Here is a 288,358-nt window from a genome sequence, read left to right as displayed (position 1 = left end):
ATTCAGCTTGTATTTTATTTTCTGATTTTTTTACCAATATGTAAGACAGAGCATTTATTTGTTGAGATTTGGAGTTGCCATATGTTAGACCATTCAGATACATAGTCTAGATCTTTTTGAAGGGTAGTAGTATTGTCTGTGGTATTGAACAGCTTTACATCATCAGCGAAGAGAACGCAATTGCTCTTGATATGATCACAAAGGTCGTTTATGTAGATTATGAAGAGAGTTGGTCCTAGAACACTGCCTTGGGGAACACCACTATTGACTGGTACTGGATTTGATAGGGCGTTCCCAATTTTGACCATTTGTTGTCTGTTTGACAGGAATGCTTCTATCCAGTTATTCAGTTGTCCAGAGATACCATAAGATTTTATTTTTAGGAGTAGTTTGTCGTGTACCACTGAATCAAAGGCTTTGCAGAAGTCTATGTAGATTGCGTCTATTGCTTTGCCCTGGTCGAGTTGAGTAGTCCATATGTTTTTGCAGTGTAAGAGTTGCAGATTACAGGATAGTTTTTTTCTGAAACCAAATTGTTTATTGGAGAGTAGGTTGTTTGTCTCTAAATGGAGGATGATGGATTGGTTAATAATTGATTCCATGACTTTACAGGTGACGCAGCATAAGGAGATTGGTCTGTAATTTTCAACTAGGCTTGGGTCTCCCTTTTTGAAGATGGGAATGACTGTGGCTTGTAACCATAGGTTGGGCAAGGAGCTGGTTCTGAAAGATCTTTCAAAGATTATGCTTAGAGGTTTGGCTATGGCAGCGGATAGTTTTCTTAAGAAGTAGGCACATATTCCATCCGGTCCAATAGATAGAGATGGTTTTAGGTTGCGTAGTGCTTTTTCAACGTTGTCTACTGTAAAATCGATATGTATTAGATCATTATTGTTGTCTGTGGTACGGCTAGGAAACATTGGGCATGATCCATTACTGTTTACAAACACTGAGCCGAAGAATGTGTTAAAGATGTTGGCTTTAATGGTGTCGTCGCTGCAGTCTTTACCATCAGGTCCTATCAAGGGAGGGATGGACCTTGAGTCTTTTAGTTTGTTGTTTACAAAATTGTAAAAAGCACGGGTGGAATTGGTGCTTAGAAGGTTTTCCTCTTGTTTAATGTGGTAATTGGTGCATTCGGTCTTTATCTGGTGGCATAAATTTTTATATCGGTTTTTGAAATTAGCAACGTGACCAGATTTGTTTTTCCGCCAGAGTGATCTCTTTTGGATTGAAGTTTCCTTATTGATATGGGTAATCTGCTTTTTGTTTTGTTTTTGGAGTTGTTGTTGGAACATATAGTTTGATGACTCTTTTGACTTCAAGTAAAAATATGTTGTAATGATCTTCAACAGTATTGCATCCAGTGAATAGAGATTGCCAATCGAGGGATGAGAGATCGTTATCTATAAGATCATAATTGCCTTTTTGAAGTTACAACTAGGGATGACATCGTTGTGGTGATTTTTGCGTGGACGTATGTTGAGGCAAAAGTCAATCATATTGTGATCACTACTGGAAAAGGGTTCTTTGGTTTGTATTCGGTAAATTAAATTCAAACTATTGCAGAAGATGAGATCGAGGCAGTTGTTCAGTCTAGTGTTGTTGGTTACTAGTTGTTCAAGACCTAGATTTGTAATAGCATTGAAGAAGGTTGTGTGTATGATTTCAGTTGTACAATTATTTAGGGTCCAGTCAATATGAGGTAGATTGAAATCTCCAAGAAAGATAAAAGGGTATGGGCAGGATGTAGCCCATGTTAGTAGTGTATTTAGCTTGTTTATATGTTCGATGTCATAATCAGGTGCTCTGTAACATAGTAAGAATCGAATTGTGATATTTAAGGATAGTTCACAGATGATGGTTTCAGGAAGGGCAAGCTCCTGGGTAACTTGGATATTTTTTAGATGTAAGGATTTTTTGTAGAATATAGCAACACCACCTCCTCGACGAGTTGCAGCACCCTACAGTAATATAATCACAATGTACATTTCTTTTGCCAATTTCTAGCAAAAATGGTAAAAAACACCCATGAGGAATCTGGATTTGCATAATACCCATGTGATTCCCTTAAAGTTTGCCATAAAAATTGTTGTAAAATTGGGTATAATTTGACTTATGACTGCAATGATCTACAATGAAACTTGCTTATAATTACAATGCTTTTCTTTTCAAGATCTATTAATTTTGACCAAGTGTCCACAATTTCTGCATGCTTTCGGGAATGCATCTGCCCATGCCTAGCCAACCTCATAATATTTTCTTCAAGTCCTAATTTTCTAATCAATGATTTGTCCAATATGTCGTTCTCTGGGAATTTCCACATGACAGTCTTCCCATCTCTCTAAAAAAATTATTTAAAGCATTCTGAAAATGAGTGGTCAATCATCTTAATCCCTGCCAAGAATGGAATGCTGAAGACAGCAGGAATCACCATGGGCTAATCTGTGTTTCCTCAAGCAGACCAATAGGCAGATGGATAAATCATAATTGTCAGCATCACATTCTATGACAGTTTGTAGAGTTGCAAACATTCTCACACTCATACTCTATATAGACAGAGTGAAAATTCATTGTTAGCATCCTTTTCTACATGTTCAGAACAATGTAGAAGAAAGCTGACTGATCATTAAAATATCATTCTTCCTTTATGTAAATTCCTATTGAAATCTCAGAATCCCATACTATTGTAGTTTTGTAATCAGATGTTTTTAACAATATCAACCATGTTTATAAATTGCAATATGGAATCTCTATGTATTGAGCTGAATGGAACCAGAAAAAAACACAACAACCCCCCCACACTCGAAGTTTTAGCAATTGCAATCAAATTTAACAGGGGGAAGGCAGAAACATAGTGGTTTAGTACATCACCACAATAAATTTATATATTGAGGAACATTCTACAGTATATTGATTAGAAATAGCATAAAGTCCATTTATACATACATACTGTACATACATACATTTATACATACATACTGTATGCATGAATTAGTATATCTACTTCTGAGCATTCTATATTTTAAAAAATAACATAATTGCTCAAAAAGAAAATAATTCTTAAACAATCTAATTTAATTATTTCTGAAAAGTCAAATGTGTGATCTTGCACACATATTATGCTGCTTCGTATACCTACTGAAATATCATAAAATTTGGTAGAATTGTCTGCAACTAATGGTTGGGAAGAGAATTATGCAGGAAATCTTGGAGATTATTTATGAAAGACCTATATTCCAAATCCATCAACTTTTGTGACTAATGGAAACATGCTGGTCGATAAAAGAGGGTATTGGGAGTCTATGCTTGGTGTCATAATGGATTGAAAAAAGAAACTCCATTGTATTTCTTCAACACTTATTCTAAAAAAACATTTCCCTAAGTGGTATTTTACTCTTTTGAATTACTGGTCTGGGTCTTTTCAGCACTGTAGATCTATAAATGAATATGTGGGGAGGAATGTGTTTATAGTTAATGGGACCACAATTATGCTTTCAGTCCAAGTGAAGCAAATTTATGAAAATGTCTTATAAGATACTGCAGCCTAATTGAACTGCATCCGTGGCAACTACATAAAAGAACCAGATCTGCTTTTATTTTCAAGAGAGACAAATAACCCGGAAGATATAAAAAGATGAAAATGGTGTTTATTAAGAAACATAAAATTGCTTTAAGAATGCAGCTTAACCAAATATACTGTAGCCAAATGAATACATCTTAAATAGACAATCAAAATGCCCTTATTTCACCTGGTGGTGACTTGTTACAGCAGGGGTCTAAAACTGTAGGTGATCTAATGTACAACATGCAGTGCACTGTTTAGCACATATGGTATATACATTGAAGAAATGTAACATAAAAGATTACCCACTGTTCTGTGGCTTCCTTAATAGAGTACCTATTTACCACAGGATAGAGTGATAGAACAATCATAACTTTAACACTAAATTTCTTATAGAGTTTGGATTCTGCAACAGAAAAAGAAACCTGATTTAATAAACTTATTCCATAGTTTTAAATTTTATTTATCTAACAAAGTTATATATCTGAGAAATTAGAGAACAGATAAAACCCATTACTGTATTAAAAAGATTTTGGTGGGTTTGTATTTTGCATTATGGCTTGAAATATGAAGTCATGCATTTTGTTTTTTTAAGTACAGTGAAGCTATGAATTAAAAGCATTTGCTTATGTTTTGTGGTAATGATGATTTGTTGTTATAGCTAAACTACTACAAACTGGTTGGTATCTATAAATTTGCTCCCAATATCATACAGTTACCTTGTATTAATCAGGTGATGGAAGTTTAGTTTTTTAAGTTCTCTGAAAAGAGAAACAATTAGAAATTTGTTGATGAAAAGATACTACATTACGCTATATAGTAGTGAACATTATGTGGTACTGAAGAAGTTACTCCAATAAGCAGAAAAATGATTTCTAAGTAAAGAAAAAAGAAAGAAAAGAAATCTAGTTGCCATGACTGAGCTCCCAGACAACTTTACCTGAAGGACTGACAATCTAACAATGTTATGTGGTAAAGGTCCCATTATTAGTGGAGCTCACCAAATGTTCTGGTTAGAATACCTATGTAAAACAGCCAGTTGTGTAGACCAATAGTACACAACATATGGGTAGCACTCTAAATTATTTTGGTAATAAATCACCTGTAGTTAGTTTATCATCAACACTGAAGCCAAATTTTAAATTAATATTTGCTTAAGTGTTATTGACAAAGGTTAAACGAGAAGCCAAAAATGGAAAACAATGAAAGAAAAGTTAAGGATGGGTTAATGTTGATCCCATTCCAAATTAATACTTATTGCCTCTAATCTTTAATGTAGTAATTACAATCATGTGTGTGTTCTAGAAATGCTTTGCCCTTAAAATAATTTCAAATATTGTTACCAAATTATAATTTATTTTGTTTCCTTAGAATGATATACTATAATTTTCCAACCTGTTGTCTATTTAGTTTATCATCACCATTGATTATATTTACATAATAGAAAATTGACCATTAAGGCTATGTTGAACATCCTGAGTCAGTTCTGAAGTATTTAAAAGAAAGAAATAGAGATGGAAAACAAAAAGGTCTGGATCAGTGGTGGTATTTAGCAAGTTCTGACCAGTTCTAGAGAACCGGCAGCGGAAATTTTGAGTAGTTTGGAGAACCGGCAAATACCACCTCTGACTCGAGATCTTACAGTATCCTCCCCCTGCCACGCCCACCAAGCCATGCCCACAGAACCGGTAGTACAAAAATTTGAATCCCACTACTGTTCTGGATCCTAACTCAGCTCAAAAAGTTCTAACTCTATATTGGGACAGGATTTTTCAAACTTGGCAATTTTAAGGTATGTAGACTTCAGCATACTTGCTGGGGAATTGTGGGAGTTGAAGTCTGCACATTTTAGTTGACAAGTTTCAGAAACATAGAACTTACTCCAATATGAAGATTCTCTTCTTTCTCCTACCTGATCATAATTGTAGAAGCATAGGCTGGGAGATGGGCATAGTGGTAGAAGCCTGAACTCCTTCACCACTGAGAAGATAAAATCAGGGAGGATTAATATAGGGACTGGAGAATTCTATTGATGCCTCTGGCTCAGTCTGGCTTAGAGTAGAGAGATTTAGGGAATCACTGAATCACAAATTTTGAAGATATCCCTGCAAATCCTGTCCCAATATGGAGGGAGACACCTCTTCAATACATTATCTGATTTATCTTGGAGCTTGATTACAACTCACTTAATGAGAATTATGCCAGCGGTACATCCCAAAGCTCATGTAATGTTCATTTGTGCATGTATTTCCCAGTCATGGTTTTCCATACATTGTAATACAAGTCAGAGCTGTATTTTTGCACTTTAATAATCATATATTTAATCCAAATACAAAAATGTATTTATACATTTAAAGGAAACTTGCTGTTGAGGCTCACAATGAACAGCACCAAACCTATTTGAAAAGAATCTTAATTTAGTCAGCTTACAGAGCAACTGAAGCTTCAACTCATTAGCCAGAAATGATTAATACAGATGGGAGCAAATGGTAGATCAATCCCCTAGGAAAAGGTGAAGCAATTACAGATATAATAAATAAGATTAATTTTCACTAACAGTGGGGGGTTTGTCTGGTTAGGTTATGACCACAAGTCTCTACTGGCAAATCTGAATGTCCACATTAATAAGATCCACAAGTATTTCTCTGTATCTGTTAAGTACAGTATGGCAGACTTCAAACATTACAACATTGTTGTCTCTGTGCATGTTTACATGTAATTTGAAAAACCAAACCATAAATAAACAAAGGGGACAACTGTGCAAGCACCAGGACAAGAAGGACCTTGTTTGCTGACTTGGAGATTGAAAGCAGATGTCCAATGCTGTAATTAAGCACGATTCAAGCAAGCTGCCTGTGGTGCATAAAAGCAGTTGTTTGGGAATCATGGAGGGGGACAATCTAACATAAACATTATTTGTCTTTTTTGCCACACATGGCAAGAGATTAAAGCAAATGCTAACACATTAATCACAGGAAAAATAGTCGACAGGGAGGGCACTTATGTATGTACTTCTGGTATCTTTCAAAAGTGAAATGTTTGGAAATCAGGATTTCTGCACTTATTATTCAGGCATAGTAGTACCTGAATAGTTAAGGTGCAAGTCTATGAACTATACATTGGAGAGACGGTCATATGGTTTGAATATGGTTGATAATGAATGTAGGCATGTTGACGTGTCTTATACTGTTTGTTGTAACAAATTTGACATTTGGAAAAGTGAATGGGAAGTAATTCAGGGGGAGTTCTATTATCATGCCCCCTATTACCATAAGTTCCATACTTCTCTATTCAGAAGTAAGCTTAATTCATTGCAAGTAATATATGCAGATTTTAAACTTACTCTAATATTTTTATGGAAATTATATGCCAAAACTAACCTGTGGATTCTGGGCAATTTACTGCGTTGAGTTATTAAGTCATGTTTAACAATAGTAATAATTCTACATTCCATCTTCTTGCAAATGAAAATTGAATACTCTATTATAGATTATTACCTTTGCATATTGCATTGCAACAGAAAAAATTAACAGTAATAATTTATTAATCCTTCCCATTAATAAATGTAGTGAAAATATCTTAGGTAGAGTGTAGCAATTTTGTAATTCTGTTACATGATGGTCAAGGGCTGGTGTGAATATCCTTTTCTTTAATGGACAATGATCAATGAAACAACTTAAAGCCTCCTACACTTTTCAATGAAATCTCAAAGGAAGACATCATATGGGAGTTATTGAACATTTTGAAATTAAGTCAGAAGATGAAGAGAGATTTAAGAGTAATGGCAATAGCAAGGTCAAAAACACTAGCAAAAGAAATTCAAAATAATTTATAAAATATTCAGAGAATGAGGTAGATAATTCTAAACCACTCTTGTTGGAGGAAGAAAATTGTCATTTAACTTTATATGTTGAATTTTCAGCATGTTAAAATAAAGTATGATATCTCATTGAACTGAAGATAGTGGCATGGTGATGAATAATTGTGACTGTAGTATCTACAATAAGCCATGATGATACAATATTGATGTTGTGTACATCATTATATAAATGTCACATATGTACTTTCCTCATGATGGTATCAAGACACCCATCATTTCCCTCGCTATCCAGCCCTGTTACCGATATTCATGAATCTTAATCTTTTTATTACTTGGTGCATCAGTTTATAGTTTTTGAATGTTTATATAAAATAGTATTGTTAGACAAACAGATGATCTTGGACATTCTCTGAGCAAGCAAACATTTTTATCAAATTATTTGCTGCTACCTGATTAAGAAACTCTGTTCTTTGTTAATGTTGGTAGTAAAAAGTAAAAGTAAAGGAGTCCTTGCAGATTTTGCTCTGCTAGTCCTTGCTGATAATGGGCAGTGCCATTGAGCCAGCTCTGTCCGAAGTCATTTCTGTAGTCGTGTGGCCAGGAAGGCATCATGGAGTATTATAACCTTCCCACCAGTGGTACCTATTTATCTATTTGTATTTGCATAATTTCAAACTGCTAGATGGGCAGGAGAATGTTGATAATAATACACAGGGGTGAGATCCGATCGGTGTAACTACTGGTTCGGTAATTTTGCGATTTGCAATTTGCTGCGCACATGTGTGGAATGTCGTTAGCTATGCTGCCCGAACAGCTGAGCAGGACTGCACGCAGGTGTGCAGCATTTGAAAAAGCACTATTTTCCTGCTTTTTCAACCGCAGCTGAAATTGAAAAAGCAGGAAAAAAGGTCAGGTAAGAGCCGGGTAGGCGGGTGGAGCAAAACAGCAGCAGACATAGAACTGGTTCTATGTCTGCTGCTCTTCAGAGCTACCAGTTCTACAGAGCCGGACAGAACTGGTAGAATCCCACCCCAGATAATACAGTTTTATTAAAAATTTATTATAGAAGTTGTTTTTAATTTTGTGCGCAAAACATTATTGAGACCACTTGTAAAGTGAAGTTAAATCGTCTTATCAATTTGTAATGTTACTGATTTTCACAACTGGTTAATTATGGGATAATTCAAGACAGAAATAATAGGTAAAAAGCCAAAAAAACTGTAGCCCAACAATTCATGAGTTTAATTAATGAAGAAAATATTCATGTTTTGTCTACCGTACAGTCAACTTATACATTATTACTTCTACTTTCCTGAATGGAAAGAATTAGGGCAAAGATTTAAGAAAACACAAGATAGAGATAGGAAGTTTATGTGTAGGAGACTCAGGTGATTATGCTAAGTAATTATTGAATTATTTATAAGCTTGATTCATATCTATAATAAAAATCTTTCTTATCCCAGTGCTTGTTGACACCTTTGATAATTATTCTCTGAAAGGTAACTCTCTGAGGTGCCATTTCTACCTTCTTAATTGCTAAATACCAGCTAACATGAGACCATTGTTGATGACAAGTGACATTGCCATGTCAACTAAGTAATTTGTTGGGAGGAAATGCCATTGATGTACCCCATCCTTCAAGATTCCTCATGCAAATGAAATATTACATTTATCAAAACCTTTCCTTAATGATGTTTTGCAAGACCACTCTATCTGTGCTGCTACTTTTGTTGTATCTTAGAAAAACTCCTGCTAATGATTCAATTTCACTACCAGTTTCTAATTTTTCTTGTCACCACCCACCAACATGAAGTATTGGCAGCAGGTGCTCAGATCAAATATGACAGAATAGATAGAATCTGAGACAGTGCTGTATATAAATCAGTGTTTATTTTGCTTTGAAGAATAAAAGTTCCCTGCTGTGAATAAAGCAAACCTTGAGTCCTAATGCTTTTGTTTTATGTCTAGAACTTTCTCATGCAGGACATTGATATGATGAAATAAAGCCATGATTCTTCTGAGGAAGAATCTGATCAATCACAGGCATCACCTGATTAACTGAGAAAAGTAGATGATGATGCATAACCCCAAGCCCCATGTCTCAGTGACAAGAAGAGTAATGCCATTGAGTGAGACTCCTTGTTCTCAAAGGGCCTGAGTAATTGTAGCCAGCTACCTGCAGATACATTTATGTAACATCTTTGCTTTCAGCCTTTGCTGAAATCAATCATTCATGAATCCAGATCACAACGGGGGGGAGGGGGGAGCTGGTGCCTCAGTGGTACAGCATGCAATCATGAAGTTCCAAGATCGCCACTGATATCTCCATTGCAGGACAGTCCCACCAGACCTAAACCATCCCATAGAGATGGTGACTGAGGAGGGCACATCCTGTTGATCCCAGGGACATCGCAAAGTCCCTGGTTGATCCAGGAAAATCCCTTCTGCTTGCGGCGGACAGGCAGCCATTCAAGCTGCTGAAGCCAGAACAGCTCCGGAACAGAAGAGATTGAAGGAAAGTGTGTCAGCTTGGTGAGATGAACTTTTATTTATTACTTGAAGAGAACATCCTGAAAGATTTAAAGTGAAATTAAAAGTGAAGAGGAAAGAGTTTAAGCGGTGAAATTAAACTAGTTAAAGTGAAAGGTTTTTTTTTCTTTTTCCCTTTTTATTGGAACTTTGAATTTGGTAAGTTACTGAACTTTAAACTGGACTGGTTTCTTTTAAATTTTCATCCTTGTTTTTATTTTTATTTTTTTTAAATAATTTTTTGAAAGTCTGTTTTGATTAAGACTCTTCTTTTGGATTTGAGTTGTATTTTTTTTTTTCAAAAAAAAGGAAGGATTTCATTTTTTCTTTTTGTTTCTGGTATTGGATACAAGAGGGGGGAGTGAAAGTGAAGTGGGGGAAAGTAGCACTGCCATTTAGAGGCTTGGACATATTGCTTCTTTCTTTCTCAGTTTGTTTATGTACTTGCTATACTCAAGAACTCTGAGCTTTGCAATGGAAAAGATAGTGAGATGAGCATGGTAGATTGTTTATACAGGTGCTCATCTGCAAAACTAAATAATTAGAGCTTTGAGCTGAAGTTGAAAGAAAGATTTAAGTGACCTTGAAAATACCGGAACCAGAAACATTGAGTTTGATTTATTAAAGAGCCTTGGATACTTAGTGGCAGCAGCTGGCTTAACTCTAGATTATTTTCCATCTCCATTTCTATTCCCCCCCGCCCCAGCTGGATTTTTATGTTTGGATTTTAACCTTCTATTCCAGAAACTAGAACGTAATTTTTTTACTCTTTTTTTCTTCTTCCCTTTCTCTCTTTTATTAAGAGAAATAATTGTATTAAGGTACATAAGTGCCTGAAGATTTTTACTTTTTTCTTTTTCCCTTTTTCTTTTTTGGAGTGGCAAATGCCTGCCTGTACTCCTTTTTTCTCTTTTTCTTTTTCTCTTTTTTCCTTTTTCTCTCTTTCTCTCTACAGGTAAGCACAAGATGAACAGAAAGACAACAGCACCAGCTTCCTCAATACCAATAGCCTCTTCACCATCTGGAGGTCAATACAGACAATTTTACAACAGGAGAAAGAGAAGGAAGTGACATTACAGATGATTATGCAAGGAATCCAGAAGATTGAAAAGAGAATAGAGAATATTGAGCAAAGAGCTGAGAGTATTGAGCAAAGAACTGAAAAGACAGATGAGAAAGTAGAGAACATTCAACAGATGATGATGAAATATGAGGACAGAATTAAGAAAATTGAAGAAGAAGATATACAAAGGGATAAGAAAATTGGAGATATTGACACTCGATTGAGTGATATTGAGGAGCGCAGATGCGAACCATTAGGATGGGAAATTGACAGATCAGAATTCTACCTAAGATTTCAAAATGTAGAAGAAGGAAAAGGTGAAAATCTTGCTGAAATAATGACAGAAATACTGGTAGAAGCACTAGAGATAACCAAAGAGAAGATGATGGATGGGATCAATGAAGTGTTCCGTATATATACAAGATACGCAATGAGAAACAGACTACCAAGAGAAGTTCATATCAGATTCACTAAAAAGATTATTAAGACACAGATATTATAGGTGGCAAGAGAGAAAACCTTAAAGTACAAAGATAAAGAAATTGTGGTGCTGAAACAGGTACCAAGAAGAGTAAGAGAGATGAGAAGAGAATATTTATTTTTGACTAAAGAGTTACTTAAAAGAGAAGTAAATTATAGATGGTTGATGCCAGAAGGCCTCTTGTTCACCTGGCAGGAACAAAGACACAGAATTGACATAGTTAAAAAAGCTGAACTAGTCTACTTAGAATATTTTAGAGGAAAAGAGGAAGAAGCTAGAAAGGAAGAGTCACTAATTGAATTCCAAGAGGAGTGTATAGCAGTAATTGAAAAAGAGAAAGAAGCAGGTACAGTAGGTGGTGTACCCAGAGAGCAATGAGAATTAAGACCTACTAGAGCAAGAAAAGAGGAGTGGTTTTATACATTAAAGATATTATCCCAGCGAAATTGATTTATATTGATGACGATGGAAGAATACTAATGGTGAAAATAATGGACAATAATACAAAAACACTCCTGATTGCAATCTATGCCACGAATGACAATCAAGAAGAATTTTATAAAAAATTACATATGAAAATAATTGAACTGGACTATGCTAATATAGTTATGATGGGAGATTTTAGTGGAATTGTAGACAATAAACTGGACTATACAGCACAGAAAACAATAAAGCAAAACAGAAAGACCCTCCCTAAATCTTTTTTTAAAATGGTAAATGAAATAAACTTAAAAGATACATGGAGAGAAAGAAACGCTAAAACCAAACAATACACCTTCTACTCAAATAGACATTTATCATGGTCCAGAATAGATATGATATGGATGTCAACAGAATTGTTAACTAATATTCAAGAAATAAATATTGAAACAAGTACTTGGGCAGATCACAATCCAATGACAATTAAATGGAAAGGACAAAGAAGAAGATCTAGATGGATGTTAAATAATACTATTTTAAAGGAAAAAGACTTCACACAGTGGATGGAGAAAGAACTGGCTTTTTTCTTTAGAGAAAACAAAAAAGAAGATACATCAATCCAGAATGTATGGGATACAATGAAGGCATATGCCAGAGGCTTGATAATAGACTATACAAGGAAAAGAAATACCATGAAAAGATTAGCCTCGAAGGCATTAGAGAATGAGTATAAAGGACTTGAAAAAGAGCGACAGAAAATTCCACAGAAAAAGGACATTAAGTTAAAAATGGATATAACCAAACATAAAATGGGTCTAATAGAAAAAGAAGAATTAGCACAGAAAATTAGAGGTGCTAAACAGAACTACTTTGAAGATGCAAATAAACCAGGTAGATGGTTAGCATATAAATTGAGAAAGGAGAAAGAATCAAGGAAAATATTGCAATTAATAGACGACCAAGGCCAAGTTTGCTATGGTAGTAAAGAGAAGAAGGAAATCATACGAGACTATTATGGGAAACCATACACCCAAGAGAATATTGATGAGGAAAGAGTTAAACAGTATTTACAGAGTGCTAATCTACCCCAGATACCTAAAGAGTTTGAAACAATGTTAGAAAGCAATATAACGATGATGGAGTTAACTGAAGCACTCAAGAAGCAAAATAATGGAAAGGCACCAGGCCCAGATGGACTTCCGGTAGAATTTTACAAAACATTACAAGAATTGTTGAACCTTCCATTGCTAGAAGTTATGAATGAAGTTATGTTAAAGAAGAGGATATCTAAATCATGGTCAGAAGCTTATATTACACTTATTCCAAAAGAGGAGGCCGATCCATTACAAATCAAGAACTATAGACCTATTTCCTTACTAAACACAGATTATAAAATTTTTGCTTCAATATTGGCAGGAAGACTTAAAAAATACTGAAACAATTTTATCAATCCTGATCAAAATGGATTTCTGCCAAAGAGACAAATTAAAGACAATATGAGGGTAATCTTGGACACTTTGGAATACTACGAGGCACATCCTGAAAAACAAATGGCTCTGATATTTCTAGATGCACAGAAGGCATTTGATAATGTGAATTGGCGATTCATGTTATTACTGCTGGAACAGATGGGCTTTGCTAAAAAATTTATTCAAGCAATAGAAGCTATATATCATAAGCAGATGGCAAAGGTAATGATAGAGGGAGAACTGACAGACTCTATCAATATAAGAAAAGGAACAAGACAAGGGTGCCCACTATCACCTCTGTTGTTTGTGTAAACCTTGGAAGTGCTAAATAGAAATATTAGAGATGAAAAGAGTATAAAAGGGATGAAAATTAAAAAGGAAGAATTTAAATTGCAAGCATTTGCAGATGATCTGGTTTTCATTTTAGAAGACCCACTAGAAACAGCATCAAAATTGATAGAAAAGATAGAGACATATAGAAAGGTGGCTGGCTTGAAAATAAATAAAGATAAGACAAAGATCCTGACAAAGAATATGTTATCAAGACAAAAGGAAGAACTGGCAGATCTATTGAAAATCCAGGTCACGAATAAGATCAAATACTTGGGGATATATTTGACAGCAAGATGCAGTACACTAAAAGAGAATAATTATATCAAACTTGAGCAGCAGATAGCGCTAGATTTGGCGAAATGGGAAAATTTACAACTGTCATTAATAGGGAGAATATCACCAATCAAGATGAATATATTATCCAGAATTTTATATTTGTTCCAAACAATTCCAATTAGGCTTGGAAAAGATTACTTTGAAGATTTAAATAAAATTGTGTTGAAATATATATGGCAAGGTAAGAAAGCAAGAATAAAGTTAAAACTTTTGCAAGATGCTAGAATAAGAGGAGGATTTGGTTTGCCTAATTGGGAGTTGTACTACCAAGCTACAAATTTGAGGTGGGTTAAGGAATGGATAACATTAAGAAATACTAGATTGTTGACATTAGAAGGACATGATTTGTTGTTGGGGTGGCATGCTTTTTTATGGTATAAAGGAACTAAAACACAGGGGTATTTTAGAATACATTATATAGGAGAGTCTCTGTGGTTAAACTGGGAGAAGATTAAAAGACAATGTTATTTGAAAATTCCAGTCTGGCTATCGACTATTGAAGCATTTTCTTATCCTATAATATACAAAAAGGAACAAACAGTTAAATATGGTGAAATATTGAATGAAAAGGGTGAACTTAAATCTATGAAAAAATTAGAGGAACAAGGTATAAAGATGAATTGGTTTTCATATGTGCAAATACATTCAAGGTATAATAAAGATTCTAAAACAGAAGGTTTCTATGATAAACTGACTGACTTAGATAAGATTTTGTCAGGTACTGATGAAAAGGTGATTAAAAAATTGTATGGATATTTATTAGAAATTAGACTACAAGAAGAACAAGTTAAAGAAACTATGATTGTTTGGGGGAAGAATTTTGGATATGGGATTGATTTAGAGAAATGGCAAAAATTGTGGTCTCAAAATTATAAAATGACAATGTCAACAGCATATAAAGAAAATTTGTATAAGATGTTTTACAGGTGGCATTTTCCCCCAACAAGAATAGCAGGAATGTCCAAGAATAAATCTGAAAAATGTTGGAAATGTCATCAGACACCTGGCTCATATTACCATATGTGGTGGACATGTGCGGATGCTAAAAAATATTAAATTAAAATCCACACGTGGTTGGAAAAAATGACAAAAAAGCATATAGATTTGAAACCAGAGATATTTTTATTGGGAATTTTACCTTAAATATATAGTAAAGACTTGAAATACCTGATTGTAAATGTATTAACAGCGGCTAGGATTGTATTTGCTAAAAACTGGAAAAATGAGAAAACACCATCACAGGAGGAAATCATTAAGAAAATATTGGAATGTGCTGAAATGAGTAGATTGACATTTGAAATTAGAGAACAAGATGATAAATAATTTTATAAAATTTGGGATCTATTCTATCAATGGTTAGACAATAAAATATAGTAATGAAATATGTAGATTCTTAGAAAATAATAAATATATAAAGATGTATTCTTTTCTTATATCTACAAAATGATTATAGGATAGATTTGGGATGATAATATGAACCGTCATAAAACAAATTAACTAAAATATGATTATTTCATAAAACATGAATGAATAAAAGTATAGTCAAATGATTGATTAATAATGATGTTAATGTATTTAATATTTGATTGAAAATACGAGAGTATATACAATGTAATTGTAATTGAAGACTACGAAATGGAAGCACAAAACAATTTGTAAACCAACCAGCACACTGTATGTATATATATGGAAAATGGCTTGATGTTTTTATGTTTTGTTTGTTTATGTTTGTTTTAAAAACCAATTAATTTTTTTTTTGAAAAAAAGACCTACTAGAGCAATAAAACCCCATCACAAAGCCTAACATGGATAAAAGAAAATTGATTATGATTAACATAAATGGACTTAATTTGGCTACTAAAAGAAGGAAAGTATTTCATAAACTAGAGAAATTGAAATTTGATATAATCTGCTTACAAGAAGTACATATTAAAAAACAACATGAATATATACTTTAAAAAAAATTAGGGAAATTATTTACATCGCTGGCACAATCTAAAAAATGAGGTGTGGTTTTATATATTAAAGACACAATTTTGGCAGAATTAATTTATACAGATGACAATGGAAGGATTTTGATGGTGGAAATAATGGACAATAATGTTAAAACACTTTCAATTGCAATTTATGCTCCAAATGATAACCAAGAAAATTTTTACAGGAAATTACATATGAAAATAATTGAATTGGACTATGTTAATATTTATATGATGGGAGATCTTAATGGAATAGTTAATAATAGGTTGCATTACAAAACACAGAAATCAACAAAGAAAGCTAGAAAGATATTACCAAAATCTTCTTTCAAATAACAGAAGAATTCAACTTAAAAGATGCTTGGAGAGAGAGAAACATGGAGAGTAAGCAATACACCTTTTACTGAAACAGACATGCTTCATGGTCTAAAATAGACATAATATGGATGTCAGCAGAACTACTGGCTAATATACGAGAGATCGAAATAGAAACAAGCACCTGGGCAGATCATAACCCAGTGACAGTTACTTGGAGAGGATACAAGAGGAGATCCAGATGGACTTTAATAATACAATATTAAAAGAAAAAGACTTTAAACAGAAAATAGAGAAAGAACTTGCTTTCTTCTTTAAAGAAAATAGAAAAGAGGATACATCTCTACAGAACATCTGGGACATAATGAAGGCCTACACAAGAGGCTTGATAATAGACTATACAAGGAAAAGAAATATAAAACAGAAAAAAGACTTTCAAAATATTAGAGGATGATTATAAAAAACTGGAAAAAGACTTACAGAAGTCCCCACAAAAAAAGACATTAAAAATAAAATGGATATAATTAAACATAAAGTGGGACTAATGGAAAAAAAGGAACTAGCACAAAAAATTAAAAACACTAAACAGAATTACTTTGAAAATGCAAATAACCCAGGCAGATGGCTAGCCTATAAATTGAGAAAGGAGAGAGAATCAAGAAGGATTAGCCAACTAATAAATGAAGAAGGACATACATGTTATGGAAATGAGGAGAAGAAAATAATTATACAAGATTACTATGTGAAATTGTATTTTCAAGAGAATATTCAAGAAGAAAAAGTTAAGCAATATTTACAGAAAGCCAAAATTACCTCAGATACCTAAAGATATTGAAACAATGCTAGAAGGAAATATAACAATGATGGAATTAACAGAAGCTTTAAAAAAACAGAATGTTGGAAAAGCACCAGGTCCACATGGCTTACCAGCGGAATTTTACAAGACCTTTCAGGAAATACTGAATCTTCACCTATTAGAAGTTATGAATGAAGTTATGTTAAAGAAAAAAATACCCAAAACATGGACAGAACCATACATTACATTTATACCGAAGGATACAGACCTGCAGCAAGTTAAAAATTACAGACCTATATCCCTATTAAATTCAGACTATAAAATCTTTACTTCAATTTTGGCAGAAAGACTAAAAAAATACTTAAATAACTTTATCCATATTGATCAAAATGGATTCCTGCCAAAGAGACAAATCAAAGACAATGTGAGAATTATTTTGGATACTCTGGAATACTACGAGGCATACCCTGAGAAGCAAATGGCTTTGATGTTTTTAGACGCACAAAAAGCCTTCGACAATGTGAATTTATGTTATTGTAATTGGAACAAATGGACTTTGGTAAAAAATTCATTCAAGCCATTGAAACAATATATTATGAACAAACTGCAAAAGTTATGGTAAATGGAGAAATAACAGAATCCATAGATATAAGAAAAAGGACAAGGCAAGGTTGTCCACTGTCGCCCCTGCTGTTTGTGTTAACATTGGAAGTGTTGAATAGGAATATTAGAAAAGATAAACAAATAAAGGGAATGAAAATCCAAAAGGAAGAGTATAAATTGCAAGCTTTTGCTGATGACCTGGTATTTATATTAGAAGACCCATTGGAAACAGCACTTAAATTAATAGAAAAAATAGAAGAATATGGAAAAGTAGCAGGTTTAAAAATAACAAAGATAAAACAAAGATACTAACAAAGAATATGCTAGTAAGACAAAAGAAAGAGTTGGAAGAAGTTTTAGAAATACAGGTCACAAATAAGGTTAAGTATTTAGAGATATATATTCCATCAAGATGTAGTACACTGAAGGAGGATAATTATTTTAAACTCAAACAGCAGATTGTGACAGATTTGATAAAATGGGGAAACTTACAATTATCATTGATTGGGAGAATATCTACAATTAAGATGAATATATTGCCTAGAATTTTATATTTATTCCAGACAATTCCAATCCGACTAGGAAAGGTGTATTTTGAAGATTTAAATAGAATTCTGTTGAAATATATCTGGCAGGGCAAAAAAGCAAGAATAAAATTAAAATTGTTACAAGATGCAAGAATAAAAGAAGGGTTTGCCTTGCCTAACTGGGAGTTGTATTACCAAGCAGCAAATTTGATGTGGGTAAAGGAATGGATAACATTAAAGAACAATAGACTATTGACCTTAGAAGGGTATGACTTGCTGTTGGGATGGCATGCCTTCCTTTGGTACAAGGGAACTAAAGCACAGGGGTATTTTAGAAGACATATTCAAAAGGCATTGTTTTTGAATTGGGAGAATATAAAAATACAATATTATTTAATAATTCCACTATGGATATCTACCATTTTTCTTATCCAATAATATATAAAAAGGAACAAACAGTTAGATATGGTGAGATATTGAATGAAAAGGGCGAACTTAAATCTAGCAAGCGTTGGAAGAACAAGGTGTAAAAATGAATTGGTTTTCATATTTGCAAATCCAATCTAGATTTGACAAAGATGTTAAAGCAGAAGGTATTTATGATAAGTCAACTGACTTAGATAAGATTTTGATGGATATTGATGAAAAGTTAATTAAAAAACTTTATGGACACTTATTAGAATTTAAATTGGAGGAGGACCAAATTAAAGAAACGATGATTGCTTGGGGGGAAAAATTTGGATATGGGTTTGATTTAGAAAAATGGCAAAAATTGTGGTCTCAAAATTATAAAATAACAATGTCAACTGCATATAAAGAAAATTTCTATAACATGTTTTACAGGTGGCTTCTTTTGGGGGGTGACTTAATTTCCTCCTCCACCTAGAGCGGCCCATATGCATGTACCTCTCCATTAGGCCATTTCTATCGGCTGACAAAAGCTCCCCGAAGGCAGAGTCCCCAGCCGCTTCGGGGCAAGGTGTGGCTGCCTGTGTCCCCTCACCATTAGGCAGTGTCTTTCGGGCAATGGAAGCACCCCAAGGCAATCACCAGCCACTTCGATCAGCCGGTAGAAGCGGCCTTGGGGTGAGCACACACACACACTCCCCTTGCCGCGAGGCCGCTTCTATTGGTCGATCGAAGTGGCTGGTGACTGCCCTTGGTGTCTTTTTATTGAGAATTGTACCAGAAATATATAACAAAGAGTTGAAATATTTGATTGTAAATGTACTAACAGTGGCTAGGATTGTATTTGCTAAGAATTGGAAAAATGATAAATACCTATGCAGGAGGAGGTTATTAAGAAAATTGTGGACTGTGCTGAAATGAGTAAATTGACATTTGAAATTAGAGAACAAGAAGACAAATAATTTTATATGAAATGGGATTTGTTTTATCAATGGTTGGATAAAAAGACATAGTTATGTAATAGACTAGATAATTTTGTGATAGAAATTTAATAGATTGATATAAGACATAATATAGACATATATAACCATTGGTTGAAAGTATAACATAAATTTTAACATAAAACTTGGAACATCTCGTATAAAATGATGGAATAAATAGTTTAGTCATGGATGACTAATAACTGATAAATATACAAGCATATGTTAGTTCGACAATGTGAACATTGATATAAATTGTGAGTATATGACACAAAGATTTGTAACCAACTGGCACACTGTATGCATATAAAATGGAAGATGCTTTTATGTTTTTATGTTTTGGCTGTGGCAAGTTGTCCTAACAGTGGGTTGGTTGTGACAAATTGGCCATGGTGAGTTGGGTGTGGTGAATTGTCATAGACCCATCTGCATGTACATGTGTGCAATCTGAGACAGTACAATGAGCAAGTTGCAACTGTAACAAAGATAATGTATTTGCAGAGATCCATCTTGTCTGCTAATTGTGTCCTCATGTCTTAATCAACTGCAGAGTGAATTATTACATGTGCTTTATCTGGGCTTGCCTTGAAGACTACTCAACAGTTACAAATGAACTAGAATGCAGCAATGTGCACAGTATTGAATAACCCATGTTACATTTTTATTGCATGAGCATACTGAGTCCCAGATTTCTTGCAGGTACAATTTAAGGTCCTGGTTATTACTTTTAAATCCCTACATGGAATGGGACCTGGCTATTTGTGGAACCTCCTCTCATATCTTCCATTTCCCACTAGATCAGATTTGACGGGCACACTCCAGATCCTTTCTCTGAAACTTTTCCATCTAGTGGGTATTTGGAAACATGTCTTTTCCATGGTGGCCTCCACCTTGTAGAACATTCACTGGGAATTTGACAAACCTCCACACTTCTAGGCTTTCAGATAGCCATTAAGACCTTGTTTTTAGTGACATGCTGGGGTAATATTGTATAAGTGTATAATATAGAAGTGGGATAATGAGGGCTGCTTGTTTAAGATGGATGGCCATATAAATCTTTTTAAATAAATAAATAGATTAATAGAAATAATATGAATTTGGAAACCACTCTTTCTAGCTGGTGAGGAATTTTATGTTGATTAGTTGATTGATTATGTTCTATCATGTTTTTGTTGATTCTTAAAGATTACATTTAGTAAATTCCTGCAACAGAGGTATAGTTGGTGAAGATAGAACTTGCTGAGATGGCCAAACTGACTTATTTGATTAGCAAAAAGAAAATATCTGTTTATTGTTAATAGAAAACCCCTTATGAACTTTTTGCATGAAACAAAAGTTGAACTTGACACTTTGATAGGATAGATTCTAGAATGTATATGCCATACTCTAAATAAATAATAGAAAGAATAACGTCGCTTTGTAGAAAGAGGTAAATCTACAATTATAACTGCTGTAAAGAAGATTAAAAGCTATTTCTTTATATCTTTTTTTCTTTTCTTTTTTTTTCTAAACATCTAGGAGCTGGAAAAAGCTCAAGCTCTTGTCTGCTGAAACAGGCTGGTTATTAGGAGCCTGTCTTCTTCGGTGCTCTTTTGGTCTTTTTCTTCCTTTGCTGATTCATCCTCGGCTGTAGTTCAAGCAACCGTTTCTTCAAACCAACTAACACAGATATCAAGTTGCCACTGCAAACAAACTGCAAAGAACCTTCTTCGACCACATTCAAACTTTTTCAGGAGAGAAAAGGAAAGAGATTCTTACATGCACAATTCAAGAGGCACCACCTGGAAGGAAGCTTCCCTGGAGAGCAGCAAGCAAGTAGGCTCTTTGCTTAACTAAAATTAAATTAGCCTATTCTAATTATTACCTGCTTTTAAGTCTATTTTTCTATCATATCTTAGTCTTCAAATTTTTATTTATTTTTAAACCCTTTACATTTTTGGAATTTTTGCAGTGTGATTACTAATCCACTTTTAGTTATATTTCAGCTATGGTTTAGCTGAATTTATAAAAAAGCCTGAGCTGGGCCTCAGCTATAGGAGGGCCTTGCTAATGCTTCTTTGTTGTTGTTCTACACATCTTACTCCTTCAGCTGGAAGTCTAGCAATGCCTAGCTTTGATGTGATTTCTCTTATCCAATTTATTCTATTTTTATCCACTATTTTTATTATTTTATCATTTTTATTTACTCAGACCATGAAGCTTGTTAAAATAATAAGTACTTTAAACTACTTAGTTTCCTGGACTACCCTGGGCTGACCGCTCGGCAGACTGATGCAGCGGCAGGGTTCTCCCTGCCAAGCCTCAGCAAAAGCACTGGCCAACGTAATCCTACCAATAGTTCGAACTTTACATCTTTTGATGCAAACAGTCACCTGGTCTTACAATCAAAACAGGTGGCCCTCATCATTAATCCCATTAATGGCAACTTACCTCACTGGGGTTCAACACAGCTGGCAAGGGGCCATATATCACAGTTACTGGGGCTAAAACCTGATGATTTGAAGAAGGTTGAACTTTTACCCTCTCCTGAACACTGCACGAGAGTGCTACTCAGTTTTGACAACTCTAACACCCCAAAACTATTTTTCAGAAGAGGATCCCTGTTAAGATCCTTTGGCATTCTGCCAAGAAGTCTTCAAAAATATGTCGATTAAGCCACTCTTGAGTAATCAACAATTTGTGAGTGGCAGGATATTTATTGCCCACAAAAGATCCTCAGCAGCACATATTAATGTGCCAACCTTGAATGCCATCTTGTATACTACATCACATACTAATTATACACCTATTCCCGCAAAACCTCCAGTTGGCATCCTCTCAGATGGTAGCCTGTCTGTTTCTCCTACAACCAGTCAAATCAACCCCCCCGCAGTGAGTAACATCTTACCAGGAAGCTTCCCTTGACTTGATCAGTTGGGAAGAAATGTCCCCAAAGGAAGTGACACCAGCCCAGGGCACCCATGGTACGCATGGTTCCTTAGTAAATAAGCCCCAGGTCAGTGCCTCGGGGATTCCATCTATTTATGAGACTGACTTATGTCAAGACAATTTCTGGAACCAGGAGGAGACACAGCTCTTCAACTCCTTTTGTGCGCTTCCACAACCAGAAAGGGCCCAAATCATAAAACATCTGGATGTAGTTAAATCCAAGCTCTGGAGTCTTTTACGACCTGATAAGGATTCCCTTGGACTCTATACTGATTTACCAACTGAAGCTCCCTTGGCGCTCTCTCCAAAATGTCTAATAATAAATTTGAAGATCCAGGGCTACTTCAAATTCCGTCTGTTGATGCTGCTGAATACTTGCCAGCTAAGCAACCAATTAATGCCACAAGTACGAACTGGAGTGGGCTTAGAGCCCTACAGCCCCATGAACAAGGTTCGCCTCTTCTCCCTCCTTCCTTGCCTTTGCCTCCTAAGAGGATGACCCTGCCACTTAACAACGGGTGTATCTTTTCGGATCCAAAGGGCACTCTGGGAAAAATTAATCACACAGAATGACTATTAAATCTGGCAACCCCCACCTGCACACTTAAGTGCCTTTCATGGAACATAGCAGGTTGGGGGAGAAGGTGTGGTACCACAGAATTCGCCAACTATATTCACTCATTTGATGTGGTCCTGCTTCAGGAGACCTGGGCATGTGATAAGATATCCCTTACAGGGTTTACGGTCATTTCCTTGGCCGCCACCAGACAATCTATGACAGGAAGGCTTAAGGGTGGTTTAGCTTGCTTGGTCTCTACTGCTTTGAAAGTGGAGACAGTGGAGCTGCCCCTCTGTGGCTCTTTAGCTATGGCGCTCCTAATTAAGAGAGGACGCAGCAAACTGTTAGTGTTCAACGTTTATCTTCCCCCGATGGTGAGGCAAGCTGATACTAAGGCTCAATGGGGCGTGCTGGAGAATTACATTACTTGTATGGAAACTAAATTCCCAGTGTTGTACATCCTTATAGGGGGCGACTTTAATGCCCGATTGGGACCCCAAGTTCCCTCATCGATTGAGGCACTCTACTCCCAAGAAACTCTCCAGGCCATAGGACACCTGATTTCAGCCAGACATTCTAAGGATGAATTAACAAATTTTGCTGGCATTCAGTTAGCCCTTTTAGCAGCCCAACACAATAAGATAATTCTTAATGGAAGTACCCTAGGTGATCTAGCTGGTGAGTTTACTTTTAGTTCCTCGCGTGGAAGTAGTGTTATTGATTTTGTGCTGGTATCCCAGCTTCTTAGAAAGGCAGTCCGTGCTTTTTATGTGGACTGCCTTATGGAGAGCGACCATTACCCCCTGGTTACAATCATTGGGCTTTCCTCAAATATACATATCCCTAGGGGTCCCCAGATATTAGATCCCTATGTGGCATCATATACAAGAAGGATCAAATTGTCTTCTAATACTGAAAGAAAGTTCCACTCCTTTTTATCATCTCCAGAATGTCTCAGCCAATACAATCAGGCCCTAACAAGTAGTGGCCCAGGGACAATCTCAGCCTTTGAATCACTAAGTAATAGTGTTCAAAGGGAGCTAGGAGCCCTCTGTAGGCCGAGTGGTCCATATCATTCAAGAAGTAATTCTTGGTTTGACAAAGAGTGTCTGATGCTCAGGAACCAGATTAATTGGGTTTACCTGCTCTATCGTAATCGAGGGGATAAATGCCCACCAGAGGACTACTATTGCTTGAAGCGGAAGAATAAAGGACTAATTGCTAAGAAACAGAAAGTTAAAGAGAGAGAGAAGTGGGACCTACTTCTCCTCTCCATCCAGCAGAAGAACACTCGATTATTTTGGCAAATTGTTGTCACTCCTTGCCGGGTCATCAAGAACTCCCTCTCTGCTGTATTTCCAACAGAGATTGGGAAAACCATTTCTTGGCAATTTTCCAGGCGTCAACAAGTTCGACTGTACTTGGGCCACAGCTACCTCCTGCAGTTCCTGACTGGCAACCCTTGACTCATGCTGAGATTACCGAGCTTATCTCTGAATTCAAGTCAGGAAAATCCCCTGGCCCTGATGTTATACCCCCTGATCTGTTAAAATCCAATCCCGAGTGGTGGATTCCTCTCTTAGCAAGACTCTTCATGCATATCAATACCTCTGGCAGGATCCCTACCTCCTGGAGCTTAGCAATTATTGTTCCAGTTTTTAAACGAGGAAATAGGAACAATCCAGCGGACTATCGCCCCATAAGCCTGGTCTCCATCATTGGGAAACTGTATGCTAAATATCTCCAACATAGACTCCTCACCTGGGTTGAGGAGTCCAATATTATTGGTGCTGAACAGATTGGGTTTAAAGTGGGCTGTGCCACACTGGACTACTGCTTTGTCTTAGCGCACCTGGTTGATAAATATACTACCATACCAGGTGGCAAACTTTTTACTGCTTTCATCAACCTAAAGTCAGCATTTGACTCAGTCCCTAGGGAACTGTTGTGGTCAAAACTGCTCAAAAGTTCCATTGATAGAGGTCTTCTGTTCCTAATTAGATCCTTGTACAACCGGACCTCAAGTCAGGTCAGGTGTGGTCTGCAGGGAGAACTTTCAAATCCTATCCCGATTAAGAACGGAGTAAGGCAGGGTTGTGTTCTGGCTCCTCTTTTGTTTAATTTATTCTTATCTGACTTGGCCTTTCACATTGGACGTATTGAGTCCCATGTCCCAAAGTTGTCAACTACGAAGATCCCGCTTCTCCTTTATGCTGACAATGCGGCCCTCCTTTCATTGTCAAGGCCAGGTCTGAAAAGATTACTTTCTGCATTCGGGTCCTACTGTGCTGAGAACCACTTGTCTATTAATTATGACAAATCCAAAGTATTGGTGTTCTCTAGAGCCCGGAAATTGAATAACTGGGCTATTAATGGTAATGCTGTTAAGCAGGTTTTCCATTTTAAGTATTTAGGTATTCAATTTCAGAACACCGGTGCTTGGACTAGACATCAAACCCAGGTGCTGAACTCAGTGTCCTGCAGTCACCAGCAGATTTTAAGATTTTTTTTTATACCCAATGAGGCCAGTTTATTCCTTCTGCTCTGCATATTTACAAAGCCAAAATTTTGGCTCAAACTCTTTACAGAATTTCCATATGGATACAGGGCTTCAAGGATTGTATTGAAAGAACCCAGGCTGTCTTTTTTAGAAAACTTCTGGGTCTCCCTCCTTGTGTTGGTTTTGCTTCGATGTACCTGGAACTGGGCACTCAATCAGTCGAATGTATGGCGTGGATTAACACCTTTAAATGGTGGTTTCGGGTGCTCTTTCTGGCAGTTCCTGGTAGCTACCAGTCCCTGGCATTTGCTGACTCTCATATTTCTTGTTGGGAGAGGGAGCTGATGAAGAAATTACACCTGTTAGGTTTTATGGGGGATGCCCTGGGAGATTATGGCCTTAAGGACGCCCAATTTAGGGTAGTCCAATGGCTTGTGGACATTGACTTGCAATATGTACAAGCCAGAGCTAACAAAACTTGCTTCCCTCTGATCTTCAGCCAAATTAATAATTACGGACTGAGGATGGCTTCCTATTTTTACACTCTAACTATTCCCAAGTATAGAAGAGCTTTCTCCCTAGCTCACTTTAATGTTCTGCCCTCAGCACTACTGAATGGGCGATTTAAGAGGCTCCCGATTAATGAGCGGCTATGCTCCTGTGACAGAGCTGAGGTTGAAACTGTGAAGCATGTCCTTTTATATTGCCCTGTGTATAATGCAGGCAGATCTAAGTATCACTTCTTTGGTTTCCAAATTTTTTTAAAGAGCTGTAACCATCAGAGGAGAATGCTGTAATTCCCCTTAGTCAAGTTTTTGGTGACCAATTGTTCATGATTAATTTTCCCATGTTCTTCTTTTGTTGTACTTGTGTTTTGGTCTGTGACTGCAAATAAAGTATTATTATTATTATTATTATTATTATTATTATTATTATTATTATTATTATTATTATTATTATTATTATTATTATTATTATATCTTTTTTCTGTTTTTTCTATTTTTATTCTCCCCCTTTTCCTTTCTTTTATTTTCTTTTTGCACTTTAATGTACTGTTTTTGTTTATTTCTTTTTCTGTTTTCTTTTTAGTCTATTTTAGTTGGTATTCATTTTCCCTCTTGTTTTTAAAACTTTAAATAAATTATATTAGATTAGTACACAAATTGATTATTATAAAATGTATAGTTGTATACAAGTGTACAACTATATGAGTATAGCACAATCACAAGTATTTAAAACTATTGTACTGGGACTCAATTTCCACTCAACCAGAAGCTCTTACATTGGATCTTTAGGCACTTGAAAAGCATCCTTTCCAAACCTGGTGTTATTTCAGAATACTGATAAATATAATCCCAATATTTCTTTAGGGCACCAGGAAGGGAAAAACTACTATAGCTAAATGACATTTTCCCCCAGTCATAAAATATATCCAAATTAAGTTATGGAATTTATTAAGGCAAAATCATGTAATAAATTTAATTTAATTGGAAAGTCATGTATGTTCTGCTATACAATCATCACAAGATAGGGACAATTACTCAGCATAAATCTAACATGGTGAAACAGTAGGAAAAGGGTATTTTTTACAGGAAAGATATAGCGAGAGTGTTGACGTATACCACAAATTACTAATTGAAAGGATTTTAATCACATTAATTTGTAGTTGTAAGAAAGTAATAATATTTTGTTCCCATTTGAAAGAAAATTCAGAGAAAACAATTCAGCACAAAAAAAGAATAAAAACAAAAATAATAAAAAACATTTAGAATTATTATATAATCAAGGTTCCTCAATAATGGTCAAAATAACCTTCATATAAAATATACCCATAAATCTATTTATGTAGTTTCACTATTATTCCGAATAGAAATAATTGGAACAGTATTGGACAAGAACATTGACATACTCTTAGGTTTCTTACATCATCAAAAAGAAAATCTACAGTGGTTTACTACTAAAAGTTTAAGAACTGCTTTGCCTATCCCATTTCCACTGCTATGCCATATTGTAGGCAGTTGATTGACATGCTAGGCATCCAGCCTGATCTCATTTGTAAACTGTCAGTTGGCTTACAAACTTCCAGAAAAACATAACAATTGATTCTTGCAAACCAGTGTGAGCCAGCTGCAACACATCATTGCCTACAGACCATTTTAAATTATCTTTTGCTAAATATAACAATTTAATGTAATGCAACACAATATAAATATTACACATAAATATAACATAATATATATTTATAACATAATATAAATATTACATATAAAATATATAATCTGAAATATTAATATATGCATGTGTACAGATTATAAAACTTAATTTCATATATTGAACAATTTATCAAATCCCTAAAAATAAATTTGATTTTCCCCAATGAATCATATCATTTGAACATTTACCATATTGTTGAACCACCCACATCAAGTTAGGCAATGAAAGAATTTTGCCAAAAAGTATAATGTATAATAATTAAGACTCAAAATCTGCCAAGTCATGCCAATAGCATGACACAATTGCCTAAAGTTAATTCCTAATGTCTTTTTCCATTTGTCTATTTAATCATTTTCCTCTGAAGGTAACTAAAATGAGGGGAACTGAAACCTAACCCCACACTATCCCCCCTTAGAATAAATCTGCAAAGCATTAGGCAAATCCCAAGGACTTGATATTCATAACGATGCCAAAGAGACTAGCAAAGCATTCCAAACTTTGATAATCAAGAAGAAGGCAGAGCGATTTCTAACAGAATATTTTTTGAAAATAAATTACAGATACAAAACTATTCAGAATGAATTTGTTTTTTAACAGTTAAGCTTCATGACCCTAACCTATCAAGTCTCTCTCTCTCTTCTCTTCCCTGCATCTCCAATCTGTAAACAGGAATTAAATTTAAGAGAAACTCTGATGTGGTGATGAACCCACCCACTCAGTTTTGTATACAGACAAAAACCTTACATATGTTATCAAATAGAAACTTCTGTTCCCAGTTCCTGTCAATGTGAAATATACCCAATTCATTATAATGGACTATCTTCTAAAAAACAAGTAACATGCTCTACTGGTTAGCTGTGAAAATTAACTTGCTATCGGACAAGAAGGTGAAGAGCTGATGGTTTCACTTAGCAACTTTCATCTGGGAAACATCTACAGTTGTCGAAAATATATTTCTGGTAAGCAGCTTGTTTCCCTTTCTTTAATGGTATGCAACAGCCTCTTAGGAAGCAAAACCTCTGTCATCCTATATTTCCTATATTTTCTCAATTCTTTAAAAATTTCTATATTCTGGCAAGTTTTTTAAAATAGTTTCAAAAATGATTCCACTCAGCACTTATAAAATGAAATAATTACAGTCTAGTTTCATATATGTTTACTTTAAAATCCTTGAGAATTCAGTGGGATTTACTCCAAAGAGTAGATTATAACTGTGGATTGCCTGCCCTTCACATATGCTTTATTGCATTTTACTATATTCCAATTGAGTAAATGATGGGACCAATCAAGTGATTTTGAAATTCCTCGTAAACTTCCTATAATTACCAATGACATCAACATGCATGACTGACATTCAAATTGGGGTAAACTTCTTCCTTATCACCAGGATGATAGAAGACAGAATGAGAGGACGTTATGATGAAAGAAATACTTCTGGGTTAATTTGCCTAGGGATACTGCACTTGTTTTCTGTGCAAGAATATTTGTATGTCTGTGAACATTGCCACGAGTATTACAGATGACATGTAAGCTCTCAGGGATTTCCTCCCATCTTTAAAAGTGTACAAATTATAATGGACAAGACTGTACATGGTGAAAAACTTTTTTTATGTGACTCTTACAGAATTCATGCTATTTAACTTATCAGCAAAAAGAACAAACATGGAAGTATGTGGTTATTATTTTTGCTGTTCTTACTCACTACAAGACATGGCCTGTTATTTTGGCTTCATGGGCAATCAACTCAAACCTCAGACTTAACTTGAATTTACTTATAAAAAGGGTTTCAATTTCCAGATTTGCCCAAAACTTGCTGGGTGGTCTTGTGCTTCTAATTACAGGCACATCTGATTTTCCATCCATGTACTTAAAACTCCTTTTGGCTTTCTACTGAGAAAAGTTATGATGGAAATGAACTGCAGTTCAGTAGGAAAACCCCTCCCCCCAGGAAAGACCTGAAAAATTTGCAGAAAGAAAGAAAGAAAGAAAGAAAGAAAGAAAGAAAGAAAGAAAGAGAGAGAGAGAGAGAGAGAGAGAGAGAGAGAGAGAGAGAGAGAGAATAAACAAACAAACAAATAAATCCTGGTTCTGCATTATTAATGCCTGCTGTAAATCTGAGATCATGTAAAGTGATCATTTTTGACCAAAATGATCAAATCAAGTGAGATCTTGCCAAAGTCTAATTACTAAATATTTTTAGAAAAGACAGAAAATTTATAATGTGTGAAAATTTAGTATTTTTATTTTACATTGAGGATCAATCAACACTGCAAGATTCCCAACCTCAGAGGTAAAGTCATAGAGCAATGGAAAGAAAAATCATTTCTATCTATAAATATTCCTGCTCATTATAAGCATACTTTGCCAACACTCAGTAATTCCTTCAATAGCAGTGAAGTTATTTATCACATTATCTCTAGCAGCAATTTAAGCCACTGTCTTTACAGAGAAAACAAAACAAAAATGTTTTTAAAAGAAAGGAGAGAGAAAAGGAAATGAAAAATTATGAAGGCATTTGATTCCAGTGAATATTCAGAGTGATTTATGTCAGGAATGGAGCTAATAATGAAACAATATTTTCTGTTAATACTTAAGAATCATTCATTTACAAGAAAAATTTCAATTTTTATTCCCTGAATCTCCCCCATTTCCCTGTTTTTTAAATGTTCTACTTTATAGAAATAAATTTGATTTTTTCTAATATGCCCAACGACAGTTGACATACCAACAGGCAAAGTTTATAAAAAGTAATTTAGGATTGAAAAATTGTTAATTTGGGCCCATATATAAAAGGTTTCCTCTTCAATACTCAGCATACTGACATAGAAAAAGGAAGAGTTTGGATTTTTTTTAAATCTGTTGCCATAAGTAGTAAGTAATATAGTGCTCTGTATGATTCGGTAGATAGACATCTTTGATCAGGCAATACTGAAACAAGAGCATTCCATGAAAAACAATGTGTGTGTACAGCTACCAGAATGAACACTTATGAAAATGCCTCTTGCTTGTTGGTCAACTGAAATAAGCAGAGGGTGACTTAGCTTCAAAATGAAATCATTATGATTCCAGAGCCAGTTTGCAATAAGAGTCTGGCATATGTACCAGTTCAGGCATACTGCTTTGCCTAGTCTTAAAGTATGCTCAATATTTACTGATTTCAGACTTGGCAGTTCTTTAAAAGGAGCATTAGCTATAAAGCTAATTCAGCAATGGATATGCTGCCAACTTTCCAAAATAAGGAAAGTTGGCAGCATTCTGTCCTGTTGAAATGATTATAACAGATGCAGTTTTGTGAATCTAAATGACAACCATGATATGAAATTGTCTTCATTTGGAAAGCCATTTTTTTTAAAAAAGACAAGGCAATAAGTATTGTCTGATTCAGAGGTTCCTCAATGCCTGGGCCTTGGCTCACTACTGGGCCGTGACCCATTTGGAACTGGGCCATGCAAGCAGTGGGTGAGGCATGGGCATGTGCAGCTTCACCTGCACCCGCAGCGAGTGTTGGGCTCACAGCCCCACTTGTGCCAGCAATGGGCGAGCCAATCCGCCACTCACATAAATGAATCTATGCATGCATGCATGCCCCTCACCAAAACCATCCCCTCTTCCCCCCACACTAGACTTTCAACCCAGAAATGTTGGGGAGCACTGGTCTGATTATAATCAGTCTTTTTTTTTTTTAACTCTCTGTGGATCTATATCAGGGAGAATCTCGTAAAATATTAATTAGTCACTTGTAATTCACTAAAATTATTGCACTGGTCTTTCTAGTAACAAAATAATTTTAAAAAACAATTCAATGAATTTTATATTTTATCTCCGAATGGCAGGGATGCTTTCATCATAGAATCACAATCTGATGCTATAAAAAAGTTGTCAACTTAATGATCACCAACATTAAAAGAGACTACGTACATGGTGGCCAAGGTTTTGAATTTTTTGTTTCATTCTAGGTTGCATACTGATTCAAGATTTATTCTTTGAAAAAGCAAGGTTCTTGAGGAAGTTGAACATTCAACTTGGCTTTATTTGTTACTTTTCTCTTTTTATTCTCTTTCTTGCACCTTGGAGGGAAAAGAATGATGTATTAAGTCAATTTTTAAAAGAGACTTTTATGTTGTATATGTGTTGCAGCTACAACAGCAACTGCATGCCATTAAGTCTGGCTAAGAAGAAAAGAAAAAGAAAAAGGACGAATAACTATCCCTGGAAATTCTTAGAAAAAAATATATTTTCAAACCTTTTCTGCCCACAAGGTATTAGAAAGAGTTTGAGCTCCCTGAAGGCAATCATTAACAAAATGGTAGCAGATGTGAGTGAAGCCAGAGCACTGATCACTTAAAGAAATAGAACTGATCTACTATTACAAATCAAGTCCAATGGGAAGAATATATCTAAAAGGAATTCATCAGTTCTGGAAAGAACAATACTCAGAGTCAGAAATAACAGAATAGAGGCAAGCAATTCAACACTGATATATAATATGAAATAAAGAAGTAGAATTAAACAACTGCAAAGGTACACCTAAGACAAAGAAACGGAAGCTTTGCCAGAAGTAGATCAGACTGTAAAGGCAAACCAGGGAGAATGTTACTCCCAAACTAGATAATATTTCCTTTGCCTTTTCTCCGAAAGAACAAAGTTCTCTAACAAGAAAAAAGAAGTTGAAACAAAGAATATATGAGCGTGTATTCTCAGCACAAAAGCAACAGAATAAGATTGACTGCATTGAAGCTTGTTCCAAAGAAATTGTTAGAAAATGTATTAACACATGTCAATATGATAATATCAAATATAAGCACCAACTCACCGCAAGAACAAACCAACTACTGTACAGTATGGCTGCAGTTATAACTGAATACTATGGATGGAAAATCAACAAGCAAGGCGGGCGGGACCCAAACAGAACACCACCAAAATGGAAGTTCAAAGTTGGGAAATAGGTTCCAAAGAAAGCAAGCTAGAACAGGTTAAAGAAAAGAAGCTAAAAATGAAGACCCAAAAATACCTGATCAGAAGATATCATCTACAGAAAGGTTATAGAAGCACCAGAAATAATAAAGCAGCATGTAACAGCTATAGCCAGAAAGACCATCAAATACAAAGCTAAACTTGCATACTATAGACGCAATCTTCAATTTCAGTAAAACCAGAAATGTTTCTACCAATCCATCAATGGAGAGATTGCAATGAACCAGTTGACACCTGATAAAGAAAAAACAGTGTAGTTGTTGGTGCAACCCAACCCAAAGAAATAAAATAAGAATGCAGCTTGGATAAAGGAGATGGGTAAGTTTTTTTAAAAATTAAGCTAAAATGAAAGAACTTATAATAACAAGAAAATTGGTAGATAAAGAGGCTAGGTAGATCAAGAATTAGCACCAAGTGAAGATTAACTGAATGATACAATGGATTACCTAGCTAGCTGCTACAAGAAGATCACAAAGATATCTATATGATCACAACATGACAACAACATGACAAACTAGCAACAATGGTGCATTTGAATGTCTTCAGAAACACCTGCAAGCAAGAACGGGAGGTACCACAAAATGGATAAAATAATAGAAAATGTAGAAACTAATGTGCTTTGAGACTTTAGAATAAATATATAACTTGCCACGTAACACCCTAGATTTAACAAAGCAAAGTTATAGTAAGAGGTGGCTTGGATGCAATCCCAAACAACTGGAGCTCTATATGAGTATCAGCAACATTGACAAAAATCACAACCAGTCAATTGAAAAGGGTAGCTTTATTTGGAACAGTTTACATCCTGCAACAATTGTTTTAATCCCATCAAATAACAACATATGCTTAACTCAGGTCCTTGGGAAAGATTTGATAGGTGGATAAAAATGCTAAATCCAGTATAAATAACTGACTCTGTGTGACCAACCATAATAATTTTAAATTATTAAATGTTTCAGCCTTTTAATATATTTGTAATTTTTTCATCATATCTTCAAGCCCTTTGCCTAGAATTGCTTCTTTCTCATTATCTGATGGGAAACAAAATGGGTTGGACCAATGTTTTGTTGTAAAGATAAGCATTTTTCTTTTTAAATAACTAAAACATCATATCCAAAGCTACTTCAAAGCAGGCAGTTGGTTCCACTGAAATGGTTGCCTTAGGGTAAGGTATGAATTGGCAGCATTTTCTCATTCATATCTTCAAGTACTGGTACATGAAGAAGATCTTCAGCCCTCTCTATACATTTCTTCTTAGAAACCTAGTCATTAATCATAATATATTATTCTGTTGCTTAGAGTTTGGGTTTCAAGAAAGGTAAACATGCATGGCAAAAATTAATTGTAAAATTGACATTGGTTTGGATCAGTGTCAGACTGTTGTAATTCACAATAAATTAATTTTAGAGAAACATTTAAGGTTAAATGTGGAAAAGGAAAGAAATTACTTGAATGCTTTATTTTTTGTACATTTTGGTTAAGTAATTAATTGGCTTGATATCTGGGGAATTTTATTTATATACATGTTGTCTATACATATTATCTATACATATCATATTGCAAAGTTTAATTTTTTACCCCTGCTTAGCACATATTCTCAACATGCCATACACAATTAAATAATTTGATAACACTAGACTCTTAAAGGTCTGTGGATAGGAAAACAGAGCTGATACTAACAACCACAATATTCACAGACTCAGTATTTCAGTCACTAGCTAACAGCCATTGCTTGTGCAGGCATATGGTTGAGGCAGACAGATGAACTGTCTGCATGTGCTTTTTGCACTCCTCCTCCATCATTTCCAGATCTTCCTGTCTGCATGAAATTGATTCATTTTGTTGGCTGTCATCGTTTTTCTGAATATGCTGGCTTATCTACAGTAAAGCTGGAAATGCTCTCCATCTTTGTTTCTGTTACACTTTTGTCTTTCTGTCTGTTCATCTTGCAGTGCTAGATCATATAATCTTTTTTTAAATGGCTTTTCTCTTCTTTGACTATACTTCCCTACTTCTGAGAATACAGACATTATCTTTGCTCAGTCTACTTGATCATCTTCAGTTCTATTTATCTTTGCTCAGAAGTTGTCTTTGCTCAGTCTTTACTTCAGATCACAAAGCATGATCTCCACAATATCACTTAGATGATTTAGAGTGGAGATAAAAAGCTGTGTATCATCAACATACTAATGATGTGTCACCCAGAAGCTATGTAGCAGTTTTAAGTAGGTGTTAAAAAGGACAGAATAGGAGAGAAAAAAAGGAGAGAAAACAAAGGCTGAAGTTTGGACCTTTCTCTTTCTATCAACACCAACTGGAACTAATACTGGAGAAAGGAAAAGAACAAGCACAACATAGTGCCATTAAACCCCCGACACCAGTCCAGAAGGATACTATAATCAATGGTATTAAAAGGACCGCAGAATGGTCAAGAAGAACAAGGTCAAATGCACTATCCTCATACTATTCCAGTCAGAGATCAACTATAATCATGATTAATTATGTTTCAATTCCATCATCCAGATTCCAATTCCCAGTGAGAGCAGTCCAGATAATATGCTGCTTTTAAAGTCCTCGAATTGTCACACAACCGCCTCTGCATCTCACTTCAAAGGAAGGTTAAATAGTTGGATCCAACATTTTTAAGAATGGGCAAATCATTGCTTTATTACAAGCCCTTTCTTCAAAGAGGAATTTACTCCCACTAAGACTGAATCATACATCGCTTCCTTCCTCCTAATGTTTTTTAATTTATGGATATGTCTATGAAGAACTCAGACCATGATGCTGTGTTGAATCAGAAAAAATGAAATATTATACTCATAGCAAGAAGCACTGTATGAAATGAATTTGGCTGCAACGGAACACAACACAACACATTTTATTGTTCATGGTTTGCTAATGCAACCTAGAACAGGATAAAAACGCTTTATTTTATATTAATTGTCAGCATTTCTCTAGATTTTTAGATTCACTAGCCCTGGAATATCCACCTTTGAGGATCTTTATGTACACAGTACTAAATAAATTATGCAAATAATTCATCAGAATAAGCATTAGAAAATACAGAACCAGAAAGATAGTCATTTTAAAAGGATCTAGTCACCAATGGTATTGCAAGGGGTCAGAAGTTGTGAAGGAATACGTATTCAGGTTAACAGTGTTTCAAGCATGTATGTGAGTCTGTAATCCAAATTTTATTCTTGCGATGGTCAGAAATATTGGATATGCTTGACATTCAGAAAGTTTCCTGCTCAGTCCCCTAATATCTCTAGTATAATAGAGAAGATTCATTTTTTAAAAAAATCTTTGTAAGTTGAAAGATATGTCCACTGTGCTCCATCTTCCAACTTTATAGTAAGAATAAAATTTTATTAATTTCAAGAGAAAGCTATGGAAGATAATTATAACATTAAGGTATTAATGACAAATATAAAGGACCTAATCTGTTTGTAAACAGTGAGAATGAAAACATTTACCAATTGTAATGCAGTGAAGTACTATTGTACCTTAATAATATATTTTCCCCACCCACCCATCACCTTTCTCTGCAATACAGAGCTGATAGTTCATTTCCAGGCTTCCAGGCATAATTAGTATGCACTGTTAGTGCATAGGTCCTACTGACATGAAAGTAAAATAATCTCTACCCTGATAAGGGTTTCATGCTATACTAAATCAGCAATAACTGATGTACCATTAATATTCAGTGTCTCACCACTCCCAGAAGAACAGCTTGTAAACCTGTTATAACTGAACTTTCACATTTACTTATAGTCTAAAAGATAACAGCAACAAAAAGGTGTACAGACATAATAAGGCTGTTAGATTTTAATCCTAGTTTCTGCTTTATTTTTAAAGGTACAGTGCTTTTGAGTGATCAAAAAGATATAAAATAATACAGGTAAGTGGATAGATAGTGGTCAGACTTTTCAAAATGTAAATGGACTTGCTATAAAACTGTCACATGCGCTAGAAAACAGGATTTATTGAACTGAACCTAGTCAATTCTTCTTCTATCAGACTCTGGTAATGCTGACAGACTTATCTATTCCAGAGTTACTTGCTTCCTGCTGCAAATTTGTAGATGTTTGAAGAAAGCTAAAAACAAACGAATTACCAGGATGATGATACTCCATAACTGAAAGCACAAAGACAGGAACACAAAGACCAGAAGCCTTGAGTTGTTAATTTTGTTCATTCAGGGAAGATGAACAGGAACCAAAAGCACACATGTGCTTCTAACTAGAATATGGAATTCTACACATCTTGAGTTCTTATGCTTAGGCAAAATGATGGTACAAGTGGGAAATCAATGTCAAAAGCATGGGACTAAAAGAAATAAATATGGAGCATGACCAGTGGCACTAACTATGGTGGGGGAGGAAAAGATGTGCTGAAGCAGAAGGATATATACATATAAACAAAAAGAAGAAAGATAATAGCAGTCTAAACATGAGCTGGTTGGAGAAAATTCATTTCAATCAAGGAAAATAAGGAAAAATTATGTGACTGCAGAGAGTGGAAAAACAGATGGCAAATCTGATTCTTAGCTATATGTCTTATAGTAATCATGGTTTTCTTACCTGTAAGCCTTCCAAATACGCAAACCTTAATTCCCATAACAGTTGTGTTAGTTGTGTTATATGTGTAACTTTGTTTTAAAGCCAGAATGGATAGGCATGGAAGACCCAAGGCAGGGAACTGTTATATGACGCAAAGTCTCCTATCCCACCCCAATTCCACCAATAGAACCTATGTCACTATTAGCTAATTCTCTTGTGTCAATAAGAAAGTGTCCTTCACTGCATTAAAGAACATAATGCCGCTCTGGCCCCAAACCAATCCTATCTATACATTGAAATGCCTGAATGCGCTGCCATTCGATCCCATTCTTGGGCATGTGCTCCCTGAATTGTCTGCAATTCTTTACCTAATGATAGGGACTAATATTAACTGATGCTTGTTTCCTATATTTTCAATGCAATTAAAATTTATGTTTCAAGGTCAGTGTCAATGTTTTCCAACAAGACATTATTCTTCACTCTGCCAACTTTATAAAGGGGCCAGCATATTTATGATAATGACTCCAATAGAATAATGAATTATTATTCTATCGGAACCAGTGGTGGGATTCAATTTTTTTTATTAACGGTTCTGTGGACGTAGCTTGGTAGGCATGGCAGAGAAAGGATACTGCAAAATCTCCAGTCAGAGGTGGTATTTGCTATTTCTCCAAACTACTAAATATTTACCCTACCGGTTGTCCAGAACTGGTCAGAACCTGCTGAATACCACCTCTGATCTGAACAGTAGTAATATCGCAATTACAGATCACTTTTCTGTGAATCCTATTGTGGTTTTAACCTACATAAATGATTTTCTCCGTTTACATCAACTCTGCACGCCAGAAGCAAGTTTACTCAAAAATTTTCAAATTCTAGCCTGCAGCTAATCTATAGTATTCATTTTCTCCTTCATAATAATTTCAAATTAAATTTTCTTACAATAAAAACAAACATTAGAATTTATATGAGAAATATCAAAAGTATTCTACATTTTTTCTTGCATTTGGGGTACTTGACATATTATTTTCTATCAGATTCATTCATTTTAATATTACTTAATTTCATATTGATTGGGAAGCTGAAAAATGTTTAAATAGCTAATGGCAGTAGTGCTACAAACAAGAAATAGTAACACAGCACATCATTTATTACCAATAACTTCATCATCTATCACAAATGATAATATTATTAATTTTTTATATTTTAATCCACTAGGTTAACGTAAACCGTGGTACAGGTATCCTGCATTTTATTTTATTTTTTCAGTGACACAGCTTAGACTGCAAGATATCCAATACATTTCATGGCTATATGAGGATTTGAACATTATTTTTCCCTACTTTAGACCAGCAGTCTAATTACTACGACATACTGTTTTTAATTGCACTGGGGAAATTTCCATGTATATATTCCTGTGTTACACACTGTGGTTACTAGCTTAATAACTGTCTTTAATTTAAATCTTGCAGACACTTTACATAATTATTTTACTTTCCAAAGCCATTTTGTTCTGAGCAAAAACATATGATACACTGATCTTATTTCAGTTACATTTTCTCAACTGAAATCCTTGGAGTAAGATTAGCTGTACAACTATGATTTCTTGTGACTAAGTTAAGCAAACAAGAATGCATTGATTGACCCTTTAACTTCTTGCTGATATTTGGTCCCCGTCCAAATATCCCCATACATTCTTTTCCATGCATACATGGAATTTCTAATGTATCCCCTGTGACTGCTAGTATTTTTATTCAGAATGCTCTTTTTGATATGAATGCTCTTTTTGCTTTCAAGTGGCAAGTTCTTCTCAAAAGACACATTTCAGTGCTTCAGTGACCAAACAAAGTTGTTCTTGCTCTTATATTAACATAGAATGTTCCAGATGTACAGGTAGCACAAAGAAAGTGTAATCTGTTTCAAAACTGTAACAATTTAACTGTGTTCTTTCAGATAATTTATGGGTTTTTATTGTATTTTTTATTTATGCATTCATTAAGCAGGGGAAAGAACATCTATTTCCAGTCCCCACTCCTAAAGTTTTTTATTTCATTTTTAAAGTTCAAATGGAACTCATTTTTTCTCGACCACTGCAATAGAGATCTATATACAGTAATAAACACCGTATTGTGCAAGGAATTGCTTTACAAAGAAGCTAAAAAGAAAGTCAACTTATATTAACAAATAGAAAAGTAAGCAAGTCATAAATCAGGGGTGTCAAACTCGATTTCATTGAGGGCCGCATCAGGATTGTGTTTGACCTCAGGAACTGGGGTGGGCATGGCCAGGGTTGGCATGGGCAGCTTGACTTTGTGTCGGGGGTACCTGTGGTGGCCTGAGCACTTTGCCAGCAAAAATGGCCTCTATTTTCGGCCTTGACAGCCTCCTGCAACATTCTGCCAGTGAAAATGGAACTTGGATGGGCCATGCATACGTCCCTGGGCCCCATTTTCAGCTGCAACAGCCTAATGCAGGAGGCTGTCCTAGCCGAAAACAGAAGTGAGCTCTATTTTTGCTGGCAGAGACATCACAGGCTAGTCCTTGCTGTTTCTAGGGCAACCCCAGAGGCCAGATCTAAGCACCCTATGGGCCGGATCTGGTCCCTGGGCTTGGTTTGACACCCTGCAGTAAAGGAACACTACTTTTACATGTTATTTCTGATGTTTCATGCAAATTATTTACCAGATTTTTCATAGCATTATACAATGTATGGGGGCACAATGATTTGGTGGTTAAAGATGCTGAGCTTGTTAGCTGAAAAGCTGAAAGGCTGGTTTCGAGACCCAAACATTGCATGATAGAGTGAGCTCCTGTTACTTGCCCCAACTTCTGCCCACCTAGCAATTTGAAAGCATGCAATGTGAATAGACAAATAGGTTCCCACCTTGGTGGGAACCGTATATGCCGTATCTACCGTATATGCCTTGGCATATAGTCATGCTACCCACATGTCCACAATGCTGGCTTCCTCAGCTAGGAAACAGAGATAAGTATCAGCCCTTGAGTAGAACATGACTGGATAGGGGAACCATTTACCTTTACACAATGTATCACATGAGAGATAGAGTTACAGAAATGATGTTGTATGGACTGTGAAATCTTCAAAAAAAATTTATTAGAGTTGGGTATGTGCTGAATTGTTAGTAATGATTTGAAAAAGAAGTCAAAGAAGCCAAAGAATAGACATGAAATTTTGGGCCAGAAAGCATTACTTTCTATAAATCAAGCATCTATAAACCAATTCACGGTATGAATCAGCTGTAACATTGATTTCTACATTGATTTTTCCAACAGTTTTAAGAAAAATATGAAGATACAAAGATACATTTTCTGTTAAAGTGAGAAAAATGCTAGAGAGATAGTATTAATGGTGTGATCAAATACCTCCCCTAATTTCCTTAAGTTTCTTCCCACGTGGGACAAAAATAATTGATATTATTCTACTTTACTCTCAGAGCACTTTAGAATTCAGGGTTTTCTGGGGGTGAGGGCTGAGGATGGGATGGTTCCTCAGATTAATACAAGCAATATATTATATACAATATAATATAATATATATTATGCACATTGATAGGACTCCAAACTGCATAACTTTCACTTTCTCAAGAATAAATTTTACAGGCATGATATTCCGCTCTGAAAAAAAAATCGGGGCCGGCCAAAAGAGACCCCCCGCCACGCGCCCGGGGAGCGCCCGCTGCTTTCCCTTGCCAGGGCCGGGCGGTGGCGTGTTGCACGGAGGCTGGTCTGTGGCTGGCCCAACTCCCTTTTCCTGCCGCTCCACGCCGGCACAGCTCCACGCAGCTCCAGTCCCACGTTGCCTCGGGAAGGGAAAGGCAAAACCAGGAGCCGCTGCTGCCATTGCAAAGCGCCGCCACGGCTCTTCCTTTTTGCCTTTCCCTTCCTGAGGCAACGTGGGACTGGAGCTGCGCGGAGCTGCGCCAGCAACTCCTGACTCGGGGCCTCTGAGGGGAGGGGAAGGAGGAGAAGAAGGGGTGGGGGGAAAGGAGGGGGCGATTTCCAAAAAGATCGGAATTCCCATTTTAATCGGAAGAATATCATGCCTGTAAATATCATAGAGATATATTGACACAGTATTTTTAAATACCAGAATAAATTCTTCAACAGAGAAGAAATGTCAGATTGCTCATGGTGTGTTGTGGCTCTAACTGCAGACACAATTCTTTGTTAAATTAAGCTGTATATTTTTAAAAAATTTGGTCTGGTTTATAAATACATTTAAAGGTAGTGGTATTACTCAATTAAAATCTAACAAAGGATTTCACACATTTTAACTATTAACTGTGATTTTATTGTGAAGTATGCTTCTTGAACAAGACATTGTTATTAGATGATAATTTGATCATTTGTGCTATCATTATTTGTGGTATCCTTGAGCAATTGTCCTAAACCACATGCTTTCTGAAGCTAGAGGATGATTAATTTAGGATATATAGCATTATTTGTTGTATGCAATATTTTAGGAAGCTGCTAGAGCAGCATATAAAAGATAGCCTGCCAGAATATGAAACAGCTCAGAAATTTGATGAGGTGATGTGCAGCTTTTGTAAATTGTACACATAAGTAAATGATAAAATATTTAAACCTATCCTAATTACTACCCATTGAATCTAAACTGGTAATATTCCATCAATGACTTTGAAAGATTGGCAAAAGTGTAGAGGGAATTGTTGCAGGTTCACCCTATAGTAACAGAGAAAAGGAAGCATTGGATTAAAGAAACCATAGAGCTGGCATTGCTATTACCCATATTGCTATCTCTGCTCACCATAGCTCAGCCATATATCAACTGTGACATCTTTAAACTGACAATAAAACTAGCAAAAACTGACACCTGCTGATTCCTCTTGCCATATTATCACAAGGACTATATTTCTTGCAATTATTCATGTTACAGCAGTTTATATCACAAATTTGGTTAAAAATAAATGGTAAATGGCCCTGGAGTATAACAGTTAAGGAAATTGTACTGAAGTTAACTGAAAAGGTTTGTCATATTGAATTGAGTGAAATGAGTAAACACAGTGCAATTTTTTCAATTTGATTTATTTTATTTGATCCGAGCCCTAAAATGTTCCATTCTGCATGCACAAGAACTCCAATTTTCCAAAACAAATCAGAAAATAGAATTGATTCATAGTATTGCTAGACTTTCCTTGGTTATACAGGAGAATTGTATTATTATAAAATATTATAAAGGAAGCTATGGCGTTCCTTGTCCTCAGTTTTACTCATTTAGGTTAAGATAAAATATACGTTATAGGAAACATTTGTAGGTTTAAACATGAACTCTGAGACTTCTCTATCCACTGCTGCACATAAGACAAGAACCACCCCACCCCAAAATATGTTTGCTCTGTTATCATAATGTTTGTAACAAAGATATTATTGTGAGATATAGACAATGTCATCATGTTGGCTGACTTGAATGATTTAAACTTGAATGATTTAAAGAAAATATTAGGTTCTGTGAACCAACAACTGGAAATTAATGCAAATTTCCATTTACATTGAAAATTAATCAATGTAGTTATGTTTGATAGAGAATATAAAGTGAAGAATTGCAAGATATACATAATAATGAAAAACTATAATAAGTACATACATTTGTATACCTTGATAAAAATTTCCTAAAGATGAGAAATGGATGAAGAAATGTTACAACATTCAAATACCGGTGGAAATAGTATGTGACCAGTTATGAAGAATAAAAGTTTATTGAAAGAAATGAAAATTGCCATTCAAGCAATATGTCTGATAAAATAATAAGTACCAACAGAAGTGAACATATGTGGCTCAGGGTTGAATTGTGGAATTCCTGGTATTCTCTGACCTTGGTTGTTTTCTTGCAGACATTTCATTACTTAATTAGATAACAAGTGTTTCTGAAAAAAAATAAAGAACTTACCTGAGATTTTATATTTAGATCTCTCAATGTCAATATTTCACATGAACAAAGATCAAATTTAAACTTCCTCAATGCTCCAAACAGATGTTGTTATATTTAGTAGTGGAACAAACATTTGAATTCTCAAATTAAACTTTGCCAAGGTATAAAACTCTTGTGGCCTTGGCATTTGTTGAATGGATTAATTGGAATTCCAAAAAGAACTAGAAGTCAAAATACAAGCCAACAATAACCTTCATATGAAAACTGCAATTTAGTTAGAAAAAACTTTGGCAAGGAAGGCTGTAAGGTGGAGAAAGGTCTGATGAAAAGACTGTAAAAATATAAACTTTAAATTTCTACTATCATATCTCATGGTTCAATTTATTTACAATATATCTTTGCATGGTGTCTTCAGATATGCTTCAGATAAAGCATATCTGAAGACATCATAAATGCTTAGTTTTACAGTTAGAAGTTACATATTCATGTTTCTATTCATGTATAATTACTTCTTTGGTCAATCTCTAGAAGAAACAGTGCCTGTAATGTGCTTGAAGAGTGTAGAAGCCAAATTATTTTAATAGGAACAAAGATTGATTTTGGCTTAATTTCCCCTAAATGTGATTTGTATTATTGAAGCAGTAACCATTGGATCCAGGTCTAGCAGTAAGAATGATTTACAAATAGCCATCTATTCCTGGGAATTACCAATGAAGCATTTTCATTGATATGAAAATTGAGATCAAGTAAGAACATTCAGCAGTTTTAATCTTACAGTAAAGTAGTTTTAATATTACCAGCTAATGCAGTGAAACCAAACCTAAATCAGAAATTTAGTTAAGCAGATGCTGCAAATTTAATGCAAAATCATAAAAACTTATGCAAGTTTTAAACAATCACCTCCACATTCCAATATGTAAAAATACTTTCATGATGTTTATTATAAAAATATAAAGGTTTCCACTACAAATCATTTTACATTAGTAACAGGCCATCTATATTTGCACAACATAATAAACTGAGTAAGTAATGCTTTGAAATAAATGTTAAAGGTAAATTCAGATTTGTGAGTTCCAATTACATCTATACATCTCGAGTTATTGGATTCTAAAGTACAGCAAAGACTATGTTATATGTTAATAGAAATAAATAATACAGATAAAACAATATTTTAAGATACAAAATCAATTATTACATATTATTTGTAATGACTGTGGTTTTTCTTTTTGGATGTAAATAATCAAAGGCAGGTCCTGTACAGGAAGATGGCCACAAAATTTTTATTCCTCTACTCCACAGTTAAAAATTTTACACTGCTAAGTTTACATATGTACATGGGATAGGGGAAATGAGGGCTATAGAATGCCCTTTAGGAGTACAAAAGTTGTAAGAAAGAGAAGACTAAAAGCTTTTTAAAAACCCTCTTAGGAGGAAAAGAAGCAATTCTCCCAAACAAACTATTATACCCATTCCAAGTAATGAACATACTCAAAATAATGTTCCCTGGCATTACTAGGTACTGTAATAAAATTAAGAGCAGCTAAAACTGAAATATATTTAAAAAATTTTATGATGATTTTTTTCCCTTTTATAGGAACTGGAAATTGATTCTAGGATAATTTTTCCACCACTACTGTTGAGAAGAACAATTCTATTATTTTTATTTTACCTTATTTCCTACTGGCTTGAATGTTTGCAATAAGGCATTAAGACAAATTTTTAAAATAATGAAGATGTCATTATTAGTATGAAAGTATTAATTTAACCCAATTCAATTTTTTTCAAAACTGTTACATGCTTTAAAAAAAAATTAAGATGTGGTATACTTTTCCAATATCATGAAAAATGAAATCATACTGAAGGGTTAGTAAAATTCTAGAACGAGCAAAGAAGTTCCATGTAAAACTAATATTTTGCAATGTTACTTTATCCATGTTCAAAAATGATTACATACTACCTTAGATGTCACAGTTTCTGCAAGTTTTGGATTACATTAAAATAATGGTTGCTAATTACTATAAAACAGGATGTTCAAAGAAGGCCAAATAGAGAAAAAGGACATGAATAAGATAGAAGTTCATTTAAATAAAATTTTATATCCATATCCACATACTGCCTTGTAATAACATCATTATTTGACATATATTGTGACCAGTAATTCAAAGTGAGAAAATAATATTTTCCAAGAGATAGATTCTAGTGTTACTGATCAAAATACATGGTAGGTAATTGTGTTTGTTGTGTTTGTGTATGTGTGTTTGTGTGTTCCATTGAGAAAGAAGATGGAAGAAATTTGATTAACACAAGAAATTAACAAATGGAAGACAATGTTGTTTGGACCCTTTCGACACAAGAACATCCTTGTCTGGAAGCACCTAAGAGCATTTTTTTTAAATCCTAGGGCAAAATAAGCAAAGAATTCTACTATCAAGTAATCCATTAAACAGTTAAACATCTGATACACTCCAAAACTATCTGAATACTGCAACGTTTAAGTACATGCAATTAAATAGTTCCCCAAGAATATTCCCCATGTGAAATAAGATGGTTATATGGATTGTTCCGTGTTAAAAATGTGCATGAAATTATCCATATTTGTATAGAATGTATTGTATGTTTAAGAGCATTCTTGTATGCACATCAATTCCTTTGCAGTGATATTTTTATTAGGAATAAAATCACATGAGTTTTATTGACACCACCACCCCCCCCTTAAATATTGTTGACAGCCAAAGTTTAAAGAAATTTGGCATTTGGCAGTCATTAATCCCAGTCATAACCTATATAAATATAAAGAAGAGGAACATTTTTAAAGGAAATAAATATGCATTTTATATATATATAAAGTTTTGTTTTTAAAGAACACATCCAGGACAAGAATCTGTGAAGTATTGCCTTCATTTTCACCCAATTGTCATTCAGATTTTCCATCCACAGTCAAAAACAGAATATTGCAAGGATATCATTGCAGATATGGCTAGACAAGTCTGAGTATTATCCTCAAATATACTTACAAGAATTAAAGAAATAAAATGCTACGTGCCTATTCTTTCCTCATATTAAAAAAATAATGTTTAATGCTGTTGACAGTCATTCCAATCACATCCACTGTTTGTTTTGCCTTTTATGATATTCAGTCTATTAACATTTGAATGGCTTAAGGTTACATGGATTTTTTTAAACACTTTTTTTTCTTCCAAATGCATTTTATGTTTGAGCAGTCCATTATTACTGTAGGGAACAACCCCTCCTTCAAGAATAAGAGATATAAAATAAGTTTTTCACTCCTAATTTAAGGCAATTGAACTCAACTTTATGAGTCTTTTAATGGGCTTGAAATTTCACATTTGTTGCAAATTGCCCCATTTTGTTGCAACAATACATTTTAAGTCTCACAATTTTCCACACATTACCAGGACCTTTTCAATATTTTTTCTCACTTTCTCCAGCTGAGTCCTGGATGCCAGCATTTGGTAATTTACACAGGAACAGGACCATTCTTTGTATGCATTTCCAGAGATTTAATACTGCTAATAAGTTTTTTCTGTGGTCCGACAATCGTCACCCCAACTTTCTTCATGTCACTGAAAAATAATAGCAAAAAAAGTTATCTAAGGTGTTATGTTTGTTTTATTTTTAAATAGGCAGCAAGTGACTCACTTTAACATAATTTTCTCTGATTCTGCTAAATGTTGAGCTAAAATTTAGAATGGAAGATGGAAAGAAACCCATCCAATCTTCTAAAGATTAAACATGCCCAATTTCATTTGTACCAACAAAGAAGCACTGTTTTTCTAGAACTTAGAAAGGCATTATGGGCATTTCTAAGTTCAAAGAAAATAGTACTTCTTCTTTGTTGGTATAAATGTAAATTAGGCATATTTAATAGAAGACTGGACTTTTGAAATATTTAAATAGATGTCATCTAGAAAAAGATCGAGGCACACTTCTACTGTTTCAAAGTGCAGGATATGGGACAATGGATCTAGGTTATAAAAACATAATTCAGCAGTGAAATCAATTATCTAGGAAGGTGATGAGCTCTTCTGCAATAGAAAGATTAAAAGAGAGGTTGGACAGCTAACTATGAGTGATATGTTGGCTTCCTAAACTAATCATGAGGTTGGACTTGGTAGGCAAAAAAACCTCTCCAGTCTAAATATCATAAATACTTTAAAAGCTGTAGTAAATGTAATATCTGTATATAAACTTCAGATCGTGCACGACTTGACTGTTATGGTAAAAGAGTATGAGTTAGACAGGAATGGAAGCTGCCCTGGATATCAATAGCTACTCTGTGTTCTGTTATTATGTGGATTTTATAGCACAAGGTCTGCTTACAATAACTATTAGCATGTAGGTATTTGATTGAAGTGAATGAATTACTCAACTGATACCAGGTTTCTAGTATGAAATTATTTAATCTGTATATCTATGTACCCTAAGTTAGAAATACTAGTGCTGTAATAAAATACATATTTGCAAGATGTCAAAGTGAACAGAACAATATTGAAAATATATGTTGAAAATATAAAAAGTGTCATATTTAAAATACATTTAGAATCCCAACACATCAAATTCACAACTTAAATAAATTGAAAGTTTCATATCAGAGTTTAATGGTATGGTATTCACAAACACATCTGGCACCACAGATATGCAAGCCCAATCGTTATAAGCAGGTTGTAGACACTACAACTTGGGACATTTTTGTTTAAATCTCCAATTAACCAGGAGCCCCACTTGGGAAGAATAAGTGGAGAACCAAGGGCTTTGGGAAGAATAAGTGGAGAACCAATGTAGATTTTACTGAAGTCCTTGATGAAAATGTATAACTACAGAGAGAATATCTTTCAGGTCCTCACACAGTGTTTCCCTTTATTTTGGGATTTAAGGATGACCTGGATTTTAGAGATTATTTTTCACTGAGATCCCTTTTCACTCCAAAATTAGACTTCAGCATTGAACATCTATAAAATGTGAACTTCTCAGATACCTTTCTAATGACCATGAGATTACAGTCTTAAACTGAGAAACTGCAAGAGAATTGAAAAAATATGTAATATATCTTTAATAAAACTCTTACTCTGAGGAAATATTGGCTATTGTATCACATGAACTGTATTCCACTCCTGTGAATATGTCTTTGCATTGCCCTATTCGAATACCATTGAGCCAGTCACTTGTTAAGCGGAAGGGTGAGATTTCAATGCTACTTTGGTCCAGTAGGAGGTTTGATGGCCTGGAATAAAATGATAGTAATAGTAAGACAACAGAAATTATCCAAGATTTATCTTCAAGCTAAATTTATTGTTAGTCCCCACAGGTGACATATCTGTACACATGTACACAGCTGTCAAGGCAGAAAACATTTTGTTTCTTATTGATTTAATGCAAAAAAATCAGGAGTTTCAGATTCTTTTGAACATACAAATTTCAACTGGTCAAAATATTGCAATAATAGTTTTGTCACATTATACCAAATTACACCGTTGTTATAGACTCTATGCTTATTATCAATTTGTTGCTATATGCAATTCAAGGTATTGTTTATCTTCCATAAAGTCTTGTAAAACTTAGGGCCTGGTATCTTAAAAATGGCCTGTTCTAATAATCATATAAGCCAAATATATAGAAAGCACCTGTTGAATGTTGTTTCTTATTAGGAGACAACCTGCAAAGATATTCTCTGAAAGGAAAGAATGAATAATTGTTCTTCAGGCCTATACTTGGCTTTCCTATTCTATTTCCTATTCAGAAATGATTTCATTATGTTTACTTTTATTAAATTATTTTATGTAACTCTAATTGTAATTTGCATATTTAATACCTTCTTTGTTCCTTAAACTTTATCAAATTTACAATTTGAGGGAGATCTCTGAAGCCTTCATCTAAAACTTTTGTAGGTTATGAACAGATCTGTGATTATATTTGTGCATTTCTAAAGATCTGTACTTTAATGTTATTCCTTAAACATATTTCATAATATTTGCTTTTTATGGATGACACATAATTTTCTTTTTCATATTGCCTCCTGTGTCAGACTTTTTTCCAATTATCACATATGACAAATATTTCTAGTTGATTTTGCTAAAAATTGTCCTCAACACTATAAGATTTCTTAAATAACAATAGCAAACTAGTGAAAGAAACTCAACATGAATGAATTTTCAGTAATGATGTTGCTGAAGGAAGACAAAGATCAGACTCTCTTTTTATTTTTATTCTCTTTTCCTTATATGACGCATTAAACAATCTTGTGTCAAAATTGTTGAGTCTAATATGAATTTTTGCCATTCCAGCCAACATACGTAGCGCTGACACTACTGGGAGAAATGGTCCGTGAACATGACCACTAACAGCATGTTATAGTGGAGGTAAAGGCAAGATTATGCTTTCTACATCCCACATGCAACATTCGTAAAGTGAATCTTATAGCTCTTTATTCAAAATATATTATGACATGTCTCAAACTTCAGACTACCTGCCTCATTTCACCAAATAATAGGGCTGACCTTATCCCAAATTCCCACTGAATGGCCCTTGTCTCTTCACACAGTTAAACAGCTATTAAAAAGTATTGGATGGCACAGGAAAGATTGCATGTTTTACCCAATAATCAGCATATTTCATGTTTCCTTTTCTCTCTTTTAAGAGGTGGAAACCCACTGGGGAATTTGCAGATTATTCTAAATATTTTAATTTTGCTTATTATTATTATTAGATGAATATGGAAAATACTGTTTCAGGAATACTATTAATAGCATAATATGTGAATTATATTTTTCAACCACTGTGGTAAAAACTAGAATTTGCCCATTTATGTAAGCACCTAATTAGTCACCTTCTTTAAATATGAGCTGATGTTTAGAGTTTTCTTTTGAATGGCTTGTGACTATTAAATAGCTGAGGCTAAAGAAAGCTTTGAGTAGATGTGCAATTTTTCAAGACCACATATTCACATATGTCTCTGGATTTCTGCCAGTTTTTCTAATTTTTCATTCAAAAATAAATAACAAAGAAGTTTCATATCAGTCATATCAAAAGTGACTAGCTGGCTCCTGTTTGTCTCATGAAAATGACACTTTTAATTTCCAGTTTAACTGAGAAACGTGCAGAACTCCAAGATATATATAAAGTGTGAGAAGTTGTAGCTAACCTATCCTGCTTCCTTTTTTATTTTTATTTTAAAAATGCATTAATTTAAGCAGCTAAAAAAGAACAAAAGAACAAAACAAGAACAAAGAACAAAAAATAAGCAGGATAATAATGTGCAAAAACTAGATATTTTGTTTACGTTTACTGATATAATGAACTAAAATATTAACTAATTTTAATTAAAGTAATCACAATTTTGTGTAGGATGTCTCAACAAAGCCAAAAGGCTACTCTCTTCCTTGGAGAGGACATCTGGACAGTTTATCAATGAACAGGAATTTGTTTCTTGCTGTGAACAGTCTGTGATGTCTCCTCATGAGCACCAAGGGAATGCAAAGCTTTCAGAGCATCTGCATTTACTAGTTTCTAGCCCCCGCCTCCCTTTGACCCATCCCCCAGACATCAGGTCTAAACATGAAATTTATGAGCTGGGTTATATGCACCATAAGCTCACACTTTTACTAGACAAATTAGATAGACTGCAATGCATACAGCTGTAAATGATGTCCTGCAGAGTTCCACCTGATCTTTCACAGCTTTTCATAAATCAGGTCCTACTAGTGTCAGACTGCAGCCATTAAAAAGAAATCATGGAAATTACATGTTTGCTTACTAGAAGTGCATGAATTTTACCCAACACATTTCTCCAGCTCTGGTTTTGCCTTTCCCCTCTCTCACTTACTAGATTGTTAAATTGTACTCCTTAGGGTGGTGTACACCTATTAAGATATTTTTATATAATTGCTATTGAACAGAATATTAGCATAGCAGGCTGCATATGGTGTCCATAAATAAAAGGACAGCAGTCTACTCAACACTGACATTCCGGGGTATATGTTCAACCAACAGTCTCTTGCAATTGTCTCTTATGCACCAACCTGTTATGTTAACAGCTGGAATTAACCTTGTTCTGTAGAAGAGCCCTGGTTTGCTCTCATTAAGATTGATGTTGCCACATTGCAAAGAATTTTCTATCTTACAATATCATGTCTCGAAATAAACATATACATAGTAATGCTTTGCCTCCCATTGATATAAATCACTGTTCTGAGAGCATCAGCTGCTCAGTGAGAAAAAGATATCTCTATTTATAACTGCTACCATCAAATCTGGCTTGTATTATGCTACTAACAAAACTTGATTTGATTTGATTTATTTGATTTGTTATGGCTGCCTATTCCAGAAGATTTTTGGCAGCTTACCAAATCTAGAAAAACAATAAAAACAATTTGAAAAGGTTGAAATCCACATAAGCAGTCAGCTCAGCTAGAGCAATAAAGCCTATAAAAATAAAATAGGGGCCCAATCCAGCCTAAGAATTTCACAAATCACAGGTCAAAGTCTGTGAACAAAGTCAAATCTTAAGGTTTTTTCAGAACTCTAGGAGTGTGGCTGCCCCTCATATCTCTAGATGGATGCTATTTCAGAAGGCAGGCTCCATGACAGAGGCTAGATAAGGTATTAGAGGAGCTCCTGGATTTATTTTTATTATCTTATTGACAATTTACTACAATCTCATTCTAGAAAGCATTACAGTCATGGCGGTCCATGAAAATAATCCAAAATGGTATTATCTCATTATACTTTTCATTGGGTTTAAACAACAGAACAAAAAAAGTGTGCACATTTTTGAATAGCGTAGACCTCTATTCAAAACCAAGCAGGAATCATCCAAAATAGGAAAAGTTAAGAAGCCATCTTTTCTGTTACTCTGCTACTATTCTGTTATACCTATACTTTAACTATACTCAAACCATGTGCCAGGCACATGAAACCAAAAGCTGAGATAGAGTTCAAAAGTACTATGAATTTATTTCATGCTACCTATACCCAAGAATCAGATCTACTAATAGTTAAGGGAAGTTGGCATTATATAAGAGTAAATTGAATTCACTAAGGTCTGGATTTAGGTCTCTTCTGGAAGCAAAAGACTCCAAATTGATGATGCAGTTGATCTGCCCTCAGGCTCAGGCTGGATATTTCCTGCACCAGGCTGGTATTAAAATAAACTCCAGGACTAGAATTCTAAAAAAAAGTACAAGATTACTTTATTGTCTGTAGGCTTAAGGAAACAGTTTTTTCTTCTAATTCTAATTTTGTTGCCAAATGCACTTACTGACGTGTCATATATTATCAGGAGTCATGAAAATTAAAGATACACTAAGGAGCATTGCAAAATTGTATAAGAAGTACTATTTACAGCTATTTATACTTGCTTTCAGATTGTCATTGAATAAACAATGTGATCTTAGTTATTAAATATGATTGGTGTACCAGGAATGTGGCAGGGTTCAAAAAACATGGCAGCTATGACCTTGTGATCAAAGAGTATGCAATTAATATAAAAAAAGACAAGATTTCCATTGTGTTGTGATTGGCTTTTTTACTCCTGTGGATACCCTAGTAACCTAGTTTCTTCTGTTACTGCTATCTTGTATTCTCAATGATAGTTATATAGAAACATTTTTGAGCTAAGCTTCTGTGTTAACTTGCAAATCAAATAGCAAAGTCTTTTAGTTAAAGAACTTGTCATATTTGACTTCTCAAATTCTATTGCAAATACGGAACATCCTCAAATCTGTAATTGTCTACCATTGCTGGCAGATACTTTTATTTGCACTTTGGTTACATTATGATCACTGAACTGAAAGCCTATGGTCAGAAATTGTAAAATTCTAACTACTATTTAACAAATGGCTGGCCATAAAAGTTGAATGAATAAATGAACAAACAAACAAACAAATTTAGACAGTTGGAAGATGAATAAGCCCTTTATACAATATTGAGTAGTTATTCAAGAATTGTAGAATCAGGTCATTTTAGTATCGACAGAGAAAGACCTAGATCAAATATTTGTCTCCCATAACATCTTAGTCCAAATTATTGGATCACAAGAAAAAAGCTTTTCTCCCTTCCTAGCATTTTTTCCACAACTAAATGAAGAGTCCTTTTTTTTTTCCAGATGACCAAGTGTTGATCCATTAATTGCAACAGAACTGACCAACCAGTTCATTACCCAAATCTGATATGAGCTGAGAGAGAGTGACTGACCCAAAATCACCCAGCTGACCTTCATGCCTAAGGAGGACTAGAAATCTTCATGCCTAAGGAGGACTAGACCATCTCCTGGTTTCTAATTTCTAACCCTAGTCCTAATTTGGGATCCCTACAAATTCTTACCTCTTTTCCATAAATTGATTTTCAGAGTGGAGTTCAAATGATCTCATTCTATTACAACATGAGATTATTTTTTTTTAAAATCCATGAAATTCCAACTCAATTATATCCACTTTAAAACCTGATCATTATTTTGCCACTACATTATCTTTGATGCTGTTCTTGTAAGTCCTTAAAGTAGAGCAGATTTGAACACTAAAACTATGAATACTAAAATTATTTCCTTTATAGCATCACAGTTAACAGAATCTTGCAACTCTGAATATCCTCCCCATTCCCTGCCTTTATTCTAAAGACAATTAAAGATAGTAAAATCTGAGATATTTTCTAAAGTTCCACTCTTGCTTTGGATCCAGATGTTTTATCTGATTTGTGTCTTCCTCATTGTGTCTTCCTCATTTTCTTCAAGGCTACACTTAGAGCCCATTATAATTCTGTTTAGTTTTTGGAGACAGATTCTTCTAATTAACAGATGGTAGATGTGCATACAAAAATGTTGTTAATTATTACATTTTTTTGAAATATTATTTTGGGATTGGATCTATCTATCTATCTATCTATCTATCTATCTATCTATCTATCTATCTATCTATCTATCATCTATCCATCCATCCATCCATCCATAAATATAAATCCTAGTGAACACAAGAAAATGCAGATTTAAGCCCAATAATGATTACAGCATAGGTCTCCTCATGAGAAAACATTTAGTGAAATGTAATGACCTTGTAATGAGAATGTGACTTTTGTGAATCACTTAATGGTTGGCTTTATAAATACATAGTTTGAAATAGCTATCACTGAAAATGACATATTTATACATCAGAGTTTAACCTTCTTGTCATTTCTACTGACTCTGTTGTGGTTCTGACTCTTAACCCTAGACCTCAACTTTGGATAATGGACACTATTAGATATTTCAACCTTCAAGTGAACTCTGTGTGTAAATATTGGCCTAGCTTGAGAATCTGCTTTATGTTGTCTTCAATATATTGTGACCTGTGTTTATGACATTATTAGGTGCTTTAACACTTAATCAACCCTGCCATGCTGAGACAGGATATAACAGATAGCCCTATCTTCCATTATTTAATTTAATCCCCTTTTAAAGGCACACCACACAACTTTGACAAAACTGGACGCTTTTGTTGATACAAACTTCCTTTAGAAACCATGCTGTGAATTGGCTTGTTAAATACAATTAAGGTTAACCATACTTTGTTGCCTTTTAACAACCTGCAGCTTACTCTAGCCAGCTTTGAGTTCCTTTTAGGCAGCCATTAACTTCGGGTAAATTTCTCTTCCCCTTATAGAGAAAAATGCTTCAGGATTTATTTTCTCTGGTTTTTGTTTGTTTTATAAGCAAATTTGATTTATCTATTTAAATCCATAGAATAACTAATTGCTCTTTAGGTTTTCCACATTATTCTTGTTTTTAATTTTTGTTATAATTTTAACTTTTTAAGAAAAGGGGAGGAGGTAAGGAAGCTATGCTTTTAACTGAAATACTTAACAATAACTTTCAGTGCTGGAAGATAAAATAATAAAAGAAATTGTGCATAAAAATATTTTTCTATGGATGGATTTTATGATCTCATTCAATATTGCATTCTTGGATGAAAAATGAAAGGGTGAATCTAGGTTAATGACAATTCACACATCATACTAGGCAAACCATGTAGCTCCAAATGCCTTGGGCTATTACTAATATTGCTAATTTTGAGCTGTGAAATGTTAATCATCTGGAGTAATCTTGCAATTAATTTTCAGTGTTGTATCTTTCTTTTTAGAACTTACGACTTATGCTTCCCCCACTAATTTTATGCAGCTATTCTTGTCCCTATTTTTTGTTTTTTTGTTTTTGGCTTAAAATATAACTGCAACTTTGTGTCGTATATACAGAGGAGTCATGTCTTGTGGTTTGAATGTTTGTGGTCTGCATTGTTAATCAGCAGTAAAGTGTTCTTTCATCACGCTAATCCTCACATTCACTCCATAGGTATTTGCTGAAAGAGAACACTGCAGAGACATTTCCACCTCTTTCTCATAAAAAGGACACTGGATCACCTGTCAGAAATGTTTCATAAGCTGCATCTTGCTGCAGCTACTGAACACGGCAGCTTACTAACTATATCACATTAGATCCTGTCTAAAGCCCTGTTTATCTTGGACTTATCATTACCTCAGAGAATATCTTATATAACATTAATTTCCTTGCTCACTGTGGTAATCATAGGTTAGAAGAGATCTTTTAAGTTTTCAAACCAGTGCTTATCCCACAACAGAAATCTCATACCATTCTTGAAATATGGTTACTTAACTATACAACCTTTCCTTAATGGCCACCAGTAATGGAACCCTTGGGGCTCTAGGATGCTGTTCTATTGCTTAATAATTCTCATAATCAGAAATTTTCTCCTGATATCACATTTGGACTTCCCACTGTAAAGTTTCCACCAACTGATTCTTCTTCGACTGTAAATGATCTAGAAAATAAATCTACATTCTCTTTCTTATGATAGCTCTTAAATATTGGAAGATTTTTATCATGTCTAGTCTTAGTCTTATCTACTTTACTGAATTTGTTTCAACATTTTTCAGAGGATGTAGGATCTAGGATTCTCACTATCTTTGTACTTTTTCCAATTAATCAGCATCTTTCCTGTACTGTGGGAACCAGTTACCCAGGTTTGACCAGCAGAACATACAGCAAACTATCACAATTTGAAAAGGTTCATTTATATTTATGATTCTATCAAATTGAGCTGTTCTTGCAAATGCATTATGTATAGGGTTGAGAAGCAGAAATTCTGTATTAAAAGGTTCTTGAAAGAACACCTTTGCACAATTTTTAAAACTTGAGAAGTTCAATGTTCAGTTAAAATATTTTTAGTTTTATAATTTTTATTGTAAATTGCAATGATACTTTGGTATTTGATAATTTAATAATGGTTATTGTTCAATCAGAAGACATGTCTGACTCTTTGTGGACCATAGTATGCCAGCCCCCTCCTGCCCCCATCCAGGGACTGCTGTAGTCCCTTAATATATGGAGCTTATTTCTGAGAGATGCTTTCAGACCTGTCTGGAATTCTATTCTGTTTTTTCCCCTTGAACTTTAGTGATCAGTATAATTGTACTTTTTCCTTTTTTGCAATGGATAATGAAAGTATATAAACAAATAAACAACTCCCCTTTTTACTTGCTCATTTCAATTAGTTATTGATAAGTTTGCTGTCAAAAATACTTGTGGGGTTTAGGATTGGGAATGGATAAGGATATCTAATGTACAGGTTGTATACCAACCTCAAAAAATACAAGTTGTTAAATATATTGGCTTTTTATTTCTTTTATTGGTGTTCTATAATCAGGCTTAATATTTATAATTAAAAAGCAATGATCAGGATCTTAATAAATATTAAGTTTTAAAAAGAAAGCAATAACAGAAGTGTTCAAAATGAACTTGCTCTGAATAAAATCCCAAAATTTTATATGTAGAATTGCATATATTTAGAATTATTAAAAATCAAATAAATTATGGTTATTACTCTATTCTAATAGAACAATAACTTAAAAAAACTAACAAAACTTGAAATATTGTTCTGTGGTTTTTTACTGCACTCAAAACTAAAAAAGCTAGGTATATTGAGAGGAAAAATTCCAAAATTGATACTGAAAATCAAACCAATTGGTACAGTGAGAAAGACTCTTAAAATTATTTAATGCTGCATATGGAACTATTGGGAAAAAGTAGTTCAAAAGTATTTTCAAAGTAGCAAATGAATTGTGCAAAAATATTCTGATATGCACACAATTGATGGGAAATTCTCTGCATTGTATGATTGCTGATTACTGTACTTCAAATACATAAATACATTTTAATTTTTAAGAAGGATTTATCCTCAGTAGTGAATTGTGAATTGTGTTTTATTTTAGATATCAACAAGAATACACATGCTGCTTAAATTCTCAACATATCTAGGCTATTTAGGTCCTGAAATTTAACTAGCATTTATGATATACTTTCAAGTTATATGCGGAGAAATAGACAAATGTGCACCCAGACCAGAGGTGGTATTCAGCAGGTTCTGACCAGTTCTGGAGAACCGGTAGTGGAAATTTTGAGTAGTTCGGAGAACTGGCAAATACTACCTCTGACTGGAGATTTTACAGTATCCTTCCCCTGCCATGCCCACCAAGCCAATCCCACAGAACTGGTAGTAAAAATATTTGAATCTCACCACTGATCCAGACACACACAAGAGTCTTGAATTAAGAGATAATCAGGATCAATTCTTCTGATGTCAAGTCAATACTAATTCAACATGACCACTCAGTTACAAAATCTTGTTTTGATATTACTTATATTTTTAAATCAAGCCTAAAGAATGCCCTGGAATGCACTACTGAACTATCTCCCTACTGTATTCTATCTCCCTAACTAATGTCTCACAGCAAACATATCTTTTGCTACATATTCAAGTTATAGCAAATTATAAATGTATAGATTTTGTCACCTTGCAGCTGCATTGGTGATAATTTTTAAACTGCTGGGATTACGGATCAGCTTGTCCAAGACGCTGACAATCTGTTCAAACTTTGGTCTGTTGTTTCTGTCTTTTTGCCAACAGTCCAGCATCATCTGATACAAGGCAGCTGGGCAGTCCATGGGTGGTGGCAAACGGTATCCTTCCTCCACTGCTTTAATTACCTGTGCACAAGGAAGACAGTTTGTAGAACCTGAAGGACATTCAGTTCACTTCTCCTTCCTTGGTTCTGAAAATGATATGCATTACATAATCCAATGTGGAGGCTTAGTAATTAAACAGATGTATTTTATTCCTAACTATTGTGAATCATGCCTATCCTTTTTTCATCTCCAAAATAAGCCACTTGACAATAAGAGATACAAAACATGACGGAAAAAGCAGAGGATAATTACATATCTTTGAAGAAAGTGACACTCAATCTTATCCAATGTTTAAATTTGATTAGACCAAATACGACTCAATTTAATACATTTCCTACAATACTAGCTTAATTACTCCAAAGAGAAAACATCTGGATCACTGCTGTACATTCATTCCCACCTCCTTCAATGGTCTTATAGGAATTGTTATTTGAGATCATATGAACTTAGAAAATTGCTTGATACCAGTCCATAGTTTAGCATTATTTACAATGACTAGCAACAAATCTCTTGGGCTTCAAATAGAGGACAGTTTTCTTTCTTTAACTGGATTAGCCAATGACTGAAATAGTACATAGCCAAAAACACAATAATCCTGCTTCCAGTTTTTAAATATTTCAGAATCTAAAAATCCTGCTTTGGAAAAGATCCAATAATATTTACATAGAAGCTCCATATGCAGGAAGAATCCTATGTAAACTACTTTTATTAATATAGACATATGGAAATGTAAACCATTAATGTAATTTATATTTCTGGTTCAGACAAAAAGATAAGTCTTGAGTCATTAAATATCCATTATTGGCTAATATCTTAACATTACATATATATAGTGTATATGTATGCATGTATGCATGTATGTGGGTATGTTGCCTCTTGATATTTCAGAATTTCAAATGGAGAAGATATAATATTTGTGAAAGTTCATAAATATTATTAAGTCTTGAAATATTGTGAACCACATGGTTATAAAATTGTTATAATTTTCACTATTACCATTTCTATGATGCTTTGATTTGAGAATTGCAGTGCTTTGGTATATTTGCTTCAAATCAATCAAACTTATTCAGAAAATAACCCAAAATCAGCAGAAAGCTTTAAATACATCATGTATTTAAAGCATTTATTTCTTAACCTTTTTTATTTAATTGGATCAATTATTAAATTAATTATTTCTAAATCAAACAGCTCATATCTATAATTTAATTATTGTACTTCATATTCAATTATGCAACAAAATATGTTGACATTAAGCTATATACACATAAGGTTACACATACATTTATGACAATATTAAAAATATCAGCATCTGCTAAAAGGTTTTCAGAGCCAAACACAGTTGTAATTAGAAACTAATTTAATTAGTTTTCATATGTGTATTCAAACTTTATTTTAAAGTTAGTTATTTCTGGTGTTAACACTCATACAGTTATATGATGGCTAATACCGAACAATTGTAAGATGCTATTGATATGAGCAAACATTAGAACATTCATCTCTCGGAATATTGGCTATGTTGGGAAATATTGTACAGCTTAGTGGATGAACACAATATAAAGCCAATTCATAAAATAGTAAATGTATTTGGTACATGAGATTTTAAAAAATAAAATTATGACAGAATTTATGTACTGTCAATAAACCAAAGTAAATCAAGTGCACAAAATAACATTTTTATTTATTGAGAAATACTATATTCCAAAGAAGCATAAGTGCAAAGCAAAATATAATTATTTAAACTGTTTACAGGAAAGAGGTCTAAGAAAATCAAATAGTCACTTCATATGTAGTGCCTCAAAACATGTTCTAATTGTTAAAAACTTATACACAAATATTTACTTTCCCTTTATAAAGTTCACTTTAATCTAATCTATAGCACTCATGGAATAATTCTATTAAAAGAAATCAGGAGACATTTAATGAGGAACTCTAATCACTGAAATTTTAATTTAAAACAGTTTGCCATTTTATGACTTACTTGAATCCCTTTTCTTCTTCTATTTTGTAAAAATAGTAATTGTTTAAAAAGCATTTTAAAAAAAGAAGAAGCAAAAAGCTTCCTAACGAAATAAGTCTTTTCCATCAAAAGGGTTTTTAAACTTTGATAATTTTTTGGTATAATAATTGTCTATACAATTCAATGTACTCACATCTTGATTAGACATCTCCCAATAGGGCCTCTCTCCATAGGACATTACTTCCCAAAGAACAATACCATAGCTCCATGCATCACTGGCTGATGTAAATTTACGATAAGCAATAGCTTCTGGAGATGTCCAACGAATTGGAATCTTGCCTCCCTATAAGGCAAAACCATCATATACACTTATATATCTGTGCACTCTATCTTTTGAATAGAAATATAAACACAATAAAAATATTGTTGATTATTTACTTGTTACTTACTTACAGGACTTATATGGCCACCGATCTCATAAAATGACTCTAGAGAGCTCATATAACAATCCATGTAACAATCTTTACCAATGATAAAGCCAAGAAGCTGGCTTCATTGTGGCAGTTTAAAGTTTGATCTAGACATGGAACAAGCTAATAATCCATAGAACGTAATTTAAACCTTACTCTGCCAGACAAAATATTCTCTTAAATCCCATTTTCCCATCTTGTTTAGTTTATCAGGATTAGTCCATGTATGTATGAACAATTGAAAACTAATGTTACTTAGAAGAGTACAATATTCCTACATGACTAAAGGGTCTGTATATTTAGAATATGCAGTTATAATTATATAGGACAGATACAAACATATATATACTATATGTTTGGCTAGAAACTGCCTTCTGTAGAACTATAGAGAATAGAAACAAATAATACAGAATTAATAAGCAATAATAAAACATAAAATGGAATCCTATAAGCATGTAGTTAAGTGTGTGTGTGTGTGTGTGTGTACACACACACACACACACACACACACACACACACACACACACACACACACACTTAATAAGACCTAATGTACGAAACATGCATATTACCACTTGCGGATCGGTTGATCTGACTGTTGGCTTTATCCCCTCTAGAATATAAAAGCTATTTGATGCTACATGGATTACAAACATAAGAGCAGAAGGCGTGGGAAGAATTGTGCATTCTACTTTAAGGATCTTCAAAGAATGCAACTTGAAAAAAAAAAAGGAATAAAGGCCTTAGAGTAAGTTCAGGATTTATGTAATATTTACCATTGTGATTGAACACAACAGAGCAATTAAAGGGCAATGTACTTGCTATCACTATACTGAACAATTTTAGTCCGAATAAAATGGTTGCATATGCATAAAATATCTGTACATAGTAAGATTTATCTGCAGTTTCTCCATATTATTTGTGACTCACATAACACTGCTTTGTCCTAGATCACAGAACTCACCCTTGTTGTATAGGCAGCTTCTGGATCATCTTCCAAAATGCGAGAGAGGCCAAAATCAGAGACTTTGCATACTAAGTTACTGTTGATGAGTATGTTGCGGGCAGCAAGGTCACGATGGACGTAACCCATATCTGACAGATACTTCATGCCAGATGCAATTCCTCGAAGCATTCCTACCAGCTGAATGACTGTGAATTGAGCATCGTGTTTCTGCAAACAATTTAAACAACCTTTTAGCCCTTCAGTTTACATAAGGCTTCTATTCAGAAATAATCTACTCAGTATAGCTTGGTTTTGAAAATAGCATGCCGAAATGCACCAGTTAAAGCAAAGATAAATTTAATATGTGTTGCCAAATAAGACATCTCTCTCTCTCACTCACTTGTACTCTCTCTCTGACACACACAGAGTCGAAACATAATGTTTACTAACTCAAACCAAATGTCTCTGGTTGATGAAAACTTTTCATTTTAATTTACTACATTAAAATAATACATGGGAGCTTTGATAAACTAAGATTATGTATGCTATGGATTCAAAATAAAGCATTCTATCTAAACATGACCTTTGACACAGTATTATTTTTCTATAATACAGCTTCATTTTTTTTTCTGGCAAAACACAATAGCTGTTAGCAAACTTAGGCAGTTCCGTTATCGATATAGCAGTTGAAGTGGCAGAACATGTTAATATTGATAACTTTTCATTTGTTTTTGTAGTTTACCTGCTAGGTAAACCATAGTCATCTGGATAAAATATATTGTGTAAATCTATAAGGTAAATGCTCTCAAGTAACTAGATTAAGAGTGTTCTATGAATGTAACCATTATACAGAGCATCCATTCTTTCCAGATATTTGCCTGCGGAATTTATTCTAGAATTAAAATGGAAATTATGACCCAAACTATATATATTTTATGTCAAGCAATATGAATTTGATCTAAAATGAAATCTTAGTTTAAGTCTTAGTGATTCTGATATTAGACCAAACACTGCATGAAATAAATATAATGGTCTTATACAAAATTATGATGTAAATTGCCGTTCTTCTAAAAGCTGTAGTTGTAAATCGACCTTCATGTTGGGATAGTTCACAGAAATGGATGGATGGATAGATGGATGCCTAAAAGTGTCCTCTTGCTATTGATACTGCAACTATGTGTACATTCTGATATATGCAGACACTTGAATAATGCTTAGAAAAGAGTAGACTTAGATCTTACTTGACTTGCTCTATTGCTTTGTAGACAATGATATTGGATTTTTATCATTCTTTTCATAAAAAGTAATAACATTTCAAAATAATTGAGGTTCCATTCATCTAGATATTTATCTCTTTAATATTGTGGAAGATAATTTTTAAGATAATAAATTAAGATAATTATAGGGTGATATCAACAAGTCACTTACCCTGAGAAAACTATCTAAAGAACCATTTTCCATATATTCAGTAACAATCATGACTGGTTTACCTGAAAAATGTATTAAACAAAGCAATTAATTGTATAACAATGGCTATAAAAAAAAGTCAAAATTGAAAAATTCTGCAAAATATAGGAAACATACTAAAATATTCCATAGTATTCCAAAACTGCAAGAGTTGGATATAGTAGGCATGTGTATGCATGTTCAACATTCCATTTCTGTATATCTTGATAAATTGCATATATTTTCTCTACTTTTATTATTATGTCACATTTACAGTAATAGAAATGATATTAACATGGTCTCTACACAAAGAGTCCACATTTTATTACAGTAAATTTATGTTTAGTTATCAGATAGATAAATATATGTATTTATTTATTTAGCTACTGCTTATTTTTTTACCTTTATTTAGTATGGTAATTCAAAAATCAGTTTACATTATAATTTTAGTTCATAAGTAAAGCAAAACCATAATTATAAATAGATTTATTGGAAGCAATCATTTATTTATATATATTATATACATAGATAATTAAAATATTAATAATGAGGAAATTGAAACGGATGAAATATTGTAATATCTACAATAATATTATAGCATAAACATTCTAGGTTTTTAGGTATAGTAATTAAGTAGAAATTTCCATCTAAACCTATATGCAATCCAGAATGAACTTAATCACTATTTAAGGACCCAAGCTTCTATTTTTCTAAATTTTATTCCTATATTTAACAGGTATATTAAGAAAATGTTTATACACATATTTATATGTATGTTTATTCTATAAAAAGAATGCAGAAAATAATATAAATATTAGCTCTAAACCAGCAGTCTCCAACCTTTATTAAATTGGCACCAGGGACCAATTTTGTGGAAGACAATTTTTCCATGGATTGCGGTTTTGTTTCCATTCGCTCGTCTGCCGTCTACCTCCAGCTGTGCGGCCCGGTTCCTAACAGGCCTGGGCATTGGGGATTCTTGCTTCAAACCATGGTTGTCAAACTCACAGCATCACGGCAGCGTCACATACTTGTGACTTTTTCTCCTTTCGCTAAACTGGGCAGGGGCGGGGCCATCATCTGGCCCGTGGGCTACAAGTTTGACACCCACTACTCTAAACTATTCACTAAGAGAACTATGTACCATGGAATTGCATACAAAGATACATTTGGATTATCAGTTCTGCATTTGATGCAAAATGGACATAAACAAACTTACAAATTGTTAAAAACAACAAAACTTTTAAAAGCCTTTATATCAAGTATTTCTTCTTAAATTTCCTTTTGTTTATTTGATTCTCAAATCTTCAATTTAGAAAAATCAGCATCTATCTATTTTATAAATTCTAGTGCCTTAGGCTCTAATATATAGGACATTATTGCTATTGTTGGCAAAAGAAAACTAAGGTTCTGGATATGTAAGGACAAAAGATTACCATAACAGAGTGCCATCGTGTTCCATTATGGCTAATTAGCCAATGGCAAATGTGCTATGTTTAATTATCCCAAGTACTAAGTAGTTTAGGAATAGCATTTCACATCCTCTATTCAACAGTCTTTTCACTGCTTAATGACAACTGAACACACTTCTTTCATGTGGCCTTTTGTGAAGAAACACTGCCATGATTATGCTCCAATGAATCTTTACAACAGCCCATAACTCAAACGTTTCTAGTCAAGTCTGACATAAGTTATGGCCTGGGAACCAACTTCCTCCCTCCCAATATACATACAGCATAATCCACTTAGCAACTGCTTTAGCCCATTTGGGATAAGGTTTCTCTTATTCACCACTTTCAATACATTGTCAATAAAAACACCTGAGTGTAGTAAGGTATTGACTTAATTTATTAATAATTACATTTCATCTGAAAACAGCTGCTGAAATTATAGACTGCTTTTGCAGTATGATTTTCTTTCAGTGGAAACATTTTTAAATGACTCTAGACATCTGGACTGATAAAGTTAAACCACTAATTTAATTTTAATTCCTTTTATTTTTTAATTAATTAATTAAATTAAATTAATTTTAATTTTATCACAGAAACACAGTCTTTATACCGCAGCCAGGAAAGAGTTTAGCACAATTGGGAAATAGTGCATGTTTTAAAATCATTTCACCCCCCTATTTCTGTATTCCATCTCAATTTTCTTTGGATAAAATTAAGAATATTTTTGGAGAAAAAAAGAATATGTAACAACTCTCACATGTCTTAATATGTTTAAAAAAACTTTAAAATACCCATAATAATTTAAACAACTAATTAAAATACAACTGATATTTATTTTTTTAGTATAGTACTTTTTTGATAAAATCATGTAAAAATACATGGACACAATGCAATAAGAATATCCAAAATATAAATTAATAAAATAATGAAAAGCATTTAAAAATATTAAGTGCACATTTCCTTTATATTTATCCTATCTGAGCAGGTTTTCACATTGTTAAGCTGAAAATGAACAGGCAATCAGAAACACATGTTCTAAGGTAACCCAACTTATTTTTAGAGAAACATGTTATGTTCATTTATCAAAATGTAACCATTTATACGATAACAACTTGTTTCAGCAGTGTTTCTAAATTTTATTATACTACCATGCTAAAACCTGCTGTAAATTATTACTAAACTAAGCAGAACATGTGTGTTGGCTATTAGAAGTGCTGTCTGTAAAGCACCTTGGAGACTAACATTGGAGACTAGCACAGAAACAAATATGAAACAGGGGAATAATTCAGCATTGGAAAAATAGACTGAACTCTTCTTTAGCTTGTGTAGCTTATCATATCTCTAGTGAGCAGTAAGCCACACAGCTGCTGAACAGAGTATGTGCCAATGTTCCAACTAAGAGTTTCCTACAGATGACAGCCATGAAAGTTGTTAAGAATTATCCCATAATTTGCAATCAGCATGAATAGCTTATTTGTAAAGGCTATCCAACAAATTTGGTTTGCCACAGAAAATCCCAATGCCAATTAATCATATGTATCATATAAGAAGGTATGGTTGGCACATTCCTTTAAAAAAGAACACCCATGGATAATCTACAAACTTTGAAATAATTCCAACCAAACTTTAAGGATTACATAATTATCAGTAAAATATAAGTCAAAAGCACTGGAAGATTTTTCATTATAATGTATCAATACAGAAAGAAAAATATATTCGACTTTTAAAAACGTAAAAATAATTCAAAACATTTTTCACAAAAATAATTTGAAAGCAAAAAATAATATAGAGTATTTTCTTATTTTTACTTTTTCATCTCTAATAAACACTTGTAAAATGTACCTGATATTTATTAGGATGATCTACAGTGATGGCATGTTTGTGACTATAAATGCTAACACAATAAATTAATCACTAATAAATTATCCCCCCCTCAAAAAAAATCTCACAAGTTTTGTGAGTAGACAAGGAACTATGGTTTAGAAATTTATCTGAGAAATGCAAGGAGTTTTAAGAAAACTAAATTAGGGAGAGACTACAAGAATTACCTCTTAAGGAAGAGAGAACAGATTAAGAAATAAGAACTTGGGAATCACACTGATGAGAGAAAGCAGCAAGAAAAATATTTGACAGAAAAGAACTACTTATATAGAATAACATGTTTCTGGAGGAACAGGATTCACACCATTGCCCACTGATTGGTTGTATTGAAAAGTACACCTGAGGGACTTACAACTTTTTTTTAGAGTGAGTCCTGCATTTGGCCTTTCACTAGAATGTTAAGTAAGGACTGGTACATCCAAAACAGGATGGAAACAAATACAGTATGCTGAAACTAAATTAAAATACATGATGAGGATTTCTGTATGATCCTACATCATATATCTAAGAAATTCATTTTCTTATTCTTTTAATAATATTTTAATGGAAAATTTGGACACACTCTGACAGACAGGTCCCAAAGTTTTATGGGCTGAGATCATGATCATTTTTCTATATATATAGCTAAAAATTCTATGCATAAACAAAGAGCCTCTGAAAAATGTGTCACCTCTCCCATCATTGAAGGATTGTGTATACATTATATATGAATACTATAATGCAACAGTCCCCAACTTTTATGGCTTGGCGGCCCAGCTATGGGACAGAAGGAAACTGGGCCCTGTGAGTGGCGAGCCAATGGTACACATATGCCCACAGTTCTTTCGCAATTAGCATGCCAGCATGCATGTGCACATCTCAACTGGTGTGACAGGTAGATCAGTGCACGTGTGCATGAGTGCCCACTGGTCTGCCGCTTGCCCAAGTTGACCTGTGGACACGTGCACTCCAACCAGTCACTCATGTGGCCCATTTCTAAGTATACCACCACCTAGTCGAAGCTATGGCTTAGGGTTGGGGACCACTGCTATAATGCATTTAAAGAAAGAAGATATTTAGAGAAGAGATACTGAACCAGTAAGGAGAAGCTCTATATTACTACAAAAAAATAGATAAACAGTGAGAGTGTTAAAGACACTGAAATAAAGTTTATAACAATATGTATATTAGTTATGGGTGAAAAGAAGAGAGACCTGGGGCTAAGGTGGATATAAACATAAGAATATGAGAAATGGTAAAAATAGAATGGGTCTCAATGACTCATAAAGGAACCAATAGTTCAATTAATAAGAGTATATTTTCTTCTTGTACATTGATGGAGATTTTCCAAAAAAGTGATGAGTTCCAGATATAAACATTATTCTTTGGGTTTCTAGTGAACACCATCTGAGAAGATAATTGATATAATTCTAGTAATTTAATTGAACTTTTACATATTTTAAATATTCAGTTTGTTTTCCCAAAATATTATTATTTTTGTGGCAATATTATCAATAAGAAATGTAATTTTATCAGTGTACTAATCAACAAAACTCTTGGCAAGTTATCAGTTGGAAGTTCATATTTGCTACATGTATGCTTTCGGCTATTATTGCTGTTTAAATAAATGCTGAGTACAAAATTAAAGTATTACAAAGTTCAATTATTAGTTTTTTTTGTTTGCTTTCTGAATAGAGCTCTTCAAATATTTGCCAGATGCTGACACCATGAGGTAATACGCAGTATGATTTTTCAAGTCTAGCCAGAATGCCTGCAGCTGTTTAAGAGCAATCAATGTCAAAGCAGAATCCAGTACTTTCTAATACAGAATGACAACTGTAAAACATTATCATCTTTATTACCACAGGAGGGTGTACAGTGCACATTATAATATTTAAAATCTATAATGGATTCATAGCAAGATTCTTCATTTTCTAAAACTGTATTTCAGTAAAATTTAAGTTACAACATTGGAAAAGGCACCATACTTCTTTGGATATTACAATATTTCCATTTTGTAATACTAGCAGATATTGTACTATTCAGGAGCTTCTGTTAAATATAAGAATTCTAGGAACAATGCCAACATATTTGTAGCTGAAACTATATGCTGCATTGCCCACAACTAATTGCAAGCATTTTAGCTAAATTATATGACACGGTAAAGGAATAGCATGTATTATCCTTCTGTTTTAAAATATATGTAAAATTCTGAGTGTTGAGAGACTGCTCAGATTAAAATTAAAACCTAACATATATGTCATATATGTTTCCACTGACAATAATGGCATTTTTAAAAATGCTGACTTATTTGCAGATTTCATTATAGCTTAAGAGTTACAAAAATCAAAAATAAAAGAGGGGCAGCTAATTTGGAAATGGATACAAGACACTCTAATGCACAGGTGTCAAACTTATGTCGTCATGGCTTCATCGTGTAACATATTTTTCCCCTTCGCTAAACCGGGTGTGGGCATGGCCAGCACATGACGCATCCGGCCTGTGGGCCACAAGTTTGACAGCCCTGCTCTAAATGCAAATATTTTAAAAAAAGAAGAGAAAAAATGTAGCAATTATTCTATGGCTAACAGAAGCTAATGGTTCTAGTGACTAAGGCACTGGGCTAGAAACCAAGAGACTGAGTTCTAGTCCAGCCTTAAGCTTCAAATCTGGCTCACTGACTTTGGGCAAGTCACTTTCTTTTAGCCCAACCCATCTCACAGAATTGTTGTGAGTAAAAGACAAGAGGAGTAATATGTATGTTTACAAAGTAGTAAAGGTGGGACAAAAATCTAAAAACCAAAACACAGCTAAGTAGTGTGGGAATATTATATGCAAATTGACATGCAAACTGGCTGAGCAATTCTGATATTTTTAATGAAATAACACTGATTGCAAAGAAGTTTAAAATTATGAGCTGGATAGTAACTGTAGTCAAATTGCCCTTTCCATCCATACTAGCAGCCATCAGAAGAAAGAAGGGGGGATATTTTCCTTTAAATTCAGATACCCAATAAAAACAAGCCTCAGCAACTTTTCTTTCAAGCAGATCTTTCAAAAGTTTTCTGCTAATATTGTTTATTTCAACAGTTAACTTACTTTTGGTGACCACACCTTCTAACCGGATTATATTGGGATGATCAAATTGTCCCATGATGCTTGCTTCTCCAAGAAAATCTCTTCTTTGTTTCTCTGTGTAACCAACCTTCAGGCTTTTTATTGCAACTGATATTTCTTTTTTGGAAGGAAGCTTTAGGCGGCCACTACATACTTCTCCAAATTCACCTGTCAGTAAATGCAAACAGAAAAGTTTTGAATTTCTAGCTAGAGATCATGACAGATTAACTGGCTCAGAAACCTACACTTTCAGTCTACGTTGTATACTCTGTGGCTTTTTACTCTTCTGGAATATTGCACATAGTCCAGATGTTCAATTCTAGAATGCCTGAAATATTTCTATTTCTTGAAATATGTATTTTATGGACCTAATGTAATGTCAAATCTCTACTTCCTGTGTTTTAGGGAAAGATAAGGATCTATGACCCTGCTGTCCAAGCAGGAACACTAGAGCAGTGGTCGCCAACCGGTGGGCCATGAGAAAATTTTGGTGGGCCACAGACAAATCTCACCCCCAGAGCATCCCCACAAAGCAATTAATCCAGGCTGTGCAGAAACACAAGGCTCCATTGCCCACATGGCCCATGGGAACCCTCCCCGCCCATTCACTCCTTATCCGGTAAACTTACCTGCTAAATTGCTATTTTTCCTTTTTCCGACCATCATCTGTTCTGCTGTGCCATGAGATTTAGATTAGCTAGGAAGCAGGAAATGGTTGGATTTCTTGCTTTCTAGCTAGTCTTTAGATCTTCAGCTCAGCAAAGCCGAAGCTCCTTTAGGACTGAAGGTTTGCTTGCAAGCAAATTCAGTGCAGACCCACGGCAAGCAAATTTGAGAGACTGTGCTAGCCGATGGCAGATAGATAGATCAATGAATGATTCTGTGAGCAACTCAATCTGCCTGCTTGCTTTGCCCGATTTTGGGTAAAAGTTGCTCTTTTTTATAAAAAAATTCAATATTTATATAAATATTTATAATATTTACATACAAGCCATGCCCAGCCAGTCACATGACCACCAAGCCACACCTACAAATTAGGTCACGCCCACAGAACTGGTTAGTGGTCCCTGGGATCTAAAATTATGAGTTTGGTGGTCCCTGAGGTCCAAAAGGTTGGCAACCCCTGCACTAGAGGACTTTCTTCAAATTTTTTAAAATTTGGTTCATATTACAAGCCCATCTAGGAGCAATTTGTCTGGTTTCAATCTGAATTGTACAGCAATAGAAGGTTACAGATGCATACAGATAAATCATGTGGTATATTACATTATTTCAATCTACTGAGAAGATCTGGGATATTTCTATCAATTTAGGTGCTTCCTGTCTCATCACTTCCATTTTGGTGACAATTTGAACATGGAGTAGACGTAATTGTTTTTTCTTCCCAGTTAAGTATGTTTGACATCGAATCCTTGTTCAGCAGAGTCCTTCTTGACATTTTTTTTCTCTGTTCCAGTAAGACAAATGCCTTACATGAGCTGAAATCTTTTGTGCTGAAACCTTCATTAGTGAGAACAGGATAATCTATCAATGCTAGGCTACATAACTCAAGAAGTAAGGAAGTAAAATTCATTCAAGGAAGCCTTCATGAATTTCTCATTCTTAGCTGTGAGAATATTGCTTTTTAGAAAACTTAGAGAAGAGCAGAGACAGGCCTGCCTCACAACATCCACATCAAAATGCTTTCTCTTAAATCATTCTCTCTGACATGAACTTCCATAGTTTAGTTAGACTGATTTTACGCAGAATTATGTATGAGTTCTTTTTGAATTGCTTTGTTCTTTATATATCCCCTTTTTTCTGCTCAGCTTTTTTTCCCCATTTCAGATTATCTAGAGATCTGTTGGTTGAAAAATGACTGACTTCTCATTAAAATCAGTTCCCATTTTTGTACAAAATTGCAAAGTTGCACAGCTACTCCCTTCAGAATTGGGATACGGTTTGTTGAATTCTGTATTTCTGCCTCTGGCCATGCTGATTTCTTTTTTTAAAAAGCTATACAACTGGGCTGAAGGAAGAAATCCTTGACAAAAGTTCTAAGAATGCTCCAGCTGGACAAACTAGGGTGTGGCAGAAGGGTGACCTAAAAGGGTTATTTAAATATATCATGAATTACCTAGCACATTAATGGTGTCCCTATTAATGGGTTATATTAAAAATATCTAAGCCATAAAATAATTTAAAAGTATATATGTTTGAATATTAATAAATTAATAAAAAGCAGAATGCAACAGCCAATTTAATTTATTTTAAAGTCTTGGGAACAAAATGAAATACATTAAAATGAAATGGTATAGCATTTATCATTAAATAAATACTGTAACTATTAGAAAGCATAAGTGTCTTTTGATTTGAAAACTTTTGGAGTTTTCCAAACTCAATCAGAAAGCTCATTCCATCTATTGGACTGAATATATTGAACCGATTCAGTCAATATCACTCACAATCTTTAGCAGAGAGTTATACAAATTCAATATCTTAGACTATACATGAGAAATTAAAAAAGGCCCCCAAGACATGCAGAGGAATGTCACCTTATACTTCCTCCTAAATATACTTAATTTCTTTTTTGTCTGTTCAAATTTGCAACAGCAAAAGGAAACTTGTGGTTGAACTGAAGTTGCTAAAGAAAATAGCATCTTCTGGAGCAAGACCAGGGCTGGGATTCTACCAGTTTGCACCTATTCGTTAGAACCGGTTGTTAACATTCTAAACAGTTTGGAGAACCGGTTGGAAGGAAACATTCTGGTGTTGCTTACAGAAACTGCCTCTCTGTTAATTCTTATTACATTCTTAGCAGGACTAGACTTCCTGTCTCAGGAACATCTCTGGAGTTTTTTTCCCCCTCCTTTGCTGGTACTTTGCTTGTGTGGAGTGACCATTCAAAGTTACAATGGCACTGAAAAAAGTGACTTATGACCTTTTTTCACACTTACGACTGTTGCAGCATCCCCACAGTCATGAGAGGCCAGGCGAGGACATGCGTGCCTCGATGTGAGTGATGTTGAATTGGCCACACCCAGCCAATAACATGACCACCAAGCCATGTCCACCCAGTCACATGACCACCAAGCCACCTAAGCCATGCCCACAGAACTGGTTGTTAAAAATTTGAATCCCACCCCTGATGTAAATGTAATCCTTTAATAGTTAATACTTTGATAATTAAACATTTCTAAAAACTTTTTAATATATCACTTTTTCATAGCAAACACTTGTTTTCACACTCCCCAATATATGTAAGATAACTAAATGAAAACCAGAAGTTTAATTCCAGATTTATGGAATTTCTATTTCTCCTTCTATTCTGAATTTAAGTTTACTGATCCACTTTTGCATTGGAGTCGTAATTGCAGCCTACGGTGCTTAATATTATCTTCAATACATATGATTTGAAATTTGTAATCTGCAACGGACATTGCATTAAATTCAGAGGAAAATGCAAAATATATGATTTGTCCTTGGCAAGGGATAGATTGGAAACAGCTGGATTCTGCATTTTCTAATACAGGTTAGGTTTTTTTTCTGTCCTGGAATTCTAACTGAACTCTATATTTATAGTACATAGGAGGAATTAATGTCTTAATTCCACAACTGTGTATGACTAAATTATATTCTTAAGTGTAGAAATTTTATGTCTTTACAGTACTTCTCATCCCCTAGTTTGGTATCACCTAGCCTCATAAAGATTAACAAACTTAGCACATTAGTTTGTAATACTGTAGTCCTAACAAAACTTGATCAGTTGTGGAATTTGGAGATGTTTTTCCCTAAAAGACAAGCCAACATTACTATTTTTACTTTTTGTGTACTAACAACAATACTTGAAGTGCATTCACAGATATTATGTTTCAAGTCAGAGCTATAATGCAAAGCTGAATGATATGTTACCTAGACTGAAAAAGACATTAGCTCTGTCAGTCTGTATGATGTTCTAAACACAGAATGAAAGATCAAAGTTCTTTAATGATTAGTTACACAAGAAATTTTATTGAACAAAGTGACTACATCTGAAAAGTTTGCAATAATAATTAGAATGGTATGACATAGTGATTCTCATTATTAATATTTTTACCTGCCCCAACGACTTTATCAATAGCTATGCTGGAAGCCTCCAGTTCTCTGGCAAATTCATGAACAGCCAGATTGGGATCTTCGTATGTATGTGGATCTACATATGTTCTGAGTCCTGGAAGCTTCACTGTGTAAAACAATAACAACAAGAAGATATATGGATAAATAATCACACACCCAACAGTAAACAACTATAAGGGACTATAATTTGACCATTTTCTTTATATTCCAAAGACTGGAAAAAGAGTCCAATAATCTTTTCTCCTTTTACAGCTTTAATCATGTACTTTGGGGTAGATGATACCATAATATCAACAACATTTCTTACTAAATTTCTCAAAATATTTTTCCATGTTTAGTAATGTTAGCTGCCCCACTAAGGAAGAAAGACATTCCAAGAGCTAAAAATAGAGATTATCTGTTTAATCTATTAATTTATATGATTTTATCTCATTTCACACAGGTAATTCTGGCTGGCATTCAAGAATTAAAAACATAAAAACCCACAATATACAATCCTAGGCTCTCATGTATATTCTAGAGCAGAGGTCCCTAACCCCTGAACCATGGCCTAAGAGCTGTTTGCAACTGGGCCATGAAAAAGGCAAATGACCATGTGTGACCAGTAGGTGCAAATGCAGCTGTGCACATACATGCTTGTCACCGCTCATGCAGAACCATCTCCTCTTTTCCCATAAAAGCTGGAAAAGTTGGAGAAATCTGTTCTTGAGCCCTGTAACTAGATTAACCTTATTTAGGCCTTCTTTGTTAACTGCTTGCTCCTATGTCCTACCCAGAAATATTACAGTTTTTGAGAAGTTCTATTTATGGTTTCATAAAGAATTTAGTAATTGTGATGGATTGTTCCTACAAAGAGGAGGTAGTGTGATGGGCTACAGTGAAGTGATAGGAAAGACAGAGTGCATTTCTGTCAGGAGCCAGGCAAGAAACCACACAGCCCAAAGTTGGATAGGAGACAAACATAATTAGGATAGCCATTCCCTAGATCGGGGTGTCAAACTCGATTTCATTGAGGGGGAGCATCAGGGTTGTGTTTGATCTTGGGGGGACTGGAAGTGTGTGGCCAGGTTGGCTGTGGCCAGCTCAATGTCACTCATGTTGGGGGCACCAGTGGCAGCCCGAGAGCTCTGCCAGAGAAAACAGGATCCTGAGCCCTGTTTCTGGTTGCGACAGCCTCCTGCATCCCTCAGCAAAAACAGAGCTTGCAACGGCCACATACTTGCTGGCAGAGGCACCATTGGCCCGTCCATTGCTGTTTCCAGGGTAGCCCCATGAGCCAGATCTAAGCACCCCATGGGCTGGATCTGGCCCATGGACCTTGAATTTGACACCCCTGCCCTAGAGTCTTCCAGGATATATCCCTTAGTAAAGCAAATAGTAAAGTTTTAGTCTGACAAGCTTCTGTCTACTTAATGTAAGCATTAAAGTACTGAACTTTGACTGGGTTGCTTGATGTTATTCTTGTGCTAGGCCTGATAGGAATTGACTTCAAAGGTTGGTTGCTATCTCTGTGGCAATGCTTTGGAACTTTGGAAAAGCCATTCATTGAAAATTAGACATCTGCTTTTTGTATATGTTCAAATTTGAAGTGGAATAACAATCATTTTAAAATCTTCTCACCCTCTTCTATTGCTCTAAATCATTCTTCACCATTGTGTTTTATTTAATGTTTAAATATAATTACAGAATCCTGTCTACTGTCTGTTTTAAAAAGAGGCATAATAGAAGTAGAGGAACTAAACAGAGAAGTGGAAATTCCTTTTCTGGTAATGTTAGAATTCAGTGTCAGCCAATGTGTGGATTGGGGAACACATTCAAGCCAGGCAAAATTTCTGTTCAAATATTATTAGGCTCCCAAGACATAGCAAGGCTTCCAAGATTTGACAATTTTGATGATCATTCTATATAGAAGTCTGCATACATGGTCAACTGCAAACTGTTTTAGCTAGCCATGTTGAGGTAGATAATTAGACATGTGATATCTCCTACATAAAGCTACAATGACCCTCACAATATATGGCGAATAACCCAAATTACTTTATAGAGGTGTTAGGTGAATTTGTAGAGGACTCTTAGCAACCTAATGATGTTTGATAGAGAAGAAAACATTATGGAAGCTCTTTAGGGAAGCACCTAAGTGTGGCAAGCAGATTGCCAAGTTGAATATTTCTCCAATCTGATTCACATCAGAACTCTTTATCTGCTACTGCCTAATGTACCAAACCAGCTGCTGTAAGACTTTAAGCACATTACAAATACTTACTTCCTTTGTTCTAATGCTAATTGCCTCCAATACAATTTAAGGAAACCATTCAGAATAGACAGCGCTTTGCCTAAAATGGCATGCATTGTTTTCTATAAGACTGAAGTCTGTTAAAGGAAACATTACAACACAACTTTCTGAAAAACAGCAACAATTAAAACCCATGTGCACATCTTGCCAGACGGTTTAAGTCTCAAAAGCATTCCCTGCCATCCATGCTGGTTCTGCTACATATCCTTCCTTCCCCTTAAAACAAAGTAACTTTCCACAATTACAAAATTTTGAAAGATTTTTGTCAGAGCTCAGAAGTGTTATGTTCTTACATGACTGTCTTGCAGCAGAAAATAAACACATGCAAATATACTGAGTTGCAGAACTTTATCACTACTTTTATGAGAGCAGAATCAATTCTATTTTAACCATATGAATTGTCCCATGAGAAATGAAAAAGTTAATAAGACTTGGCCTATGAAAGGCAAACAGATGAATTTAAGGGGGGAAATTATATTTTGATATTATGAAAGAGGAAATAAGACTACCAGGAACTGTTAACGGCTGAGGCTTTTCCCCCCTTAGCAATTCAGAATCAGACTGGAGTAAGTCAGGAATTTATGGGCCAATGTGGAAAAAATTTATTCCAGACATAGATTTTGTTTTATACTGTTGCAATTAATCCAGAAGAATATTGTTTGCTGTATTTACATGCACTTCACGTGCCAAGGAACTCCAAAATATGTCCCGTACTGTTGAGTTTACAGTCTCCTCATGCAAACTTGGGAAGAACAAATTATATTTGGAGGTCTCAGTAGGGCTCAAAAAAGATTTTATACAACTTTGATGATATGCACTCTAATAAAACATGTCACAGTTAAACCGTTTGGAGTGTTAAGTTTTTAACAGCAAAATGTTTAATGTTATGAAGTCATGAAAAGGAAGCAGAAGATTTGTAAAGGTTTTAAATAAAACCAGAACTCCTCAATGCTTGATTCAGAAGCTTGTTTCAAATGTCAGATGTTTGCCCTGGAATTTATTTTAGTAGAATGAAAGACGACCACCTATGAGTATTTTTCTGACTGCATTTCTATCATCACTTAATAGTTTAAAGCTAGCCATGATGATTCATGGAACATTAATGGGACATTTTTTCCAGTTTGGCTTCCAGACATTATTAATCCACCAGAATTTATCTTTTTAGAAACAAGTTTTCCATCCTGGCAAGAAACAAACTTTGTTAGTAAACCATAAATTGTTCCATGTACACACACACACACACACACAGAGAGAGAGAGAGAGAGAGAGAGAGAGAGAGAGAGAGAGAGAGAGAATCAACATTTAAGAAATATAGAAAAACAAAATAAAAATACTGTTAAAATAATTTGTTTTTCAGCAAAAAAGAGGATTTTTAAATCTCATTACATTTTGTTATGAAGATTTTTAAAATATAGTATCAGTTTTGAAATCTAACTGAATATGAATAATTAAGATTTGTGACATGAAGCACGTTTTATTAAGTGGGTAGCTTAAGCCCAGTTTGCTATTCATTATTGTGCTGTGTTAAATATCTGAAAATCATAGCCTCCATGTCTACATTAAAGAAAGCATACTTTATTGTAAAGACTCCAGATATAAACAATTTGAAGTTTCAGTCACTTTAACAATTGTATTTAGGTGTAGTAGCCTTTAATTGTAAGAATGACAAATAAACTTCAATACATAAAAGGAATCTTGCAATCAGACAATCATATTTTAAGCACTTCTACTTCCTTTTTGTGACTTGATTAGGAATAAAAGAGTAGCAAGTAAAATGTATAATATATGAAATATATGTTGCATTGATAAATGAGAAGTTCTTAAGTTAAAAAAAATGAATTATTATATAGAAGTAGATTCCCTTGTTCCCAACCATTTGTTCTTACAAGAAATCATATTTACAATCATATTTCTTTACAAGCATTACTTCTGATTTAAATGACTTTAGTCCTAATTCAACACAAAAGGTGTGCAGAAAAACTTCAAATCATACATAGAATATCCTCTTCTTCACCCACACCCTTGTGTCCTTTATTGTAGCCGGTCTATTTGGATCAGTTACTATCAGCAGTTCAAAAAGGAGATTTTTCATATAGTAATAACTATCGGTTCATCTAAAGACATAGTCCTAACATTAACAGAGTTTCAAAATATAATCATATTTTCACACTGTTCACAACATGGAATTACTAAAATGTTTGTTGTTTTACAAGATTAAATTTCATATATATGAATCAATACTTTATTATAATTTACTATTGGAAGTATCAATAAACATTGCATAGTGAACAAATCTGCTAAATTTTTAAAAATGTCAGAAATAGTTTAAGAAGTTAGCAGTGAATGAATTATTCTATTGTAATAGTGAATGAATTATTCTATTGTTCTATAAGCAATATATTTTTCTTGATTCTAAAACTCATATTACAAATATTACTAAACCAAAGGTTGGTTCTGTTTCAACAAAACTCTTTTGCTACCACTGAAAAATAATTTTGAGAGTTGATTAAAAAAAGAATTGGATATAGATCTGTGGAGCTTCTTAATCATCCAGGTAATAGTTGTCTCAAAGGTGCTTTTTCAAAAGACAAACTGAATTGGGTTGTTTTTTTCCCTGAGGAAGAAGATGTTTTGCTTCTCATCCAAGAAGCTTCTGGCAGGATTGTCCGGGTGATGGAAGGATTAGTTCTGACAGGATGAGAAGCATTTGGAAGGACCATATTTCTTTGCAGTCATCTGGTCTTTTTCTTTCATAGGGAAAAACACCTTTGAGACAAGAATAGGATATTTATATCAATTGTATCTCAAGGAAGAATTAAGAAAAATAGATTTGTCTACTTTGGTAAGTGGTACCAACTTATCATTCATGTTTCCAAAGTGAACTACTGCTGTGCTGGGATGAACTGATCCCTATATTTAACCTATAGCAAAGAGAATGGGAAATAGCATTAAAATGAAGAGATTTTCTTATGTTCATTAGTGCAGAGGTATCATTTCTTATGGTTTTATCTAAAATGTGCTACAATGGGCTTAGATATTGGCAAAGAACATGATTTTACTGATAATTCCAACTCTCAAATATGATGCTATTGCAGAATGGAACAACTTTGAATATAAAGAAAATTGGTCCCTTCATTTGTATGTTTCTGAAGAAAGAATACTGTATATCCAGATATCTATAGCTACAAAACTTTGCAGTATACTATTACTAAGATGTAAATTTAGAATACATATGAATTTGATTAAATCAGTAATTGGCACAATTTTTGTAACTTACAATGGCCATTACCAAAATACAGCCTCTTCTCATCAGAGCCATGCTTTGATTTATTATGTCCGCAGAATCTAAAAACAGCAAGAGATAAGAATATCAGAAAGGCAACATATTATAAACAGCTAGGTATGTAAATTTATGTGCAACACAAATGTACACATGAACAACTTCAGGATGAAATATTTTGTCTAAATATATGTCTCAGAAACATTTTCTTAACATTTATAGTCTATGAACTCTACAAAGCAAAGCGGAGGTAAATTTATGGGAATATAAGGAAGAAATATAAAGGGAAACATATTGATTTTTCATTCATCTAGTTTTCTCACAATTATCTATAAATAGTTATTTTTAACTAGTTTAATAGGACAAGGGCTGCTAGAGTTAACAGCCATGTTATGTATTCCTCTATAACTTTTGGCTCAGAACATGGCAGTAAAGACTAGATCATTGTATTTACAATTGTGTCAACTTTTCATTATGTACATTCATAAAACTCTTTTACACATTTCTGTAATGTACTAATGTATACATTTCAAATATTTTTCTCAATATATCCGTATATATTTGTAATATCTTAAATACATTTTTACATGCTTTGGGTATCAATTTTGAACTGAGAACTGCAGAGCAAAATTCAAAGAAATATGAAACCCAAAGGATAATCACAGCCAAACTTGCACATTAGTCCAGGAAGTACGAATCAGATCAATTTGCCTTGAAACGCATACCAAATTAAATCCTTGAGTATCCTTGACAGTATCTTGGTGACAGTGCTTATCATTCTACTGCAGGCTTTAAGAAATAAAATCCAATGTGTAAAAGGAACAAGGAACTAACCTCCCAATCAAAATGTAAACCACAATTGTGAGCAGAATAATTGCTACTGCAGCTGAAACAGCAATCATTACAACCTGGCTATTCTCACTGGAGATGGAGAAAGCTAAAAGTGAAAAAGAAAAAAAAATATTGAGGACTGAAACAAAAAGCACTGATGGTAACTGGATGAAGATAAAAATGGTATTGCAGCATCATTTGTTTTTAGCTTAGAAGAGAGTTGTTACCCCTTTTCTCCTATTGACCTTTTATTTTTTACAGAGATAAAAATAAATTGTATAATTGCCAAGAAAAAGAGAGAGAGAGAGAGAGAGAGAGAGAGAGAGAGAGAGAGAGAGAGAAAGAGAGAGACAGAGAAGCAAGATTTGCTATATTGCTGAGAAATGCAAGGTTTATTTATTTATTTATTTTATTTGTCAATTGCTTACAAGGTAATAATTTGTACAACAGAGTTTCCTGGCTTAGGAACTTTGATATACTGAAATTTAAGTTGGAATAACTTTAGGACACCGGAACCAGAAAAAGGCTTTTTAAACACCATTTAATTCAACATGCAAGAATTCAAATTCCTCTTTTCCCATTCAGTCCACTTCCGCTTTCTCCTTGAAAGTAAGGACAGAGTGACTAGGAAATGCAAATTTAGTAACCTAAAAGTATAGTTTTACTTTCAGAATATTATCCATTTCTACCCCAGAAAAGGATTATTTCCTTCCAAGACACCAGCATTACCAATGCAAATATAACTTTATTCATGTAGGCAAGAAGGTGCTATTGCTTTAGTAAGTTTAAAAATGGTCAGATTTTTAAAAAAGGAAATATCTTTCTTCCTTTAACAAAAGAAACAGGTTTCAGAATGACTTTATAGTAATAGCTGAGAAGATATTTTCTTAGAAGTGGTATTCCATAACTGAAATAAGACATCTTTTCATGAAAATGACACTTTTGGCTATAAGACATGAAGACAATTATAATTATGTGTGTGTGTGTGTGCGTGTGTGTGTATGTATTTTTTTTTAAAAAAAAGGTCAAAATGGGTATGATATTAACAGAATAAGAATTCCTAGGAACATTTTTCCTTAATAAAATACGTACTTCATCTATGAGGCTCAAAGAAGTTTTGTGCTAACTCAGTTCCTACAATAAATAAGTAAACCTGGATCTATGCTGGTCATTTCTTGAATTATTATGCTAAAAAATATCTAATATAAAAGGTACTTAAGAATGTTAATCTTGACTGGATTATATTCACATTTTCAAGCACAAGGTATTATATTTTTTAAAAAAAATAACTTATCCAAATTTAATTTAATATGGAAAAGTAACTTATTGTAATCTGTTCTCAATTAATATTAAAATAAAGAAAAATCTGCTATATGTAACACAAAGCTGTTATCTTTATTCTATTACTTTCACAGTCATTCACACATTTTTATTTCACATGACAAAATATATGAACATATTTCTTTTCCTTGTTCTCCCATAAACTAAGTTAAAAAAGAGTTGAAATATCTATGAATATTCTTCCATTTATTCCATAGTCTAAGGTTACTGAAAAATTAATTTGTTGACTAAGAGAGCAATTCTAACTTTACAGAAAGTGCAGATTGTTTTTTTTAAAAATACAAATGTTCAAAGTATAAATATTTCAAATGTGAATGGCTTGAAATAGCAATTAGTTGAAACTCAAATGTGAATCTGTACTGTGATAAGGTTACTCAAAAACATAAAGACTGCATTAGCAGAAGAATATTTTCTCAATCATTGGATATAATCATTGGATATAATCCAATAATCATTAGATTTTTGAAATTCTGATTAGATGCTTTTTTTGGTAAGACTACTTTTTGAGTACTGTGTCCCTTTCTGGGCACCACACATTAAACAAAAGAAACCAAAACAGATTCGAGTTTCCAACACAAAACGGATAAACCTCTTCAAAAAATGTCATCAAAATCAAGGCAGTTTTTCTGTACTTCTGCAGAAAACATGTTCTCAAAGACATAAATCTAAAATATGACAATTTATTTAGATGCTCTCTGATACAAGAAAAAATTGGCACATTGGAAAAGAGGAATCTCGCTGATACTATCAGAATGAAATATGAAAATTGGAGAATATGCAGGAATTGCAAAATTAATAATTAATTTTATTAATAAATTAATAAAATTAATTACATAATATAAGTCCAACCAAATATAATTAAGAACATCTCCCATTTATATTGCATTACAGAGTAGGCCAAATGTAAACATTTGGGATATGTTTCTTTTTAGGAAGAAAATGATAATAGATGAAAACATTAATATAAATACTCAAAATAATTTTTAATGTAAAGTATAAATATCTAGGTTGTGTTTAATAGTTGGGGAAATAAATGGGAAAGGGAGTTAACCATTAAGTTTTACTATAATGTTTTCATTTGCCTGGAAACTATTTTTCAACAGAGCCTGTAAAATTATTAAAGAAGAAAAATATAAGTAAGAATCTGTTAGATATCTGTTACAAGTACCACTTGAAAATCTGGAATTAGAAAAAACTGATGGATGAATTCACTAATTAACTGCAATTAAATGCGAAAGTTCTCTCCTGAATGAGAAAACAATATTGAACAGTTTTTGGGAAGAAAAGGATACAGGAATCTACTTCCAGCAAAATTACTGAAACAAATGTACTGCCATGTGGCTTTTAAATATTTAGAAAGAAAGAGAAAGAGTTCAGAAGTTTAGACTTCACAAGTTCACTCAACAAGACCAGATTATGATATTCGATGTATCTATCTAGCATCAGTTCTACCTAGTGTAAGATTCATTGAATTCTGGAAAAATAAATAAGATGTGACAGGAGAAAGTACAGCATTTCATGATATATTTCTCAAAACATGTTTTAAGAATAATGACAAAAATAGATATTTATATACAAGTTATCGAGAAAGCCAGATCATAAATACAAAATCATATTTGCTAAACTACGGACAATATGAAATTAGTCAGCCATATAATTTTGAAGTTGTGCAGGAAAACATTTAAAATCTTTTTTTCCCCAAGTACTTACAGTCTGGACTGGTTTCAAACTCAAATTTGCGGCTGTTGGTGCCATATCCTGCAGCAGTTCGGGCTCTGATTTGGAAAACATAAGTGGTGTCTGGCTTAAGGCCATTAATAGTAACATTCGTAGTTTTTGCTCTCAGAATGGTGTAGCTTGTCTCTTGTTCCTGCTTTAGAAAAAGAAATGGGCCTCATTAAAACCCAGGTAGTCAAACCTGGTTTCCATAGTGAATGAATTTATTTCATTTTCATAGCAGTTCCCATCTCATATTATTCCAGCTGTGCAAACAGCATTCTGAGTGCAAGTTAATTGTATTCATTGTACATTTATCTTCTGTAACCAGAATAGCTAAAGTGATTTTGTGTTTGATATAATCATAGATGCCCTTTCTGAGAATTGTTTTGGTGTATTAAGATTTTTCAATAGAGAGCAATCAATCTTTTTTATCTTACCTCCTCAAATACATTGTATGATTAGATCCAAGAGAAGAAAGTTAGATTTCAATTCCAGAACCTTTTTTTGCCTTCAAAAAAAGAACTATAATAGGGTTGACAATATGTACCAATATCCTACCAGATATTTCCATTCCAAATCTGATCTCTACTGTTTTACATCTTGGCAGAAAAAGATCTCCTTTTTTCTCATTGTACATGCTTTTTGTAAGAAATCATGTCTGATGTTTTGTAAAATTGGAACCCCTTTTTGCAAATAAGTACATCACTGGTTTTATGGCTTTTCATGAAAAGGTAAAAGTTAAGAAACTTATAGACCAACAGCATTTGTGGAATAGGTGTGCATTTAGAAGAATGGCACAGAGGAAATGCAGACAGTCTTAGATCAAATTTGCTTCTTGTTTCCAATATGAGATATGAACAAACATGCAGGAGTTCCTGATAATTTGAGTTGGCTCTTGGCTTTAGCACTAAATTACTCTGATTACTGCATTTGAAGATAAGCTAATAGTGTAACTTGGCTACCTCTTTCATTACACTTCGATATTACTGCTAAAATTTCATTTATGTTATAAATTATGTAGATCAGAGATTATGTCATTTGTGATCTCTCTGGACCCAGATACTGGGTAATATATATGCAGATAATGTATATTTCATTGCTTGTGACTAAGTTTCAACATCTTAAAATGTTAAGTTTTCTTCCTATCACTGAAAGGAGGAAAAATTCTGGATAGTACTGCTGCACATATGGGCCTAGGAATAATTCAGCTTCTGTCATTCATTCTAACATTTCAGTACTGTAGCTGACATTAATGGAAGTTATAAGGCTATGATTCAATTCTATGTATGTACCCCAGCTTAACATATATAGTATTATTGCCTAAACAGTGAATATTATAATTCATAGATTACCATCCATACAACTCCAACATGGCATAATATTATGGAATACCTAGTAAACAGAGGTTTTTTTTAGAGTTGAAATAATGCTATATAAGTTACTTAATTTTGTCATAAGATGTATATGCATTTTATAGACTTACAGGTTCTTGAATTATGACTGTCACAGAGCTTACCCATTATGATCATAAATTGTGCTCATAAAACAGGCAATCATGTAACCAATTTTTGTGGCGGTCAAGCAAATCACCATGGTCATTAAATAAAATATAATGCAGTATAACTGCTATATTTTGCATGATGGTTAATGCAACTGATTATAGTTGCAAATAGCTAATGTAGCACTATTGAATTGTTAATATTGCATACAACTAGTATAACATATATTATATCTATATGTAAAAAACACACATATATAATCCGGACATAGTTCATTATATATGGTTGAGGATAGCGGGAAGATGAGAACATCCCTATATTATGTAAGAAAACTGACAATAACATTTTAAATTTTAATTTGTCCTTGCCAAATTTTTCATTTTGTGACTCTACCTAGAACTCATTTCAAACTTTCACATTTCAAACCAACAGGATGACCTTTACAAATGTTAATTACTTCCTAGCAGGAACTGAGAATAGGGAATGGAATTTTTGATATATGGAAAAGTCAGCATTGTTTGTCACTGGCTTTCCTGCAAAACTAGAGCTAAGACATTGGAATATTTTGGATGTATTTTTTTGCCTTGCATACTTACAAAAGTTTACAAAATCCTGATTAATATAAAATACATTATCTAATTTATTTTATGTTCTAGATAAAGAAAGCCTTATTACATAAACATTAGATGCTTGTATTCTTAAATCAAGATAATATAACCTTTAAAATATTATGGTAAAATATTAAAGTTGCTTACTTCAGATATAACTTAATATGATCATTACTAGAATGCAAATGTAATTCTATGTTTTGGTCATACTATGGGAAAGCTAGTATATGAACCATGAGCACATTTAAACTATATTTCACTTTCACTTTGTTTTTGTTATAAAAATAAAAATCTTTTTTTTTAAAACCCCAACCCTATATTTAACTTTCATGTTTACTTATCTTTATCCAAACTAGATTTGACTTGTTCTGTCCCTTTTGTGGTGTCTTCTCACCTTTTCATAGTACTTCACTTCATAATCCAAGATGATCCCATTTGGGTGTTCAGGTTCTTTCCAAGACAGAGAGACACTGTTTCTAGAAGTCCGGTCCTTTCTTATTGTTGTAATAGGCGATGGAGCTAGAAGAAGAAAAAAGAAAAAGATGGTTAAGGAAAGAAAACAAATGCACCAAATAGGAGATTTGATATAAATAGATCCTGATTATAAACTTGGATGTGGATCAACCCTTAATAGCTAGATTGCAAACTTTTTATTCAAGCCTTGAAGCAGGATAACTTGAAGAAAAATAAGTTAGACTTATTCTTGCTAGTACCATAGTGGTGAATGAGCAGATGTTTCTAATCTGCTACCATAATGTAAGCAATGAAATTCAGTTGCTATATTAAAATGTGAAGCCAAAAGGGAGAGTTTTGTCTATTCATTAGAATCTGTGCTATTATTACTGAAATCTGCAGCTCATTGATAATGTTCCTCCTGTCAGATATACAATGTAACTGAATACATTATGGACAAAATCCCAAGAGGTCTATTGTTAGTAATAATCATCAGTGTGCTGTTAAATGTCTTATTTTTGGTGACATTTTCCATGTTCTCCAATATTTCACTCTGATTAATAAATTTCTCCCACATTTTTAATAATTTTTTATGAAGCTCAATTAAAGACACCTATTTCAGAATGTTAACAGCCACACATGAACAGCCACACACACAAACACACACACACACACACACAGAGAGAGAGAGAGAGAGAGAGAGAGAGAGTAAAAATAAGATGATTTGTATATGATGATGGGAAACAGAAATTTGTTAGATATAGTCATGTTTTTTAAAAAAATACATTAAAATTATCATTCAGTTATGACTATATTAAACAATTTTAATTTCATTGACTGTTATAAAAATCCAATTCAATGTATAAATTATATATGTGCAACTTTTTGTTTATACACTCTACTCTCTCTCTTTCTCTCTCTCTCTCTCTCATATACTACGAATCCTGGAAAAAGAGTGAAGATCAAACAATAAAGAAGATTAAACATGTTGATTTATTACAACTCTGATTGTTATAAACCAAATATTGAATCAGTGTACTTTATCCAAGTCAATTTGAAAAAAGTTTCTACATATTAATTAAATAGTTTTTCTAAAACTTTTTAATATTTTGAACTTTAATAAAGTACTTTTTTAAAATAAAAAAAAAGTTTTCCAATTTTATTTTTATTGCATTGTTTGCTGAAGAACAGCTTTTAATTTGCCATCACAAGAAAATAAAAGGCGATAAAGTATTCGTGTTGAGTGGGTGGTGTATGAGATTTAGTAGTTACTTCAATCACAAGATGCCAAGAGATGTTTAAGACACACAGAAACACATACATCATTCAACCACATATATTTTAACCTGCTTAGCTTTCCTCTTTGAATTAAATCCCAAGGGAAGCCATCATAGTGCACTCCTACAGTGCTTCCCCCCATGACCAGCCATGACCAACCATTCCAAGGTATGTTCCAGCAAATCATAACAATACATTTTAAAAAAATGATCTTCCAAACTGCTAATTCTAAACATTGCCAAAAATGTACTTCTATCCACCCCCAGCCCCCCGCCCCCCCAATTATACTATTCCCTTTGGGATATATTATGCAAAGAACAGAAAAGTAAAAAGCAGAAAAAAAATCAAAAAGATATAATACTGTATACATGAAAAGGAATTTTCATCAAATAGAGTAAATATTAAAAAAGGTAATACCAATTCATATTAAGAGTTAATGTAGTGTAGTTAAAGGCATTGGGGCTTGAAACCAGGACAGTGCCTTAGGTACTGAATAACAGGAACTTTGGATCAATCACTCTCTCATGGCCGTAGAAAAAGGCAATTGCAAACTACTTCAAAAATCTTGCCAAGAAAACTGCAGAAACTCATCCAAGCAGTTGCCAAGAGTATAGCTATATATTAAAATAGAGACATTTCTTCACAAGAGAAGACAGTTTTCAGAAAAAGAGATAGGTTTCAGCGCAAAATGTATAACGTAGCTTAATGGCTCAAAGTAAGAATTATAAGGTTGGTCAGCTGGAGGATGAGTTATGGATTGCTGCTATGAGGGAAAAGATGTAAAAGACGCAGCACATAGTATATGAATTAGTAAGATCATAATATCATGACTTCTATTATTTACAAATTTAATTAAGAGCTTGGAACTGTATTAGTAAATTAGTTAATAAGCTGAAGTGGTTAAGAAAAGTGCTGCACTTTTAATTCTAGGGAAGGTTGGAAGAACTGGCATTTGTAGGAAAAACTCACCCTTCCATAAACAACTTCCCAATACATGATTCTTGAAAAGAACTACAAGATATTAATTCCTTAGGACTTCTGCCATTAATAGGGTGATGAAGAAAAGTTCAGTGGCATCCACTACATTAGAAAAAAGGGAACAGTGCTAAAACACTGCTTTTTATTCATAAATATAGTTAGTTTTCTATGTACATTTGCTCAATCTTTTGAGCAATCTAGTAGCTGGATAATAATACCTAAGGGACTATTCCTAAATAGAGCATATGTACATAAGAAAAATAGTATTCACCTAATTGTAGCTTTGGGGATTTATCTTTGAACGCATTTCCCATAATTCAACAAATAAAAGTATCTTAATATAAAGAGTTTAAGGTAAGATTCTTTGAAAATGCTTTTATAAATCTGTTAGCAAAAAGATTTAAATCATATTTTATCACCTGAGGAATAATTTCATATGCATGAGACTGGTGTGGGTTTTTTCTTTATATAGTTATTATTGTTGCTATTGTTAATGTTTCTAAGAATCTAATAACTGCAGTTCTCTGAAATTCACATATTTACTAAAGCAGATTATAAGATTTTTTTTAAAAAAGAATAAAAATATTAAAATACAACTAATAATTCAATGTCATGTCTTTTATTTCCTAGTAAATCATTTTGTAGCTCTTTAATTCATTCTTTAAAAAAAAAACTTTATTGATTACAAAACCAAAATATCAAACAAACACAACACACAGAAGAAGAAAGAAAAGAAATAGAAAAAAAGAAAATGATTAAAAAACTAACAATTCTACTATCGACAGTCTATGGTTCCTTGTTTGTTATCAATATTGGTGATACATTTACAAACACATCTTATTGCAAATATATATTTATGATTTACATTTTACGCTATTTACTAATATATTTTCTATTGTTGTTCTATCCAGTCATACCAGCATTCCCAGCTTTTATAATATTCTGTTGTTTCTTTGTCTTTAAGTGCTAAGGTTAATTTGTCCATCTCTGCACAGGCTGTTATCTTCTGTATAACCATCTCCTCTGTTGGAATATCTGCTTGTTTCCAACACTGTGCAAAGGTTATTCTGGCTGCAGTAAGAATATGCAGTATTATATATTTGACATTTTTAGGAATTTGTCTATTAAATATCCCCAATAGGAAGAATTCTGGTTTTAATTCAATTTGCTCCACCGTTATCTCCTCCAACCATTTTTTTATTCTATGCCAGTATCTTTGGGCTTCAGTGCAGGACCGCCACATATGAAAAAATGTTCCCTGTTTCTTTTTACATTTGCAGCAATTTGGATTCATGTTAGGAGACATTTTTGCTATTCTCAAGGGTGAAAGATGCCATCTATAAAACATTTTATAGGCATTTTCTTTATATGCTGCTGATCTTGTAATTTTATTATTCCTTGTCCAAACCTTTTCCCATTCTAATAATGTAATGCTACGTCCTATGTTTCTGCTCCAAGCTATCATGTTGCCTTTGACTACTTCCTCTTCTAATTCTGTCTCTAGTAAATAATTATAAAATTTAGTTATATATTTTTTATCTGGACCTAATAAAATTTTATCCATTTGTTGTGCTTTAGTATAAATTCCAAATTTTTTCTTGTCCTGGCCATATCTATTTTGAATTTGCAAGTAAGCCCACCGGTCTACTTGTAGCCCCTGTTCTTGGAGATCTTGCCATGATTTTAAAGTTCCTTGTGCGTCAAGAAGGTCTTTGTATTTTATCATTTTATTAAGATCTAGATTATTTGGATGTATCATCGCCTCCATCGTTGAGATCCAAATTGGGATTTTTAAATAATGTTTTTTTTTTTGTTCCAATTAGCCAATAAGGAATCTCTAATTATATGTCTGTGGAAATATTTCTTCTTAATTTTCCCAATGTCCCATAAAAATGCATGCCATCCCCTCGGTAAATCATGGCCTTCTAAAAATAAGATCCTTTTATTTGACAGATTGACCCACTCTTTCAACCAGAGTAAGGAGGCTGCACTATAGTATAATTCCCAATTTGGGAGTGCCATACCTCCCCTGCTCTTCATATCTGGCATTGCCTTTAGGTTTATCCTCGGTTTTTTCCCTTGCCAGATAAATTTGGTGATTATCTTGTTAAGTTCCACGAAGTAATTTTTATGTATTTTTATTGGTATTGTTTGGAATAAGTAAATAAATTTTGGCAGAATATTCATTTTTTATAGTGGCAATCCTCCCTAATAAGGTGATTTGCAATTTAACCCATATCTCTAAATGTTTTTTAACTTGTTGAAATAATTTATTATAATTATTTTCCATTAGAGTTTTGCATTGAGCCGTCAACCAAATTCCTAGGTATTTAACTTTTTTTACTATTTGTAATCCCATTATCCTTTCCAATTTTAGTTTTTGTTTTTCTGTTAAATTTTTAGTTATTAATTTCATTTTTTTCCCTATTAATTTTAAGTCCTGCAACTTCCCCAAATTGATCTAACTCTGTCAGTAATTCTTGACCTGTTTCAATTGGTTCCTCTATGAAAAATACCATATAATCCGCAAATGACTGGAGTTTATATTCTTCTTTTTAAATTTTTAGTCCTTTTATTCCTGGGTTCTGTCTAATTTGTGTAAGCAATGTTTCCAAAGATAATATGAAGAGCAGGGGGGATAATGGACATCCCTGCCTGACTCCTTTCTCTATTTTTATTGAGCGCGTGTACTCTCCATTAATTATAATAGTCGCCTATTGTGAATCATAAATTGTAGTCACTATGTTTTCAAACTTAGTGACTAGATTCATATTGTAAATTTGTTGAATTAGGAATTGCCAATTTAAATTGTCAAAGGCATCCAAGAATACAAGGGCTATTTGTTTTTCCGGGTGGGCTTCGTAGTATTCCAAAACATTTAATACTATCCTTAAATTATTCCTGATTTGTCTATTAGGAAGAAATCCGTTTTGATCTTTATGTATATATTCATTCAATATTTTTTTCAATCTATTTGCTATAATTGTAGTAAATATTTTATAATCAGTATTTAACAGGGAAATTGGTCTATAGTTTTGTATATGTCATGAATCTGAATCTTCTTTTGGAATCAACGATATCAATGTCTCCTTCCATGAATCCAGCATTCTTGCTGCTAGTAGGACCTCATTATATACTTCCACCATAAGAAGTCTTATTTGTTCTCCTATTTTTTTTATAAAGTTCTCCTGGTATCCCGTCGGGTCCTGGGATTTTATTGTTCTTTTGGTTTTCTATCGCTGCTTTTAACTCGGGCCACGTAATATCTCTAATTAACATTTCCTTCATCTCCTCCTTAATTATTTTATCTTTAGTAATACCCAAATAGTTTCTTATCATATCCTCATTTACCTCCTTCTTTTTATAAAGATCTTCAAAAAATTTACATGCAATTTCTTTCTTCTGTTCTATCCCTTGTTGGGCATCCCCATTCTCATCTATTAATTGGTAGATCAATCTTATTTGTTTTTCTTTTTTAAGTTTATAGGCCAACCACCTTCCTGGTTTATTGGCCTGTTCAAAAAATATCTGTCTGGCTGTGTTTAACTTTGAGACCATTCCTTCTTGTTCGATTCAATTTAATTTATGTTTAGTTATTATCATCTGTTTTTTCAATTTGCAATCTTTTGGGGTGTTTTGCAGCTGAATTTCTAATTCTTTGATTCTTTGTTCTAATTTATTTTGTTGGGCATATTTTTCTTTATTTCTTTTAGCAGTGTATGATATTGTTATGCCTCTTATTATTGCCTTCATTGTATCCCAAATATTCTGTTTCGTAGTTTCCTCATTATTTTCTTTTAAAACATAGTCTAATTCCTCGTCAAGTTTATTCATAAATTCTTTCTTTTTAATTAATCCCTTTTTTATGTGTGTTATAACCAAATATAAACTACAATATTACTAATGTATCAATTAAATATATATAAATTACATTTAACACATTCAAAAATCAGTTAAGTTGGTGTCAAGAAATAATTGTTGCAATCCGCAAATTTAAAAGTTTAAAGTGTCTTAATATAATTGTTCAGTTCTTCAAGATTCTTTCACCGAGAGCACTGAAAGTACAGAGTTGCTGAGTAATGTCTCTGATTTCACTATCTCACCACACTTTCCGCTGTAGTCGTTTCTCCTTTTGTTTGAAAGTTTAACAAGTCAATTTTTAGATTCAAATAGTCTCTTTTTGTTTAATAAATCTTCTCCACTTACTACAGCTCTAGTCCAATAATCCAAAAGGAGACTAGTAAATTATTCAGTTCCGTTTGTGGAATATTTAAAGTTGTAATTTAATCCCTTACTTCAAGTCTCCCCCCATCTCAAGTTCGTCCTTCCAATTTTCCCCAAAGTCCACAATTCAAATCCTTCAAAATTCCCTTAAATTAAATTATTGTTCTTTCTTTCTTCTTTTTTTTCCTCTCCCCCAATTATTATCAGTCTCTCAGATCCCTCTGATTCTCTTATCTTCTCTGTCTGATCGCTCACGTCCTTACCCTCTTCCATCTCACGAGCCCTTTCGCTGCCACTTGTATCTGCTTTGGCCGCTGTTTTCGGGCTTCACTCTGACTAAGATACTCCAATATTCAACGCTCAATCAGGATCGCAAATTCTTTCAGTTGCACTCTTCATTCACCACAGTCTGTCACTCACTTGCTTCCTCTTGTATGCAACGATCAAGGCTTTAGGACCACCATTGCTGACAGTCTCTTGTTGTTGGTCTCCACAGGGTTTCTCTACGTCGCGATAAGAATCGCCTTTTCCACATCACGACTTGAGTCTCCCCACACTGGCACACTTCTCTATAAGATGCGTGCACCCCTAAGGTCACTCCAACAGCAAGAGGAGATAGTATGAAACCCAGAGTGAGTTTCAGCACCTCTATTCACCCATATCTCGTCACCGGAAGTCCCTTTAATTCATTCTTATTGTCTCTATTATTTCATTAAAACTTGCAAAAAACCCAAGTATGTCTGTTAAGATAACCTTCATAAATATTTATGACTAATTAAAAATAATTATTTCCTACCACATTTTCTAATTATTTTAAATGAATCAATAGCATACTGATAACATCAGATTAGCCTTAAATATTATTAATTCTGGAAAAAGGAGTTTTTTCAATTTTCTTAAATTCCTTAAGTTTCTTTGCAACCTACCAAAAATGTGAATGGACCAACAATGAATTTATGAGAAATGATTTTTCAAAGCTGCTTTCTTTACAAATTTTTGAAGAAGCAGCACCAGTACAAACAGGAATATATAAATATATTTCACAACAGCATGTTTATAATGGAAAGCTTTTTACATTTTTACTGAAACATGAAAGAAGTGGTTCATCTTCAGACATCAGCTTAAAAGGTGACTTGGAAAACCACTGACTAATTGGAAAAATTATAAATGAAACATTGATTTTAATGATCAAGATGAAGAATGCTTCTATCCATACTATCTGAAAGCCAGTAAAGTTACACAACTTGTTCATGAAATAAAAATTAAGTTCAGTCTTTCATTCCTGTTTTAGTTTCTTTCCTTGAAACAAATCACTTTTGCCTAGCCTCATCTGCTCTGAACTTCTTTAAATACTACTACTTATTCTGCTCCCTTTGCCCCCTCCCCAAGGCTTAGGTGGGACTGAAAAAAGTCAGCTTTGGATTTGACTTCACAGTCTAAATATAACCATTTCCAATGTTGTTTTGCTAAAACGAAAAACCACAACCATTTTACTGTCAAATTTCAGCAGCCTAACCTGAGTTTCCTTTAGATACTGTAAAACAGGGTTAGAAAAATGTAGGTGTGTATTTGGATATTACAGAAACAATCTGCAATGGTGATGTTGTGAAATACCATCCTTTCAATTTGCATCCCAAGTAACCCAGGTACCTATTTTATGTAATAGATGGATATTTCTTTGTTTTGCTACCTATATCTAAGGGTCATTTTCTAATCTAGAAATATAATTATAATTATAGGTTGTATAAACAGAGGCATAGATTCAAAATCACATGAAAAATTAGTACTGCTTTATGAAACCTTGGTTAGGCCACACCTGGAATACTGCACCCAGTTTTGGTCACACATTACAAAAAAGATGTTGAAACTTTGGGAAAAGTGCAAAGAAGAGCAACTAAAACGATTAAAGGCCTTGAGACAAAAACATATGAAGAATGGTTGCGGTAATTGAGTATGGTCAATATAGAAAAAAGAAGAACTAGGGGGAAATGATAGCACTATTCCAGTATTTGAAGGGATGATACAAATAAGAAGGGGGAATCAATTTATTTTCCAAAGCAACAGAAGGCAAGACAAGAAACAATGGATGGAAACTAATCAAGGAGAAAAGCTACCTAGAATTAAGGATAAATTTCCTAACAGTGAGAACAGTTAACCAGTGGAACAGCTTGCCTTCAGAAGTTGTAGGTGCTTCATCATTGGTGGATTTTAAGAAAACACTGGACAGCCACCTATCTGAAATGATATAGGGTGTCCTTCAGCAGTAAGTTGGACTAGAAGACCTCCAAGGTGTATTCTGATTAAAATATGGCGGAATAGTTCTAGTAGCAAATGAATCCTCTGAATTTAGGTATTCAGGAAATCACATGAATATAGAAATTCTGTTCCCATATTTTCTATGGTATAAGCTCAGTGAATTTAGATCCAATAAAATGAGGCATTTCCAAAGCAAAAATAAACAAATAAAAAAACAAGCAAACTATGATAGATTGAAATCTGGAATTTATGGAATCACTTGCCATATATGATATCATCCTTATTTTACATAGATTGTTACACCTGGCCTTCTGCTTTTCTCTCATTTTGAACTATTTGCCTGAATGATAACTAGTCTCTTTTCTCCAACTATAGCTCTCTGTGGGGAAATTAAGAATGTGATGTGGAAGAAGATTTAAGCTTCTGTAACCAATGTACAGATATTCTAAATCAGAATCCTATATACTACCATTACCAATATTGTTTTTAAATTCAACAAGAGATAGGTAAAATTATCTCAGAATAAGCCAAACTAGCACATGTCTCTTTTAGTGTTATGGGTAGTACATTAATAGGGAGGTGAAAGGGTAAGGAGGTGATGATGAAGATTTGCTTAGGTTGAAAGGAAATTGTTAAACTGTCAATCAAGCCTGGGACTATCTGAATCCATTAACTGGTATGCAGTTTCAAAAATAGCCACAACAAAGTCTGACCTGATTTCCCAACAGATCCAGGCTTACTTTTCTATGTGTGCATATCTTGCAAGCTATTTGTCTTTCTGTTCTGTTTACTGCATGCTTTGTAAATACAAGCTTAGAAAAAAGATACATTTTATATACATGTTTGTATATAATTGGTTGAGGCTGAGAAATTACTGAAGGTTAGAATGATAAGAGATTATGAGTATTCCACCGAGTGTCTGATAGTATCATAAATGGGTCTTGTGGAGAAAAAGAACTTGATGCTGTGGATTGTCATTCATTACATGAGTTTTATGGAAAGTCCTTAGAAAGTCTATCTAAATTCAGTTTTTATGTTAGTATTGTTTGTTTTATTTCTTCATCAACAATTTTGTCATTTCTGTGAATTTTGTAAGTTGCATTCCATGCAGATACTCTTCAGTCTGTTACTAGGTTTTTATTATTATTTTATATCTCCATTAATGTTTTTATTGAAATATAAAGTATTATAAAATACAAATAGAAGAGCAGTAGTGGGGAGGGGAAAGAGAAGTGAGGAAAAATAACAAAGAAAAAGAAGCATTGACTTCCGACTCTCTCTGTTACAGTAAAATAAGGCATTAACATCAAATCACAGCTTTTTGCTTTTTCATAATAATATGAACAAACCATTTCTATAAAGATCTATCAGTCTAATCAGTAAATTCCAAAGCCAGAGTTTCATTCTTCTCCACATCAAGCACAAAGTTCAGAAACAAAAGTACTTATATTCTTTTCTTTAACCAAAGTGGTAAGTTTTGCCATTTCAGCCAAGTCCATAAACTTCCGCAACCATTCCTCCATAGTAGTCTGTTACTAGTTTTGTATTTATTTGTCATCTGTATCAATATTTATCAAGTGGTTTTATAGTATTTTCCATTACTAATTATGTCTTATAGTTGTCCCAGAAACTGCAAAAAAGTTATGTGATTTTCTAAAAGTTGTAATTTTAAGGAAGAGAAGGACAGGAGAAGAGGTTGATTTAAAAAACAAACAAAGTTTGTTTAGGCACAAATTTGATTTTATACTGTTTTTACATTTCAACTGAAAAATCAATATTACTGAAATCAGAATAAAAGATTGTAACAAGCCACAAAATAATGTTATAATTACAAATCTTATTTATTTCTTCTTCAGTATTAAAGCAATGTTTTGATGTTGCAATTTTGTTTTCTGTATACAAATGTGCAAATAATTTTACAAATGGATTTTATACATTTTCATGTATATAATAATATATTCTTTCAAAGCTTATCTTTTGAAAAGAAAATTGCAATGCAAAATGCAGGAGGAAAAATAGTGAATTTTAAGTAGGCATCAGATTGCAATATTATATAAATTAACATTTGAATGAGAATTAGTTTCTGTCCTATTCCAACACCAAAGATCTGCAATTTTAATTGATCCACACATGGTATTTTATTTACCACAAATAATTTCTCTACTACATAGTAAGTGCTCTCTAACTTGAAGAGCAGGGCATGTACATAGTGGTAGTAGTAATAGTATATGCTGCAATTAATACATGAATGTCCAATGATGTTAGAAACAATCACCCTCAGATGTCAGGGTATATTCATATAAATATTTTTGTTCTTCTTTTTGGATAATGAATATGGACATTTATAATTCCAAGGAACAACTCCTTAAAATTCACCTATTATAAATTACAGTTTGACATAGGAAGAAATTATATGAACTTATTCATATATTTATCTAATTTGATACTTTTAGATTCTTTTGCTTCTGCAATTTGATAAGTACTGGTTAGTTTTACTGTTTAAGAGTGAAGACTGATTTCTGAAATAAATATGAAAATTCTTACTTTGTATTTCTTTAGATATATAACCAATGGGTACTTTTTCTGCTATTTTTAATTCTTCCTTGTCCTGTTTTTCCACAATTCTTGCTCTTTTGCATTTACATTTATACAGTTCACACATTCCTACATTGTTTGCACCTTTAACACTTTTTATAAAAATAACATTTTCTTTTACAATATGTGGTTTAATTTATTTTACACCCTAAGGGCAATATGACTGAACCTGAGAAAAGTTTTTCATTCCAAATAAATACCTGCATGTCCAGAATCATGCTATTTGATTTAATCTCCTTGGAACTGGAACAATTTTTATATGTTATTTTTTTCCTGAATTATTGTCAAGTAACTTGAAGCTGATTTAAAAACAGAATTGAATGTTATTTCTCAGACTTGATTTTCTATACAAAATAATGTAGAACTTAAATATACTGCAGAGAGCAGCAATAAAGAATATAGTCTTTATTTTTAAATTTGCTTCCCCAGAATACTCCTGATTAATACCAGGATACAATAAATACTAGATATAGTATTATATTTAGTACAGTGCTACCATTTCCCCAAAATCAAGGTATGCCTATAAGCCCAAAAACATTCAATTAATGAATTTATGGATCTTTAAAACAGCAACCTAAATGTAATGCAGCTTCTAAGTTAATATTGGCAAGGGAATCAGGCAAATCTGCATATCAGCTTGTCAGAGACACAGCTGTCCATCTCTGTCTGTGTCAGATTCATAATTAGCACCTTGCCTCTAGGGATTGTGAATGTTATATAAATCTCCTGCGGCAGCCAGTGACCCTTCTTAAGCAGGGTTGATTGGTGTTATTAGATAACATCTGTGTGAAAACATATTATTGTGAACTGAGATGAATTTGTTCCTTTCATCATGGTTGATAACTGCAGTTCAACAAGCCTTTCCCTTAACAATAAAATAAAAAGCCAACTGATTTAAACTTATCCTATGAGCTTTTAAAGTCATAGTGTGATACTGTCACAATATCAGAAATGACAACAAAGCCAGTTTAAAGGCAATTTTCTCAGAGTCTGGGTTCAACAATAGGTGAGAATCAGAAATAAAGTGATGAATATAAGAATATATTTATATTCTATTATATTCTATCTCTGTTTCTGCTTATTGATGGGCCCTATATGGTGGAAAAGATTTAGAAGACTAAAACCACTTAGGACACTCATATGATAATTCTCACAGCAGTACCTCCGAACTCTCTTCATCACAAACAAATCTACCTTTCTGCAGTATGTTTACTTGCCTATAAGCAAGCATACTGCAAACCAAACACTTTCAATGTGATGGACAGTAGATATATGATGGACATTAGATTCCAGTTTGTTCTAAGGGGCACAAGTAGATGGAGGGGCATTATTTCAGAACATAATTGTTACTGATTGAATTTTACAGTATTTTATTACATTGTTGTAGGTATTTACTAATGTTATTCTAAACCTTTTGCCAGATTTTTAATGAAATGCACAGAAACATAGTCTTATTTATGAAAATAATGAAAATGCAGTCCATTTGTCAAATTCTTCAATCCCATAATTGCACACAGATCCACACAAATTTCAAAGGAGAATGGAAACATGGTTTAAATCAGGGATCTTCAGTAATGTAGCATTAATACCATTACATCTTTCTATTCTATCAACACTTGGAAAAATCGTTTCTGGTGGCACTTCCATCGGTGACAAACCGGAGACCGTGATCATGCGCGGCTTTGATCTGTGTTTGCCCCGTCGGATGATCCCAAATAGGACTGATCCACCTCAGAGGGGTGGGGAAAGAAGGTGAGACTGCCAGCTAGTTCAAGGGAAGCCGCATCTCCCCTCCCTGGCTAGGTATACTCTCCTCGAAGACAGGACTAAGCGGCAGTCTTTAATGGCTGCCCTGACGACGGGAAGCTATCCGGAAATTAAGTTTTGTGCTGGAGCAGTGAAGAAGTGAACAGTGTGAAAACCAGACATAACTCATGGACATAAAGATACCCCGGAATTAAGGTATAAAGAATTTTTCTAAAAGGATTATAAAGCAGTGACCAGAGAGAAAGAAAAGAAGGGTAGAAAAAAAAATGAAAGAGGATTTGAATTTTGACAGGAGCTAAATTGAAGGAAGAAGCTGGAAGAAAATTTGGACAAATATATGATTCTGGCACTAAACAGGCAATTATATGCTAAACTTGAATGTGCCAAAAAGAAATTAATTACAATTTAGATTTATTGAATTTTTGAAAGCTAAATACCTCAAATAAAAAGAAAAAAAGTGGATAGAAAGGGTGGAACTTGGATGTAACAGAGAGCACCACCTAATAGTAAAAGTAAATTACAGTGATTTTTTTAAAAAAGTGACTGGTTCTTTCAAAACTGAAACTTGATACAAAATAAGAGGAACTTTGTTACAATAAAACATTGACAAGTGAAAACACAGAATATTAAAATAAAAGAAAGAAGGGTGAAGAAACTACACTGGGACTGTTTGGTGATCTTGGCATAAATCTAAACTTATGGGTATTGGACTATTTGATGAATTTGGAAAAAAAACCTAAAGAAGAATTAATAGAAGCTGATCATTGGAAATAAAAATCAAAGACACTGGTCGAATTGAATTACTGGACAATTGGCTTGGACTTAAATACTAAAGAAAAGGATAAAGAAAATATAAAAGAAGTGTTTGAAAATGGCAGAACTTTTCTTGGAACTAAAAATGGAACTAAGAAACATTAAAAATGTTAAATGAAAGAAATGAATCATGATCTATTACCTTACAATTATTAGAAATGGCGATTTGGAGAAAGAACAACAAGGAGTACCAGAAGGGGAGGAGGTAATTAAAGAAGAAGCCAGCTTTAATGAATAAAGGGAGCAACGACCATCAAAATGAAAAAAAAAATGGGAATTAAAACTTGGAGAGTTGATGAGGTAATTAAAAAGGAAAATCTTGAAAACCAAACAAAGAAAAGGGAAGCAGAAAAGGGAATTACAGAAGAAAGTCTTAAAGAGGGAGGGAGATAAAAATTGGAATAAGAAAAGAAAGGAAGGAATGAAAGGAAAAAGATGTAATAAGAGAAAGAACCAGAAAATAAGGATATATTGAAACCGAACAAAAATAATTAGAAATTGTTTAGTCAGGAGACATAGAGATAAAGATAAAGATTAAAGAAAAGGGATTCTGCAAGGTTATGTGTTGTAATACATAAGAATGTAGCTTTTAAATGAGAATGAAACTGATATATTTTCTTTTTTCTTTAATTGGCTTTTTATTTAAGGATTGTTGTTAATTTATATATGGATAATAAAATAAAGAATATAGTTAAATTGAATTATGAGAATCCTAGTGAAAAGACTAATATCAGTTTCTAGAGTTAACTGAATAGATTAATATATTTGAAATAAATGATTTAGAAAGTAATTGAGGGGAATACTACCTTGCTATATATATATATGTGTGTGTGTGTGTGTGTGTGTGTGTGTGTGTGTGTGTGTATGTATATGTCTATATGACATATAGTAATTAGAAGATTATTGTTATTAAATTAGAATGCGATAATTATATAGTGATTATATTATGATAAATTTTGATTATGTATTAAAAGGAAATAAATAGAGGGATGTATAAGATTAAAGGGTGACACACTCTAATTGATACTTAAAGGGGGAAATTTTGGGGAATTATTAGATTTAAGATTTCATTATTCAATAAATAAAAGTATGTGACAAAATTGCAAATGTGACAGATAAAAGTATTAAGGTATAATGAATTTAGAATTAAAAAATTAGAATGTTAGACTAGAGAATAAGATTTGAGAACTTTTATAGAAAAAGGAATTAAGATAAGATATAAATTGAAAATGCATTTAATAAGTGTAAAGAAAATAAGAATAATGGTGAAAATTTACTGGAAAATAGAAGTGATAATATGATATAGAATTGAATGTGAAAGATAAATATGTACTAAGGTCATGTTTGTGTTGAAGTGTAAACCTGGGACCACGTTGTTCACTGAAAGAGATGTTTTTAAATATAAAAATAATAAAAATTTATTACAAAAAAAAAACACAAAAATCAATTATTGGCCAAAGATTTATGCAAGTTACTAATCAGAAATTATTCTAGCTAATTGGATGAAAATTCTTGAACTAGGAATAATAGCATTTACTGGTCTACAGACCTATCTGAACTATAACACCGATCCATCATGGTGTTTTGAACTATAAAGCATATAATGCCAGTTTGGGGAGCTTATTGATAATTTAGCCAAATAAATAAAATAGCATTTAATACTCAGCAATAGATAACAAATTTTGTATTAGATTTGTATTAAATCCTTAAAATTTCCAGAAAAAAAACTATTTTTACAATTTTATTCTGCAATACAGGTAGTTCTCAACTTACAACCGTTCATTTGGTTACAATGTTACAATGGTACTGAAAAAAAGTGACTTAAGACCATTTTTCATACTAAAGCCCTTTGCAGGATTCTCTTGGTAACATAATGGAAATTTGGATACTTGGCAAATGGTACATATTTATGATGATTGCAGTATCCCTGGGTTACTTATTTAACAAATGCCCTGCTTAGCAATATAAATTTTGAGTTCAATTTTGGTTGTAAGTTGAGGACCATCTGTAAAACTGATAAATCTACCTGGCGTGAAGGAAAAATGAATATAATTGGTATTTTAAATGAATATTCACATAAAACTAGTGATGATCAGAATCTACAAAGAGAACAGAAAAGGATGAGCAGGAAAGCTAGTCTTTTATAATATAAAAGGACTTAATTTTCTTCATTTCTATTATCAGAATTAATTACTTATATTACCTCTATAATTTACACTAGGTATCATTGGTATGAAGTTTTGATTAATATCTGATTTTAGTAATAAAAAATCATTTAACAAAATGTTATTTTACATTGCTCACTTGGTTTGGAAATTAATACGTTTTTTGCTGGTAATAACATCCTCTAACAACTGAAAATTCTCTCCTTTAAGAGTGAAACTAAATCAGACACTGTTTCTCACAATTTAAAACTAGGAAGGAAAAAGAACCATGCAACAATGATGCACAAGCTCCATCAGAAGAATAAGTTTATCATGAATATACGCATTGCTAAATATATGGGATTGTTCATATTCCCTCTATTCAATTAATGTTATGCATTCTTAATTTGAATTAACCAAAGTCATGGTCCTTACTATTTCTTTGCCCTAAAAATACCTAATGTAGATTTAATCAACATCTGGCTTACAACTTTTGCCATAGGAAGAAATACATTGGCTAGTAAGATCAGCCCTAAGGGATTACAGAAAACAGCATGGCCTTCTATTTGTTCTTCTGTGTGAAATCTCTTCAGATACTTGAAGAGTATGGAAAGTGTGCTCCACATCATGAAACATAAAATTGCACAATAAGAAAGCTTGTATCTCCCATAATGAGGTACACTGACACTTTGCACTTCCAAAAGAATCTCTTATGGTGGATATGTCATAGGAAAAAAAAATCAAATTAAATGAATTCAATCAATTGGAAATGGAAATAGCAACCAACTGTAGTAGACAATTAGACAATTGCAAGAAGGAGAAATCAGCATAATACTAGAAAGTTAAGCTTTCACACTGGAAAAGTCCAATAGCTATTGGAAAAGAACAATAACAAGAAGAAATGAGACAAGTCCTTATTATGTGGCCATATTAAAGCCAAAAGGAAGCCCAGCTGCTGTTGATAGAGGAACAAAAGGAAAGTACAATGATGAATATCTATTAATCCTACAGTTACAGGGAATGTCAGAACCAGAAACCAAGACAAACTAAACAATGTTAGAACAGACATGTCAAGATTGAATGTTGACATTCTGGGAGTCAGTGAACTGAAATGAACTGAAACTTCATTTCACATCAAAGAAAAATCAGATCTTCTATCGTACACTAGAAAACCACAGAAGAAATGGAATTGCCATAATTATTAACAAATATAGCGTCAAAGCCAGTGTTTCAATATATCCCACAAATGAAAATCTGTTCTTTGTTTGATTCAAGCCAGTCAAGATTGTGGCAATTCAACTCTATGCTGTAATAGTAGAGGCAGAGGAAGCTACAGCTGAACAATTTTATGGTAATTTGTAATAGCTTGTCCACACTTTTAAAATTGTCAGATTAATTATCAGAAAACAGAATATTAAATTTGGAAACACAACAAAATCTGGAATAATGGGGAAATTTGATCTTGCTGTATAAAATGAAGGGAGACTAATGGCATTCGGCCAAGAAAATTTAAATACCTTGTTGAATATCTTCTTCAAACAAACTTAAAGATGACTTTCCTTATAATGCTGGATGGAAAAAAATCAAAATTGACCACACGTTGTGTAAACAAAGAAAAACAAATGCCATTCAGCCAACAAAAACAAGATCAGGTACTGAATGTGGCAGAGTTCTTTGCAAAATTATCATTTAAACAAAATAATAAATAAAGCCAAATAATCCACCCAATAACTTACAGTATCAACTATATTTTGTATTATTTTGAAAATATTTAATAGATTATATCTGATAGAGTACCTGAAGAATTCTAAAAAGAAATGTATGATATAATGAATGAAGAATCAAACAAAAGTATCTGAAATGAACACACACACACACACACACACACACACACACACGTGTCTCTGTTGATACATTGAAAATAACTGAAGAAATACTGAATACTGGAGGCAACAGAAAATTGAAAACCTAACACGGGATCAAGAAAAATGGGGGGGGGGGATTATATATACATAAGCAGTGAACAAAAAATAGGATAGTGATCAAAAAGAAAAGGCAGGGTATTTAAGTAAAATATAAATATCAAGAACATTTTGTGCAAAAATGAAGATCATTGAAATATATAAAACTGTATCCTCAACATCACCCTCTCTAAGAAAACAAAGGAAGAAATTGCCAAATATAAAGGTTTGATCATTAAACCATAGACAGTCATAATAGAAAATGAAATTTTATAAGCTTTACAAAATATTGCTAACAACAAAGCTGCATGAGTTGATTAAATACCAGATGTATTCTTTAAAAGCTTACAAGATAATGCAGTTAAAAATGCTATAAGCAGTGCCAAAGAACTGGAAAAGATTACTTTATAATCCTGTGAAATAAATTGCAGTGCTAAAGTATGCTCAAACTACCAAATAAGTTCATTTATCTCAGTTCTTAGAATTAGAACTGTCAGATACACAAGCTGAACTCAGAAAAGGCAAAAGTAAATGCCGCATTGGCAATACCAATGGATAATGGGAAGGCAATGGAATTTCAGAAGAATGTCTATTTTTGCTTTATTAATTATATTAAAGCTGTCCCTCAACTGGGCAGATTATAACAAAATCTACTTACCCTAAATCACGGGTTATTTTGATCAATAGAAACCCAATAAGAAGCAATGAAATGGTTTGGAATTGGGAAATGAAACTGTCCAAATGTATATATTCAATTCATGTAACTACTATTGTGCAACAGGCAATGCAAATAGGTGGACAAAAGAAAAAATAGATTTTATGTTCCTAAATTCAAAAATTCTTGATGACTTGGCTATGAATAAAGAAACATTTGTTACTTAGGAGAAAATATATCATAGATCTTTCTCCCAAGTCTGAATCTTTACACTAATAATGAAGCTAAAGCAATGACTGAAGATCTTAATGCTTCTGGGGAGGGAATTAAGATAACTTAAAAATAGTCAGTCAAAGTAATAGTCTCACTGATGAAATATGAAATAATAATTCAAAGATGTAATTAACAGACATTTCTGAAGAAATAGCGATCAAATGACTTAAGTAGCAAACACAAGTTTCATTCCATGGTCAATTTTTTCTCTTACTGAGCTGTCCAGACAGTTTAGAGTTAATGGGATTTGGGATAGTTAGTTAGGAATTGTGAGCTGTCCCCTTAAGGGAATGCATCATGGTAAATGTAGTTAATGTATCCTGGGAAATGTAGTCCATGTCATGTGGTTACATCTATAATCCTGATTGGTCACTAAATTGACCCTTGTTGGGTTGGGGGAGGCTCCCTCATTCTTGCCTGAACACAGCCTCATGGTGGCAGCTCTACCCCCTGCCTCTGGGGCTATGGGATAGAAAGATTAATATCATTTACACTACGATTTCAACTATGCAAAGAATTGGACATTAGATGCATCTCGACATAACTGTGAGTCACCTAGAGGATACCTAATATAATCCAATAAAAGAAACTTTGTATGGAAGAATTTGTAGAGTTATTCTATCTGTCTTTATATTCAGCAAGTGAATCATAAGACAGAACAGTAAATGATATTATAAAAAAAACTTGAAGTCCTGAAGCCCATCAGTATAAAGACAGTTAATTTGGATTTTGTGATAAAGCAAAGTAATCTAAGCCTGAATTCTCATTGTCTTTCTCTCTTTGTGCAACGGAACTTTTTACACGCTGTTTGGATGGTGGAAGGGGCTGGAATTCCCCCACATGCTAGAGACAAAAGAGAGCTCCCAAAGCAATGCTTTCTCTGCATATCTCTTTCTGAGCCACAGAGTTGCAAAACCAGTTTGAATTACAGGAACCCACCCTCCTTTCCTCTGCTCAATTTGTCTTTCTGCTATCTCAAAGACTCAATTTGCATAACAAGAAGGAGAGACAGAAATTTCCCAGCTCTCAAAGGAAAATCAAACCTCTGTCTTAAAATCTTCTATAAATGCAGTAAGAGAGTCTGAGGAATCATGCCTGTGTCCTTATAAGTAAAATGAAAGCTGATCCTCCTCTGCTCATCTGGAAGGGAGGCAAAGCCATAAAAAGAGGTCCTCTCCAGCCAGTTTATAACCTGGTATCCAAATAACAAGATCATAAAAATTCCTACTGTCAGAGCAGTCTCCAGAGCAATGGGCACATTCCTGCCCCTGAAGCGAGACACTTAATTTAGCAATGATTTAAACAAAGCCAGCATCTTACTTTTTGCTATACTGCTGAAGTCAATAAGGATTTTTCCTTTAACAAAATTAGTAGCAATCTAAAAGCAAAGAGAAATTATTTAATCACAGTGGCCATGCAATGTACTAAAGCATTGTGTCTATGTAATAACCTTTCCCTCCAGCCTCCTCAATTGCCATTCAACTGCTACCCTCTAGCACCATCTGATGGTCAAGTAGAAAATTCAAAAAAAAATGTAATGAATTTGCAGGAAGTTTCCTAATTTTAGCAACTTCTTCCCACTTTAACCCATGGGTCAAGCATCACTAAGAGACCTATTTGTGTATAGCATCAGTGTATTCCAGGCCTAGCAAGTACCACAAACAGGCAAATTTGTGCTCTGCACCAAACGCCTCCGAGACTTCGCAACGCACCCTAAGCGGCCAAATTGTGTACTTTGTCAACGTCTCCCACTCTTGTAACGCACATCTCTAGTGGTCAACCACTGAATTTTGCAGAACTTGCTCAATTCAGCCACACACCTGCAGTGCCATCTACATGGTCAAGTACTAAATTTCACAGAAGTTGTTACGTTCAGTTACCTGCTTGCAGCGCACCCTAGTGGAAAAAGGGAATTGCACGGAAAACCACTAAATTTTCCAAATTCACCTTTTACCAATTTGAAGCATGGCAACTTCTTCAGCCATGACAGATGTCCCTGAAGTACCAGAGGACTTGAACCCTCCACCCACCCTAGATGTAAATGCAGAGCCTGGTTCCCAAAACCCTCACCCGGACATCCAAACCTTCGAAGACATGGCAATACCTCAGAAAGCCTACGACCTCAGAAAGAGTAAGAAGCTTACCAAACCCATGGAAGAACACTTGAGGGACAATTGGGAGAGGCAATATAACCACCACACAGACTCATGGTTGGAGCTAGAAGAGATCTGTGATGCCCCAAAACACAAGCTGCCCTCCGAGAGAATCTGCACATTGCTTGTTGACCTAGATGCCTTTCTCACATGGTGGAGAAACAGCAAAGATAAACTCAAGTCCATCCAGTCAAGACTGGGTGACCCAAAACTCCAAGTACACATGCAATGCTTCGAGGAGCTTCACAAAGAACGCGAAGACTGCATTGAGGAAAGCAAAAAAGCCCTCCATGCAGCGCTCCTCGATGTGCTTCAAAAGGAACAAGGAGCAAGGGAGAGGGCCACATTCGAACTAGGTTTTCAATCATGAGCAGCCTCCTCCCACCAGTCTAAGAAAGCCTCTTCCTCCATCCCAAACTGGCTAGATCGCAAGCAGGTTCCAGTGTCTTGCGCTAATTCTCTGCTGCCAGCTCTCACCATCCTTCCAGAGCTTCCTCCCATTGCACTGTCACATCTAAGGCCTGCAAAGCAGCAAGTTATGCTTATCAGGCTGCAGAAGATGAAGTAGAAGCTGCAGTAGCAGACGCAGCTCTACGCCCAACAGAGGAGGTGACACGGCAGAAGGCAGAAATAGCAGCTCAACAGGCAGAAATGGCCAAAGCTCAGGCCACAGTGCAAGCCAAACTAGAGTTGGCCAAACAGCAAAGAGAGTCCACAACAAAAATGGCACGAGCCGCAGCATGGTGGAAGATGGCTGACAACACCTCCTTCAACTTCAATCTCGAAGACTTGGGAGAAGAGAGCGCAGATACATCGGTCAAGACCTACGTGGATGAGCAGCACTCGCTACGAAATGAGCAAGTGGAACCGCCTCAGTTACTTAGAAGTCTCCCACAACCAGGGAAGCACAGGGATGAATCTCAACCACATATTCTAAATGTCAGTTATGCAACTGACATTGTACGACCTAAAATACGAGATTCACTTTCCACCAACAGCAAACCTTCCCCAACTGATGTTGTACATACTAAGGTCTGAGATTCTCTTCCCAGAATCAGCAACCCTACTCCAATGTCTCATGACCTGCCGGGTGAGCAAATTAGCCCACCAATGATCATGATGACTTCTCGACAAGTAGACATGCAACCGACGACACTTGCCACATTCAATCCACAGGCAGTACCATTCCAGCTACAACCTGTTGTTGAGCTCACAGGCACAACAAGATAACCACCTACACCACAGCAGCGTGAAGCTGCGCCATCGTCTCTGGAATGGCAGGACGACATCCTCTGTAAGCACTGGGAGGAACACTACAAACTGTTGTTTACATACAACCAGAACCCACCCTCTACATCAATGCCCCTTACCCAACCCACCTTTACAGATGATGCAGACTACTGGAGAGAGTTGGCCATCAGGAGAGGAAAGCTAGATTTGGCCGCAAACGGGGTATACAGATTCTTTGACAAGCCAGGCGGCGAATATCTCCTGTGGAAGAAAATTTTCCTGCGCATAATTCAGGATGCACACCTGAAACCCGATGAAGTACTCACACTTGATAACGTGGCTCGGGCCGCAGTCTGCCAAAGCAACAAAGGCACTTTATACTTCCCACTTAGACGACCCAGATGCTGCCCTACGGTTGGCATGGAAAAGACTTGACGAGCTGTACAGTGCTCCACAGCAGTAGAATCAACACTCTTGGACAGCCTTAACAGATTTCCTAAAATTCCTATCGACAAGCCTCACCTGGTCATGGACCTCTCTAATATACCTCTCTTATTCAACTGAATGCGACACAATGGGATCCCCGGTTACCAGGACTCGCTTGTCTTGACCACGTTGGCATGCAAACCAAAATTGTTCAAAAACTCCCGCAGGTGCTAATTGAACAGTGGCTCCAGTTGTCTGATGCCTTCATGGCCAAGGGTCACCACAACTATATACCTTTTACCCTTCTCGAAGAATTTGTGGCCCACCAGGCAACAGCATGCAACACCCCCAGGGCCCGCAGACTCAGAGCTGTTAGTCCTCCCAATGAAAAAGGATACAACAGCAACTATATACTGTCCACAGGCCCTACGCCCATTGCAAGGGGAAAGCCCTTCATGGTTGTCCATAAAACCGAGATCGACTCCTCACCCATAAAGAGTTTGGCTGCTAACTCGTCACATACAACCCACTTTAGATCTCCAATGATAAAGAGAAGCAAGTTTTGTCCTTTGCACCACACTCGACACAAGCTGAACAGGTGCCAGGGGTTTGCAGCGAAATCACTGACCCAACGGCAAGAATTAATAAAGCCGTTCCAATTCTGCCACAGGTATTGTGAATCCAAACATCCGTCCAAGTACTGCATAGCCAAGGTGCAATGTTACTTATGCAAACGTGACAAGCACCCAACTGCGCTGCATCCAGACGCCGAGCCACCACTGCAGACATCTCGTAGCCCTCCTTCGAACAAGAAGCCTCAATGTACCACAGAAGCACAACAAGGATCCTCGGCAGGCTGCCCGACCGCATCCAAAACTGACGATGAGTGTCAACTGCACAGCAGTGTGTGCCAATTCACCAAGCCCTCATTCGTGTAATCCCATCTGTTTAGCCAAAGTGTACCCTGAAGGACGCCCTGAAGATGCTGTGAAGATATATGTGGTAGTGGACACTCAAAGCACCTGCACCCTAGCCAGATCCGCCTTTTTTGACCTCTTTGACATGCAACAGGACGAATTTCACTTCACCATCTCCATGTGCCATGGGCCAAGAAGCATGGTGGGGAGGAGAGCTACTGGACTCTGTATAGAGTCATTGGATGGGAATTCCCAGTTCACACTGCCGGCCGTGTTTGAATGCAATGGGAAACTGAATGACCACAGTCAGCTCGCAACACCTGAGGTCGTAAACCCCACCTGCAGCATCTGGCTCCTCACTTTCCCACTCTAGATCTGGAAGCTGAGATCCTACTCTTGCTGGGAACTAACGCCCCAAGCACCTTTGCCTTCTCTGAGTTATTTGCCAACCCTATAGATGACCCAGTGGCCCTCAAATCGCCACTAGGATGGGGGATCGTAGAAGTAGTCTGGGTCGGTCAGCTACAGGCCCCAACCCAGACAATTGCCTTAGCTACCTCCATTCTCAAGAATGGAAGAACATCTCACCTGAAACCGTGCCAAGAACACTTCACGCTTTCGTCAGTCAAACCTGTCTTAGGAGAGGCATTATTTCAGACTACCAGAGAAGACAATGACTTCATTTTGTCCGTTGAGGACAAAAGGTTCTTTAGCTCATGGATAAGGAATTTCAACAGGACACAACCGGTAGCTGGGTCAATGGCCAACCTTTAGTTCCAGTCTCTTCAGATCCTGAGAATCCGACTATTCTCACTCCAGCTGCCTTGCTAACACAGAAAATGGGTGATTGGCCAACACCGTTAGGGAACTTTGATTCTAAGGACTTGTCCAAACAACAACGGCGACAAGTTCAACAGCTTGCCAACACCTTTTGGAACCGTTGGAAGCAAGAGTACCTGGCTACCCTACAAGACCGACATAAATGGAAGACCAAAGAACTGAACCTCGAAGAGGGAGACCTTGTCTTGCTGAATGACAAGGATGTGCATCGGAATGCATGGTCTATGGGACTTGTACATCAAACCCTGTCCAGCTCTGATGGGCTTATCCGCACAGCCGAGATCCTAATAGTGAGGTTGCTAGATTCCTCCTGCAACCAGCAGACTTTCACCAAGAAGCTCTACACTAGACCGGTCACTGCCCTTGTGTTGCTGTGGAGAAAGGCTGAACTTGAAGATTGAATCTCAAGCTTTGCATGCTTTGCTTTGTTTGATGCTTTATTGCTATTTACTGTTTCTTTTAGTTATATAGCTATCTGCTATTCAGTTAGTATTACTCTTCACTGTTTATCTTAGTTAATTGCTCTTTACTTAGTTAGTGGAATTTACAATTCCAGGAGGGGAGTGTGCTGTCCAGACAGTTTAGAGTTAATGGGATTTGGGATAGTTAGTTAGGAATTGTGAGCTGTCCCCTTAAGGGAATGCATCATGGTAAATGTAGTTAATGTACCCTGGGAAATGTAGTCCATGTCATGTGGTCACATCTGTAATCCTGATTGGTCACTATATTGACCCTTGTTGGGTTGGAGGAGGCTCCCTCACTCTTGCCTGAACACAGTCTTGTGGTGGCAGCTCTACCCACTGCCTCTGCGACTATGGGATAGAAAGATTAATATCATTTACACTACAATTTCAACTATGCAAAGAATTGGATATTAGATGCATCTCGACATAACTGTGAGTCACCTTGAGGATGCCTAATATAATCCAATAAAAAAACTTTGTATGGAAGAATTTGTAGAATTATTCTATCTGTCTTCATATTCAGCAAGTGAATCATAAGACAGAATACTTACAAATGCTGTATCTTAAAAATGTATCCCTTGATCAGCCTTCCTAAAACTTACTTTACAGTATATTAATCATTCTTGTTACTATTCTTCCAATCTTTTCAAGTTTATAATGATCCTCCTTAAAGCCAGAATTTGGTACATGAGATACCAAGATAGTAATGAAGTAGAAAACTACTTCCCATGATTTAGAAATCATGCTTATATTGGAGGAGATGGAAATCAGGTTTGCTTTTTTGTAGCAACATAATTGCTGACTCACAGTCTACTGATAATCAGCTATAAGATCCCTGCCTTCCATATAACTACTTGCTCGAAAATTAAACAAAAAAAAGTGCTTTGAAGGTTGAGTAAAAGAAGAGGTTAGGAACAGGGGTGAGGGATGAGGGACACTGCAAGTCCTATCATTCTTCTGTGATAGCAAAATGACCATTTCTGTACTCACCTGCTTGATTGGTTGTAATGCTGACTGCAGCAAATTGTCTTGGGATGGTACTTAAATCAGATACTCCATTAACAGCATCTATCTCAAAAGTGTAATTTGTATGAGCCAAGAGATCCACTACAGTCACAGTGGTATTGGAGAGTCCCATCTGATGAGGAAGAAATCTTACTATATTGCTACATGGTTCACAGAGCTTGCTGGTTCCTCCACATTTCTTGCATACAATGTTGAAAGTTACATCCTTTCTTCCCCCTGTGTCCAAAGGCCAGCTCCAATCTAGGATAACTGAGGTTTCATTGATATTAGAGATAACATTTCTGGGAGCAGAAGGTGGTCCTATGTGGAAAGAGAATGAAAATAAAATAAGTATTAATTATCCTGTCTGAATTCTGCTCAAGAAATAAAGTCATTTGAGTGTGCATTTAACAGTTGTCACTGACATATTGTTTTATTATCTATCTTATATATCTTAAGCACAGGTGGGGAACTGTGGCCCCTTTATGACTTGTGGACTTCAACTGCTAGAATTCCTGGGCCAGTATGGTCGGCTTAGGAATTCTGGGAGTTAAAAGTCCACAAGTTATAAAAGGCCATAATTCTGCATCCCTGTCCTAAAGAAAGATTATTTATTATATATTCTCTTACATACTTTAAGAGATATCAACCAATTTTATAACACATGTGTATTCTAATGTCTAGCTTTAATCACTTTTCCAAATTAACTAATATTCAGGCTATTACTATGAATAAATTCAACAGTACTGAAAGGCAATAAAAACATTACGTATAGCCATATAAAGCACTTTATTAAGAAATTAACCAAATCAGTAAAGTATGCATTGCCTTAATGCTGTGCTTTCATTATCCAGCTGATGCAATGTGCCATGGTAACTGAGGAATTAGAGACCACATATTCAGGCCTGTGAAGTATCAAAGTTGGGATGAGGGTCAGTCCTATTTTACTAGCTGCCATTATGGGTTAAGTGACTACCAACAAGTTGTTCGTGTGCTTGTAAACCATGGGAAGGAGTACGGTAATTCAATTCAGTAATTTTTAAAAAGGTTGCATTTTTTCACTGATTTAATTCAGTGGTGGAATCGGTCAAACCATGTGAGTCCAATCATCCATCAAAGCTTTATACGGTCTTAATAAAAAGCAGACTTAAGTCTAGGTACTCGGGTTTTTAATATGTAGCCCTAGGCTCAATGTTAGTCTTCCACAATGGACAACTGTATATATGAATTTCCACAATGAATGAATGAGAATTGTCACACCCAGATATAGGGATAATTAACCATTTATATGATTGGAAGTAATTCTAATATAACATTGTACTAATTACAATTATTATGCTACTGTGCATAATAATGATAATGCAATAAAAAGTAGTAACGATAAGAATGGTGGTGTACCATACAAACACAATGTACAGTGATATAATAAAATTGTTCCTTTTTCAATTTTTTTAACAATAAAAAACTAAAGTAGAAATACAGGCTAAAGGTATGTCCATATTATTGTTTACATCACAAAGAAATTGTCTCTGGGCCTATCTGATACTACATAACTGTTTTGAAGGTCTTCATTTATTTGCTTCTACCCATGTTTCCTGTTTATTGGAAATTGGTACAAGTCTGGTATCTTACTTTTAACTTGTTTACCTGCTTGGTTTTTCAATTGGCATGCACTTTCATTTTATTCTACCTCCAGATTCCAGAGTTCAAGTCTTTGGTTTGTCTCCCTCCCTCTTTCTCTCTTCATAATAGAATGCAAACTTTGTCTTCCAGGAGTTTGCATTTTTGTGTTTAAAAAATTATTCTCCACTCCTTTTCCCAAACCAACAACCATAACAATATCTAATCATGATTAATATGGAAACATTAATGACATGGAAATACTCTAAAATGCCTAGATTAGGGATGTCAAACTCAATGCCCGGGGGCCAGATCCGGGCCGCAAGGTGCTTAGATCTAGCCTGCGGGGCATCCCTGGAAATAATGATGAATCGGCCCATGGTGCCTCTGCCAGTGAAAAGGGAGCTTGTGAAGGCTGCATGCAGCTCTCCTAAGCTCCACTTTCTCTGGCAGAGTGCTCAGGCCATCACAGGTGCTCTCAAACAAACACAAGTGACGTCATGCTACCATACCCACCCTGGCCCTGAGGACAACACAACCCTGATGCAGCCCTCAATGAAATTGAGTTTGACACTCCTGGCCTAGATGACCAACAACATGTAAGGACAAGTTCCAGTGTCATCATAATGAGGTTACTCACTTGTGCAAGCCATTGATGGAACATCGCCTTCAGATCGAAAGTAGTTCTTCTCACACTTGCAGTTTGTAGAACCTTCCACATTTGTTGAACTATGGGGTGGGCATTTGGCGCATTTAACATTACCAGCAAAGGCTTTATAAAAACCTGGTTGGCAAGCTGTAAAAGAATAGTACTTGCTTACAATTTTTCATATTAAAGTTTCATTATTCTTTGCCAGGCAGGGAAAAGATTTTCCACCTGAAAACTAAAAGACAATATTGAAACAGCATATATGAAAAAAAAAAGTAGTTTGCCTTGGTCTTAGTGTATCAAAGTATATTCACTTTATGACTTTGCCTCAGTCTAAGCAAAGTATATTAATTCTAAACCATATTCTGGAGAATTGGTAAAAATCAGGGCCTTAATTTAAACCTTCCTCTCTTTTTTTTGTTAATCAATTCTAGAGTTTCATATTTCATTTACATTCACACGCTTTACATGCATAAAAAAAATCACAGTTTTATCTTGGACATTTTTAATCTCATTAATCTCTGCCATTTTCCAGAATGGCTATGAATTATTGTCTAAACCAATATAGACATTCTTGCTACAATATTGACTTTTTTTCCTGCCACCAAGATAGCGGTGCGTTCACATGCAGCAGCCCCAAACTCCTGGTATTAGTGTGTGGTGTTTGGAATGATGTGTGTATCAATGTGTGTGCATAGTGTAGATCAAGGAGCAAAATTTGCCTACACACACATAGAGCTGCTAAACATCGGGCTCGCAAGTCAATCCAGGATTACCAGCAATTTTACCAGCAACATAGCAAAGTGCATAGGGAGACTTCCAGGATCTCCATGGATTGTTGTTGGATTGGGGAGGTGCTGACGAAAGCAAAAGGAACGGAAACAAAAGTGCGGCTGTAGAGCTAGTCTGTTGGCTCAGCTCTGAAAGCAGCCCCATAGACTAGCACTGCCAAGTGTCTTTTTGAGCAACGCCAGATCCCTCGTCCACGAAATTGATGAATTAGAGCTGCAGATGGTAGCAAGCAGGCTTTTCTGCAAAAACTGTGTGATGATTGTAACAGAGACCTGGCTACACCCAGCTGTACCCAATGAAGCAGTGGAATTGACAAGCCGAGTCATTTATCACTCTGATAGTGACTCTGGTAAGAGCAAGGGAGGAGGACTCTGTATCTATATACACAGGGACTGGTGTGTTAACAGCAGAATAATTTATATGTATTGCTCCCCAGATGTGGAACTGATGACTGTTACATGTAGGCCATTTTATCTGCTTAGAGAAATCACTGTGATAATTATTATAGCTATTTATATTTCACCTGATGCCAATGTCAGCGTGGCACTTTCTAAGCTATATGACGTCATCTCCAGGCAGCAGCAAACTCACCCAGAGGGCGCTATTGTCATGGCTGGGGACTTCAATAAAGCCTGTTTAAAGATAGTTCTCCCTAAGTTTGTGCAGTACGTGCAATTTTCCACCAGAGGGAAGAACAGTTTAGAATGTGTGTACTCTAACTTGAAACAGGCATATAGAGTAACTCCCCTTGCCCACCTGGGTACATCCGACCATCTTTCACTTCTGTCATGCCCGAAGAATGTCCCTCTCAGGAAAATAACTCAGCCAGTCATGAAAATGATTAAAAACTGGCCAGAGGATGCTCTCAGTCAGCTGCATGACTGTTTTGAAACCACTGAGTGGAGTGTATTTGAACATCAAAACTTGCATGAATACACTGATGCCGTACTCTCTTAAATCAAAGTGTGCACTGACAATGTAACAATGGACAAGTGCATCAGAGTCTATGGGAATTGTCAACACTGGATGGCTGCCGAGGTAGGGACACTTCTGAGAGCCCAGGATTCTGCCTTTCAGGCAGGGGACAGGGATATATATATATAGAGAGAGAGAGAAGCCAGGGCAACCGTTAGAAGAGGCATTAAGATGGTAAAACAACAATACAAATATAAAGTGGAGACCCACCTTATAGCAGCACCTAGCAGATAACAACCTGAAGCAAGTGTGGGAGGGACTGCAGCACCTAACTAACTATAAGGGCAACACAAGAATCACAGTCAATGCCTCATTGGTAGAGGAGTTGAACATCTTCATCCACTATGAGGTGAAAAGACCAGACCCTGTAGCCTCTGCCTGCCAGCCTTCTGATTCCCTGCCACTCTCCCTATATGAACATCAAATGAGAGCTGCACTGAAGGCTATGAATCCCAGTAAAGCTGCACTTCCAGATGGAGTGCTGGGGATAGTGGTAAAGACTTGTGCCAATCAATTAGACAAAGATATTTAACATCTCCCTGCAAATGGCCTGTATTTTATCATGATTGAAAGCAGCCACTATTGTCCCAGTCCCCAAGAAAACAGCAATTAACTATCTAAATGACTACAGACCTATCACGTTAATGGCAGTAGTGATGAAATACTTCAAAAGACTGGTTCTCCAACACCTTAGGACATGCCCCCCACCAGACTTTAACAAACATCAATTTTCCTACAGGGGGAACAGGTCAACAGACGACGCTATAGCTACTGCCTTACATTCTGTAGCAAGTCATCAGAGAAAACTGGAAACTATATCAGGATGCTTTTCATTGACTACAGCTCAGCCTTCAATACTATCCTGCTGAGCATCCTTATCGAAAAGCTGACTGACTTGGATTTTTCCTCTTCCAACTGTGACTGGATCAAAGGCTTTCTGAGGGATGTCCACAAATAGTGAGGGCTGGGTCTGTTACATCCACCTCTCTGAAACGTAACACTGGCTCTCCACAGGACTGTGTGCTCAGTTCCTATCTGTACTCACTGTACACACATGAATTTTTTATTGTCTGACCCATCCACTGTGATCATTAAATTCGCAGATGATTCTACTGTATTGGGTCTCATTACAGGTGGAGATGAAACAGCGTACAGGGGTTTTTTTCAAAAATTATCCTCATAGTGCGTAGAAAACAACCTGCACCTAAACATCAGCAAGATAAAGGAGATGGTGTTGGACTTCCAGAAGAAGAAAGAGGAACCTGCCCCAACTTTACATCAAGGGGGGCTATGTGGAGAGAGTTTCCTCCTTTAAATTTCTGGGAGTCTACCTAAGTGAAGATCGTACCTGGAAATCAACATAACCCAGGTGGCCATTTCCTTAGGGTCTTGCGAAAGAATAAAGTGGAACAATGACTGATGATCTCCTAATGATCCACAATAGAAAGCGTCCTCACATATTGCATTACGGTGTGGTATGCTGGCTTGACATCCATGGATAGAAAGACATTACAGAGGGTGGTGAGCACAGCACAAATCATTGTGTACTGTTCCCTGATACCACTAGATGACATCTCTAGGGCTCGCTGCCTTAGAAAAGTGAAGAAAATTCTCAGGGATGACTCACATCCTGGTGAGCACTTCTTCACTCTCCTTCCATTGGGAAGGTGATGTAGAAGCATAGCCAGCCACATCAACAGGCTGAAGAACAGTTTCGACCTATGGGCTGTCAGACTTCTGAATGGAAAATAACCTCATGTCAACATAGTATGATAGACTTGCAGGGCCGGCACATTGTGCAACAAGGTCACATAGTGTAATAAGATTGGGACAGGGTTAGGGACTTCTGTCCTCACTGTGAGTTCTGTTTGGGGGGGTGCACAAAAGGACACTTGTTGTACTCTGACAATAAAGGTAATAATAGTTAGAAGAACTTTGAATAAAACAGGTATTTATGTTAGGAATATAACAGATCTAGAATAAGCAAATTATAACTATCTCTTGTTCAGTAGGCTGTCCAGACTAAGAAATGTCAGGTTATCTAGGAGACCTCCATCAGGTCTCTGCATCCTTGAAGTGCCACCCCATTAAAATGGGCTTGATTAAGAAATGGGTATTGCAGGAATTACTTTCAAGAATCCATATTATATCACCTTATTTTTCTAGTATGTAATATCATGGAAGTTTATTTTCCAATTGCACTGCTGACTTTTGATTTTCTTGCATTTTGAGGCAGCGACATACAGAGGTGGACTGCTGCCGGTTTGCACTGGTTCAGGTGACCCAGTAGTTAAGATTCTGTGCAGTTCCGTAAACTGGCAAATCCCACCACTGGCTGGCCCTGCCTCCACTCATTTTTCAGCCTGTATTCTGGGCCAATTTTGGGCTGATTTTTGGCCCACTTTGGTACATTTTCAGGATGGTTTGGGGTCATTTTCAGGCTGGTTTTTTGGCCATTTTCCAGCCATTTTTTGGGCTATTTCCAGCCCCAAACACCCAAAATATGGCCTAAAAATGGCTTAAAAACAGCCAAAAAACAGGCCAAAAAGGGTCAGGGCCAGGGCCAGCCAGTGGTGGGATTAACCCCAACTGGCTGAATCCTACCTCTGCCTTTGAGGTGAGTGGCCGGAAGGTGGGGCTGGGTGTGATAAGTGATGTCACCCACCCAGTCACATGACCTATCCGTGCCTATCCAGCCAAAGAACTGGTTTTTAAGTTATTCCAATCCTACCACTGCATACACAAGTCGAAATTATCATAGTTTTAAAAGAAATGGAAAAATCTCATATATACTCAGGCTCACTTAGCATGTCTGCATATGTACCACTATTATTATTTTGATTCTTGTTCTATCTATAAATAATAAAAGTTATGTTGTCACTAAAAATTATCCAAGCCTATTTTATTTTATAGGGAAAATTATTATTTCCAAATTAAAATATGGATTATATTTGTAATGCTATCCCAAAAATCTAAAAACACAAATATTTCCTAGCTTACAATCTTTCAAATTTGCTAAATATAGCTAGTCAATCATTTCAATAAAGCAGAGTAGCTTGTTGTAGGTCAGCATCCAAATTAAATGAATAAAGCAAACGAACACACATATAGTATCTACATACATAGGTGTTTAAACTGAAAAATAACATTTTCATTTGTTGAATATTGACATTTGAGAAAACTCAGTCATCCTCCATTTCTGTGCTGAGAAAGTTAAAACAATGTGAACCAAAAGTGAAATGAGGTGGGCAGAAAAAGATATAATTTTTAACTAGAGAATGTGATACTTAATACTGATAATTGCACCATTACTAAAGAATGCGTCCAATTGAAGTGAAAAATAAATTATATAGTTTCAAAATTGCTTTGATTTTTATGTTCTGTAGTGATCCTTGAGCATGAATTCAACTCTCTTGCAAAGTCTAATGTTTGCCGATGATCCAGCACACTTTGGTTTGATCTTAGTATATGTAAGCAAGCCATAGTAACCATAACAAAATGTGAATAATGAAATGTTCATATAATTCTGAAAATAAGCAAAAGCACAATGAGCTTTTTCTGGTCAAAATTAAATTATCTCTCAGTATATGATTCTTGCACTTACAGACACTGCTGCGGATAGTGTCTTAGCTTGTATAATCTGTTAGTGACAAACTCCAGGAGGTGGCGTTTCATTAACATTGGCATGTTCCTTTAGTCTTTTTCATTGCCTAGACTGAGTCAGAACCACCTCACATCATGTTAATACAAAGTGAAAAGTGAGAATGACATAATCTGCAAGTAACTGCATGCCACTATGCTTCATTAGAATACAGTATTTATAATGGGTAAATCCTGGGGATGGGCATAGAGCCACAGTGACTGGACGTCTGCCATTACCTCTTCTCAAATGGCCACAATCTCTCTTTTATTTATTAACTGAATTACATATCCTGAGATAACAGCTAATTTTACTGGCTTCAGTTCCAGTCACCTCTCACACATTAAAAAAAGAAAAAGACTTTTCCCCTCAAAACCATTTTTCTGATCTACAAAATATATTTAAACACATACAGAAATTATATATACACCCACCCTCTGTTTGGTGTCTCAGCCTACAGACTAATAGATAAATTAAAACAGAGATATTTCTGGAAAGAAAGAGCGCCCACTTTAATGCTAATCTTAATTACTATAGGCTTAAACCTTCACTATCCCAAAGTTTCCTGCACTATTAGCAGAAGTAAGTCATGGCCTTTTCAACTGTGGCCTACTCAGACTGTAACTTTAGCCTAAGCATCTTCAAGTTTAGCCTGATTTGTGATTTTAGTGGGCAACAAAATCCTATCAGCCTTAAATGTTAGCATTTTATGTAACTTGCTTTATATTAGTCTGTGTTAAAATTTCCACAGGATTGAGGTTGCTTTCTCTTCAAACATGAGGGGAATTTGTATTGTATAATCTACAAGTTCCTGAGAACTCTTCTGATGATTGAAAGGTTCACAATAATAACTGTACGTTTATGAATGCCCAACCTAAAAAAAGTATGGACAGAAGCAGAATGTAAGAACCAGGAAGCCAATAGATTGTGGTTAATGAAGACAAGGGAATTACATAATAAGAAACATCACTATAAAGCCAGATTAGTCTGCTTTTTGTCTCTAGAGGCAAAACTTTGCAATCTCTTTGTGTTTTCTGCATGGCTAAGTTACAATGCTATAAAGATACCAATTATGAAGCAAATGAGCTAGTTAGAAGCCTGCTGTCCCAGAAAGCCTTAGTGGAAGAGTCTGATGTGTATCTTTTCTCCCCATCCTGCCTGTCTTACAAGTCTTCTGTCTTTGTATGCCAAGTGAAAATAAGATCATTCAGTGCTACAATTCTCAGGAGGGGAAAAAATAAAGCCATTAATTACATTGTAAATTAAATCCTGGAAAGTGAATGGCATGAAAAGATGGCCACATGATTCTATTTCTGAACATCATGAAGGATGAGGGAAGGATGTTACCTTTATTGCGAAACATATTTCTTCTCAAGAAGAGTGATAATGGATTTATTTATTACCTCTGCTTACAGAGCCATATTATCTTTCTGCATACTGTATAAAGTATATTTTAGATTCAGTTTTCAAAGAAAAGGACTAAGATGTATGTATATTAATTTTTATTATATTTTAAAAAGGAACTATGAAATATAGTTTTTGTTTGTTTCTATAGGTAGTCCTTGAATTATGATTCAACTGTTTGAAAATAAGACGGTACTGAACCAAGGATCTTATGATTGATCCTTAAAGCTACAGCTGTTGAAGTGCCTCATGGTCACATGAACAAAATTCAGGTGCCTAGTAATAAACTTATATTTACAACTAGTTGTACAACCTGTGGTCATGTGATTGCCATTTGTATTCTTCCCTGCCAATTTCTTCCAACCAAAGTCAATGAAAGGTGACAAGTTGGTAGGCTTTTCTTCATTCACATGTATTGTGCCCTAATTTTCCCTTTTGGGCACAACCATCTAAATCTTATTTTCCTAGCCTCCCTGTGCTTGCACAAAGAAATGCATGCTTCCTATTCCTTCTTTTCTGAGTTTCAGCCTCCCTTCAATCACACATACAATGCCCTCCCTTTTACCATGGCTTCCCTCAATCATATGTACCCCACATTTTCTTTTCCCCACCTTCCTGCAATCAAAGGCACCTGTACACCTATTCCATGACCTTTTGAGCTTATGCCTTGTAAAGTTCTGTCTATCCTATGCAGCCTGCATCGGGCTTTCTAGAGTTTCTCCCAATGAAACCCACATGCCCCTTGCTCTGGACTCAGCTTCCTGCTTAATAGCCAACACATCTTGGTTTATCAGAACAATTGTGATTGCCATTGCTAATTTATGCAATCATGTGACATCACATTAGAAACAGCAAAGTTGTGTCCCAATTGCAATTTCATTAGAAATCGACATGCATGATTGGCTTAAAAAGAGCAAACTTTTTCCAAAATAAGGGATTTGTGAAAAGAAATTCTGTTAAAAACAGAAGAAATGAGGTAAATTCTTTCCAGAATGCTGGGAAATTATTCAAACCTATATTAGCTGAGATTCAGTAGCATTATATTTCATAACACAGCATCAAGGAGCAAACCAAAACGGATAATTAGCAGTTCAGAAATGTTAATAAATACAATAGTTTGAATTAGTGGGAATTATGACTTTATGAAATCAATGTCAGTATGTCATTATATTTAATTTAAATGTATTGATTATTGGATGTTAGGGAACCAACAGTCTGAGTCAGACATTTTAATCCATTTTTATCAGATATAAAGTGTTAAACAAGCTATCTAAGCTCCTTAAATTTCTAATGATAGTAGAATAAAATACCTTATCTATATTTTATTCTGACATAATTAGGATGCATTCAAATGTTATTGGGGTGCTTAAGACCACATTTCAGTATAAGATTTTTGTCACATCTCCAAAACAATGGTAAATTTATTCTTCTATCTCTTTTCAAATAAAGGGTTGGCAAACTTAAATTTGGTTAAAAATCCTTTCACCTGATTTTTCAGATTTTTAAAGAAAATATTGCAAACGATTCTTTCTGATAGAAATTATTTGGGAAATGTTTACTTCAAGCAATCTCATTAATGAATTTTTAAACTCAGTGGAGTTTTCTGAATAAAAATTAATATTATAGCTGGATTTGATATTTCTTAACTCAAACTGTTCAAACTGTGACTTTTTGTGACTGGTCAGCCCTGAATTTTTGACATATTCTGTAAGTTACCTCATTTGAAATACTTTGGTTCAAAAATGGTTGCCCATGATGCACTGTTTCGCATGGTTAATAATAATTACAACAAAAGTTTTAATAATATATAAATTGCACTAGAAGTTCAGTGTATTGCATTTCATTTCTTGGTTGTTGATCCAGGGCACAGTTATTTGAGGTATCTAGAAATTTGGTTTCCCTTTGTATCCTGTTAGTTCTTTGGTAATAAAATTAAGCATTTCAGTTACAGGAGAAATATATTCATTTTATCACATACCTTTTATCCTGCATTGCAGCTTTGTTTCTCTATCCTTTATAGACTTAAAAAGTATCCAATTATCCATCTGATTCCATTTTGTCAGAATCAAGGAATATATAAAAAATGTGCAAAAAATGTACTATGTGCAAAATATTAAATATATTGTCATTTAATTAAGATAAGAACACTGTCCTAAGGGCATTGACATATTTTGTCTTCCTGGCAATAATTCCTGTTGTTTTCCAATTACTACAGTTACAATTTCCAATTACTATATCTGTTGCTTTTTCCTCCTGATCCCTACTTAAGTATATATAATAAGAAAACAATAGAAGGAAATATAGGATCATTTTGACCATGATGTCTATTGTTTACTAAGCATAAGATCTGAAAACATTCTATCACTGCACATTGAACTGCGGTAAACTTTGCCTTAAGTATTGTATTTCAACTCAGAACATTAAGAATGAAGTTCCTGTTAGATCATAGCACATGCCTCATTTGACAAATAAACAGCTATGTTGACCTTGCACAAATAAGTTTATGCAGAATAGTTAATTCAGGAAGTTATTTTGTATATCTTGCAGTAGTCCATATCTGTTAGCGTATAAAGCACAAAAAAACTAAAAGGCTACTATTTCTGAAGGTGCATTTCAGAAGTGTAATGAATATTAGGATACATTAAAAGAAAGTTATAAAATGGATTTATTTGTATAAAGCTCTTCAGAAATATGCCATACTGTATTTTATATTTTTGGAATACAAATAATATGTAAAACAGTGATTTTCCATGCATATTACACAACATTTGACCAAGGATTAAGTTATGACAGGTATCATCTGAACATGAATTACATTAGCATGATATTCTTACTATATGCTCTACATTTATGGGATTTGGTAAAATAAAAATTGAGCTCAATTTTCCAGCTAGGAAAGGAAGGATGGAATGAATGGAGGAGGAAATATGAAAATTGAACAGGATAGATGGAGATGAAGAGATAGCCAAAACATGAAACTGAGAAACAGCAAACCTTTTCCATAGACTCTGAATGAGCAATATTCCTGGGAGGAACCAAATGTTACTGAAAATAACTTCATGAAGGCTACTTAGCAGCCTCTATCCTCTGTGAACTCAAACTGAGTTGTTAGTGGACATATTGCTGCTTATAGGCACATTTGGCAACATGGAGCTTTCACATATACTGTACATGCCGGCTTCCAAAACACCTTGAACTCTCATTAGTGAAGCACACAAGGGCTTCCTGTTGCAGACATCTGCACTTTACACAGTGACAGCTGCTATTTACATACATCACTACACAGCTTTACAAATGGATGGTGCTTTTTAACTGCTGGAATGTTCATTTGAGTGTAGAAAGATAGTGTTTAAAAAGGACTTTCTATTACCAAGAATGTGATTTGATCAAAGCAGAGCTTAGCCTATCTACCACTTTATATCCATATATAAAATACATTCACTATTGCAAGGTGTTTTTTTTTTACAGAAATTCATTTTATAGACCCAAGTTATATATTTGTTTCAAATACATATGCTTCCTAAGTTTTAGAGCAGTATATGGATTGCTGATAGGAGAATCTCATGCAACTACACTGTCCATACATCAGGGGTGTCAAACTCAGATCGTCACGGCAGCATCATATGACGTATTGGTACTTTTTTCTCCTTTGCTAAACCGGGCGTGGGGTGAGCTGGTGCATGACACATCAGGCCCACCGGCTGCAAGTTTGACAGCCCTGCCATACACCAATCATTTCTCACTATTCTCCAGATGCCCCACCACCTTAAAGTAGAACAATCTAAAAAGTGCACTGGACTTTCCACAATACATGTGTGTTAAGTGAAATAAAAACTGGATTTTCCCAAAAATATTAAACAGCCCTGAGATCTATATACCATTAAAACTATCATAATGACTTTTGGATGAAACAGTGCAATAGGACAACAGTTTTTTAAACAAGGTATTCTAACTTTCAGAATGAGTCCAAAATACAGGACTGATGACTCCCAAGGAAATGAAATTTGAAAAAGTTATGGTTCCTTCAGTGCTATTGGCTGCTCCTGTGCTACTTCTATGTGCATGTTATGTTCATTTACAATGTTTCCTAGTTTGTCAGCCAAAGGATTCTTGCAATCCTTTGTTTCTGCCCCAACCTAGCAGCTGCTGCTGCAGGGAAGGGAAGGGAAGGGAAGGGAAGAGAAGAATAAAGGGAGAAGAACAGGGAGAAAGGAATTCAACATACTTTTCCTAGCCAATGTCATCCCCTACACCCCCTCCAATTTATTCTGTCCCTTGCATGCTTTCCCTAACCCATGTGGTAGTTCTGGCACACAACCATATACCCTGCTAGCCACCCACTAACCTTCTCGACCCACCTTTTGTTCACTTCAATGCATTTTCCCCAACTCATGCAGCTCCACTGTGACCTTTTACCTGACCCTCTTGGACACCATGCACTCTTCCTGGCTCACTCACCCCACATGTATCTTCCCATACCTTCATGACAGTAGTGGGATTCAATTTTTTTTAACTACCAGTTCTGTGGGCTGGTAGGCATGGCAGGGGAAGGATACTGTAAAATATCCAGTCAGAGGTGGTATTTGCAGGTTCTCCGAACTACTCAAAATTTCCGCTACCAGTTCTCCAGAACTGGTCAGAACCTGCTGAATACCACCTCTGCTTCATGGGATCTCTTGCACACTTGCACTGCATACAGCCTTCTCAACCTCTACCTCCACCTCACACAATATCCCAGACCTGCTCAACACTCTCGGTATATGCAGTCAAGATATTGCAATAGATTTTGGACTGGTCAAATCAACCATCCTCACAGGGCAGAAAAAAACAACAACTTTGAAAACTAAAGGTATCAAGTTGCTCAATGGAAATAACATCAAGAATCTTAATGAAGATGATCAATACCAATACTTGGACATCTTGAACCTGATAGCATCACACACGCAATAATCAAGAAGACTTAGAAGTGAATTCATCATGAGAAATGAAGAAAATTTTAAAATCTGAACTCAGTGGAAGAAATGTCATCAAGGCAATTAACATTTGGGTAAATTCCAGTCTTTAGCTCCACAGATGGCATAGTGGATTGGACTCAGGCAGAATAAATGTCCCTGATAGGAAGACTAGAAAATAGTGTCAATGACTCATGCCCTTCATCCATACAGAATGTTGACAGACTTTACTTACCAAGCAGCATAGGAGTGCATGGAATGTATAATAAAATTCCTATAGCTGCAAATAACTGACCTCTGGTCTATGTATATAAAGATAGCCATGGATAAATATATTATTAATTGCAGATTATGTTCATTATTGTAGATACTTTGATTATACAGTATGATTTATCTTTTCCTATGAATTTACTGCACTATAAATGGAGAATATAGTTTTATAATTCACTTATAATGGTTTATGGTTAATCTTTCCCTTATCTAATTTTAAGTATACCTTTTAGTTCACAGACTTACTGTTAATAGACTACCATGCTGCCCTATTGGATTTGTACTTAAGCATTTTATATCTGCACAGCTAGGTTTTGGCATATCTTGCTTTAAGCTGGTCATTAATCAAAATAAAATTATCTTTTTATATACGATACCTTTGTTGGACAGGAAAATCTGTTTTATATCTCAACTATGAGAGAATTTCTGCCATTTACTCTGCACACATTGTGTTTTATACTAATTTATGACATTAACATTTTAATAAAACACTGGCTGTAGTCCAGGTCAAGTTATTCAACAGAAGCAGACTTCTTGAATTCTTGAATAACTTTTACCCACAGAAATATCAATTATGTGTACATAAAAGATAATGTCACCGTATGGGAATAACAAAATAGTTTTGTTCTTTATAGTAGTTTCATATTCTAGTTATGTAATTTTAATATAATTACATTATTATATGATATAATTTTTTGAAAGTGGCTTTAGCAATAAACAATAACATAAAAAGCCTCCTATCAAGCAGGTAATGGTTTAAGTGTATAAGTGGCAGAGATCTTACTGCATACAGATGTAAAATTTCTTATATTTTGAACAAAACAATTAGTTTCATTGAATGTTTCAATTCAGTCATGTATTGTAGTACACAGCTAGTAAAATATAGGACAGCATGTTCTGTATTCTTTTTAAATGACTATTCCAAGCTTCAGAAAGTTATGCCAGGAATTGTTAGCTATTCAAGAAAAGAAAGAAATAGCAGTTTATAGAAATTTGTTTTAATTTGGTTAAGGGATTGGAATTGGGTCTTAAAAGCACATCAAAGCCTGCTTCTGCTACAACTTATACTTAACACAATCACAGCAAAGTTGTTTCAGTTTCCTTCCTATACTTTCTACCTTCTCAGGATTCACATGTATTTTCCATGCATTCTTCTTCCTCTTTCTAAAGCAAAGCAGCTACTTCAACTTCACCATTGCCAAGTTCAATGGACAAGTCACACTTGGAAGATTCATACAAAGCTGAAATGTGCTCCCATTGTTGCCTGACAAATATGGTAGGAAACAAAGCACCTAACCTATGCAGAGAAATTGGTTTATTGCTGAAAGGCTTGGCCCAAAAATAGACATAAAAAGTTATTTGATAAGTGCTCTTACATTTGGAATTCTTTCTCAGAATTCTTTGAACAACAGATGAAATGTTTTGAACACTTCCCATGTCCTGCATTGTTGTGTCATAGAAAAAGGTTGTAATACATCTTGCATAAAACAAACATTCTTCAATCACAATTAAAGGAAAAGAATCCATTTCTGGGCTTTGATGGAGTTCATCAATTAGAGCCCTGACATATGGATCTAGTTGTTGTAGTAGAACTGATCCAACAGAGCCATTACTTGCCTCCTCATCCCTAGCATCCCTGGAATGTAGCTTCTTGGGGGGTAGGTGAATGGCAGTGCAAATTGTCAGGTTTCAAGTTTGTGGAAAGAAGAAATAGCAAGGAAATGTCAAATTCAGATTTGTGTGATAAATTATCTAATAGTTTATTTTGTGAGGAACATAAGTGATATAAAAATTGAAGCATAAGAATCATTCCTGCCTGATCTGACATTGAATAAGGGTTTTTACCTTCCGCAGATGGATCTAAAACTGTGTATATATTCTCATGTATACTAGATAGGTTGTCCCTTACAAGAAATGTTCCAATTGTTAACATGTTCTATGAGATTCTGCAGCTGGGGAGCACTTTGGCAGCCAAAGCATTTGAACTTGATCACTCAGTGGATTGCAACATCAAATTCAAAAGGCAGCCAGAACCTGCATTGCAAATAAGGTAAGACACCTTCTAGCCTTTATAAACCAAGAGGAAGCAACTTTGCAAATGTATCATCAGCAATTTTGCAAATGTATCAACACCCTCTACAGCTGTAGAGTCATCAGCCAGTGATATTGACATTTTTCATTGTGTTGAGGAAGAAAAATGATTGCTCCACTGGTTAATTATGTTGAATTTTGTTGCTGTAGGCCAGTGACTTAAGACTAAAGAATATATGCTGCTCATTTAAGTAGTGGAATATGCTGCTTCCTCATCCTATCGTTTCCCCTTTATTTTAAATAAAGGTAGTCCTTGACTTCAATAGTTCATTTAGTGACCATTTGAAGTTACAACAGCATAGAAAAACAGTGACTTATGACAATTTTTACATCTATGACCATTGCAGCATCTCCATGGTCACATGATTTACCTTCAGATGCTTGATAACTGACTCACATTGATGATGGTTGCAATGTCCTGGGGTCACCTTTTGCAATCTTTTGAGAAGCAAAGTCAATGGGGAAACCAAATTCCCTTAATCGTGTTACTAATTTAAACACTGCAGTGATTCACTTAACAAATGTGACAAGAAAAATTGTAAAAATGGGACAAAGTCACTTAAGAAATTTCTCACTTAGCAACATAATTTTTGGTCCAGTTGTGATCGTAAGTTGAGGACTAACTAAAAAACACATTTCCAATTACTACCAATATTCAAATTTAATTATTACTGGGTGGATATTTATATTCTGTATTTTGAATAAAAAAAAACAACAATGGTAGATAATTCCTTTAACTTCTGGCTCCAATTCTATGAAGTTCTGTTATTTTTGTTTGTATGTTGGAATGTAACATTGACAAAGCACGAATTTCAATTCTGAATTTCAATCAATGTTGTTTTTCATGTCTGTTCCATTTAACTGTATTTTATGGTTTAATGTTTAAGTAATAATGAAAATCACAGTAATTTTGCTGGAAATTTAAATGCAAAATATTTTTTCTGGAAAAAATGGAAAGTGCTTACTTTTGTTTTGTCAAACACAGAATGTAGAACTTATGCTAGAGCTGCCAAAATTGGTACCATTTTTGTAATTAGGTTACTTTATGTACTAAAGTTTGAATGTGAAGGACATTGGATCTGAAGGGATCAGATTAGTTTATGCTATGAAAATTGTATATAAGGTAATACTGACATAAATCAAAAGCAGGAAATTAGCAGGAATTATTGTTACCACTTCACCACCAGCAAACTGTAATAAACTATATGAATAAGGTGAATTTTATTAGCTATAAAAGTAATATTCTTAATTTAATGTAGCTGGTCAATAGCATGCTTAAGACTGCTCTTAAAAGACTTAACATTTCAACAATCTAGGTCTGTTGTTCTAAATTGGCTAAAGAGTGCTTTGTTAGAAGCAGATTCAGTTGATTAAACATCAGTTTCATTCAACTTAATGAGAAAAGTTAAATGACTTTTAGGGCAGTACAGGTATAGAGTATAATGGGTCTTAATCAGGTTAATAACACCCTTTTAATAAAGCAAGCAGTGAGGGAAAGGAAAGAGGCAGCTTTAATCCAAACTGTTGGTCACATTATTCTCAGCTGTCATATGAACCTGATGCACTTAGTCAACAATGAGGTAGTGTCAGTATCCTTCCTAGGCAATTCTCTAAAGGGTAAAAAAAGGCAGAGTTAGCAGCAATTACAAAGTGCTCTGTTACAAAAGAGTAATTACATCAGTCAAAAAATATACCTTCAAAATTGTGATTGTCTGTAGAATTTAGTCTTGTCCATCACTGCCTGGCTGGCAATGAAGAAGAGCACTGATCTAATAAATCCTTCCAACTGCTGTTCTGGTGTAATATCAATGGGACATTGGGCAGAATGCCCTAAATAAGTAGAGGTGCTATATCTCTTAAAATGGAAGCCTTTGACCTGGTTAGTGTGAATATCTGCTGGTAAATTCAATAGTATGGATCTATAGCTGGATTATTGACCAATTAGGTTAAGTATGGTTTATATATAAATTTCGCGTCCTTGGTACTTGTGTCATCACAATATAGATTAATTAGCTGCTATAGACCTAGAAGCTATATTTGCACAATGTAAGTTTGGTCAGTGTTAACATGGTTCACTATTTATAGTTTATTCATCAAGTGTATGTAGACACTCATCTCCCTGGAGGCAGCTCTGGGCAGCAAACATTGAACAAAAATAAGCAAAAGCAAAAATGTAAAATACAAAATAGATATTATAAGATATCATAACAACTAGAAATACAAGCCATGATGCTAACATATTCAGAAGTCTCCCTGAAAACTTGCATTTAGGTGATAGAAAAACTGGAGGCTCAAAGAATACATTGATGTTTGATTGTCTCCATTGTTAGCTTTACATAATACAATGTTTCCTGTAAGAGTTTAAGGCAACCAGCATCATACTCCCCAAATCCAATTTTATCTTGACATCAAACCTGTAAAGTAGTTTATCATGCAAGATGGCACCCAATGGCTTCAAGCTGAGTGAGAATTATCCCCCTAGTTCTAGACCTGTTCTCATTCCAAGTGTATATATTCATCATATTATCTATTTTTGTCTAAAAAGATAGCAGCATCTGTCTTGCCTCAGATGCTGAACACAATTAGGCCTGGATAGGACTTCTGTCAGATTAGCAGGAAATAGTCTCCATTAGGCTAGACTGAGAATTTGAAAAAAAATAACACAGACTGAAGAAGATGGCAAACCACATACAAACATTCTCCTGTAAAATTGCATATGTTTCATTAGTCATCAGAAACTGAGAACATTCTTTTAAAGGTATACCATCTTTAAAACTGGAAGCCAGTGCTTATGCCAAACTTTTAAAGCTTGTCAAGCACACTGAAGAATGATTTTTATTTTTAGAACATTTAAGAAAGAATTTATACATGCTAGGTGGATAAAAAAAATTATAAGATTTTGATTGGTGGTTGGACTAGATGACCTAACAAGGTTCCTTCCAACTCTGTTTATCTGTTATCTGATTATATCATTTTGTCTAAAATAAGGTAGATGGTCCAGTATTTAAAAACATGTATAAAACCTTCCTTTAGTAAATGTTCCTACCGTGTTTCCCAAAAATATGACCTATCCTGAAAATAAGGCCAAGCCTGATTTTTTGGGGGTGGGCCTAATATACGCCCTGCCCCAAAAGTAAGTCCTAGTGAAGGGGTGGGCGTGGACAGCACAGGAGAAACCCTTCCCTTCACAGTCAGCTAATGGCAGCAGAGCCCCTTAATCAGGACCCATTCATCAGCTGAGCTGATCGGAAGTTGCTTCTTCTATCTCTCTGGGCATCTGGAGGTGTTCCTTGCACACTCTTGCCAGCCAGCCCTGCACCAGGCAACCTCGCAGCAGAGGGCCTCTTGTCGAGTCCCGATCCATGGCTCACCATACCTAGCAGTAATGGGGGGGCACGGAGCTGCAACCATCAGAGCTAGTGAGTCCAACAACGAGCAAGCTGCAGAGCTGGCAGGAATGACAGGAAAGTACCAGCCAGCCACTCATCAGCAGGCCGGTCTCCTGGCCAGGTCTGGCCACAAGCGGCACTGGCAGGCACTGAGGGGCGTGGCTGGCGCGAAGAACAGGAAGGCAATGGCAATGATGGGACATCTGGTTGCAGTGGTATGGTCAGGCCAACAGCATAGTGCAGAGTCCTGGGAAACATGGCTGGAAGCGCATGTATGGCTACAGGGGCAAACAGCTGATGAGCAGCTGTGTTGCACTGCTGCCAGATGTCCCATCACCGCTGCCACCTCTCTGTTCTTCATGCCCGCCGCACACCTCATTGCTTGCCGGTGCCATTTGAAGCCAGACCAAGATAGGAGAGTGGCCTGCTGACGAGTGGCTGGCCAGCACTGTCCTGACGTGTCCTGCCATTGCTGCTGCCGCCTCATCAATGGACTCGCCAGCTTCGATGGTTTCAGCTCCATCCCCCCACCAACCAATTGAGATAAGACTATTCTTGAAAGGAGAACAAGGTTCGTGGCGCCTCCTGCTGCTTTTGCAGCCTCAATTGGCTGCAAGAGTTGCCAGGATTCTTCAAGGCAGTGATCAGCTGTTCCAAGGACCAGGCTGCTGGTAAGAGGCAACTTTCCACCCGCTCCCCCCACCTCCCAGAACAAGGGGGGGAAATAAGACCTTCCCAAAAACAAGGCCAAATGCTTATTTGGTGGGTCAAAAGAAAATAAGACCTGGTTCTATTTTCAGGGAAACATGGTATTACTAATCACACTGCTTTCATGAACATGTATTTCTGATAATATAATCACTCCATAAGTATAATAACCAGAGGTGGTATTTAGCAGGTTCTGACCTGTTCTAAGAACCGGTAGCAGAAATTTTGAATAGTTTGGAGAACCAGCAAATGTTTTACAGTATCCTTCCCCTGCTACGCCCTCCAAGCCACAGAACCAATAGTAAAAAAATTTGAATCCCACCACTGATAATAACATTGTAGACTTGAAAATTTAAGTGTTTATAGTATGATTATTCTCCATGATAATAGAATAAACACAAATTGATGTACAAAAAAGTATTTAAATTGGCAAGTGAAGGTTGTTTTTATTATTAGACACAGTCATAATGTATTAGTAGAATAATATATTAAATCACATTTAATGTGAAGTGATGCCTCACTGATAGCATGTCGGCTACTACTATAATTTATTCTACTGACATCGCACTGTCAAATCAAGGCAGTTTTCCATAGATCTGGCACTGGACAAACACACTCATGCCAAAGCAACTGATTAAGAACTCTTATGCCCACCTGGTGCCATTAAAAATGTGACATAATGAGCTTTCATTGATTACCATTCTGTAATGACTTGAACACTTAATCTAATTTTGCTCTTTTCCTGCTGAAATCTTCAATCACCTAAAGAAAGCACAGTCAGCAATATGGGCATAAAAGCACAAACAGGATGGTTTAACACTGAGGTTTTTCTTAAAGACTATGTTTATAGTCTTTATAATCTATAACCTATAAATCTATGTTTATGGTCTTTATAATCTTTACAACAGATAGCAGTGTACCAAGAAATAATTTTAAACTGTGAAAGTATACATGATGGGATTTCCACTGAAAATAGTATCTCTGTACTGAGTTTTCAATTGCAGAATATTCAAATTCAGAGACCATGAGTTTTAGTTCTGCCTTAGGCACAAAATCAAATGGGCCACTTACCCTCTCAGCCCTAGGAAGCAGGCAATGGCAAATCACTTCCAAAATCTTATTGAGAAAATTGCAGGGATTTCTCCAAGCAGTCACCAAGACTAAAAAAAACTGACTCAAAAGCACAAAATATTATAGTGTATTTTAGGAGTGTAATCCTAAAAGCCTATAGAGAGAAATTATTGTAGAAATAGTGTGTTCTAACTGACTTATGCATGCAGGTGAATATAGAATTGTTTTTTTATTCATTCCAGTTAGGATATACTGTAAGTTTTCAAAGGATAAATATGTAATCTATAAAGAAATATATTGTAGAAATCACATGAATTATATGAGAGAGGCAGGCATAACATTAGGACTGTAAAGGGCAAAAGGAAATGTGATAGGTTTGCAAAGACAGGCTATTGTGGAAAAGGTGGTGCTGCTGAATAATTATGCCAGTTAAAATCATGAAAAAAAACCCAGGAATGTTTATATTCATAAATCATGAGTTGGAAACATTTTAAATCTTGCTGATTTTAAAAACTGAATATTTGATTTTAAAGTATATCCTACAGTATATCCGTAAAATGTAGAAATAGGTCATTCATCAAAAATGAAGGGAAGAGTTTTGCACATTTCTATTGTTACTGCAATCTTGTTGTGTAATATAAAATGTCCTCTTAGGAAAGAACCAGTTTGACATTTTTCTCTGAGTAGTGATAGCATTCATAAAAGATGTATACTATGAAAAGGAACTACTTTTGAATAAGCTGCCCTTTATTGAGAGGGTAAATTAAAATAACAGAATTCATTGCTGGAAGTTGACAGGACAGTGGAGCTCTGGTGACAGCAAGTTTTTTCACTCACAAGAGACAACCAAATCAATCACAAGGAATGCTTATGGCTCAGCTTGGATGTTGGCAATTTGTAAGAGGTTGATTTCTAGCCATCTCCCACTTATCTCTACTGACTGTATACTAAAACTGTCATAAGGCACACAGTGTAAACCTGCCCAAAATACATCAAGCCTCATCTGGAACATGAATCAGTTCATTAAGAAAAGATATATCTTCATATATCATACCAGACAGACATATGCATTGCATAAAACAGGCCAACCCTTTTCCTATTTAAGGTTGAAAGTTGGTTCCTCTTCCTCTCAGTAAATTAGAGTTTTAAAATGGAGTAAATGATCTGTGCACATAATCTCATGCAACAATGCATTTCAAGGCTTTACATGGGTTCTTAATAATTTCTGAAATTTAGGTATCCAACTTGCCTATAATGCATTTGGGATTTGTAATTATCTATTTATATGTTGTTGTTATTATTTTTCTTTGCAAGTAAGCCTCTAACTCTTCTAGTTATATTCCTAGCAACTATCTTTGTCAAAAATTGCATTCATTTTATTTTTGAAGAATTCAGAGTATATGTATGTATGTATGTATGTATGTATGTGTGTATGTGTGTGTGTGTGTATGTATGTGTATATATGTGTGTGTGTGTGTGTGTGTGTGTGTGTGTGTGTGTGTGTGTGTGTATAGCCACAGGACATGAAATTAATTTCGAAGGAACCAAATTAATATCCAACACTGAACACTCCAGCAAGAGAATAATCAGGGAAGCCATCGAGATAGAGAAACACCCCCATAACATGAATAGACGGGACGATACCTCCCGCCTACCAGACATCTGGAAGCTAGCCCTCACCAACAAATGAGTCCCAGCCACGAAAACCAACACCAGACCCAAAACAACACGGGACACCACCGCCAATCCCCCTCATCAGACCCAGGCCCAAGCCCATCCTATAAACAAAGGACAACCACCATCCAGAAAATAGACCATGGCTGCTTCACCAGCTGTTGCACCCCCCGACCCCAAAACCAAACAAGCTGACACATGCCAAGAACACAGACCCAGACCCCAAACTTGAAGCCAGATTAAAACCCAGATTGCTACATCACAGCCACTCGCTCAGGATATCACATCAGAAAACTCAGGAAATTACACTACAAGAACTCAAGAAGTTGCAACACAGCAAATGACCCAGGATATCACAGCACAAGACCAAGGATACCACAGCAATAAGTCTCACAAGGTAATCACACAACCCATTACCCAAGCCATTACTACACAGGAGGCTAATGGAAAAGAGATCAAAACACAAACGACCCAGAAGATTACAACGCAGGACCCAGGATACCACAACAAAAGAACTTGCAAGCCCATCACACAGCCCATTACCCAAGCCGTTAAAACACGAGAGGCTAATGGAAAAAAGATCACTACAAAACAAACGACCCAGGAGATTACAGCACAAGATCCAGGATATCTCCACAACAAAACTCACAAGGCTATCACACAGTCCATTATACCAACATCAACTCCATCAACCAATCAAGAGGCAGCAGTGCAGCCAACTAGCTCAGCAACCAGCCCCCCCCCCCACCAGTATTTATAGAGAGATGGCAGCTCTGATCAAACACTGATTGCACTGGCACGAAGCCGAAAGCACCAGCTTGAGGATGGCGAGTGGGACCTCGCCGAAACGTTACCAAGATACTCTTAATCTTACACGGGAAAAGACCCGAACACACCTAGACCATATATATATATATATATATATATATATATATATATATATATATATATATATATATATATATATATATGTTTTCTTATGTTTTCGTGGGTATTCATATGGATGGTATTTAGGTTTCTTCGGGTATTTTCCCACGTCTTAATATTTGTGCTTTTATTATAGCGACGTTTCGGCAGAATCTCATCTGCCATCCTCAGCCTTGTGTATTGGGTTCTTTTTAATCTTGTGTGTCAGCCTCACAGAATCATTCAGTGATCTATCTATCTGCCATTGGCTAGCTCAGTCTCTCAAATCAGCCTGACACACAAGATTAAAAAGAACTCAATACACAAGCCTGAGGATGGCAGATGAGATTCTGCCGAAACGTCACTATAATAAAACCACAAATATTAAGAGGTGGAAAAATACCTGAAGAAACCTAAGTACCATACATACGTACATACATACATACATACATGTTTTCGTAGATTTTCATGGGTACAGGTATGTCCTATTTTTATTTCCTAAAATAATGATTTCACAGTTAATTATACAAACTTACAGTAAAGGATTTGTAATAATGTTACGCTGTATTATTTTTATAATCCTTAGTCATTATTTTATTGAAATTTAAGTGTAATAGTAATATCCTGGCAACTCACAGGTTATATGTTGACAAGAATTTATATTTATTTAATCTTACATATTATGAGTAATGATCTAACTACAGATTGAGCTGTCAATTAAACAAGCTCATAAAAAGAATTGAAAAAATATAGTACAATGCTATTTAAATAATACCTTTGGGTGTTCAATCTAATAATAACTTAACAGTTTAGACCAATATTTTGCCTAGAGGCATGAAAATACAATTTAATATTAAAATCAATTAAGAGTTTTTTATTTGACCTTAATATGATAGAGGGATTAATCAGCTGAAATACATATACATACATTTCCCAAAATATGGGATAGACAGTATGTTTGTGTGCATGTATGTACATGTGTCGTTTAGATGCTAGAACACAAAATACTTAGCAAAATGCTTGGTATAATTGTTATTGTATCTTTTATTAACAATGTTTATAGTTTATTCTTATAGAAATAATTTACCAATTACTTCAGACAATGATTTCTCAAATATGTGAAATTTACATGGTTATAATAATATTTGGATTCAGCTTTTATTTATACACTATTAAAACTCTGGTTGTCAGGTTTTATCTGGACAAAATGATGCATCACAGGGCAAAGAATTTTGAATTAAGGTACCTCAAATGGGCTAGCACCGTGATGGAGAACCTATGGCATGCGTGCCACAGATGGCACGCAGAGCCATTTGTGCGGGCACACAAGCCCCAGCCAAACCTACCTGCACTGCACATGCACGCACCTCCCAGATGAGTTTTGGCCCATTTGAGGCTGTTTTTGCCTTCCCGGAGGCTTGAGGAGAGCTTCTGCAGCTTTGGGAGGCTGAAAAATGGGCCTTCTGAAAACAGGCCTTCCGGGACTGTTTTCAGCCTACTAAGGCTGCAGAAGCTCTTCTCACGCCTCTGGGAGGGAGAAAATGGGCCGAAAATGAGCTGGGAGGCATGTGCATGCATAATGCAGGTAAGGGGGTGGGAGTGTTCTACATGCATGTGCAGTGGGGGGGGGGCAGGGTGCATTGCATTGTGAGTGGCAGCATGCCGATGCTCACTTTTAGCACACCATAACAAAAAGGTTTGACATCACTGGGCTAGCATATAGAATGCATCCAAAATCCAGGGTCCAGAATTCCTTGTGGAATGAACTTTGGAAAAGTTGTAACTCTTTCACAGGTACAGGCTACTGCAAAGGTGCTGGGCTACTGTTGATGTCATGTGATCTTCCTTTTCAAACTTCCATTAGAATTTCCCCGGAAGTCTCACAATAATTCACTCCCCGCCCTGCCATTTACCTGCCTACTGGGAAGAAAGAAAAAGGAAAGGAATGAAATTTCCAATGCTCCCTACCAGATTCCGACAATGAAACTCAATAGGGAAACTAGCAGGAAGTCAGATATTGCTCCTGTTCCCAGGGCTTTTTTGCCTGTAGTCATTCTGCTTGTCTGTTTAGGTAAGAAAATATCTATGAAATGATGATCTAATATAGAACTGGCTCTCTAGTATAGACCAGTTAGTTCAGAGTGCCTTTATTTATTGATACCCTAATATAATTTTTTTCCTATAATACAATCATACAGCCTACCCTTCAAAGCAAACAACAAACCAAAACAAAAGTTAGCACAGAGATTTGCCTCTGATATAATAAAAGCCTTAAAGCTATAAATTGCCGTAAGTGACAAGAATTTCTTCGTAGTGGACACTGTACCTAGGAAATATCCTAGTGTTGCTGTTTCTGCTTCCATTGTGGGATGGGAGCTACAGTGACTGGATTTTATGTTATGGATTTTTACTGCCATAAGCTCCAGAATCACCATGTATGAATTACACAAATGTGAATTCCCAAGACCTGATTTGCACCCACTTCTAAGTCCTAGGAAGTCCAACACTTATCCATCAAGATGCAAGGCTATCAAGTCCAAGGGCAAAGGCAAAGTACACAGAGTCCACAGTCCAAGTCAAGTCCAAAGTCCAAAGCAAAGGTTCAAAATCCATGAACAAATCCAAGGTCCACATGTACATAGCACAATCTGTAGTCAAGGAAACTAAAACCACAAGGACAAAGCATGAACATGGCAAAGGAATGAACAGTTGTTTCCAACAACCCCTAAACCCACTCTTTCAATTAAATAGAGTTTAACCAGTGCAGCTCATCAGGAGAAACAAGCTGCTGCCTCATGAATAGCCTCATTGACCTTTGTTGTACCTGTGTCCTCTCATCCCTGCCCCTTCACAAGATCAGGTGGAGGAGCAATTCCTTCTCATCCCCAGTGGCCAGTTGCAGCTGTGCAGCTTTGCCACCCTGCACTTCCAGTGGAACCTCTGAACTCTCCAGCTGCAGTTGTGCCTTTGCTTTTCCTTCTTCAGCCCCGCTTTCATCTGGTCAATTTTCCAGTGATATTTCCCGGCCTCTGCAGTCCTGGCTCAGAGCCCCCCAGCAACTTCCTGACTCTCCACTACATCCCCCTTTCAAAGTCCCCAGAGCCAGCTCTTCCTTATCATCTGAACTGGCATCCAGGGAATCCATCAATTTTTGATTTATATTGATTGCTTTTATTTAGTATCTTAGTATGATTTATGTTTGATTACTTATTTAGTATCCTATGATTATCAATGAGTGTTGTATCTTACGATTTATGATTATTGTATTTTATTATGATAATCATGATTTATGTTGCTTGTACGAACATTGAAAGCTTATGTATCGGAGACAAATTCCTTGTGTGTCCAATCACACTTGGCCAATAAAGAATTCATTCTATTCTATTCTATTCTATTCTATTCTAAATAAATTTGTTTAATAAATAAAATAATAAATAAATATGATATGAACACTTTCATGTATGTTTGGCCGTTAATCAATTCTGACTGAATTATGAAGATATACATTATTTTCAAATTCATTTTTCACCAAGTATGCATTTTAAATGTATATTACCCAAATGCTATTACCCAAATGCTATTACCCAAATGTATTTTACTGTGAAATACATACAGCTGTACATGTTTTATCTGAAATATATTTAAGCTACATATACACAATTGTTTAAACTTAGAGGTATCTCACAAGCTACTTCCTTCCTTCCTTAGTCACTGAATAATCCATACTCCTTTAAAAAGCAAAAAGTCCTTAACTTACCACTTGAGAAGCAATAGCAAAATGAGGTAAGTCAGCTTTAGGTAATTATAGAAATTCAATAAATTGGCAGCACTACATGTAGTTTCTCCAGAAATTCTAAAGTTTACTTAGCCTGATGTCTTATATCACCTTTATATGTAAAAAAAACCTGACAGAATGAATTAATTCTCCTACTAGGAGGGGTTCACCATACAATTTATAACCCCAATTGTTTGGGAAGCTCACTAGGAAATAAATTTAGAAAAACTCAGATTACAGGGAAAAATAAAAAATTTATTACAGCTTCCAAATATGGTAATTGAGAAATACTACATGTTTAAAAAAAACCCTCTCAGAAAGATATACTACATTATTATATCAAAAAATCCTAGATAATTCTCATTTTAAAAGACATAAATGAAAGAAGAATATTGTAAAGTAATATGCATACAATATATTAAAGGTGCTTTTTGTAATGAATAGAATTTAGGCTGAAATTCTATTCATTACATAGCTTAAATCAGGGTCGCCAACCTTTTGGACCTCAGGGACCACCAAACTCATAATTTTAGATCCCAGGGACCACTAACTGGTTCTGTGGGCGTGACCTAATTTGTAGGTGTGGCTTGGTGGTCATGTGACTGGCTGGGAATGACATGTATGTAAATATTATAAATATTTATATAAATATTGATTTTTTTATAAAAAAAGAGCAACTTTTACCCAAAATCAGGCAAAGCAGGCAGATTGAGTTGCTCACAGAATCATTCAGTGATCTATCTATGTGCCATTGGCTAGCTCAGTCTCTAAAATTTGCTTGCCGTGAGTCTGCACTGAATTTGCTTGCAAGCAAAACTTCAGTCCTAAGGGAGATTCGGCTGTGTTGAGCCAAAGATCTAAAGACTAGCTAGAAAGCAAGAAATCCAACCATTTCCTGCTTCCTAGCTCAGGGTCCCCAACCGCCGGTCCGCGGACCGGTACCGGCGCTGGAACAAGCCTTACCGGGCCGCTGGTTGCTGGCGCCGCCATCTTTTTGGTAAAAAGCGCTTCTGGTGAGCTTTTCCGGGTAGAAAGCTCACCGGGCGCTGTTTCATCATAAAAGATGGCGGCGCCAGCGCTCGTGAGCTTTTCCGGTAGAAAGCCATTTCTACCCGAAAAGCTCACCAGAAGCTAGCGCGCCATCTTTTATGACGAAACAGCGCTCGGTGACGTCACCGGAAGCGCCTTTTCGTCATAAAAGATGGCGGCGCCCAGTTGACGCCGTACCGGGCCGCGGCGCCAGCTGATGTCGGAACCGGGCGCGGCGTCGAAAAGGTTGGGGATCCCTGTCCTAGCTAATCTAAATCTCCCGGCACAGCAGAACAGATGATGGTCGGAAAAAGGAAAAATAGCAATTTAGCAGGCAAGTTTACCAGGTAAGGAGTGAGTGGGCGGGGAGGGTTCCCGTAGGCCATGTGGGCAACGCAGCCTTGTGTTTCTGTGCAGCCTGGATTAATTGCTGTGCAGCCTGGATTAATTGCTTTGCGGCCCACCAAAATTTTCTCACGGCCCACGGGTGGGCCATGGCCCACCGGTTGGCAACCGCTGGCTTAAATGACCCTTACAATTCAATTATTCTGTATGTTTCTGTCATCTATAAACAAATAATAAACCAACAGGCAAGTAAGTCTATTTTATCATATCTCAACTTTTTGTTTCTGACAAAAATTGTAATACTAATATTGGTAGTTATAGCATTCTCAGGAATACAATACAATTTACTTCTTTTCCCTAAGGATATCAAGAAAATATACTGGACGCAAAACAGTTTATGGAAAATATATTTTGAGGAGATTCTGCTTATTTTTGTGAACAGATTTTTTGCTCAAAAATAAATGTACTGTGACAGATGTCATTACATGCCTCAGTCTTCAGCAGTCTCTAATGTATTTCTATTCCAGAAGTCTGAGAAAAAAATGCCAATCAAAAACACTTGTTTTTATGAAAATTCCTAATATATTAATCTGAGAGTTTATTTTTCACTACCACCCCAAAACAACCTCTGCTATGCATATGTGATCAATTCTGACATGTTTCCAATTATAATCAACATGTAGCATCATAATTCATATGTTATTTTTTATTTATTAATCAAACTTACATCTTTCCACAAGGATTTTTGGCAGCTCACAAAATAAGAACATACAACAAAGTACAAAATATAGGCATGGAACAAATAAAATCCCAAATTATTGTGGTTTTAGAATAAAACAAATAATGATTATTTTACTGTTATGATCATCCTCATCCTCACATTAAAAATACAATGGAAAAGAAGAGTCTTGGGAATTAATCAAGAATAAAATAGCACCTATTTCACAATAATGAAAATAGGACCTCAGCCTAAATAAATATATGAATAAAATTTGAAATAAGATAAAATACTGGCATATTTTGCAAATGTCTCACACTGGCTGCAGAAAGAGGGATTGCTATCCATTCATATTAAAGAGAAATCTTATTAAAACCTTACATTGCAATATTTTCCTTGATTTCTTTCTCCTTTCTCAATTTGTATGCTAACCATCTACCTGGTTTGTTTGTGTCTTCAAAGTAGTTCTGTTTAGCACCTCTAATTTTCTGTGCTAATTCTTCTTTTTCTATTTGACCCATTTTATGTTTAACTATATCCATTTTTAGCTTGTTGTCCTTTTCCTGTGGCATTTTCTGTAGCTCTTTTTCAAGTCTTTTACACTCATCCTCTAAGGCCTTAGAGGCTAATCCTTTCATAGTATTTCTTTTCCTTGTATAGTCTATTATCAAGCCTCTAACATATGCCTTCATTGTATCGCATACATTCTGAATGGATGTATCTTCTTTTTTGTTTCCTCTAAAGAAAAAAGCCAATTCTTTCTCCATCCACTGTGTGAAGTCTTTTTCCTTTAAAATAGTATTATTTAACATCCATCTAGATCTTCTTTTTTGTCCTTTCCATTTAATTGTCATTGGATTGTGATCTGCCCAAGTACTTGTTTCAATAGTTATTTCTTGAATATTAGTTATTAATTCTGTTGACATCCATATCGTATCTATTCTGGACCATGATAAGTGTTTATTTGAATAGAAGGTGTATTGTTTAGTTTTAGCATTTCTTTCTCTCCATGTATCTTTTAAGTTTATTTCATCTACCATTTAAAAAAAAGATTTAGGGAGAGTCTTTCTGTTTTGCTTTATTGTTTTCTGTGCTGTGTAGTCCAATTTATTGTCTACAATCCCATTAAAATCTCCCATCATAACTATATTAGCATAGTCCAGTTCAATTATTTTCATATGTAATTTTTTGTAGAATTCTTCTTGTTTGTCATTCGGAGCATAGATTGCAATCAGGAGTGTTTTCGTATTATTGTCCATTATTTCCACCATTAGTATTCTTACATCATCATCGGTATAAATCAATTTTGCTGGGATGGTCTCTTTAATATATAAAACCACTCCTCTTTTCTTACATTGTGTCAAGGAAGTAAATATTTTCCCTAGTTTTGGCTGTAACAACAATTGTTCATATTGTTTTTTAATATATACTTCTTGTAGACAAATTATATCAAATTTTAATTTATGTAATTTTCTTTAATTTATGAAAGGTTTTCCTTCTTTTAACGGCTGAGTTAAGTCCATTTATATTAATTGTAATCAGTTTTTTCTCTTCCATGGTTATATTTTGTAGTTAGGTTTAGCAGCTCTCGTAGATCTTAGTTCACGTTGTTCTTTGGCTTCCACCTTTTCAATCGCCATTTGGCAGTCCTCTTGGAATTCAATTAGTGAAATTTCTTTTTCTGCCTCTTCCTCTTTCCCTCCAAAAAATTCTGTATAAAATAATTCCGCTTACTCAATTGAGTCAATTCTACGTCTCTGTTCTTGCCATGTGAATATTAAACCTTCTGGAATCAGCCATCTATAATTCACCTCTTTTTTAAGTAGCATTTCAGTCAGGAATCGGTATTCTCTTCTCATCTCTCTCACTCTTCTGGGTATTTGTTTCAAGACCACAATCTCCTTGCCTTTATATTTCAATGTTTTCTCTTTTGCCACTTGCAATATTTGTGTTTTAAAGGCTTTCTTTGTAAATCTAATGTGAACTTCTCTTGGTAAGCTATTTCTCATCGCATATCTTGTGAAAACTCGATAAACCTCATCTATTCCATCCATCATCTTCTCTTGAGTTATTTCCAAAGCTTCAGCCAGTATTTCTATCATTATCTCAGCTAAGTTTTGTCCTTTTTCTTCCTCTACGTTTTGGAATCTAAGATAGATGACCAAGGCCAAGTTTGCTATGGTAGTAAAGAGAAGAAGGAAATCATTCGAGACTTCTATGGGAAACTATATATGCAAGAGAATATTGATGAGGAAAGAGTTAAACAGTACTTACAGAATGCTAATTTACCTCAGATACCTAAAGAGATTGAAACAATGTTAGAAAGCAATATAACGATGATGGAGTGAACTGAAGCACTCAAGAAGCAAAATAATGGAAAGGCACCAGGCCCAGATGGACTTCTGGCAAAATTTTACAAAACATTACAAGAATCGTTGAATCTTCCATTGCTAGAAGTTATGAATGAAGTTATGTTAAAGAAGAAGATACCTAAATCATGGTCAGAAGCCTATATTGCACTTATTCCAAAAGAGGAGGCCGATCCATTACAAATTAAGAACTATAGACCTATTTCTCTACTAAAAGCAGATTATAAAATCTTTGCTTCAATATTGGCAGAAAGACTTAAAAATATCTAAATAATTTTATTCATCCTGATCAAAATGGATTTGTTCCAAAGAGACAAATTAAAGATAATATGAGAGTAATCTTGGACACCTTGGAATACTACGAGGCACATCCTGAAAAACAAACGGCTCTGATATTTCTAGATGCACAGAAGGTATTTGATAGTGTGAATTGGCGATTCATGTTATTACTGTTGGAACAGATGGACTTTGCTAGAAATTTTATTCAAACAATAGAAGCTATATGCTATAAGCAAACGGCAAAGGTAATGATAGAGAACTGACAGACTCTATCAATATAAGAAAAGGAACAAGACAAGGGTGCCCACTATCACCTGTGTTGTTTGTGTTAACTTTGGAAGTGCTAAATAGAAATATTAGAGATGAAAAGAATATAAAAGGAATGCATATAAAAAAGGAAGAATTTAAGCTGCAAGCATTTGCAGATGATCTGGTTTTCATCTTAGAAGACCCTCTAGAAACAGCACCAAAATTGATAGAAAAGATAGAGACATATGGAAAAGTGGCTGGTTTGAAAATAAATAAAGATAAGACAAAGATCTTGACAAAGAATATGCTATTAAGACAAAAGGAAGAACTGGCAGACCTATTGAAAATTCAGGTCACGAATAAGATCAAGTACTTGGGGATATATTTGACAGCAAGATGTAGTACACTAAAAGAGAATAATTATATCAAACTTAAACAGCAGATAGCACTAGATCTGGCAAAATGGGAAAATTTACAACTGTCACTAATAGGGAGAATTTCAATAATCAAGATGAATATATTACTCAGAATTTTATATTTGTTTCAAACAATTCCAATTAGGCTTGGAAAAGATTACTTTGAAGATTTAAATAAAATTGTGTTGAAATATATATGGCAAGGTAAGAAAGCGAAAATAAAGTTAAAATTTTTGCAAGATGCTAGAATTAGAGGAGGATTTGATTTGCTTAATTGGGAGTTGTATTATAAAGCTACAAATCTGATGTGGGTTAAGGAATGGATAACACTAAGAAATACTAGATTGTTGACATTAGAAGGACATGATTTGTTGTTGGGGTGGCATGCTTTTTTATGGTATAAAGGAACTAAAACACAGGGGTATTTTAGAAGACATTATATACGGGAGTCTCTGTGGTTAAACTGGGAGAAGATTAAAAGACAATGTTATTTGAAAATTCCAGTCTGGCTATCGACTATTGAAGCATTTTCTTATTCTATAATATACAAAAAGGAACAAACAGTTAGCTATGGTGAAATATTGAATGAAAAGGATGAACTCAAATCTATACAAAAACTAGAGGAACAAGGTATAAAGATGAATTGGTTTTCATATGTGCAAATACATTCAAGGTATGATAAAGATTCTAAAATGGAAGGTTTCTATGATAAATTGACTGATTTATATAAGATTTTGATAGGTACTGATGAAAAGGTGATTAAAAAATTGTATGGATATTTATTAGAAATTAAATTAGTAGAAGAACAAGTTAAAGAAACTATGATTGCTTGGGGAAAGAATTTTGGATATGGGATTGATTTAGAGAAATGGCAAAAATTGTGGTCTCAAAATTATAAAATGACAATGTCAACAGCATATAAAGAAAATTTGTGTAAGATGTTTTACAGGTGGCATTTTCCCCCAACCAGAATAGCAAGAATGTTCAAGAATAAATCCGAAAAATGTTGGAAATGTCATCAGACACCTGGCTCATATTACCATATGTGGTGGACTTGTGCGGATGCTAAAAAATACTGAACTAAAATCCACATGTGGTTGGAAAAAATGACAAAAAAACATATAGACTTAAAACCAGATATATTTTTATTGGGAATTTTACCTGAAATATATAGTAAAGACTTATTGTAAATGTATTAATAGCGGCTAGGATTTTTTTGCCAAAAACTGGAAAAATGAGAAAATACCATCACAGGAGGAAATCATTAAGAAAATCTTGGAATGTGAGTAGACTGACATTTGAAATTAGAGAACAAGAGGATAAACAATTTTATAAAATTTGGGATCTATTCTATCAATGGTTAGACAATAAAATACAGTAATGAAATATGTAGACTTTTAGAAAATAATAAATATATAAAGATGTACTTCTTTCTTATTATATCTACAAAATGATTTTAGGATAGATTTGGGATGATAATATGAACTGTTATAAAACAAACTAAGTAAATTATGATTTTCTTGTAAAACATGAATGAATAAAAGTATAGTCAAATGATTGATTAATAATGATACTAAAGTATTTAATTTTTGATTGAAAATACGAGATTATATGCAATGTAATTGTAATTGAAGACTACGAAATGGAAGCACAAAACAATTTGTAAACCAACCAGCACACTGTATGTATACATATGGAAGATGGTTTGATGTTTTTATGTTCTGTTTGTTTATGTTTGTTTTTAAAAACCAATAAAAACTTTTTAAAAAAAACCTTACATTGTCTGCAGGACAAATATGCAGCTCGGAATTTCTATTGTTCATTTTCAAGAGTTAAGTGGAAAAATAAAATGGAATTAAGCAAGCCCATGAGTAGTGTATATTATAATATGATAAAGTATGATGACTCCCCCCTCCCGTGATTCCCCAGATACTTCAGATGTCAGCTCAGGGGAGGATGAACGAGTTCCTGGCACATCAGGAAGGAGTTGGTCAATGGCTCCATGCAGCTGTCTGAAAGTGCTTTGGCTGAAGCACAGCTGCAGCAGGATAGCTGTGAGCCATCAGATGGGGAAAGCATACTGCTGCAGCCAGTCAGGTAAGAGGAAGAGGAACTGCCTTCTGCAACTGATCCAAGAATATAGAGCAGAGAAAAGGCAGGACCAGCAAAGATCATCCAGATTACTCATAAGGCCTTGCCCTTCTCAATGGGATGCACCAGAAGCTGGCTATTTAGCATAGCAGACAGATGGAGGCAATATTAGGAACAATGTGTTCATTTCCCAGCTGTGTGTTTTCTGGTTATTGTGATTCCTGCCTTGCTTTGGATTGATACTGTGTCTTAACTTAAAAACTATATCTAAAATGAATTTATCAATCCAATTCAGGAATTCTTGATGAATGCCACTGAAGCCTGATGCTTTGCCATGTTTCAGGCTACTAAAGGCAATATCAATTTCCTTTATACAGAAAGGACAATAATACTCAGAAAGCATTTGGTCTGACTGCTTAAAAACTGAAAGTACTTTCTTGACAAGACAAGAGTGTCCTTTCACCTTTGGAGAGAGATACAACTCAAAAGGCTATTTGGTCAAGAGTTACACTTGGTGTTTGTCATGTGGGTTGTCTAGCTCCACCCAATTTCCTTAATAGGCTCCAAGCTTTCCTGCTGAATTTGCTGAAATTTAATCATTCTGTGTATTGTTCCCACTTCTTATGCTGATCTGCATCCAAGCTGAGTAAGAGATTGTCAGAGATTTCCAGATCACTGCTCTGTAAGAAGGCCTGGAAGAATGGTATATCCTGTATATCCTTTGACTTGAGAGTCTCTTCTGCTTCCGTTGGAATTGCAGAGGAGGATGATAATTGCCATTATTGTTTTATCTACTATTGTGGTGATGAGAAATTTAGCAGAATGAGAAAACCAAATTAAAAATTTGCTGTCATATCCTATAAGAGGGGTATATGCCACTGAAGAGACCCCTTGTTTCTGGATGAGGTCCAAGAACTTCTGTGGGACAGTTATGACTTCCTCTTATATTGGTTGGGAGAAGATTAAATCATCTGACCCCCCCTTATAGTAACGATTGTTGGGCCGAGGGGAAATGGAATATCAAGGCAGGAAGTAGTTTGTTTGTTTTTAAACAACAGAGACTTGAAAAAAGTCCGAGGGCGAAACAGACGTGAAGTTCGGTGGTCTGGCTTAATGCCTTCAATGTTTGACATGCCCCCCCTTTTTAGGGGATCCGCCTCTGACAGATTTTGGTCACTGTTGTGAGTAGACCCTTCCTCAACCTGTTCCATCTGGTCTCTAGTTCTCCCTCATCCTGTGCATCATGTGAATGTGTAACTGGATTATATAATACTCCCCTGAAGGAGATACCTGCTGGTAATGAAGGTCTATTCTGCATAGTAACTAAATCGAGTGAGAATCGAGGTCAGATCATGGAGGCTGCCAAGCCATCAACTTCTACTGTGCCTCGGCTGCGATGCCTCTTCAAGTTGCCATGTCCCTCCAGGCCTTCAATTTGTCAGGGATATCCTCTGGGAGGAGGAATTCTGGTGTGGTCCCACAACTGTCTGTCAGGCAAGTAGCGCTGCTGAAGGCCTGGGTTGAACCGGTCTCTCTGAGGCTCTCCTGGATGGCGTTGAGAGATCCAGGGATGGAGGCAAGGTGAAATATGAAACACTTCACAAACTGCGTGTCATCCTTGCGCAGGGGCCATGCTAATTTTCTCTGTATCATTCCAATTTTAGTATATGTGCTGCTGAAGCAAGCACTCTGGAACTGGGACCAGCCTGGCTGGGGAAGAGGACTGAGACTTCTGTTCAACCTCCCTCATGCATTTTTTTTTTAAATTTAAGATATGCTCATCTAACACATTTTGGTGTCTCTTGGCATCCTTTGTTGCCTTAGAGGTCTCTCTAGGACATTTTTAGCTACTTTGAGTTGGTTTATTGTCCTCTGGGGGTATTTTTGGTTGCCCTTGAAGATTCTGACCTAAAGCCCACAAGGTGAGATATCTATATCTATGTATCTATATGTGTATGAGATATTAACGGACTGTTGACTGGTTCAGAGGACTGATATAAACAGAGGCAGGGAATCCTCTTGATATTTGCTCTCCCCCCCCCCTGTTTTTTGGTAAATTCAATTTGTTATTATGTTATTATTCATAATAATATTGATATCATTAATATTGTTATTATTGATAATATTTTTGTTATATCTGTGCACAGCTACTAACATAAATTGTTGTGCTGTTACCAAACTCATAATTAAATGACTGAATATGGAATCAAATTGTGAGGCCAAATAGAGAACACCTTTCAGGACCTGTATTGCAATTGGGTGATCCTGCAGTCACTGGCGCTCAACAGCTTCCTGCCCAGACGGACACAGGCCTTGGTGCTCGCTGTTACTGTGCTGCTAGAATTCTGTGAGGGCTGCCAACTGAAAAAGGAAGCCCAATAGTCAACCTCAGAAAGAGGTCCGTAATCAGCATAAATTTCCCCTAGACCCTCACGGAGATCCTTGTGAGGGGAAGTGGCTTCTCAACAGATAATGCCATGGAATTCTTATAAACCAAATGATGCCGGTGTTGTTTTAGTCGTCAAGATGTAGCATCAACTGTCACCTTTTAATGTGAGCTGATGCAAATCTAACTAGAATTTGAGAATTTGAGCAGGAGAACTCAGAGTCCTCTGGCTCCATCCGATCAATAGCCCTTGCTTCTTCTATATACCTTGCGGGAGTATATCTGAAACTACAGAATCTCCTATGGAGAGATACCTGAGGGTAAGGATGCTCTGTCCTGCTTAGTGACCGGAGTTATAGGGAGTTCCAGTCAGAAGGAGCGCTCTGTTGTTCAGAGCAGTATGCTGCACCTCTGCAGAGATACATTGGCGTATTGCTAATTCCATCCACAGTCACATCTTTGTGGGGATCTTTTCCGGTAAGTCATCATCTTGACAGAATCTCGCCACTGTTGGAGCAATGTGGCCACAGAGTCACTTCGAGTCATTTGTACTGATCTAGATGGGCTACCTGATCTTGTGCAGCTGCGCTGCATCTGGATTACACAGACAGATTCAGGGGTGGTTGCAGAGGGGGATTGAAGCCGAAGTAGGCCTGGAGGAGATGAGGTTTGAGAATTTTCTTCTTCCTCCCACATGAACTTCTTCGTGTGTTTTTCTAGTACCTTATGGCGCTTGTTAGCATCTTTTTCTGCTGCTTAGGAGATACACTTGGAATGCTGCAATTTGTTTTGAGAATTTGATATGGTTCTTGAACTACTGTCGCTTGCCATTGTGACCGCTTATTAAATTTTACTGTTAATGAGGCTGAAATGTTGGGCGGTTGGCACGCCCAGGGGCCTGAACCAGCAATGGCCAGGGAACCCTAAAACAATGCTCCCCAGTTTTGTATAATCTTATGTAAGAATACTGAATTCTTATTCTTGTTCCTATTATTATTATCGTTATTATTTTATTATTAATATTATTATTTCTGAATTAGCCAAATTAGGAACACCTCATAGGCCTAGAAAGGAGGAATTGTTGAAATAAGATGTAGGCCTGAGACAGCTTCCTGCACAGGTGGACACGGGCCTTGGTGCTCACTGTGGTGCTGCTGTTTAATTCTGTGAGGGCATAAGCCAACAGTTTCCTCCTTAATTAATAAGGGTCCAAAATAGAATAATTATATCTGAATATCTATCTATCTATCTATCTATCTATCTATCTATCTATCTATCTATCTATCTATATCTAACTATCTATACATACACACACATATGTATTAGGGTGATTCCTCTCAGGTTCCAGGAAGGAGACCCCTGCTTGGGGAAAGAAAAGACTCTCACAGTTCCAGAAATAAAATGCAGATCACTACCGCATGGTTAGTGAGTCTGCAATGGCACCAGCCGTTATCTCTTTAGGCGCATAATGAGTTAAATCGGCTCAGCAGCACTTCCATGCCTTGTGGGGAGTCGATACTGCAGAGTTTCCCCTTGAATAAAAAGGCGCAGTGGGGCAGATGGGCGCTGATGCCCCCACCCCAGACGGTGTTCCCAGGGGAGAGAAAAAAGCCTTGGACCCTTTTAAAATGGAGCCTCTCCCGTCGGGCGCAGGCGGCGGTGATCATAGCAGCGGCGGCGATCGTAGTGGCTCGGCTTGAAAAGATCATAATGTGAGTTGTTAGCCATGCAGCTGAGGTGTTATCACCTCCTATCGTCCTGGGGGGCGAGAGATCATTATCTGAAGCTACGGTGAGCTCCCTTGGCTCGAGTTATATATCGTAGGAAGCTGCTTGACTCATTGAAACTAAAAGCCTTAAAGGAGTTGTTTAGAGTTTAAAAGCAAACCTTTTTGTTGACTCCTTTTGAAGCCTTTGCTATTACGGCCAAAGGAAAGGAAATTAAGCTGCCTATATCCACGAAGGGTGAGCAAAAACTGGGGACGCTAGGGAGGAGTCCCGTGGAGGAGGAGGAGCATCCTCTCAATTAAAGCCCAGCCTATCAAACGAGCGACAGAAGCATCATCCCAAACAATAGATGCTCTGAACAGCTCATCTGGAGAAACTTTGATTATTTAAATTTTTTGTATTTCTAAGTTTCTACACTTCTTATAAAATATTTCCATATATTAATGCAAATGTGAAAACCTTAGGATCCAACCCTTTGCTTTGTAACTTAGTTCAAATTCAAATTATCTACATTTTCAGTCTTTTTCAGCTTGCTTTTTGTAAAAGTTTTGTACAAAGAAAAAACAGAAGATGACAATCTGCAATAATTTCTAGAAAAGATCACTGATAAAGATTTTAATTTGTAAGATCAGTACAATACTTACTAAATCAAAATTACAATATGCTGTTGGTTGTCTCTGCTGTTCTTTAATTGCCTATCTGTACATGTAACATTAAATATGGTAAGCCTTCTCACTTTGCCACTGAAGAAAGACAACTTTTATCTCAACATTTTTCTCCATCTGTAGAAATATACTCTTGTTTTCTCCCTTGATCTAAGATTTTTAGCATTTTGGCAGAAAAGCATTCATATGGTCTTATGGGAAAATAATCACTTTTTAATTCCTTGGTATGGAAATTCATTTAGCAATGTCTTTAATAGGTACCGTAAACATTTTAATATCTCTTTTTTTCCTGGATTTTGAATCATCACATCTATTTCTCATAGCCTTTAGGGGATTAAGGAACACATTTTCATTAATTTCACATTCTCAATACAACAACTGAAAATGGAATAGGTTACTTGCAACTTACATCTTGTAACACAGCTAATGTTGAAAGAACAATAATATTATTGATTATCTATGATGAAGCAATTTGCAGAGTGTGCTAGCAAATGTAATCTTCCTGTAGAACACACTACAAATGGATTTGGATGCATTTGCTTTCCAATTTGGTATTGTAATTACCCCAAGATTTCTTAAATGTATTATTTTTGCTGTCACTGCATATTATGAAACAGTTGCTACTGATTGAATATTAAAAACAGAAGAGACAATGCACAATTATTCACAGCCTTATGCTGCTGCTGTGCCTAACACATATTAAGAGATGCTTCTGGCAGATGAATTGCCCCATTTAAGAAACAGTAGGATGTCACTTGTAATCAATTAACAGAGAAGCTTCCATGTATGAATGGGTGATAGACCAGCTTACATCATTGAATACTAAACAAATTGAGCCATTTCTCTAAATTTTCAGCCCCATTTACCTTAGTATTAAACAAATCTTTAAAATCCTTAAGCAATTATCACTAGACAGTGATAAATAAAAAAGCTACAATGACATTAATCAATTGTAGATAGTTTAAAAAGACTCTTATAAATGAATCCTTATGCAGAATTTCAACAGTAAGTATGAAAGTATAGCTACTGATCTTTTGCCCCAGATATAGTCCTTATTTGAAGAGTATGTTCAAGAGCGGTGCATTTAAATACATTTCCTAACATGAATGCAAAATGATGGATCACTCTTTTTAAGGCTGTAATTGCCCGTCAAGGAGACATATAAAATCTTGTTCTGTCACCCTCTTTATATGCTTTTAGAATTTAAAATGAATTTTTAGAAGGGTTGGTGAAGTTGGATTACATGTACCTGCCAAAGTAATTCACAGATATGAAAAAAAAAATTAGCAGTGCTTTTTTCTTCTTCTTCTCAAGATAAGGATACTGGAAAATAATGGTTTCAGTTCTGTAGAAAAACTGCATAGACATGCAGTTCAGTTTACACATTCTTTTTGGATTTTATTATGAATGGCTGTATCAGGCGTTTGGAATTCTGCAGAGTCAAAGCATGCTAAAATCCAAATAGTGAAACTACCTATTGGCACTAAAAAAATCTAAATTATTTAAATCTATCATTTCTTCATTATTTAATTATAATATTATCTTCCCACATTCATTCGTTTCATCTTTTTCTGTTATGCTGTAAATTTCTAGACAGTCATGCCTTTAAAAAAAAACCTAGCTAAGAAAGGTTTGTAACTTGCACAATGTAATTGTATAGTTCATAAAATAGTTCTTAAAAACCATCAGTTTTTAACAATTTCTGAAATATCTTTCCACATATCAAACATATGAGGAGACAGAGAACAGACATAGAGATAATTTCTTCAGAAGAAATTCTTGCTAATTTCAATGCACTACTTTAAGAAACAAGTTACTTGTTACTGTATTTTAAACAATTAAAAAGCAACATATATTTGTGCAGTTTGCATTGCTGGAAGGATGGATCAGAAAAAGACAAAAGTCACAACTAAGGTTGGATCTAAATGTTAATACTGTATAACTCCCATTATTTTTTGTGGTTCTACTCCAAATTACTAGATTTGCATCAAATTAAAAGTGAAGAACAGATTGTAAAAGATCGTATCTTGTAATGGTTACAACTATATCAAATCTCACAGGAATCTGCATACTGATCCAGTTGTCTGGTTGTCTGACTGCTGACTATTTTACTCCTAAAATATGGCAATAGTCCCAGCATCACCGTAACATGAACCAATGATATGTATGCTTTCTAGTTCCAAAGTAGGTTCCAAAGTAGTCCATCCTAACATCTTTTGGGAAAATTTTATAAATTCTTTTTCAGGCAAGTCAAGCTCATCAACAACTTAAAAGACATTCAATTCACTAGACAACACAACAAATAGTAATATAGAAATAATATTGTGACTAATAAGTAGAGGACCACAAGAAAGGGAGAGAAAAAGCAGGAGTCAACTACAACATACAGTGTAATGACTGCAACAACTACTATGTAGGACAAACAGGCAGAACACATCCATGAACACCAATTAGCAGTCAGAAGCCATGATGAAAATTCTTTAATTTCAGACACAAGGACAAACTTAACCATCGTTTCAACTGGAAAAGTCTGATCGTCCTAGACCATCCTAGGCCAAATTTAAAAACTCTAGAAATTTCTAAAAGCGCAGCGCTCTGTCAAATTGGTCACATATACACAATCAATATATACTATGCAAAGAGACAATCAACAAGCCAAAAGGGGAACAAAAAGCACTTCCCCACCAGCAATCAGCACCCATATGAACATAGATTAACTCCGTTATTAAAATCAGACCAACAATCAAATAAACAATACTCCAATCAAGCCAAACAAGGCAACAATAAACAGCCCAACCAAAGAACATCTAAGACCACCCCCACCAACACTAACAGGGCAAACCACTAGAATATAAACTGAGAGCAAACCCACTTCTTACTAGCACTGATGATGTTGCCTAATTTGGGTAATAAATGTCTGCAAGAAAACAACCAAGCTCAGAGAGCACTAAGGGTACCTCATGCATCAAGATTAAAAAAGAGAACAAAGCAAAAGCAAGAACAAGGAGAAAGAATAATGCAAGATTAAAAAAGAAATCTATGAAGTTAGGGTTACTGTTTAATTAGTCTTTAATCAGTAGCAATCTTATATTTTATCTTAGTTTTTAAAAATGTTAAACTAAAATATTTTTCAATGAAATCTTTTTAATAAATGATTATAATATTAGAATGTGACTCAGTTGAGGAAACAAGCTAACTAATTTAATCACCAGTTTTGTATATTGAAGACTATCATTCTGAATACCACTACCATGAAATGCAGTTACTTCTAAGCAGATACAAAATTCCACCATAAATAATTCAAAAATGTGAGCATGAACATTTATAATGTTCTACCACACCGCTGTACTTTAATGCTATTAGATTAATTTAGCAGAAACATTTCAAATCTATCTTTAAATGGCTTCCTGGGGATATTATTAACTGTGCTTTTCCATAAGCAATTTGTAGAAAGTACAGAAATGTGTATGAAGTCATCATGTAGCCAGTAAAAGAAAGAGCATTGTTGGAGAAAAACTGAAATATGATCAAGGGAAAGCTTATGAACTTTCTTCATAAAACAGCTGCAGTCAGACATTTGGATATAATATTACATTTTATTAAAATGAACCATAAGCACAATGTTTTTTGAAATTTCAGGCATTGAAAGGAATAGATGTTTTGATTAAATCCCTTCAATATAAAAAGTTGAATAAAAAACAGAACAGGTGAAACATCCTCCCCTCCCCATTTTTAATGGGACCATTGAACTGTTGTAATAATTTCTGTTGTAATAATATGATTTTCAAAAAAGAGTGTTATTTTTTTTTTAAGATCTACAAAAACAAGAGCATAACAAATGTGGCTTGACCATTGAAGGAAATACCAATACGTTTATATTGCTTTGTGAACTATACTGGTTACCGAAGTGCTTCTGGATATAGTACATGGCACTGGTTACCACTATAAAGCCCTAAATAGCATTGGGTCAGGTTGTTTTTGGAACTGTCTGTGACCCATAATTTCTGCCTATCCAGCAGAGTTAGTGATCTCTGGGTCTCACAATGTTATTTTTCAGAATCCAGGATGTGTTTCCTCTCTGTCATGTTGCTGCCTCTAGAATGAGATTCCCCTCAGAGGTCTATGAGGAGATTTCCCTCCCTGTTTGCCTTCCAAAATGACTTGAAGAGGTGATATTGTTAGATTTGTTATTATTATGTGTCTTGTATGACAATTGCTGTTTTGTATCATTTATTTAATATATTGTATATTCTATACTCTGTACTGTGACTTACTTTAAATTCTTTAAGTTCAAAGTCATCTTGGAGTCATATCATGCCTAAATAAATAAATAGGATATGCCTAAATTTAAAAAATGTCCCCCTATGTTTAGATTTTTCCTTTATTTTCTTTTTCTTTCTATTCCCTTTCCATACCCAACCCCTGTATCTTTGATGTATTCCAATAGGATTATCAGATTGTTATATATCCTTTCATTTCAGCTACAAGTAAAACAAAAATAATCTGCAAAAGCTGCCACTTTATTTACTTAACATATAGAATATCAAACATGGACTTGCAATATATATCAATATTTCCCCTGGATTAAAAACACAGTAATATATTAATGTTAAAAATATCTATATCTGTATAGAAATGTTTAGGCCATCTAACCATTGATGCACTGCATCATCTATGTAAAGAAAAAATTAAATCTTGCACCGGTATATGCCCTCATCTTACAGGCATCACAATGTGATCTACAGTTTGACATGGGACTCCAGTCACACTGACAGGAGAATATTACAGTATATACATCATTTATACAGTGAATCCTGGCAGATACTGTATGAGATGCAAATCCCATTCGCTATATCAATATAGAATAGAATACTTTATTGGCCAAGTGTGATTGGACACACAAGGAATTTGTCTTGGTGCATATGCTCTAAGTGTACATAAAAGAAAAGATACATTCATCAAGAGTCAAGAATCATAAGGAACAACACTTAATAATAGCCATAGGGTACCATAAGCAATCAAATCATATTAGGAAACAGTCAATAAAAATTGTTGGGATACAAGCAACAGTCATAAGTGGGAGGAGATGGGTGAAAGGAAGAATGTAAGGATTAATAGTAATAGTAATGCAGACTTAGTAAATAGTTTGACAGTGTTAAGGGAATTATTTGTTTAGCAGAGTTTAGATGGCATTTGGGAAAAAGCTGTTCTTGTGTCTGGTTGTTCTGGTGTGCAGTGCTCTATCTATAGCATCATTTTGAGGGTAGGAGTTCAAATAGTTTATGTCCAGGATTGAGAGGTCTGTAAATATTTTTCCCGCCCTCTTTTTGATTTGCGCAGTGTACAGGTCCTCAATGGAAGGCAGGTTGATTGTAATTGTTTTTTCTTTCTGCTAAATTAATCGAAAATATCATACATATATCGCTCCACAGTACTTTAGAACACCCTCTGAGCAATTTACATTGTCAACATATTGTCTCCAATAATCTGGTCCTAATTTTACCAACCGGAAGGATGGAAGGTTGGGTCAACGCTGATCAAGATCAAACTCTAGGCTGGGGGAACACTTAGCCTGCAATCCTGCATTCTAACTACTGCACCACCACGGCTCTCATTTTTAAGGTTGTTTGATGTGGTACTTAAAAACCAACACCTTTTGTGTAGGATCATTTATATGTTCATCTGTATATGGACATTCAATGCCCCATTTGGCTTTCCACTGAGAATCTATATTAAAAGTTGTTAAGCATAAGTCATGCAAGTGCTAGCTACAACACTTCAAAAGGAATCATGAGATACGGATCATTGTATCACAGCTGGAACTCTCTTCCTTTTTTTCTTTGATGTGACTCAAATATGAAAGGATGTAGCTTGTGTTGTGATGTTACAATGCCAGTTTTATCATTTTGGTAAATAACACTTGTGAATCCAGCTATGCAAGATCCAAACTGTAAAATTCACCTGTGAATACAATAATTAATTGAAACACAAGAATATACTAAGGTTTTTTTTTGTATTTAACCTTTCCCTTTCCCCTTTATTTTTAAGCTTAATATTAACTGTTATATTCTGTTGGGAATAATATGAAACTTTAATATGGCAAACACTATGTGTTTAATCCCAGCCAATTTTAATGACATGTTTTGAATTTACAGTAACAAAATGTGTATTACCATGACATCATGTATAAACACAAAAAGGACAGGTTTTGACTCTGATTACAACTAAGAGATTTAATTACAAAAATAAGATTTTTTTAAACAAGTAAAAATTCTTCCAAGTGTATAATTTATTGTTTTTTTTAAGAAGTAAGGCATACATAATCCTCAATTGTAGAACATGCATTCATATTAAACTCTCAAAATGGAAAGAGTAATGTACCAAGAGAAACAGAAAGCATGCTGAAAACAAGCATGTAATTTAACATTTTTCAGATATTGTTCATGGATTATAACAGCATGTTGCGATACTAACAAATATTACTATGCAGTTTGAAGCTTCCAAAGAAAGAAAGAAAGAAAGAAAGAAAGAAAGAAAGAAAGAAAGAAAGAAAGAAAGAAAGAAGGAAGGAAGGAAGGAAGGAAGGAAGGAAGGAAGGAAGGAAGGAAGGAAGGAAGGAAGGAAGGAAGGAAGGAAGGAAATCAAACCAATTAGTTTACCTAAACTGAATATATTTTATTTTTAAACTCATGTTTTCATCCTCTCTTGAACAATATCCCATCTCATTCCAGAATCATTGCCATCTATTTTATTTAACACTGCAGCTGCATTATCTCAAAAGAGCCAGGACTTTCGATACCCTCCTTAAATACATAATGTGCTTTTTAGTGTGAAAGAAAAAAGCATCATTTCCTGGATTCGGTGGGAAACTTGGCTTCCTGAGAGAGCCATTCAACATGGTGTCATAAATCTTGATGTACAATGTAGAAAGCTTAGTAAAACTTAGACTCCTTCACGTAATTAAACATTTTCATTATGTCTTTTTTCAAACAACGTCTAAGAGCTAGAAGTGATGCTATATAACTCTTTTTCTACTTTGGGTCCTGTAAGTTTGAATTTATATGCCCACTAATTCTTTAAGATTAAACTTATGAAAATGAATAAATGCACCAACTCCAATTTGTCAGTGGGTGATTTACACCATACTTTTTTTTTTAGTACAAATAGTTCCAAGTATGTCTGAGAATGGGGTCTCACCAGACATGTAATTTGTAAATTGAGGATATACTGGACAACAAATGCACAACAATTGTTCCCATGATATAATAGTCCAGGGAAGACTTATAATACGGTAATAGACATTAATTTTCATACGAAACACATCACAACTTCAATCATTAATAACTACTGAGGAAATGAATAATATAATGTTAATTGGTAACCTCCTTTAACCATTTCTTTACATGAATGTAAATTTTTAATAAAGCTACAAGAGATGCTTGTAAATTCTCATGTCACTAGAAAACATATATGCATGTTTATCATAACAAATAATAAAATTCTGACTATATTTATAAAATATTAACATACTCCCTTTTCACTAAAAAAAATGATAAATAACAACTAACTTGCAGCAAAAAGTGTCAAAGGTATATGCAGTATGGTTTAAAATCAGTTGTTACTATACAGAAGTTCAGTAAAGAAAAACTTAATTAAAAGTGTATAAAAATTTATTTGACCAAATCCTTTCAGAATAGAGGTAAAATTCCCAGAAGGAAATTTTCATGTTCCAGAATTTGGATGGATAAAATATTCAAAGATTTATAAAATGAGGCAGCAAAAAAAAACTATGTTAACAGTAACAAGTCTCAGTCTAAATAAAATATTATTCTGGCAGTAAAATCATACCAGGTTTTCAAATGCAAACTTAGAGAACTATTGAAAACTATTACAAAATAAGACTTAAATTTAATAGATTGGCAATCTGGGAAGTTTAAATTATCCCTTGCTAAAGTAAAGACTTCAAATTTACCCTACCAGAATATTTATTATTTTAATATGTTACTATTATTGCAATGTGAAAGGTGTGATGGATCATCTGTTTCCTGTAAAGCTATTCTTTCAAAGAGTGTTTTTTATTATATATAATAATTCCTTGGTATAGGAATATCTGTCGGTCTGTCTATCTATCTATCTATCTATCTATCTATCTATCTATCTATCTATCTATCTATCTATCTATCTATCTCTATTTCACTTTTCTGTTTTTTGGATATTCACCTGACATCTGGGAAATCTCTTAGTCATCCTAAACATGTTGTTAAGAACATCTGAAGTTCTGAAGACACCAAATTGGGGATGTCATGTCTATACTCTCTGTAGAATACACCCTGTAATAGTTTTCTCCCAAAAAGACAGATAGAGAAACAAAACATACAGAAGATGAATTATGATTGACTGTTAGACTATGTACTGTATACAGTATTCAGTATTATTCAGATCATATATGAAATCTAACAGATTTTTTACTTTAAGAGTTAATGTGCATCATGCATGAATGCCATATATCCATTCCATATGGTCAGTCCATTTGGAATAACAAATTTTGTTTTAAACTAAAACAGTTTAACTATTACATGATTTGTATATTGCATCTATTTTTATAAAATTTAAATATAAAATAGTAAAGAAAGGGACAAATAGCAACAAGATAATTGATTCAATTGTGGTAGCAATGGATAAAAAAATGGGAAATTTGAAAGATTAGATTGGGACAAATCCCACATAAAAATCAATGTGGTTGCTAAATATTGACACCAACATAATAACACAAAACCAATCAAAATATAAAGTGTATTTTCTCAGTTCACAGTATTATTGTAGAACTGCTACGTGTCTTACTAAAGATTCTTCTTTGTAGAGATTCATCACATTTTTTTTCAAAGCCCTTATTTGGAAATAAAGGTTATTGTGACAGATTATGTAAAGTTTGTTATACAGTATTTAATTTTAATTAACCTAGAGACAATATCTTACAGAAAGCTTCCTGAAAATATAATACAATAATCTCAAATTAGCATTTCCAAATCTTAATCACCTTCCTTTTTCAAAAAGGAGTTACAAAGTTATTGTTTCTAAATCAAGAGGCAAGGCTGCTAAATCTAAACTTTTTTATATTTAAAAAAGTATAGTGTGGTATAGTTCATAAAATCCTCAAACTAGCAAATGTAACGAATTGGGATCGCCCAATAGTTCATTCTTGCTGAAAAGTTCTTTATTATATAATATTTTGCATTTTCCTAGGAATACATAAAAGAGCTCCAATGCAATTTAACTTTAAGGTAATTAAATTATATGCTGTTAGAAAATAAATAGAATAATGCCTATTAAAACTTTTAGATGGTGTATTAGAAGATAGCTCAGCTTATAGTCAAGGCAGTTTTCCTTAAAAATCTATTTAGAACTTAAAGTGACTGTAGTTAGCAATAGGTTACTAATAATATTTGTTATAGCAGTTAACATCAACTTTCATATTATTAGGTTACATTCCTTCCTGATTCATCTTGGTCTTTACTTATTTGCTGCTACATTTGATTTGATTTGATTTAAAATCCAATTACAATTTTTCTTTTTGCTGGTGATAGGGAAAAGGTCAGTTAATTCTTTCTCATGTGGTGTAAATATATCCAATTAGTAGATAAAATTAAAGGAACACAAACAGTATATATAGTACAGCTGTGTGAAAAAGTCCTGCACACTTTATGGTTTACAGTTTACGGTTTATGACATTTTTTGGATAGGCCATTGATTTTATATTTTATGCTAACTGCTATGCAAATATTGTTATATTTAAATAAATACTGGTGGTTTTTAAATGAAAAGCATAAGCGTTTTGCAATTTGGTGCTGTTTGGGTGGGGATTGTGAATTTTCTTGCATGCTTACAATGACTATGAAAACAAATTAACTGATGCATACGCAATGGCATATTTGTTGCAATTACTAAGGCCGATGCTAGTGTCTTAACATTTTTATTGTTTGTGGCCCTGAAAAGGACCGTTTAGGTAACCAAACATGGTTACTAATATGAAATTGGCCAGCCCTTATTGCTTATCACCAGGCGGCATTGCTTCGGCATAGACTGTATAAGCCTTTGCATGTGATCTTTGGTGACAATGTGGTACCAGGCTGCAATAATGGATTCAATCAGCTCCTACTTGGTCTTCGGATGCTTCTTGCTTATTTTGTAACCAATCTTGACTCACATGTTCTCAATTGGGTTCAAATCCAGGCTCTGAGCTAGCCAATCCAGAAGTCAAACACCATGCATCTTCATCCACTGCTGGGTGGACTTGGCTCAATGACAAGGAGCGTTGTTATCCTTGCCTACAAGTTGCTGAGCTGAAGGAAGCATGGTCTTTTCCAGGACTTCAACATACTGCTTGGAATTCATGATTCTCTACATGATTTATATTCGACCAATACTAGAAGCAGAGATACATCCCCAGATCATCATATGTAACGGATGCTTCACAGACAGATTCAGGCAGTACGGCCTAAATTCTTCAGCTGGAAATCTTCTGACATACTTATTGCACTGATTACCAGTCAAATAGAAATTGCTGTCATCACTGAAGATGACCTTGGCTCAATGTTCATTGGTCCACTTGGCATACTGTACAGTCTATGCCAAAACGATGCCGCCTGGTGATAAGCAATAAGGACTGGCCAATTTCATATTAGTAACCATGTTTGGTTACCTAAACAGTCCTTTTAAGGGCCACAAACAATAAAAATGTTAACAAAACACTAACATCAGCCTTAGTAATTGCAACACATATGCCACTGGATATGCATCAGTTAATCTGTTTTCATAGTCATTGTAAGCATGCATTGTAAGCATGCAAGAAAATTCACAATCCCCATCCAAACAGCACTAAGTTGCAAAAAGCTTATGCTTTTCACTTAAAAACCACCAGTATTTATTTAAATATAACAATATTTGCATAGCAGTTAGCGTAAAATATCATAAAATCAATGGCCTATCCAAAAAATGTCATAAACCATAAAACGTAAAGCGTGCAGGACTTTTTCACATAGCTGTATGTTACATAAAAGTTAGCTACTTAAAAACAGAGTAAAGGGGTGTACAAAATAGTACATTTCACATAGTGAAATAGTCTAATATTTATTAGAAGAAACACTGTTAAGATTTTGACATATTTGCAAACTCATTTACTGTTTTAATGTTTGGCATCTATTACTGTAATAAAACTATTTTTTCATGTTTAATTGTATCCTTCACCCTTCTCATAATGTATATCAGTGCCGATTTCTCATTTTACTCTAGATTTAGGTGAAGGAGATTAGCTAACACTCTTACTTTACATTAGGAAAAAAAAAATCAAATTTCATATCTCAGTGATTCAGTTCCTACAATTAAATATTTAATAATCTGGGATATAAACAATTGCACTCTGATAATGGATAACAGCCAACTAATCCCCTTTGTGTGAATGGAGATAATATAAATCAAGGTGATATGATGTAACACTGCTTTACATTCCTCTGAACTGGAAAACATGGGAATCTTGCCAGCAAATTTATTCATGAACTAAATCTATATCCTAATGTCTTTGGGACCTATTAACTAAAGTATCCATTTAAGTACAATGAAAAAGCATGTTAGCTTGTAATGGTTTTGTGAAGGAAGATGTATAGTAAGATTAAATGGCTGCATGTATGAAGTCTATGTGTATTTCAGCAAATGAAACTGAAATATATATGACTGCAATAATGAAAAGCTGTAATTTCTTCACACATAATTGAAGTTATTACATAACTGTGGCATAATTTACCACATAGTCATAGAAGTTGCAACTCATTGGCATGTTCCGTTGTGTTCAATCAATATGTAAGGGTAAAAACTTAGCATTCTGGTCCTAAGCCAGTGACTTTCTTAAAATTAAGTTTTCAAATTGGGTGTATGCTATTCTGGAAACAGTCCAATCCCCAAAAATGTGCTTTGCTCAAAATACCATGAACCACTTTCAATTGGAAGGACTAAATTTCAGTATTCACTAGAACACTTCTCGAGAACATTCTGTTTCCGGAACAGCAAATTTATCACTTAAATATACACCACTAGCTGTATATATTGTTAGGTTATGGAGCTTTCTAAAGTAGTTATGGAGTTCTCACTTCATATTCTCACTTCATATTTCCCATTTCTCATGTTTCCTGAAATACAGATGAAAATCTTACTTCTGTGTATTATATATGTTTGGTAAACATTTGTCATTTTGTTTAATTTGCAATTTAAAATATTATACTTTCAATGTCAGAATACCACCAATACACAGATAACTGTGAAAGTAAGAAAAACATGGCTGACATATCTATGTAGCAAGGAAAACATTTACTTAAAGAAACTTCATCTGTAAAGTGAAATAGATAAATCAAAGGAAAGAGATTTCTCTCACTTTTAAAATATTTCTATATTTTACATCTTATTTTACAAAGAAACTATCAATCATCTTTTATCAAGCTAAGTGCTTAGATTTATTTAGAACATGAACTGGAATCCATTTCAATTGACTTATAACCTATAATGTCTGTCTGTCTATCTCTATTAAACCATTATCTTTTTACCAATCTTCTATCTATACACACAAACACACACACAAACACTCATACAGTCATGCATGCAAATACAGAGACTGTCATTTGGTTTTCTTTTTCTCTCTCTGTCTCTTTTATTCTGCTTTGTTTTACTCATTGAATTAACACTATGAAAAGAAAACTGCAAGAAAAGTTGCAGTTACTTGTCAATGCCAGTTGTCCTTGTTAATCTAATTGCAGCTTCTGGGTATACTTCAAGGGGAGTTTCATGTAGCATATGCAGTAATCCATCTGTGATATGACAAGCATATAAATGACTCTAACCAGTAACTTCTATTATAAGGACAATTACAAGATGATAATAGACAAAAGCTTTTGTGTCCACAGGTAGTCCTTGCTGTTCTAGCATAAGTTGAGAGAGTCCAGAAGCAATCTTCATACCTATCTACAGGATCCCAGATTTAAGAGCAATACTTTCCAGAGAGACACAACCCATCAAGAGCTAAAATTCGTATTGTTCCAGAGTTAGTCAGTTTCTGACCCTACAATCACTCTATTTTGCTAGACTGAATTGGAGTTTTTCCAAATGACAAGAATCAGTTGGTTTAAATTATAGGGAAATATATCCTTACTTTTTTTCCTCTTATAGATATGTTAATTTGGACTTTGAAAATTATGCACACCTACACTGAAACAGCATATTTAATACAACAGATATGGCAGCACTAGTTTAATAACTAATGAAAAGATTTTAAATTTATATCGAAAGCTGTCAGTATATTTGGAACTAGATGCTGATTTATGGATATTTATCCCACACCATCTATATTTTGAAGTATATACTTTAATAAATGCTAGTAAAATTATGGAAAAATAATTGCAGGATTTTCCCAAGATCAATATTAAATAAGAAAATTAATTAAAAAGTATTGTTTATCTACATTGTCCCATAATCTGTTTTTCACTCCTTAAAGTTCTTTCTTATTATTAGCAAATCAAGTTCTTTCTTATTATTGAAACCAAAAGGACAGCACTTTTGAGTCCTCACATAGCACTCCACTATGAGTATTCCCTTCTGCTTAATTAGATAATAACTAGTTGATTATCAATAATCCCTTGGGGAATAAACATATCTATTAAAAATAACTGAGGAAACAACCTATAATGATGATTTTTGGCACAATAGCATACTGTTAAGTTCAGACTTTTATAAACTTGGAATTCAGCAAATGCTAAAGTCCCACGTATCTATATTTTCTGATTAGCTTTTATTATGCACCTCAGAAATCTGCAGGTCTAAATGGCAGAAGTATTATTCTACATTAAATGTTGGCCATAAAGTAATTTATAGTTATCCACAAGGGGAAACTTTGCAGGGTAAAAACCCAAGATTGCCAGTAACTCCTGCTGGGATCAGGAATATCATTTCCCTGCTTTAACCGCAGCTTCGGTTCACCACTTGTCAACATATAAATCTTATCACTAGAAGTAACTCAATGACACCTGGGGAAAACATGAATAGAGGTTAAAAAGAAAAGTAGACGTAATACAAAAAGACTATTTGAAAACTGAATTAACTAACTCCAGTCAGAGTTACATAGCTGTAGCACTGGCTTGGAAAAGACTAGGCAAACATAATAATTGAATTGTATATTTTGTTTAAGAAAACAAGAATATTTTCAATAGGTTAAGGGCATATATTAAACTCTGTATAAAGACTTCAAAATAATAAATAATAGATGTATGAAATGCCTTTGGTTCTTGATGAAGGGGAAAATCTTAGTTACAAAAGGAGAAAGAAGCACAATATTGATTTTTTAAAAAATTAGCTCCAAATTATAAAGGCAAACTTGAGACTTTTCCAAAATATATGGATAGGTTCTGCTTCTAAACAATAAATTATATCTTATAAGATTTCAATATTAAATATGCTTGCTTAATTATGTAATTAAACCAGGCATAAGATTATGTTGAATTTATTACACTAATTGTATTGAATTTAAAACACTGTTGATCTTAAAAAAATATCAATATAGATTCCAATAATTATTGCTTAGATGTTAAGTTTATTTATATAAAAATGTCACTATTAGTCCACTCATTCGATTAAAATAAAGTAATAATGCCACAAGAGATTATTTCAGGCCAATCACATAATTAAAATAATATAATAGTATAATTTTTTCATTTTACAAACTTAAGTATGCAAAAAGCTAATCATGGAATTCAGTATTTAACATATCCTTGCATACTGAGAAAGGATGCTGTCATAAAACTGAGGGCCTGTTCCACAACAGGATCAGGTTCCTAACCCTATAATAAATATAAAGGATTTTCCAGAAAAAGCTACAAATCTTGAAACATCCCCTTCTGCAAAAGGATTAAATGTATACTTTTTTGTTTCTAACTTGAAACCATATATATAAATGTATTAACCAAGGCTTAGATACATTTTGAAGACGTAAGAGATAATGGATTCCTGGCAAGAATGGCTGTTTTGCTATTCAGATGTGCCATATCATAAGGGATAGTTTTTCAGACATTGCTTTATACACACAATATTTTTTAGAAAAATCTGTGAAACTCTTCTAAACTACAGTTGCAATTTTGATGAAGATATACATACATACAGAAAATAAAGAGGATGGCCTTGATAAAGATAAGGAAGATCTTCTTCCAAAGCAATGAATACATAAATGTGTTTTAAATCCATACCAAGATTTATGAAAATACCTAGGGCACTCTCCTTGTATGAACTCCCAATTTACCAAAGTGAATTAGAAGTTGGTGAGGAACATGCCCTAGGTATTTTCATAAAGATAAAAGATAAAAGCAAGGGAAGGGAAAGCACATTCAGAGGATTTTGGTTACTATAGTAAAATAAATACAACTAGTTTATAGCCTATGCAGCATTTCTTGATCTAGTCTTGTTAGTCTGACAGCAGCCATATAAGCATGATGATGCCAAAATAATGAAATATGTATTGTGATGTTGTAATACAAAATCTATCCTCTTGCAATTGTACTGCAACATTGAAAGTGTAAGTGTAAATGCATGTAAGAATGGAGTTTGCATAATGACATCACAGCACACATTTTGTAGTTTGTAGTTCTTTGTAAACACTCCATGCCAATGGAGGTTTCTGAGAAAATACATTATGTTTTCTATTGCTAACAGTTGCAGGGTACATGGTAGAAATATGCCTTTAAATGCAGTGAGGTTTCATACAGAAAATTGTAAAATGCAATAAATATTGATAGCACGAAACCCACAGGATTACTAACAGTTCATATTTCATAGTTCTGTCAGTTCTGACACTTTGTCGCTCTCATGTTTGCAATGCTAACATTTTAATGAGCAGATCTTTTGTGTTACATCAATAACACCTGTAAGAATTGTTACAGCAGTTCTGCTTGCATATTTTTCTAACAGATCCCCATTTTCTGAGCAGAGGTGGTATTCAGCAGGTTCTGACCAGTTCTGGAGAACTGCTAGCGGAAATTTTGAGTAGTTCGGGGAATCGGTAAATACCACCTCTGACTGAAGATTTTACAGTATCTTTCCCCTGCCACGCCCACCAAGCCACACCCACAGAACTGGCAGTAAAAAAAATTGAATCCCACCACTGTTTCTGAGGTACTGTATTTCACAAAGGACAAAAAGTATTCAATAAAATCTTTTCCAACTCTGCTGGGGGCTAAATTTCACCTTCTTTCTTCCAAATGGCCTGATTGAAATTGCTGAGGCAGAGTAATATTTAAATTATTTTAATCAAGATTGGCCTTTTAAATTGCTAATAGCAATACTGAAATAATATATTCCCAACTCAGCTTTGCTGTAAGGGAAAAAATATAGGAGAACTCTTGAGAGTTTATGAAATGACACGGGGGATGGCCAACTGCTCCACAGAGACAGGGTTGCTATCAGCATTCTAATTCTATTCAACAGTGTTGCCATCTTAGATATCTGTGATATCTCCCAAGAATTTTAACTAAACAGCTCTATAAGTAAACAGTAAATCAAAAAAATAATTCCCTTGAGATTAACAGATTATATAAATTAGGTATTTTTTTCCTCTCTGTTCCCGGAAGAACATGTTGGGTCCAATTCATGAAGAAAAATAAAGTCTAAACATCAATAAAAATAATTCATATTATGTCAATTTAAATTATAAAGTGAACTTATTGATTTCTCTACAATATTCATTGCTACAGAAGAGTAAAACAGATTGTATATAAATATTTATTAAAGTAAACAAAAGGTGTCATAAAAACAGAAAATACTTAAAATTGATTTCCCATATTTTTGCTATCTGTGCCCTTTAATATTACATAGTTTATATGTAAAGGTGACCACTAATTATGAGAGGAATACAGGATATGAATGCTATTTTGAAATATTATTTGCTCATTGTTTCAATTAATTTCCTTCTTGGATTATAAACAAAAGCCTGATTAATATGATAAACTTCATTGTTCTACCCGCTCCAAAAGAAGTCAATCAATATATTTTTATTTAAAAAGTGAGGAAGCATTTTACATCTTGTAATTTCCTCCTTTGTGTTACGTACATGCAGCTGCTATTCTATTTCAAGCATTTAATATATCAAAATTTTCAAAATCTACAACATTATTCACCCAAAAGTAGTTGTGGCTTACTGTACATGAGGATTAACAACATTTTTCTAAATCAGTAAACAGTAACATAAACAGTACAGTTTATTCCAGAGGTGCTTTTTCAAAAGGCAACTGGACGTTCTTGTTTTTCTTTTAAGATACTTCAGGTCTTATCCAAGAAGCTGCTTCTGCTCTGAGCTTGGATGAAAAGCGAAACAACTTCAAAGAAAAACAAGAAAGTCCAGTTGCTTCTTGAAAAAGCACCTCTGGGACAACTATGACCTGGATAGACTGAGAATCTCCATAGGTATTTAGTACAGTTTATTGTGCAAAAATCAGGTTTTATTTTTCATCATTATTAAATTTAATCATGAACAGAGTTTAAATCAATAGCGAAACCTCGGAAAAGTGAATGAGGGTGGGGGATGTGGATGGAGGTTTGGAAATCAAATTAAGGTCCTTTCACTTTAGAAAAAAAAGTGGAAGTCAGGCATAACAACACTATACCTTGTTCATGCACTTTTCCTACCGATGGACTTTAACCTGCAGTCATTTATCTTATTCATGTGGTGGCCTCTCACTACTACTCCAAACTAAACATCCAACCTAAACATCTGAATATCAATCCCAAGACAAATTCCTGGCAAGCAACAGCTATTGGAGAGGGGGGGGAAAGAATAGGCTCCCTACCACTAGCATCACGTGTCCTTTCTTTATGTCATATGTGGCTAACAAAAAATAGCAGTTTGTGTAGGGCCCAAAGGTCCAGAACAGCAGGAGAAGGTGAAAGCAGAAGTCATGTCAACAGAAAGAAAGCACACAAGGAATGCTTTGATCTTATGTGTAACTACCAAGTCAAATCATTCTGCCTACAGTGCAACATCCTTTGCTATTAAGCACAAACACAAACATATAAACCAAAATCGACCTTTAGTAACTCCCCATTCAAATGAACAGAATTTCAGCAAGATTATAGGCAATCCATATGAGTTGTTTTTCTTTTCCTTTAAAAATAATTTATTGTTAATATTCAATCATGCAGAGCTCATTTCAAACAGAATTAAAATTAATGCCAACATAGTAAATGTTCATATTTAAATGAACACAAATACAGGTAGTCCTCAATTTACAACAGTTCATTTAGGGATACTTGAAGTTACAACAGCATTGAAAAAGTGACTTCTGACTCTTTTTCACACTTACGACTGTTGCAGATCCCCATGGTCACATGATAAAAGTTAAGGCACTTGGCAACTGACACATATTTATGATGGTTGCAGTGTCTTGGGGTCACGTAATCACTTTTTCTGAATTTCTGACAAGCAACATTAATAAAGAAGTCAGATTCACTTAGCAACTGTGTTACTAACTTAACACCTGCAGTGATTCACTTACGAACTGTGGCAAGAAAGGTCATAAAAATGAGGTAAAATTCACTTAACAAATGCCCCACTTACCAACAGAAATTTGGGGTTCATTTGTGATCATAAGTTGACACAAATTTGGCATTTGGCCAAATTGCTTTCTATAGGAAACCTCCTAATGGAAAGTATCTATAGTAAATATGTGAAATACCTTACTACACCAATTTATCTTTATTTGTTTGTATGAGCAGATGGAATCAAATCTAATCAAAGTAACTATGGCCTTGAGATATTCTAAAACATTACACGAAAACATTACATTATGTACTTCATATTGTCATATTTCAGTTATCAAATTTCTCAAATAGAAGGAATTTTAAAAATTATAAATGTGACAGAAAGGTAAGCAGGCTTTGTCAGGTATATTGATGACTATGTTTCTAAATCTGAACAACATGATATAGTACATCAGTCCTTCAACTTCCAATGAAGGCTAAATTGTATGCATGCTAACAGTATATTATACCACTGACTGATTTCAACAAAACTTTCATCCAGTAAATATCAGTAATTCATGTGTCACACTATGTATATCAATGCAGGAGTTTAAGTATAATAATGCACATTGTCCTGCATAAGTTGGTCATTTGCCCTTGATACAATTAGTATAAATAACAAGAAGTGGGAGAAATAACTTTCCTTTCAATTAATTCATTTAGGAAGCAATTTTAGATTTTGAAGAAACTAAGCAATGTTTCATATTGCTTGACATCAATTGGAAATAGTTTTTTTTACAAATAACTTAAGTAAACAAGTACTGACTTCTTTGGATGCCATGGGAAAGTCTTCTCATTCATTAATTTTTACAATGAACCTATAGATAGTAGCTAGATTAAAGTAAACACCAGGAAATCTCTATCTTCTTTCCCAACCCCCCTAAAAAATGAAATGAAAACTGAAAGTTTAAATCATATATTTTATGTCATATTATATAGCTAATATTTTGTGCATATGGCAATTGCATTAATAAACCAAAATATATCTGGTCTAACCAGCAGGCTTACTACAAAATGTGGCTAGACCAACTGCTCCATGGAAGGAAATCTCTATGGATTTTATAGTGGAATTACCTGAAAGTGGAAGAAATACAGTTATTTGGGTAGTAACAGATTTGTTTTCCAAACAGGTATATTTCATACCTTGTGCAAAAATCCCATCTGCGAAAACGTTGGCTAAACTGTTTATTTTACATATCTACAGGTTACACGGGGTTCCTGAATGCATAATCTCAGATGGGGTGTCCAGTTTACCTCAAACTTTTGGAAGCAGTTCCTGAAGTTATTGGGCTCTGCCAAGGGCTTGTGAGAGGACTAACTTGGTATTGGAACAGTATCTTAGATGTTATATAAATTATCAGCAAGATGATTGGGCTGACCTACTGCCATTTGCTGAGGTGGCATATAACAATTCGGTACATAGTAGTACTGGGTTTACTCCAATACTGGGGGGGAGTTCTTGCTTAGGCTTCTACCCTATGCTATGCTCAGCCACAACTCTTTATCAAAATATGTCAAGGTCAATGGACAGAGGCCTCATCACCACCTGGAGATGCCCACATGATCATATACACAACTTTTAATTGGATGAACCAACTGAACTATTGGGGTGGGAATGTTGCCATCACTTTATATATGTGATTTACGCGCTCATTTTGTCAGATTCAGAATTCTTTTGTTGCTACCACTTGACTTCCAGTAAAAGATATATTTTCTCTAATTAATGGAGTCTAAGTATTTCTTTCTTGGATTTTGAATGGAGCACCATCTGACACAAATTCTTCTAACATTCCTTAACTTGATTTTTCTTATTTGAAATATACAAGTTGGAAAATGGTGAAGAAATCTGACAGTAAGACCACTGGTAAAAATATTCAAATTGATTTACCCTATTATTTTGCAAATATGCTAGGCAGACTTCTTATATATCTTTAGAAAACTAACTAGGAAAACATGGAAACTTTTTGTAAGCCAATGCTTTTTCATTAGCAGCAACTGTAATTAGTTCAAAACAATATGGAATAAAAAGTAAAGAGGGCAGAGCATAAGATAAAATGCAAATTGTAACACATTTTTTCCATCAGCTTTGAGAGGAAATGCCTTTAAGGAATTTTAGCATAATTTTAATTTGGATTGTACCATATTTCATCATCTCATAGCATGCAGTATCTTGTCAAATATAAATTATTTTATTTCAATCTATTTTTATTAAATCTCTTACTATCAGGAGATAATGATGACTTTCTTGCAGTGATGTCTTAAATAAGTGATGGTATGCTTCCTGGGTGATGTAGAACTGATACACTACACAGTAATCCCTAATTATGAAAGAATTTGGACGATAGACATGTCTGGTATTAAGACAGCAAGCCAAACAATTGCACTGACCTTTTAGAAATGATTATTATACAAATCTGTGGTATATCTCATTACAAAGAAGTAATGGCTATATTTTCAGTTTGTTTTTGAATACAGAAATTCTACTTTTTCCATAATTAATACATTTCCATCATCATTGCTAATTCTCATTCAGTTTTGATGGACATTGGGCTCAGGAACAGTGTATTTCTGTACTGAATACCCAGAAATCATTTCCAGGTAAGTTCTATGTGAACTTCTATGTTCAGAATTGCAGGCTAACTCAAAGTCACTTACTAGAAAAAATAAAATGAAACAGAGGTCAATAAATTCTTTCTTAAACTAAAAGGCATTGTTCGACCAATCACAAAAATGTGTTGACAATTTTCTTTGCTAGCCAAAACAAACAGGCAAAGAACTTGGAAAAGGACTACTGAAATGCTAGGCACCCAAGGACTAAATCTGACTATACTCAAATTTAGGCAGAGGTGCATCTTAATTGAATCTTGCTCTATTTTAATTTTCAACATGCTGATGGCAATGGGATCTCTAAGAAATACGTTCTGAATCCCACCCCACTGACTTATCACATCCAAACTTCAGCTAATCTCAGGTCCAGATCATTTTGTTTACTGGAGTTGCCAAGCTTTAAAATTTTATAATTTAAATCAATCTAAATTTTATTGAAATTAAGTTAGAATATTAATGTTGATGAGAACTGTTGTAGGAAAAACTTATTTTCTGTCAAGGATCAATTATATTTACTTTTATGGAAGATTTAAAAAGAAAACATAGACATCCCTCCAAGAAACATATTTTGAAAACTTTCATTTTATAAATGTATGGTCTTGATCTGTACCATATATAAAAATAAGAAAAGAAAAGCTTTTGAACAGAACAGAATAGAATTCTTTATTGACCAAGTGTGATTGGACACACAAGGAATTTGTCTTGGTGCAAATGCTTTCAGTGAACATAAAAGAAAAGCTACATTCATCATCAAGAGTCAATATATATTTTACATATATTGAAAAAATATGTAAAAATAAATAATAAACTAACAGGAAAATAGAATTCCATGCTAGTTTAAAACATTTACAAACTGAATTCCAAAATACAAAAATCTGTGGACAGATTTATATTGCTCTTTTCACTCAGCTAAGTCAGAATTAACAATCAAAAAGAAAGCAATACTCTAATAAAAGATGTTCCAAGTACACTCTCACCAAAACTGACAGTGCAGGCTACTATATATAAATATAGAGCAATCCTCATAGTCACAGTCACCAGCAATAATGATGATTTCTAGTTGGATAATGAACATCTGCAAGCAATCAAACTCAGGGAGCACCCATAATTCCATTTATTTATATTTAATTTTCAAATGAAAGATTGTGATAATTCCTTATGCCAAATCTGAAAAACTAATATGACACTCACCCTCATCTTAATTCTGTACACATGTTGACTTGTTTCTAACCAACCACATGGCTCATAACCTCATCATTTTCATAGGCACTATCTCGTTATTCATATCAGTCTTTTCTTTTTAAACTTGTAATATCTAAAACTACAAAGTACATCATAAAGAAAAAGAAAGAGTTTTGAAGAAATGTTTCAAAAACTACTTGGCAATAATTGATAATAATGTTCAAATTAATAGCTTTGCAAAACATCTGATATTTGAGATTCTTATGGGTATACTGACTATAAATGCTTTTATCAAAGAATCTGATAAATGAATCATCAGACAGATTCAGTAAAGTTCATTCTATTAATGACACTTATAAAAGTGTTAGATTTACAATAGAATAGGCAATATTTGTATTGGGAAGGACAACAAACCTATGGAAAAGGCAGGGTAATGATGCAAAATGCACAGGACCATGACACTAATATTGAAAAGTTTAGGTGAGCATTACAACCATCATCATAATCACCACCACCACCATAATTGCTGTTCTTTATTTTTGAAACTATTCTGAATTATTTTACAATCTCAAAACAATATTACAAATTTGTTGAAATCACAACTTAAAGGGAGGCTCCACAATTGCAAAAAACAAAAAAAAATCAGCTATATATCTTAGGCCCCAGTTCATATTAACATAGATATAGTAATGATTAAGATTATGGAAAGCACTTTAAAAGTTGTGTTTTCCAATGCATGTGAACATGAGCAACACACACTCTTTTAATTATTAAAGAAACCACTTTCAGTTCAAAATGAAATAACTTTACTGCATTTTCATTGATCATTAGAACATACCTATTTATATAATAGCTCTTAATCAAAACCTGTTAATAGCTACACTGCTCAAAAAAATAAAAGGAACACTTAAACAACACAATGTAACTCCAAGTCAATCACACTTCTGTGAAATCAAACTGTCCACTTAGGTAGCAACACTCATTGACAATCAATTTCACATGCTGTCGTGCAAATGGAATGGACAACAGGTGGAAAGCAGAGGCAGTTAGCAAGACATCCCCAATAAAGGAGTGGTTCTGCAGGTGGTGACCACAGACCACTTCTCAGTTCCTATGCTTTCTGGCTGCTGGTTTGGTCACTTTTGAATGCTGGCGGTGCTTTCACTCTAGTGGTAGCATGAGACGGAGTCTACAACCCACACAAGTGGCTCAGGTAGTGCAGCTCATCCAAGATGGCACATCAATGCGAGCTGTGGCAAGGAGGTTTGCTGTGTCTGTCAGCATAGTGTCCAGAGCATGGAGGTGCTACAGGAGACAGGCCAGTACATCAGGAGACGTGGAGGAGGCCGTAGGAGGGCAACAACCCAACATCAGGACTGCTACCTCCGCCTTTGTGCAAGGAGGGACAGAAGGAGCACTGCCAGAACCCTGCAAAATGACCTCCAGCGGGCCACAAATGTGCATGTGGCTCCTCAAATGGTCAGAAACAGGCTCCATGAAGGTGGTATGAGGGCCCGACATCCACAGGTGGGGGTAGTGCTTATAGCCCAACACCGTGCAGGAGGTTTGGCATTTTCCAGAGAACACCAAGATTGGCAAATTGTCCACTGGGACCTGTGCTCTTCACAGATGAAAGCAGGTTCACACTGAGCACATGTGACAGACGTGACAGGGTCTGGAGATGCCGTGGAGAATGTTCTGCTGCCTGCAACATCCTCCAGCATGACTGGTTTGGCAGTGGGTCAGTAATGGTGTAGGGTGGCATTTCTTTAGGGGGCCGCACAGCCCTCCATGTGCTCACCAGAAGTAGCCTGACTGCCATTAGGTACTGAGATGAGATCTTCAGATCCCTTGTGAGACCATATGCTGGTGCGGTTGGCCCTGGGTTCCTCCTAATGCACGACAATGCTAGAGCTCATGTGGCTGGAGTGTGTCAGCAGTTCCTGCAAGACGAAGGCATTGATGCTATGGACTGGCCCGCCCGTTCCCCAGACCTGAATCCAATTGAGCATATCTGGTACATCATGTCTCGCTCCATCCACCAATGCCACGTTGCACCATAGACTGTCCAGAAGTTGGGGGATGCTTTAGTCCAGGTGTGGGAGGAGATCCCTCAGGAGACTATCCGCCACCTCATCAGAAGCATGCCCAGGCATTGTAGGGAGGTCATACAGGCACGTGGAGGCCACACACACTACTGAGCCTCATTTTGACTTGTTTTAAGGACATTACATCACAGTTGGATCAGCCTGTAGTGTTTTTTTCCACTTTAATTTTGAGTGTAACTCCAAATCCAGACCTCCATGGGTTGCCAAATTTGATTTCCATTGATAATTTTTGTGTGATTTTGTTATCAGCACATTCAACTATATAATGAACGAAGTATTTAATAAGAATATTTCATTCATTCAGATCTAGGATGTCTTATTTTTGTGTTCCCTTTATTTTTTTGAGCAGTGTATTATATATGTCATCCTTGAACTAACCAGCTACCCTATTAGCTGTAAGCATAAGCAGAACAGAGGAAACAACCAGTCAGAGAATCAAAATATAATTAATGCAGGTATTATATGACAGGTATAATGTAAATATTTTAAATAAACAATTAAAAATAGTTTCTACAAACTAACAATTTAAATGTGGTATAAGAAGAACAATGACTAATCATACTATTCACTTGGTTTTCATGCCTTTATGAATGTTTCTGCTGTATAAATGGAAAGACATTTACTGATGCTACATCTGGTTTTGTAGAAACCAGAATTCCAATAATTCACAATGAAACCAAACCATCTATCAAAGGCAATCATAAATCTAGATAAATGCCTTCCCTCAAAACACAATTTTACCATTCATACCTACTACTCATTCATGTACTGATGAAGATATATATTAAAATAAGCATGATAAAAACTAATACTATTAAAATTAGTAACATAAAATGTTTTTATTTCTAGCTGCAATGGAGCTACTAAATTAATTTTTCTTATTATTAAACATAAATAGAAACCAGATAATAGAAATAATCAAAACCACAGTAAGGTAACCCTTAAAGAATATTTCAAAATTTTTATTTTATCTTTACCAATGTTTCAGCTTATCTTCAAAAGCATCAATGCATACAATGTGATACAAGATGTTATATATTAATTAAATGTATATGTTATATTGTTTTATATATACATTTAAGTGGTAATTATTCTATGATTCAACATTTTGGATTCCAAATAGAAAGCAGGGTAGAAAGCAGGAGACTCTGAGTTCAAGTACAGACTTAGTCATGAAAGCCAGCTAGGTGACTTTAGGCCAGACACTTTCTCTCTCTTAGGCCAACCCATTTCACAGGGTTGGTATTGTGGGGAAAATAGGAGGAGAAAGGGATGTTGAATATGTTAACCACTTTGAGTTATTTGTGGGATACAAACAAACAAACAAACAAATAATGAAATGATCACTTAGTGAATTTTGCTAATTGTCCAGTAGGAAATATTTAACTGAACTACCTCAAGATTCTATCCTCAGCCTTCCATCCTTCTTAGATTGGTCAAATTAAGACCCAGATTGTTGGGAGCAATGTGCTGACTCTGTAAACTGCTTAGAGTGCTAAAAAGAACTATGAAGCAGTATAGAAGTCTCAATGCTACTACTTTGCTATTGCTGATTATAAAAATTTCATCAGACTACATTGTATAGCTGAATAGCAATGACTGACTAAATTAATTTTTAAGCTAATCCAAATAGTTATTTAAATTATTTTGACATATTTATTCAAAATATATGTATTTCAGAAAACATGCCCTCTTTTGGAAATGACTCTATCTTGAATATATATATATATAAATTCCCATTACTTGTTTTGCTTTAACATCAGACAGGAGGATAGACTTTTAAATAGTTGTTCTGAAAACCAATATTCAATATGTTACTTTGATATTGTAATCATGTATGTTTTAAACCTGTCTATAGTAAAGATTTTGTCTGTGAACTGTTAACAAGTTCCAAATTCTTTGGAGATTTTTACAAGTAAAATGAATCTAGCAGTTCTCTTTATTTTATAAAATGAATACACAGGCTATGTATAAAAAATATTTTATAACACAGATACTGAATATTACGTTCTAAAGCAGTTTCTGTGCTGGATTGAAGCTGAATGAAGACTGAACCAATTAATAATAGCTTGTCCTCAAAAGCATATATTTCTCTCAGATCTTTGATATCTGTACAAATTAGGTTGTCATCTGTAAATACCAGGAACAAAACCCCAGAGTTTATTTTTAAACATAACATGTCAGCTATGTTGATTGAGTAACTGCTATAAATCCAAATTAAATGGTCTTTAAAAATAAGCATGACATAAAAATGTAATATTTTAAATTTGTAATACATGAATTTCAGAATAAGTTTTATGTTTACCCTATGTCTTCAATTTCAATTAAACACAATGTTCCATTCTCAAAAGGAATCTGAAAAGCTGATTTATCAAGCCATGAAGAAGTTAGAGTGTAATTTGAATCTTATATTTCTTTTTTCCACATTGTTTCATAGTGTACAGAATTTTTAGTAACTCATTGAAATTATATAAACATGATTTAAACTATTACTAGAAATTCAGATTTTACAAATTCTGTTCTCTGTCGAGGAAATACATGAACAGTGTATGTAAGAGTTAATGGCAAATTTTTCAGATGATCTTATTTTTCCTAAATTCATGATCTACATAATAGTGCTGTCTCATGATCATTTTCATACATTAGTGAGATTATTGTTTATCCACTGATTGCCTGATCTGCATCCAGAAATTCAAATTTAATTTTGTCAAATTTAGAGATCACTGCACAGAAGAAACCATTCTTGGCCACATTGACAAGGAAGAAAGGAAGGGAGGGACGGAGAAAGAGAGAGAGAGAGATTCCCAGATTACTGATGTCAAGAACAATTTGGTGATTGGATTACCAACTGCCTTTAAGGAGCCACTTAAATTACACTGGTGAAAATATTTGACAAATTTGGGCTTTGACAAAAGCTGTCAGGACAGCAGAATATTGTAGATAAAATAAAAGCATTCTGATTATCTTGTCACTTTTGCTATTGTTATGTTACTTCAATGCTCTCCTTGATGGAAACAAAATAGGATGGCAATCAAAGAAAACAGGAAAATATAATTAGATGCAAGAAACTACTGCAGAGTCAGAATCTAATTTTGTCTTATATTTAATAGGGATGGGGTTATTGGTTTCTGTACTGGGTTTTTTTTCCTTGCAAACCAATTGGAGTCACCAAGAGTGAGATGATGGCCATATAAATTTTCTTAATAAATAATAATTGTTCAAAAACACATAATCTTCCTGATTCACATCTGCAAACATGACACACATATACAGTGTCTAAAAATATTATTCTTCTAGTAATATAAACACCTAAGACATGGGTGTCAAATTCAAGGTGTCACATTGCTGTCACGTGATATATCACAACATTTTTTGCAGAGCTGGGATGGGGATGGCTTGCATGCAATGCATCTGGCCAGTGGGCTGTAAGTTTGACACTCCTGATTTAAGACAATATCCGTCTGTCTTAATTTGTGCTGACATTTAAAATAAATAAATGCTTGAACAAAGTTGTTACTTTCAGTGGGACTGCCTTATCAAAACTTTACTTTGTCCTTACAATTAGTCTTTTTTGATGAAAAAACCTCACTGAGAAAAAAATTCAAATGGTTTGAAATCACATGTCTTCATCTACTTTTGGATCCTAGAACTGAACATTTTAAAAATATATATAACACTTATGAAAGCAATTTCTACAGCATTTCTTATCCCCAGTCTTCAGGTTTCACTTTAAAAATGTAACTGGAATGAACTGCCATTTGAATAAACAGGAGAATAATTTCTCAAATGTAAATTTCAGTCATGGGAATCTGATGCATACTGGACTGCACATATGGAAGTATGGATTTTATCCCTTTCTCTATAGAAGGAGTCTCATTCCAGGATGGACTTTCCATGCTTGCTGTATACATTTGACAGAAAAATCTTCAATTAGTTTTATTTTTATCCATAAAAACAGTAAGCAAAGAGAGTGGAGAAAATAAAATAAACACTATAGGAAATAATTGTTTAACATCAAATGGCTAAAAGTTGGGCATGTGAATATATGCATTGGTTAAAAGCATTCTTTAAATTTCTCCATAATTGCTGGCTTTCTCCAGTAATGTCTCAAAAGCAGGATTCTACTAGTGAAAAAATCCAATGGAAGGTATTTTTGTGATGGGAACTTTCTCTTGGAAAAGTTCAGGCTGCTGGAGATAAGGTTTAAAGAAAAGATATCCACCCTTTAATCATATAAACCAGTGCAAGAAAACTCAGTTCCTCTCTTAAAAACTTCCCACAAACTCCATTATCCTTTCAAATAATTTCTGAAATATTTTTATTTTACAACGTTTATTGAGAATTGACACCAAAAATGCTGGAGAATTTCTGTCCTTAGCACTAGTTAAAAACTCCTTTCACATTTACCCCATACACAATCTAGATTAAAAACAAACTGAAATCACTCAACTTCATTTTAAGAACACAGGCACAAACAGCAATATATTTTATATAAAATGTAAGATTTGTGCTAAAATATAAGTTTATATATAAATAAATATACTGTATATTTATATATCTAATATAAATTTTCTTTTTACATTAATTTTAAGCTTTAAATGATTCTATTTAAATTTACTGTGTTTCACTGAAGATTAACAAAATAAGCTTATTCATTTATGTTTTTGAAGACACAAAACAAAAACAAAAAAATCATAATCACAATATTAAATAAGCTGCATTGTTCAATATCTGTAATCTGGTACATTAGCAGAAAATGCTCTGCACCCCAGGGAATAGAGTCCCAGGAAATATTTTTGGACATGACCATCATTAAGAAAAGGGGAAATGACTGATGCAGTTAGATTTAATGCCTTGAATAGGAAATAGATAAATACTTTTTAAAAAAAGAAAAAAGTACCAGGCAAATAGGTCTAAAAGAAAAGTATGTAAATAAAAATATGGGGAAAATGTGGTCGAGAAACAGATGCAAGAATTCTATTCTGAAATAGAATATTATTTGTTTTTGTTTTTTATTAATGCATGCCTTTGAATAAGTTTTTGACTCCTGGAAACTATCTGGAAAAGTCCTTGCAGTTTTCTTGACACAGTTTTTCAAAAGTGATTTACTGTTGCCTCACTCCTACAGTTGTGACAGACTGACCAAAGGGTACAAAGTGCTTTGTGTATTAGGTGGGACTAGAATTCCTGATCTACTGATTTCTAGCCTGGTACCTTAAATACTACAGCAACTGGCTAAACTAATTTGTGTAACAATTCACAATATGCTTGTCCTTTCACCTGCTTTTAACACCAAGGAGCTCAAGTAACAGTCATGGAAAATTTTTAGTGCCTTAGGATCAGTTCAGGGTTGAAATTAATGGCCCCAAAGCACACAGCGGTCCAAACTGCTTTTACAATGGCACCGAATCTATCTTTTCTTCATTCATGGTTTTCTAATACTTAATCCCCACTATACTACTCCTAAAGCATAGCAAATATATGCTCTATTTTTAAAGGTATATAATAGTTCGGGTGTACTACAGAGAAAGGTCTTGCTCATGATGACCCAGCTATTTGTGGACAATTGCGTTCCTTACTTCCTGACGTGGTGTGTTCCTGTTGAAAAATAGTTTAAATCATTATATTACCTTGGCAGGCGTAGCCTCTTTCTTCATAGCCGGCATTACACAAGCACTTCCCTATAGGTACTAGCCATTCTCCTTCAGTACTGCAGTACATCTTGGGTGGGTCTTCCTCTTTGGAATGATTAACACAGGAGCCTCGCACTTCCACTAGTGACTGGGAATCCATAGGTACTGTATCTGGAAACATGGCCAGGTTCTTTATAGTAAAAGGGCATTTTTTGAAGTACACTCGCACTGATACTAAGGCCACACATGCACCCACATCTTGAAAAGCCAAATAAAATCCTTTCCTGCTCACAGGTCCCACTTCACGAACTTCTGTATTGAGCTTAAGAATCCGATCCCCAAGATCCATCTGAGTAAAGCTCTCATCGGCAGCAATGGTATCAATCTTTATAAACTGGTGTTCTCTGAACTTGACAGAATGGTCATCATCAGATTCCATATAATACAAATTAAAAGTTTCTTTACAGGTGCCCAGAACCAATGGAATACTGTTACAATCCCTCAGAGTAAATTTGAGTTCCACATAGATTTTCTGAGCTGAATTGCGTGGTATCCAATTTGTTCTTAACCAATTGTTTTGACTGTGGTCCATGACGTTGCAGACTTGGTAAGTTCTGATTGGAGTATAGTTCTCATCAACACCACTTATTTCTTCCCACTGAAAGAAGCATAAAAATAAATTAGTTAAACAAAAAAACTGTATGTAGTCACTAATAACCAGACAAATCACAAAATGGTGATTTCTTGAAAGGTTATCACCAAAGAAAAATAATTTCAGAAGAACAATGACATTGTGTAACAATGCAATTGTTATAAATCCATAAACATTTTACTATTTTTTCTCATTTAAAACTTGTAGGTTGGCAAAAATATTTTTTCAAAAGTTTCCAAGAAGATTGTAACATTAAAATCATCTGAGTTCCATCTCTCTTTTATATTTCTTTTTGGAGGGCTTTATAAAATATACAGTATATGGTATATAATATTCAAAGTCCTTAATTTATTGTTTATTTATTTAGTTTTTCACAGAAAAGTGTAAACACTTCCTTTCAATGACAAAGAAAATGGATATACTGCACTTACTTTTTGAAGAGTTCCAGAAGAGGCTGGCCTACATGGCAGAGAAGCCAAAGTCTTTTATTCAGAAGCCCATGAAGCTGTAAGAACATAAGATGTAAGGTAAACAGGTTTCCTCATCTGAATAAAAGACCAGCTTCTCTGCCATGAGGGCATGCAGCCTTAGTTTGGGTCCAGTCTGGCTGGCAAGGAGCATCGTCCTGCTTGCTGCTGACTGGCCAGTTCGAATGAGCAGATTTGGGGATTAGGGAATGGCAGCCAATCAACAAGGGGTTTGCTGTTCAGCCCGATGAGACAAAGGAAGCAAGCTCCTTGCCTCAATCCCTGAAGCAGAGGCTTTTTCTCCTACCAAAGGCCTCAAGCCAAAGTCTCTTATCAGAAGCTGGTGAAAATGTTTTCCTTAGATTTCATGTTCTTACAGCTTTACCATTATCTGAATAAAACCATTTGGCTTCTCTGCCAGTAGGTCAGCCTCTCCTGGAGGCTGGAGATCTTCAAAAAGTAAGTAATCCATGGGAAATGGGGGGTGTAGGAGTTAGTGAATCTGGGATGCTAGCAAAGCAGGTCCAGTCTGTGGAAACCTGGCAGGGCAGGATGGGAGGAAAGCAATTGTAGGGACCCCTGGGAGCATGAGGTATCTCAGTGGATTGGGGAGGCCTTGGATGACCTGCTCAGGCACTAGGCCCCACATGTTCTTCCCCACTCTGAGATACCTCATGTGCATTTAATGAACCACACATTCAATTAATAAATGCATTGGGGAAAGCAGGGAGTGATCACATTCATTTAAAATGATTCAATCGAACAAATCCTTGGGTTAGGAATGTAATTGGCAGGCTCTATTACATTCTTAACTTGAGGATTACCTGTATAATGAGAGTGAGGGAGGGTCTCAGGAAAGTCCTGCCTTAGCACTCGTCTATCACAGGTGCTCCTCTGACACCATATTACAAATGAATCTACATAATTATTGCTGAATCCAAACTTTATTTTATGCAGTGTTTTACCTGTAACTTGATATTTCTCTGTTAGGAATAACATGGTTACCTAACGTAGTTTGGGTAAAATAATATATATAAACTATGATAGTGAGTTTAAGTGTGTGTCACTTTAAACTGCAAAGCATGTAATTTTGGGTGCGGTTGTAAAATCGCCATAAGAGGGAGCAAGAGAACTTGACTGATTGCTGGCTTACTGGATTGCTTGCTGACGATGATGGATTGATGGTGTGATAACTGCGTGTTCTCTGCTGTTGCTGAAGGAAGAAAGGAGGTTTGACTTCTTCATATCTCTACTGCGAGAAGATATATTAATGGACTGATATTTGTAAGTTAACTGACCTCTTTTTCGACACTGGACTTTGCAACTGAATTATCCCCGGATGAACTAATAAATGATATATGGACTGTTTTTGACTATGCTAAAAATCTTGCTGGAATAAACTATTTAACTAGCACAGTGTATCTGTTTTACTGAGTGTAAGCTACAAAAACATTTGTCTCACATATTTGCCGGCCCGCCTGACTGCCGTGCAGATTCTGCTAGGGTGTATATCCTTAACATTCTCTTTTTGCTTTTCCGCTAAATTTTATATTTGCACATTTGAATGGGCATAAAACTGGAGAAATAAACTAAACAAATCTAAAATGGTGACAAAGTGCTTTTATCACTTCAAAGTCTATATCATAAATTATAGAAATTAAATAACATTATAAAATTATGTGAATAAGGGGCAAGGATTAGGGTTAGGGGTATAAAGGGGACTAAAGAAGATCAGAATGAAATCTCTGCTATTTTATCAAGAGCCATTTTGTGTACAACTGTTCAATTTATACATGATGAAAGAAGACTCAAAAATAGCTTATCTATAAAAAATGAAAGCTAAATTTAATATATGGAATAAAACTAATGAAACTAAGTTTAAGCTTTGTTTGATGTTGTTATATGATGTTGATCATCACTTTGCTTTGATTTACAGTTTGTTATGCTAATCATAACTGATATTTTACATTTAATGGAATATGTACGCATATGCCACAACTTTATTCATCCTCTACTATGTTTATATTTAAAGAGCAAAGAAGTAAAAATGGTTAGTCCAGCATTCAACTAATTAGAAGTAATATTATACATATGAAGACAGAAATAGCTCTTTAACTAAGGGCATACATTTGCTTTAATAAAAGACTCATTTGATTGAAGTATGAAGAAAAGATAATTGAATTGTCAGTGTGTTGGAAGAGGCAGTCGATCAAGAAATTCCTTTGTATAGTCATGACTAAAATGAATGAATCACTAAACTTTTACCTAATAACATAATGAGGAAATGGATTCCTAGGAGGTAAAGTAGTGATAAGCCTAAATAAGTAAAAATGACAGAATATTTTTTTCTACTAGAATACATTGTAATGTATTTAGCATGTGATCATATCAGATGCTAAATTGTCACAGGAAATTTATACATATTCAAAAGGGAAAAAAATTATTTGCAAAATTTGGTGCTACTTCCTGTGAACAATTTTCCCCCACAATGTAGACCTCACAAAAAGGTAATTGGAGTATAAAGAAGTTAAACCAAACAGCTGTTTCTCACCATTATTATCTTATATTAGCAATCTTATCTCTTCTGCAGAATAAATTTCTATATGAAATTAGTGGCCATATAAGTTCCTTAAATAAGCAAATAAATCCTGAGCAACTATTTCAGATGTTAATAAAGAAAGGATAGTCACAATGATTGCATAATAATTGCCATCAGCATTTCTCAACCTTGTAAGTTTGTGAATTAGTTGTTCACAGCCAAGACCAAAGCACCTTCTTGCCAGCAATCAACACCCAGGTAAGCAGATATTAAAACCAAAATTTATCATAGACCAACGATCAAGCAGGAAACAATATACAAACCAAGGTACAAATAAATAGTAACCAACAATCTAATCAAGTAACTACCAAGAATACTTCTACCAACACTGACAGGATAAGCCACTTGAATATAAACAGTGAGAAAACCTTTTTTTTTCTTAAGCACTGATGATGTTACCTAGTTGCATAAGAAATATCTGCAAGAACACAACCAATACATACATACATACATACATACATACGTACGTACGTACGTACGTACGTACGTATGTATGTATGTATGTATGTATGTATGGCATTCGGCTTTGTTCGGTTATTTTCCCACGTCATTGTAGTTGTTCTTTTAAAGTTGTAGCAACGTTTCAGCAGAATCTCATCTGCCATCATCAGGCTTCTGTATAGTGTTAGTCTGCAGCTGCAGTGCGGCTTCTGGTCTGTGGTCGTGTCTCATCTTCTGTGTGGGTGTGAGTCTGCTTTTTACGTCCCCTTCCCTGGTCCAACACCTCAAAGCCACAGGACATGAGATTGACTTTAAAAATACCAGAACTATCGCCAAAACCGAACACTTCAACAACAGAATAATCAGAGAAGCCATAGAGATACAAAAATGCCCACACAGCATGAATAAAAGAGATGACACCTCCCGCTTACCAGCCATTTGGAAACCCGCCCTCATGAACAGACGAGTACCTAACATGATGAATGACACCAGACCCACACCCACGAGGGCCACACAAGATGCCACCACCACACTTCCACGTAAAAAGCAGACTCACACCCACACAGAAGATGAGACACGACCACAGACCAGAAGCCGCACTGCAGCTGCATCACTATCCACTTCAAACCCCTCTGAGCCATACATGAAGCGAACTGACCCCCACCATGAAGATGCAGCACGACCACGAACTCGAAGCCAAACAACAAGATCACAGCTCACCAGCTCAAATCCCCCAGTAACTAAGACCAACCTGAGCACAACCAAGCCCCCACCTGAACAGAACACACCTCCAGCCAATCAGAACATGGCCAACCCCCAACCAATCAGAACACAGCCAAACCCCAACCAATGAGAACACACCCCCACCCAATCAGAACACAGCCAAGCCCCCACCCAATCAAGTCACACCCCACTAGCAGTTAAAAGGAAGAAGCAGCTGCAAGCTCACATCACTCTGAGAAGCACAGAGCTGAAGACAGAAGCCTGAAGATGATGGATGAGACTTCATCGAAACGTTGCCTAGATACTTCCAATCTTACGCGGGAGAAAACCCGAATAACCAAAGATCCACATACAAATACCCGGAACCTCAGAAAACAAATATTGCACCTCTACGGGAGGAAACCCACCATCTGACCAGGACTTATGAAAAACTTGAAGTCCAAAGAGCTTCCATTTTATGTGACCTCGCATTCCTATGCAACTGCCGAGATCAAAATTTAATTCCCACAAGCTTCCAATTGAAATTCCACACCAACACAGCAGCCACCAAACGCATCCTAAAAAGAACAGAATTGGCCCTAATTAGAAATGAACTTCACACAAAAAGATTTCTCCTAGACCAAATCAACAAAGATCTCCTCACACTTCACCTCAGACTCAGCAACAAGATTCACCCCTTACTTTGGGACAAATCCAAACAACTCGCTGTCTGGAGAGCCGAAACACAGACCACCCTCAAGACAGACACACACACCAACAAACTCAGAAAACTACAACAACGCCAGAAACCAACTCCCCCCCCCCTCACAGCCACACATGAAACAAACAGTGCACAACATCTCAGACAAGATCCTCACCGAAGCCGAAACCAAGGTCCTTTCAAAAGGATTCAACTTTGCTGTCGCTCCCAAACACACCCCCACAGAAACCATCATATGCGGAGTTGAAACCAGCCTGACCAAAACCAACCCTGATGATGCTAATAGAATCAGACTCGAAATCACCAACATCCTCTGCACTAGCAAACCACCCAAAAGCAACTTATCCAAAGAAGAACAAACTGCACTACATAACCTGAAAGAAGACACCAGCATAATAATCCTACCAGCAGACAAGGGCAACGCGACAGTGGTTATGAACACATCTGACTACCAAACCAAGTTAACCAACCTACTCCTAGACCCCACATACAAACCCCTAAAGACAGACCCCACCACCTACCTAGAAAAAACCACCAGATCCAAAATAAAAGCCTCCCCCATCAGTGAAGAAATCCAGCAAAGAATCATACCCAGAGAGAAATCATCCAGATGCCCTAAGCTTTATGGTCTCCCCAAGATACACAAAGAAGGAACTCCACTTAGACCAATAGTCAGCTCCATAGGCTCACCTCTACAAAACCTAGCCAAATTTCTCACCAAACAACTACAGCCCTATGCAGAATCCATCAACTCACATGTAAGAAACTCATTCCAGTTCATCGAGATCATAAAGAAACAAAACTTACAACCCAGCAACCTACTAGTGAGCTTCGATGTCATACCCCTCTTCACCCAAGTGCCAATAAAAGAAGCCTTGACAGCCATCCAAAACAAATACAACCCCCCGCAGCACATCCTAGATCTGACCAACCACTGTCTATCCAATACATACTTCACCTACAATGGACAAAAATACAAACAAATAGAAGGAGCACCCATGGGATCACCCCTCTCACCTGTCATCACAAACCTCTACATGGAACACTTTGAAACACAAGCTCTAGAAAAATATGATCACAAACCCAAACTCTGGCTCAGATACGTAGATGACACCTTCATAATCTGGCCACACGGGAAAGAAAAACTGAACAACTTCCTCACACACCTCAACAGCCTACACCCCAAAATACAATTCACCATGGAAACAGAAGCTAACAATCAACTTCCCTTCCTAGATGTCTTGGTATACAAAAACCCAATGGCTCCCTAGGACACACCATCTACCAGAAGAAAACACATACAAACCGCTATCTACATGCACTCTCACACCACCACCCAGCACAGATCAATTCCGTAGCTGAGACACTCATCTCCAGAACAAAATGCTTAGCTGATGAACAACACCTAAAAACCGAACTAAACACTCTCACCAACGTACTAACAGCCAATGGATTCCAAAGAAAGAAGATTACCCACCTAATCCAAAAAGAAACCCCAACCAAAATCCAAGACAGAGAACAAGAGAATGGCAAAGCCCTCCTCCCATATATAAAAGGCACTACAGACAAAATCAGCAAGATCCTCCAAAAACACAACATTAAAACAGCATTCTGCACAAACAGAAAAATATCCACCATCCTAAGAAACCCTAAAGACAAAATCGAGTTAGAAAACCAAGGAGTATACGAAATCCCTTGCACCGCCTGCCCCACCACATACATTGGACAAACTAACAGAAGAATAAGTGCACGCGTTGAAGAACATAAGAACTCAATCAAAAAAGAAGAACCGATCTCTTCCCTGGTCCAACACCTCAAAGCCACAGGACATGAGATTGACTTTAAAAATACCAGAACTATCGCCAAAACCGAACACTTCAACAACAGAATAATCAGAGAAGCCATAGAGATAGAAAAACGCCCACACAGCATGAATAAAAGAGATGACACCTCCCGCTTACCAGCCATTTGGAAACCCGCCCTCATGAACAGACGATTACCTAACATGATGAATGACACCAGACCCACACCCACGAGGGCCACACAAGATGCCACCACCACACTTCCACGTAAAAAGCAGACTCACACCCACACAGAAGATGAGACACGACCACAGACCAGAAGCCGCACTGCAGCTGCATCACTATCCACTTCAAACCCCTCTGAGCCATACATGAAGCGAACTGGCCCCCCACCATGAAGATGCAGCACGACCACGAACTCGAAGCCAAACAGCAAGATCACAGCTCACCAGCTCAAATCCCCCAGTAACTAAGACCAACCTGAGCACAACCAAGCCCCCACCTGAACAGAACACACCTCCAGCCAATCAGAACATGGCCAACCCCCCAACCAATCAGAACACAGCCAAACCCCCAACCAATGAGAACACACCCCCACCCAATCAGAACATAGCCAAGCCCCCACCCAATCAAGTCACACCCCCACTAGCAGTTAAAAGGAAGAAGCAGCTGCAAGCTCACATCACTCTGAGAAGCACAGAGCTGAAGACAGAAGCCTGAAGATGATGAATGAGACTTCATCGAAACGTTGCCTAGATACTTCCAATCTTACGCGGGAAAACCCGAATAACCAAAGATCCACATACAAATACCCGAGAACCTCAGAAAACAAATATATATATATTCTTCTATTGGTAGTTGTTATTTGTATGTAAAAAAAGCTTTTCACGTGTAGAACTTTTTTAATTTTTAGGTCCTACCACATTTTATCATTTGTGACATGATTCTAAACATCAAAATTCAAAGGTAAGCCTCTGTTATATACAGTAACTCTTTTTAAAATTTTATAAGGTCCTTTTTAATGTTGCATATTTCAATGTAAGCCATCAAGAGTAATGCTAAATAAATAAAGTATATTTTTCAATTGAACTCTGCTAATAATGATTCTATAGTTACAGCTATATAATTTTCATGTAATAGTGCATTAGCCCTCTGCTACTGCTTTCTTCTGGAATGTTTCCTTAATTTCTCATAGCAATTTAGATGCCTGGTATTCTCTCAGTTTGCCCTCCAATTTCTAATCAGGCACATTACTCACTCCAAACCCAGACAGAGTCAGCCAGATGCTCCTTTTCTACACGTAAGGTATAAAGAAATGAGGAAGAAGAAAACTTACTACAATGGTATATCTTGCAAAGAGGTGATCCTGCAGCTGGCCATTATTTGGGGAGAGGCAGCAAGAATATAATTTCTTTTGCTGTTTACAAATACATTCCTTCAAGAGCAATTCTATGGAATCCACAGCACAAAACTGAAGCAATTAGTGGTAAAAATAAACCAACCACAAAGTGAAAAGTATATGTTGAAAAGAATATGTTAGCAGCTGCATGAACCAAAAGTAAATCTTTTTTCAAGGAAGAATCTCAGAGTTGTCATTAACAAGCTTACGAAGATGAAAGTAAGAATGTTACAAGAATGTGACAGCATTCTTCTCCCCTTATTGGTGCAATGGCATTGTGGTTTGTCTTTTCTCAGATACCATGGAATCTATAGCTGCATTTGCATAGGTTATATAGTTATTGGACTCCTTCCATCACTCTTCCATCAAACCTTGTCATAGGGGAGAGGTAAAACCAGCAAAGTGGAAAGTAAATAGCCCAGAACAGACAAGACAATTATGTAAAAGTTGTGCAGATAGCACCAGCCTGAGAAAATAATGACAAGCAGTACATTAGAATGAAGGAATGTGACAAATAAACTTAAGATTTTAACCTTCCTGCAAATAATTACCTGCATCATAGGTAGCTTATCCTACTCTACAGAATCTGATCTTTTCTTATTATTTGGTACGTGAACACCATTTATCTATCTGAGCCTAGTCCTTGACTTCTCATGACAGCTCTAGAATGATCTTCTAGAAACAGATGTATTACCATGGCTGGGATGTAAGCAGGGTAGGATTCTACTGGTTTGGCCCAATTTGGGCAAACCGGTAGCTCTGAAGATCAGCTGTGAGCAAACAGGTTTGCTCCAATGATCAGCTGTTGGGCCTGCCACCCGCCCCAACTCTAGTCTGTGCTTTATTTCCAACTCAGCTGATTCGCGTGGCACAGTGCATTGCCGCACATCAGCTGTTTTACACATAGGGCTTGCAGCAGAAGGTGAGTTGGAAATGCAAAGTGCGTGCTCACCAAACTGGTTGTTACACCAGTTGAATCCTACCCGTGGATGTAAGCTTGTGATGGGATGTGCCTGCAGAAGTATTGTGGAAAGATTTTTTTTCAACTTAAAGGTTTCCCAGGAAGAGACCAGGATCAAGAGACTGTGAAGTCCTGAAGATGGTGATATGAGGTTTATGGTAATTACATCCTAGAATGTCTTAGGATATAACTAGCTTAGAAAATTATAGCTTTACAGTAGTTTGGCAAGATTCTGTGAAAAAAAATTAAGGATTGGACTCAGCTGGATTTCTCTGCTTCATCTTGTTTTGCCTAACTATAGAAAAATTGCATCTTCAGCTCTATGTAAAGCATCTTTTCTTGCAGAGGAATCTGGAAAATGCAATTTATAGTCAAAGAAAATAGATATTTGCTGTCACAGACCTGTCTTTTTTTATCTCCTTCTTGGGACAGGAGATGACTTGGAAATTCAAGAAGAGAAACATAAAAAACAGTCAGTTTGGTTCTGATGCCAAGGATGTAAACACTAGAATGTACCTGTATGTATAGTGGTACTCTTTTCAAATTGTTGAAATAACAATGCACTACCAATTTTGGGAAGATTTACCATTTTCCTAGATCTTGCCCATTTCAAGACAATATGTTTATTGACAGAGCTTTACTGTTTTTGTAAACCTTACCTAGATCAAGAAGCACCAGTTACTTTTAAATTGAGATCTTCAGACATTTGTTTTGACCAAGGCATACTGTACCTCTTGAATTTACATGGTAATAATTTCACAGTGATGAAGGTTTATTAGATTTATACAGGGCTGTGTTGAGCCCTATTCAGATCTGATTAAATAATCATTCAACTGTCTTGCCACTACCGTACTTATCCATTGTACTGAATTACTTGAAGTTGAATGATTGCATTTCAAATTCCCAGATGTTGTGGGAGGAGCTGCTGGCTGCTTGTGAAGGAAGCAGAGGGTGAGTATAAAAGAGAGAGGCAGTTTGAATTGCTTCCATTGCATTTCAAATTCCCAGAGGTTGTTGGAGGAGCTGCTGGTTGCTTGTGAAGGAAGCAGAGAGTGAGTAGAAAGAAGAAAGATAGCAGCCCTAATGGTGCACGAATCATATAACTATAAACCAAGAATACCAATAAGACATTTAGGGTAAGTGCGCTTGAGATTGTGATTTTATTTTATTTCAAAATGACTGGTTTAGTTCAGTGTAATATTTGTTTTACAGCTGTCTTTTGCAGTACTCTTTTTAAACTTGGATACTGTCCCCTTTGTAAAAAAAATTACCAGTCTACATGGACAGATTACCTATCTAGAATCTCTAATCTGTGCTCTCCAAGCAGAAATTAAGTGCCCAATCCAGCCATCTATTGAGCTGCCATGCTACCAGCCCCCACTACCACAAAGATCCTACAGGAAAAGGGCAGTATGGACAACCGTGGGATCTGGCAGGGTGAGAGCTGTGGACCATAAATGCAAAGCTTTTGCTGTTTCCTAACATAACAGATACAGTGCCCTTGCTGACCTTAATAGGGACACTAAAGTGACAGGTCAAGGTATTTGTGATAATGATAACTCAAGTAAGCCAGGGATCATGGTCCTAGAAGAAGAAGTTACTTTGGAAAGGAGAAAGTGTGAATCAGGTATTACGCACCAGTCACACAAGAAGAGCAAGACATCCAAAAAAAGAAGCCAATTGGGGACTCAATTGTAAGGGATGTAAATTTAGGAAAGGATACTGAGGTTTTGAAAGAGGTCAGTAGGATCTTGGAGTCTTAGTGGACAACCAGCTATTTTGAGCCAGCAGTGTGCACAGCAGCCAAAAAAGCTAATGTAATCCTAAATTGTATTAACAGAGGGATACAATCAAGATCAAGGGAAGTACTAATACCAGTCTATAAAGCCTTAGTAAGCCACACCTAGAGTACTGCATCCAGTTTTGTTCACCACATTATAAAAAAGATGTTGAGACTAGAAAAAGTGTAGAGAAGAGCAACCAGGATGATTAGGGGACTGGAGGCTAAAACATACAACGAACGGTTGCACGAACTGGGCTTGGCTAGTCTAATAAAGAGAAGGACCAGGGGAGACATGATAGCGGTCTTCCAATATTTGAGGGGCTGCCACAGGGAGGAAGGGGTCAAGCTATTTTCTAAAGCGCCTGTAGGCCAGACAAGGAACAATGGATGGAAACTGAACAAGGAGAAATTTAACCTGGAAATAAGGAGAAACTTTCTGACAGTGAGAACAATCAACCAATCAACCAACTCCTCGGAAGTTGTGGGAGCACCATCACTTGAGACTTTCAAGAAGAGATTGGACTGCCATTTGTCAGAAATGGTGTAGGGTCTCCCACTTGGGTGGGGGGGGTTGGACTAGATGACCTACAAGGTCCCTTCCAACTCTTGATTATCTGTTAAATCTGTTACTAGCATCCTGCATTTTTGATAAATTTATATATGGAATACATGACTCCAGTGGTTTTGTTCACTCAGATTCCCTTTATATATTAGTAAGATGCCCACAAAGCTTTAATAATATTCAGACACAAAGATATTCAAACATTCAGAAAATATACTAATATTAATTAGTATCGTGCCATAGAACTTCGCATCATAAATATCATTCTGGAGTTTTATATAAATGTATTCATGAGACAATAAGGTCAGTTGTACAGTATAATTTGAATCGGGGATTTCATTACTATTAAAATTACGGAACACAAGACTGGAGACAATAATCCATAAGATTTAGTCTATTTAACAGCTACAGTATACAAACAAATTGACTGCATGTTTGTTGTTATTTAGTATCATGACTACTCCAATTATTATATTATCTCAAGCTTATATTTGGAAATCAGGCTGAACTGACCTATCCATTCCTAAAAATATTAGTAGCAATATGGACTTGGGAGTAACTAAGAAAAGTAAATAACAATGAGATACTAAGATACTAATAAATGTGAAGACTGCTACATGTGCTAACAAGTTCCAGATATTCTGCTGGAAGTAAATATATCTTTTTTAAAAAATTTCAAATAGGCAAAATTGCACAGCATGCTTATTGTCATAGGAATTATTTTATATCACCTTTTGAACTCATTCATGTAACAGAAATATCATAGTTGTCAGCTCTTCGAAATTCACCAGATCGGGAAACAAACTCTACAAGATTACTAAAAGTATACTTCATTGGGCTTGGCTATGGTACAAAATCTTGCAAAAGCTTAGCTACATTTTTCCTTCATGCTGTCTTATATCCCAGGGAATCAGGGAGGAGCCCACTTGAATCTCTATTAAATGTTTTTCCTTTTTTTACAGTTTCAAGGCATGTTTTGCACATGACACTGTAACCATCATTAATAGTTTCTTCAAGGTCATTTCATGGCTCCCTACAATAGTGGACAAAATTTGCTAAAATTCAGATTGTTATTTATATAATTCTTAATTTATATTGAGCCATGATGGCACAGTGGTTAGAATGCAGTATTCCAGGCTAATTCTGCCAACTGTCAGCAGTTCACTTTTCATTGGCTCAAGGTTGACACAGCCTTCCATCTTTCCAAGGTTGGAAAAATTAGAACCTAGATTGTTGGGAGCAATGTGCTGACTCTGTAAATTGTTTAGAGAGAACTGTAAAGCACTGTGAGGCAATATATAAATTCTATTGCTCGACCCTATGTTTCATTCGAGTGGAATATTTAAATTAGTCACATGATGCTTCCCTCTAATTTCCCCACATAATAAGCCTATAACCAAACTACGCTAAAAATGTATGACCCTAAACCTGGATCTCATTTAGTAAGTACATTTAATAGAGGTTTCTAAACTAGAGGATATGGAAGATAAATGTACACACATTGATGTTTCTGCCTTTTGAAACTTTTTCATGGAATAGTGCTACAGAAAATAGCATAAATACAGTACAAGATATTCATATTGCAAATGCAAGACAACTACATTTTTTCCACTAACAGAAAGGAACTGATAATAGAGTTTTTAAGTTGCCACGTAATTGGTGTAAGAAACAGTAAATAAAAACATGGAACCTTTCAACCCAGTGCCTCCCACAAGTTGTGTCATGACCTGCCTAAAGGAAAAAATCCTCATGGATGAATTGCCAGACACCCTGCAGTGTACAGAAGAAACAACAGAGCATTAGGATTTAATGAATGCATGATGTCAGGGTTAGAGGTGAAGGCAACAGGTGGGTACTGCAAGCCAGGATCAAGAACAGATGGTTTGTTCCACCAGTACAGAAATACCATTTTTTTCTGACAATATGCATGTTTTTGCCAAAGCCATAAACTTTCAAAATTCCAATCTATATGGCTGTTCATGAGCTAACAGCACAAAAATCTATAGTTCCTATTTCAAACATTCAGTATTGTAGTTCTATCTGAAGGATTTTCAGCCCTTGTCAGAAAATGGACTTCTCTAGCTTTTGGACAGTTAGTTCACTATTTATGAATCCATAAGTGACATAACATGATTTTTCAGAAACTATGTTTTCTTGTGCACAAAAGTCCTAAGCAGCTTACATGCAGAGGCTGTGGTACAATTCACATAATAGTAATCAGTTTATAGTGTATACATGTTAAAAAGGGGGAAAATTATGTTATAATTTATTTGGCTTTATATAATGAAATTAATTTAATAATATAAAAGGCAGAGCAGTACAGCTTTACTATTTAATATTTTCTTCCTTTCAGAAAGATGTAATCCACATAAAATAATTCATTGATCTATAGTATATATAACTGAGAAATATATTAATATAGAAAATACCTAATTACAATTCAGAGTAGTTAAAATCTTCACATTCCAAAATATTAGCTTCTGGTATTCTTTCTGTCTGAAAGAAGCAAGCAAGCAAGCAAGAAAAAAAAAAGTTACACCTATCAGGTGCACAATATATCATTTCTGTAATTACATTACTTTAAATATATATAACTGTATATCTCAGAAATCTTTAAAAAGTAAATATTCTTCTATCATCATTTTAAAGACTTCAAATGTACACAGATTCCTTAATGCTGTGCTAAAATAAAACTATTAAAAAACACCAGCTGGTTATATTAGAAATGGCTCACTTCCAGATCTCAAATGTCTTATTTATATACAATGGAATTCTGCTGGCTGTTTAATATTTAGAACTAATAAATATAATCAGCAGTCCTATGACTAAAGAACCGCAAAAACAAATATGTTCGCAAACTTTCCCAACTGTGAATTAAGCTGGATCTTATTTCTCCTGTCTAGGCTTATGACACAAATAGGACCTGTATATATGTTCACATGAAAACATATGGAAAAAAAGTTTATGCGTATGAGATGGTTTCAATCATAAAGCCAGCTAGCACATATACAATGTGCTGTAAATTAACAAATCAACCAAAAGTAAAGGTCTTTCAGAAAACTATCAAGTGATGCTTTCTGCTATAAAACTCATAAAAATGCATTTCCCTATACTATCTAAAAAAATCACCATAAGACACATATAATCTATATGATATGGCATTATAAAACAGACTTACCCTGCCAGAGTCCCCATAATTTCACTTGTATATTTATTTAGTGTATTATTTATAACCTACATTTCTGCCAATAGCTTTATCCACTTGATTTAGCTTAAACAAGGCTAGTGTATTTTGATCTAATGGATAACTTATTGAATTCAGACATATACTTCAAACCCAACTCTATTGTACAGCAACATATTCATTATAATTGGGGAAGAGAGAGTCAAAATGGGTTGGCAGATTGAAAAGAGAAAAATGACGTGTTGGTTTGGCTGGTTTGGCTGAAAATATGGGGTTATATCCAGTGGAGGTCAAGCAGAAAATTTTTACATCCTTTTCTTTTCTTTGTCAATTTCCTGCATCCCCTCTCAAAAACCTACAGATAGGTTTGAAATGTGGAGTATCTAGAACTAGTATGGGATAGGAAACTCAATCAATCATCCTGTTATGAATATAGCCTGCTTGGTGTTTGAAAACAAGGTCATGTCAGGAAACAACTCTTGAAAACCTGACAGGATTTCTCTTTCTTTCTTTCTTTCTTTCTTTCTTTCTTTCTTTCTTTCTTTCTTTCTTTCTTTCTTTCTTTCTTTCTTTCTTTCTTTCTTTCTTTCCTTCCTTCCTTCCTTCCTTCCTTCCTTCCTTCCTTTCTTTCTTTCTTTCTTTCTTTTCCTTCCTTCCCTCCCTCCCTCCCATATCAAGGGAGTACAGCTTTGAGTTTCTTTCTCACTGCTCCTTTTTTTCTGGATAAAGCTGGTGCTTATGAAACAAATTATATCATGTTCCTTCTTTAAAGTTATCGTAATACTCCTCTATTCTCGCTTCTCATGCCAGACATTTATCCCCATAAGTGAAATATCCTCTGGATCATATAAAGACACCACACCCTTTCTCTTGACTAATTCTCATAAAGTTTTGGTAATTATAAAACAGCCACAACTCTGTTGAAGTCCATCGATTGAGGCTGAAAAAGCATAGGGCTATCATAATTCCCCATAGTCTCTGATTAAAGTTTGGAGAACTAAGATCTATGATCCAGAACTAAGATCTATGAAGTACAATAATTCATGAGCATTCTGTGGAGGTGGTCATTCAGTCATCTAGGGGGTCTACCTAACAGGAGAATTTACACTCTATTTTTTCTTATTCATGAGAATATCATCAGGCACTATCAAATATTTCCTTAAACCAATTTAACTATGACTAGCTATAGCTTAACAGAAGTAACTGTATCACTCAGTACAAGTTATCTTTCAGTCCATGTTTGCAAAATTATAATTTTTGATAGACTATTCTTGTAATTAGCAATAATTTGTAATCTCTCCAAGGTCATATGGTGGCTTATCTGGAAGATTGTATTTTCTTTTGGACTGTGCCTCTTTACCTCACTAATAATCATTGTATCCCAATGGAAAGTTCTGCAATGTATCTATTTAACAGCATATGTTTGCATTTTACATTTTATTATTCATTCATCTTGCTTGCTTTCTTCCCCCAAAGGGAAGGGCTGTATCCTCTAAATACTACCTTAGAAGAAGGTGATAGGAGCAGAATTAACAAGCTAGTACCACAAAACAAATAGTGTGAACAGGCTGTGAAAAATGTGATGGCTTTTGGGAAAGAAGAGTTTGAATCTCCTCCCTTATTGAGCTCAGTTATCTGGGACACTATTTAAAAAAATAAATGCCTTTAGATATAAATAATTATCTACCTGTATGCTAGCCAAATAAAGAAGTGTTTAATGGAAAGTTTTACCTTTAAAGTTTTATATTGAAAAAGTTTTATAAAAGGTCTTTATGTGGATAAAGAGACCAATTGACATACTCTTCAGTAAATGAAAGGTTTAATTAAGTAGGAATTTTAATTTAAAAACTACTTCATTGTGGTTAGTTGCGAAGTCGTGTCCGACCCATCGCGACCCATGGACAACATTCCTCCAGGTTTTCCTGTCCTCTACCATCCTCCCGAGTCCATTTAAGCTCATTTAAAAACTACCATCATGCTACTATTTAAGTAGCATTCATCATCAAGTATATAATTCCTAAAATGTTTCTCTTTTAGAAAAAAGAGGTGGAAAAGAATCCTTCATGAAAATTGCTACTAAGCACACATACATGGATTGGTATGAATCAAAGAAGGAATTCCCACATTACTTTCAGCAAGCTTAATTTTTTCCTAATTTTTCCTTGTCTCCCTGCTTTTCCTTATTCTTTAGGAAACATTAACATTTACCAATATTTTTGTTGTGAGCTTTTGTTCCCTCATAAAATGATCTATCACAAATTTATTTCAGATTCCTGGCACCCACATTTCGACCCTTTTCATAAGCAAACAGCTTTCCCCCTCAACATATTTACTTTTTACTACATGTAATTAATGAGAGGAAAATATGTAAATAGCATATTTCTCATGAAAGCCACCACCTAAAATGCACTACAAATTCCTAAAGTTCACATTCAATAGTCTACTGTGATTTGCTGATACAGAAGTGTCAAAACTGGATCTCAAATGTGGTTTAAAATTAAATTATCCATAAGTAGAAACTTTAAAGTACTCCATAGACGTCTAAAAATCACAGTAATCCCAAAGTTTATAATATTGTATGTATTTATATTTATTTATTCATTCATATATCCACAAGACACTCCAGGTGGCTGGAGTTAAACTGTTAAAAAGCTAAATTGCTATTAATCGACCTGAAAAAGACTCATTATAGAGGTATGAGAAAAAGAGCCTTGATTCATCTCATGGCATCATAGAACATACTGTTAGTTTTCAAGACATCTTACACAATTTCTACAATGCAGGAAGCTATTAAACTACCTTCAGATAGCTTCTCTCTGAAAATCCCCACTACAGTTCTAGACAGATTCCATCCCACCCTCGGCTTACTATCAGTAAATTCTTTTTAACATTTATTCTTAATATTCCATCCTGAATTTCTTTTCTTAATACTCATCCTTAATTTTATTTTATGTCAACTTATAAGTTGTTGTCCTACTTCTTGCATGACAGCCTTTGGTATTAGTTGACCACTACTTTAATCTTCCCTTAGTCTCTTTTGCAAACAAATCATGGCCAGCTTTTTAAACTGATTCTCATAGATTCCAAATCATTTAATATCCTGGCAGCTCTTCTATGAATCTACTTCAGCCTCTCTGTGTTGCTTTTAGAGTTCATAGTTCAGAACTGGGCATCATAATACTAATGTGCTCCAACCAGCACAGTATACAATGGAAACTATTACATCCTTCGATCTCTTGCACAATACCACATTGCTTATATTGTAGTCCAAGATTGCTTCCTTACATTGGTTCAGCTAATAGTTCAGTAGGATTAGATCCTCTGACACACTGTCATGAAGGTTGGTCTGCCCTGTTTTTACATAATGGTTTGATGTTTCTTTTTTCATACTGATGTTCACGGTTGAATAGCATCCTGTTGGACTGGATGCTATTCAAGTTAAGACTTTCTAAACATTATTTTGTTCTCAAAGGTGTTAGCCAACTCCCCTACCTTGGTTCATCTTCAAATGTGACATGTATTCCCTCTGCTCCATTCTCTACATGATCTATCAGAATCATATAGTAAGTACTCAGGGATCCCCCAAATGCTTCTCTTAAATTTGATTGAGAACCAGATACTGAACCATTTATTGAACCTTATACTGAATAATTAACAGAGACATGATGGCTCAGTGGCTAAGATGCTGAGCTTGTCAATCAGAAAGGTTGGCAGTTCGGCAGTTTGACTCCCTAGAGCCGCATAACGGAGTGAGTTTCTGTTATTTGTCCCAGCTTTTGCCAACCTAGCAGTTTGTAGCAGTATGTAGAAAAATAGGGACCACTTTGGTGGAAAGATAACAGCGTTCTGTGAGTCTTCAGCATTTAGCCAGCCACATGACCACGGAGATGTCTTTGGACAGCGCTGGCTCTTCGGCTTTGTAACAGAGATTAGCACTGCCCCTTGAATCGGAAACGACTAGACCAGGGGTGTCCAACCTTGGCAACTTTAAGACTTGTGGACTTCAACTCCCAGAGTTCCTCAGCCAGCAAAGCTGGCTGAGGAACTCTGGGAGTTGAAGTCCACAAGTCTTAAAATTGCCAAGGTTGGACACCCTGGACTAGACATATATGCGAGGGGAACCTTTACCTTTACCTTACTGAATAATTGTTGACCTATACAATTCCCTTTAACTAGATAAAGGGCAGTAAAAAGAAATAAGGTTAGACTCATGAAAGTTATTCTGTACAGAACCATGGAAGCATTTTTTAACTTTAGCATTCTGTTAAACATGATTGCAGACATGCTGTTGTACTATCTTTTGTACAGATATTACAAGAGGTGCTATCTGTATAGTACAGATGTCAAGTTAACTGGTAAGGAATTTCCTGAAACTTCCTTTCTTATTCCTCTTTTTGAAATGTGGTACCATACTTGCTCTTTTCCAGTCATCTGGCAGTTATTAATTCTCCAGAGGTTTCTTTCAATTGTATTATTTTATTTATGGGTTAGAGTGGATGACAATGCCCTTGTGTGATGTTTTGGTTTTTTAATGTCTGTTGGCTTATTATTTCTCGTTTGATGATGTATTCCTTTTCTTTGAGTTGTTTTTACATTGTAATTTGTAAATCACCACAGAGTCATCACAGATTAGATTATCTGCATAGTCAGTGAATAAATTAATACAATTCCTAGGTCTGCCCATGATTCTGGGTGGCAAAAATAAAAACAAATGTTTATGAAAACTTCTAATAAAAATATAATCAACACAAGGATCACATGCCTGCTCGAACAAAAAAATATTTCCCACTTGGACAGCATAAACATTATGCACAGAATATATACCCTCTATCCTATCCCAGGCAGGAGTCACATCTTCAAGATTCACTTCACTTGAAGGATACTGTTCTGTACAAGTCAATTTACATACTCGTAGCCCGTCGCGATTGGTTAAGGCGCACGGCGACCGGATTGGTCGAGCGAGCGCACTGATTGGTCGCTCACGAATCCCCGCGATTGGTGGAAACTAATCGCGGGAGATTAAGCGGTGTCATTGGTCAGCGACCGCCGCGGCTCGAGAATAAAAAGCCGCAGTTTTTCCCTTCAAGCTTAAGCTGTATCAGGAGCCAATAAAGAGCTGAACCAAGTCACTGACTCCGAGCTTCCTTTCTCGACGGACACGACACTGGCGGCGAGGATGGGATCCAGAGAATAACCACCGAGCACGTGTCCCGAGGAAGACAAAGGACCGACGAGATGGCCAGCATGACCCCACCGGCACCCTTCAACCCCGCTACCGAGGACTGGGAATCGTACACGGATAGATTCCTGATGTTCCTCGAAAGTAGCAATTTGAAGGATGCGAACGGGCAGAAGAAAAGGGCCGTCTTCCTCACACACTGCGGCCCGCAGTGTTTAAGATGGCCAAAGCCCCCGCGAAGCCAGAGGACGTGAAGGCGATGGACTGGGCCGATCTCGAGCCACTCCTTCGAACCACTACGCCCCCGCTGTGCCCATCCTCATCCGGCGGGATGAGTTCTATCGGCGAAACCAGCGGCAGGACGAGAGCATTAGCGACTTTATAGCCGCCTTGCGAGACCTAGGGGGATGTGCGAGTTCAGGGACCTGGACGATGTCCTCCGAGACCGCGTGGTCCTAGGCCTCAGGGATCAGGCACTAAAAAGTCGACTGATGGCGAAAGGCAACATCGACCTCGGGACGCCCTGGCCGAAGCTTCCGCAGCGAAGCCACCCGGAAGTCAGCAGCCAGACTTCGGAGGGCAGACAACGGGACCACACTGAAACCCCGAGACAAGCCGACGAGAAACCACCACACACCACGGGGACCTGGACTCCGCCTCCGATACCACGGACGAGGAGGAAGACGTCCACCGACTACAAACAGGACGGGACCGGCGAGATCAACGGGGTCGTAAGTCGGGAACCAGTGCGCCGGGTGCGGGGGAAACCACTTTCGATCCGAGTGCCGTTTTATCGACGCGATCTGCCGGCAGTGCAACAAGAAGGGCCACATCGCCCGAGTCTGCCGACTCAAAAGACACACAGCCCCGCCGGCGAGAACCAAGCAACCGGGACGAGACGACACCCCCGAGAACCAGAGATCGCCAAGCCGACTATCGTTGGAACCGAGACAACCGAGGACGACGGAGCGGGAAGGCCGACAGAGAGAAGAAACCCACCAGACGGTCACCATCGGCCATGCCGAAACCACGGATGCCCGGAAGGTCTACGTGAGGTGAGCATCGAGGCGAACCATGCCGGATGGAGGTAGACTCGGATCCTACCTCTCCATGGTCGCCTGGAAAGAACTCAAGCGCCTGGTGCCAAACATCCAGAAAAGAGGACTGGAGAACCAGAAACTGATCATCAAGGACTATCAGGGGAACCGCATCCCCGTCATTGGGACCGGACAGTTCGTGGTGACTTTCAAAAACCGCACCGCGAAACTTCCCCCTGACTATTGTGGACCGGAACCGACCCAGCCTTTTAGGACTCCAATGGTTCGCGCCACTCGGGATCGAGGTCACGGGAGTAAACCACACCACAGAGGCCGACTGGGAGCAGCAGCTGGCGAGGGACTTCCAAGAAGTATTCGACGGCACCCTAGGCAAGTACAAAGGGCCCCTATCTCTTTTAGCCTAGACCCAAATGTCGCCCCCATACGCCTAAAACCCAGACGGGTGCCTTTTGCACTCCGGAAGAAAATAGACGAGCAGATTGACAAACTCGTCAAACAGGGGGTTTTGCAGCCAATCGACCACGCCCGGTGGGAGACCCCTATAGTCACCCCAGTCAAACCAGATGGGTCAGTAAGGATCTGCGGGGACTATAAGGCCACCCTCAATTGCGCCCTGCAACAAAGCGCCTACCCGTCCCAGTAGTGCAACACCTATTACACTCGCTGGGGGGGCAAGGTCTTTGCGAAGCTCGACCTGGCGCAAGCCTATCAGCAACTGCCGGTCGATGAAGAAACCGCCGAGGCGCAAACAATAGTCACCCACCGGGAGCGTTTCGTTGTAACCGACTCCAGTTTGGAGTCAGCGTAGCCCCAGGAATTTTCCAGAGCCTCATGGAGAGACTGCTGCGAGGAATCAAGGGGTGGTTCCCTATTTTGACGATGTATTGGTGTCAGCAGCCAACCAGGAGGAACTAGAGGGTCGCTAAGGGAGGTACTAGAAAAATTCAAAGGGGCCGGGCTAAAGGTGAAGAAAGAGAAATGCCAGCTATACACAGAGCAAGTCGAGTTTCTGGGATACCTCCTAGACCGACATGGCATCCACCCAACCGGAAGCAAGGTCAAAGCCATAAAGGAAGCCCCCACACCCAAGAACAAAACAGAGCTGCAGGCATTTCTGGGACTGCTAAATTTTTACAATGTGTTCTTGCCCCAAAAGGCGACGACGGCGGAGCCTTTTGCATAGGCTCCTGGACAGGACGGCCAAATGGACCTGGGGAAACGGGAGGACACCGCATTCAAGAATACCAAAGACCTGCTCACCTCGGATGCCGTTCTCATTCAGTATAATGAGACCCTACCCATCGCCGTCACATGCGACGCCTCACCATTTGGCGCCGGCGCTGTCCTCAGCCATACACTCCCAGACGGAAAAGAAGCACCCATCGCTTTTTCAAGAACACTCAGCAAACCCGAAAGAAACTACAGCCAATTAGATAAGGAGGCACTGGCCATCGTCGCAGCAGTAAAGAAGTTCCACGAGTACCTATACGGCCGCCGATTCACCCTCATCACGGACCACAAGCCGCTGCTAGGCATCCTGGCGGGAACAAGGCCACCCCGAACATCCTATCCCCCAGGATGACAAGGTGGTCTGAGTTCCTCGCCGCCACGACTACCGGCTCACACACAGACCGGGTAAGACGATCTCCCATGCAGACGCGTTGAGCCGCTCGCCGCTTCCCGACCTAGACGACGATCCAGCTCCCACGACGACCACCCTCAGCATAGAGACATTGCCGGACCTACCCATAACCGCGTCAGACATTGCCCGAGAGACTAATAAAGACAAGCGTCTGGCGCGGGTATTACATTGGGTAGCAAAGGGATGGCCAGAGAAAGACAGCGATGATGCATTCAGGACATTCCGAAACCGGCAAACAGAACTGTCACTACAGAAAGGTTGTTTGTTATGGGGGGACAGGGTGGTCATACCGGAAAACTGCAAGGGAAGGTATTACAATTATTACACGAAGGGCACCCGGGATTGTGAGGACTAAAGCTTTAGCCAGAAGCTATGCTTGGTGGCCAGGTATGGACAAGGAGATCGAGGCCTGGGTAGCCAAGTGCTCGCGCTGCCAAGAAACCAGACCAAATCCCCCGCAGCACCAATTTTAGAATGGGAACGCCCAGGGGACCATGGTCGAGACTCCATATAGACTTTGCCGGGCCCACAAAAGGGAACACATTCCTCATCACGGTGGATGCTTACTCCAACTGGCTGGAGGTAAGCAACATGAAGACCACCACAACAGATGCAGTAACCAAGGTCTTAAACAAACTCTTCGCAACCCACGGTCTCCGGATGTCATCGTGTCAGACAACGGACCCCAGTTCACCTCGCTGAATTGAAAGATTCCTAGCGGAACGAGGCATACGACACGCACTGACAGCGACGGCGCATCCGGCGGCCAATGGTAGGGCAGAACGGATGGTTCAATTTACAAAAAGAACCCTCCAAAAGATCGAACACGGGGACATACAAGAAAAATAAATAAAATGCTCCTAATACAACATATCACCCCTAACACAACGACTAACAAAAGCCCGGCAGAATTACTAATGGGGAGAAAATTAAGGTCACCACTCGACAGACTACACCCCACATACAACCCGGAAAACCCGGACTCATCTAGCAAGCACCGGGTTTTTGCACCAGGCGACGCAGTCTATGCAAAAAACCTTACCGGAGACCCACTATGGGTACCGCAACTATAACCCAACTGACAGGACCCCACTCCTACCGGCTACAGACAACCGACGGACAAACATGGAAACGCCACATCGATCAAATAAGATCAAGAACAAAAAACACAACCGACACGCAACCAAACACAGACGACACCGATAACACAAACCAAGAGGGGAGGGAAGACACAGAGGATCAAATAGGAAATAACCAGCAATACTCACCAGTCAACAGCCAGCCCGAAGCCTCACCAGGAAGGAACAGCCAGGCCAGCTCAACCAGCCCGGAAAGACCAGGCAGGAGCGGCGAAAGTCGCAGCTCGACCAACCCGGGTAGACCGGGAGGAGCTGCAACAAGAGGCCCAGCGACACCTTCCAGGGGGTTCCATCGACAGGGCCAAGAGAAACAGAAGTCCCGACCGAACCGGCCGGGAACCAAACAACAACTAAGCTGCGCAAGTCAAGTAGACAAGCACGAAGCCCCGCCTACCTACGGGACTACGTTACGTAGGACCGAACCAAGAGGGGAGGGTGTTCTGTACAAGTCAATTTACATACTCGTAGCCCCGCGTCGCGATTGGTTAAGGCGCACGGCGACGGATTGGTCGAGCGAGCCGCACTGATTGAATCGCTTCGCGAATCCCCCGCGATTGGTGGAAACTAATCGCGGGAGATTCAAGCGTGTCATTGGTCATGCACCGCCGCGGCTCGAGAATAAAAAGCCGCAGTTTTTCCCTTCAAGCTTAAGCTGTATCAGAGCCAATAAAGAGCTGAACCAAGTCACTGACTCCGAGCTTCCTTTCTCGACGGACACGACAGATACACAGTATCATGATGTATAATTCTTTTTGCTATGGAGACATAAAACAGACAGATAGGTGGCACTCCACCATTTGGAAACAAAGTGGAATGTCTTCAGCAATGCCTGAGAAATTTTCCTTTAAATGGTGGGCTTTTATTACTAATGCTAATTTCTGGATGGAATGCTAAGTTAAACAGTCCACATTAAAACTCCATTGTTCCTCAAAATAATGTCTCATATAACAAACATTGAAATGGCTTCATTAAACCTTCTAAAATAAAATTATCTCTTTTTTTTTTGCCAGCCTTTAAAAACTACTCAGGCAGGGAGGAATTTTTATATGAGAAGGAGTTTGCCATCTACTGCAACAATAGCCAAAGCTATTGCACATTGACCCTACTAGGTTAAGGTGCAAATATATATAATCTTTACAAAATATTTACATGCTCCTGAAAGCAGCCCTATCCCCTACAATAAGCAATGACAATTATTACCTAATTATCATGACATTTTTATATTAAAGAAGTAACACTAAACTTAAACACTAAACTAAATATTTTGACCGTTCTGTTTAGGTGCCTTTTACAAGATTAAAACCAAATCTAATCTATACTGCCCAAAAATTGATTAGGTTGAAAAGGAATGAGGTATATGCTTCATAAAGTTTCTCTTTATCTTTATTAACATATAGCTAAATGTAATTCTGCCAGGAGCATGTTTCGACAAGTGCATTTAACTTTTTCCTCTATGTTTGATTCTGCACAAGGGAATGGGTAAGAAGGTTGAGAGGAAGCCACACAAAGACTTCATTGTTTGACTTTTTGATGAATTGTGCCTCCTTGGCAAAAAAAAAAGGCAGATCTCATGAGACTGCAATGAAAGTCTTTATTTGCACACCAGACAGAACTCATGTAGGCAACTATACAATCTTATAAAATGCCCTGCCTATGACCTCGGCAGCAGTTCAGGAACACTCCAAGGATAGGAGGTGGTTTAACCTTCAGACTATCAGTGTCCTTTGGGATCTTCTTGGCCAAAGGTTAGCCTCTGAGTTACTACATGTCAAATTATTTGTGTTTCTGATAAAGATGACTCAATCTCAGGAGCCTGAAACAAGACCACCGAGCCTCAGATGTCAAAACCTTCCATGAATACTGCAGAGAAGATAAGAATTAGAAACAAAGGAAACTCAAAATGATATGGTTCTTATGCTTCATTTTCTACTTTGCTTCAGTTTAAAATGGCTTTTTAATCAGTTCTTTAAGAGATCTTGAAGATGGCATGTCTAAAATCTCCATTCCATGTACTCAAGATCTCTTTTAGTCCCCATTTCCTACTTCTTTCATTGTTGGGACCTTTACCTCACAAGCAAAAACTAGCATTTGAATCCTCCTACCACACTTATTATGGTATTTTGACAACTACACCAGACAATTTTGGGTCATTTAGGAAGGAAGGAAGGAAGGAAGGAAGGAAGGAAGGAAGGAAGGAAGGAAGGAAGGAAGGAAGGAAGGAAGGAAGGAAGGAAGGAAGGAAGGAAGTCTAAAACATAGGCCTCATTTTTAACTTTACCATACATTTTGTTCTCTTTTTTATCACCTTGTAATACCTTGTTTTGGGATGGGGATGGGGCAACTGAGCGGAGCTGACATTTATTGGCCAGACGCCCTTCCTGACACCTATGCGGAGTTCACAACAGATATTTTCTCTTTGCACACATCTTGTTCTTTATAATCTCTCCAAATTCAACAGACTTCATTTTTTAAAAGATGAACCAGATTTTTGAAGTATAAAATTAATATAGTTATAGAATTATAAAATAAATTGAAATGTTTTAATTAAAAGCGGTCAGCTTATGTTCACTGACTAGACTATTGAAAAAAATCATTCTAAATTACTAAAAAAAAAAGAATTATGGTTAGAAGCAATTCAAGCAGCTGAATAACAAAAGATTAAACATTTTTAGAACTGTTTAGTGCAAGAGAGACCTCTGTCTACAGCATTTTGGATTTAAACATATTGCTGTTGTTTTAATATTACTTACAATTAAAACACAATAGCAAACCAGGTTATCATAACAAGAATAAGGTAAATAATGCAAATCTTCATTTTTGATGTCTGTGTCCATTCAATTTCTTAGCAGTTTTATAGAGGTGGATCACCACTTGCTTTTTCTGTTCCTCCCCTACCCCCAAATTTTCTAATCCAGTTGTGAAATTACCAGGCAAGTTCCCATTGAATTATTAACTAGAGAAAGTAAAGGAAATAGTGTCACTGAAGTTTTAAATACTGAGAAAGGGTTACACTTCTGCCCACGCTCTTTAGCTCTAAAAGACTACAAAGAAAGCACTATGGGATTTCTTTTAAAATTTATTTTTAATTTTAATTATGAGAATACATCCAACTTATCTTTGTTATACATATATACAGTCTACTTCATCATTTATAATCTCCTTATTTAAAATATTAATTACAAATTCTTGACAGAATTTATTCCATGTTTTATAATATTTAGACTCTCCTTTGTCTTTTATTTCTAAAGTTAACCTATCTGATTCTGCACATGCCATAATTTAATTTTTCCAATATTGTGCATATAATATTCTAGCCGCTGTCAATACATGTACTATTAGATACATTATTTCCTTCTTAAATTTTTCTGATATGATACCAAGAAAAAAAAATCTAGTTTAAATGTAATATATTCTCCCACCATTTAATCCTAAAATTTAGAGCAAGAAGAAAGGAAATAGGAAAACAAACCACACAAACATCTACAGAACTTTTGTCAAAGGAAGTTCAGCTTTTTCTTGTTTCAGAGAATCCAGGATATAACAAGGAAACAATACAGTGTGAATGCTAAGATTTAGAACTGTATTTTGCTGATTCCTTTTCTTTTTTATATGTCTTTCAGTAGTTATTCTTGTTTAATTTTAAAAACATCCACACAAGCCCCAATATTTCTACTGTGGGTCTGTTGTGAAACATTCCTTTCATGAGAGGATTTTAGGGAGATTGAGAAAATCTAAATTGTACTCTGTTCTTGTCCTTACAACCAGATTTTTCAGAAGCAAAATTACCATAAAGCAATTAGTAATATAAGAACGGGCTTGTTATTATGTATATTTATTATGTATATTATGTATATTTAAAATTACTTTATATTTACAATTAAAGTACTATGTGGTGGAAGATAACCAACTATATTTATTTTAGGCCATGCTGCTGCTTTAAACCTAACTTATACCACTTTAAGATCTGATATGCCCTGGATTTAGAATATGCATCCCTGCCCACCAAGCCTGAAGGAACGCCTGCTAAGCATTAAACATGTCACTCCTTTTAAAAGTTAAAAGTTAAAAATCAGCAATCCAATCTTTTCCTGCCTACTGATTTTTTTTCTTTTTAAATAAGATAAGAGTCTATGAATGACAAAATGTAAAATGAGAATCAACTATAATTTCAGGATAGCTCTTTTCAACCTTCTTTTGTTTTGATAGGGGGATTCTCTAATTTCAGTTCAACAGTTCAGCTATTTTACATACAATATTAAAAACCTTCAACTACGTCTTTGCCCCAGGTTGTTTCTAAAAATAGTTTTAATATAGAAAGCAAAGAACAAATATAATTAGGAAGGATGAATGAAATGAAAGATTTAAAAAGTAATCAATTGAGAAGTGAGAACTGATAAATAATCTATTGAGAAGTGAGAACTTTCACTACCAAGATGATTGAATATATTTTATTCAATCTTGTCTAGAGGACGAGATGAAAATAATGGAGCCACTTAGGATAGGGCAGGGATGGCTAAAAAGCCCTTCATTCTGCAGCACCTTGTCCAGATGTCATTCATTCATTTCTTCAACTTTAAAACAACCTACCATCAAACAATTCACACAATTATATGGCAAACATTAATGCTGATATAAACTTGACAGGGCAAGAAATGTAAGAAAACTATACTAGATATTCTATTATGCTTTAATTTTGTTTGTTTATTTATAATTTGCCTGATTCTAAGGTGCTGCACTGTGTACATATAAGAAAATACAAGTAATAATACAATATATATGAGGAAAATACTAATAGTAGTATCTACAGATATACATATGTTTCTTTTGATGTAAAGAATGTATTCTTAATAGACCTTTAAAAAATTCTGGAAGGATGCTCTCCCATTATAGATAGTCCTCGACTTGCAACAGTTCCTTTAGAGACATTTCAAAATTTGCTACCTTTCAAAAAGATCTCGACTATGTATCAGAATGGTCAAACAAATGGCAACTTCAAATCTCAACAAATAAATGCTCTGTCTTACATATTGACAAAAAAAAATCAGAAAATAAAATACAGGCTGAATAGTCAAGACCTTGTTGATGATCCAAACTCCGTAAAGAACCTTGGAATACTCATCTCTAATGAACTAAGTGCTACAGCCCACTGTAACTACATAGCCAAAAAGGGCGTTGGTACTTACCTGATACGCCCATTCTCTGTGAGCTGTGAAGAGCATCCAGAAGTGGGAGGTGCTTCAGTCTCTTCTGGAAAGGCTGGGCTTAAAACTCCGGGATGCTCCTCCTCCTCCACGGGACACCTCCCCAGCGTCCCCCAGTTTTGGGAAGACTAAGTGCCAAAGTCCGGAACTCATCACCTAATCTAGATCCCTGACCGGAATGGAACCCCACCAGACAGAAAGAAATGGGTGGGGCTGGATGCTCTTCACAGCTCACAGAGAATGGGCGTATCAGGTAAGTATCAACGCCCTTTCTCCCATGAGCTGTTCAGAGCATCCAGAAGTGGGACATACCAAAGCTTGGCCTGTCCTTAGGGAGGGACTCCGTCTGGATCGAAATCCACTCGTAAACTCTATGGACCCTCTGCAGGACTCTTCTGCCAAATGAAGCGTCTGCTGAGGTGTAGACATCAATTTTATAATTTCTGACAAAGGGCGATGGTGAAGCCCAAGTCACCGCTCTGCAAATTTCATCTATGGAAGCCCGAGTGGCCCATGCTGCTGATGTTGCCACACACCTTGTCGAGTGGGCTGTAATGCCCTTAGGAACTGAGATGGACTGGCATTCGTAACTTTTAGTTATGGTGGCTCTCAACCATCCACCAATGTTCGTTGACGACACCTTGTGTCCTAAAGTGGATGGGTTGAAGGATAGGCATAGAGCCTCAGATTTTCAAAATGCTGCTGTGCAGTCTAGATAGATGCTTAACGCCCTTCGAATGTCAAGTCGATGCCATTGATGCTCCAGTCTATGAGATGGTTTCGAACAAAAATTTGGAAGCACCAACTCCTGCACTCTGTGGAAGGCTGAATTTACTTTAGAGATGAACGATGGATCCAATCTGAGAACCACTCTGTCCGCATGAAACACGCACAGGTCCTTTCTCATCGACAATACTGCCAACTCAGAAATCCTCCTTGCTGATGTGATCACAATTAAGAAGAACACCTTATACGTCAGGAATTTGAGACTAGTGGTTCTTAAAGGCTCGAACGGGCCAGTTGTAAGTGCAGTTAACACCTTGCTGAGCTCCCAAGTGGGATAGCAGTGAATTACAGGAGGTCGTAAGTTAGCAGCACCCTTAAGAAAGCTGTGGACATGTGGATGGTGTGCTATGGAACAAAGGTCACCCCAGGATATCACCGAGGCTAAGGCCGCCACCTGTCTGCGTAAAGTATTTGGAGATAGGCCCTTGGTCAACCCCTCCTGTAAAAAGTCCAATAATTGTCCTATTGATGGGGCGGTTGGGTCGATCTTAGGCCCCCGGCACCAGCGACAGAAAGCAGACCACGTGGCCTCGTATATACGATTTGTAGAGGACTGTCTGGATGCTTGTATGGTGGCAATGGCATCCTCTGAAATCTGTTGGGTCCTTAAACGGTTCCGCTCAACCTCCATACAGCTAGGCTGAGCCATTGTGGGTCCGGGTGAAGTACCGGCCCTTGCGAGAGGGAAACCCTCGATGGTGGGATTTTCCAAGGTTGTTCTCTTGACAGGTCCTGTAAGCCCGCGAACCACGTTCACCTGGGCCAGTAAGGGACGACCAATATCAATTCCGCTCGTTCCTCCAGTAACTTCTGGATCAACCTGGGTATTACAGGCAGTGGAGGAAACGCATATAGAAGTCTGTTGACGGCCTCTGCCCCCTGAGTCGGGTACTTTGAAATATACCGGGGCAATTGGGCATTGAGGGGAGAGGCAAATAGATCGATCACCAGTTGCCCAAACCTCCGCACTGCTTCCTGGAAGAGAGATGGGTGTAGGTGCCACTCTGCCTGATCTATCATGGCCCTGCTGAGCCAGTCCGCTTGTGTGTTTAAGGCCCCTGCTATGTGCTCTGACTTGAGCAACAACAGATTGGCCTCGGCCCACTTGAACAACCTGGCCGTCTCCAGCATAAGTTTGGAATGGGTAACCCCCTGTCTGTTTACGTGGGGCTTGGTTGTGATATGGTCTGTCAAGACCAGAACGTGGCGTGACTGGAAGAGGGGTAGAAAACTGCGTAATGCCAGATGAACTGCTCGCAGCTCCAACAGGTTGATATTTTGTGATTGTTCGTAAATAGTCCAAATTCCCTGAGCAGTGTGGGATTGGAAGTGAGCTCCCCATCCCATCAGGCTGGCATTGGTCGTGATCGTTGCCCTGCACGGTTCCTTGAATTGACACCCCTTGTTTATCGTGTTTTCCGACCACCAGCGGAGCAATCGGAGAACATTGTGCGGTACCTTTATCCGGACGTTGGAAGTGGCTCTTCCAGATCGCTGGAAAGGTAGCAGGAACCATTGTAGATCTCTAGAATGGAATTGAGCCCAAGGCACAATGGAAATACAAGAAATTGGTTTCCCTAACAGTTGAGACAGAACTGCCAGGGAAACCCTCTTTAAGGCTCTAATCTCTCTGGCCAAGGACTGGATACTATTCAACCTGTCATGAGAAAGAAAAACCTTGCCTTCCACAGTATCTATCACTGCCTAAATGAACTAACCTAGCTGAGGGGATCAAATGGCTTTTATCCCAATTTATGGAAAAACCGTGACCTTGAAGGGTCTCCAGGGTAATCTTGGTATCCAAATTTGATTGATGTCTGGAAGATGACAAAATTAAAATATCATCCAGATAGCATTGTAAACGAATAGATTTGATCCTCAGGGAGGCCAGCCAAAGCTGCTAGGACCTTGGTAAAAGTCCTAGGGGCCGAAGCCAGACCGAATGATAGGGTGATATATTCGTAGTGCCGATCACAATAGCAAAATCTAAGATATTTGTAGTGAGCAGGTCTAATTGGTGTATGTAGATAAGCCTCTGTGAGATCTATAGAGGTCAGGACATCGTTCTCTCTGATGCTGAGCAGAATGGACTGGAGAGTAGTCATCTTGAATTTTCGATAAACCAATGATCTTTTGAGGTCCAGAATTGCCCTCCAGCCCCCCGAATTCTTTGGGACCACAAACAGTATAGAATAACAGCCTTGACCCCGTTGTTCAGATGGGACCTCCCTAATGGCCCGAATATGCAGATGATTGATAGCCTCCTACATCAACGGTCTCTTAATGGGGTCCGTGGATCTAGGACTCCTAATGAAAAAGTTTGGGGGGCAGGATTGAAACTCTAGCGCCAAACCAAACCTAACAGTGTCCCTGACCCACGCATCAGAGGTGGAGCTGTCCCATTGATCAGCAATCAATTTTAGCTGCCCTCCAATGGGAGCTGCTGTCAAGGACTCACTTGGGGTGACAAAAAAATCGGCCTCCAGGACCTCTGGGGTTTCTTCTGTTTTGGCCTCCTCGCCGACCTCTATCGGAAGATTCAGACCTGTCCTGTCTAAAACTGGGCCTGTAGCCTGATGTTCTCTGCGATCTGGGAACGTATGGACCTTGATAGTAGGGCCGAAAGGGACCCCTTCGAAACAACTGGGGTGTTCTGTTTTCAGACCTCCGAAAAAGAGGGGGAAGCACTTTTTTTTTGTTTCTATTCTCAATAAGCAGAGGCTCCAAGGCACTGCCAAATAATTTATCCCCCGATATTGGGGCTGATGCCAGCTTGCATTTATGCTTGGTATCCACCTGCCAATGTCTGAGCCATAGCAGTCTCTGTGCTGACACATGAGATGCTATGGCTCTTGACGAGAATTTGACTGCATTAAATGTGGCGTCGGCAGAGAATTCTGCCGCTGCAATAATCTTAGCAATGTCCTGGTGGGTTCTGACATTTGACGCCGGCAATATATCCCTCAAGTGGAAGAGCCATCGTAGGGAGGACCGTGTAAGAAAGGATGCAGCTGTAGCTGCCCTAATGGCCCAGGCGTCAGGAACGTGCACCCTACGGAGTGCCAACTCTGCTCTCTTTTCCTCCGGTCTCAGGGCTTCCTCGGCTTTGTTGGGAAAAGGTTGAAGAAGAGGCCAGTGTCACAATGGACTCATCCACCTATAGCATTTTGAGAAAATTTGAAAACTCTGGTGCCAAATTATAATATCGTTTATCGTACCCTGTTGGGGCTGGGTAAGATGCTGCTGATGCCCATTGATTTTGTACTAATTCAGCAAACATACGAGGGACAGGAATAGTTTCTGCCTCATTAGCCGGTTGTGAGAATATTAGGTCCTCAGATTCGTCCTGAGACCCCGTTGACAATGGATGAGGACTTGATGTGCCTATCTTAGCAGTGTTCTTTGCTTTGAATTGTAAAGATTTAAAGAGGTGCGGACGAAAAAGACCAGAAAAGGTAGGTTGGTCCAGAATGAGGCCTTCGTCATCCAACATTCCTCGTTCTAGTGGGTCAGCCTCTGACAACCCCAAGTCCATCTAATGGATTGACCCGACCTCCATGGGAACATTCTGGTTATCTAATTCCATCTCCTAAAGACCCTGGACTGGTATGTCAGAAATATTGGGGAATACCTGAGTTTGATGTTGTCCCATATGCACAAAGGATCAAGCAGACAGGGATCCTGTTTCCGAAGTAGCCGAAAAGTGTCTGGTCCGGATGGATTGCTGAATTCCAACCGCAATGTCCTTTTGAATTGCCATCTCCATCCATTGCCTCATTTCAATGGGAAAAGTCTCAGGTACTCCCTCCTCCTGTCTTAAACTGGCGGCCGTAGGGGTGAAGGTTGCCTCTGGCCTTCGCCGGGCAGTGCTCATTGGAGGAGATATGGCTATGGGAGACTGTCCAGAAATAGCCTGTCTGGGCTAGGTAGATAAGTCCAAGGGCCCCAGCAATGGACTTGGGCCCTGGTCCGATTGTTGTGTCATACCCATCTTGTCCGCCTCCCTGGGCCGTTTCTGCAACTGCCTTTCCAAGGCTTGGTGCCGTCTATGGGCATCCTTATCCGCCACCTTAGAGGCCTTTTTGGGGCCCACTGACTTATCTTGGGACTTATTTGTCTTGGAGCGGAAGACATTGTCACCTTCCATTGTGGAGGACTGAATCTCATTTCTCTAACTTTATTATTATTATTATTATTATTATTATTATTATTATTATTATTATTATTATTATTATTATTATTATTATTTAGGGGTGATGCCTACCCCTGTGGTTGAAAGTAGAGCGCTTCTCCAGGAGTGTAAGTCTATATATATATCTCTATATACAAACACACATATATGTACATATGCCTATATCTATATGTAAGCCCGAATATATGGGAAGCAGTATCAAAGGGTCCCTAGCAAGGGAAACCCCCCAAGCGTTCCAAGCAAGAAATATTCAGGATCCCTGGTCCCCAACAAGGGAAACCAGCTATACAGGTCCTGGATGGATCCTTTCCTGTCAAAAACATCCCGCTGTTTGAAATGGCACTTGAGGCTTCGCTCCAATGAAACGATCCAAAAGCAATTGTGAGAGGGAAAAAAAAATCCTGTTTAAGGACTAGCCTGCTTATCCAATGTCAGCAGGCTAAGAGAGAAATAATCCCAGGAAAGTGGAGTGGGAAAGTACTTGCCCCGGTCCCCAAGAAGGGAAACCAGCGGGGAATGGCGCCTGTAATATTTAGGCACGAACTTGAAGCCAGCTGTTTAAAATGGCGGGAAGGCAGAATCTCCGATGTAAATGCCTGAGCAGTTTAACGAGCCACTGCTGCTGACTCTCTAAAATGTCAGACTTATCCTGTTAGGAGAAGTAAGCCACGGCTGCGAGCGTTCCGGCAAGATCGCAAAGATAAGACGATCAGGGAATTAGATAGGCTAATTGTCTGAAGCGGCCGTCTCAGGCTGCCTGCGAAGTGGCAGGCTCCGCCAGTCACAAAGAGCTGCTCTCAACTGATCAGGGGGATAACCTAATAGAGCCACAAGCCTTGAAATCGCCAGATTAATAGGGGAAAAATTTGCAAGCCGAATTAACCCAAGAGCAAACCTGAATCTTGACTAGCTGAATCAGAAACCGTTCCAGTCAGGGAGTGCACAACCTCTTACCACGAAGGCTGAGCTAAAACCTGGGGATGCTGGGAAGGTGTCCCGTGGAGGAGGAGGAGCATTCCAGAATTTTAAGCCCAGCCTTTCCAGAAGAGACTGAAGCACCTCCCACTTCTGGATGCTCTGAACAGCTCATGGGAGAAACGCATTAAGAGTTGTTAACCTAATCTTATGTAGCTTTTTCTCTGGTAATATTACACTACTAACTAGAGCATACAAAACATTTGCTAGACCAATACTCGAATACAGCTCATCAGTCTGGAACCCACATTACATATCTGATATTAACACAGTTGAGAAAGTCCAGAAATATTTCACAAGGAGAGTTATCCACTCCTCTACTTGTTGCAGAATACCTTATGCCACCAGACTTGAAATTCTAGACCTAGAAAACCTAGAACTATGCCGCCTTCGGTCTGATCTAAGTATAGTATATAAAATCATACATTGCAATGTCTTACCTGTCAATGAATACTTCAGCTTCAACCATAACAATACAAGAGCAAACAATAGATACAAACTCAAGGTTAATCGCACCAAACTTAATTGCAGGAAATATGACTTCAGCAACAGAGTGGTCAATGTCTGGAATTCTCTACCTGACTCTGTGGTTTCTTCCCCAAACCCCAAAAACTTTAACCTTAGACTTTCTACTATTGACCTCACCCCTTTCCTAAGAGGTCTGTAGGGGGCGTGCATAAGTGCACCAACATGCCTACCGTCCCTGTCCTATTGTTTCTTTTATTTTTCTTATATGTATCCATGTATTCATAACTATGTTTTTACTTATTATCTTGCAAGCAATTGACAAACCAAATAAAATAAATAAAATTAAATTAAATTTCTGGGTAATCTTCAAAAGCAACTCTATACTAGTAGAAAGCAAACTGCAGTAATACAATGACTAATTGTCCTGAGTGTGTGCTGTTCTAAAGACACAATTGCTGCACAAGGTAAATCTGGGTAAAGAAGCAACAACTTCCACATTTACCAATTTACCACATTCTGGAAATTGATATGCATGTCTTAAAGTTGCCAAGCTTGAGAAACACTGTTCTAGGGAAGGAAGCAATAATGCAAAATGCATTTCCTTTGAGAAGCTCTAAATTAATGTTGTTTTTAAAAATTTTGTTTTGTCTGGGTATTTATATTATTTGGCTTGACCAAATACTAGGAGAGAAACTGAATACATAAATAGCATTTAAATTGTTTGGTTTTTATATTAAAAATGACTTTTTACAGAGCTATGTGTTTAACTCTTTAAAAATTGGAAAACTTACTCTCTTTCTCTCTCCCTTCCCACATTAACACTTCTTTTTATTTTCTTCTTCTTTTACAAAAATTCACAAAAACATTTTATTCCATCCTGGAAGGCTTTTGCTACCATTTCCATAGATTGTCTCTAACAACCTTGCAATTAGTAGTCATTTGAATCAAGTGACCATAGTAAAGGTTAAACTTGAGAGTAAGGAACTAATTAATATGTCACAAAAGTACACTTCTCATCCAAGCAAGTGAATGAAGCTTTCAGGGACTTATATGTGCCTTTTGTAGCCAGCCTTGAGGGAACCTGTGTTAACTTCAAATATCTGCAAGTGCTACTCAGTTGGTCACCACCTGGTGGCTAGTCCCAATATCCTCACTCTCCCACTTCCCAGCCTTCAATGACAAGCTGCTAATAAAAAGCCAGGAGTAAAGGCTGATAGCATTTCACTCCACAATAGGATCCTGACAACTGAATAAAGAAGAAGGCTCTAGGGTGAATGAGGAGAAGTTTTTTTCCATTTAGCCCCGATGTTAACAGCAACAAAGAACCATCCTCCACATCATTGTGGGCATTAACATTTATAACAAGATGCTAAGAACCTTTCAGCTCGCTATTAAGCCACATCATTGATTACAAATGGACTAAGGAGTTTAAACTGCAAAGGGTGGGTTGGGGAACAATGTCTCAATCACAAAGCAGGAGGCTAGAGTCTCTTGTCTTTTACCACCTTTCCTTCTGGGAACACTAATGAGCAAACCCATCCTAATTGTTTGCTTTTCCTATATCCTACAAAATATATCCTATATGCTTATTACACCGGCTTGTCTTGTATTAGATTGCAAAGTGGAAATTTATTTAATCAGGAAGTGGTATTCCGTTGTTTTCTTCCAGCAAAGGGATGATAATAATAATTCAGTCAATGGAAAGTGCAGCCCAAAGGTCACCATTGAATAGCTTATGATTGCTTCTTTCCACAACTTGTTAATATGCAGAAGCACTGTAGAAACTATTTTAAAATACACACAACCTTTTTGCTGTTACTCTCCTAAAATACTCTGTGTATGGAATTAACTTCCAGAGGTTCTGGACACCAGTGATGGACATTCTACCAATTCATCCATCTTTGGGGCACTCAGGTTGAGGAACACTATGCTAGAGCATTTTCTATGACACTTATAAGCTACCAATTGTCTTCATGGAAGAGAAAGTTATAGAAACCTGTACCCAATAATGATAGTGATGAACAACTCAGTTTTGCTCTGGCCAAGTGTGACTGCATCTGAGTTGAAATTCTGGCAGTCTACTCCAAGTATACAATCCTCACCACCCTCACCAGCATGAGATAGAGAATCCAATATATTTATATAATTCCGGGGTATCAAAGTAGATTTCATTGAGGGCCACATCAAGGTTGTGTTTGACCTCGCAGGGCTGGGGACAGAGCATTCCGAGGGGCCCATATTCATGGTGGGCATGGTCATGATAGGCATGGCATGGAACTCATTTCGGGGGAACACCTGTGGTGGCCAAGTGCTAAGGCAAGACTTCCCTGAGACACTCCTTCACATTATACAGGTAATCCTCAAGTTACAAATGTAATAGAACCCGCCAATTACATTCGTAACCAAAGATTTGTTGATTGAATCATGTTAAATGAATGTTTTCACCAGCATCTGAGTAAAAGACTGAGTAAAAGGCCTGGACTGGGCCACAGGAGCTTCCTGCTTCTGAGATTAAGCCAGCAGCAGAAGCCAATCAACAAGGATTCATCACCCAAGACTAGGCACGCACACCCCCAACTACCTCAATCCCAACTGCTGCCGGACTTAAATGCAAACTACTCAATGCAAGAAGCCTCGTGAATAAAATACCTGAATTTCTCATCCTCTTAAATATGGCTAACTTCGACATTATATTTGTCTGTGAAACATGGCTCAATGCATCTCTCCCCGACTCCATTACCACAGTAAGAGACTATCATGTTTACCGATCAGATCGTGAAAATCGTCGAGGAGGTGGTGTTGCTATATTCTATAAAAAATCCTTACATCTAAAAAATATCCAAGTTACCCAGGAGCTTGCCCTTCCTGAAACCATCATCTGTGAACTATCCTTAAATATCACAATTCGATTCTTACTATGTTACAGAGCACCTGATTATGACATCGAACATGTAAACAAGCTAAATACACTACTAACATGGGCTACATCCTGCCCATACCCTTTTATCTTTCTTGGAGATTTCAATCTACCTCATATCGACTGGACCCTAAATAATTGTACAACTGAAATCATACACACAACCTTCTACAATGCTATTACAAATCTAGGTCTTGAACAACTAGTAACCAACAACACTAGACTGAACAACTGCCTCGATCTCATCTTCTGCAATAGTTTGAATTTAATTTACAGAATACAAACCAAAGAACCCTTTTCCAGTAGTGACCACAATATGATTGACTTTTGCCTCAACATACGTCCACACAAAAATCACCACAATGATGTCATCCCTAATTGTAACTTCAAAAAGGCAACTATGATCTTATAGATAACGATCTCTCATCCTCGATTGGCAATCTCTATTCACTGGATGCAATACTGTTGAAGACCATTACAACATTTTTTTACTTGAAGTCAAAAGAGTCATCAAACTATATGTTCCAACAACAACTCCAAAAACAAAACAAAAAAGCAGATTACCCATATCAATAAGGAAACTTCAATCCAAAAAGAGATCACTATGGCGGAAAAACAAATCTGGTCACGTTGCTAATTTCAAAAACCGATACAAAAATTTATGCCACCAGATAAAGACCGAATGCACCAATTATCACATTAAACAAGAGGAAAACCTTCTAAGCACCAATTCCACCCGTGCTTTTTACAATTTTGTAAACAACAAACTAAAAGACTCAAGGTCCATCCCTCCCTTGATAGGACCCGATGGTAAAGACTGCAGCGACGACACCATTAAAGCCAACATCTTCAACACATTCTTCGGCTCAGTGTTTGTAAACAGTAATGGATCATGCCCAATGTTTCCTAGCCGTACCACAGATAACAACAATGATCTAATACATATCGATTTTACAGTAGACAACGTCGAAAAAGCACTACGCAACCTAAAACCATCTCTATCTATTGGACCGGATGGAATATGTGCCTACTTCTTAAGAAAACTATCCACTGCCATAGCCAAACCTCTAAGCATAATCTTTGAAAAATCTTTCAGGACCAGCTCCTTGCCTAACCTATGGTTACAAGCCACAGTCATCCCTATCTTCAAAAAGGGAGACCCAAGCCTAGTTGAAAATTACAGACCAATCTCCTTATGCTGCGTCACCTGTAAAGTCATGGAATCAATTATTAACCAATCCATCATCCTCCATTTAGAGACAAACAACCTACTCTCCAATAAACAATTTGGTTTCAGAAAAAAACTATCCTGTAATCTGCAACTCTTACACTGCAAAAACATATGGACTACACAACTCGACCAGGGCAAAGCAATAGACGCAATCTACATAGACTTCTGTAAAGCCTTTGATTCAGTGGTACACGACAAACTACTCCTAAAAATAAAATCTTATGGTATCTCTGGGCAACTAAATAACTGGATAGAAGCATTCCTGTCAAACAGACAACAAATGGTCAAAATTGGGAACGCCCTATCAAATCCAGTACCTGTCAATAGTGGTGTTCCCCAAGGCAGTGTTCTAGGACCAACTCTCTTCATAATCTACATAAACGACCTTTGTGATCATATCAAGAGCAATTGCGTTCTCTTTGCTGATGATGTAAAGCTGTTCAATACCACAGACAATACTACTACCCTTCAAAAAGACCTAGACTATGTATCTGAATGGTCCAACATATGGCAACTTCAAATCTCAACAAATAAATGCTCTGTCTTACATATTGGTAAAAAAAATCAGAAAATAAAATACAAACTGAATAGTCAAGATCTTGTTGACGACCCAAGCTCTGTAAAGGACCTTGGAATACTCACCTCTAATGATCTAAGTGCTAGAGCCCACTGCAACTACATAGCCAAAAAGGCATTAAGAGTTGTTAACCTAATCCTACGTTGCTTTTTCTCTGGTAATATCTCACTACTAACCAGAGCATACAAAACATTTGCTAGACCAATACTCGAATACAGTTCATCAGTCTGGAATCCTTATTACGTATGTGATATTAGCACAATTGAGAAAGTCCAGAAGTACTTCACAAGAAGAGTTCTCCACTCTTCTACTCGTTGTAGAATACCTTATGCCACCAGACTCGAAATTCTAAAACTAGAAAACCTTGAATTACGCCGTCTTCGGTCCGACTTAAGCATGGTATATAAAATCATACATTGCAATGTCCTACCTGTCAATGAATACTTCAGCTTTAACCATAACAACACAAGAGCACACAACAGATACAAACTCAAAGTAAACCGCACCAAACTTGATTGCAGGAAATACGACTTCAACAATAGAGTGGTCAATGTCTGGAATACTCTACCCGACTCTGTAGTCTCTTCCCCAAACCCCAAAAACTTTAACCTTAGACTGTCTACTATTGACCTCACCCCTTTCCTAAGAGGTCTGTAGGGGGCGTGCATAAGCGCACCATTGTGCCTACCGTCCCTGTCCTATTGTTTCTCTTATTCTTTTATTTTTCTTATATGTACCCATTTCATATATTAACAACTATGTATACACTTGTACTTATTATCTTGTAAACAATTGACAAATCAAATAAATAAATAAATAAATAAAGGAGCTATTTCCTTTGTCTCATCAGGCTGAACCTCAAGCCCCTTGTTGTTGTTTGGCTGCGGGGAGGGGGGGAATGCTACCAAGGGCACCATGCCCCAATCCCTGAAGCTGCTCATTCAAATTAGTCAGTCAGCAACAACCAGGACACTGCTCATCTCTGGCCAGACTGAGTCCAATTTACATTTGCAGACCCTCATAGCAGAGAAGCCAGTTTTTATTCAGATGGTGAAAGCTATTTTCCTTACATCTCACATTTTTACAGCTTCACGGGCTTCTGAATCAAAGACTTTGGCTTCTCTGCCATGTGGGTCAGCCTCTTCTGGAGGTCTTCAAAAAGTAATTACTAAAGCCATGGGAAATACGGTAGAACGGGCCAGATACAGCCCATGGAGGCTTCATTTTGGCCTGCAACAGGCTGGTTGAGGCTTCCAGATGCTCCGTTTCAGCCTATAACAGCCCTGGAAAGGCCTCCGGAGGCTCCATTTCAGCCTGTAACAAGCCAGGAGAGACTGGAGGCCCAAACAGAGGCTCGGAGGGCTGGAACCCCCATAGCCCATTTTGGCCAGGAGACTGCTGTAGGAGGCTGTCCAGGCCAGGAGGCTGTCCAGGCCAAAAACGGGCTGCGGGGAGGGGGGGAATGCTACCAAAGGCACCATGAGCCAGTCCTTTGCCATTTCCATGCTGGCCCCGTGGGCTAGATCTAAATGTCCTATGGGCCTTGAGTTTGACACCCCTGTTCTGATACAACAGAAACCTAGCACTAGCTTCTGAAAGCAACTTTTTTCAAAGATGTTGCTTATTCCTCTTCCTCCTCCCCAATATTCTTCTTGTAGGACAATGTAGTAGGTACCACATACCAGGTTATGCCTTCTATAACCTCGTATATATGGTACCTCCTCTATTTAAATTTGGGAAAATGTGGTATCTCCTGTGTTTAAATTTGGGGTTTAGGATATTATGGAGGATTTTTTTCTTTCTTTCTTATTCTTTATTAGTATTCTATTATAGGAATCTTCATTCCACACAAGCTACAATGCTATGATATGGAGATAAGGTGAAAATGATTGGGCAGGGAACTCCAGGTTTGGTAGAATTTGAACTTACTTGAACCTCATTTGAAGTCCAATGTGCTTTATATTTTTTATTTAAGAAAGAAGTAAGCATGTTATATTTTTGTGACTTTGTTCATTCTTTTCACTGTATCCTGACTCCAAAGAAGTCTTCTAATAATGCTAAAAGCAGAAGTGCCTATCTTTCCTCATAGTACAAAAAGAACAACTTCTGACTGGATTATAACCAATGTGTACATTTGTGAGCATTTGAAAGAAAACAGGCTGTGCATATGTGCAGAATGGGGTAATTATACTTTCCAGTCCAGTAAAAAAGCTGGTTAGTTTTAGATTCATTTTTCAATTGATTATCTCTTCATTACTAGACTGCTTACATCTATGATGGTCTACTGACTTTACTGGCACTTTAATCCAACATTTGATATAAGTTAATGTTCTTGTCTCATGGAATCATGTTGTTTTTGTCTGTTTTCCCAAACTCAAAAACAAACTTGACATATGTGAAATAATTCAAATGTTCCAAATGTATTCACAGCCAATCTGGTTTTTTTAATGAAAGCTAAACACCAATTAGGATAGCATTATTTTAATACTTCAAAAAGAAATCTTTACTTTTAATACTCAAAAGCAATCATTAATTTTAATCAGTTGTACTTGATCATTTTTAACAGTTGCTGCTGTTTCCACTGATGTCAGCATGTTATGACACAATAAAATCAATGATGTCATAAATCTATTTGCAAAAACAAAAGTTAATGTAATGATAATAGTTTTGGATAATGTTTGTGTGCTTAAACCTCTGCTACCAGAAAGTATTCTTATAAACAATACAAAATACTGACTTATCTTGTCTTGCAGTGGAGTTCAATAAAGATTTTGTGGGGCTAAAAGTTGTAAGTGTAAAATCAAAAATGGCTGTGATAAATATTTAGCCATGTGTTAATTTTCTGTCCCTATACCAGAGCTAATTATCTAACAGTTTAGATACTCTAATCAAGGTGTGTATGTGTATGTGTATATATATAAAAAAGTAAAATACCACTCATGCATCATCAAAAAATCTCCAGAACCATAAAGTCTACAAACATGAAATTTGGCATGCATATTCCTCTTGGCTTGTAGGTGCTCACTAAGAAAGGATTTTTTTGAAATGACTATCATAGCATTAGTATTTTGTATATTATTATTAACACCCTCTGATGCTACGGAGTTCCCCACCTGAAAAGAAATCTGTTCCAAATGCAAAACACAAGAAGAGGAAAGGACTTTCAGATTCAATTTTAGCATCACAGCACCAAGCAGCTTTAGTACTGAATAGTTGAGCTAAGCCACATCCAGGCTCCTTGCTGTCTCCTTCTTGCTCACACAGCAAATACTGTTTCAGTCTCTAAACAGCCCTCAATTCTCTCACATACTGACAGGATGCTAGCCAGATGAATACCGATGGATGCTGGTGGGCAGAGGCAGATTTTTTTCCCCTTATTTTCCTCCCAAAAAACTAAGTCCAAGTTTCATAGCGAAGCACGGGTATCAAGCATATGCGCGCGTGTGTGTGTGTGTGTGTGTGTTTATAATCATATATATGATTTCAAATACCAAAATGTACAAAATTCAATAGAAACCATAATATGAAGTGGATACATTAGATTTAAGATTAAAATGATTATATATGATAGTATATATATATATATATATATATATATATATATATATATATATATATATATATATATATATATATATACACACACACACACACACACACACATGCATGCATACATACATACATACATACATACATACATACATATACATATATATTTATTTCTGGGTCAAGGTAGAAGTCTAAACGGCAGCTGTTTCAGCGAACACAGAGAAGTGATGTGCTTTAGCTCATATAAAAGGCAAAGAGTATACCCTAATAAATCATCCTATCAGAATGGATATAGAACATAACCAATTTGGAAAGTCATCCACCAAAAAATGTGGTACTGACAAGTCTCAGGCTTGCCAAAATAATGGCTACACTGCTTCATTTCCCACAGAGTTACATGAATGCCAAGTCTGAGATTCTGAATAGCACATTCCTTTCTTAATGCAGAATAAGCAATATACGCCTCAATTATTTTCTGACCCACATGTTAACATAAGATGTCCTCACCAATTCTATGTTATCCAGAAATTTCTCAAAATGTCTAATATGCTTATGTCACACAACCAATAACCGCAAAAGAGGGAGGAAGCTTAAAAAATTAGTCAGAAAAAGAATATGTCTGAAATCGGATGGAGCTAAGTCTATTTTCTGGATTGAGGAAAATTATATTGAATTAGATGGCATCAAACTGTGGCATAAATTAAAGACAGTTTTTCCATTATAACTTTTATTATGAAAAATCCATATACTTCAAATACTGAAAAGGGGCCCTGAATATATAGTTCTATTATAACATTGCTTAATTCTATTTTCAAATACCAAAATGTACAAAATTCAATAGAAACCATAATATGAAGTAGATACATTAGACTTAAGATTAAAATGAGAAAAGCAAAGGTACATCTTCACTGAAAGTTTCACGTTTTAAGAACTAAGTTCTGTGAAGGTGTGAATGGGAATTGAAGAAAACTTCTATGATTGTTTAAGAAAAACCTTACTAATTATATTGTATAAACTATGGACTTAAGTCCAAAATGTAATGATTTCCAAGTGTGCTTGATATCTATTCAATCTTATCTAATCAAAGGATAGAAAGAAAGCTGCTTTACTCATCATTTTATCAAATGTGAGCAAGGTTAGAAGTGCAGTTCATTGTCTCTTCTATACAGCTATGTATACTGACCATGCAAGAATCAGGCACAAACTGACCATGCCAAACTAGGAATCAGGCACAAACAACAAGAGCCTGTTTCTAAAGTTTTTATTTGTTCACATAAATCATTGAAAAGTCAATTTACACTAGTTGGCAATCATAAACAAAATAATTCAAGCACCTGCTTTTCATCTCTATTCATCATGAAAGACTTGGATGCTAATTTATTGACGTTCAGGTATAGTAAAACAATTGGAAGAGGATTGTTTAATCTTTCAGCATATCCTATTCCAAAGGAAAATCAGGAAAAAATCTCGTGCTAAAACACACATAAACACACAAATGTCAATTAACTGCAAGCTTTGAAGAACATTTCTAATAAATTCCTCCTCTTAAAAAATATGACATAAAAAGACAATTTCTTACTTCTTTTTCCACTAAATTTTGGCTTTTCAAATATTTTTATCAAGTTTTACAAAGATCAAAGCTCCTTCAGCTAATAGGGAAAATGTGGAAAGAAAAAACTTTTAGATGCCTTAAAAGTCCATGTTTGTGTCAGCAAAAATGCTTATTTATCATATCCCATCTACAGCATTGACTAACTCAAGCTAGACATATTCTTGTCTGGAATCTGCTGTGTTTGAAGATTAATTGTCTGCCTAAAAGTTTGGAAAGGAAAGAAACAAACAACAAATAAGAAAGACTGGAAGGTAAAATATAATGATACAAAAATGTATTAAAATAGATAGAATTGAATAGAATACAATAACAGAGTTGGAAGAGACTTTGAAGGTCTTCTAGTCCAACCCCCTGGTCAGGCAGGAAACCCTGTACATTTCAGACTAATGGTTGTCATCTTAAAAATTTCCACTATTAGAGCATTCACAACTTCTTTGTGAAGTTGTTTCACTGATTAATTGTTCTGTCAGGAAATTTCTTCTCAGTTGTAGATTGGTTCTCTCCTTGATTAGTTTCCATCCATTGCTTCTTGTCCTGCCCACAGGTGCTTTGGACAACAGCTTGAGTCCCTCTTCTTTGTGGAAACCCCTGAGATATTGGAACACTGCTATCATGTCACCCCTAGTCATTCTTTTCATTAAACTAGGCATACCCAATTCCAGCAACTGTTCTTTATATGTTTTAGCTTCCAGTTCTCTAATAGTCTTTATAGCTCTTCTCTGCACTATTTCTAGAGTCTCACGATCTTTTTTACATTGTGGTGAAAAAAAACTGGATGCAGTATTCTAAGTGTGGTCTTACCAATACCACTTATAAAGTGGCATTAACACTTTACATGGTCTTGATTCTATCCTTATGCTAACAAAGTAATAGTTACCCATCCCAGAAAAATAATTATAAGTTATGCTTGTAACTCTTGTTTTTTAGCACATTGACTTTTAAATCTAAACCTGAAAGCTGAGTTTTGCCTGTATACGATATAAATGTGAGAGTTCAGAGTTTTTTCTTGGGAATTTCAAGACAAAATATCCATTTATTTGTTTTGTTTTTTACTGAACTCCATATTTTGTATCCCAAATCTTTGATTCATTCTTCACTGTCAAAGCACTAGTATGCTAATTATTTCAAAGTGCTTCCTCTTGTAGAGGTCTAAAAAAATACAGGCCAGCCAAAAATAGATGGTAAAAGTAATTATCCATTATTTGTCTCAAGACCTAGGCCATTTCATTATTAAGACATTTAATTGCCACCAGTTATCCTGGCTACTTTTAAAATATTTTGAAGCGGGAAGCTAGAGAAAAAGTCAAGTAATCAAAACAAAAATGTGGGGAACAAACAAGCTGCAGTTTCCTTTCACCAATCAGTTGGGAAAAGAGAGAAGCCGCCCAAATATTAGTAGGGTGGCAGGCAAAGATGGAGAAGCATTAGAGGGGTTGTGAAGCTTTCAAATCTTCCATGTTGTTCTTTTTAAAGTGTTCCCTCTTCTTTTCAGTCTCACTAATAGGATAAATCCCACTGAGAGACGGTCAGTATCTATGAGACCTTCTAGTAAGAATTCCTTCCTTTAAAACTGAAAAGCATTTTATCTGGCAAGTATTTTTCAATATCTATGCAGTTCTCAATATAATCAAAGTGCAGTCTGATCCTTACACCAGAGATAAATTCTCTTTGCTCTCAACTTCTTTCATAGACTGTTATAACATGTAAATTAGAGAGAAAAGGGTCCAATTGTAAGCATGCTCCCTCTATCTATTTGAAGTATATGTAATTATTTGCAAAATTTATAAAGAACAGAACAAAGGAATTAATAAAATGGACTTGCTATCTTTTAGGTAAATGCAACTTTAGATATTAAAATGACAGGAAAGTGGCCCTTGAAGAAACATATCCATTGTCCTAGAAAGTTATACGATAGCTTTTTCAATATTGTATTTTTAGTGGTGTAAGTGAAATTTCTGGAAATCTGGAAATTGTAGTTTAACATAGTTGAAAAAATCACATGGTTAACACATTGTTTTTTATTATTTATTTCATTTATTTACCACATTTCTATACATTCATCTTATCTAGGTGATTTCAGAGTGACTTACAATAAAAGCAGGTCACAAAATATAAAGCCATAGGCAGGAGCAAAGTTAAAACAGATTAAAAGATAGATTTACAGAATTAAACATTAAAAAGCTAAAAGAGTGAAGGGGACATCCTCATGATGTCATCCCAGAGTTGCCTAACACTATTCTGCCCTCATGGCATTTAGCAGAGCCAGATTTTGATACTTTAGGCCAGGAGAATGGGGTCCACCTCTCTTCTGAGGGTAAGGTCTTCCAAAGTGTTAGGGCAATGGCAGAGAAAGCTGAATCCCACCAGCCAAAATTCTTTAACCAAAGGGATCTACCACATACCCTCCCTCCCTTCCTGGCCAGATGGGACAGAACAATATAACTGGTATAAGACAGGTACATGCCATGAAGTACTTTAAAGATGATAACCAAAACCCTGAATTGGACCTGGAAGAAAACTGGAACTCAAAGCTGCATGTATTACAGAAATGTTTGATACTATGGACACCCAAGAGTGCTCACATTGCTGCATTCTCTACCAGTTGCAGCTCCCAGATACTCTTCAAGGATATCCTCATGTAAACCGCATTGCAATAATCTATAACAGACATAATCAGGATATGAGTGACTGAAAGAAGTACTTTTCAATCCAGGAAAACAGGAAAGAAGGGATGTATGCTATATATTTTTAAAAAAGGATTTATATTATACATTCCACACTTTTCCTGCAAAGGCTTGCCATTTCCTACTAAAACCTGTTTCGAAACTCTTTCTCTACAAAAATGCATAAATATGGGTCACTAATAAATTAAGTAGATATACATATTCATATTAGTCAAATAACAAACTCCAAAAAAGAGTAAGTTCAAGACAAAACATTCAATTACTATCCAATAAACTAACTTTTATAACTTTTATTAATAAAAACAATTCATCAATCTATATAAACTTAAACAATGAAATATATACCTAGAGAGGATTTAGTCACACACAACTACTTTTTTACACACAAAACACATTCACAGAGAAGTAAAAATCTTCACTCACCTGATATAAATCTGGGCATACACTACATATGCTGTAATAAATCCCATTGAATTCATTGGTTCATACTCTTCTAGTAAATATGTATGTATGTATAGGTTGCTGCTAAGATTAGCTCTGCTTAGGTTATCTTAACCCATGTCAAAACTGTGGAAGAAAGTCTTTTTTCATTATGTTTTCAGAAGGAATTATGATGCTGGAAGCTCAATACCAATAGACTAGATCCTTCTGTTTTCAAAAGAAAATGAAACAAAGCTACCTGTGCTGAAGTTCCAAGCACAAGAAAATAAATACATACTTCATCTATCCAAAAAACCACTCTAATCAAAATATCTTATGGTAAACGTTGACAAAATGAGAATCTTAATTTTCTAGATTCCTTATTTTCATTGGCGCTCTAGATAAATAAGGTTTCCAATACAGTATGACCTGACTTGAAAACATCTATTGGTTAGAAATGAAATGAACTTTTGACTGTTATCTTGTGGTCATCCATACTTTTCCAGATCAGCTCTGGCAATCTTAATTACAAATATTCATTCTCCATAAGTAGAGAGAAAAAGAAAAGCCAACAATGGTTTCTACTCCTTTACTTGCTGCCCATTTTATTACATTCAACAAGACCTTCTTCTACTATAATATTCTCAATAAATGAAAGAAACCATCTTAATCCCTTCAATTCACAGGATATTATTTGGGAAAAGGTTAATCTACTTTAAATATTCGTATTGGTCAGATTACAGAGCAACAGTGTTCTCCAAAGATGGACTTCAATTTTCCAACTTTAGCCAGCATAATCTTGAAGTTGAAATCCAAAACATTTGGATAACACCAAACTGGGGAAGGATGCCTAAGAAGCTATCAAAAATTCATGCAGGATTAGAGAAGGCAAAGAGAATTCAACATGCTGAAAGATAGCTTGTGTGACAAACTGTGAATACCAAAAGTACAAACTGAAAAGAATTACAACCTACCAGAATGGGGAAAATGTCACATATCTTCCTTATTCCAAAAATCCAGACAAAGCTTTTGTCTCATAGTTCCATCAACTGAACAGCTGTCATGGTAGCAGAATGAGTAAACAACTGGTACCAGAGCTTGAAGCTCCACAGCACCTGACACAAATACTATGTTGAGTCCCATACTCTATGACAGGCTTTCTTTGTTCCAGCTGCATCTTATCTACTGACCCTGATTACTCTTGTCACAAAACTATTGAAACAGAGGAGACTGTGTGTTACCGCATGAAAAGAATCAGATTACACCCATCTTTAGGCATGTGTGCTTTAAAGCAGAGAATAGGATGACAAATCAATGATAACTTTTCAAGTGCAACGAGATCAAGCGTTTGATATAATCTAAGCTTGTAGCAATGAAAACACAAATGAAATATAATCTGGACAGGCTATGATACAGTTGCTATAAGTTGCTTGTTCAGTAGACAAGAAGCTCATATAGTATTCTAGTTTCACTGACAGCAAGCCAGCAGCTTTTGAAAAACATAAACTGCAATGTCACCAATTACATAATTTGGAGTTACAGACTGAATAAGCAATGAGTGCTCACTGCTTCCTCATGTTTTACATCATTCCCTGCAATAATGCATAGCATAATTATCTGTTGACAACCCTGCCTTTGATAAATCATCTGTAAAAATATTTTTCTTTAACTACAACATATTCTATGTCAGTAGAATAAAATAAAATGAAGAAATACAAGCAATACAAAATAAAATAATAAATATAAACTATTATATATACACTTACTGGATATGTGTGTGTGTGTGTGTGTGTGTGTGTGTATCTTTGGTTATTTGGGTTTTCTCCCATGTAAAATTGGAAGTATTTTGGCGACGTTTCGACGAAATCTCATTCATCATCTTCAGGCTTGTGTCTTCGGCTTTGTGCTTCTTGGAGTAATGTGAGCTTGCAGCTGCTTCTTCCTTTTAACTGCCAGTGGGAGTGCAACTTGACTGGGTGGGGGCTTGGCTGTGTTCTGATTGGGACTGTGGTGATGAGAACACACCAATGAGAACACCCCCCCACCCAATCAGAACACAGCAGAATACAGAAATACAGCAATACAGAAGCCTGATGATGGCAGATGAGATTCTGCTGAAACGTTGCTACAACTTTAAAAGCACAACTACAATGACGTGGGAAAATACCCGAACAAAGCTGAATGCCATATACATACACACAGTTAGATTAGCATGAATTAGAAGGAGAAGAATTGCAATAACTATTTCCATATAAGATTCAGGAACATCTTTAGAATAGGACAAGTTATTACCACTTGTGAAAACTCTTCCCTATTTTAAAAAACATATTTTTGTTGTTGCTGCTGCTGCTGTTGTTGCAGCATTAGTTTAACAATTCATATGAGACTAAAAATATAAGTGATTTCCTTCCATGACATAGTAAACATTTACTTTAAAATTCTGTTTATTTACTGGCTCTGTCGGTTTTGAATTTTATGTGAGAAGACAGCTGCAAGTAATTGTAGATTTCCATTTTATCAAAACCAATCAAGGTCTTGATCTTCTGTGTCATATTAAAGGTCTTAATTTGAAGCATGGGAAACATTTTTATTCAAGTTTTTAAATTTTCCTTTCTTTTTCACCCCCACTATCCAGCCTCATTTATTCTATTTATAAGCTGGTTTAATTTTCCTCCTAAAACTTGCATAAATGTATTGGTTTACATAGTTTTGCTACTGAAAAGTTTTTACAGACAACATAAGAAACAATTCATTCACACATTTGGATACAAATTCAGACAACTAAATCCCTAAACAATTCACATCCTAAACCAAAAGAGATTAAATAATAAAAATGTCTGCCTCTGAAGACTAACCTATGATTGTTTTGTATGATTAATATTGAAAACCTATCTATTATAAGTTTCATTTAATGGCATCTGTGTGGAAAATCATCAGTTGATATCGTAATCATCAGGAGCCTCTGTCTGTCTGTCTGTCTGTCTGTCTGTCTATATTTATCTGATTCTAAAGATATTGATGTAATTAAGACTTTGAGTATATTAAGATTCAGAATCTTTACTTGATAGCATTACATCATTTCTGTTCATAGTTTAGATAATCAGCAAACTCTGACAAGATTGCCATGGGTTTTTGAATTAGAAATAGTTTTTTAGAAATTTGAGCTTTCTCAAAAGGTATTTCACAGAATCTAACAAAAACATTGAAACTAGATAAATTGGCAAACTTGCTAGAGTTCAGTAATTCTCATCTCTCTATGCAAATATGGGAAAGCAGAAATAGATGTGTGGAGAGAAAAATAATTAACTGCTTAGTTATCTTTGTTTAAATATTGATTCAGGCTTCATTCTACTGATATGATTTATTATTTTCACTTACGATGCTTGAATTAAATATTAATATAATGTCTCCTTTCTCTCCATGAGGTTAGAACATAACTAGAGAAGAAGAAACTTATTTCTTTTATCTATTTTCTGATTACTTAGTTTGTGTGTAAGCTATCTACATGATTTTAAAAAAAGAGTGTTTGAATTAAGAAGTCAGATTATATCTTTGAAAATCTTTTTAGGTACTTTCTCATTATTTTTTATGAATTTTTATTTTTATCAATTAACTTTAGATGGAGGTTTACATTTTTTTATAATGTATTCACTTATTCAGGGGTGGGATCCAACTGGTGAAACTACTGGTTAGGTGATTTACGTTTTGCTACACGTGTGTGTAAAACGTCGTCAACTGTGCTGCCGGACAGCTGAGCAGTGCTGCACGCAAGTGCGCAGCATTTGAAAAAGAACTATTTTCCTGCTTTTTCAAATGCAGCTGTGCTGCACAAAGCAGCTGAGGTTGAAAAAGCAGGAAATAAAGGTCAGGTAAGAACCCAGGTGGGCGGGTGGGCCAAAACAGTAGCATACACAGAACCGGAGCTACCAGTTCTACAGAGCTGGACAGAACTGGTAGAATCCCACCCCTGCACTTATTTAATGTATTTTTGGTACGTACCACACACATATGGCAAACCCAACAATAGCATTTATGTAGAATGGTTTGTGTAGAACAACTATTGCTAAATAAATAGCATATTATTTTTATTCAGTTTGTATTCATTTATTTTTTTCTTGCATTAAAAATAACAAACCAATAGTTTTGCTTATTTTGGTTATTTCATGGGTTTTCCAATCTATATTATGATGCAATTTCACAGCATTAAAAAAAAAAAAAACAAATGAAAAGAAAGCCATTATAGAAGAAATATTGTATGTGAATTTAAGTCTCCTAAGACTTCTCTAAGCTATCTAAGAATGGCATCTACATTCACAGTCAATAAAATCTACTGAAAACACATTTAGTTGCTAATGGTTCTCCCTCCCCCACTTTCATTGTCTGAGCATGGAAGTTTATGCTACTGACAGTATTTTACCCTAGAGATTTTTTTCATGTTGTGTAAAGTAACAACTTATAAATTATTTATTGCAAAACATCTGGTTTAAATAAACTTCAATAGAAAGAAATATTACACATGGAAGCCAAATCAGGCTCTCATATCATTAAAGCAAGTGTCTCAATTCCAAAATGATTGAAAAAAAGTATTAAGGAGACGTTACAAACTTGATTATTAAAACAGAAAAAGAAATGCACATTTTTCACTAGGAATGTTTTTGTTCTTGTAAGAGATGAAAAACATCCCCCAAATCATGTAACGTGATAGTGTCTGATGTTACCTTTCTATAAATGCATGCATGTATAACCATATGTATCTCTACCTGTAAAAAGTCCAGTAGGTGGAAAGTCTCAACAAATCAAAATTTGTAATAATCATTGTTTCAATATAGATGCCTGGTTTAATTAAAAAGAAAAATGAACTTAATCTAAACAGCTCTCAATTAGTATCATGAAGAATGTTAAACACAGAAACAAATGTTTGTTCTTACCATGAAAAATTTTCAGAGCATCACAGAATTGAAAGAAACTATTTAAAACACTGAGCCCAATCCTTTAAGAAGAATCTTTTTGAATTTAGTAGGCTTTATTTGCACCACATTATAAAATGGGTGGCGCATAAAAATATTTCTTTCCATTTTAAGATTTACATCAGTGCGGATCTGGACCAGATCTGCCCATTTCAGTTTCTGCCACTTCCTCATTTTTTCCAGTGTGCATTCATTCTATCCAATTTCTCTGTCTAATTTTTACTTCATAATGCAATTTAAAAATAAGTCTGCTGCATTAAAAAAAGTACATCTTTTAGTATAGATATATTTCCATATGTACATATTATTTTGTTATTTAATTGACATACTGTGTGTATATATAGGCATATTTTCTTCATTGATTACTAATTTATGCATAATTTTAATAGGGCATTAGTAAATGTATTTTCTCTTAAGATATGCATTTTTGTGAACATATTGTGCTGAAAGAGTCTCTGAAGAAGTACATAATCTAAATTGCAAATTGATCTATTTCTATCTTATAACCAAAATTCTTAATATTGTCGTACATTCTTTATTCTATTCTTTTTCCATTTCAAATTTCAACAAGTTTAAATATTTTAGCAATTACATTTTCAAAATTGGTACACAATTTCACTTAATCTGTCTTTCTTCACTGTATTTTAATCCCTTTTAAATCTTCCTGAACACTGTTAATGGAAAAAACATTAACAATTTGTTGATTTCTGCCATTAGTTGATCTCTTGATTTAATTTTATATTCCCCTTTATAATTCTCCAATAATTCCTGATATGTTAATGATTTATCTTGTTTCTCTTTTATCAAATGCTTCTTGTACTGAAATTTAAAGAGAGAGATGTTTGATGCACAGCATGAATTTGTATCTATTCAATATTCTCAATGTGGTATATCTATTAAAATGCTTTTTAAAATCCACATTCATTTTACTATATCACAAATATCAAAAATTCTTTTGTTTCTTAACAATACTCATTGATTTTATCCAAATCACACATCAATCTAAAAAAAAGTTTTAAATCTAATAAACCTATCCTCCTCTTTCTTTTGTATCTGACAAACTTTGTATTCAACTTGTGGAGTTTTTTTCTCTTATGATACAAATTTAAATATATCTTTTTGCCAGTACTTGAATGGTATGTTATGTTGTCAAAACAAAACATTCTAGGCAAAATATACCTTTTTATCATAGAAACTCTCTCAATAGTGACAATTTTAATTTTTCCCATTTTAACACATATTTCTTAATTTTGTTATTTGTGTTATGATATGTACAGAATAACCCTTGAGTAACAAGGATATGCACATGGAAACGTTTATGAGAATAGTTATCAATAATTATCCAGCCACACACAGATACACTACATTGAGTTAAAGTTTACTTTAAGAAATAGCACAGTCCAATAAACAGTCCAGGTCATATATGTTTAACAGTCCAAAGAATATCCAACTACAAAATCTTCTTACTGGTTGCCTTTGTCATTTACAGTAAACAAAGATATCCAAATATAAGCACCTTTTGGTTAGCAACAGAATGTCAGAGAGACAGAATGTCAGAGAGAGCAAGCCATGATCTCTAGCTCCCTCTTATGGCAACTCGCAACACAATCAACCAATCAGAACATAGTACAAATCAATACAGTGATCCTGTCTTAAAGCTACAAACATACATTGTTGGTTTATATATTGCCAACCCAACTAATTGGCGGACAGATTCCTAACAATTTGTCTTAACATAGTTATTTTGAAATGCATTTGACAATTCATATTTGTCATAGCAATACTCAAAAGATTTTATAAAATGATATATTGTTGGTATGCCATGTTAATTATATAGAATGTATAACAGTATTTCAAATGTATGTTAGAAATGTGAACACAAAGGGCCATTTTTTCATGCTTGATGGACATGTAAAAAAGCTAGAAAAATTAGATTCATACAGATGATTCTAAAGATTAATATTCAATTGAAGCCAAAACTTTTCATTTTAAACAGAAAAGTTTCAATATTTTTGCATAAAAATAAAATGGGTTTATAACATAGTTTTGATTATTAGTTAAAAATAGGTTAAAGAAAAGAATTATGATATAACCTTAGAAAAAGATTTGATTAGAATTGTATGTATAACTACTAAGATTGGAAATCATTTGATTATTTTTATTTTCATGATTTCTATTCTTTCATTTTTTCTATCTTTTTTTCTTTGTCTCTATTTTTTCCTTCATTTCTTTTCTCCTCATATATATCTTTTTCTTTGTAAGTAATGTAAGTAAAATATTTTAATAACATCTTTTTAAAAATGAAGTGTAAGTTTTAAATACTTGAAAGTATTTGAAAAGTGCAAATGCAAAAGAAAGTTACTTGCCTATTTAATGAATACAATTCTCCACCATCCCACAATTGTCCTTTTCTTTTCCCTTCACAGTAGTAATTCATTATTTTATTCTTTAATACCAAGGCTGAAGAAAGAGGTATTTTCTTCAGTGTTCAATCTACCTGTTTTCTGTGACAGTTTCTGTCTTAGCCATTCTCAATATGTTTCAATAGACAGCCTATTCAGTGTTAAAAAGGACAAAGGGAAACTACATACTTATAATGAAATATTACATTAGATACCATAATGAAAGCCTTTTGCTCTTTTCAGTACTAGAACAGGGAAAAGATACACTGCAGCATGCATTATTCTGGCCATTTTCAATGTTATTCAATTGTATGGTCTTTTCTATATTCTTCTTTTCAAAAGTCAATTGATTTCATTTTATTTCAGGTGAAGAGCCTGCAATTCAGTTAAATATTTGTTTAGGACACCATCTGGAATAAGTTGAGAATGAATTTTTTTCTGTGGGTTTGGGATTTTATTCTTTTGATTTTTGGGTGTTGTTATTTAGTTTAATTGCTGTGTTAACAGCGACCTGTGTTTAATTAAATTTTATATTGTTTTATTGTCATGTATGCTTTTGACGATACATTCATTTATTTACAAACATGTATATCCAACTGTGACTGGAGAAACAGTGATTTCACCCTTTGGTATTTCTCCCTTGGTATCAGGTCAAGAGGCACCCCCCAAAATTAAAAACAAAACAAAACAAGTGGCATAGAAAATTAAATATTCAAAGCCTGAGTCATTCAACTTCTTTTAAAAGAACACTGGAATCTGCATCTAAAAATAAGTGGAAGCTAAAAGGTGTGGTAAACTATATGATGTTGCAGCCAAAGTTGCTGACCTATGCCCCTGTGCAATAGCAGAGGAAGACATCTGAAGAAAAAAAAAATTATACTGTGAGGATTTAGAATAGGTCAAGAAAGGATCTTCACAAGTGGAAAACAGAAAGTCGGGTTTTTTTCACTCAAGATTCATCAAAACATTTCCCTGATGGCCAAACTACTTTGTTCCAGCCCTATCTTCCAGAATTACAGAGTATAAATATGATTACCCTTCAGATATCTGAATTACCTTGTTTTTCAGTAATCCCCTTTCCAAACTAAAAACATCCAATTTTTTAACCTTATCTCAAGTCATATCACCATCTGCCACTACATTATGGGATGGTCCAATTTGTCAGCAACTCAGAAATCAATATTACACATTACTTGTGAACCACAATGTGATCCTCTGATTTCAGCATAAAGTATAATATCTTAAGAAATTGTAGATCTATTAGAATAGAAATGATGTTTAATTAGATATTACCAAAATTTTATTTCTAACAAAGACATCCTAAGGGTAAGCTGTCCTTTACCTGCATTCTTGAAGTGGCTAAACAATACATCCTTGACTTTACTCAAATTTGACAGCATTGTTGTTAGCCATTATCGATAATAAATTAAATCAAATGTGTTGTTTTTATATTAAAATTATTGCTTCTATAAAAAAATAACTATCCAAGGAAAAAAATGGATCAAAATCCTAGCTATTAATAACTTTGGGACATTGACCTAGATACTACTTTTAGTATTATTAAACAGGGACACCTACTGCAAACATACCACATCTATTATGAAGGCACGGCACTGGTTGCCATTTGCTACTGAGCAACATCCAATGTTCTTGTAATGACATACAAATCCTTCAATGTAATTGGTTGGCAAAAATTCTTTGTTATGTACTTCACATCAATTTACCTCTAGTGCAAACTGGTCCCAAGTAAACTAATTTACTTCTTACAAGTGTATTCTCTGTTTATGCAATAGATTGCAAAACATTTTTCATAAAAGAGAAAACTACCTATTATCCATTGCACCATTTACAGCTATTTTCTTTTCATTGACACTTCATTGTGATCGAAATCCCAACATATGCCTGTTCTATATAAAAACAAAAATAATAAATCTAAGGAGAGAAACAAAATGAAATGAAACAAATAAGGTTGGAACAGTGCTTATATAGCAGGAAAGAATCAATGGTTATTAAGTTAATTTGTTCTTCAAGGTAGCATCATTAATCTCAAACAACATAATATCAATAAAAATGACTGGTATTTAAGTTTAAGTTATTTTCACTTATACTAGGGTTTGATAGTGTCATACCTATATTGATCATGGTCTTTCCAGGGTTCAAAGATAAACCTAGGGTTGAGAGTTGGTCTGCGCATTTCTCTTGTCATCTCTTTTCTCTCCATCTTGTTACTTGTAACTTTCCTGAAGATAGGTGGCTTGTACTAAGTGAGAACCCACTAGCTCGATGGTTAACAAATCCTGAACTTAGCTAGGATATCACTGCTCACTTCAACAAGCAATACTTGAGTAAGGGCCTATCAATGTTCCAAAAAGAACCCCTGGGGGAGAAATGACTTTCAGGCAGCAAAATTTTGTACTAGATTTCAAAACTCAGAGGGGGAAAGCTGTTGTACCTGAATTATTGACAATATAGTTGGAAGTAAATTATAAATTGAAACTCAGAGAAACTAATATGTTAAGGGTTATAATGAAATTCATGTTTATAACACTTTATAGAACTCTGAAAAAAGAATTTAATATCTGCTTTTATTTTTTGGCCTGGTTCACTTCAACACAATATATTTCAAAAAACACAGTAATAATAATTCAACCTTAAGGATGCATGATTAGTATTCAATTACTCTGAAGTCATTTAATCTAGACATGTTTTCTTGTGTTGTTCCTTTTTGGAAACCATAATATTTTTAAATTAACAAAAATAAAGAGTCTTTGCATTCATAATTCTTTGCATTTTCTTTGAAATTTTAATATTCCTGACATTTTCACTCTATAACTTTATTCTGTGTGTATGTGTTTGTGTGTGTGTGTGTGTGTTTAACATGTTAGCTGCCCAGAGTCACAGCCTTATAAATCAATTTAATTAAATAAATAATAAATAGTAACTTCTTCCTCAAATAATAAATAGTAACTGGCTTCCTCAAATAATTAAACATGATTACTTTTATTTCAATTTTTCCTATTCTTCCTTTATTAACAGTTTAAATAATTTTATTAACTAGTTTAATAATTGTATTAACTAATCTATAACCATTTAATTATCCATTTGTATTTTATATTTGTATGAATGGTTTTTTGTACTTCCATATTCATCATACCACCACTAGAAAGTATTGTAGCAAATGGAGACCCATAAATTATATCAGCCTATTCAGTTCCCTAATTGCCTTTAGAGTCAGTACCAAGGTTGATTCTAAAAATCAACCTTGTTTTCTCTTTAGCAGAATAATATCTAAAACTATTAATGCTACAGAAAACATGTATGGAACAATACTACCAGTGGTGGGATTCAATTTCTTTTACTACTGGTTCTGTGGGCATGGCTAGGTGGGCGTGGCTTTGTGGGTGTGGCAGGGGAAGGATACTGCAAAATTTCCACTCCCTCCCCACCCACTAACCTGCTCTCCAGCTCTGTTCTCCTATGCAGGGCAACAAAAGAAGCCGATCAGCTGGGACTCAGGAGGTAGAGAACAGATGTGGGCGGGGCCAATCAGACTTGGTATTTGCCAGTTCTCCAAACTACTCAAAATTTCCACTACTGGTTCTCCAGAACTGCTCAGAACTTGCTGAATACCACCTCTGAATACTACTATTTTAAACAGGGAAAGAATATCTGATTCTAAATGTCATTGTTTCCTTGTCATGTTATGGGGAAGTTACAATTAAATTATACACAGAATCAAAAAGGTTTCAAAAAGAATCAGTATAAGACCAATAAAAATGAATAAAATTGTCAATGGTTTCAGTCTGTGTGTGCCTAGGGCACGTAAAGATATACCCTCTTTGTAACTCCCCAACGTATTCCATTGTTAGAAATTAAACGTTAAATTTCATATACCATATTTTGTTTTCCTTAAGACATCATACATTTCATTTAAAAAGTGAATAAAATCCATTTTCAGATATTTTAGGGGATAAAAATATGGTGTTGCCTTAGAGTCATTCTATCCAATTATGTTCACTTTATCATGGATATATAATATTGATACATGCAGTCTCCTGGAGTTTGATAGCCCAAATATTAATTTGTCAATGAATATGTACCAAAAATATAAAATATAAAGTGAATATTTAATTGAAAAAAATACTGCAATTTTTCAAAGTCCAAGCAAATTTTCAAAAAGTCTAAGAAGTATGGGAAAAGTATAGGTCAGTGACTGACTGTTCGGCTAATATTAATCTTACCCTAGAGTATAAAAAGAACAATGAGAAGGTTTAGTTTAAAATTGACCAAAGAATTCCCCAGGAAATCAAATTGTGGTAGTGATCAGTTTTGAAAATGACAAATAGTCATATAGATGAAAACCAGACATAACTGACCAAATGAACCAATTTCCTATACACAATACATAATAAGGACATTTCAAACTTGTTTACATTAATTAAAGGTATGTCTTTAAGTCAACTCCTAAAGCAAGCTAAACAAACATCCAAATCATGTTTTACCAATGTTTGTAAATAATGTCCAATACTAGTCCAAGTACATGTGGTTTTAAAAAATTTACTTCCAAACATGTCACACATAATTACACAGAAATTTTGCATTCATTGTAAAAAAAAAAAAAAAAAGCCATCCCTTCCCTAGTGGCATCGAATTCCATCTGACCATTTAAGAAGGCCAAGGATATAGTTTAATATTGTACTATTGCATTTCAGATTAGCCGGTCTTATACATCCAGAAAATAACATTTGTTTAATCAGAATTTAGAGTTTGCAAAATTTTAAATAAGGTATGTTTAATTGTATTTGATCCAGAGGTGTACTTTGTAAAAATCTAATTTAAAGCACACAAACCTGACAAATGTTTTTATATATATATATATATAAAATTGCCTGTATCCCTTCAAGGACACATTTCAATGTTCTGTAGAATACTACTTTTGGTAATTAAATTGGAGACTGACATAATGCACTGCTTCTCTAAGTGAGTCTGCCCCCCAAAACAGAGCTATGATAAAACAGTAATATTGTGATAAAGGCAGGTAAGAATTAAAATTAACCATTTTATTCTCCCCAAATAGCATTAAGCTGGGCTTCATCTTATATTTCTTATAGTCCACAAAGCTATTTTACTGAAATATGGGGGAAGACAAATTACTTTAAAAACCATCTCCACACCACAGCTCTTAGCAGCATTTCTAAAAGTTTTGATAATTTCCTCAATGCAAAAACAAAATATTTAATCTTACAGCAAATCAATATAATGTTTACCTTATTCAAAAGAATTTTTATCTGGCAAAAATTCCCTATTGCTTTTCCCTTGTGAATTCTTCTATTTACATAAGTCTTAGCTCATTGCCTTGTCTTGCTAACATAGGTGAAGACATTTGTAGAAAACATTTGTTACTAATTGCATACTTATTAAAACAGAAGTCATCTAGAGACAGTTTCATCCTTAAAACTTGGATTCTATCAATTTGGCCTTATGTGAGAAATCCATACTTAAACCATTTCATGGGTAACTAGTGTGCAAACACATTGTTGAATTTTCATTACAACAAACATAAAAGTCATTGGGCTCTTCTGAGAATTGGAAGTTTTAAACCAAACTTCCCACAAAGGTCAGTAATAGAGAGTCATACTGTTAAGACTGAAAATACTTAAAGTGATAACTCATCAGCAAAGTTACAATTTTCAGAGTTGCTTAATGTTCCAGCCCCATATGGCATCATCAACATTTTGAAATATTTCCACCATGTGGTGGACATGTACTGAAGCTAGGAGATATGAACAAAAATACACACATGGTTGGAAAAGATGATAAAACAACATACAGATCTAAAACCTGACATATTTTTGTTAGGGATGATACCTGAAAGTTATAGTAAAGAAAAGACATATTTATTTAATTATTCATGTATTAACTGCAACTAGAATAGTATATGCTCAAAACTGCAAAGGTGAAAAAATTCCAATAAAAGAGAATGTGATTAGGAAAAAAATAGAATGTGCAGAAATGAATAGGTTAACACTGGCAATTAAAGGAGAAGAACTAACTGAATATTATATGATATGGTAATTATTTTATCAATGGTTGGAAAAGAAAAATGGAAATTAGAAACAAAATATAGGAACATAGAAGATAGATATATAGAACATATATGAATACACAAATATAGATAATAAGATATATTATGTATACTGGTTCAAAATAAAAATGTAATGTAATTGTTGTTGTAAAGTAAGGAAATTGAATTAACCACAATACTATGCACAAGACATTTGTACCCAGTCGACACACTGTATAAAGAAAAGATGGAATGTTTGTAAAATAAAATTAAAAATGTATAAAAAAACATTTGGAAATATTTGGGGGGGGGGAATAGTAGTTGAGATTTATGGTTCAATTCATCTGTATATTGCAGTAGCCTTTAGCATCATAAGCATGCATATCAAGAGACTGAATAATTACTCCTGTCCTATGAAAGCATATAGACATGTGAAATATACAGAACTAAACACTATGCCAGCATTTATGGGGTTCCCCAGCCTACACCCCCCAACTTAACTGGTTTTAAAATTGTACTGCAAATATACCATTTCTAAATTTACCATCCAAATATGATTTACCTTTTGTATTAAATATGCTTCATGTTAAATTTTAATGTAATAGCATTCTTTCATGGTTCACAGAATCACAGAACTAGAATTGGAAGGGTCCAGACAACAGTTGTAATTCAACTCTCTCTAACATATAGGAAAACCAGTCAAAATACTCTCAAGAAATGCTTCTCCAATCTCTTAAATCACTCACTTCTGTAAGTGTTTCACTGTTATCCAGATTTTACTGTCAGGAAGTTTTTTTTTATTTTTAAATGAAAGCTAGATAATTGCAACTTGTGCCCATTATTTCCAGTATAAGGTCTGTGGCAGTGTAAAGTTGTTATTGACCTTCTTCCCTCTATCATTCTTTTATGTATGTGTTTGCTTTTCTTTTTCTTTCCAAACTGAATATTTTATTTCCCTTGTTTTACTTGTGAGTCACCCAGAGTAGTTGGGATTGTGGCAATGGGGTGGTGGTGGTACAAATTGGATAAATAAAATAAACATCTCAAGTTTCAAATCAACCTATTTCCAATCCATGTATCAACTGTATCCTCCTCCTCTGAATTTATTCTAACCGATATCTTTCTGGAAATGTGGCATCTGAAACTATCCTGGCAGAACAGAAAGTAATAAGCATTTCATATTCTTTGATACAATGCTTTTTGTAATTCAGCATGAACTCCGTATCTTTATTCTCACTTGCCTAGTTCATGTCATCAGTGATCTATCCAGCCTTTCTCTGAATTATATTTTTGTATTTCTGTAATTTTTAATAGCTTTTAATAATTTTTATAATTGAGTTAGAATAAACTACAGGTTGCCCTTAGTTAATTCTTCGTATTTCTCCCACCTCCACCTCTGTTGAGTTAGTCTTTTAATCTTTTCAAGATTGGTGTCTACTCTTTATTGGAAAAGCCTTAGCTTCCTAAAATGGCTAAAACTATCCCTTCTTTGTTCAGATTGGTTGATATCTACCGTATTGTCCTATAAATAAAGATCATGCAAGTTTCTGTTTTAGTGAAGAGCAGTAACAGCTTGCAGGAAATCAAGTGCATAACATGCTACCCTGCGCAATCTCCTGAATGGCAGATACAATACAATTTCAGGATTATAATTTTAATTTGATTATGGTGGAATGTGTCTATGTCAGTAACTCGTACTGCTAAAAAGTTATTTCTCTGTTTCTCTCTCTGCTTTTTTTTTTTTACATAACAGATTTTATGTAGAATTTTTTTAAAAAAAGTGGTTGAAAAATGTAAGAAGTTTACAAATAATTCCAGTTATAATTTGTCATGTACCACATTCCTTGAACAAGGCAGGGCACCCTAAAAGGTAGAAGCATTTTAGGGATCTTGATGGGTCAAAATTATTCTCTTATTTTGAAAAAGCTACTTAATGAAAACACTTTCCTCCACAAGATAAATAATTGGGTAGTTTCAACAAATCCTCAGTGAACTTGTTTAGGAGAAATGGACCAAAAGAATACTTTGAAAGAAAAACCTTATTCAAGGTCCAATAGGGTTTCACCAATCTTATTTCCAATGACTCTTTCTCTAAAGAATGGCAGTCTTTTATAAACCTTATGATATGTACAATAAAAGCTTCTTTCAGCATACTCATTACAGAATAAAGCATATTTCATATTAATATATATTTATTTGAAAAGTATTTTATTTATTTGAAAAGTATTTTGATAATTATATTTACTTTAAATATTAAAGTGATAGAAGTGGAACTTTTATGAAGGATTTAGGTGGCAATGTACAGTTAAAGTATTTGTTCCTTGTGTGATTTACAAAACTTAATTTTCTCCAAGGTCTCCAGGCTCATAAATATGATGTAATGTAGTGGAAGAATTCTGCATATAAGACATAATGCAACCATTATTTCCAAATGAGCATCAGCATTTTATTCCATGGTTATCTTATGCTAATCAATTCTGAAGAACAGTGGGAAATTCAGAAATGATGGGAAGGCTTTTCTTTGGAGACTTTGAAGGTGGGGGAAGGGAATCTCCACCATGATCTCATCTCTGATAACTTTCCACAAATGGTCTGCATTTATGCTGAGAGTCTGACAGAAATAAAATGCCTGCCCACAAGGGAAATGATACTGTTTCTAACCATTGAAGTTAAAAGGGAAAATGGGAAGCTGGAACATACGCAGTATAACTTCTAAATAAAATCTTTATTTAGGCCTCAGAATGGGAGCTGAAATGTACATTTCTGGAAACCACAGAAAAATGACACCCCATCTGCAACAAGTTATTCTGCAAACAGCAGAATGATTGATTATATATGTAATTAAATAAGAAAGTCTTTCACTACTAACCCCCTTCTACTCAAATGTGCAGTGGCAGCATAGTTGCTAGGCTCTTAACTCTTTTCTTAAGCTGATGGTGGCTTTAATTATTTTAAACAACAAAACTGTAAAAAAAAAACCTGAGAGATTTGCCATAAAGTGAAGAGGAAACTTTTGAAAATATAAAAAGCAGGCAAGAATTAGTAGAGTAAAAAAAAGAGTTTTGATTGAAACAGTTTTTGCTATTTTGATGATTTTAGTTATTATCAATTTAAAAGTCATAAAGAACGAACACCTCAATCCTATTGTAGGGATCAAATAGATATCCTCAGAAAGCATGTGTGTGTGTGTTTGTATAAATCTTGGAGAATTAATTTTCATGTAGTAAATAATTAAACTCTTCTCCAGCTGAGCGAAGTGTGGCACTCTACAGACAAGACATTCATTTCATCCTCTAAATACAAATGTTAACTATTTATGAAGAAAGCACTTCTTCTATCTCTACAGGTCTTCAACCTGCTTTGAATCCTAGATGTAGAATTTGCTTTTCTGATTCACCATTCATTATTCTCTTCAATAATTTAAACTCTATATTGAATGTAATATACATGAAAAATATAAATAAATGCTTTGTTGGATTAGGATTAATATAAAGTGGATTAAATTTAATTTATCTGACTACCCATGTTCATAAAGTCCTCTGAGAAGAAAAAAAGAGGTAGTAAGGTACTAGAAATTATATTTGTCTAATATAATGCAGTTATTAATCATCAGTTTCATCATTTTTTCTCCAGTTACTTCATGAGCTAATATTAAGAATTAAAACTCATTACTGGGGAATCCAAAAAGGCATTGAAAAGTAGCTTTTCAGGAAATTGTAATCACTTGTTTGAAACATCAACACAACTAAATTACACTGGCTGTACAATTATACATTAGTTTTCAAGATTTCATATGATAATTATTGACAAAATCTTATAGAATCAATGCTGCTTTTCAGTTGCCAAGTCTTACACATATTAATTTGTTTCATCATAGAATAATTATCCTTTCTGAATTATAATTAAATATAAATGCAAATTATTTCTGTCTAGCAGTGTTTTCTTTTCTACATTTTCTTATTTTTAGTAAATTTGATTTTCTTACATAATTTAGGTTGACTGAAAAGTGTATTTTATAGCTGTGCATCCTTTGTTGGCACCTAGTATTATGAAGATAGTATGATCTTCAATAAATGATTTCAGAGCTATGAAAGCTTACTTGCTTCACTGCCGAACTGATATATCTAAATATGATATGTTACAATATTTATTTACTTCAAAGTTATTTCCTTTTGCATTTTGATTATTGTGCATAATGCAAAATAAATTATGCAATACTTAATGTAACAGCCTTGTGAGAATTATAAAGTATCAAATAAATAAATACACAAAAGAAAATATTATAACTATAAATGTCTATGGAGATTCACAATCATCCATCATTATTCCAAATGTGCTTTTTCAAAAGGTAATTGTATTTTTTTTGCTTTTCATTGAAGATGTTTCTCTCCTCATCAAAGAATCTTCAGTTCTGAGAAGCTTCTTGGATGAGAAGCGAAATGTCTTCAAGGAAAAACAAAGTACAGTTGCCTTTTGAAAAAAGCACCTTTGGGACTAACTGTAAATGGTTAACTTAATATATTTCTTTTGAATCAATGCTGACTTCTGGTGATCCTGCTGTCTTCTTGGCAAGATTCTGAAAGCTTCCTACAGCTAAGGATTCACCCAAAGTATCCCAGAGAGCTTTATATCTAAGGTGGGGCTAGAACTCATAGTCCTTTGGTTTCTATCCCAATGCTTTAACCACTACACAAAACTGGCTCTATCCCCTCCCATCCCATACTATATCATAATTAGCACAACATATGGATTCTTGTCAAAGAATTTAAAAAAAACAAATATTGAAACTGGGATAGGCAGGAGTACAGAAGAAAGCAGAAAAGCAAGATGTGTATAATATCCAAGACAGGTTGCATGTCTAAAGAGTTACATCTGATAGGACCCAGACTGTGTACTTTCTAGAATATCATTCCTCCTGATGTGAAGTTTGCTCCATCCCTGATAGCCTGTTGGAAGACCAGAAAATTTGGCTCTTCAAGCAATTTTGGGATATCAAGAGGAACCTGCATGATAGTTATATTGTATTTAGATGGACATTATCCCACAATCTTGTTTTTATTTATTTTAAAGTGTTTTAATATTTTGACATTGTTTTAATTGTTGGTTATACTCTAACTAAAATCATATTTAGTGAGGATGGCCATGTAAGTTTAATTAAAAAAATAAGTAAATAAATAGAAAAATATTATTTAGATAAGTTTAACATTTATAATAGTTATATTACCAAATTTTTAAACAAATTTAATGCATTAGGTATACTGATTTAACAGCAATGACCTCCTTATAACTTTGTAGGAATATCTGACATTATTGTCAAAAATTAAATATTTAGATGAATCATACTCAGTTCTAGTTAGCAAATCTGAATCTTGCATTAATGCTTCTAGAAAATAAATGGCTGATCTGAAACCTAATTATATTATCAAATAAGGGGACATATGTGGACGACACATTACACTACCCAGTTCATTTTCTTTTTCTCTTGCACTATATGTCTTCCATTTTTCCTGAATGTAAATTTGCTTCTTTTTGTAAAATTTAATGTAAAATAAATTGGTTTGTTATACATTTGCATGCAATTATACTTTTGTATTCTAGTATTTTAATTTTATTGAAAATATTCTGAAGGACTTTTTCCTATTATTAAATAACACAACAGAGAATGTTAGACGTGCTTTTTTCTACACTGATATTGTTAGCATAAGGGAAGGGAAATTCAAAACTCATGTACAGGAGTTCTTGAATGGAATTTAGAATAAAAAATTAAGATGTCCAATATTTACATATATATAATCCAAAATATGAGACACAGATTGCTTCAGTAGTTAAGGCATCAGGCTAAAAACTGGGAGACTTATGAATTCTAATCCTGCTTAGGCTCGAAGTCAAACGGGTGATCCTTGGCCAATCATTCCCTCCCAGTGCTAGGAGCCAAACTTGACTTGTACACTCTACTCTTATGTTATATGGACTACATATATAATAGAGTACAGTAATGCTTTCACTGAAAATGAATATAAAATGTTTTGAAAGTTATTAGTATACAATCTAAGTGCAGGAACACTAAACTGAACAGGACAGTTTCTTACTTGAATAAATAAAATATGGTTATGACTCTTTCTTCCCCTTCCCCTGAGCAAATGTACTCAGATTCATTTTATTGACTGACAAGACTTGAATTTCCCCCATTCTACATCTGTAGTGCTGTAATTTATGTGAATTGCAGTTAATAATCAGTTCTGTTATGCTTAATCAGCATATCAATAATATGTTCAGCAAAGACTAAGAGGCTTTCATTTCTCAGACCCTTTCATAGATTTGATTGATTGACAGAATGAAAATGGCATAAATGCAGGTGGTGGTTTAGGATATTATCTCTGTGGACTCTGAAATCATGTAGAAATACATGTTTCTAGTGCAATTTTTGCCATTTTTAATAGTTCTGTTGCTCTGCTTTCTTGCTTTCTTGCTTCCTTTCCCCCCAAATCATTACAGTATCACAAGTGCAAGTGTTATACATGTACAGGGTAGCTTTATTTTTCTTCTTTTTCCCCCAAGAGGAAAGGGGAGAAATTAAGCTATTACATTATTGTAGAATACTAATATTGAATCCAGGATTAAAACACACTGTCAATACAGACTTATCAAGTACAAATTAGTGCATAAAAGGAGAGTCTGTTTTGAAATAAACATCCCAAAATTTTCCATAAATGACAATCAGAACACAATAATGAAAAATATGTGAAATATTCCCAAGCAACTAAACAAAACCTGTTCTTTTTCCTCTTCCTAAATTAACACTTCGTATATCAATTTTATGAGTCTGAAGATCATCATTTGATGCCATCTAAAGAAAAGAGGGATGAGGAAAAAATTGCTCACATTGGCATACAAGAACTGTTGGGCTATAATGAGACTATACTGTTGTGTTCCAAAATTTGACTGATATCATGCTATAAGCTTCATTTCTGAGTCACTGCTTCAAGCACAGCTCTATTAACGAGCTTGTAAATTACCTATGCACTATTAGTAATGTTTCAATATGATGTGACAACCTTATTATACTGTTTTCTTGTGAAGTTGAGATTCATATTGTAGCTAGATTTCAGAAAGTTGTAGGTTCACTGGAGTTTTAAGTAATATATACTAGAGAAGATTATAAAAATATTGTATTTCCTCTTTTCAATTATTTTGCAGAACTTTGTTTGGTTACTTAAGACTACAAGTCTAGAAAAACAAAAAAACATTCAATCATTGAGCTTTAAAATAAAATAAATCACACCAGGAAATTCTATGGCTGTTTTCCTGATATACCATCATTTTACTTAATCTACATTTCCTGTCTTCAATGTATTACATCTTGTGAGATTTCTTTTCAGATTCATATAGTTGATAGGTCTGCATCCATATTTCACTACACAGTGATACTGTGTATATTGAACATTTTTCTTAAAGAAGACATGCTTACCTATGTATTGGAAGACAATATAATTTCAGATTTTTTGCTATATTAATTTTTTATGCTAGTCAATATAGCATGAAGAAACCAGTAATACAATATCATTTAAATAAAATAGCATAATGAATATTTGTAAAATAGAAAACAGGAAGTTCTCAAAAGCAAACCTTTTGTTCAAATAACCCAAAATAAGCTGATATAAAGCAAAACCTTACTCTTTTTTTCTAGTTAGTATCACAATTCAATTCCAGTAAAACTACCATCAGATCATTAAAGCAAATAGCTACATACATTCTTAAAAACCAATGTCTAGTTTGGTACTGAAAAACCAAAATATTGCTTTTTTTAAAAAAAAATTACATACCTCTGTGCACTTAACTGGTTAACTGTCCACTAAATTTCCCAGAAAATAATTTATTCAGTCGTTTTTAAATTGTATTAACGAGTCAAGAGGCAGATTAATTATCAAATCTTCTACTTTAGCTCCAATTCTGCTTTAGCTACAGCTGAAGTTGTTTGAATTTAGATTAATAATGCTTTAGCAGCCACTTTGCCACTACTCTCCAGTTTTTGATTCTCAGCACTCAAAGCTGAAATAAGAGGAAAAGCTATTTCATCGTAGACAGAGCTAACGAATTAAATTAAATTTTACTATTCCAATGCTACGTTAAAAATTAAACATTACTATATAAGCCTAATGACTTATAGATAAAATATTGTCTATATTACTTGCCTTTTATTGCTACATTCATGTATATGTTGTATTTTATTTTACCAGCTCCGTATAATAATTGGCATTTTCATAAAATTTATATCATTATGTACATTTGTCAAAACACAGACCCTTAAAGATATAGAGGTATCAAAACATAGTCAGTTTCTCAGTTGATATTATTTTATGCACCTATTTTAAATTTAGCAGAACCAGTGACCTTCTTCAAACTTCAATATCTATACACATGGAAAGCAAAGAATACACTTGATCCTAACCCTGTCTACATATACTGTAATAAACCCAACTTTTCCTGTAAAGTATGAAATAGAAAATATAAACATACACGGCTTAGTTGAATGAATGTATAAATAAATAGGTATGTGTGTGTGTGTGTGTGTTTGTGTGTGTGTGTCTGTATACAATTCTAAGTTTTAAACTGCAAACTAAAATAGGTTAATTTATATAATGAGCCAAAATCTGGAACCCATAACTCCTGAGAAATAAAAATTGGGAAAGTTGTGGCTGCTCCAGTTCTGCCAGGCTGCTGCTGCTGCATTGTTGGGCTGCTGAAGTGGTCTGTCATGTGATCATCCTCTTCAAAGTTTCATAACATTCCACAATCCATTACTCTTCCCCCAATGAAAAGCAGGGAGAGGGAGGGAGGGAGGAAGGGAGGAAGGAAGGAAGGAAGCAAGGAAGCAAGGAAGCAAGGAAGGAAGGAAAATTCTTCATGCTCCCTGTCAGCTTCTCATAAGGAAACTCAATAGGAAAGCCGGCAGGAAATCAGAAGTTGTTCCCACTCCTACTACTTTTCCCTACCTGTAATCATTCCGTTTCTCTGGTGAGGAAGTATCTGTGAAATGATAATCAAAGCGAGGCATGGGGTGCCTAGTATAGTCTAATTATAATATAATGGAAGCTTTCAAATCATATCGAGCTTTTTAACTGAGTCTAGTGAGAATGAGATTACAATGCATGCTTCTCATTGCTCTTCGTGCTTATAACTGTTTACATGCAGCTAATGAAAATACAACAGCCGATGTTTGGTTCACATTATTTTGAATTGGTAACCTGTTTTACAAATTCTATTTCAGTACAGGTTTAGCAAAGATTTTCATATTATGGTTATTTTCTAGAACAAGGAAAAAAATAAGAGAGTATCTTCATTGGTATGGAGCTGTAGCTGTTTGTTTGTTTTTTGTCAATTTGTTTTAAAATCAACAGTCTCAGTTTTACGGAAGAAGCACAATTATTAAAGAATCTTCTCCTTGTTTATCCCTTATGTTTTAACATGGAAAATGTTCAGGAAAGAGTCAACTATCTTCAATCATTCAATCCAAACCATAATCAATATCAAATCAATCTTTAGTACGATCAATCCTAATTTTCTAATAAGGATCATGGAAGTTAAAGCACCACAAATCTGGAGGAATAAGGTTAGAAAAAGCTGAGTAAGTAAAACAAATTCTTCTTAGCAATCCTTAGCATAAATATTTATAATCACTTCAATACTTCTGAAAAGAAGTGCTGGGTGCTGTTTGGGTAATATATGAAATACAGAACATATTCAGGGATGTGTGACTGGAAACATGAGTCCCAAAATATAAACTCTGTTTTAAAAGAATAAAGAACACTAATGCCACACTGAATCATACTTGTGTTTTGTTGTTTTCCACAAATGAAGAAAAGGTTAAATAGCACAACGCTGTTTCCCATTTTACACTCACCCCATGTGATGGATAGGAGATCCAGCCCAGCTCTCCTTGAATTGCTTTTGAATCTAGTAGATTAACTGTGAAAAGAAGACAAAATAAAGAGGAATGAATTTAATCTGTGTTCAGTTATAGTTCTCTGTTGTTTTTTTAAAAAAGGCTTGATTGGTTGGTTTTGAATTAAATTATTCCAAGTGCAGAAAAAGCAGAGCAACAGATGTACCTTCAATTAATTTCCATAAGATTGAAAAAAGAAATGTACCAGCTTCTCACACTCCAGCTGCATTTTCTATACCCAATCCCTCAAAAAGTTGGTTCAATAAGTACTAGTAAATGCCAGTGAGTGATGCAACAAAATTCTGCTTTTTAAAAAAGTTTCACATTTCAAAAATTTAATTCAGCATGCATAACAATTAATGATGACTCCATTATGATATATTTTACTTCCTCTGCTGATATTTTTACTTGCTGCCGTGGTATATTTTTAAGGAAAAAGCATAACTTCAAACGAAGTTTTTAAACATGTATTTCCATTTTGAGATAACCTCAAGCTTTTAACAATCTTTTCATCTCCCAGACACCAAGACCAGATATGCTATTTGAAAATGTGAGTTGCAAATGGAATTAAATACATTTTGAAGCTCTGAAATTAATGTTGAAAACAAATCCAGTAAAATCTGCCTTTTGTCAATGCGCCCTCCACACAAAGCACTTAAGCTTGTGCTATATTTCATAATAAACATATTGATCTAAAAGCCTCTGAAAGATTCTTATGATTCTACAAAACATCATTATGATAGTTTTCATATTGGCAAAATTATTAAGAATTATTGGGACCTGTATGAAAATGTAGCAATTTAGCATGTAAAGATTTAGAATGCTTCTGGCGATTTATAGGTTTCTTTGTTGTGCTTCAGGACTATAACTGTTCATATTACAGCAACTGAACTATCAGAATCCAACTATGCTAGTGAATAAAACAAAATTATTTCTGTACAAGGGAAAAGTTTTTATTATATTTTGATTAATGTAAATATAAACTACTAAAATCAATAAAAAGTATTGATTTTTCCTGAAGATAGACATACTTATTTATTAATACATATTAAATAAATATCATTTAATTCACACAGAAAATAAAATACAATATAATAAACCATTCATTATCTTATCCACATGTTACAAATATTAAGCACTACAATGTATTTTTTCCCCCAAAAAGTGTAAGTCTTGTTTCACTAAAGCAAAGTCTGTTCAATATATCCAAGAAAATCCAAAATACATTCTATCTGCATAATATCCTGCATGTAACATCAGATGTGCACTGTAGACTTATGGTGCTTGATAACTATTTCTACTATTGAGGTTTACAAAAATCTGCATGACTCCTAGATGATAGCATGAAGAAATGTTATCATATAGTGATTGTCAAAATTTTGCTAGTCAATTTGGTAGCCCTACAGTAGTATGATTTATTGCAGCTGTTTAAGAAATCCTTTACTGAAATATACCTTATTTATTTATGTGATTTAGAACACCAACTCTAAATAATTCAGATTACTATTACAAACTTTTAAATAAAATATCTAAAACGTGTTTTCTCAAAATCAAAGGGAGAAAATTTTACCGTGGTTTATTTTTTAAAAAGACAAAAGATATAATAAGTGGATGAATCAGGAATTTTTTAAAAATAAACTTTGTATGTTAGAATAAATTATTATTTTTTTAATTAGAAAAGGAATAAGATATATATATAAAATATAAAATAGCAGCATATAATTGCAAATATCTTATCCTTTAATAATTTTTAAAGAATAAGTTTATTTGTATGATTTTTTTTCTGTTGGAGGTCTAGAAGATAGAGCTTATATTTGTATCAAGAAAATTAAGGTTGCTGTTCCCATCACCTCCTATAAAATTGAGGTACAATGTTAATTGTACAATTAAATTAGTTTCTCCTGATAACCTCAACAGATTCTTCAAAGCAATGTAAGAAGAAATGATTGATAGAAATGGACATAGTGTCACAATACAGTTCATCATTGTATTAAGGATCTGTCCACTTAAACTGTTCAATTAGAAGCAAAGTTTGGGGCAACGAAGGGTTAACTTTAACTTTAAGTGCCTTTTATATAAAAAAATGTTTTACAACCAATTTATATGAATTAAGAACAATAAGAAATGGCATGTTATAGAAAGGATAAAGAGTTATTTAATGTGATACAAAGAATCATAAAAGAATAATGGTAAACAGTTCACTTTTAGTAAACATACAATTTCTTTCTAATACAGAAACATTTAAGAAGCACCAATTTTTGAATAAAGGACCCTTATTGTTTTTTCCAGGCTGCTCCTGCTTCAGCTGCTGTTCTTAGCTATGTATCTTCATTATGTGAAGTCTCTTCTAAGATTTATACTCTATTTTTTTTACCTCAAAATGAAGACTTTTTGTTGTTTCAATTTGTTGTTTACAATGACTGGAGGAACAGTTTTCAGGGATCTGTTTGTGCATGGGTCTCTGCAGTCATTTCAACAAAGTGAAATGAAGTGAAGCCTGCCACCCCAATACACACATGCGCACGCACACACAGAGGGACACAATGGAAACAGTTGAAGCAATGGTGAACACTCACGCATATCTTTCAAATATTTTGTACAAATATTTTAAACATTTTAAAAAGCACATTTGGCATCAGCATGGAACATTGTAGATTGAATGTTTATAAGATTTGAAAACTAAGATCTTTCACTTCAAAGCACCCCAAAACTGCTAAAAATTGTCTATTTCAAATAATTAAAATTTCTTAGGTAAGATCGTTCATTTTAGAAATCTTAAAAATTAAATTTCTTTCCTCTCACTTAATGCTTATATATCTACATCTACATGTTTTACATTAAGCTGTAGTCTCAAGCACAATTATAAATACAACTATCTGTATTTTTGGTTGTGGGTTTTTTATGTATCTAGTGGTAATACAAAATGGTAAATGGAAAGTACACCAAGCTTTGCATATGTTGGGAAATGAATGAATTCTTTCCTTAAATGTTCTTTTCTTTCCCAGTAAAAGAAATACTAATTAAATTATGCATACTGGCAATCCACTGCTGTAAATCAGAGTGACTTTATACTTTCAATGTGAAATATGTAATTCCTTTACCACCACCATGAATAATTAAATGACATTAAGTTGTCAGAGAATACTGACTGACAATCACAGAGAGTGAAAGGAGGGGATATAAAGGAGTCAGGATAATGCAAAAATCCACCATTTCCAGGACCTTCCCATATGCCCAGACATCTGAAATATCTAACTATTTTGTTAATATTATGAGTTCATGAAAAATATATGATTTTGCCTCCTCACAGAATATTACATTAACACTTTAATAAAACACAATTCATACAGTAATGATCTAACACTATGTGATGCTTATCCTGAGTTACTTAATTCTATTTTTGTTGTATCACCTGAAGTATAATTCAAAGGATCTTATAATGTTATTCAATTATCCTATGGCAAGTAAATAACCTAAAAACCATAAACAGAGACTCCTGACTGACTTTCAAATTGTGTAGCAGTTTATAGACGCAAACCCTACAAATCTACATACCTATTTGATTATTTGACAGTAAAGCTTGCCAGGCCAATGGGACTTATTTGGAATAAACAGACATTGGAACAGGATGCAAATTGCAAGAGTGAAAATTACCCAATTTCCTTTCCCCTAAGGGAAAAAAATAGGTTTACCCACAGAATAGAACATTAGGGTATTTACAGCCTATTCCACCATACCAACAGACATACCAACTGTCTATTATTAACAGTGTCCTTTTCTAAAAATTCTGCTTCCAGCACATCCACCGCAAACTCAACTGTGATCACTATTTAAGAAAAGCCACTGTTTAAGAGAAGCCACAGCCTCAATACCGGCTGATGTCCTATTTATAAGCACGTATCATTTGAGAACTTGAAATAAGAACAGCATATAACTGAAAACTTGGTTTCACTATGTATGGCATTTGGTTCCAAAGCACAATGCAAACAGTGGCCTTTTACAGTACTGAGAATTGCTCATCACTACCCAAGAAATCTAAAGCCATATCTAAATTGAATTCACAGAAATTATTGTAACGTTCATCCCCCATTACAAGGCAATAGCATATCTACCATCCTCTAATGCAGAGTAGGCCAATTCAGAAACAGAACCTATCATTTCCTGCTATGATTAAATAGAGAACATTTTGATTCTCTGTATCCACTAATTTCATTAATCAGAAATTGGAAGCATCACAATCTTGAACATAATAACAGTTATTTGTGCCATCTGAACTTTGAAAACATGGTTTGTTTAAACCAGGATTAACAAAAATAAACAATGTTAAGGTTGCAGAATCATTAGGGTGTTTATGATTAAAATCAAGACAAAGGGAACGTACAGTTTTAAGAAACTATTTTAAATTTAACTATCATTTAAAAATATACTCTGTACTATATATTTCATGAAAAAAGTGAATTCTACAACTACACTCATATAATCTCTTATTCAGTTAGACACAAAGTAAAAATTATAAAGAGTGTGATATTCTTTAAAAACAACGAAGGGTAAGAAACATAATTGAAGGGGGAAAAACTGAACATTCCTGAGTTTTCTCTTGCAATGCGGCTATTGGTTTGAGGTGGGAGAGAAAAACAGAACATGTGGTGATCTGTTTTGTCCTTGAATAGCTAATACTAACATGCAAATGAAACAATTATTTACATTAGATAAAATGTATAGATATGTCTCTTCTTTTGATACTTCACAGCATTGAAGGTAGCTATGTGAAGCTTATCAATGATTATTCATCATTATTATTCCTTATTATTAACCAACACTCAAAATGTAAGGACTGTGATCACTATTCTTCCACATCATATTAAATTTAGCTTTTCTATCATCTAAAATGGGAAGTTCAATCAATCAATAACTATGCAGATGTTAAATTGGATCTCATGTAAACTTAATTATTTTTAAATAGATACTATAATTAAGCTGTGTGCATATATATAACTTTGATTTGTTAGAACTGTAAGCCTTGCTTGGATTTTTACATTATAATAGATTTGCAGCTTCTTTTGAACTAAAATAGGACAAGATAAAAATCTAAGTGAATAAAAGCATAGTTTTAGAGTTAATTCCTGTATAAGTAAATTCCTTATTTATTTTTACATAATACAATTTCAAAAATTGACAATTGCTGAACAAGTTATTAAAATAGTTATAAAAAAAGATAATCACTGAAAACAGAAATTTTTACCATCCAAATTTTTCAAATGTCAGAGGAAGTGAAAGTTTTTCATTTCTTTCATTATTGTAGTCATTAATTTTCACTTATAAGAAAAATGCTAACACAGAAAAAATCAAAGTTTTCTATGCAAAACAATAACATAAATAAATAAATATGAATATACTCAAAATTAAAGCATGTAATTCATATTTGGAAAGCACAGAAGCTATCCTGAGGCAGGTTCTAGGTTGTCTTTGCTTGGAGCTAAAATAACACCAGGACTGTTTACAGGCACATATAATATTTAAAAACTACATGGCCCAGTTTCCATGTGTGGATATATGCATGCACACACTGCACAATAATGTTAGCATAGTTGAATGTTTGTTTCTTCAAAATAGAATTTCAATTAGAATGCATAATTATATAATTTCTCTAGCAATTCATTGTAACACCAACTGTGCAGCACAATAACTTTCTTCAATTCATTTGATTGTAATTATGAAGAAATTTGTTTTTTTATGCTTGTCCAATTATTTAAAATTGCATCATGCACTCAAATAACTGCAGATATTATGGTGAATCTTACTGTTTAAAAATTATTTAAAACAATAGATACATCCTATGCGTTAGGAAAATAGAACTTTCAAAATTGATTCCTAAGTGTTCAAATCTTGCATGCAACTGACTACACCTCTTCTCTCCTATTCTTTTAACGAATGTTTAAAAGATCTGAAAAATGAAACCATTACTTTAAGGTTGAAAGCAATGACTCTTTAGTTTGACTGCCAGAAAAAACTTGGGGGGAAAAGTAATCAGTTTTTAAGTTCTGAATAGAAGCCAGAAGGTGAAGATATGAAAATATGAAAATAAAGAGTCAAACAAAACTGATGAAGAAAACTGGTTTTAAGATAGAGGAAAAAAGTAAACTATTTGGCTAACACTATCACAAATAACTGTATGTTATTTTAAATAATTATGGATTTAAATTTTTTAAAAAAACATGCTAAGATGGGAAAGACTAAAATTGTTGGGGATAATTTATGGGACAATGATGAATGCCGTGCTCAGAAGGATGTTTTTGTTTTGGACAATACTGGTTTTGACAATTTTTGTACCATTAAACAATGGCAGAGATAAGTTTTGTATGGCAAGAGAAAAAAGCCATGAGTTAAATATAAAGCATTACAATATGCAAAGGAAAAAGGAGGATTGGATTGGATTAACCTGGTCTGAAATTGTGTTTTGCAATTTGGTGGCTTGGTTTGGATGAAAGATTGGGTGTTGCTGAGAAATAATTTTAGAATTAAAATGATGTGCCCTGAGATTGAGTTGGCATTAATATTTGTGGTACGACAAAGTCATACAAACACAGGCTATACCAAAAATGGTTCTCAGCATTATTTCATTTTCTTAATTTATGAAATTGACCCTACCCTACTAACCAAACAGTTACTCTACAATTGTTAAACTTCAAACATTCAAAGTCTTATGCTTGTGTCCCTGTAACTCAAATCATGCAGAATTATATCAAATGTTCTATAACTGGAACCAGTGCACATACGTGCATACAGATATGTGCATGCTACTTTTTGAAATGGTTTATTTATTTATTTTTCTCAATCGATTATAAGATAACAGGTATAAGTATAAACATAGTTATGAATACATGAAATGAATACATGTTAACATGTTACATGTTAACTTATTACCTAAAATTAACTTGGTTGCATAAACATTGATCAGGTCTCAGGTCTCAAACAATCCTTTTTTCATCTGAATATTCAAAAAGTAATAATATATACTTGTTCCTAACAGCAAAGAAAGAAGTAATTCACCAAAACATTCATATATTTCCAAATATTTGAATACTGGTATTAATCAATTGGCCTATTGATTATGAGTTTCACCAATTTTAGTCCTATTGTTTATCTTTCCAGTCCCTATGTAGATATGGGAAAACTATTAAAATATTATTTACCCAATGTATTCATGCAATATTGTCCTAAAAAGAATTATCAAGATGAATCTGAAACATTGTGATCCCACAATTCACTAACACAGGAAGAACAGTTTAACTCAATGAAGCTATTTTTCCTTCCCAAGAACTATGATTAAGAAAGCACCAGATAATTGCAAGATCATTTCCTTATAAAGTGAAACCTACTGTGATAATTTTCAATTGTGGAGTATAATTCGAGAAAATTATAAAGAAAAAAAGGCTGACCACAGATATATGCTTTAAAAATGTATGAATATAATACATTTATCAACCATTACTTTCACAATTATGGCCCAGGCTTGCTGTACATATTTAGTCATTGGGTTTCCTGGGAAATGTCAATTAAGGGGTTACTGGAAATTATTAATTGGTTCCTGGGTATTAACAGAGACAACATTTCCAGAAAGCCATTAATTGACACCTCCCAAGAACATTCCAGTCACCAGCCAATCTTTTTCACATACTATAATCACTGCAGGACAATATCCGCTTCTGAACTATTCCACTAAGGAAGCCTTGCTGAGATGCAGGCAAAAAGTCTGCATAAATCTGATCAATATCTTGATATTAATTTTGGTAACCCAGAGAACTTGACTCCTTTTTTTTTATTTTTACAATTTTACGTGTTTGAATAATATTTAAAAGATCAGCTCTTAGACCTAAATTGTTCTTTGTGAGACTTCCAGTTAGTTGTTATACGAGCCATACAAGCTGATAAATATTGTTGCCTTAAGAAAACAAACAAACAAAAATTTACATCTGGGGTAGAATTTAAGTTTTGTAAACCTTGGGGTTGATATATTTCCGGAAACCCTTTCTGAAAAGTTTTAAAATGTAAGATGGAAATTATATATCCATAAAGAGTTATTTTATTAAATAGATTTGAATTAAATGCAATATTTATATAGCCTCATGAGTGGCAACACACATCCAACCTAGCTGATCTCAAAGCGGTCTCATCTTACTTATTAGGGCACCCTTACTGACATCTTACTTGGGAATACCTTGTTCCATTTAACATGAATGCCTTTTACTTCCATACTTCTATAGCTTTAGAGCATTCCTTTCCTTTTCAAAATACTCATTTTTCTTGGGTGAAATTTCCTTTTCTCCTTTGCTGCCTCTAATTTCCTTTGCTTACTACTTCTTAATCACATTTTTGACTTGTCCAAGATAGCTTATTGTGAAAGGGAAACTGCAATGTGATGGAAACACTCTCACACACATATGCATATATCATACATACATCATACACACATTCCTTTGTTCAAATAGTTCATAGAATTTTCAAAATATATGTGTTTGCATTTTTTCAAAGTGTTAGTATCACTTTTACTTAATGAACACATTTTACATTGTTGTTTATTTTAGAACCTAACAGCAGACATAAGTCAGTCTTGTTGTTCTTGGTAAACTGCTTCTTCAAATTCAGCATTCTTTCCAAGTAGCTAGCCATTAGCCATCTCCTTCTTCACTACTATGTAAAGCACCAGCTGTTAGAATACTAGTCAATTAAAACAGTAACATCAGAAAGAACGAAGACTCTCATCAAGTTTTCTTTTTCCATTGCACCTGTTCCCTTTATTTCAACACTTCACCTGCCTTTCTCTTCCCCCTCTTTTACCATTGATTAGAAAATGTTTTCATAGCTCTCCCTAATCAAAGTCAGGATTAATTCTTCGCTAATCTGATGCACAAAACTCCAATACTGCTTTAAGTCCTGCAGTGATCCAAAAGGAGGAGGTGGATATTTGACTTGTCATAATGAATTATCAACCCCAAGCAATCTGAACAAGGAAAATGAGTGGGAGTCCTCAGGATGCCTGCAATTTCAACGTCAGGTAAGATTTTCAGGGTTATACTGGGAATTAAAAACCACATCAGGAGTAATTTTGCTTGTTCTTCTTGGGAAATGTTATATATCTATACTGACTTTTGAATCTAACCTGCATAAAAGCACACCAAGTTCTTTTAATTCCTCTGAGACTTACTTGAAAAAGATGCCAGATTGAATTAGGGCTAAGAAAGTTTCCGAAGCATGATGAACTTTATAATGTACTCATAACTGCAATAAACATTTCAAAGGTATACTATGTTATCTACTGCAGTTTGTAGATATTATATAAGTATATTTTTTCATAAAAAGATTTTAGACTTTTTAAGCATATATTTTTTAGAACTTTCTCATTAAGATACTATTGAATATTTTATATAATGGAACAACCAAAGCGTCTTGTGTCTCATCTTTAAATAGTAACAGTCCAGTAATTGATATATCACAGAGGACCTACCAGTAAGTGTTCTTCCATCTTATCTCTCAAAAAATATTCAGAGGACAGATCAGCAGCCAACTTAGTTTTAAAAGAAACTTCTCACATAAATGTACTATACATATAAGAACCATAGCTTCCTAAACTGAGCAAACGGCCTCACTTCTTTGCCATTTGGGGGAGGGGAAAGCAATGGAACTATTTAGTTAAATATTTCCATTAAAACAGAAATAACTATCCAGATTCTGTTTTAGGAAATAATATGAACCTTTCCAAGAATTAGAATCATGTTTTATTCCTATGTTCGAAATGTGATTAAAGGCTTATTTTTCTGAGGAAAATAAAACTCCATCCAATTGCTTGCACATTTAAAGTTTAGGGATATTTCTCTCATAAAGTCTACACCTGCTTGCTTAAAACCAAATCCCATTGCCTTCAATGATACTTACTCCTAGGTTTAAAGCGTAAAAAGATTTAACAATATTTGTAAAACATATCACAACCTTACATTATTTTTTATATTTATGATGTATAATTACATCTAGTTCCAAATACAATTTTAAGCACACATTGTAAAATCAGATCAGTAGGTGAATATGAAAGGCAAAAGAACTTCCAACATGAATATTACCAGCTTTTTATTGTATTAGTGCTTTAAAAGGCTCAACAATTCATTAAACATTTTTCAAATAGATTTTGTTTTTCTGTTTGATTGCTCGCAACTTTATTGCAGTGCTGTTATTCTTTTTCCAAATATCAGCATCAAATATTTTTCTTTTACTTTAATGCCAAGTTGGAAAATACTTCTCCCTTCAATTCCCCTCTTCATTCCCAGGAATTCTAAATTCTTATATTGCTATCCTGTAAAATAATCCTATATCATATACAAGGGTTCTATCTTAATATAATTATTTACAAGTTTGACTTTATCCATCCATACAGTTTTACAAATCATAAACAGTGCCCACTTCGGAAATGATCTTCATGTCCGTGGGAAATTTTGTCATAACTTGAAGAAAAGTCCTTTTGTTTTGTCTTGTATTCTGAAAAACATTCATATCTAAGGTAGGCCCAACCAGAATCCAATGTCATTTCAGCCATATATGTCAGGAGTATTACTTTTATTTTAATAGCTACAGTTACAGAATCTTGCAAGTCTGAAAGTTCTTCTTCCCAAACTTTAAATGTAAACTAGGAAGGGGTGTTAAGTGTTTATTCAAAGTAGGTTTTTTGAATGAGATCAAATTGAGCTTGTCTAATCATTGCCTTGGTAGCAGCTCTTTTTCCTGTCCTTCAGGGCCATTTCCTACACCCTCCATATATAGATTGCTTAAAGATAATTGATTAAAATGGTTCTACTAGCAAATGAGACATATTGTGGAAGTCAAAGCTGTTGCCTATAGTTCAGAGTGCACAATTTGGGAGAAGAGGGGAAACTGAGGGCCATATTTGAAACTTGATTTACATGGTCAAAGAGCCATGCTCCAAATAGTGGATGCTGCCAGAACAAAAATAAAATAATTATGGTTAATATCATTGTTAATCTTGAATTAAAATATAATATTATAATTTGAATTACAGAAGGCCTCAATTTGCAAAGATCTAGTTGAGGGCATATTTCCAATGAAAAGGAAATAAGGAGTGTAGTACTATAAGTAAACTGATGGAATAGACAACCCATTAATGGAGGAGGAAGAGGAGGAGGAGAAATAATTATATCAATTTATCTAAATGATATTTAAATTTTCACTGACTCATACTGAGATGCAAACACACTACAAACTATCACTGTTATGGTAGCTCAGTTCCAAAAATAAGCTACTGAAAAACTTAATTAATTATTGTAATGATATTTGTTGATTAAGAGCCCAAAGAATGTTACTCGTTGCCCCCAAATTATTTCCTCATACACAACTAATTTAATGTGGATATAGGAATGGGAGACAACATGCTGATACAATTTTTAAAAATCTATTGAGTGTCACATTGAGGAAAACAGGATGCTTTTGCTGAATTTGGTTATGTTTTCCAACTAGCTGATGTCACCAAGAAGTTATTTTTATTGTTTAACAGAATTTATGAGGTAATTAATTTAGAACATATGTGCCTTTCTATTTGCATTTTCTTTTTTAAAAAATTGCCCCAGTTTAATCTGCTGCCCTTACAAGCAAAAATTACATACATTCTTAGCCATTTTTGACATTTGAAATGACTTAAGATAAAGAGAAATAGTAATATAGGCTACTGCAGCTTCTCTTACTTGAACCACCAAAATGTTGTATGTTATTCATCTCCTATTCCAGTACCTTGCAGGCTTGGTACAAGTCTTTTTCTCAGTCTATCCAAAATTAGTATACATGCTATTGATGTATTAATCCTACTTGATCCTACTTATTTTTGGGTTTTTCTTGACTAGGAAGCAGGTGTTCTCGCGCCTATTTCATTTTCCCCATAACTCAACACCATACTCTTGAGACAACTCCAGTTTCCCAATGTGTTTATTTCCTAAACTATTTTTTCACCCATGTAATTTATGGAGCACTTGTAAGTAGCTCTGACAGGATACACCTTTTGTATATTCCACCTTTCACCATGTTTCAAACAGGGAGCATAATTGATAAATCTGCCATGAGACCAATGGTACGTGCTGTTGCCTATCTATAGCAGTTGCATTCAGATTTAGTAAGTTGAAATCATCATTAAATTAAGTTATGATGATTTAAGGGGCTGCCACAGGGAAGAGGGTGTTAACTTATTCCCCAAAGCACATGAAAGCAAGGCAAGAAGCAATGGGCAGAAAGTAATCAGGGAGAGACCCTACCTAGAACCAAGGACACATTTTCTGACAGTAAGAACATTACCCAGTGAAATGGCTTGTCTCTAGATGTTGCTCCAACACTGGAAGTTTTAAAAAAGAGATTCAACCATCATTTGTCTAAAATGATATAGTGTCCCCTGCTTGATCAGGGGGTTGGACTAGAACAGGGGTTCCCAACCACCGGTCCACGGACCGGTACCGGTCCGTGGAACAAGTCCTACCGGGCCGCTGGTTTGCTGGGCGCCGCCATCTTTTTTTGATGAAAAAGTGCTTCCGGTGAGCTTTTCCGGGTAGAAAGCTCACCGGAAGCACTTTTTCATCAAAAAAAGATGGCGGCGCCAGCGCTTCCGGTGAGCTTTTCCGGGTAGAAAGCCACCTCACCGGAAGCACTTTTTCATCAAAAAAAGATGGCGGCGCCCAGCTGACGCCAGTACCGGGCCGTGGCGCCCAGCTGATGCCGGTACCGGGCCGCGGCATAAAAAAGGTTGGGGATCACTGGACTAGAAGACTTGCAAGGTCCTTTCCAATTTGTTATTCTACTGTTAGTCTAGTATTCTTTTTAAATAGTCTATTAATTCATTGTCTTCTGATAACAATTCAGCCCAAGATTTTATTCATTAATATATAAGTAGGGTAGAGGATACAATACAAAGCAGCATAAAATTAAAATAATAGACCTTGTCTGTTCTTGGAAGACAAGTATGGTGGGATATAATTATCACTCGGAGAGGAATACTATGGCTGTGGAATAGATTGTGAAGTCCCCAAAAAGCAATGAAAAAAAGCACCTTGTAGCTCTTTCCAATATTATTCTATTGTACCTATAAGTCAGCAGGACTGAGCTCAAGTGGAAGAATAATTTACAAAAGGACAATTACCTTCAGGAAAAAAAAAAGTATTTTTAAAGTGCTCTCATTCTTAAAATAGCTGTAAAAAATTATTTGGCCGAGTGGGGGGAAGTGGTGAGAAGTTTTCTATAAAAATATGTAGATAAATCCAGAATACTGTTTCTAAAAAAATAAAAAATAATACATCAACAATTCTAATTAAAATTGAAACACAAAGTATTTCAGCAAATGAAAATCACATAGGAATAACATTTTATTTTGTTTTTCTTAAAGTTTTAATGTCTATGTATCAGTCTTATCTTCACATGAAACTACTTTTGGACTGAGTAGAACTAATATCTCTGTAAACTTGCACGGAATAGAGAAGAAAGTTCACAAAGGCAAAGCTGAATTTTGCCTGGATTTGTAGAAGTGATACAAATATAAAGAAAAATATTTTGAGAATATCACTGTCTATTATATTATCTTACAGTGTTTCATATTTGTTTTTATCCATATGTTTAGATCTGGCAAAGTGCTAGACAACCAAGATTTGTTCTTTCCAAAATTCCTTATTTCTCTAAAAGCAACCTAAACAAAATTATAAAATGCAAAAGTTGATAGGCTGATAGGTGTATAAAATTTTCAACACTGAGTTTTGAAAACAGAAGCTTTCTTAAGCATACCAAATGAGTCCACCTGATGTAACTGTGCTGTAATTCTCTCCCACGTGCAAGCTTATTTCACTCTCAAACGTCTTGTACATTTCCACTACTGTTTGTTTGGTGGGTTTTTATTCTTTTCCCAATATTTTTTCCACCAGATTAATGGGATTTTCTTCCTCACTCTGCCCAAAACAGCAGGATATACATTACTTTACAAAAAAGCTGCCTAAGTTTTCACTTACAGTTCATCAGTTTGAATAATGTCTCCTCCCCACGTTAAAGAATTAATTTTGTATGGTTTCGTTAATCCTCAACAAGGGCTTGGTAGGCTAGTCTTTTAGTCTTTTGTTGTTCTCTCCCAGCAGTTTCTTTCAAGTAGTATGATCTTTATTTTTATTTCTCAATTGCTATTTACCACTCTATTTGCTATTCATAAATTTTGCAAGCAAGCCGAAATGTAAAACTTTGGAAATGTTATGGATTTCAGTCAATAGCATTTCAGGACAGCAAGATGTTGCTTCATTTCCAAAATCAAGTTAAGATCATTTACTGAAGCCTTGGGCTTCATTGATTGTATTGCATTTTTCACTGAGTTTATGTTGATTTGTTTACTGCATACAATTGAAAGTTTCTGGATTAGGCAATTTCTGATTAATTCTATGTAATTAATTAATTGATTAATCTGCTGCCAGAATCACACATTCAGTTCAGATTTTCAGATAGTTTTAATCAGAGTTAAATTATTGCAACATATTTATTTGGGAAGCCCAGTAGGCTTTTTATAACTAAAGTACTACAAATTTTACGTATCCAAATTCAATGATAGAATGAAGGCCTCAGAATATTTCCTATTTCAAATTAATGGAATTTAAATTAACTGTGATTGGATTATAGTAAGTGCTTTTATTTTTAAATAGTTGTATGTTAATGGTTCATTCAAAACAGTTAGTTTTCCAAGGGTATGCTGTATGCAGCTAAATCTAGAAATTAAGATCCAGTATCTTTAAAAAAAATTATTTTAATGCAGAAAATATAATAGTTAACTGCTCAACATTTTGTGCACTGATTATAATTTGAATTTAAACACAACACCTACTTTAAAACAAACACCTACCTTTTAGTTAATTTTCTTTCTATTCAATAGTTTACTAAGTTTGTGTGAAAATTAAAATGTATGTATGGTTTAGAATTGAAATGTACTGAATGAATGTATTGAATGAATTGAATATAAATTAGAATATACTGTATGTATGTATGTATGTATGTATGTATGTATGTATGTATGTATATACATATAAACACACACATTCAATTCAAAAACAAACACCTACATTTTAGTTAATTTTCTAAACTACACATGTTAAATACTTCTAAATCCATTATCATGTTATATTTCAATATACAATTAGGATTGGCATTCATAATTCTTAATAAAATTGAGGATCCTGCAAGAATGAGTAATGACAGTCCCAAGGTGAAGGAGGAGAAGGAAAAGGAGAAATTTGAGTAATGACAGTCCCATGGAGAAGAGAAGGAGAAGGAGAAGGAGAAGGAGACAGTACAGACCACCTAGTTAGCTTTTGGAAGAAAATTGCACAGACTAATTACAAAGAGCAATAATGGCATATTGGAATATCTGCAATAACTATCATTTGCCTGTAAGCAAGAACTGGTGGGACTGCAAAATAGACAAAATAATAAAAAACGAAGAAACTAATGTGCTCTGGGACTTTAGAATTCAACAAGAATGGCACCTGCCACCAGATTTAACAATTGCAGAAGTCTGATGCATTGGAGACAGCAGAATAGAACAGAAACTACTGGAGAAAAATCATAAAATACAAGTAGAAGTAGAATAACTGTGGCAAAAGAAAGTAAAAATAGTACCAATAGTTGTAAACACCTTTGGTACAATTACAAACATCTGGACCACCACTTGAACACCATCGGCAATGACAAACCACCATGAGTCGATTGTGAAAAAACAGATTCACTTGCAACACCATACGTTATGTGACAATACCTTTAATATTTTTTAAAAACAACATATTCCTATCCCCAGTCTTTGGGAAGGATTCAACAGGTAGATAACAATGCTAAATCTAAACATCTAGCTAAACATCTAGCTGTGACCAACCATAATAAGACACCCTTAATATCTTTGTTTAGAAATCAATTACACTGAGAGATGGAAATAGTTGAATTTAAGTCTAGGATTTATATATTTTTATTAAAAGTATCAGAATGTCATTCTTATAGAATATTGATTTTAATGCAATCTTTTTATCTAAATCTTTCTCCCCACTCCCTTCCCTCTCTCTCTCACACACACAACAGAATTTCTAACTTTTGTCCTGGTAGCAAATCCCAAGGGATCCAATGAGTTTCACATTTGAGTAAGCAAGCTAGGATATAACTATGGGTTTTACTCTGATTATTATACCCTAAAATTTTTTGATAATTACAATACAAGGAATTAAATGCACACTTTTTAAATCTCTTTTATGACAATAGGAGTTTACTCTTTTATATTATCTATACCTCCATTATGCAAACAAATAGTTCAATAGAAATCAAGTGTGGTTGTAATATAAATAAACTAAATCGTGCCTAGCTGAACAGCAAGCGCCTTAATTCAAAAATTCTGCTATCATCTACTCTTGCTGTTGATAAAAGCTCTGTAGTGACCCTTGCTGGTGATAAATACCAGACTCCTCACTACAAAAGGAAAAAATAACCTGCATTTTTTCTATTAAACCTTTCATTCAGTAACAATTATCTCAATCAAACAAGTTATATAATTTGATGAAAAATGGTGCAATCTGGAACAAAAGGAAATCAAATTTAACAAAACAAAATTTGCTCCCTAGTACATTTATCCAGAAGAACAATGTTTTAATTCCTACATTTTGAAAAATATTAGTAAAGATAATATTCTGTTAAATTAATCATATGGATTGTTATTCAAATGGCAAACCCTTATATTTTGATTTCTAAAAACTTTTTCTTCTTCAAAGAAGCTTCTTACTGCTTATTTAAAGCTGGCTGGTTTCTAAAGTTTTATGTACTTTAATTCTTTAACCCTTTATCTTAATTTCCTCCACCAGCATTTGCTTAGTTTTTCCTAAGCACAAGTGCTGCACAAGCTCTTGGTTAAGCTATGATAACGGTATTACATTTAGCTTCTTATATTTCTCATGAGACATGTCTCATTCAACGGGCTGCACGTTTATCCAATGAATCAATCATTTGTTAGAAAACATTAAGACAAGCATGATTCTTAAGTAGAACTTTAACTGTATTAAGAATCCATTGAAGTTGGGTGGCTTATAAATTCAAATAAATAAACATTAACCTAAACTTGAAATAGGAAAAAGGAGTTGACAACATTTTGAGTTTTATATTGATGTAACTTTTAAGGGCTATTAAATGAATCATATCTGGAAAAAATCTAGAGGCATTCTTTACTCCTTAGCTGTTTGGATTTTTGTTGTCCAGGTACGACATGCCCAGTTCAATAAATAATAATAATCATCATCATCATAATCATAAAACAGTCATTATAATGTATTCTACTTGTGTTGGAGCAACCAAAGGACCTTTTCAAAACTGTCCTGACTTAATTTTACATTCTGCATTACAACTCTGATTATTTAGTTTTATAACAGCTGTTTCATTCAGGCACAGCATTAATACACATGCCTGCCTAAACACTGTTTTTTTTTCTTTTAATGTGATAGAATCATGCTAATTTTTAAGCAGATCAGAATTGGTCAAATTGTTGCACCTATATATATACTTGAACTACTTTAAGCTCCTGTAATTTGGTCTGGTTTAACAGCAGGGATTAAACAGGCATCAGCAGGGTTTAATAAGTGAGAAGATGAAGAGCTAGATAACTATAAAACTGGAATTTTAATTATGCTGAGTCTTGGAAATGTTTCATCTATCATTCAGGTGATATCAGGTTTTGCCTTTCATTTTTTAAAAACTTTTAATCACATACTGAAATTGTACATTATAATGAAATAAAATTCCTGAATTCCTATAAGCCTTGTAATGACTGGCTACTACTCTAAATAATAATAAGTACATGGGAGCAAGAACATACAATTGCAATTGCTTTGCTCTCCTTATACTTGATTTATGACTTCTGCAGAAAAAATTGAACATTCCACAGGATTAAATTTTTAAAAAAATGGATACATGCACAACATAAATAATATTACTTGTAATTATGTGTTTTGTTTGAACAAAAACAAGAGTTGAATTTTGTTAGAAGTTTTTTGAATATAGATTTAATACAAATTCCTGATCTACTTCATTGCTACTAATTTTTAAATTACTATAAACATTAAAATTATTTTTGGAGACTAATATAGCTAACTTCTGAATCAATGTAGTTATATAGTTAGGATAAAGTCATATAAGGAAATATTCACACATTGTAACCAGAAGTACAAATATATTGTAAACTGAAATACTTTGCGTTACTTGTTTACCAAAGTACAGCCTGACGGTAACCATGAACAGATGTATATTTCTAGTGACTTGGGAACGGTAGGGAGTGAAAATTGTATTCATAAGAAATTCTTTATGTGAGATTTGAGAGGTTAAAAGAAGTTTCCTGTCTGCTTAGTCAAAATATTATTGAAGCAATTCAGGTTGTCAGTAAAAGATTAAACCAATTTGCTGATAATCCTGTTAATGACCTAGGTCAAGTGTTAACTATTGCAGGTTATAAAACAGTTAAATTAAGGTTGCTGGTAACCAGGAGCAAATAGTATCATTATAGAAATGGATTAAGGTGAAATAGCTACAAAGTTGCAATTATTATTTATTTGGTTCATGATGCAAAAAGTGCAACTTTAAACATGTTTTCAATTAAACACATTGGGTTATCTGTATTCCAGAAAATCTAGGAGACTCTTGAAAAGTCCATCTTGAATTGAAAAAAGAGGAAAGTTATAAGTATGTGTTTTAGACTTAAATTTCTATTATTATTATTTTTTTAAATCTATTCAAAGCTCAGCAAGCAATAAATTATATTCATTATTGAGACATTAATTTCTATAACATTTTACTGCTAATAGTTACATGATTAACTCTTCACAACTTTTTCTATTTATAATCAATATATTTAAAAACAATTTGAGATTGTTTAACTGCCTCTTTGATTCAATGCACAATATATATCCTTAGAACAAATTTCAATTTAATTAATACTATATTAAATAGCACTGAAGAAAATACATTTTATCATCTTTTTGCTTAATTGGAGTTTCAGTGAAAGACATCATGTGTTCCTACTCCAGAATGGCTATAATATTAAGTATTTTGTGTAATATGCCATATAACCAAAACAATAAAATGTTATGGGAAACAAATGTTTTTTAAAAAAATACAGACACACAAACCTAAAAGTAATCAGTTAACAAAAGTATGTATTAAGTTAGTATAAACTTAGTTCATACAAACAATTTGTTCTACTCTTCTGCAGAATTATAGATCAAGTCATATGTAGAGCTCCAAAATATTTTTAAGTTTTTTGGTCATTAATTCACCAGTAGATTGTATGAAGAAAAAGGATTAATCCTTGTATAGGTCCATTCAGGTCCTATTATTGCAATATGACTAACTTTACAGGTAATTAAATACAACTGCAAGTTTGGTTTTTGCATTTATAGGCATGCCTTCTTAACAAATTCAGAATATAGTGACTCTCTTTATCAGTGCAATTTAGTTATTTTATAAACAGTTCAAATATAGGGAAATGATGTCAAATAATACAGTTTAAAAATATATATTTTATTTGAATGTCTGAAAAAACATCCAGTGTACTCAAATAGAAACACATTTTTCTATATTTTTATTGTATATTTTCCCATATTTATTCTATATCATATACCTAATTCAAATTACAAAATTTTAAAACTTAATATTACTTATAATATACTTATTTCAAAGTTTGAACAATTTAAATAAATGTTCTTGCTTTACATTTAAAAATTAATGATATAGCTTACTTAGCTAGGTTATTATGATACTAAGGAATATTGTGTAGAATCTATTATTACCCACCCATCCCAAAAGTAAGAAACAAAGAAAGGGGGGGAGGGAATCCAACTACATAGACTGGAGAAGGAAACGTATCGTTCAAACAGTATCATCTATGGACGATAAATTCAATTTTCTGCCACATTCAAATAGCAAAAAGCAAAAAAAAAAACCACTAAATAACAGATATAACAGATACAAACCTAAGAGGTTTATATAATAATGGTTGCTATCTTAATATGTAATATGATTTGCCTGCCAGCACACTAGATGGTTTATTGCTCTATTGTGTATTATCCTTGAGTTTTGCTGATAAGACTTTCACCTAACTCCAGAATGGTGTCTCCAGAAAGAGATTTCCTATCAGCTACACACATTCTACTCATTATTTGACTACACTATAATGAATCCAATATATATATATAATCCAATTATACACACACATACACTGACTGTGCTTTTTTTTTACAAAGGAGTTTTTTTTCTTTTAAACTGAAATAGTTTTGGCTAGTTGCTTACAAAAATCATTTCTGCATTGTTCCTGAATATAGCAATCCTCGAAGCAGAAGCAATAAACAAATAAGTCTGTCTTTTCCTACTGCAAAACAAAAACAAGCCAAAACAAAAACATTTAGAAATCCCTTAAACCAGCAATGATCAAGCAGGTGCAACATTTGTACAGTTACTGGATAAGAATTATCGCCACCCTTTTGGCCTGTATGTTTTGTACACACAAAGTTGAATAGTCAGGTTGAAGATAGAATTTTTAATGCTGTAACTTCAATGACACATTACAGAATATGTGTGAAATATCTTCTATTATTTGGGGGAAAACTTCTATTCAACGGTCATTGTCCCTGGAAATATAGAGATCACAGTAACAATTTCTTACCCATATTGGACCTATTTAAATTACAACATTCAATTTTTACAGCAAAAGAAGTTCCCCCCGTAAGTCACACCAAAGATAGGTGATTTAGGAAAAAAGAGAAGCAACGTTTATTACATCTAAAGTTTGTGACGCAAACTAATAAAGCAACGCTTTAAAATGCAAACATTAATTTCTACAACGAACATTTTTTTTAAGTGGGTGGACTGCTGGGCTTTTATTTTATTATTTCTGTGAAATGATTCGGTGCAATTACGTCACAATGTTAGGTGTAAATGAGTCACAAGCTGTGATCTCTGCAAAATAAGTCTTTGCCCTAATAAACTCGTGGGGTCTCTCCGGGTAAAACAGGTTGCTTTCCTTCCGAGTCCAGCTAAAACCACGCCTCTAGTTAACTGAATCAAAAGAAAAGGCGATAACGGAATTAGCATCGTTTTTTGGAAGCACCATCTCGTGTCTCCAAATCTACTCTTTGTTCCTCTTCCCGAATGTTTGCTTTCACTCATCCAAAAAAATAGTTGCACGGATAGTTTACTCTTCCTTCCCTCCTTAGAAGGCAGGCGATTGCACGGTAGGACTTCCCCGGGAAGGTTCCTCTGCGCCATCACATTTATGCTAATAATCAAACATACACGCCCTATTCATGATAACCTGGGTCCCAGTCACTTTACACCGGCACCCGCTTCCACGCGCGACAGTCAAGCCGCAGCTGATGTAAAACGCCGGGGAGCTCGCCCGGCTCTCTCTCACCTGCATCTTCCCAAGAGGGAACTAAGGGACTCGGGACCGCCAGAGCCAGCAAGCCAGCAGGCGTGCCCGAACCAACTTTGCCAATCGGCGCCCGTTCACAGCTACACCCACACCCACCCACACCCACAAACACACACACAAAAACCGCCCAGCGGCTGGTCCGGGACGAACGCCGCGCAGCTTTTCCTCGCTCTTCCGTGGCCCTCGCGGACCACCTTAAAAAGAGCAACCAGCCGTGGACCCCGGCATTTAACAAGCGAGGCATTTAACTCCCGGCTTTCCGAAAAGCAGCACCTCCTCGGCTTACCTTCGTTGGTTGGGGAAAGACTTAGATCTGCCAAGCAGCCGAGCGTAGATCCCAGGAGGAAGAGGAGGAGGAGGCGGCAGAGGAAGCTGGGGAAGTGACAATCCATGCTGTGGCTGGTGCAGAGGGCAGCGCGAGCTGCATCTCTTCCCGGAGCATGCCACTGATGTGAGCGCTCTGGATGGCAGGAGAAGTTACCATGCTCCGCTCGCAGCCTGATGTCAAGTTTGACACTGGAAATGAGGAGGAGTCTCACGGACTGCCTGGGCTGCCGGCACTTTGCCGGCCGGCGCGCCCAGGTCCTAGCGCCCTTCTTTCCTTCCAGCAAGCAAAGCCGCGCTTGGGATCCCGGAAGGCTGTGACTCAAAGCGACCGAGCGGTGAAAGGAGGAGCGTTTTGCAGGAAAACGGCGAGAGGGTCTGTCCGTGGTGGGCAGCGGACTTCGCCACCAAACCTCTCCTTGTTTGGAGCGCCCTTTTTGGGAGGGGACTGCTTTGATTCCAACAGAGGCGCGGCGTTATCAATAGCATTTGTCCCCTTGCCCTCTCCGCTTTTGTTTCGGCTAAACCCAAAGTAACAGCCGTGCCGTCAGCAGAAGCGAAAAACCTGTGCGGAGGTGCAGGGTGGTGGTGGTGGTGAGGGAACATCTCAGACAAAAATCCCCGTTGAAATCTCCAGCTTGAGATGTGCTCCAGTTTACTTAGCCTCTGCACTTGGGAGTTAACTCAGCAACTCCGTCTAGTCGGCGAACCTCCGCCTTCCGACGATACGCTGACCCAGGGTTATTTAAATGGCCCTTGTCTCGGTTAACCCAATTAAACTGCGTCCCTATCGCGCCCACAGAACTAAGAACTAACCGCAGGAGATGGGTTCGCACAACCCACCAGGCTAATTAATATACGGTTGGCTAACTAACCAGTAGGTTAGGTTTGTTTCATTGGACTAAATCTCGCAAAGCCCAGGATCGGCTGTCGGGAGAGAAACGGGAGACAGAGATGAATCTTTCTATGGCAGGGAGGGAGGGAGAGAGAGAATGAGTGAGTGAATATGAATCACCTCTGACTTTCTGGATGCTGAAGACAGGATAGGACCCGCAGTGCTAACTGCCTAGAACAGGAGAGGAAGGGCACCACCAGTCCTGAAGCCTGGCTTGTCATCTCTCTGTAGTCCAGGGAGAAAAGTCCCAAGGGACTTCCCAACTGAGAAGGAGAGAAGTGGAAGGATGGAGAGATGCTTTTCTTGAATCTTTTCATCCTTTACTACTTAACAGTGAAAGAGATGAGAGGCTGATTTGTTTACTTGCTTCTGTTTGATCACTTTTCCCTTGATTTTTCTTTTGAATGGAGGTGGTGGTGGTGGCAGTAAACTGTCTCTTTCAAACATGTGCAATTTTTTTTTTACTCCAGTAAAGAATAAGTTACTGCAAGTAAAGCTTGCTGGAATGAAGTAATTTGCATTGTCAGATTTTGGAGAGGGAGGAGATCATTTTTTGAAGAGTAGAATAAAAATCATTTTCTTCAGTTTCATATTTTTACTGAAGCAAAGAAGGAAAAGGCAGGGAGACGGCTTTATCATAAATAAAAGTAAAAGAAAATCAATTATGCATCTGTTCTTTATTTGTCAACTCACAAGACACCCCAGGATATTGGCTAGCCTTTTTCTTGGGAAATGGGAATCCTTTTATTTTTACCGCTTGTGGCATCATCATGCACTCTTTGTTTCCTTTGTGCATGTGTAACTAGATGTTCAATCATACAGCAGTTTTCTAAAGCTGGAACTGCTCAGGAAGAATAACCAACTTTTTAATAAAAATTCAAGTTATCTGGATTTTCTAGCACCCTATGATCTCTGGATCCCAGATGTGCAACCAGGTTTAATATATGTCTCAGAAATGGGTGGGCAGAGGTTCACCCTCTGTAATAAGTAATGTAGGGCAACTGAATCTGAAGAGCTAATGTCAAGGGTCATACTTCCAAGTAGGAACCTCAATAACCAAGTAGTAGCAGTGATGAGGACAATCATAATAAACTCTCAGGGCTATCAACACCACAATTGTCTTTGTTCTTAATTTTGGTGAAACACATTTTATTTTTGAGGTTGACTGGCTACACACTGGATACCTATGGATTTCTCATTTTATTTACTTAATAACCAATTTCGCTTTGTTCTCGGGTAATTGAAGCGGACGCCATTTCATTTTCAAGACCACCTATTGTATCACATCTCCCTATAGGAATTGGCCTGACCCTTCTTTATGAAAGAGAAGCACTGCTTTCCCCACTTTCAGAAGGCTAAGTGAGTCAGTGCTTGGAAGTGATTTGCTTGTTTATTTTGGCCCTGAGGAATGACCCTTTTGGCCCTTAGGAATGACCTTCTACTTGAACCTAGATCTGCTCCTACTCTTCCAGAAGATACCCTTCCAAAAGACAGTGTTTGTTCTGGAGGGCATTTCACTCATAATGCCTTTGTTGGTTTGTATTTTTTTTGCAGCCTGTTAGATTGCAGAAAGGAAAAACATAACCATTCAATCAATCAATTTCTCTATTGTAGAGGTGCTATGAGTTCAGTTAAAACACACTTAGACTTTTTTTTTTCTTTTTCTTTTTTGGTCAGAGTTTGAAAACAGTTCCTTCCATTCCCAATTCTTCATCCCTATATTTCTTTCTTTTTTAAAAAAAAAACATTATCAATCTTTAAAGTGCTAAAATTACTGCCCTACTGAAGTTGGGATTGAAACAAGGACTAGAAGAACCAGCAACTCTACCTTTGACAAGTATTTGGAAGTATAGCTGGCACAGAAGGCAGCTATGCAGACAGTTCTTGGGGCCCGTTGGGAGACCTTTGTAAAACCCCTGTTGCACAAGCTGCACTGGTTGCTGGTTTGCTCTGCTTGTGGTCCTTTTAAGGTATATTTGATGACCATTCAATGGAACAGCTTCCTTCAGATGTTGTGGGTGCTCTATCACTGCAGGTTTTTAAGAAGAGACTGGAAAACCAGTTGTCTGAAATGGTCTAAGGTGTCCTGCTTGAGCATCTTCTGGAACTAGGTGGTCTCCAAGGTCCCTTCCAATCCTGTTATTCTGCTACTCTGTAACTTTGATATACCATAGATCTGTGCATTCATCCTTGAAATTTAGATATGACAATTGTCTCAGGGAAGGGACACTAAGAAGATAATGTCTAAATATTTTTAGACCAGTGGTGGTATTCGACCGGTTCTGCCCGTTTCTAGAAAGCTGGAAGGAGCAATGAACCGTGGAAACCAAACCGGTTCTCTCTGCTGCTCTGCTGGCTCTGCTGTTGGGCCCACCCACCTGCCCGGGCTCCCATACTCACCTTTATCCGCTGAATTTGAAGTGCAGCTGCTTTGCGCGGCACAGAATAGCGCCACGCGGCAGCTGCTGAAGTGAGCGGGATCGTGCAGGCTTGCAGGAGACGAGTTAGAATGCCTCTGCGCCTACGCAAACACCTCTATGTCTGTGCAAAGCGCATGTTTGGTGCACGCGTGCACGCAAAGTGTGTGCATGCACACAAAACGCGCCCACCAAGCCACACCCACCAACAATATTTGAATACCACCACTGTTTTAGACTATGTTGAAAACTATAATCCCAGATATATTTTGATCCTCATAGTTTTATTCTTCTTCCAGAATCCATTCTCACATTCAACATAATATAATTCACACAATTTAAATAGGGAAAGCATGCGTTTGGCATTAATTTTGTATTTTATGATTTAAAATTGTCCTTTTCCAGTCCAAATTTGAGATTAACGTTCTGATTAGATTGCTAAAATGCTAAGGCATTTATTTGTTAAATAAACCATGACTCTCTGAGTTTGCAAAACATGCTAGCCAAAATCAAATAAGCCACCTTATATGCAGTGGTGTATGATCCCACACACCACACACCAATAACATTTAAAAATGTTATAATATTCCTGTTATACAAAAAGTAAATCCAACTAAGTATATAATCTTTCTTCAGTTTTAGCATATTTGAGGTGTATGAAAGGTGACCAAGTGTTTTATATGATTTCTAACTCTGCCTCATAATAGTGACTCTGGGTGATATACAAAACTAAAACAACATCATTTGCATCAGTTGGAGAAAATATTATGCTTTAGTCATGGTTTTTGTGGCATTTTTTGAACTATCAAACTACCTGCTCTTTTATTTCATAGAAGTAAGTGTAGAGTGCTAAACCAGACTGGCACAGATTAAATTTTATCTCTACCTTCATTTTGGAATGAAAACAAGGAAAAGTCCATTTATAGCAGAGAGCTCAGTTTTATGTTTGGCAATTTGAAAAAGTAAGCTCCATTGAACTGAGGGGTTCTTAGTAAACATGAGTGTCTCACAGAAAATACTGACAGGCAATCCCTGCTGGACACAAAAAGTTGGAAACAGGAACAGCAACAACAAAATGAATGCTTGCAAGTGAAGATTATGCTTTAGGATTAATGCATTTTAATGCACCTTGACAATTTACTCTGCCATCTCAAGAGCTTCTATTCAGTTATCAGTAGAAAGAGTGTAAAAAAATCATAAATTGATGGCTTGACTGGACAGCAAAGCAATTGCTTGATTGCCTTCAAGTGACTGCCCTGTGAAATTTGTCTGTGTGCTTTCTCTTCAAAGCATTTTGGTTAGTAGCAGTGTGATAGGGGCATGTGGCACTGGGGAAAAGTCAGATGGAAAAGAAATAGTCCATCAATGAAGATTCAAAGTGGAGACTAATACAGTTGTTTTTTGGCATAAACAACCTCCCAAAATGGGACAGGAAAACAAAATCTTGACTCTTGTATAAGTCTTATGGTTACTCCCATTAAGGTCAATGCTTGAACATTGTTTCTGTACACAATACTAATGCTATCGGGATTCCTTTCCTTCTTCACTACAGCTGGCACTGTGGGCCACATGCAGTGTTATATGAACTGGACTGGACCTTACATGGACAATGATACCCATTCAGAGGGAACTTGTTGCACAAGAAATTCCTTTGACAACACAGTATTCAGTCTCACCTTGCTGCTCTGCAGGGATTCACTCTGTGACACTGAGCATAAAAACAAAGCTGATACAATGCTGCAATCTCCCACAAAGTACCTGCCAATAAATCACAAAACATTCTGCTCTTCCCACACATGTACGCGCACAGCACCCCATGCGCACCTGCAGCTTTAGCAATTTCCTGGCAAAGCTGACATACTCAACAGAAAACGTGGGTCTCTCCCTCTGACATTGCTGAACATTCATAGTTTGATAACATGCAGGAATCTCAGCTCTGATACAATTGCAGCCCTAAATTGAGTTATCAAAATTCAAGCATTTGTGAGAACAGAGATGCCATAGAATTTTTCAATCTCATTCCCTTTGATAGGGAAGGCAAGTTGTAATTCTCTATGCTTTGGGGACTTTGTAATTTGGAAGCTTATGATAATAATTCACACCCCAGGACACTCTTAATGGTGCCTTGGAGATTCTGTGTGCAAACTAGGCAACATTACAACGTCATCTCTCCTCCACACTTTGTTGCTTTTCCATTGGTGAAAAGCTTTTATTTTCCAGAACTATTTATCTTCTGGTAGTCTCTTTTTGGAATGCATGTTTTTAATATGAGTTATTAAATAATGTGTCTTCAAACCTTTGCTCTGTTTATCTAGTTATGTAAGACTCAAATGAAGTCATTCCAAGGGCTGTGATAGGAAAGATAAATTATTTGCCTGCTGGTATTTATCAGTGCTATTCTGCACATCTGCCAGATTAGGTAAAGGGGAAGATGGAAGGATAAGAGTTCAATTTTTTCATATGTCATAATTTCTTACTTATATAAGTACCATATTTATCATGGAGGCTTACAGTAGGTTTACAGGTGATGTAATAATAATGTAATGGTAATTAAATCTACTGTAAATTCCATTACAGCAATCTAGCTCCAATCTGGAATCTAGAAGCAACCTGACATTAAGGAGAAACTTCCCAACAGTGAGGACAATTAACCAGTTGAACAGCTTGCCTTCAGAAATTGTAGGCGCTCATCACTGGAGATTTTAAAGAAGAGACAGGACAGTTACTTGTCTGAGATGGTATGCTTGAGCAGGGGGCTGGACTAGAAGACCTCAAGGTCCCTTCCAGATTGTAGCCTAGTCTAGTCTAGTCTAGTCTATTTTGGTCAATCTAAAAATTCACACCTTTTTAAAAATATGTTTTGAAAAATTCCATATGATTCTGAAAGTTCTACACAAAAAAGAGGGAAATCAGAATCAAATTAATATCAGGTAGTTTTACTAATGTTCAATAAGAATCTGGCTTATTTTAATTTAAATTCTGGCTTGTCTTGACTTTCTGTGTGACATCCATTCTGGTTTTTGCAGTATTCTATAATATTGCTCATCAGTCTGTTTTGTTAAGGATAAAAATGCACATGCCTTCTCATTACTCTATACTTACTGAAGTTTGTGTTTGCTGTTAGTTTCTAGTCCTCAGATTATACTTGCCAGAATTCTTTCAGGTTTCTCTGAATCCTTGTTATGGTACTCAGAACATGGTATTCAGAACTTGTGACACAGTGCTTGTGATAAGATCTGACCAAAGCAGTATGAAGTAGGGTGATAGCTTGTGATAATTTGGAAAGTATAATTCCATTGATATAGCATAAAATGGCATTTGCTTTTCTTGCCGCCAATCACACTGCTGGATCATATCCAGTTTGCAATCAGCTACTATTCAGAGATACATGTCTTGTGAAAAGTTGTCAAGCTTGATGATTCTATCCTATATCCATATATTTAACTTTTGGTTTGTTAAGTGAAAAATCTGTGCTTATCTGTGTTAAGTTCTGTTATTGTCAGCTAGGTGTCTAAATTATCAAGCTAGTTTTGAATTTTATTTTTGTACCCTAGCTATCCCACCAACTTTTGTGTGATCTGTGGATCTGATAAGAATTCACTCTGCTTCTTCATCAAAAGAAAACTGATGACTATGCCTGTTGGCTTATTCCTTTACACCTGTAGTACATAAAACTGCAGGGCATGGTGTACATACATAAATGATGGAAGCATATCCAGTAGGGGTGGGATTCAAAATTTTTAACAACCGGTTCTGTGGGCGTGGCTTAGGTGGTGGGCATGGCTTGGTAGTCATGTGACTGGGTGGACATGGCTTGGTGGTCATGTTATTGGCTGGGCGTGGCCAACTCAATATCACTCACATCGAGGCATGCATCTTCTCGCCTGGCCTCTCATGACTGTGGGGATGCTGCAACAATCATAAGTGTGAAGAATGGTCATAAGTCACTTTTTTCAGTGCCATTGTAACTTTGAATGGTCACTCCACACAAGCAAAGTGCCAGCAAAGGAGGGGAAAAAAACCCCAGAGAAGTTCTTGAGACAGGAAGTCTAGTCCTGCCAAGAATGTAATAAGGGTTAATGGAGAGGCAGTTTCTGTAAGCAACAGCAGAATGTTTCCTTCCTGCCTTCCTTACAGGATTAGGCCAGTAATTTCTTCTAACAACCGGTTCTCCGAACTGCTTAGAATGTTAACAACTGGTTCTAGCGAATAGGTGCGAACTGGTAGAATCCCACCCCTGATATCCAGTCTTCATGTTCTGTATGTCACATGGTATGTCAATCCTAGGTATTTGTTTCCCCAGGAGTATTTTTGGATGTGGGAATAAATTGATATTTTCAAGTATTCACAGATTATGGAACTGGAATTCCATCTTTAAAAATAACATCCTGAAAGCCAGAATTTGATTTCCTTTTCAGATAACATAAAATGAACTACATTTCTATTTTTTTTTCCAATTTTATAATATGTATACTCAAGAGTGCACATGTATGCAAATCTCCCATATCTAACCATTGTATCAAGCTGTTCAAATCTTGCTCTCGTGAATATCTCCCTAAGATGTTTTGGGAGTTGTGACTTCAAGTAGCTATCTACTTGGAAAGTACATTTGTATTTACTCAACCATTTCAAGTTACCTACCTTACTAAGGATAGTGATAGCAGTTTGTGCATCTATATCCTTAATTCTTTGGGCAACTCTTTTTTTTTTAGATTGTTCTCCTGATACACAAGAGATAGGAAGACCACAGCTTCTTACAAAATTTGTTAGTTTAAGGATCCAGGAGATTTGTGATTGTGGTTTTATTTGCTCTAGTAGGCATAATTTGGGTAGTTTATCAGTCTCCATTTCATTAACTTTGCACCAGTAGTTAACTATCTTATAGAATCCATAAGATCTATATTGCATTCATAAAAATGGTTTGTACACCCTGTTTCTTTACTAAGAGTAATCTACTGTATGTGTAAAGATTATGAACAGGCAATTCTGGCATTCTCCATTAGAATAATGCAATCTATCTACTCCAACTTCCATTGAACCATTCCAGAAGAACGTTTAAGTATGATTTATAATATCCTGCTCTTATATTTATATATGATTAAAATCCATGCTAAACTTTATATTGCACATTTTTCTTCCCTTAAAACAGAAAGTGACACTAAATTTCTGCAAGTGCAAGACTGAAAATTCTTAACACATGGCCAAGTACTGTGACAACATGTTTGAATATAAAATAGGAAGGCAACTTTCTATGCGATGAAAAATATTACTGGGATTATGAAAAATAACTACAGAAGTGATCAATCACCCTGTCCCTGGGGGCTCAAAGTCACAATCTGATTCCAAAAAGCCTTTTTAATGCCCAGAGAACTTGATTTGCACTTTAAATTAATTGCATCACATATAGTAAGCTTCCAATATTAGAGATTTAGGCTCTCTGTAAGTGGCACTTTTCTCCTCTTTTTTCCATTTTAATTAAAAGGTCAGGATTCATTTTTAATGTGGAAAGGATACTTGTGTGCAGATGTAAATGAATGGAGACCTATTGTCAGAGGAAAATCTCTTATTTCTCATTTCTCCATATCATCATTGCTCAGCTACCTAGTTTTACTGAGCTACTGTAAATCAGCCTATAACTTATTTTAATTATATACAACAGAAATTTCTGCAAAAGAGCATCCATATTATTCATGATTTTGGTTTTCTCCCTATACTATAGGAAGAATGTATAATTATATAATTATAAATGTTTAGACAAGAACCTGGCTTTTTAACCTGTAAGCTTAATTAGCTAACCAACCTATTTTGACTAGTTTGCCAGACTATAGAAAGTTCTCATATTCTGGTAACAACACGGGTAGGCTCAATAGTACAAGTAGTCCTCACTTTATGACCAGTCACTTAATGGCCATTCAAAGTTACAGTGGTCCCATCCCAAAAGTACTCATGCCTGATCTTCAAAGTTACGACTGCCACTCCTGTCCCCATGATCACGTGGTTGCATTTTGAGCACTTGGCAAATGGTTTGCATTTATAATCCATTACAACGTCCTATGGACACATGACTTCAATCTGTTACTTTTTCATGGCCAGTTTTTTCCACTTTCCAGCAAAAAAAACAAAACACTCTTGAATTACTCATGACGGAGTAATTTAATGTCCATGTCAGAATGTTCCATTTAGCGCACCTTCTGACTTCATTAGTCTTTCTGTACTTGAATATTTAATACAAATATTCATTCATTCACTCACTCATTCATTCGATTTTGATGGCCCCCTATCTCAAACCTGTGATTCTCTGGCTGACAGAGAATATAGAATTACTCAACAATGAGATGGGTGGCATAATGAATGTAATAAATAAATAAAAACATGTTAAAATGTAAATAACAATAAATAACAAATATATGGTCTTTCCAAAATATCATTTAAGAAGAATAGACCATTTGGAAAAGAATAGTGGTATTGCCAGGGAGAATATTTAATTCTACACGTAAGCATTGCCCCAAAGAAAATAAACTTTTAAACTGAAGCTATTGTGTTTACCAGATTATATGAAAACAAAACAAAACAGAAGAATGGTAGAAACAAAGTTTCTGTCTCCTCTTATAGTGTAACAGTCCGGTTTGAAATATTTTGGGTATAGATGTACCTCCATAGTTTTAATTGTAGTAGCTACTATGTTTTCTAGAAACCGGGATAAGGAACTAATAATAGTTTATGGAAAGCAGTAACAAATGTATAATGTTAAATGCTGGCAAAAACAGATTACATTTTAAAGGGAAGGTTTCTTTTATTTCTTTATTTCTTTTATTTTAATCAGAACTGTAAAAGCAAATATTAAACTAATAATGCAAACATGGGTAAACAAATATATAATACAAAATCACAGTGCAACTGTACCTTTTTCAAAAACAGAATGGAAAAGAACAATTCACTAAAGAATACAAAAATGAGGTATCAAAAACACACTGTTTTCTCATATATGAACATTCTTACATTTTTCAGGCTTTTCTAAGCTTAGAAGTGGTCTCTATGCATGGACATTTGGGCAAATTTTGCAATAACAAAATGAAGAATATTTTTCCTTATGGTTAACCATCGATTCATATGAATAATTAATTGTGCAAAAGAGCCAATATTAGTCAATGTAACTGATGTTGAATTTGCAACATTTTGCTTCCTCGTCAATTTTTAATTTATTTTGAACAAATATAAACCCGCATAGGATACTCTCTTTTTCTTTTAGCCACTAAAGAAAAAAAGACATAATGACAAAAAAATAATAATTATAATGGAAAGTACATCATGGATATATTTGTGGGGCATTCTGAATAAATCAAAAGAGCTAATTAAATACTAGCTATATAAACTGAACAGTGTATAGTGTATGATGTGTCCTTTGCATGGCCATGCCATTTAACTTTTTTCAGTTGTGCACAGCATTTCCTTCAACAATTTACAATTCATTTTTAATCTTTTTGCCACTTTTTGCCACCAATGGCTCTAGAAAACAAAGTGCTGTGTAATGGGTTATTTATCCATTTATTATGTATCACTGTAACTTCTACATCTGCCCCCTTTTTCAAGATTCTGGGGAACACACATAAATAAGACCTTTAATTTCCCCCTTTCCAAGAGCCATTGTAAAAATCTCCCCACCTCTAGACACAGTGTTTCTTCCCTTTTAATATCCTGTGACATCATGTTATAGTTTGCAAGAGCAAATATTACACAGAATTTTCTTTTGAAAACACAATTACATTCCCAGGAGAAAGATGAGTCACTCACTAATTCAGTCCTGCTGAGCCTGATCACTGATCTTTTTGCTCTGGTCACATACAAAGGCTGCTTGTTTTCTTTTATCTTAAAATAGCATCAAGAGAAATCTGTCTTTCATATACGTTTACAAAGGTCTGATTTTTTCTTTTCTTTTCTGATAACTTGTGGAACTTGTTGTACTTTTCTCCTCTCTAATGGAATAAAAATGAGATTTTATAAGCAATTTTACTGTTTATATAAATGTAAACAGACAGGAAAATAGACTAAGTATGGCTTCTGAATTTTTCTTGGTCCTTAAAAATGTTTCTCTATCCCAACAACTTTAAGAAGACTGGAGTTCAGCTCCCAGAATTCCCCATACAAAATGTTTCATTCTTGGTTATATGACCAGGAAAGAGCAGAGGACAGTTAATAATGGTGGAATTTTGGAATCTACAAGTCACTGCCCAGTAGCTCTCCATTGAATTGTTTTTGCATTATTTTTTCTCACAGTTTCATCTGATTCCATGGTTCTTTATTAATGTTAGCTTTTTGGGAGAATCACCTTCTCTCATCACAGCAAAGTTATTCCCATTCCATTTGCCAAGAGTAATCCTACTGAAGGATAGACAGATGAAAGGTTCTCAAGACAGAATCTTGAGATCTTACATATTGATAACATTTCATTGATTTGCAAAGACCAAAAATTTAGCTCTATTTCTGGTGACAATATGGAGGAGCTTTCCTTGTAAAAGTCTAAGAAGTCATTTGCTATTGCTCTCCCACATCACCAATTATCAGGCTAATCTACAGCTGTGAACTTTTCCTTACCATCCCAATCCTCCTTAGCTTCAAAAACTGTTAAGTTTTTTCCTGTCTCATTTATTCCTCTTTTTAGATCTCTTTATTTATTAATTACAGTAGGACAATGTTGTATTGAGCAATCATATTCAGGGCTGACTGGATATACATATGCATGCTTTGAAGTTGTGTGAGTTTATATTCAAGTTTTAAAAAAAACTTGCTTAGCTGATAAGAGAGTGTGAATGACATGAGCTGGTCATCAAAATATTCTTAAGTTTCTTAAGTTTAAACATACACCCTGTTACAATAGCACAGACATCAATACAAGTTGGATCAAAGCACACATATAAAGATATATTAACAACAAACTATAACAGTCTTACAGAAATTTCTGCAAGAATTGACCCC

The 288,358-nt window shown here is 35.4% G+C and overlaps 1 protein-coding gene and 1 non-coding gene across 3 annotated transcripts; both read right to left on the bottom strand.

Moving 5' to 3' along the window:
• Positions 1-46,321: 46,321 nt before the first annotated feature.
• EPHA3 (EPH receptor A3) lies at positions 46,322-276,261 on the bottom strand. Of its 2 annotated transcripts, XM_026664009.2 has the most exons (17): positions 276,036-276,261; positions 254,197-254,261; positions 181,957-182,617; positions 113,903-114,058; positions 111,628-111,963; positions 85,605-85,729; positions 83,095-83,257; positions 80,047-80,149; positions 79,210-79,277; positions 73,620-73,745; positions 69,527-69,712; positions 63,099-63,160; positions 61,689-61,898; positions 60,448-60,597; positions 58,125-58,318; positions 48,359-48,514; positions 46,322-46,856 (listed from the first exon to the last, which is right to left on the bottom strand). In XM_026664009.2, the coding sequence occupies exons 1-17, from the start codon at positions 276,139-276,141 to the stop codon at positions 46,751-46,753; spliced, it is 2,973 nt and encodes a 990-aa protein (XP_026519794.2). In that variant the 5' UTR covers positions 276,142-276,261; the 3' UTR covers positions 46,322-46,750. The 2 variants fall into 2 exon arrangements, with proteins under 2 accessions (XP_026519794.2, XP_087822697.1); XM_087966571.1 differs by lacking the exon at positions 254,197-254,261 and having other exon boundaries at positions 276,036-276,154.
• On the bottom strand, positions 148,637-148,742 carry LOC113409920 (U6 spliceosomal RNA). The gene has a single exon (XR_003370598.1). It is a non-coding gene; the product is annotated as a U6 spliceosomal RNA (small nuclear RNA).
• Positions 276,262-288,358: the final 12,097 nt, after the last annotated feature.

Source organism: Notechis scutatus, chromosome 5 (genome assembly GCF_049901735.1).
Source record: "Notechis scutatus isolate UNSWTSFEM ecotype Mainland chromosome 5, rNotScu1.2, whole genome shotgun sequence".
NCBI lineage: Eukaryota > Metazoa > Chordata > Lepidosauria > Squamata > Elapidae > Notechis > Notechis scutatus.
This window is presented reverse-complemented; position numbering and strand designations above follow the sequence as displayed.

Coding starts and splice junctions, on each gene's coding strand:
- EPHA3 (XM_026664009.2), bottom strand. CDS start 276,141: ATGGATTGTCACTTCCCCAGCTTCCTCTGCCGCCTCCTCCTCCTCTTC. Junction 182,618..254,196: donor TCTCCTATCCATCACATGGG/GTGAGTGTAAAA, acceptor TGCTTCTTTCAG/TGGGAAGAAATAAGTGGTGT. Junction 63,161..69,526: donor AGAAGGTGTGGTCACCAAAA/GTAAGTTAACTG, acceptor TACATTTTTCAG/GTAAACCAGTCATGATTGTT.